Below are 235,429 nucleotides of genomic sequence, written 5' to 3'. Positions count from 1 at the left end.
CCCCGGGGGCGGACGACGGAGGTGGCCCTCGCTCGGGGACCTCGCCACGTGCTCGCAGGGTCCCCGCCGTGCCTCAGGAGGTGCCCAGGGTGCTGCGGGACCGCGCAGTGCCGCACTGCGTCGCGCTCGGGACCCCTGGGGTGAGGGTGTCGTGGGAGCCACGCTGCACAGATCCCAACCTCCCCACGGTCCAGGGAGCTGGGATGGGCAGCACGGGGTGAGAGGGGTCCCCCCAGGCTCTGGGAGCACCCTGGGGTGAAAGAGCTCCGTGCGGGGCTCCCTCCTCCTCCACCGTTTTCTGTGGGTGCTGGCGAGGCCGTGGGCAGGCACCCACGGGGGTCGGAGCTTCACCCCCCTACCCGCAGCCCCTCACCCCCCATCTGAGCCCCTGGGCTTGGGAGGAGAGGAGCCGGAGGAGGTGAAGGGCCCCGTGGCTGTCCTCACAGCCCCGCTGTACCTGGGGGAGCCACCACGGCACCCCCAGCCCCCAGCCCCCGCCCGCTCCAGCAACACCACAGCACGGGCACGGCTCGGCTTTTTTAAATATTTTATTTTTGTAACAACGTCAGAATTAAAAATCTTCCATAAATAACAGGCCCCCGCAGCGGCCCCATCCCACAGCGGTATGGATACAAAACGGACGTGTGGCCGGGGGGGGTTGGGGAGGGAGAGGGGGGCGCGGGGCGCTCCCCGGGTCGGACCACAGGACTCATCATCAGCACTATGAACACAACGTCGCAATGAGACCCACAGCAAGGGGGGGGCCGCAGCCTCCCCGCGCCCTCCGGCACCACGGCGGGGCCGGGGTGAGGAGACCCCCACCCCCCCAGGAGGGATGCTGCGGGGTGGGCGGCTGCCACCCCAACAGCCTTGGGGCCAGGCCCTCCGGTGTCCCTGCTCGGGCCACCAGGAGGGATGGGGACAGGGAGGAGGCTGGTCCCGTAGGGCAGTGCCAGCTCGGGGAGGGGGGGTGGGCTGGGGCTGCCCCCGGGGTCAGGAGCTGCCCCGGATCCTCTCCATGTAGCTCCTGAGCTCCTCGGGGTCCCGCAGCCCCATGTCCTCGCACACCCAGCGGATGTCGTCCTCGCTGGCCACGAGGATGGACTGCACGTTGGGGGCGGGCTGGGGGGGCTCCTCGGGGGCCCGGGGGGGCGCAAAGGTGACAAACTCCACACGCTTCCGCCGGCCGCCCCCCGGCGCAGCCCCTTCCTTGCGGGCCGGGGGGGTGCTGGCTGGCGGCGGGGCTGCGGGGGGGGACCCCGCGGTGGGCACCTGGGGGTCCCCGCAGCAGCAGCGCCCGGCCTCGGTGCCCAGCTGGGGGGGCGGCGGGGCAGGGGGCTCCGGCTGCTGGCGGTCCAGCTGCCGGCTCAGCTCCTCCTGGTCGGTGCCCAGCCAGACCCAGTTGTGGGGCTGGGGGGCCGAGGGGGCGGCCCCGGCGTCGGGGGGCTCCTTCTGCTGGTAGCGCAGCACAAAGAAGATGCAGTTGACGAGGAAGATGAAGATGGCCAGGCAGAAGACGCCCAGCAGGACGTACATGCCGATCTCCAGGTCGGTCACCCGCGCCGGGGCCTTCACCATCTCCTCTTCCTCCTCCTCCTCCTCCTCCTCCCTGCCCGCACGCCCGAGGCCTTCCTCCCCCTGCTCCTCCTCCTCCTCCGAGGAAGACCCCAGCCCCTGCAGCTTGGTGGAGGCCGGGCCCACGCCGCCGGGGTTCCTCCTGCGAGGCTCACCGCCCGCCGTCACCGCCTCCCCCGACATGGCCCCCTCGGCCCGCGGGAAGGGCGCGGGGGGCCGGGGGCTGCCGGGGGGGGTCCCACGCCGGGCAGCCCCCACCTCCAGCCAGGCAGAGCCGGTGGCCAGGGCGGCCCGCCCGGTGCCGGCCGCGGCGGCAGGCATCCGGGGGGTGCAGGCTGAGCTGCAGCAGGGCCCCCCGCCCCGGCCCCTCCGCCAGCACCCTCGGGCGCCAGGAGGGGGCCCCGGGCAAGCCCCCCGCCACGGTGACCACGGCAGGGTCCTGCGAGGCCACGGCCAGCGCCACGTCCTGCCAGCCGTACAGCTCCAGCGGGGCCAGCGTGCCGTCGGAGAAGGACAGCCAGACGGACAGCGTCGCCTCCTGCCAGGACGCCGGGGATGGCAGCGGGGCTCCGGGCACCGCCAGCACCCCCCGCCTCCCCCGCTGCACCCCCCCCTCACCTGCTTGGGGGTCCGCAGCGAGCCCGTGGCCTGGCAGGTGGCCGTGACCACGCCGGGGTGGCCCGGCTCCGTCCGCAGCGCCAGCTCCAGCCCCGCCACCAGCTGGGCACGCAGCTCGGTCACCGTCACCTTCTCCTCCGACACCACCAGCGTCTGCTCGCCCAGGATGGAGTCCGAGACGGGGGAGCGGACCTGGGGGCACGGGGGGCACCTCGTCAGGCCCCTCCCCAGCCCCAGCACCGCCACCCCTCCAGCCCCACGCTGCCCCGAACGGTGCGCCCCGTGCCTACCTCCACGGAGGTGACGCCGGGCTCCCGGCCGACCACCACGGTGTCCCCCTCCAGCGACGCCACACGGGGGTCCTGCACACGTGCCCGGCCAGCCACCAGGTGGGTGACATCCAGGAGCCACTCGGGGCCGGGCAGGTAGGAGAGGTGACGGGCCACCATCCCGCGGGTGCGCCACGAAGTGCGCCAGGAACCGCACCGACGTGCGCTGGTACTGGGGCCGGCAGCCCCGCACCCGCCGCTCGGCCTCCTCCCCGGGCTCATCCGCCTCCCCGTCAGCACTGGGGACAAAGGGACAAGGGACACGTCCAGCACCAGCCCCACGGGGCTCTGCGGGGCAGGGGGCTGCAGCAGGAGGACGTGGCATGAGTGCCATGGGGCTCGGCACCTCCTCCTGCTTCCAGCTCCCTCCGGGCCCACGCCACGGCGGTGGCTGGTGACAGCGGGTTGGCGGTGGGACCTTCTCACCTCTCGGTGGCACCGGGCAGGCGCCAGCCCCGCACCTGCTCCAGGGTGGTGTCGCCGAGCTGGATGTGGAGCGGCAGCAGCGGGGCCCCAGACGGTGAAGAGCAGCGAGGCGTGCAGGCGGCGCGACCAGAAGTCCACCCGCGCCCCCCGCGCCCCCCGGCTCTCCTTGCCCCCCACGAACACCGCGTCGCAGCTGTCTGCCACCTGCGGAGGGGACACACGGAGGGGCAGGGGGCTGCCAGCCCCCTGGGGGGTAGTGCCAGGGGGGCCGGGACCCCGCTCACCTGCAGCACCTGCTTGTCGGCCGACTCGCAGCCCAGCGGCTCGGTCACCTCGGCCACGCCACCCCCTGCCTCCACCGTCACCAGCGTCACCGGCACCGCGCGGGGGACGCCGGTCAGCGGGGCCGTGTTCAGCAGCTCCAGCTCCTGCGGGCAGAGCGGGGCTGAGAGCGCCGCGCAAGGCAGGGATGGGACGGGGGAGGGACACGGGCACCGGGGGGGCACCCACCTGCACCAAGGGGACGAGGGCGCGCACGTCCCGCTCCGACACCTGCACCTCCCACACCAGCTTGTCCTTCTGCGCCTCGGGGTCCTGGCCGGGGTACTCCACCTGCCAGGTGAGGGGCCGCGCCGGCGCCAGCCCCCCCGTCCCGTTCTCCACGGCCAGGTCCAGGTGCAGGAACTCGACCGCCTCCGACGCCCTGTGAAGTCGTGGCCCTGGCTGGGAGCTACTGGGGTGGGGCCACCCGCCACCCCAACTGGGATCTACTGGGACCTACTGGGATGGAGCTGTCCTGCAACCTACGATTTGAATGGGGGCCGTCCCACAGCTCCAGCCCCCCTGTTGGGCCATACTGGGATAGGAGCAGCACTACGCACGGGTCCCCATGCCCCAGCTGGGCCATACTGGGCTACACTGGGTGCCACGCAGAAGCCCCCCCAGCACTGCTGCCCCTACCTCCAGTCCCCGTGGGCGTCCCCGCTCCGCCGGCACGTCACCACGGCCGTCCAGTGCTTGGGGCCGCGGGTGCGCTCCAGCTGGACAGCCCAGGCAGGGTCCCCGGGTCGGGCTGCCACCACCAGCAGCCCCTTCTTGGCCTTGATCCTGGGGGGACAAGGCGTGGGGGGGCCACGGGACGCGTCACGCCGTGTCCCCCCTGACCCCTGCCTCCCAGTCCCGATCCCACACGCGGGGTCTCACCGCAGGGTCAGCTGCTGGGCGGTGAAGTTGTGCCGCAGGGCGAGGGTGGCGGCGAAGCGCTGCCCGGGGCGCAGCGTGGCGTCGGGGACGCGCAGCAGCACCCGCTCGTCCAGCCGCACCTCCTGCCGCCGTGCCGGCACCGCCACGCGCAGCTCCAGCGGCCCCAGGTACCGCGGGGCCTCCCGTGGCCCCCCGTCCGGACCCCCACGGCCCCCGGCGCGGCCGCACGCCCCCGGCCCCAAAACGCCGTAGTGCAGCTCGGCCGGCTCCAGGGGGGCACGGGGGGCAGGGGCCGCCGGGGAGAACCAGCGGGGGGGGATCTCCAGCTCCACCACGCAGACGCCCAGAGGAGCCTGGGGGGGGGATAAGCAGGCTCAGAGGAAAGGGGGGGAGCCGAAGGGGGGTCCCGCAGCCCCCTCCCCACCCCAGCCCCGGTGGGCAGCACCAACCTGCAGGCGGCAGGCGCCCCGCGCCACCCGGCCACGGTGGTGGGCATGGAGGGTGACGCAGGGCAAGTCCCGCTCCCCGGGGGGCTCCCGCTGCCCCGGCAGCCAGTCGGGGCCCCGCAGGTGGAAGAGGACGCGGGCAACGGGCTCGTCCGGGGACACGGCGCTCTCCAGGGACACGGCACGGACAGCCCAGCCCTCCTTCTCCGGGGGGCTCTTGGCGGGCACCTCCTGGAACAGACGGCGATGCTGGCGGGGTCCCGACAGCCCCGGGGGCTGCGGGGGGCTGGGAGGGGGGGGTCGGGCATTACCTGCCGGGTGCTGAAGGGTGTGTAGGACGCCCGGAGCAGCGGCTGGGCGCCGGAGCCGTGCGGCAGCAGCAGGAAGGTCTCGGTGCGGGCGCGCAGGGAGGTGTTGGCGGCCAGGTCCCCGTCCGCCCGCTGCAGCCGGTAGTGCTCGGGCACCGCCAGCACCTCCAGCTCCGCCGGCAGGAACACGGGCTCCGGGGGGGCCCAGTCGCCGCTCGCTGCGGGGACGGGGACGGCTGTCACCGGCCTCGGGGATGGGGGGACGTGGGGAGCGCAGCCCCTACCCCAGCGCTCCGCTCTGGGGCCGGTGCCGCCCCCCCGGGGGTGCCCCGAGGTGGGCACCCACGGGCGCTGATCCCGGAGCCCCCCCGGGGCTGGGGGAGCGCCGCGGGGTCCCGCAGGGTGGGATCCGGGCTCGGGGCAGCGGGATCCCGGGGGTCGCACGGCGCCGGTGCCGGCTGCATCCCGGGGAACGCGGTGAGAAGGGGCGGGGGGCGCCGCGCCGGGGAAGCCCCGCTGGGTGCCGGTGCGGCGCCGGGAGCGGATTCCCGGCGGCTCCCGGGAGAGCCGGGGGGGGAGATGCCGGGGGGCGCGGATCACGGGATGCCGGTGCCGGTGCCGGTGCCCGGTGCCCGGTGCCGGTGCGGATGCGCTCACCTGATGCCCCGAGCAGGGCGGCGGCCAGCAGCGCCAGGCGGGCCCCCGGGGCCGGGGCCATGGCCGGTACCGGGGCCGGTACCAGGGCCGGGAGGGCTCCGCGGCGCGTCCGTGCGAACGGCGCCGCCGCTGCCGTCCCTCCGCCTCCGCGCCCAGACAATGGGGCCGGGGCGGGACCGGCACCGGCGCCGCCTCGCCCCGCCGGGTCCTAAACTCCCGGCACCGGGGCCCCGCCGGGGTGCGCAGCGCCGGGAGCACCGGGACCCCCGGCGGAAGGGGGCGCTGGGGGGGCCGGGAGGGGTGGGGGGCACTGGGGGGGACTGGGAGGGACTGGAGGCGCTGCAGGGACTGAGGACACTGGGAGAATTGGGGGCACTGGGAGAACTGGGCACACTGGGTGGAATGGGAAGGGCTGAGGGGACTGGGGGCACTGGAGGGACTGGGGGCACTGGGAGGGACTGGGAGGGATGGGGGACACTGGGGGGACTGGGCACGCTGGAAGAGAAGGGGGCACTGGAAAGACTGGGGACACTGGGAGGGACTGGAGGCACTGGAGGGACTAAAGGTACTGAGGGCACTGGGAGAACTGGGGGCACTGGAAGAACTGGGGACACTGGGGACACTGAGTGGAATGGAAGGGCTGAGGGGATTGGGAGCACTGGAGGAACTGGGGACACTGGGAGAGCTGGGGACACTGGGGGCAAGCAGGGGGGCCGAGGGGGCCCAGCACAGGGACATGCAGAGGGCAGCGGGGCCGGCTCCTGGCACGGGCATCCCCCTGCTCCCCGCCTCAGCAAACAGCCGGGGACAGCGCACGCTGCCCCAGCACCTCCCAGTCCCAGCCTGCCACCGTCCCCAGCGTCCTCTGTGTCCCCCCCAGGACCCGGGCACCCCGAGCACCCCGCGGCGCTCCCCCCTTCCCCACGGGGTGGGCCAGGCAGCACAAGGACACTGTGAAACTCTTTTATTTGGCACCGCACAGCAAAACCACTCAACAAGCAGCTGCAAAACCGAGCCGGCAGCGTGGGGCACGGCCACTGTCCCACGGGGGGGGGTGGCACCCATCTTTGGCGCCCCCTTCTCACCCCACAGCCACCTCTGGAGGCGGACGGACGGACGGACAGGCTGCCCCCTCTGCTCCTTGGTGGGCAAAAGGGGCTGGGGGCTGCCGGCGTGCCCCCCGGGGGACAAAGCAGCGTGGGCTCGGTGAAGGCACTGAGGGGGGGGCACGGCGAGCGGCTCCCCAGCTTTGGGGGGCAGCGGGACGGGGGCTGCCGGGACGGCGCCTGCCCCACGGGGTCACCGGCCACACGCGGGGTGGCGGAAGGGGCGAGCGGGGTTGGGGGGCGCACGCAGCGGGGGGTCACACATGTGGGTGGGGTGGGAGGGGGGCAACGCAGCCCCCCCCACACTGCTCCCCCTCACTCCTCCTCCCGGTTCTGGGCCCCCCCCCACCTGTGCCAGCGGCACAGCTCCTCCACCTTCCACTCCAGGCTGCGGACGGCGGCTTCCAGCCGCGCTTCGGGGCCGGGGGGCTGCTCCCCGCCGCCCCCCAGCAGCAGGTAGAGCCCCCAGAGCCCCAGCAGCATCGCCGCCTGCGCCGTGGGGCTGCTGCCCTCGGCGGCCGCCACGCGGAGGAAGGCTCCCAGGAAGCAGCAGAGCTTCAGGCAGCGCAGCGCCGGCCGCAGCGGGGCCAGCAGCAGCCCCAGCAGCCGCGGCAGCAGCCGGGCCCCCGCCAGCGCCGCCAGCCCCCACAGCAGCACCCGCTGCACCTCGCCGGGGGCCAGCGCCGCCCCGCGCACCAGCCCGGCCCCTGGAAAGGGGGGAAAACAACGGGGTCGGCGGGGTGCTGGTGGCGTGCAGGGGTCGTTTAGGGGTGCCCCCCCCCCCCCAGCCCAGACTCACCGCCCAGGCCGCAGGCGCTCAGGATGTCCCCCGCGATGGTGCTGAGCACGACCAGGGCGGCCGAGATGGCGGAGGAGACGAGCCACAGCACGGCGGCCAGGCCCTGCGGGGGGGGGGAAACAGGGTGCTTGGGGTCTGGGGGGGGCGACACCCCCTCCGCGTCCCCGTAACCCCCAACAAAGGGGTGTGGGGCTCACCTCCGCCAGCAGCCGCAGCGGCTCGGGGCCCAGCCAGCCCTCCAGCGTGGCCCAGGCGGCGTGGCCCAGGCGCCACAGCGGGTCGGTGCTGGGGGCTGGGGGGCTCCCGAAGCTCTCCGGGCCCCCCCCCCGCCGCCGCCGCCCCCAGCGAGGGGGCCCAGGGCAGCAGCAGCAGCACGGCCCCCAGCAGGGCCCGGCTCCCCCCGGTGTCACCCCCCATCCCCGGCGCTGCCTCCGGCCCCAGGGCTCTGCGGGGAGCAGCACCGTGGGGGGGGGCAGCAGGGGCTGTGCCCCCCCCGTACTGCCCCCCATGCCCACCACATGCCCCCGCTCCCCCCCAGGACCCCTCCCTGTGCCCGGTGTGACCCCCCCACCCCTCTGCCAGACCCCCAGCACCCCAATACAACACCCCCTTAACCCCCCCAAAACACCCCCCTATTACCCCCCAGTGTACACCCCCATTTATCCCCCCCACCCCCCAAAATACCCTTCAAGCGTCCCCATTACCCCCCAACACCCCCAAACACCCCGCTAACCCCCCAAATCCCCCTGTAAGCCCCCCAAATCCCCCCCTAACCCCCCAAGTCCCCCCCTGACTCCTCCCAATCCCCCCATAAACCCCCAAATCCCTCCCTAACCCTCCCAAATCCCCCATAACCCCCCCAATCCCCCCGAAACTCCCCCAAATCCTCCAAAATGCCCCCGTAACCCCCCCAAATTCTCCCAAATGCCCCCGTAACCCCCCCAAATCCTCTCAAATGCCCCCATAACCCCCCCGAGTCTCCCATAACTCCCCCTTCCCCCCCCCAAATCCCCCGTAACCCCCCCAAGTCCACCCAAATGCCCTCGTAACCCCCCCAAATCCCCCCCTACCCTCCCCCAATCTCCCTGTAACCCCCCCAAGACCCCCATAACCCCCCCTGCCCCCCCCCAAATCCCCCTGTAACCCCCCCAATCCCTCCCTAACCCCCCCCACACCCCCCACACCCCCCCCAAATCCCCTCCTCCCGCCCCCCCCGCTCCCCCCTTCCCCCCCGAGCCCCCCCTTGCCCCCCCCTCCCCAATCAGCCCCCCCCGCCCCCCCCAATCTCTCCGTGCCCCCCCCGCCCCGTGCCCCCCCCCCCGTACCCCGCCGCCGCACGGGGGCGCTGCGGGGGCGCGCGCTCAGCCCCTCGGCCGCGGGGCACCATGGAGTTGTAGTCCCGAGCGCCTCCGCGGCCCCGCCCCCGCCGCGGGGCACGCCGGGAGCGCTTCCGTTTCCGGCGGCGGAGCCCGCGTGAGGCGGCGGGAGCGGTGGAGGGGCTCCGCGCGGCCCCCCCCCGACACACCGGGACCGGAAGCGGAAGCGGGAGGCGGAAGCGGAGCGGGGCGGCAGCGCGGGGCCCGCCATGGCCCTCATCTGCTCCAGTGAGCGCGGGGCGCACCGGGGGGGGGGTTGGGCCCTGCCGGGACCGCGCTCGGTACCGGAGGCGGTGCCGGTGCCGCGCCGTGACCCGCGGCCTCCCCCCCAGTCTCCAACGAGGTCCCCGAGCACCCGTGCGTCTCGCCTGTCTCCAACCACGTCTACGAGCGGCGGCTGATCGAGAAGTACATCGCGGAGAATGGCACTGACCCGGTCAACAACCAGCCGCTGTCCGAGGAGCAGCTCATCGACATCAAGGGTAAGGGCGGCCACCGGGGCTGAGCCCGGCCGCACGGGGGCTGCACCGGGACGAGCCGCCCGGTGTGGGCACGGCGGGGGGGGCTGCGGGGCGGGGAGGAGGCGGCTGACACCCCCCCTCCCGTGCCGTCCCGTCGGCAGTCGCCCACCCGATCCGGCCCAAGCCGCCGTCTGCCACGAGCATCCCGGCCATCCTGAAGGCGCTGCAGGATGAGTGGGTGAGTGGCAGCCCGGGGATGGGAGCCGGGGCCGGTAACGGGGCTGAGTGTGCGTGTGTCTGAGCGTGCCCCGTCCCGGCAGGACGCCGTCATGCTGCACAGCTTCACCCTGCGCCAGCAGCTGCAGACCACGCGCCAGGAGCTGTCCCACGCGCTCTACCAGCACGACGCCGCCTGCCGCGTCATCGCTCGGCTCACCAAGGAGGTCACCGCCGCCAGAGAAGGTGACGGGGAAAGGAGGGTGGCCGTGAGCCTTGGGGAGACGGGGCAGGGCCTCACGGCGCTCCTCTGCCTCCGCAGCTCTGGCGACGCTGAAACCTCAGGCCGGCCTCATCGTGCCCCAGACCGTGCCGTCCTCCCAGCCCAACGTGGCGGTGAGTCCCCTCTGCCTCGCTCTGCGCTTTTCCCCGGTGTTCCCTTCCCACATATAACTAATTCTGTGCCTCACAGGGAGCTGGGGAGTCCATGGACCTGGGCGAGCTCGCCGGCATGACCCCCGAGATCATCCAGAAGGTGAGGCCCTGCCGCTTGTGCCGCTGCAGAGCTCGGTGGCTGTTCTCCAGCCTGCCCCTGCGCCTAGTTCTCCAGCCTAGGCTGCAGCCGCTGTCCTCTTGTTTTGCAGCTTCAAGACAAGGCCACGGTGCTGACCACGGAGCGTAAGAAGGTGAGCAGCCCCCTCCTGCTCCCGAGACGCTGCGGAAGCGAGGACGTGATGTGTCCTGAGGTGTTCATCCCTGCGCCCTTCTCCTTTTGCAGAGAGGCAAGACGGTTCCGGAGGAGCTGGTGAAGCCGGAGGAGCTCAGCAAGTACCGGCAGGTCGCCTCGCACGTGGTGAGTGCTGCGATGCAGGATGGGCACTCAAAAACTCTGCTTGCTGCTGGGTACACACTTGGCAACATCAAAAGGCGATGGGTCTGCTGCTGGGCAGAGCTAGCAGAGGGTTGTGGCTCTTCCCACGGGGATCTGTGCTGGGGTGCACGTGGTACGGGCTCCTACAGCTGAATCAAAGCACCCTGGGCTCCCCCCAGGGCCCTCTCTGTTCTCTGTGGAGCATTTTCTTGCTCGCAGCACTAACCTGGCGTCCTTCTGCATCGTGCAGGGGCTGCACAGTGCCAGCATCCCGGGGATCCTGGCCTTGGACCTCTGTCCTTCCGACACCAACAAGATCCTCACCGGTAAGGGAGCCGCCTCTGCGTCATGGGGAATCTGGTGGTGACAGAGAGCCCGCGGCTGCTTGGGAGCGGGCTTTGTGCTTCTGGGGGCTGAGGGGGGCGCAAAGGGGCGTGAGGAATTCTCTCAGCTCACGGCAAAGCTTCCCAGGGCAGGGCTCTCCGGGAGCAGCAGGGAGATGTTGGACGCGGCTGGCCTCGCTGCATCGCTCCCAGCTCCCCGCTGTGTTTTCCAGGCGGGGCTGATAAAAACGTCATCGTCTTCGACAAGAGCTCAGAGCAGATCCTGGCAACACTCAAGGGCCACTCCAAGAAGGTCACCAGCGTCGTGTTCCACCCCTCTCAGGTGCGCTGCTGCCCCTTCTGGCCTCTTCCTTCGTGGCCAGACTTGCCCGGATCGGGCACCCCGTGTCTTTCCCTGGCCAGATCCTGCCTTTAGCAGCTTTCAGACAGAAGCCCGGCGGTGCTTTGGTGTTAACCTTCCTGCCTCGCCCCTCTTTAGGAGCTGGTGTTCTCGGCTTCTCCCGATGCTACCATCCGGATCTGGTCCGTGCCCAACGCCTCCTGCGTGCAGGTTGTGCGTGCCCACGAGGGCTCCGTGACTGGGCTGAGTCTGCACGCCACGGGTGACTACCTGCTCAGCTCTTCTGATGACCAGGTGAGGCCCAGACCTGGCTCAGAGCATGCAGACCCCCCCCGTGCTGTCGCTGTGTGCTCAGCACCCTGTTCCTCCCTTCCAGTACTGGGCTTTCTCGGACATCCAGACCGGCCGTGTCCTCACCAAGGTGACAGACGAGAGCTCTGGCTGTGGTAAGGCTGAGTGTGCCCACCCGGGGGGCTCCCGTGACCGTGCAGAGTGGTATTTTGTGGCCTCTCGGAGCATGGGAGTACTCGTCTGGGGGCTGTTGGTGGAAGGGCTGTCCCAGGACAGAGCCTCCTCAGCCCTCTGCTGTTTCCCTGTGTCTCTGCAGCTCTCACCTGCGCCCAGTTCCACCCGGACGGGCTCATTTTTGGGACAGGGACGATGGACTCTCAGATCAAGATCTGGGATCTGAAGGTAGGGCTGGCCCGGGGCACGCAGGGGGTGGGGAGTCAGCGGCGTGGTGGGCTCGGTGCCCAGCCGCTGTGCTGGAGCCCCGGCACAGGGGCAGCTCCTGCTGTTTTCTGTGCTCTGTGCCAGCTCGCTGGGCCATTTTAGCTCTGCAGCAGCCCGACTGTGCAATCTGCCGTGGGCTGAGCTACGTGGGCAGAGCGAGAGGTGCAGGGATCTGCTCTCCAGTGTCCCTGGGGCTTTCCTCATCCCTGCATGTGCAAATTCTCGCTGTCCCCTGGGGGCTGTTGTCCCCCTCCTGCCCAATCTGCTGCCCTGGGGAGGCCGGGGTGCCCAAGGCAGCGTCTCCCTGCCAGCAGCCCGTGTCTGACCCTCCTGTCCCCAGGAACGCACCAACGTGGCCAACTTCCCGGGGCACTCGGGCCCCATCACCAGCATCGCCTTCTCCGAGAACGGCTACTACCTGGCCACAGCTGCAGACGACTCCTCCGTCAAGCTCTGGGACCTGCGTAAGCTCAAGAACTTCAAGACGCTGCAGCTGGACAATAACTTCGAGGTGCGTGGCAGTCCCTTTTCCCCTCTGGCAGCCTGCTGGGCCACTGCTGGCCACCCCAGCCCTGCTCACGCGCTCTGGGAAGCCCGAGGTGGAGGTGCCACATGGGCGTTGGGGCAGAGAGGAGCAGCTGGAGCTCCCCGGGTGTGTCCTGAAGCCTTTTCCCCCCTCTCCTTCCCAGGTGAAGTCTCTCATCTTTGACCAGAGCGGCACCTACCTGGCGCTGGGTGGGACGGACGTCCAGATCTACATCTGCAAGCAGTGGACGGAAATCCTCCACTTCACCGGTGCGGGGCACGGGGCTGAGGGCGGGAGGGGAAGCGCCTCGGCCCGGCCTAACCCTAACCCCTCTGCTGCCTTCCCTCCGCAGAGCACAGCGGCCTCACCACGGGAGTGGCTTTCGGCCACCACGCCAAGTTCATCGCCTCCACGGGCATGGACCGGAGCCTCAAGTTCTACAGCCTGTAGCCCCGGGGCCGGGGCCGGCAGCTCCCGCTGCAGCGCTGGGGTTTGGGGTGGGGAGGGAGGGTTTCGGGGGGGGGGTTGGGAGGGAGGGAGGGGGTTTCGTTACTCCTTTAGGCTCCCCATCTCTAGCTGGTGGAGAGGGGAAGTTAGTTGGATGTCGCCCTCCCCGTGCTTCATGGATTTGTTGTTTCGGTTTTCTCCTTTTCCAGTTTTGGTGTTTGTCTTTCAGGCTTTGGGTTCTCTGCCGTGGCTGTGAGCGATGCGCCCAGCGTGCGCGGGTGGGAGTTCGTGGGGGGCACGTGTGGAGGGAGGGAGGGAGGGGGACCCTGTGCAGGTTTTGTAAGCAGTTACTAGTTTCAGGATGGAAATAAAGAATTATTCACCTTAGCAGCGCTCAGCCTGCTGGGGAGGGGTGCGCTGCTGCCGGGGCGGGGGGCGAGCAGGGGCCTGGGGGTGCTCCCCTCCCTCCCTCCTTCCCTGGCTCTGTGCTGCCGGAGGGGCTGTGAGCAGGGGGCAGAGGCTGCGTGGCCACAGCAGCTCCAAGGCTTCGGCCTTTTTCTTTTGCGACGGAGCCCAGACAAAGCACTGCCAGCCTGCAGCCAGAGTTCTGCTCTTCTTTGGTTTATTTTTTGGGGTTGAGGAGGAGGAAAAGGGCAGCCCGTGCCCCAGGGAAGCGGCAGCGTAGGGCTCAGCCTCTCCCCACCGCAGGCCTCTTGGGGAAGACGACTCGGCCCTGGGAGGTGACCGTGCCCACGGCGTTCGCTGTCCCCTTGTCCCCGGCTGCCCGGCGGGCTCCTGGGGAGGGGACATCACGAGGGTTGGTGTGGGGGAGAGCCAGGGACGGTCAGGCCCCTCCCCACACCAAGCCCAACTTACGGGAGGGCACGGCCAGCTGGCAGGAGGGCCGGCAGGGCTCGGGCTGTGCCAGGTGGCACACGGAGGCGCTGCACTGGATGTACACCTGCGAGCAGCGGGGACAGATCACAAATTGCTCCGTGTCCCGCTGAGCGAGGGGACCCCCACAGCACGGGGACCCCCACCCCTCACCTCTCCCTCCAGCACCGCCATGGAGGGGGTGTCCACGAAGGCGAAGGTGGAGACGACGAAGCGCTGGTAGTGGCTGGGGAAGGGCAGCTGCGGCGAGGCGGGGCCCACGGGCACCAGCTGCGTCCTGTAGTTGTCCCCAGCGAAGGGACATCTTGGGGAGGGGGCGCGGGGTCAGGACGGGCAAAACTCCCCCCGGCCACCCTCTCCCCGCCTGCTCACCCGTCCACCAGGAGAGGCCACTGGGGCTCGGCCGCCGGGCCGGTGCTGGGGGCCGCCCAGCACTGGTGCAGCACCAGCACCAGGTTGGGGTCGGTCTTCTGCAGCAGCCGCACCTCCACGTAGATGGGGTCCCGCAGCACCTTCACCAGGGGGTACTCGCCCTCCGCGTGGTAGGCGCCGTAGCTCTCATCTGCGGAACCACACGATGCTGAGCGGGCTGCGGCCCTCGGCGGGTGGGCAGGGGGGCAGCCGGGGGGGCTCCGCGGGGCCGCTCACCGGTGGCGATGCGCAGCTGCAGGCGCAGCGGGCCCGGCTGCGCCATGGGGGCGGCGGTGGGGGGCACGGCCACCTCCAGGCGCAGCGGCAGCAGCTCGCTGGCGTTGTAGATGCAGCGGGCGTGGAGGCTGCAGGGGGGATCATCGGGGTGAGCCGTGTGGTGTTGGGGGGGGTCCTGATGCCTCACGCCCCCACCCCGCGTCCCCTTCCTTACATGTAGACGCTGTCCCGCGTGATGGAGCCGCGGGGACCCGGCTGCACGTCGATGGTGGAGATGAGCTGGTTCTCGTAGATCAGCCGGTCCTCGATCACCTGGGGGGGGACACACGTGTGTGTGTGTGTGTGTGTGTGTGTGTGTGTGTGTGTGTGTGTCGGGCTCCCCTCGCCCACCTCCCGGCCCCAGAGCCCCGGGGCCTGCGTCCCCGACCTGCACAGTGGTGCCGCACTGCGTGACGGGGAAGTGGAACATGACGAAGGCCTCGGTGGTCTGGGCGGGCTGGCAGCCGGGCTGGGTGCTGCTGGCCAGGCGCACGCTGTCCAGGTTGTAGGGCTGCACGGAGAGGCCCCGCGGCACCACCAGCACGAAGTGCCCCTCGGGCAGGCACTGCACAGTGGCTGCGGCACGCAGCGGTGCTGGTTACGGGCAAGGCAGCGGCCGCGGGGCACTGGCAGGTGATGGGGAGACCCCCCCGAGCCCCCTACCTGTGTTGCCGTAATAGCAGGGCGTTGCACGGTCCGTGTCATCGTAGCAGCACCCCGCCTGCAGGCAGGCATCGCGGCCCTGCGGGGCCATGCAGGACAAACGCCCCGCTGCCACCTGGCACTGCTCCCGCGTCAGCTGCATGCCTAAGAGGGCAGGGGGCCGGGAGGGGGCTCCCTCAGCAACCCCCTGCCCATCCTGAGCATCCCTCTGCCCTCCCCAAATATCTCCCTGTTCACCCTCAGCATCCTCTTGCCCACCACAAACATCTCCTGTGCAAGCATCCCCTGCCCACCCTAGTGTCCTCCCACCCACGCATCCCCCCTGCCCACCCTCAGCACCCCCCTGCTCTCCCAAGCCCCTCCAGCAATGCCCCCGCCCTGGCTACAGCCCCCTGCCCACCCCCCCGACCCACCTGCCCCTGCCGAGGGGTAGAAGAGAGCCGTGGGGCGCAGCAGACCGGGCTGGGGGTGAAGGCCAGGGTGGAGCAGCCCCGGCTGGGCTTGGGGCTGCAGCCCCGGGTGCACCAACCCTGGCCGAGGCACAAGGGCCGGGCGCAGGAGCCCCGGTCGGGGCTGGCCGTGCTGCAGCAGCCCTGCCTGGCTCTGGAGGCCGGGGCGGAGGAGGCCGGCGTGGGCGTGGGACTGAAGGCTGGGGAGAACAGAGCCCGCCTGGCTTTGGGGATGAAGCCCCGGGCGTGAAAAGCCGGCTTGCGTCTGAGCTCCGGCGTGCACCGAGCCAGGCTGCAGGCCGGGGGGCACCAGCCCGGGTTGGTGCTGGAGCTGGAGCCCCGGGCGAAGGAGACCCGGCTGGGTCTGAACCCCAGGGTGCACCAGTCCGTTCTGGCTCTGGGACTGAAGCGCTGGGCGAAGGACACCAGTTTGGGTTTGCCCCCCGGGGTGCAGCAGCCCATTCTGGTTTGGGGACTGAAGCCCTGGGCGAAGGAGACTGGTTTGGGTTTGCACCCCTGGATGCAGCAGCCCAGGCTGGTTTGGGGGCTGAAACCCCGGGCGAAGGACACTGGTTTGGGTTTGCCCCCCGGGGTGCACCAATCCGTTCTGGCTTTGGGTTTGAAGCCCTGGTCGAAGGAGACCGGTTTGAGTTTGCCCCCCGGGGTGCACCAATCCATTCTGATTTGGAGACTGAAGCCCTGGGCGAAGGAGACTGGTTTGGGTTTGCCCCCCAGGGTGCACCAATCCGTTCTGGTTTTGGGACTGAAGCCCTGGACGAAGGAGACCCGTCTGGGTTTGCGCCCCTGGGTGCAGCAGCCCAGGCTGGTTCTGGAGCTGGAGCCCCGGGCGAAGGAGGCCTGGGCGGCTCTGCCCCCCGGCGTGCACCGCCCCATGCTGATTCTGGGGCTGCAGAGCCGGGCGAATGAAGCCTGGCTGGGGCTGGCTGAGGGGGCGAGCTGCTCCTGCCTGGTTCTGGGGCTGGAGCCCCGGGAGCCCCAGGCTGGGCTGGCGCTGCAGCCCCAGAGCTGGCTGCGTCTGCGCCACGGGGTGAACCTGGTCCCTGGGGGGCCGGGGGGGCAGCTGGGGGTTGGGGACAGCCAGGGCGGACTGGGATACGTGCTGCAGGAGGCCAGCCTGGGGGACGAGGACCTCAGCCTGGCTCTGGTGGACGCTGTTGCCCCGAATGGGCTCGAGCTGGCCACGCAGGCTCGTGGCAGCGACGGTCTCGTAGTTGGCCGGCTGCGGGCAGGTCATGTTCACCTCGTAGGAGGCGACCGCCACCCCGCTGAGCAGCGTTTCCTCCAGCTGCACCCTCAGAATATAGCGGTCATCCTGCGGGGGGGCACAGGAGGGGCTGTCACGCCCCCCGTCCTGCCCCACCGGGCACCCCAGGGGCGGGACGCGGCCTCACCTTGACCAGCACGTGGCAGCCCTCGTAGCCAGAGGAGAAGACGAACGCGCCGTCCGCCCCGCTGTTGAGCCAGTGCAGGCAGATGGAGCAGTTGGCCACTTCAAAGCGCGTGCCAAACTCATCTGCGGGGGTGCCGAGGGGGGACGTGAGGTGGCCCTGCACCCACATCCCCTTGCTGGCCCCATCCTGGTGCACAGCACCGTGCCGCGATGCTCCCCGGGGATGCGCAGGGAACCCCCCAAACCCCACAGAAGCCACGTGGCTCAGCCCGGCGTCGGGACGGCACCGGGGTCCCTGAGCTCCCCACTCACCCATGACCTTGAAGCGCACGGCGCGGCCCCGCGAGGCGTAGGCCAGCAGCTGCATGCCGTAGTCGCCGCAGTCGTAGCGGTACTGCAGGAGCGCCAGGGCAGAGCGCGGCCCCGCGGGCAGCAGCAGCAGCAGCGGCAGCAGCAAGGAGAGGCTCCAGCCCATGGCGGTGCTGAGAGCAGCGCGGGGCTCTCCGTGGGGCAGCGGCGGGGCCGTGCCTTTATATCCATGGGGCTGGGGGGCAATCAGGTGACCGGCAGGGACGGGACGGTGCCTCCTGCCCCACACGGGGGACGAGCCCTTCCCGGGGTTCCCAGGCCAGCACGACCCCGCTGCCACAGCCCGCCGGGGCGATGGCAGGGCGGTGGGGGGAAGCGAAAGTTGTTCAAAGGAACGGCTTGTCCCGTGGCCCCGCGAACGGGGAACCGAGACTCAGTGGCGGCAGGATGCGAAGCTGGACCCAGAGCAGCGACCGAAGCGGCACCATGCGGGCACCGCTGGGCTCCTTCCTCCTCCCGTGCCGCAGGGCGCGGGGTCTGGCACCAGGTGACGGTGACAGCGGTGGCATCAGGTGCCCTGCTGGCCATGGGACCAGGAGCACGTCTAGGTGGGGGCATCTCCAAAGGGTCGGGGTTGGAAGGGATGCATAAAGACCACCCAGCCCCACAGCAGGAACCTCTTCCACCAGGTTGCGGTGCCCAAAGCTCCTGTGGCTCCCCCAGCTCCTGCGGCAGCACCGTGGGGTCCTTGGCACGCTCCTGGGGCACTGAGGGGAGCAGACACAGCCCCCCAATTGCAAAGCCCAAGGGGGGGTTGTGCCCTGATCCCCCGGGCTGCCGCTCGCCCTCGCCCTGCCCCGCTTGTGGTGCTGTGGGGGAACCGAAAGTCGTTGGAAGAGCACCGTGCCCCGCTGCTGCAGGGCTCAGGAGAACTGCTCCCGCAAATGGGGAATCGAGACTGCTGCTGCCAGCAGGGCACAGGGCCAGGGGTCCCCACCGGCCACCCCTCGGCTCTGCCCTCACCTCCCGTGGCTGCCCCTGTGCCTGCGTGGCACCGCTGGCCCTGCCGAGCCTCGTGGGGCTGGGGTGCCCGGGCCAGGACCTGTGGCGTGACGAAGGGATGGACGGGGCACGAACACTGGGTTTTGCCCAGGCTGAGGGGCACGGGCAGGGCTGCTCGGCCCCGCAGTGCAGGGAAGGACCTCGCTCCCCTCGGGTCGCTGCTGACGGCAGCGTTTCGTGGGTTCCCTCTGCACGCTCCCCTCCCAGGCCCCCGTCCAAGTTTCCCTTCTGGGTCCTGCCCTTATTGGAACTTAAACTCCATCACCCCGACACCGCCACCCGCTTTGGGGTTACAGCCAGCTCCAGACCTGTCCCAGCCCTGCTCCAGCCCCACGCAGGCAGCTCTTTGCTGCCGGCTACGATGCTGGGGTTTGAGCTCTGCTTCTGACAGCCACTGTCCTGCACCACAAGGAGCCCCGGAGCCACCGCTCCCTCCTGGCGCTCAGCCCCCAAGACCCAGCTGCAGGAGCCGGGCACCCACGGGGCATCAAGGGGGATAAAGTGCAGCTCCGTGGAGACAGCCGGCCCCACAAAGCAGGCTGGAAGCACGCTTGGTTTTCACCTTTTTTGGGGAAGGCTTTGGGTTTTTTTGTGGGCACAGAGCAGCGGACGCCCCTGCCCCTTTCTGCTGTCCACCAGACGGCTTCCTGAGCATCGCCTGGGGAAAAATCCCTTTCCAACAGGCCCGAGCTCCCACCAGCTCAGCGCACCCACGCCCAGGACAAAGGGCTGAGCCATGGCTGCTCTGCTATCAGCCTCATTAAACCTTAACGAGCAGCAGCGCAGTGCTCGGTCAGCAACTGCAGGAGCGCACGGGCCCAGGGTCGGTGCCCAGGGTGCTTTTATTGCAGGGCTCACAGCTTGATGGAGGCGGCAGGGCCCAAGTGCAGCTCCAGGAACTGGACGATCTCCTGCCACGAGTGCTCCTGCGCCTTGGCGTGGGCCTGGGGCTCCCCGCCCCACACCACGGGCCGGGGGCTGCCCCGCAGGCTGGAGACGCTGCAGAGGGGCGAGCCGGGGGGCTCGATGAGGTGGCCGGCCCCCGGGTAGGACAGCAGGCGGTAGGCGTCCTGCCGCATGCGCGCGGTGGCCAGCTGGGCGAAGAGCTTGCTGTTGAAGCTGCGGTCGGCCTCCCCCACCACAAAGAGGACCTTCCCCTGGATCTTCTCCACCGGGATGGCCGAGGCGCTGCAGGCGGGGTCCCGCGGGTCGGCGAAGATGGCCGAGTTGTCCATGGCGCCCAGCTCGGTGAAGAGCATGCGCTCGGTGTGGTAGGGGATGGGGGGGATGTGGAGGCCCTTGTAGGTCAGCGGGTTGCCGTGCAGGAAGGCCGTGCCGTTGATCCACACCGTGGCCACCACTTGCGGGAGGAAGGCGGCCATGGCCAAAGCCACCTCGCCCCCTTTGGACACGCCGACAACGCCCAGGCCTGGACCTCGCACCTACAATGGGAGAGGAGAGGGAGCACCTGGCGGCACCACTCGCCCCGTGGGATGTCACCACGGTGTCCCCTGGCCACCAGCACGGCCCCAGAGCCAGGATGTCCCTGGGCACCAGCTCATCAGAGTCACCCAGACATCCCCAAGCACAAGGAAGCCATCCCTGCTCACGGGACAGCCTCGTTGGAGGGGACACCCCCAGTCCCCAGGACGTCCCCACTCACAGGGGCCACCCGCCGCCCCGCAGCACTCACCTTGGGGTGCTGGAGGAGCAGGTTGGCCGCCTCCTCGAAGTACTCCAGGTCCAGCTGGGTGAGGGTGCGGGGCAGGTCATCGTAGGCGAAGAAGGCCAGCGCCAGCACCGCGAAGCCCCGGCTGGCCAGCAGCCCGGCACGGAACTCGATGAGGCCACCCGCACCCCCAAACAGGTCAATCACCGCCGGGAAGGGACCTGGCCCTGTGGGGCAGCAGGGGACCCGTCATCACGGGGGTAACACCGAGGAGGGACCCCCCAAGCTATTCTCCAGCTTCGAGCCACCGGGGTGGGGGCCCGGAGACCCTTTGGGTCTGGGGGTGCCCCCGTGCTCACCTGGAGGCAGCAGCAGGGCCCCCCGGACCCGTCCCTCCCGGATGGGCACCCGCTGCACGCCGGGGCCCACGTACCACCGCTCGGCCGTGCAGGAGGCCAGCAGCTTGTCCTGCGGCCCCGTCACCAGGCAGAGCCCGTCAAAGACCTCCAGGTGGACGAGGAAGGGGCTGCCCGCCACGTCGCGCTTCACCAGCCGTCGGAAGAGGCTGTCGGGCTGCAGGAACCAGAAGAGCCCCATGGGCCAGACGCCGGCGTAGTTGCCCCCCAGGGCGGCGTGCCGGGTGGCATCCACCTCGCCCGCCTCGTCGGCGCGGTAGAAGGCGCGGGCTTGGAAGCGCTCGCCGTGCTCGTCCGTCAGCCAGGCCCGCAGGGTGACCAGCTGCGAGGGGGACAGCCCCCGCACCACCACCTGCACCGCGCGGTCGGCCAGCGAGGACTGCGGCGTCACCGTCACCTCCACCATGGTGGACCTGGGGGCAGAGGCGCCGTGCGTCACCCCCGGTGTCCCCCCCGCTCACCTCGACCCCTCGTCCCCGGCACCGGACGAGGCAGAGGGGCTGCGGGTGAGCTTTGGTGTCAGGGTCCCAGCCCCCCAGCTCCACGCAGCTTCTGCTCAGCTCAGCCTGGCCACGGCAGAGCCAGGAGCTCCGCACAGCCCCGGCACCAGCCCTGCCCAGGGACGAGGGGCTGCGCTCACCCACACGGCACGACTGGGAAGCCACTCGCAAGCCCCAAAACCACAGGGACGGGCTCCGAGCTCCCTCTTACCATGCACAAGCGAAGCCTGGGCTGGTGTCGGGCGCTGGGACAGGCAGCTGGGAGAGGCAGCGCCCGCCACCCACCCTGCCCCACGCGGTCTCGTCAATCATTAACCCAGGAAGCAGTGGGAGCGCTGCCCGCCCGGACGCTGACCCTTGGCTCCGCCGCGCCCCACAGCTCCTGGAGGGTCCTTCACCCCTCCCCGTGCTCCCCCTCCATGGGCGCTGCGCAATTCCCCTCCCTCTGCTTTGGGGGAGCTTTTGGCTTGCCCCCCCAGCACTCCGCCCAGCCGCAGTGCTTCGGTTCAGCACGGGCAGAAGGCGCAGCCAGGAGCAGGAACAGATTTATTGCAACCAGGAGCGCAGCAAACAGCACAGGCAGGGCCCCTCGCCGCTCTCCTGCAGCCGTCTCATCCCACCAGGCACCAGGAGGGGACCCAGGCCAAGGGGGGGGGGGGAATGGAGGCAGGTTCCTGCTGGCGGTGGTAGGCGAGCCCTGTCCCTGCCCACCTCCCCTCCCCATCTGCCCTTATCTAACAGGCGTGAGGCTCTGGAACACCACAGTCAGAGCAATTAAGTAGACGAAAGCTACTTCGGTTGGAGCGGGTGCCTAAGGCAAGGCAGCCCATGCTGCCAAGCGGGCTCACCACGTTAACACGTGGCTTTGGGACTGCTGCAACTGACAGAATTTGGGGTTTTTCGATCCCAGGAAGGTCTACGTGATGCCAGGCCTGCTGGCACCAGGTGGGATGCGCCTCTCTCAGAGAGGGGTAAGGATTTGGGCTCAGGAGGTGGCAGGGCTGGTGGATAGGGCTTTAAACTAGAGCTGGAGGGGGAAGAGGAGAAAACCAGGCATGCTGGTGCTGAGTTAATGGGCGGTGCACTATTATCAGAGGGACTGTGTGCCAGTGAGGTCCTTTGGTCGGCTCCACAAGGTGCTGCGAGTAGGGAGGTGCATTTGAAGTGCTTCTACACACACACACAGTATGAGGAATAAAATGGACCAGCTAGAAGTCTTGGCCCAGTCCCACAGCTACGACATCATCGGCATAAGCGAAAGCTGGAGGGAGCAGTCCTGTGGTCTAAACTTTTTCTTTTTTTTTTGTCACATGGTCTAAACTTTTGGGCAGACCTGTGTGGTGGCAGGAGTTGGACTCAATGATCCTGATGGGTTCCTTCCAACTCGGGATATTCTATGATCCTATGATAGGGCAAGAAAACCAAACCCAATCGTGAAGAGGTACACGTGGATCTCCAGCCCCAAGCCCCTTCCTTCCTCCCCCCTCCCTGCTGTCCCCCAGCCCACCCCAACGCCCTGAGAGAGGCAGCAGGAGGCTGCACTGCCTCATGCGGCCCCTCTCCAACCTCTGCAGCACAGCAGAGGTGCCCCCATCCGTGTTTGTTCTTGTGGGGGGAAGACCCCCTCCTCGAGGAAGGGGAGCCTTGGGGGACAAGAGGTTGTGGTTCTCTGTAACCCTGGGAAGACAGAGGGAGAGCAGCAGAGAGATGCCAGCCTTCCCTTGAGCCACTGGAGGCAAGCCCAAAGCAGTTCCTCTTTGTTTTTATACAGAAAAGGCAAATTTGGGCAGCTGAAGCAGATCTCCGTCCATCCCCAGGCACCAGCAACACCCTGGGGCTTCACAAGGCAGGGGGATGCAGCAGCTGGATCCTGCAGGTCACAGCCCTGCGTGACCCCCCCAGCTCCGTCCTGCTGTCTGTCCGTCACCAAGGCCCCAGAGAGGCGCGGGACCCGCAGAGCCCCGGCCGCCCGGTGCCCTGGCCTCACTCCGTGGCTGCTTTGTGCCGCACGGGCGCCTTCTGCAGCGCAGCCAGCGTGTCCCGCTTCTCCACCCGCCGCAGCTGCTTCTTCTTCGCCCGCTTGAGCTTCGTCGGGTTCCGGATCTGAGGGGAAGAGGCAGCCATCAGGCAGGTGGCAAGGCACTGCAGCTTAGCCTAATGCTCCTGGGAACGTCTCCGGGCTCCTCCAGCTCCCGCGGCAGGGAGGGGGCAATAATCTTCACCCCACCACCCCCAGCTCCCAGGCCTCTTCCCACCGGACTCACCACTTGGACAATTTCCGCCTTCCGCTCGTTCTCCAGGCGCCGCTTCAGGTTCTCCTCCCGCCGCCGCTTCTTCTCCTGCAGGCGAAGCACCAAAACCAGCCCTGCAGCTCCCACCCTCCACCCTTAAACCCCAACCAGCGCCGGCCCACGGCGCAGCCGAGCTGCCAGCCAGGGAGCTGCGCAGCTACAGCAGCACGTGCACCAAACCCACTGCACGAAGCCGAGCTGTTGGCACGAGGTCTGAGCTGATTGAGCGAGTTTAGCCCACGCCAGCAACTCGCAGCTGGCAGGACACGTGGCAGGACAATGGGGCAGGGGGCTTGGTGCCCTGCCTGGCCACACCGAGGGTTGTGGGACAGCTCTGCCATGACAGCCCCGAGCCCAGGGCACGGGCACGGAGGCGACACCGTGCAGTGAGGAGAGCCAGAAGCCTCTGCCCGCAGCCTGGCAGCGCTCAGAGCTCGCCGTGTGCCCCCAGAGGGGCCGTGCCCCCCGCCGCAGCCCCGTTACCTCGCGCTGCCGCTGCTTCCCCTCCTGCAGCTGCCGCGCCAGCTCTCGGACCAGCCTCCTCTCCTGCCGCTCCTTCACCTTGCGCTCCCAGGAGGCGCGCAGGGGCTTGTCCCGGACCATCAGCGAGAACCTGCCGGGGACACGGGGCCGTGCGGGCAGCGGGGCCGGGCGGGGCCGCCCCCCCCCCGCAGCCCGGTGCCCCCGGCGCGGCCCGCACCTCTTCCTGCCGGGGTCCTTCCACACGCGCCCCGATTTGGGCCTGCCCCGGGGGATGGCGGCCACCGCCGCCTCCTTCCGCTTCTTGGCGGCCTTGCGGCGCCGCGGGGCCGGGCCCGGGGCCGTGCCGGGCGCTGGGGCCGAGCTCGGGGCCTCCCCCCCGGGCCCCGCCGCCGCCGCCCCGTCCCGCTCCATCCTCCACGAGGCGCCTTCGCGGCGGCGCTGCGTCATGACGTCAGTAGCGCGCCCTGCTTCCGCACTGACGCCGACTTCCGCCCTCCCCCCGCCATCTTGGTGCCGGGCAGAGCGCCCCCCTCACCCCAACACCGCCCTCCTCCCACCGCGCCGCCATCTTAGTGCCGGGCAGCGGCCGCCATGTTTGTGCCGGGCAGCAGCTTCACCCCCCCCCCTCCACCACCACCACCACCACCACCACCACCGTCCCGGTGCTCGCCCCCCCGCGGGCACGGAGAGACGCGAGGCGACGGCTGGGGGTTGGGGGGGGCGTTTATTGGGGGTCCCGAGGGGCTTCCGCTGAGGCTTCGGGGTCTGGGCCTGCTCCGTGGGGCCTGGGCCTGGTCTGTGGGGCCTGGGCCTGGTCCGTGGGGCCCGGTCCTGCTCCGTGGGCCCGGTCCTGCTCCGTGGGCCCGTTCCCAGTCCTGTTACAGCGCCTGTGGGGCAGAGGCGGAGGAGGCCGTGCCCAGGCCATGCCCAGGCCGTGCCCAGGCCGCGGGGGCCACGTGGCGCTGCTCACCATGCGTGTGTAGCTGTGGCGCCTGACAGCCGAGCAGCCGAAGGCCAGCGCCGCCACCGCCGTGCAGAACTCGAGCAGGCAGAAGAGCACCGCCACGGCGTCCAGCCCGTTGCTCAGCGCCTGCCGGCAGCGGGACCCCCGGGGCTGGCAGCTCGCCCACCGGCAGCTCCCGGTGCCCCCCTCCGTGCCCCCCGGCCGTACCTTGGTGTTGGGGTTGAAGCACCACTCCTGCCGCAGCTGCAGCAGCGGGCTGCCCGTGCAGCCGGGGACGCTGCGGGTGATGGCCGTGGCGTGGATGAGGGTGGCCGCCAGCGTGCTGAGGATGACCCCGGCGTTGAGGACACAGCAGGCCTTCACCTGCAACGGGTCGCAGTGCTCAGTGGCACCGTGCGGCTGGCACTCGGATGCCTGCCCTGCCCAGAGAGCCAGCGAGGCGACAAAGCCACGGGAGAAGCCGCTTCGAGCAGCGCCACCCTTCGTGACGCTTCTCCTCCATCATCCGAGCGCAGCGTGGCCAGGCCTCGTAGATGCCCTGAAGGCTGAAGGCTCGGCCACACGCCGCTTGGTGTGCAGAGCTGGGCACCTCCAGGGGTGGGATGAGCCCTCGGTGCACGCCCGTGGGGGTCCTTGGGGCTGCTGGGGTAGGCAGGGGTGGCAGAAGCAACGCAAAGCTCTTACCAGCAGGATGTTCTCTCTTTTGTCACTTTCCACTAGGAGAGAACCTGAGACCAGGAGCTGCTTGGGAAAGAGATGAAGAAGAGAGTCAGCAGCATGGCCGCACCTTCCCCGTCACACGTCCTAGAGCCCCAGTGGTGTTCGGGTCTGGCCTCATGAGCCCTCCATCCCCAGGGGGCTGTGGGTGTGAGATGAGGGCGTACGAGGAGACCCTGGTGACCCGGGGATCCGCCCCTAGCAGCAGATCCCCTGGGATCTCTCAGGTGGTGAGGGGCTGAACCCCGGCGTGCCCTGCTTACCAGGACCCCGAGCCAGAAGAGGATCCCACTGGCCACAGGGAGGGAAAAGTCCCTGTGCTCCGCCGCCGTCAGGATGATCCCGAAGCAGAAGTGAATGATGCCGGTGACGATGTGGATGGTCTGGGAAAGGACAGGGGAGAGGGATGCCCAGGCACTGTGTCGGCGAGGACGGGCATCGCCGTCAGCCCTGTCCCACCCCTATCCCGCTGCCACCGGCACGGCACCGAGGGGCTTTGCCCCCGGGACGCCGCGGTCTCACCCCCAGCAGTTTGGGCTGCGATTTTCTGAAGCCCTTGACTTGAAACGAGGACACGGTGGGTGCGGGTGGCACGGAGCTGGAGGCCAGCTGGGCTGCACGCGGGTCCGTGGCCGGGATGACCTCCGTGATGATCCTCACGCCGCCGGAGTCCGTCACCGTGGCTGCCATCGCCTGCGGGCAGAGCGGGGCCGGGGAGGCTGTAGGATGGGGTCCTGGGGACACCCCGTGGTACAGCCCTGCCCCACACCTCGCTCCAGGCTCGCCTTGCTGCTCCTGCCAGCGGTCCCGGTCCCCCCAGGGGTTTGCAGGAGCAGAAGCTGGCTGGGGAGCGTGGCCCCGCTGCCCTTTGCTCACCGCAGGAAGTTTGTTCATGGAAATCCCGTCAGGCCCCTCTTGCTCAACGAGGGGGCTTTGCCAACAGGAGGGACAGAGGCTGCGAAACCCACACACGTGTGAGCCCGAGGTGGGCACCCCCGCACGGGGCTCGGCGTGCTCCAAGCCCTGCCCAGGCTGCCTCCTGCCCACGGGCCCTCGGCTCATCAGCGCTGTAATCAGCCACCCGCCAGAGCCCCGTCTGCCTGCCCCGGGGCAGCACAAATACCTAAGGCTGCCAGTCACCCGTCTCAAGTATTTGGCTCCTCGGGCAGCTCCTTACAGCTGCTGTGAGGTGTCCAGCCCCGGTGCTTTCCTCATGGGGGAAAAAAGGAGTGAAACGGGGCACGGTGCAGACATCACAAACCCCGTCAGTCCACGGAGGCGTTCAGGGAGCTCCCCTGCTGCCCTTTCGTGTTTTTCAGGGTTCTCCTTCCCTCCCGGATGCCCTGACCCCGCAGGCCTGTCCCCGCTGACAGCAGCCCACCCGCAGGCGCGAGCTGGGGGGCTCGCTCCCCTTCCGAAGGGAGAGGGGATGCGGTTGTTTCCGCTAGGAAATGAGAGCTCAGCCTGGGAACGCAGCCACTGCACATGGCGAGAACTCCCGGGGGGCAGCTGGGGGGCCCCTTCCTCCCTCCTCGGGCCACCGGCTTCTGGCTCTGCCAGAAAACAGCCGCTTCCTCCCCGGCTGGAGGAGCAGCCGGGGTGGGGGGGACCCTGCTGCTGGCAAATCAGTGCCCGTGGGACGAGCAGAAAGCGGGCACCCACCCCGTTCCCTCACCCTCTCCTGCAGGCAAAGCACGGACACAGCCCCCCGGCTGGGTCCTGCCCCCTGTGACAGGCACGGGGAAGGTTTGGGGGGCAGTGGGATGCGTGGGAGCACTTCCCAAGGCCGTTTTGTGGTGTTTCAAGCTGCCGGGCCGTGGTGAAATACACCTGAGCTGAGCACGGCCACCGGGCACACGCCCAGATGTGGGAATCTGCACAATCTCCAGCCTCAGTGCTCCCTCCGGGGCTCTCCGCAGCACGGCTCCAGCAGGCGGTGTTTGGGGCAGCTTTCTGAAGTGCCTTTTTCTTTGCTTTGGCCCTAGAGGGAGCTGGGACGCTTGCTCTGGTCTTGCTCAGCTTCCTCGGGCGGCCGAAGGCAGCGCTGGGCTGGGAGCCCACGGGGATCAAGGGGGACGGGGACACCAGCATCTGGGCAGCCCCCTCGTGGTGCCCCCACGGGCACGGAGGGACCGGCAGCTCCCCAACTCGCCGCTGGGTTTGCAGAGACCCCAGGGCAAGGCTGCTCTGCCACGCAGCCCCACAGGGCTTTATTGTCTTCTGGGGACATTTCCAAAGGTTTCCATGCCTGCCAGGGAAGATGCCCGGGTCTGGCAGCTCCCCGCAGCGAGCCGGGCTGCGTCTCGCCTCGAGCTGCAGCTTTCCAGGAGAAACATGGGGACGGAGGAGTTTCAGCCTGCTGGCTGTGCTCCTGACAGCTCTGAGCGCTCGGTTTGTGTCGGTGAGGAGGTGACACCGACGCTGATGCGCTCGTGCTGGCCGCACGCCCGCCGTGGCGGCACCCGGGAGGGCACACCACAGCCCCCGTGGAAATGCCCAGATCCCACTGTTAGCCTTGGAGCAGGCGTGGTGTCCTCCACCGGGAGCAGCGGCTCGTGTTCCCAGCCGAAACCGCCCGCTACGGTGGATTTCCTCCCAAATCCACGTTTTCAGGCTCCTAAAGCATTCCTGGAGTTTCAGCCTTTCGGCTGGAAACAGCCGTGACCACGCTCGGCCCAGCAGCAGGACTCGCTTAAGTGCCTTAAAACCCCGTTTCTGAATGGGGGGGGGGGGAGCCGTGGAGAAAGCGCTCTTCCCTTTCTAAATAAAGCCAGGTCCAGCTGGGGATGGCAGGGGCCCAAGCTAGGATGTTACAATTTATTTTGGAAACCGGTGCCAGAGGAGGTGAAGCCTTGGAGCGCCTGGCTGAGCAGATGCAGGGAGGTGGCAAGCCCCGGGCGCCGCAGCCGGCCAGCCCCCATCTGCCTCGCCGCTGTGACACGGCGACGTTGTTAAAGCCGGGATTTGCTCTCCCGACAGCTGGAAATCCTTCCCCCGCCGCCCCGCCTCCCCCCAGGCTCCCGGGGGGAGCGCAGGGACGCAGCCTGGGGGGCGCGGGTGCTGGGGAGCCCCCCCACGCCGAGCCGGCGCCTCGGCCAGCCTCCTTCCCAGCCAAATCCCTGCCTCTTCCAAGGAAAACAGAGCGTGAGGGTAATTGCTTTTCACAGAAAGTTTCTGCTTCCTGTGAAAGACTTTATATCCCCATAAAAATACCGATAGTCAATATTTGCCTTCTCTTCCAAGCCCGTGTTTTCTGGCAGGGCCGTTACGGCACCGGCTCCTTAATGAGAAAGCCACGTTTTCTGGGGCAGGCTCCAGCTAACAAAAGAGCTGGCTTTTATCTCCGCCTGTCCCTGGGAAGACGGAGCAGCCCCGGTGTTTTCACAGCAGACACGTGCTGCTCCGCGCTCCCCGTGCTGACATTGGCCCCGGACACAGAGCCGTGGAGGGGCCGTGCCCTGCAGACCCCTCAGACTTCCCCTACTGCTAACCTAGGACCCCCTCCGGCCCTAAAAAGCAAGGGCACCCCCCTCCTCCAGGCTTGGCTGATCCCTGAGGGCCCTTTCTCTCCAGCAGGGACCCCAAAGAGCAGCTCCTGCCTCGTGCACGTGGACACGGATCCCCTGTGTACTCAGCCCACTGGAACCTGCTGCTCGCTGTCCCAACCCCACAACCTTCCCCCACCTCCCTCCCCAGGGGTTTTCAAGTCTGCAAAATCCCCAGAAGAGCCTTAAAACATATATTCCTGCCCAAAAAGCTGCCCCATGTTGTTGTTGTGTCAATGCCCAGAGAGCGGGGAAGGGGCACCCTACAGCTGAGCCCAGTGCAGGGGGGGATGTGTGGGGACCCCATGGGACAGGGTGAGGGTAGTGGCCACAGGTTCCCAAAAACGCTGGCACAGAGCTGTGTGGACGGAGGGGCTCGTGCCTCAGGAGGAGCCAGAGTTTAATGCACTGTGACCGCAGCGCGAGCGGTGAGAGCCTCCCCTTCCGCGCTGCCTCCCTTCTCTGGGGCTTTTCCTCCCGAACCGGCTCATTATTTTTTCAGAGCTGGGAACAGAAATAACTGACAGCAAGTGAATAATCCATGAGGTTCTGGCTGAGCGGTGTGAGCACGGGGAGGGGTTGCTGAAACAAGAAGGAAAACACAGAACTCGACCCAAAACCGCTCCTGGGCTGTGGCACGGCTCCGGCTCCTCACCTGACGGCCAGCAGCTGCCATGGGGCAGCCCCCGGGCTGAGAAACCCCCCTCAAAAGAAGCAGAGCCAGGCCCAGCCTCAGCATTTATTTCCAAGACACAACAAAGCCGGAGCAATACGAGCCCGGCTGCTGCACAGCCTCCAAGATAGCAGTAGCACCGCTGCCCTCAGGGGGTCCAGGCCCCCAGCCCCAATGCCCAGCTAACCCCACAAAGCCAGCAGGCACGAGCAGCCCCCCATAAGGGTGAGCCAGGGGCAGGGGTGAACCGAGAGTCACCAGCAGGCAGGAGGGAGGGGGACAAGCTCAGCGGTGGGGCCAGGGGCTACCAGCACACCCCAGCCCACCAGGAGGGGGATGCACCAGCTGCAGGTGGCTTCGGGGGCACCAGGGGACCTGGTGCCACTCTCAGGGACATCCTCAGGGCCTGATTACACTTCAGGGGCGACCAGCTGCAAAATAGAGAAGCACACAGAGATGGGTGCCACTCAAGGGTAAGGGGGGGACCCCCAGCACCTGAGGGGGCTGGGGACCCCCTCTGCAGGCCCCTCGGTCACCTCGGTGTAGCTGGGTGGCTGCGGCAGCTCCGCCGGTGGCACAGCCAAGTCTGGCCGTGTGGCGCTGGGCACGATCAGCATGGCCTGGGGAGGGAGAGAAAAGGGTCAGCGCTCAGCCCCGCAGGGGTTGAACCCCCACGCTTCACCCCCCTTACCTCGTTGGAGCTCAGGCGGGTGGCCCGGCACCAGAAATTGGCGGTGGCCACAGCAATGCAGAACTCCAGGATGGTGAAGATGAGCAGCACGATGGAGATGCCGTTCCCTGCGAGCTCCAGGGTGGGGAAAGCACCATCAGCAGACCCCAGGCTCAGCAGGGCAGACCCCACCCCGCATTTCAGGGCCAAGGGTTTTCCCCCTCCCCATCTCCCCCTGGTCCCAAACGCAGCAGCTGAGCCTTCGTGGGCACCAAGGTTTTGCTCTGTGCCCTTCGCCTTGCTACTTTCACGGTGCACAGATGGAACCGGGCACTTCCAGGGTGCCTGACCCCACCGGGTGGGCAGCACCAGCCCTGGGCTCCCCAAGGGGGCTGGGAAAGAGCCCCCATGGCTCAGGAACAAAGGCAGGGAGAGGGTCCCCAGAAGGCTGGGTGCCACCCAGGTGGGGGGAGTTGAGGCACAGCTTCACCCCGGCTTACCAGGACGAGGTAGCTGTAGTAGTCGAAGCCAGAGCGGTACAGCCCGTTCAGGTTGAGGTCAACGATGAAGGCGACAATGCCCAGCAGCGCAAAGATGGCGCTGATGACGTTCATGGCCTGGCTGCCTTTCACCTGAGGGTGTGGGGAGGCTTTGGGGCTGGCGGCGAGCCCCTCCACCCCAAGCCCACAGCCCCCAGTAACGGCTCTGAGCCGGCCCCAGCATCACCCCGAGCCACCCCCAGATCTCCCAGCGCTGGCACCGGGACCCCAGCACCCCCCGAGCCCCCCAGCGGCTCTGCTGACACAGCAAAAAGGGCTGGTTTCCAGCCCAGCCGGGTGCTTTTTTTCTTTCCCCTTGCCCATCATCCTTCCCTCAAATAGCTCATTTACAGAAATAGCCTCAGCACCGCTTCCAAACGGGGACACGGCTTCGCCCCAGCGGGGTTCGCCCATGCTCGTGCCGCTTCCCCCCCTCCCCCTTCCCCAAAATCGGGGCTGGGGGCACACTCACCGCGCATTCCGTGGGGCTCTTCTCTGCCCCGATGGAGAGGCAGCCCGAGATGATGAACTGCACCGGGAGAGAGGGGGCGGTCAGCTGCCGCCCCCCCGGCCCCACACAACGCCCCCACAGCACAGGCATGCCCCCCGACCCCATCCCGGTCCCCAGACGGAGGGGGGGCACGGCAGGCAGCCCCCTCCCCGCGCTACGCACGGACACGCCGCCCAGGAAGGGGATCTCGCCGATGACGAAGACCGAGGTGTAGACGTTGGTGAGCGTGGTCAGGACGATCCCGAAGCCGATGTGCATGAAGCCGGTCATGATCTGGATGGTCTGAGCGGGGCGGGGGGCGTAAGGGCCATATCCCCCCTCCCCTGGGGCAGCCCCACAGCTCGGGGTGGGGGGAGAAATTGGCTTCAGCCCCATGGCAGAGCTCAAACCCCTGGAGGGGAGGGGGTCTGGAACCCACAGACCCCGCACGGGGCAGTGCAAGGCATGGGGGGGGGGGGGGGGGGTGAGCAGGGAAAGAGCGCACACACCTCACCCCCACCCCAAATTGACTCCTCGGTGCTGGGGGGGGGGGGGGATGTCCCCGTGCCCCCCCACACACACACTCGGGGTCTGGCAGCACCCACAGGGACCCAGCCCCCCGGGGATGCTGAGGGAGGGGAATTGGGGAGGCGCAGCGAGGATAGGGAGGGGAGAAGGAAGGGGGCGAGCAGCGCAGCCCCCCCCCCGGTTCCAACTCACCCCCATCACCCGGTTCTTGCCCTTGGGGAGGGTCTCGGCCGTGTACATGACGGCGCGGCTCCCCAGCCGCAGCGTCCCCATCCCCTGCATGGAGGCGGCAGGGGCAGAGCGGCCACCGGAGCCCCCCCGCCTCCATCTACACCCCCCGAATCCCCGTGCACCCCCCCCCCCCGGCCGTCCTCCCCCCCCCCCCCGCACCGACGGGCGCCGATTGGAGCCGCCCCGTGATGTCAGGGGCGGCCCCGGGGGTGTGGGGGGGGTCTGGCAAGAGGGGGGGGGGGCGTCCCGGTGCCCGGACCCTCCTACCGGAGGGGTACCCAGCGCCCGAGTGGGGTCCCCCCTCCCACCCTACCCACGCGTGGGCTGTGATGGGCACGATAAAGCCAGGACCCCCCCCCTCCCCGCATCGCAGCCCCCATCGCGCTGTTTACAACTCAAAAGGGAGAGAGGGAAAAAAAAAATAGAAAATAAAAAGCCCTGCAGCGAGTTCCTGGAAGAAGGCTCCATCAAGGGCCATTAGGCGCAGGAACGTCTCCTCCCCTGGGCACCGCGCAGAGCCGAGCCCCCCCCAGCCAGTGCTGCCGGGGGGGGCTGCAGCAGGAGCAGCCCCCCCGCACCCCCAGCCCAGCTGGAGCCCCCCGAACCCCCGCACCACAGCCCCCAGTGGGTGCCAGCTCTGCCCCCGGTTGCTGGAGTAGCCCCCGGAGCCAGGGCAGAGCTGGCATCACCCCAAATCCCCCCCCCCCAGTGCCCCCCGCAGCAGCTGTGTTGACCCAGCCGGTCACGAGCACCAGTACGTCCCAGTACATCCCAGTGCCAGCTCCTCTCCCCCTGGCCCAGGGCCACCGTATGGCCTCGCCCTTGGGCTCCCGCTGTTTTGATCCTTCTCCGGGGCACCCTGCCAGGAGCGGGAGCCGAGGGCTGGGCTGTAGGGGAGCAAACAGAGCCGCTCGCTAATTAAACATCCCGCATTCCTTGACCCGGCAGCCCTCACCTTGCTGTTGAGCAACAGCAGCCCCCCAAACTGCATCCCCTAATGGGGACACGACCCAAAACTCACCCCTTCCCCACCAGAAGCCCCCTCTCTGCCCCTGGCACCGGCTGGAGCACCCCCAGCCAAGGGCTGCCTCCTCTTTGGGTGCATTTTTGGACACCACAGAGGGAAGCAAAGAAAGGTGCGAGCCCCCAGCACAGCGGGCAGCATGGGGTGCCCACCGGGACACTTGGGGGCACCAGGACAAGCCCCAGCACCCAGGGAGGCCCCCAAGACACCCCGCAGCAATCCATCTCAGTTCCACCTTTATTTCCAAAGCAGGCAGGCTCACGCAGCAGCAGGGTCCCCCGGAGGAGCCTGGGCACCCTCAGCACCCGTAGGGGCCATGGCCACGGCACGGGGCTCCCCTGGTGCCACCGCCTGGCGCCGGCTGCGGTAGCGCCGCACGGAGCAGTAGCATCCCAGCGCGCCCACGGCGGCGAGGACGGAGCCCATGGCCACCATCACCAGCGTGGTGGCAGGAACGGGGAGCGCTGGCCCTGCGGGGACAAGCCAGGAGGTGAGGGGGCACAGAGGGGGAACCCCGCACCCCACAGCGGGCCCCCCGCACTCACCTGAGTCCCTCTGGTCCCCGTGCAGCACCGGGGCCGAGGGGCGGCTCGGCGGGGCTGTGCCAGGCTGCGGTGCCGTGGGCGAGCCGGGCGATGCCGAGAGCAGCCGCAGGCGGAGGCTGGCTGCACCCAGCAGTCCTGCAGGGAGATGCCGTGGGCAGCGCTGCGCTCACGGCGCCAGCACCATCCCGTACCCCCAGCTCTTACCTGTGCCATCATCCTGCCGCCGCCGCCGGCCCCTGCAGCCACCCGGGGAGCCACAGCAGGAGCAGTCGGCACCATCTGGGGAGCGCCAGGCGGCTGCTGAGGGGTCGTAGGAGCAGGTCTTGCTGCCACCGGCCCCTGCCACCGCTGCCCGCAGGTGACAGCGGAGGAAGATCTGCGGGGACAGGCATCCTCCTGCCAGAACTGCCCCACAGGGGACCCCGCCATCCATCCCCGCACCCCCAGCACGCACCTGGGGGCTGGAGGCGTTGGGGAAGAGGAAGGAGTCCAGCTGGAAGCGCAGCGCGCCGTCCCTGCGCTGCGGGAGGAACCGCGAGTGGCCCAGCCGCCCATCCAGCAGGCACCTGGGGGGGACACGGAGGGGACAAGGTGGGTATGGCCGCCCCCTCAGCGTGGGGCACGGCGCTACACACACCCCCATCCATCCCCAAACTCACCCGCCATCCCCAATGAGCTGGTACGACACTGGCGACGCCGCGCCAGGGCTGGCCACGCACTCATCCACGAAGACTCGGAGGGGCAGGCGCGTGTCAGCAGCCACTGACGCCTGGATGTTGATCAGCTCGCCCAGCACGAAGGTGGGCAGGGGCAGGCGGGAGGTCCAGGACCCTGGGGACAGGCGGGTGTGGGCGCCTGCTGCCACCCCCCGGGTGCCACAGGGCCCTGGGGCTGCAGCACTCACGGTCGTACGCATCCAGGGCGAAGCGCAGGCGTCTCCGGTGGGCGATGGTGGAGCCGAAGGGGACCCAGGTGGGCTGCACGGCCCCCGAGGAAGCGCTGCCCCTCCTGCAAGGCAGCACCCTGCAGCGGGGCGGGCGGCACACCGGGAGCAGGGCTCCTGGGGCAGGCAGGGCGCTGTGCTCACCTGGGGTAGCGGCACTCCACGGGGACGGAGAAGGGAGCGGGGCGAGCCGCGGGGCCCGCAGCCAGCGGGCGGTAGTGGAGGAGGTTGGTGTAGCGGATGGTGTCCGGGAGGAGCTGCGGGAACCACGAGATGCAGGGCCAGAGGTGTCAGATGGCTCAGTGCAGTGTCCCCTCCCTGCTCCCAGCACCCATTTTTGGGGGGAGCAAAGCTTTACCCGCCCTGCTGCACCCACCCCAAACCCCGAGCCATGCTTCCCCCCAGGCACAAGCACCCCAGCCCCCCAGGCTCTGCTGGGATCCGCTCCTCAGGGAGCTCCCCTGCAGGTCGAGGAGCCAACGCGCTCACCTGGCATGACTCCTTTCCCACAGCTCCCAGCCCTCCCGTGGGGGCACAGATCCCTCCAGACACCCCAAACGCCTCCACTGGGGACACATGGAGGTACCATTCCCATGCCCTCACCTGCAGGACGGTCCCACAAGCCGTGAGGGGGTGCTCCAGCCAGTACCTGTCCCCATCAGCACCGGTCACACCGCAGCCAGAGCCCAGCCACAGCTCCCTGAAGGCTCCAGCCCCCAGCAGCCTGGCTGACACCCCCACCGAGAGCCGCCTGCTGCCACAGCGCACCTGGACTGGGGTGGGACAGGGAATGAACTGGGGGGACACAGCACAGAGGGACCAGGAGACCCCCCATTTACAGCCAGAGAAAGGATCCCCATGGAGCTGTGGTGCCCCAGAGCCTCTCCCTAGGATGAGAAGGGGATGCGAGGCTCCTACTAAGGCTTCCCTCGCTCCCAACACAGCCCCCCAGCTGCAGCCCTTAACACAAACCCACCCTGGAGGGGGAGAAAAACAACGTGGGGCACAGCCACCGTGCCCAGGGCACCCCCTCGCCTCTTACCCAGGGGATCCCATGCCCGGGCTGTGGTCAGGAGGAGGAGCAGGAGCCACCCTTGGGTCTCCATCACAGCAGGGAGGAGGGAGGATGGGTGGGGGGGGGCCCTGGGGGCTTTTACACCTGGCCCGATGCTGGCTGCCCCAATGGGAGGGCGGGCGGACCCAGCCGCCCCCTGCACCCAGCTGCGCCCCATCACTGCCTGCCTCTGGCCCCACTCCTGCCCCTACCCCTGCTCCCCCTGGTCCCTCCCTGCCCCCGGGTGGCGATGCACAAGGGGGACCGTCCCCTGCTACACCTGTACCAATGTCTCCACGGCTCAGAGCCATGCCATGGGACACCCGGGAGGGGTTGGTGACCCCACCACGTCCTCGGTGGCTCCCCGGCAGCACCCAGCTTTCTCCCTGGCGGCAGAGGGTGATCTGCACGCACCGGAAGGGTCATTTTGGGGCCAGTTTGAGGGGCAAGGGGTCATGGCACAGGCATATCAGGTGGGGCTGGTGCCAGGCACGGTGTTGGTGTCAGTGCCAGGCACGGTGTCGGTGCCAGGCACGGTCCCAGTGCCAGCTGGGCTCGGCCCAAACCTGTTGAGCTGGTCCCAGCCCCGTCCAGCCCAGCCCAGCCCCATCCTGCCGCACCACAGGCCAGCTGGTATCCTTGAAGCACCCTTGGGTGCCCGTGCCAAGCACGCAGATAAGCCACTAGGTGCTTGGTAGTGCCAGGACAGCGGGAGGGCGCAAAAGGTCCCCCCCTCTCCATTGGAGACAGCTTAAAAAGAGAGAGGGCGCGGCGAGGGACAGGCACGGCGCAGACTGCTGGCCCTGAGGACGGGAGGATGCTCGGCGCAGCTCTCAGCATCGGGGTGCTGCTGGCCCTGCTGGGCAGCGGGGCGGCAGGCACGGCTCCCCAGGGCTGTGGTGAGTGCCAGACCCCCCCCGGGGACGCTCGCTGGCGGAGGGAGCGGGGGCCAAGCCCGGCAGGGAGGGCGCGGGGTCTCAGGCAACGTCCCAGCGAGCCCCCGCTCCCTCTCGCCCCAGACATCCCGCCCCAGGAGCTCACCCGGATGCTGCAGATCCTGGAGAGATCGGTGGCAGAGTCCGAGGTGCCGAACCCCAGCGTGCTGCTGGCCTTCAACCTGGCCGGGGCCACCAGCAGCAACGCCCGGCAGGAGCTGCTCAAGAAGATCCAGGAGGACGCGGTGAACAGAGCACAGAAAGGTAGGGGGGGGCTCGGGGGGCGCCCCTGCACCCTGCCACCCCCGCTGGCACCGGAGCTGTGGGGCTGGCTGTTTTCCCCCTACCGGCGGCAGCTCGGCCCCTCTGGGGTCGGGGTCCCTGCTTTGGGCACCCCGCACGCCCCGGCTGCTTTCTGTCCCCACAGACATGTCCTCGGGCCAAGTGGCCCTGTACACCCTCGCCCTCCTCTCCTCCTGCCACGATCCCCAGCACGTCGAGTCACACGGGCTCAGCGTCAACCTGAGCCGAGTCCTGGACCAGAAGACCCACAAGGAGGTGGCCAGACTGGGTACGGGGGCTGAGGAGGGCAGGGGGCGGCGCAGGAACCCCACTCCCCACCCCGTGCCGCCCCTCCGTGGGCTCACGGCACCCCGCTGCTTGCAGAGAAGGACGGCGTCCCGCTCACCACCCTGTACAGCGTGGGCCTGGACGTGCTGGCGCTGTGCTTGGCGAGGACGGGTGACTACGAACAGGACGCCATCCTCCTGGCCAAGCAGCTGCTGAGCCCCGACAGCCAGATCGACGTGGGTAAGGGTCCCCCCAGCCCCGTGCTCCCGGTGGCTCTGCCCCCGCCGAGCGGGCGGTGACACCGGCACCGTGCAGACACCCAGGCCGTGATGGCGCTGGCGCTGGAGTGCGTGTACGACCGGACGAAGCTCCCTGACACACGGGACCTGCTACAAGAGGCCTTGAAGGAGGTGTCCAAGGGCTTCCTCGACAAGCAGGCGGAAGGGAAGGGCGTGATCGGGAACATCTACAGCACGTCGCTGGCCATGCAGGTGCTGGAAACCGCCAGCAAGTTCTACGCCCCACGGGAGTGGGACTGTGCACAGGCTTTCTCTGCCGTCTACAGCCACCAGCTGCAGCAGCCCATGGCTGTAGCCCAAGCGGTGCCAGCCCTGGTGCACAAACCCTACCTCGACGCTGCCAGCCTGGACTGCAGCGTCGTCACCGTCACCATCCCGCAGCTGCCCCTGTCCCCAAGCCAGGCCACGACAGCTCAGGAAGGTACCGACCCCCCCCAGCCCCACGGGGCGACGCTGTGGCTCTGCTGCAGCCCCCAGCCCACCCCTCTGCCCCCCTCTGCACCCCTCAGGGCCCCCGATCACGGTGCACTACACCATCACCAACAACCTGAAGGGAAAGCCCTTCCAATTCTCCACCACCGTGAGCGTCCCGGCCGGCTCCACGCTGCTGGCCGTGCTGCAGGCAGCTGAAAAAGCCGATCCCAAGGATTTCAGGTGAGCGCTGGGGGCGGCGGGTGCTGCTGCCAACACCCCCCCCCTCCAGCCCCGATCCCACCGCCCGGCCTCTCCCAAAGCTTCGAGACGGAGGCGACGTCGTGGGGCCCCATGGTGGTGTCCATCCACGGGCTGGCGGGCAGCGAGAAGGACAGAACCTTCTGGGAGTTCTTCAGCGGCGCCGACTCGCTGCAGGAAGGTGGGCAGCAGCCGGGGGGGTGCCCAGCGGGGGGCCGTGCCGGGGAGGAGCCCGGTGGCTTGGCCTCACGCCTGTGCTCCCCCCACAGGGGTCGGCACCTACAAGCCGCAGGACGGGGAGCACATCCAGGCCGTCTTCAGCACCTACTGATGCCGCCGAGCGGCACCGCGGCGTCAATAAAGAGCCATTTGCAGCACAGCTCTCTCTGCATCCCCTTATGGCTGCGCCTCGCGGTCTCTCTCCCCTCAGTGGGGGCAGTGGGATGGGGACGGGGCCCCTCGGGGGAGTGGGGTGCAGGAGGAGGCCGTGCTGAGGGCCCTGTGGGCTCGGTGGAGTAGTGGGTTTATGTGGCAAGGTTTTGGTAGCAGGGGGCTACAGGGGGGGTTTCTGTGAGAAGGATCTAGAAGCTGCCCCATGTTTGGGAAGGGCCCCATTGTTTTCCAGAGCTGAGCCAATAAGCGATGTTGTTTTGCACCTCTGTGAGAGCATATTTAAGACAGGGAAAAAATGCTGCGCCACACATTAGCTGGGAGAGTGAAGGGAGTGAGGAACAGCCTTGCAGGCGACAAGGTCAGTGCAGAAGGAGGGGGAGAGGTGCTCCAGGTGCCGGAGCAGAAGTCCCCTGCGGCCTGGGGTGAGGACCATGGTGAAGCAGGATGTCCCCCTGCAGCCCATGGAGTACCACGGTGGGGCAGGGTTCCACGCTGCAGCCCGTGGAGGAGACCATGCAGGAGCAGGTGACCTGGCAGGAGCTGCTGCCCGTAGGGGAGCCGGGTTGGAGCAGTTTTCTCCTGAGGGATGGACCCCGTGGTACGGACCCATATCTGGAGCAGTTCTGGAAGAGCTGCTGCCTGTGGGAAGCCCACGCCGGATCAGTTCATCAAGGACTGCATCCCGTGGGTGGGACCCCACAGCACAGGGGACGAGAGTGACCGAGAAGGAGCGGCAGAGAAGAAGTGCTGTAGACTGACCATAACCCCCATTCCCCCGTTCCCCTGCGCCGCTCGGGGGGAGGAGGTGGAAGAGGGTGGATGGGGGGGAACCCCAGGGGGGGGAACCGAACGCTGCCGGAACCTAAGTGCCGCGGCTGGCCGAGCAGGGAAAGGGGACGGACCGGCGGAAGTGCGCCCCGCCGGGCGGCTCAGGGGGACGGACCCGGATGGCGGCGCCCTGAGGGGCACTTCCGGCCATGGGGTGGTGGCGGCTGGCGCGGCCCGCGGCGGCCGGAGGAGGTCCGGGGGGACCGGGGGGCACCGGGAGGGACTGGGGGGTGACCGAGAGGGGCCGGGGGGGGCCGGGAGGGGACTGGGGGGGCGGGAGGGCACCGGGAGGGAATGGGAGGGGCGGGGGGGGGGGGCCGGGAGGGGCTGGGGGGGGCCGGGAGGGCACCGGAGGGGACCGAGAGGGACCGGGGGAGGCTGGGGGGGAACCAGAGGGGGCTGGGGAGAGCCGAGGGGAACCGGGGGCGGCCGGGGAGGACTGTGGGGGTCGGGGGGAGGCTGCGGGGGGCCGGGCGGGGCCCTCCCGGGGCTGCCGGTACACGCGGCCCCCCCCCGGTGCCCGCCGTGACCCCGCTGTGCCCGCAGGTGCCGCCGGCGCCGCTCCCCGTGCGGCCCTCAGGAGCTGGGCGATGCCCCCGGACTACAGCGGTAAGGGCTGGCGGGGGGCGGAGGGGGGTGGCAGGGCCCGGTGCCCGGTGCCGGGTGTCGCGGTGAGCCCCGTGTCCCCGTAGGGGTGACGCTGCCCGAGAGGCCGAAGCTGAAGTTCATGGAGAAGGTGCCGGCCGTGCCCAAGGTGCGGCGGGAGCCGCGGCGGCTGCGGGACATCCGAGGACCCTCCCGGGAGGCCACCGAGCTGACGCAGGGGCAGTACGGGATCCTGGTGAGCAACGGGGCCGGCAGCCGGGGGACGTCACCGCGAGGCTGCTGCCCCCCGGAGAGGGGGGAAGGCGGGGGGGGAAGGCGGGGGGGCACCAGTGTGACGCAGCCCCCGGCGGCTGCCCCTCAGCGTGCGCCCTCCCGCAGGCGCTGGGGGGCGGCTACCTGCACTGGGGGCACTTTGAGATGATCCGGCTGACCATCGGGCGCTGCATGGACCCCAAAACCATGTTCGCCATCTGGCGCGTGCCCGCCCCCCGCAAGGCGGTGACGAAGAAGAGCCTGGGGCACCGCATGGGGGGGCGGCAAGGGCCCCATCGACCACTACGTGACGGCGGTGAAGAGCGGGCGGCTGGTGGTGGAGGTGGGCGGGCGCTGCGAGTTCGAGGAGGTGGAGCCCTTCCTCACGCAGGTGGCCAGGAAGCTGCCCTTCCCCGCCGTCCCCGTCAGCCGCCGCAGCCTGCAGGAGATGCGGCGGGAGGAGGAGGAGAGGAGGCTCAACAACCAGAACCCCTGGACCTTCGAGCGCGTGGTGGCCGCCAACATGCTGGGCATGCGCAAGTACCTCAGCCCCCGCGACCTGGAGCTGAAGGGACGCTACTGGGGCAAGCACTTCCTGAGGCACAGGGTGTAGGCAGCGGGCGGGGACAGGAATAAAACCTTTTTTGAGAACGTACGGCGGCTGCTACGGCTCCTGGAGGCTCGCGCGTGGGGATGGGACAGCGGGAGGTGGCTGACGTGTGACCCCAGACAGCACCCCGGGGCAGGGCGTGGGCGATGTCTTTATTCAGAAGGAGGGGCCCGGTGCGGGTGCGGCACGTCTGAAGAGTGGCGACGCGGAGGGGTGGCCGCGGGCGAGCTCCAAGCGAGAGGAGAGGGGAGCAGAGCCTCCTCCTGCCGCCGCACGGGGCTGAGCCCTGCGGCAGGGGGGAGCGGGAGCAGGGCAGGCGACCTGCACTCCTCCGGGCTGCGGCGGGGCGGCGTCCGTGGGGCTTGGCAGGCGGCTCCCAGGGCCGGAGCCGCGGGCGGGATCATCCGGGCAGGAGGGGGAAGCCACCTGCTTGGGGGGGGGGAGCGGGGGAGGTGGCTGTCCCCACCCGGGGAGGGCTGCCACCACCCCTGTCACCTGCAGGCAGCGTGCGGGGCCTCTCAGGCGAAGATGCTCCCGATGCTGGCGGCCAGGATGATGGCGAGGATAATGCAGCAGATCATGATCATGATCTTCTTCTGCGTGGGGGGGGAGAGAGCGGCGCTGAGGGGGGCGAGGGGCGGGAGGGGGGTCCAGGAGCGAGGCGGGGAGGAGGGCGCCGTGGCCGCCGCTCCGTCTCACCCTCCTGGCCTCGCTCTGGTACTTCACGGCCTTCTTGGTGTCGGCCACGGCGCGCTCCACGAAGCCCACGGACTGGTCCATGTTGTTCTCGATGCGGTCGATCATGGCTCCCTGCGGGGCGGGGGGCAGCAGAAAGAAGGGGGGGGGGGAAGCACAGCGCGGCTCCTCGCGTGGCTGGGGGCACGGGGCGCGCTCCCGGGGGGAATAGGGACGCTGCCCCCTCCCCGGGGACTCCTGCAGGGGTCCCTGCCCGTCCCCGTCCTGTCCCACGTCCCACCCAGGTCCCCGGTGCCCCCCCGGCCCCCCCCGCGCCGTGCCTGGTTCTCCACCAGCATGGCGATGTCGACGAACATGTCGTGCAGCTCCTTGATGCTGCTCTCCAGCCGCACGATGTCCTTGTGCCGCCCCTCGATCTCGCTCAGCGCCTGCTTCGAGATCTGCGAGTCCACGATCTGCGGGGAAATTTTGGGGAGGGGGTCAAGGGTGGGGGCAGGCCCAGCCCCCCTGCGTCCCCCCCCGTGTCCCTCCGTGTCCCCTGGGGCTCACCCCCGAGGTGAAGATGGCGGGGTTCCCGCTCTCCAGCATCTCCTCCAGCTCCTCGTCCGTCGTGTTCTTGCCGGCTGCGCGGGGTCAGGGCCACCACAGGCTGCGCCCGGGCCACCAAAAAAGGGGGCGGGGCGTGTGGGAGAGGCCCCGCCCAGGTTTTTTTTTGGGGGGGGGGGGAGGTAGGGGAAGGGGCACGCACTGATCTCCAGCTGGCGCTGGATCCGGCCCTTGCTGCGCTCTCGGAAGTCGACCTGCGCCTCGTTGTACTTGGTCATCACGTCGACGAACTTCCGAGACAGGACCGAGTGCTGCGGGCGGGACGGCGGGACGGGGACGTCGGGACGGGGACACCGCGGGGGTGGCGTGTCCCGCCCCAAGGGATGGGAGGGGGGGGCACTGGGAGGGGGGCGTGGAGATGGGGACGCCTTGGGCACGGTGCCTCCCAGCCGCAGGGAACGAGAAGTAGGGGCACAGACGGGGATGTTGGGACGGGGACGCTGGAATAGGGACACTGCAGGTGTGGGCAGCACCAAGAGTTCAGGATGGGGATGTTGGAGTGGGGACATTGGGATGGGAAGAGCCTGGGCATGGCGTGTGCCACCCCAGGGAACATGGCTGAATGGGGATGGGGATGGGGACATCGGGATGGGAATATTGGGGTGGGGACAGCTGGGGCACAGCGTGTCCCAGCCCAGGGAATGTGACTGAATGCCGAGGATGGGGATGGGGACACCGGGACGGGGACATTGGGACGGGGACACCCTGCCCACAGCACGTCCCAGCGGCAAGGACCAGCACCACGGACAGGGCCACGAGGCTGGGGACGCCCACGGGCAGCGGGGACAGGAACCAGAGACGTGGATCCGGGGCCACCCAGGCAGGGCCCGTCCCCAGACGCGAGCCCAGCTCCCGGGGGGTGACACCCCACCCCCGGGGGACAGGGACGGTGCCACGGGGCCTCACCTGGGACTTGCGTATGCGCAGGTCGGCGGAGGAGCGCTCCTCGTCCTGCTCGATGTTCCTCTCCATGCCTGCCAGCAGCGAGACCCCCCCACATCCATCAGGGCACCGTGCGCCCCCCCGGGGACCCCCCCTTGCGCCGGGGCCGTGGCCGCTCACTCTTCAGCTTGTTCCGCACGCTGTTGGCCATCTTCTTGATGTCGGCCGTGAGCTGCTCCAGCTCGTCTTTGGTCTCTGCGGGGACAGCAGGGCCTGAGCCACCAGGGGGAGGGCACAGGGAGGGCCCCCCTTGTTTGTTTGGTTTTTTTTGGGGGGGGACCACGCACGCACGGTGCCCCCCCACTCACTCTGCTCGGGGATGGGGGCCGAGAGGATGACGCTGTAGAGCTTCTTGGCCTCCTCCACGTTCTCCGAGATCTTGTCGATGTTCTGCCGGGTCTCCTCGATCTTTTTTGGGGGGGTGTCAGGTTGGCAGCCCCCTTCCCACCCCCAAATCTCCCCCCCCCCAGCCCCCCCAGCACCTCAGCGAAGAACTCGTCCATGAAGGCCGTGTTGTCCACGGCGATCTCCAGCTCGTCGGCATCGTCCTCTGCATCCTGCTTCTGAGGGGGGCACCGGGGGGGTGCTCAGGGCACGCCGGGGACACCCCGAGGCGGGTCAGGGACGCGGGGAGGGGACACGGGGGACCCCGAGCGGGGAGGGGAGGGGAAGGGGGGTGTCCGGGTGCCATCGGTGTGGGGCGCACAGCGGGCCGGGGGGATTAACGGGTACACAGCGAGGGGACGGGGACGGGGCAGGGTCCCGGGGCACCCCGGTACGGGGCCCTACGGCACCGGGGGCTCCCCGAGGAGGCCTCCACCCCCCCCCGAACCCCCCACCCGGCGCTGTCCCCGCTGGGGTAAAAATAACGCTAATCCCCCCGCGCCCTCCCCAGCCCCTGATCCCGGGCGCTGGCTCCGTAATCCCCGCTAAATCCCGGCCCCACGGGGGGGGGGGGGGCAGCGCGCCGTGGGGAGGGGCGGCGCCCCCAGACCCCCGCCACGCAGCGTGGGCCGTGGGACCCCACTCGTGCCCCGCACCCACTCGGGAACCGGGGGGCTCAGCCCCACTCAGCCCCCCGTCTCCCCCCTGTGCTCCACCGTGGGGGCAGCACGCACCGTCCGGGGGACGCCCCCCTCTCTCCCCCGTGTCCCCCCCACGCGTGTCGCCCCGCTCCCCACGCGTGTCCCCCCCGGCGCGCCCCCGCGGGTCGCCCACCGCCCGCAGCTGCTCCAGCCGGTCCTTCATGCTGCCCGCCGGCCGCCGCCGCCCCGCATCGGCCCCGCCGCCCCCCGGTCCCGGCCCCGCGTTAATCCCCGCTGACGGGCACGGCGGCGGCGCACCGGGGCAGGGACGAGGCGGAGCCGCCCCCACCCGCGCCCGGGGGTGGCCCCGCGACGTGGCGCGGGCACGCGGGGGGGAAGCGAGGGCGTCGGGAGCGAGAGGGGGGCGGCAGCACACGGGGGGGGCACGGATGGGGACACGGGACACGTCCAGGGGGCAGGGCTGGGGATGGGGACACGTCCAGGGGACAGGGCTGGGGATGGGAACACGTCTAGGGGACAGTGACACGTCCAGGGGATATGGCTGAGGGGACTCATCCAGCGTATGGGGCCACGGCTGCGTAGGGGGACACGTCGAGGGGATGTGGCTGGGGACTGGGACACGGTGGGAGATTGCTGGTGTGAAGGGGTGACACCAGTGGGGACATGGCTGGGGGTAAGGGACACGTCCAGGGGACAGGGCTGGGGGGGCACGTCTGGGGATGGGGCCGCGGCTGTGTATGGGGACACGTCGAGGGGACAGGGCTGGGGCAGGGGACGCGGTGGGAGATTGCTGGTGGGCAGGGGTGGCGTGAGTGGGGTCACAGCTGTGGGTAAGGGACACGTCGAGGGGACAGGACTGGGGTGCACGTCCAGGGTATGGGGCAATGGCTGTGTATGGGGACACGTCGAGGGGACACATCCAGGGGCCGGGGCTGTGCAGCCGGAGCTGGGCTGCGAGGCGGGGCCATCCTGGGCACGGCGTGGCGGCGGGGGGGAGAAGGCGACCGCGCAGGCAGCACGGCGGGGGGGCCGCCGGTACGGCCCCGGGCGGCGGGGCGCAAAGCGGCGGCGGCCCCTTTAAGAGCAGCCCGGCGGGGCGGGGCCCCTTTAAGGCTTCCCGGCGGGCGGGGCTGCTCACGGCGCACGCGCCCGCGGCGGGTGACGTCATGCGCGTGCGCCCGCAGCGGCGCATGCGCGGCGGGGCCGGAGCGGGCCGCGCGGAGCCTGCGGGCGGGGGGCGCCGCCGCCGCCTCCGCCGCCGCCATGTTCCGGTACCCGGTGAGCGGGGGGCGGGCGGAGGGGACGGGGCGGGCCGGCGGGGCTGGGCTGGGGCCGGCGGGGCTGGGTTTGGGCCCGGGGGTGGGTTGGGGGCTGGTCCCGGTGCCGGTGCGGGTCCCGGTGCGGGTCCCGGTGCCGGTGCGGGTCCCGGCGCGCTGAGCCGTGCCGCCGCCGCAGTCCCCGGAGGAGTGCCCGCTGGACGAGGAGGAGGACGGCTTCCAGGCGCTGGGCGAGGAGGACGAGGACATCGACCAGTTCAACGATGACACCTTCGGGGCCGGCGCCGTCGGTGAGCGCTGCCCCGCTCCCTGCCCCTCTCCCGGTGTCCCTCCCCCCCCTCCATCCCCCCTCCAGCCGCTCACCGCCTCCCCGGTTTCCCCCCGCCGCAGACGACGACTGGCAGGAGGCCCACGAGCGGCTGGCGGAGCTGGAGGAGAAGCCGCGGGGCGCGGGGCAGCGAGCCCTGCCGGGCGGCGAGGACGCCGAGCTGCTGGGCGAGCCCGAGGACACGCTGGCGGAGCGGCTGACGCGGCTGGTGATCGACAGCGAGCTGGAGGACCCGGCCATCATGAGGGCCGTGCACACCAGGGCCCCCGGCACGCAGCCCGCCCCGCTCAACACGGGGATCTGGGACGGCCCCGCCGTGCTGCGGCGCATCCGCGGGCCGCTGCTCGCTCAGGTACAGAGGGGGGAGGCCCTCCCGGCTGCTCTAGGGGTAGAGCTGCTGGAGGATGCTCGGGGAAGGGTTGGGGAGAGGCTGGGGTCTCTTGGTTTGTTCAGCTCACGAGGGGAGTGGAGGGGCAGGCACTGAGCTCTGCTCCCTGGGGACAGTGACAGGACCCGAGGGAACGGCATGGAGCTGGGACAGGGGAGGGTTAGGATGGTGATAGGGAAAGGCTCTGCACCTAGAGGGTGGTTGGGCACTGGGACAGGCTCCCCAGGGATGTGGTCACAGCACTGCCAGAGTTCAAGAAGCCTCTGGGCGATGCTCCCAGAGAGAGGGTTGATCCCCAGTGGTGTCGGTGCTCAAGGTTTAGGAACGCTGGTTTCTCCCAGTACTGGTCATTTTGGTCACCAGTGACTGAAGAGGTAGGGTTTTAAGTGCTGCATGCCCAGCCCTCCCCTGCTCTCCAGGAATGCCAGCTGTGGGGTCTCTGACACCAGGAAAGCGTGCTGGGACATGGAGGAGCTCGGCACCCCATTGTGCTTTCCCGGTGCCAAAAAGCCTGTGCAGATGTGGCAGCAACTTGCCACCGTGTTCAGCCCCGGGACTCTTATCTCTGGGGCTTTTCCTCCGTTTCCACTCACAGGAGATGCCGTCGGTGTCTGTGCTGGACTACGCCCTGCCCCAGAGACCCCCGCAGGCTCGGGAGGAAGAGAGGGACCCCTCTGAGCGGGCGCTGCCCCGCCGCTCGTCCTCCCCCGTCATCGGCAGCCCCCCGGTGCGAGCGGTCCCCATCGGCACCCCTCCCAAGCAGGCGGCCGTGCCCAGTTTCAACCAGCAGGTACCTCCCCGGGGCCCGGTGCTGGCTGCGGGCTGCTGCGTGAGGAGCCAGCAGCCGAAACGCGTTGTCTCCCTGCTCCTAGATCCTGTGCCCGAAGCCCGTGCACATCCGGGCCGGCATGCAGCAGCGCTACCCCGCTCCCTACGGCGAGAGGATGTCCCCCAACCAGCTCTGCAACGTACCGGTACCGGGACGCCCCTCGCTCCTCCCCGCCGCTGTTCCGAGCACCCTGGCTGCCTCGCCGTGCCAGGGCTGTGACCGGCGGCCCCGCTCCCTTCTTTTCCCTCAGAACTCCTCCCTGCTGGGCCACCCGTTCCCCCACAGCGTCTCTCCCGTCCTCACCCACCTGCAGAGAGCGCAGCTGCTCGGAGGAGCCCAGGTATTGCCCCGCTTGCTGCCCTCCTTTCCCCGCTGTCTTCCTCTTCACACCTCCCCAGGAGCCAGCCCCGTGCTGGCCGTGGCCACCAGCCCTTTCCTTCCCCCCCCCGGGGCTGATTAACGCTCCCTCCTCCCCGCCAGGCCGGCCGAATGTCTCCCAGCCAGTTCGCCCGAGTCTCAGGCCTCGTCGGGAGCCCGCTGCCCTCCGTCAACCCCAAGCTGCTGCAGGGCAGAGTGGGGCAGATGATGTCTCCAGCCGGCGGCTTTCGTGCCTTCTTCGGGGCTGCCCCAGCTCCGCCGCCCCCATCGCAGCCGCAGCCCCCTCCAGGCCCCGCGTCCCACCTGCAGGGCTTGAGGTAGGCGCCGTGCTCCTTTCCCCCGGGGCCACGCGCCTGCCCCGTGCTCACCCCGAGCCCTGGGCTCCCCGCAGGCCCCAGCCGCAGATGTTCCGGCCGGACACGACCCACCTGCACCCCCAGCACCGCCGGCTCCTGCACCAGCGGCAGCAGCAGAACCGAAAGTGAGCAGCGGGGGTGGGCAGGAGCGTGGGGAGAGGGGCTGCCCGGCACCGGGGGGGGCATCCCCCCTGCTCCGGGGGGCCCCGTGCTGCCGGGGCTAGCCTGTGCACCGCTCTCTGTCCCTTCCTGTAGCTCCTGTGTGCTCACGGGTGCCCTTCTTGCCTCCTGCCAGCCAGCACCGCAGCCTCAACGGCTCGGTGGGGGACCGAGGGGGCCACCGGGGCAGCCACCAGGAGCAGGCACGCAAAGACCCCTACGCCAACCTCATGCTGCAGCGGGAGAAGGACTGGGTGTCCAAGATCCAGATGATGCAGCTGCAGAGCACTGACCCCTACCTGGATGATTATTACTACCAGGTACGGGCGAGGCGAGCGGCAGGTGGGGCGCAGGAATCATCCTAATCCTGTGGAAAACGGGGGCTGAGGAGCGACCTTGAGCTCCTCGAGGAGGACGTGAGCATCTCCTCGCATCCTGGGAGGAGGATGGAGCACAGGCTGGGGAGTGTTTTTGAGGAGTACTGCTGTGTTTTTGGGGTCCCAACCTCTCCGCTCCCCCCCCTCCTCAGAACTACTTCCAGAAGCTGGAGAAATTGGCAGCAGCTGAGGAAGTCCACGGGGACGGCCCCAAGAAGGAGCGCACCAAACTCATCACCCCTCAGGTGGCCAAGCTGGAGCACGCCTACAAACCAGGTCAGCGCCCCCTTCCCGGGGCCCCCCCGGCTCTGCGGGGAGGGTGAGCGGCGTGCTGACCCCCCCCACGCCCCTCCTGCCCCTGCAGTGCAGTTCGAGGGCTCGCTCGGGAAGCTGACGGTGTCCAGCGTGAACAACCCGCGGAAGATGATCGACGCGGTGGTGACCTCCCGCGGCGAGGATGACGTGAGTCCTGCGCCCTGCTGCGGGTCAGGCCCCCCGCGGGGGGAGCTGCCGCATGCTGACCCGCTCCCCGTCCCTCCCGGCAGGAGACGAAGGAGAAGCAGGTCCGGGACAAGCGGCGCCAGACGCTCGTCACCATCGAGAAGGTGAGCGGCGCGTCCTGCGTCCTGCCCCTCCCGCGGGGCTGGTTCCTTCAGCCCCTGCCCCCCGTCGATCGCCGTCTCTCCCGCAGACCTACAGCCTCCTCCTGGACGTGGAGGACTACGAGCGACGCTACCTCCTGAGCCTGGAAGGCGAGCGGCCGGCCCTGATGGGCGAGAGGAAGCAGAAGATCTGCGACATGTACGACAATCTGCGAGGCAAGGCGCCCGGGCAGGAGAGGTGAGCAAACAGAGAGGCTGCGGCCCGTGGGCGCTCGCAGCAGCTGGTGCTGCTTCTAATCATGCAGGCGGGATGGACGCGGGGGTGTCACTGCTCTCCCCGTCCCTGTTTTTATTTCCTGTGGTGTCGGGGCGCCTCTGGGAACCCCCCGGGAGCGCTCTGGCACCCTGCTGAGTCAGCTCCTTCCTCCCCTCTGCGGCAGGCCGAGCGATGACCACTTCATGCAGATCATGTGCATCCGGAAAGGAAAGCGCCTGGTGGCACGCATCCTCCCCTTCCTGTCCCCCGAGCAAGCGGCCGACGTCCTCATGGCGACGGCCAGGAACCTGCCCTTCCTCATCAAGAAGGACGCTCAGGACGAGGTGACCGCGCCGGGGCTGGGAGGCTTCCCCTCGTGTGGCCCCCACCCCGAGCTGGGTCTCCATGTGCCCCAGGGGTGCCAACAGCAGCTTCCTGCTCTGGGCCAGAGCTCAGGGTGAAAAGAGGGATCTGCAAAATCAGCCCCAGCTCCTTTGGCAAACAGGGGAGGCTTAAAAAGGGAAACCACGAGCCTGAGTTAAAGCCTGTGTGGTTTGGGGGATATGGGGGGAGGCTGTCAGCATGCAGGGGGAGGATGCGGGGCCGGAGGGGCCTCTGACCTCTCCGCTGCTCCCCGCAGGTGCTGCCCTGCCTGCTGAGGCCCTTCTCGCACGTCCTCTACCACCTCCCCCTGGGGACGGTCACCAGCCTTGTGCAGCAGCTCACCAACCTACCTCAGAGCGCCACCGCGCCCGCGCCCACCAACCTGCACCTCGCTGCTGTGCTGCAAAACAAGGTGCGTCTCCCTGCCCGCTGCGGGGCGAGCAGCCAAGGGAGGAGCCCTGGGGCTGCCCTGCGCTGTGCGGCCCCCCCCAAAAAATCCCTCAGGGCCCCCCTGACGCCCGCTGCTCTCCCCGCAGTTCGGCCTGTCCCTGCTCTACCTGGTGCTGAGCCGCGGGGAGGAGCTGCAGAGCTCGGACACCAGCACGGAGCTGATGCAGGACAACCAGTGGTGAGCACCGGGGGGGGAACGGGGGCTGCCCGGTGCCGAGGCAGGGCCGTGCCCTCCCCGTGCGCTCAGCTTTGGCACCGTGTCCCCGCAGGACGGAGCTGATGCTGCTGGCGAGCCGGGAGCTGCTGCGGATCCCGGCGGCCGCCCTGGCCAAGCCGGTGTCCCCCCCCTCCAACCTGCTCTCCCTCTTCTCTCGCTACGTCGACCAGCAGAAGCTCAACCTGCTGGAGACAAAGCTGCAGTGAGCTGACCGGCGGCACCCCCGGGGGGCACCGGCACCGGGGCTCCCCGCGGCTCCTCGGCACCGGGGCGGCCGGGCGGCTCCCCCGCTGCCCCCGGTGTGGCTGGGGAGCCCGGCCCCGGGAGCCCCCCGGCCGCCCCCGCGCCTCTTTGCACACTCGCCTCGTCTTCCCCGCCACCCCCTCCTCCCCCCGGTGCGCGCGCGGGGCTCGTACCGGCACGCGGAGCATTTGCACAGCCGGGGCCCCGCGGCCGCGCTCCCCCCGGTGCCTGGTGCCCGCCGCCGGGGCCGGGGCTCTGCCGGTTGCGCCCCGGCACCGTTTGTAACTTTCCATTTTTATAAGGATGTAAATAAAGAGCCTTGTGTACTGCCGCCTGCCCTCCGGTCCCGGCCCCGGGGTCGCGTCCCGGTCCCGGTCCCGGTCCCGGTCCCGGTCCCTTCGGGGTCGCGTCCCGGGGCGGTGCTGACGCGTCCAATCGGCGCGCGCGCTGACGTCACCACCCGCCTTCCCCTCTCCTCATTGGCTCGCGGCGGAGACGTGCGCGCGGCGCGGCCAATCCCCACGCGGAGCGACGAGGGCGGGCGCGGAGCCTCAGCCGGGCCAATGAGAAGCGCGGGGCGGCCGGCGGCGGCCAATGAGCGGCGGGGGGCGGGGCGTCTGACGGCGGCGCGGCGGGCGGGGCGCGGCGGGGCGGCGGCGGCGGCCATGGCGGAGCTGCGCGCGGCGGGCGCGGGCCCCGGCGCGGCGGCGGCGGCGCTGCCCGGCCCCATGGCGCTGCCCGCGGCGCCCGGCGCGGCCCCGGCGCTGCCCTCACCGGCGGCGGGCGGCGGCGGAGGCGGAGGCGGCGGCTCGGGGAGCGGCGCGGCCCCGGGAGCGGCGGCGGCGGCGGGGAGCGGCGGCGGCGGCGGCGGGTCCGGTGTGGGCGGCTCGGCGCGGGAGGGCTGGCTGTTCAAGTGGACCAACTACATCAAGGGCTACCAGCGCCGCTGGTTCGTGCTCAGCAACGGGCTGCTCAGCTACTACCGGTACGGCCCGGCACGGTGACCCCCCCCCCCCCCGCCCCGCCCCGCTCCCGCTGACCTTGGCCCGGCCCCGCCGCGCCCACGGGGCACGGAGCCGCCCGCGGATCGCGGCTGTCGGCTCCGGGAGCTGCCCCGCGTCCCCCCTCCCAGCCCCTCCCCCGCCGCCCGGTGACGTGGCGGGGCCTCCCCGGGGCTGTCGGCCCGGCCCCGTTAACGGTTCCCGGCCCCCGGCCCCTCCCCGCGCAGCTCCAAGGCGGAGATGCGGCACACGTGCCGCGGCACCATCAACCTGGCCACGGCCAACATCACGGTGGAGGACTCGTGCAACTTCGTCATCTCCAACGGCGGCGCGCAGACCTACCACCTGAAGGCCAGCTCCGAGGTGGAGCGGCAGCGCTGGGTCACGGCGCTGGAGCTGGCCAAGGCCAAGGCCGTCAAGATGCTGGAGGAGTCAGGTACCGGCGCCTTCGCTCCCCCCCCGACCCCCGGCACCGGTGCCGCCAGCCCCGCTCTAACGGCCCGTCCCGCCGGCAGACGACTCCGGCGACGAGTCCGTGTCACAGACGGACAAGACGGAGCTGCAGAGCACGCTGCGCACCCTGTCCAGCAAGGTGGAGGACCTGAGCACCTGCAATGACCTGATCGCCAAGCACGGCACGGCCCTGCAGCGCTCCCTCAGCGAGCTGGAGACCCTCCGGCTGCCTGCCGAGAGCACCGAGAAGATCAAGCAGGTGAACGAGCGCGCCACGCTCTTCCGCATCACCTCCAACGCCATGATCAACGTGAGTCCGCTGCCGGGGGCGCGGGGGGGATGGCCCCGCTCCTCTCCCCACACCACACTGACCGGGCGCTGCCCGCAGGCCTGCCGGGACTTTCTGATGCTGGCCCAGACCCACAGCAAGAAGTGGCAGAAGTCGCTGCAGCACGAGCGGGACCAGCGCATCCGCCTGGAGGAGACGCTGGAGCAGCTGGCCAAGCAGCACAACCACCTGGAGAGGGCTTTCCGCGGTGCCACTGTGCTGCCCGCCGGCACTGCTGGGTCTGGTGGCTCTGCCAAAGGTACCCCGAGTGTCCACGTATTGTTTCGGGGCTGACTGGGGGGAGTGAGGCGTTGTGGGGCAGGAGGGGAGGGGAAGCCAAGGGCAGTGTGTTCTGCGTAATGCAGTGCTGTCAGCCCGTCCCCGAGCCTGACATCGCTGTCCACAAGCAGTAGGCTTGTTTGGTGTCCACCATACAGCCAAGGGGCCCTGCAGCCAGGTGCTTGTTCCCGTATCTCACCAAGCCCAGCAGTAGCAGGGATCCTCCTGTGCCCCCTGTCCCCTGCTGCACCGGGGTGAGCGCAGGCACACAGCCCTTCTCCGTCCCCTTGCCCAGATCCCTGCTGCCCTGCGAAAGGAGACCTGAGTGACGAGGATGAAGAGAACGAGTTCTTCGATGCCCCGGAGAACATCGCTGCGCTGGAGACCATGGGCCACAAGTGAGTGCCAGGGGGTCCTGCTGGGGGGGGCAGGGGCAAGCCCGGCCCTAACGCTGCCTCTGCTCCCCCCCAGGCGCACTGGCAGCAACATCAGCGGCACCAGCAGCGACATCAGCCTGGAGGAGCAGGTAGGGAGGCCACTCTGGGGCTGTTCTGGGGGTGGCTGCGGGATGGGGATGGGCCAGGGGGGTTGCAGCAGCTTTGTGACATTGCTGCCCCCCCCCCCCCGGCAGTACAAGCACCAGGTAGAAGACACTAAGAAGGAGAAGAGAACCCGCATCCCCTACAAGCCCAACTACAGCCTCAACCTCTGGAGCATCATGAAGAATTGCATCGGGAAGGAGCTGTCCAAGATCCCCATGCCAGTGAGCGGGGACGCGGGTGGGATCTGGTGGGTGACTGCTGTGCGCCCCGGGCCCCCCACTCACCTCTCGCTCTCCTCCAGGTGAACTTCAACGAGCCCCTGTCCATGCTGCAGCGCCTGACTGAGGACCTGGAGTACCACGAGCTGCTGGACCGGGCGGCCAAGTGCGAGAGCTCTCTGGAGCAGCTGTGCTATGTGGCTGCCTTCACCGTCTCCTCCTACTCCACCACCGTCTTCCGCACCAGCAAGCCCTTCAACCCGCTCCTGGGGGAGACGTACGAGCTGGACCGCCTGGAGGAGAGCGGCTACCGCTCCCTCTGCGAGCAGGTACCGCGGCCCTGCTGCGCGGGCCACCCGCTGGGGCGGCGCGGCCGGGCTGACCCTCCCGTCCCCGCCAGGTGAGCCACCACCCGCCGGCCGCCGCGCACCACGCCGACTCCAAGCACGGCTGGACGCTGCGCCAGGAGATCAAGATCACCAGCAAGTTCCGGGGCAAATATCTCTCCATCATGCCTCTGGGTGAGCGTCTGGCTGGGCGGGCTGGGGGCTGTTGGTCCCCCAACAGAGACCGGTGGGTTCGAGGGGACTGATCCAGCGCTGCTCTCCCTCCGCAGGCACCATTCACTGCGTCTTCCATGCTTCTGGCAACCACTACACGTGGAAAAAAGTCACCACCACCGTGCACAACATCATCGTGGGCAAGCTCTGGATAGACCAGGTGGGTGCCAGTCCCACGTGGAGGTGTTGGAGGTGCCTCGGTTTCCCCTGTCAGCGGGGAAAGGAGTCCCAGGCTGAACCCGACTCTGTTTCCCCCGCAGTCAGGTGAAATCGAGATCGTCAATCACAAGACGGGCGACAAGTGCAACCTCAAGTTCGTTCCCTACAGCTACTTCTCGCGGGACGTGGCCAGGAAGGTAGGGTGTAGGGTGGGCAGGCACGTGGCACATCCCGGTGCGGCACCGCTCTGCCTGGGGCACCGGGGTCACCGGGTGGGACGCGTCCCCTGTCCTGGCAGGTCACCGGGGAGGTGACGGACCCCACGGGGAAGGTGCATTTCCTCCTGCTGGGCACCTGGGACGAGAAGATGGACTGCTACAAGGTGGCCTCGGGCAGCGGGGACAACGGGGCAGAGGCGCGGCAGCGGGCGCACGAGGCCGAGGACAGCCGGGTGCTGCTGTGGAAGAGGAACCCCCTGCCGTGAGTGCGGGGCCGGGGCGGGGGGCTCGGAGCCCTGCAGCGGGACTGAGCCCTCCCTCTCTCCCGGCGCAGGAAATACGCGGAGAACATGTACTACTTCTCGGAGCTGGCGCTGACGCTCAACGCCCCCGAGAGCGGCACGGCGCCCACCGACAGCCGCCGGCGCCCCGACCAGCGCCTGATGGAGAACGGCCGCTGGGACGAGGCCAACGCCGAGAAGCAGCGGCTGGAGGAGAAGCAGCGCCTCTCCCGCAAGAGGCGCGAGGCCGAGGCCGCCAGGGCCACCGAGGACGGTAAGGAGCGGGCGGGGGGAGCCCCCGAGCCCCCCCGTCCCCGTGGCGCTCACCCTGTCTCCGTGCCCCCAGGCACCCCCTACGACCCCTACAAGCCGCTGTGGTTCGAGCGCAAGAAGGACCCGGTCACCCAGGAGCTGGCACACGTCTACAGGGGCGGCTACTGGGAGAGCAAAGAGAAGCAGGACTGGACCCAGTGCCCGGACATTTTCTGAGGGCTGGGAGGAGCAGCGGGGCCGAGGCCTGCGGGGCTGCCCGGGGGGAGCGCCGTCTGTCCGTCCGTCCGTCTCACCGCCCGCTGCGAGCGCCGGCCGCGCTCACCCGCCGGGGTTGCCTTAGCCCATCCACACTCACCTTGGTGCTGGGGAGCGGGAGCCAGCCCGGCCCCCCCCCAGCCCCGGGGGCTCCCCCGTCACCCCCCCACGCGTGCGCTCATCCCTGGACCCCCGGCGCAGGAGCGGCGGCGCCCCGGGCGGCTCCCGGGGATGGATGGGGACACGGCCCCCCTGGGGTGGGCACCGCGGGGTGAGCCCGAGGCTGGCCTTGGTCTCTTCTCCCCCTCCCCTCGTTTTTCATCTCCCCTTTGCCCCCAGGCAGTTGGGTGCTCTTGGGGGCGGGGGTCCGGCCTCACTCACCCCACGCGGGCTCCCCCGCCGTGCCCGCAGCCTGTTCTCTAGGTGTACGTTATATCCATGTAGAGACCCAGCGGGGGCCCCGGTTCCCCCCCCCTCCTTGCTCGTACCCTGGGGTGTGCCCCCCTCGCCGTGCCTTCCTCTCGGGGCGAGGGACCCGGCTTCTGCCCCCCACACTCCACACTACAGCGGCCCAGAGATGTGCTGGGGGCGGCGCGGGGGGCGGCGCGGGGGTCTGTAGGAGCTGAGCTGCCCCCCCACTGGGGGCTTGGGGGGGCGAGCAGCGGCACTCCATGCAGCGGAGAGAGCGGGGGGTGTATGATGCCTTTTTTTTTTTTTTTTTTTTTCTTTTTTTTTCCTCCTCTCCTCCCCCCCACCTCTCCAGGAAAACAACTAAATTAAAATCTGTGAATGCCCCAGCCTGGCTGCGTGTGCTGTGTTTGGGGGGGGGGGGGGGGGGGTATCCCCGGGACCCTGCACAGCCCCTACCCCACAGCCCCGTGCTGCTGGGGGTGCCCTGGGGGAGCTGCAAGTGCTGGGGAGAAGTGGGATGGGGCGCAGAGACCCCAGCCCCAAAAGAGGGAGGTATCGCCCGAGCAGGGACTTGAACCCTGGGCCCTCAGATTAAAAGTCTGATGCTCTACCGACTGAGCTACCCGGGCAGCTCCTGGGGGAGGGGAGGGTCGTGGGGGAACACAACATCTCCCACCCTCCTCCTCACCACCTGCCCCAAGGGGCTGCTCACATTCTCCAGCCATTCCCCCCCATTCCAGGGGGTCTCTGGGAGCAGGAGTCCCCCCAAGGATCCCAGGAGCAGGGCAGGTTGGGGGCTCTTGGAGCAATTTAGGGTTCTTGGGGCACTTTGGAGTCACCTTGGGGGAAAATTTGGGGTCCCCTAGGGCAGTTCAGGGCTCCTAGAGGTAATTTCAGGTCCCCAGAGCGGTTTGGGGTTCCCTGGGTTTGGGGTTCCCTGGGGCAGTATACAGTTGTTTAGGGCAATTTGGGGTCCCTCGGGCTTTTTGGGGTTCCTGGGGTGATTTGGGGTCCCCTCCCGGAACAAAACAGCTGTACCAGAAGTGGGGTTCGAACCCACGCGGACACACGTCCATTGGATCTTAAGTCCAACGCCTTCACCACTCGGCCATCCTGGTGCTGCCCCCGCTGCTCCCCCCGGGCTCTCGGCCAGCTCCCCGCGGGTGGGGGTCTGGGGGGGCTCCCCTGGCCGGCCCCGTGCCGTGTGGGCAGCGGTGATCGCGTCTCCTCCGCGCTCAGGAGGGCTGGGTTTAAGCCCCAGCAGAGCCGGCCGCTCGTTTCCCCCCCAAATGGGGATGGGGGCGCATTGTGGGGGCTCCCCGCGCCCACCCAGCGGTGACACCGTGTCCCACCCGCCTCGGCAAAAGGGGCCGAGGGGGAAAAGGCACAAAAAATCCTTGTGGGGTGGCTCCGCTGGGGCTCGAACCCAGGTCCTTCTGCGTGTAAAGCAGACGTGATCACCGCTACACCACAGAGCCGCTGCTGGGGGGCTCCCTGAGCCACCCCCCCAGGGCTGGGGGGGCTCCGAATGGTGCTGGCTCCGTGCAGGGCACCCTGACCCCTCCTTGTCCCTTTTTGGGGTCGCTGTCCCCCTCCTGAGACCCCCCCATCCCTTGCCTCCCCCCCAGCTGCTCCCCATGTGAGGTTTGGGGCAGCTCAGGGTGCACTGGGGTCGGTGAGCAGGTGCCATGAGGGCGAGGACCCCTCCCCACTCCATCCCCACCCCGTATCCCCCCCATCCCAATGACCGGTGCCATCCTCCCTGTCTGAGCAAGGAGCTTTATTGGGCGGCCCGCAGGCCCCCACCACGCTGCCAGGGGGTCCTGGTGGGCGCCCCGCTCCCAGAGGTGGGCTCGGCTCCCGCTGCTCGCTCTGGACCCCCATTACGCGGGATGGGATGGAGCAGGAGGTGCTGGGGGGGCAGGAGCCGTGTCGATGCCCCGGGTCCCCTCCTCTCCGGAGCCTTCCTTAGCGGGAGGACAGCATCATGACGAACTCTGCGGGGCGAGACAGGAGGCGAGAGGGGCATGGGGCCGCCCCGCGCCACCCCCCGGGCTGTGGGGACATAAAGAGGGGACGGGGAGGGCTCACCATCGAAGTCCACGCGGCCGTCCCCGTTGAGGTCCACGTCCTGCAGGATCTCGTCCACCTCCTGCGCCTTCAGCTGCTCGCCCAGCAGTGCCGCGATGGCCTCCCGCATCTCCGCGCTGCTGATCTCCCCGTCCCCGTTCATGTCGAACTGCGGCGCCCACAGGTTGGGTCCCCTCCCCGCAGCCCCCCCCCACCCCCCCAGACACCCTGGGCCGGGGCCAGCCCCTGCTCTGCCCGTGGTCATTGTCCCCTGCGTGCCGGGGCCATCGATGCCCGCGGTGTCCCCGTGCCCGCGGTGTCCCCGTGCCCGCGGTGTCCCCGTGGCCGTACCTCGCGGAAGGCGATCTTCAGCTCCCTGACGCCCACCATGTGTGCCGTCTCCTCCCGCAGCTTGGGCCCCATCATCTGCACAAAGTCCTCGAAGTCCACGCGGCCGCCCACTGCGCCAGGGACGGGGACAGCCTCAGCGCCCCAGCCCCGGCTCCGCGCGCACCTCCGCGTGCCGCTGCCCCGGCCCCGGCCCCGCGCTCACTCCTCATCTTGATGTGCTGCGAGATCTCGATCAGCTCCATCTCGGTGGGCATGTACCCCAGCGTGCGCATGCAGGCGCCCAGGTCCTTGTAGCTGATGAAGCCGTCCTGGTCGGTGTCAAACTCCTTGAAGGCATCCAGCAGCTCTGCCCCCGCAGGCACGCGTGGGCACAGGGACCCGTCAGGTGTGGAGGCCGTGGCACCGCAGCCCGTGGCGGCACGTCCCATGGCCCCGCATCCCACGGAAGATCTCTCCATGGCAGATGTCCCCATAGCAGATGTCCCCATGGCACCACGTCCCATGGAAGGCCCCCCCGGGGCACGTTCCCATGGCTCCGCGCCCCATGGCAGATGATGCCGGTGTCCCCCACACGTCCCAACCCCACCACTCACCATCCAGCTCCTCCGGCGACAGCTCCCGCTCCTGGACCGGGGTGTGGGGTGCAGGGGGGTGTGGGGAGAAGCAGCATCAGACCCAGCTCAGCCCCCCGCCCCTCCCAGCAAACCGCGGTGTCACCTTCGTTAAGCACGGGCCAAAATTAACTCCCGCAGGAGGGATTAGACGGATTGGAGGCAAAGCCCTGCCTGCCCCCTCCCCTGGTGCCCCTGCTGTCCCCTTCCCCTACACCCACCTGGGACCCTCAGCCCCAGCCCCTAACGGGGTTCTCAGAGGCCGGGGGCTGCCCTGCTCCGGGCTGTCCCTGGGGTAGCACCATGGCTGCGGGTCCCTGAGCCCCACGGTGCCCAGCCCTGCCTCTCACCCTCCCCAGGACCCCCACCCCACGGTGCCCCCGTTGGGCTCCATATAGGGAGGGAGGAGAAAGAGCCCCCAGGCCTGCCCCGTGGTCCATCCCCAGCATCCCCAAAGCTCCCCCCTGCCCCTCCACCCACCGCCCCCCGGCCCCTGCCCGCACCTTGCCGAAGACGGTGTTGAGGAAGGGCGAGTAAGCCTTGGTGGCGGCGGCGTGCGGGTCCCCGGCCCCCTTCTTGCTGTTCTTCCTCCCGTGCCCGCCGTGCCGGGACTCAGCCCCGGGGGAGCCGCCCTCCTCGGGGGGCTTGGGGGAGCTCTCTCCCCCCTGCTCCCCCTTCCCCTTGCCCGGGGCCTCCGCGTCCTTGGGGGCCCCCTTGTCCCCCCGCGTGCGTGGCATGGGGCCGGGGGCTGGAGTGGAGGCAGGCGGCGGGAAGCAGGGCTGGGGGGCGGCCGGCCCTTAAGAAGGAGGCAGGGAAATCCTCTTACCTGCCCCACACCCCCCACCCCGGGGAGGGCAAAGCCAATTAGCGGCGATTACAGCGCCAGGAAATGAGCCGTCCCACCATGTCCTCGTGCCAGGGCACGGCCACGAGGCCACGGCACCCCTGGCCACCACCCCGGTCCCCAGCACAGCAGCGGTGTCCCCAGCACCCATGTGCCTTGGCCACCTCCAGCATCCCTCTGCTTGTCTTAATCCAACGCTGACGCCTCCTTGGCCCCCAGCACAGGCACAGGCCAGTCCCCACCCTCACCTGCAGCACGGGGACATGTCCACGCGCACGTCCCATCTCCACAAAGCCCCCACGACATCCCCACGACGTCCCCACATCCCTGTGCCCTCCAGCCCCCCGGGCATCCCCCCCGTCGGCTGAGGCTGCAGCGAGGAGCGGTGCCACGGGGCGTGTGGGGCCCCGGTCCCCCTGGCCCCCCGATAGCATCGCCCCGACTCAGCAGCTGCTGGCGGGTGGCAGGAAGCCAGCGCCCGGCAGGGAGATGCCATCACGGCGATGCCGCGCCACCGGCCCTGGCATGCAGCAGCCAGCGTGGGCACCCAACCCCGCCCTGGGGCTTCCATGTGCCCCAAGCCCCCCTGCCTGGCACCGGGTGGCTGTGGGGTGGGGGGGTCCTGCTGGAACCAGCCCACGGGGAGCGGGTGACCCCAGGGGGGCCATGGGGAAACCACCCTCAGCAGCGATACTGTGGCCGCTTCCGTCCTGTCTGGCAGCAGCTCCCTGTCCCTCACGGGGGAAAATGAGGTTTTTTGGGGGGGGTCATTGCCGGGGGGGGAGCAGATAGGGTGGGTGGAGCTCCTTGATCACTGCCCATCCCAGCCAGACCGACATATAGGGCACCCTGCAGCCCAGGAGACCCTCAACGTCCACTGCCCGAGCCTGTGCTCGCGCTGCTGTTACGGTAGGTCCTACACTATTTACTGGCCTGGGGGGCTTGTCTGGTGCCCGAGGGACTCGTGGGGTGCAGGGAAAAACAGGAGCATTGCGGGGATGTTGTGGGGTGGAGTGGGGCACGGCTGGGGGACGGCGGGTGGAAGACCCAGGCAGGGGAGGTGAAGGTGGTGGGCACCTGGGGGGCACAAAGGTGAGGGGCACGAGGACGGGGTGACATGGAGGGGGCAACGGGATGGGGAGCAATGGGGGCAATACGGTGAGATAGGGAAAAATGGGGGGGATCCAAAGGGAGGGGGAGCAATGGGGGGGGATCCAAAGTGAGGGTGTACAGTGACGGGGGGAGAATTGCAGATACTGCCACGGCAGACAGTGACATGCCAGCGGGTGCTGTAGACAGGGTGCCCTGGGAGCCACTGCCCCCTGCGCTCGGCTGATGGAGCTGGAGAACGCCACGACATCCCTGTCCCCGTCCCTGTCCTCATCCCCGTCACCGTCCTCGTCCCCGCAGCCCCCGACCGCCCTGCAGTGGGTCTGGCAGCTGCAGCTGGTCTGCGCGGTGCTGGGGCTGCCCGCCAACACCTTCGTCCTCTGGCTGACGGGCTGGCGGCTCCGCTGCCGTGGCCTCGCCATCTTCATCTTCAGCGTGGCCGCCTCCGACTTCCTCTTCCTCGCCAACTCCACCCTGCAGATCTGGACGGCGGCGCACGGCCACCGCTGGCCGCTGGGCACGCCGCTGTGCCGCCTGCACCGCTTCCTCCTCGACCTGGCCTACTACGGCGGGCTCTTCCTGCTGGCCGCCATCAGCCTGGACCGCTGCCTGCTGCTGCTGGCCCCGCTCTGGTACCACTGCCGGCGCCCGGCGCGTTGGCCGGCGGGGCTGTGCGCGGCCGCGTGGCTGCTGGCCGGCTGCTGCAGCGCGCCCGGCACGGCCTCGGCGCAGGCCTCGGAGGTGCTGCCGGGGCTGGTGGTGTGCCGGCGGGAGTGGGGCCGCTGGACGGAGCTGCTGGGCTGGCTGGAGGTGGCCCTGGAGGGGCTGCTGCTGCCCGCGGGCATCCTGCTGCTGTGCAACGGGGCCGCGCTGGCCGTGGCGGCGGCGCGGAGGCGGCGGCAGCGTGGCGGGCGGCTGCCGGCCCGCTTCCAGCGCCTGGTGGCGGCCACGCTGAGCGGCTACCTGGCCATCCACCTGCCCTTCCAGCTGGCCCAGCTGCTGAGCCACGCGTTCCCCCGGCGCTTCGCCAGCCTCGCCTACTTCACCGGGCTGGCCTTCAACGTGGGCAGCTGCCTCAACCCCTGCCTCTACCTGCTGCTGCACTCCGGCGCCTGCCGCCGCTTCGCCCGCGGGGACACCGGCCCCGCCGCCCCGCTGCCACCGGGCAGCGTAGCCCCCGCGCCGCCCCCCAACCCGCTCCCGGTGCCACCGGGCGCTGCCACCCCTCTGCAGCTGGACACCGCCGCCCCGGTGCCACCCGGTGCCCCCGTCCCGGTGCCCCCGTCCCCCCCCGCCCCGCCCTGCCCCCGCCGTGACCCCGCCCCCTCTGTGGCCCCGCCCCCATCCCCGTAGCCCCGCCCCCTTTCACCGTTGGCCCCGCCCCCTCGCTCCCCTCCCCCGCCGCCCGGTGCCGCAGTGCGCGCGCGCGGGGCGGGGCCGCTCACTTCCTGCCGCCCCCCCCCCGCCCCGGTCCCCCCCGGTCCCGGCTCCGCCGCCAGCCCCGCGCCCGGCACCGGCACCGGCACCGCCGGCACGGCCCGGCCCGGCCGCCGGTGAGTGCGGGGCTCCCGGGGGGGCTCCCGGGGCCCCCTCCGTGCCCCCCCCCGGCCCCATCCGTGTCCCCGCTCCCATCCGTGTCCCCGCTCCCGGTGCCGTCCCCGCTCCCATCCCTTTGCCCCCTCGTCCCTGACGCCCCCCCCCCCGCCGCCCCCCACCCCGGGGACCCGGCCCCGTCCCGGCCAGGCCGCCCCCATCCCCACCCGCGGCCCCGTCCCCGCGGCCGTGCCCCCCCGGTGTCCCCCCCCCCGCCCCCTCCACCCCCATCCCGGGCAGGGCGGTCCCGTCCCGTGCCCCCGTCCCCACGGGTGACCCCGTCCCGGCAGGGTGGGGTTTGTTTGCCCAGCCCTGGTTTCCCGCTCGTGCAGGGAGGGACGGGGCCGCCCTTTACCCGGGGCAGGGAACGGGGCTCAGCCTTCCCCATCACCCCCCCACACCACCACCGGTGCCACCGCCAGTCCCCGGGGCTTACCGGGCACCCACCGGGCCCTGCGTGGCCGCCCCGTGTTTTGGGGTCACCGTGCCCTGCTCCCTCCCTCCCAGCCTGACCCCATGGCGGGGTGCGCCCCAGCCATGTCGTTTCGCAAGGTGGTGCGGCAGAGCAAATTCCGGCACGTTTTCGGGCAGCCGGTGAAGACGGAGCAGTGCTACGATGACATCCGCGTGTCCCGGGTCACCTGGGACAGCACCTTCTGCGCCGTCAACCCCTCCTTCGTGGCCATCATCGTGGAGGCCAGCGGCGGCGGCGCCTTCCTGGTGCTGCCCCTGCACAAGGTGGGAGCGGGCGGTGGGGTGGGGGAGGCTCCGCGGGGACGGACGGACGGATAGATGGATGGACAGGGTCGGGTGACCCCCCTCCCTGTGCTCCCAGACCGGCCGCATCGACAAGTCGTACCCCACGGTGTGCGGGCACACGGGCCCCGTGCTGGACATCGAGTGGTGCCCCCACAACGACCACGTCATCGCCAGCGGCTCCGAGGACTGCACCGTCATGGTGAGGGGCGGACGGGAAACCGGGGAGATGGGGAGAGGGGTACGCGGGGGGCTCTCCCCCACACCCCCTGCCCACCCCCCCCCTCCCGCAGGTGTGGCAGATCCCCGAGGGGGGGCTGAGCCAGCCGCTGACGGAGCCGGTGGTGGTGCTGGAGGGGCACTCCAAGCGCGTGGGCATCATCAGCTGGCACCCCACCGCCCGCAACGTCCTGCTCAGCGCAGGTAGGGAGCTGGGGAGGGGGCTGGGGAGCCAGCTGGGGCTGGGGGGGTGGGGGAGGGTCCGGCCGAGCCGTGCCGCTGCTTCCCTTCCTGCTGCAGGCTGCGACAACGTGGTACTGATCTGGAATGTGGGCACGGCGGAGGAGCTGTACCGCCTGGAGGGGCTGCACCCCGACCTCATCTACAGCGTCAGCTGGAGCCGCGACGGCTCCCGCTTCTGCACCGCCTGCAAGGACAAGAGCGTGCGCGTCATCGACCCCCGCCGCGGCACCGTGGTGGCGGTGAGCACGGCTCCGGGCTGCCGTCACCCCCCTGCGCATCCCCCTCTGGGGTGCCCTTGTGCCGCGCCCCCATTCATCCCGGGGCGCTGACCTTGCCCCCCGCGCTCCCCGCAGGAGAAGGAGCGGGCGCACGAGGGTGCGCGGCCCATGCGTGCCATCTTCCTGGCCGACGGCAAGATCTTCACCACCGGCTTCAGCCGCATGAGCGAGCGGCAGCTGGCGCTGTGGGACACGGTGAGGAGCCGCCGGGGTCGGCCCCTGGGGGGGCCGGGCTGCGGCGTGGCACCGGGCTGATGTCCTGCCCCGCAGGAGAACCTGGAGGAGCCCATGGGGCTGCAGGAGCTGGACTCCAGCAACGGGGCCCTGCTGCCCTTCTACGACCCTGACACCAACGTGGTTTATGTCTGCGGCAAGGTGTGGCCCCGCTGCTTCCCCCCACCCCCCCTACACGCCCCATCCCCGCCTGTCCCCTTCTAACGCGGTGCCCGCAGGGAGACTCGAGCATCCGGTACTTCGAGATCACGGAGGAGCCGCCCTACATCCACTTCCTCAACACCTTCACCAGCAAGGAGCCGCAGCGCGGCATGGGCTGGATGCCCAAGCGCGGGCTGGACGTCAGCAAGTGCGAGATCGCCAGGTGGGAATGGGGGGGCGGCAGGGGTGAGGGGCGACCCCATTTTCCCTTTGTTGCACCCCCCGGTGACGCTGTGTCACCCTCCGCAGGTTCTACAAGCTGCACGAGCGCCGGTGTGAGCCCATCATCATGACAGTGCCAAGGAAGGTGAGTGGGGACAGGCGGGGGGACACCCAGCGGGTCCCTGCGCGGAGCCGGCCGGGGGTCCGTGGCCGCACGGCGCGTCCCGGTGGGTGACACGACGGCGGTGGGGTGGGCGGGGGGCAGTCGGACCTCTTCCAGGACGACCTGTACCCCGACACGGCGGGCCCCGACCCGGCGATGGAGGCGGAGGAGTGGGTGGCGGGGCAGACGGCGGGGCCGGTGCTGGTGTCCCTGCGCCAGGCCTACGTCCCCAGCAAGCAGCGCGACCTCAAGGTGAGCCGCCGCTCCCTGCTGCACGACGCCCGCCCCGCCGCCGCCGCCCCCAGCCCCGCCGCCCCCGCTGCCCCCAGCCCCGCCGCCCCCGCCGCTGCCTCCACACGGCTCAGCGCGCCCCCGGCACTGGGCACCGGCACCCCTGCACCCCCGGTGAGTAAAGGGGCGGGGCCTCTAGGAAAGGGGGCGGGGCCTCTGGGGAGGGGCGTGGTTTATTGGGATGGGGCGTGGTCTCTGGAAAAGGGGGGGCGTGGTCTATTGGGAAATGGGCGGGCTCTCTGGGGAAGGGAATGGGGCAGGCTAGGGGAGGAGGTGGGGGCTCAGGGAAGGGGGCGGGGCATCTGGGGATTGGGGCGGGGCCTTTGTGGGTGTGGGCGTGGTCCGGGGGGAGTGGGCGGGGCCTCGCAGGTGACCCAGGGTGTGCGCAGGCGGGCGGGCGGCTGGACGAGGTGCTGCAGGAGGTGGCGGCGCTGCGCGCGCTGGTGGCGGAGCAGGGCCAGCGCATCACCCGGCTGGAGGAGCAGCTCAGCCGCCTGGAGAACGGGCACGTCTAGGGCCTCCCCCACACCCCTGGGACCAGGGCACGCGGCCGGGGATGTGTCCCCTTTGTGTCCCCCCCCCCCCCCTCCCCGCATACAACCAGGGACCACACCGCCGCCCCAGGGTCTCCTCCCCTCGAGACCTCCCCCCCTCGCCCTGGGGCTGTCCGTCTGTCCATCCTTCTCTCCCATTTTGTACACCGGCCACTCCCCTCCCTGACCCCACTGCCTTACTGGGTGCTGCCCCCCGGATTGTGGACCACTACCTCCCCCCTGCAGCTCCCCCCGAGGGCCAGGGGGGGTCTCTGGGATCAAATACTAAGCCCTGCCCCCCTCCCAACCCTCCCATGTCCCCAGGGTGGGGTGGGATCTTCCCCTCTTCCAGTGGGGCTCCAGCATGTGCCCCGCGACCATGGAATCCTCCCCCCCTATATTGTGGGGCTCTCCCCCCCCCCTCTTTGTTCTCCCTACAGGGCAGGGTCAAAGTCTATATTTTCACTCCAAATAAAAGTCTTTATAAGAAAGGTGCTGGGTGAGGCTAAGAGCTGGGGCAGAGGGCCCTGGGGGGGGGGTGTGGTACCGTGAGGGTTATGGGGGTTTCACTATGGGTTTGTCAGGGGGGAGGAGTGGGGCTGGGGTGTGCTGGAGCTCCCCCAGGCTGTGTGCATGGCCCCACGGCCGTGCGGGTAACACAGGCGGGATGCAAAGTGCAGCGGTTTTTAGCACAAGCTGAGGCAGGGACTGGGGACAGAGCAGCAGCAGCTCAAAGCTGCGGGGGCAGGGAGGGAGGGGGCATCAGGGCCCCCATAAATCAGGGCACTGGAGGGGGGTTGGTGGCCCCAGGGCTGGGGGGGGGGGACAACATGGGAGCCCCCAGAGCCTCGCTGGGGCATGGAGGACAGGCAGTGCACCCCCAGCTCTCATGCGCCACCTTGGGTTTCCGGGGCCCTTTCCATTTCGGGTAGGCGGGGGGGGATGGGGACAGCACCCGCCTCCCCCCGCATCGATACATCCGCTGCTGCTGCTGGGGGGGGGCAGGAAGCACGGGGGGGCCCCCCCACCACTGCTTGCGCCTGCGGCACCCGGACCTGCTCCAGCAGCACCCAGCGATGGTGAGCGCCCAAAAAACATGGGGGGGGGTGGCATGGAGCAGACTGGGAGTGAACTGGGGCGGTGGGGATGGGTTGATGCACCCCCCCCTCCTCCCCATGTCCCCAGCCACAAGCATCAACTCCTGCCTGCTCCCTTGGTTAAATTTGGGTGGGGAGGGGTTCACACTTTGTTGCAATTCAGCCTGTGCTGTCCTGGGGTGGGGGGGGGCATAATAGGGGCAGCAGTGATGGGGCTCTGGGGTAGCCCCCTTTTCCCATGCCTGGGAGGGGCATTGGGCTCTGTGGGATGGGTGACAACAGGGCTGTGTTCAAGGGCTTGAGGGGTAGATTTAGGGGGGAGAGAGGTGGAGGTTGGGGGCGCCAGGCTGGGGGGGGGCATGGGGCAGGTGCTGGGGGTGGTTGTGCTACAGGGACTGGGGCTGCTGGGGGCTGCCTGGGGCTGATGCGGGGGCAGCCCGGCCTGCTGCAGGTGCCGCAGCTGCTGCCGACCGCAGCTTCCCGTCACGGGGCACCTGCCCCAGCACCAGCCCCTGCCCTTCTGCACGGCCCTGCTCTGCATCCCCCCCCCCCGGTGCTGACCCCTGTCCCCGTCCCTACAGGCTGGAGCGCGGTGCCCACCGGCCCCGCCGCTGCTGCTGGTGCTGGCGGGGCTGGCGGCGGCGGGGGAGCCGGTGTGGAGCCACAGTGACCAGGTGGTGGGCGCCCTGCTGGGGCTGCTGCTGTGCCTGGCCGTGGGGCTGGCCCTGGCCTGGCGCCACCTCTGCCGCCTCTCGGCCGGCCGCTACCACCCCCGGCCCATGGGCCGCCGGGCCCTGGCGCTGCTGCGGGGCCGCTGGCAGCAGCTGCAGGGCCGGGACGGCCCCGCCGGGTCCCCCAGGGATGAGGACGGGGACGGGGACGCGGCCCCGCCGGCCGAGGAGGAAGAGCTGATGCCGTGGGCCCAGCACCAGCGGCAGGAGGACGAGGAGGTGGAGGACGAGGAGGAGAAGGAGGAGGAGAAGGACGAGGAGGAGGAGGAGGAGGAGGAGGATGAAGAGGAGGCCGCGGCCCCGCGGGAGGCAGAGCAGAGCCCCCCGGGCGAGGGGCAGGCGCTGGGCGGCAGCGCGGAGGCCCTGCTCAGCGACATGCACGCCTTCTCCGGCACCGCCGCCTGGGGGGACGCGCGGCCCCCACGTCACCGCGCTCTGACGTCACGCCCCCATGACGTCACCGCCCTCTGATGTCACCGCCCCCATGATGTTACACCCCCGTGGTGTCACCGCGCCCACCCCCAGCCCCGGCAGAGCCTCACCATTGGCTGCGCGGGCCCGCCGCTGACCAATAAAGACATGTTGCCACCCCTGGGGGCGTGGTTTGATGAAAGGGGTGGGGCTTGGGGCGGGGACAAGTGGGAGATAGGCGGGGCCTCGAGGAGGGGGCGTGGCCTGGGGAAGGGGCACATGGGCCAGAGCTGGGAGGTGGGGAAAAGGGGCGGAGCCTGTGGATCAGGGTGGGGCGTAGTGGGCATGGCCATGCAGATGAGGGCGTGGCTATGCAAATGAAGGGGGCACCCCCCCAGCCCCCCAAGCAGAGGGCAGCCAGGCCTGATTAACGCTTTAATTGGCACTCTCCCCCCCCGGGGGCACAGCCCCGCAGCCCGCACCCCCCCGGCGGCAGCGGCACGGGGCCGGGGGCAGTGCCGGGGGCCCCCCCGCCGTGCCAGCACCGGCAGCTCCGCGGGGCCCCCCCCTCACCCCGCGGCCAGCAGCGGGACTGGGGGCCCCCCCCTGCCCCTCCTCACCCTGTGGCGCGTCCCAACCCCCCCCCCCGCCGCCCTCCCTACCTGGGCACCCGCCCGCGCCCCCCCTTGGCCTTCTTGGTGCCCACGGCGGTCTTGATGGGCAGGGGGGCCGTGCCCTCGGGGGGGGGGGGGCAGGCTGGGCCCCAGCTCCATGGGCTCTGCCGCTGCCGCCCCCGGCTTGAAGGGCTCGAAGGGGGAGAACTTCACGGGGCTGTGTGGGGAGGGGGGAGGCGGTGAGGGGGGGGCACGCTGCACCCCCTCGTCCCCACCCAGCGCCTCCCCCCCCCAGCACAGGTACCTGACGGGGGTGCGGGGGCTGCTGTTGAGGCGCCGGGGGGAGCGCACCTTGGGCTGGAAGGAGAACCCCTCCTTGATGCTCTCCAGCACCGAGGGGGCCACGTAGGTGAAGCCCTGCACGGGGAGGGGGCAGGTCAGGAGGGGGGGTGGGTCAGGGACCCCCACCTCGCCCCCTCCCCCGGTGCCCCCCCCCCCGGTACCAGGAAGGCCTGGTTGGCGCTCTCGCTGATGGCCGCGTCGTCGGGGCTGTCCACGGGGGTCTGGCGGGTGAAGCGGGTGTCGAACTGGCTGACGTCTTCCTCCGACTGCTGCGGGGAGGGGCTGCTCTTCACGGCCCCCCCGCGAGGAGGAGGCAGAGCTGCCCCCCCCCCCTCATCCCCCGACCATCCCAAATCCCACCCCTACCACCACCACCAGTACCAGGCAGGGCTTGAAGGGGGGGGTCCAGCCTGCGGGCCAGCAGGTCGTCCCAGTTGATGTGGCGGAAAAAGGGCTGCTTCTGCAGGAGGAGTGGGAAATGGGGGGGGGTCACCGGGGGGGGGGGGCATCGCTGGTGACACCTCCCCCCTGCCCCATCCCTACCTGCACGTCGGCTGCGTCACCCGGGCCCCCCCCGACCCGCTGGCTGGGGTTCCTCTTGAGGAACTGGAAGAGAAGGGACAAGGGGGGGGGGGTCCCAGTGCTGCCCCCCCCCCCCGAGCAGGGGGCACCAGGGGGTGTTTTGGGGGGGGGCTCAGGCACCTTTTTGAGCAGGTCACGGGCGTCAGGCGTCAGGTAGGGCGGCAGCACGAGCTTCCCCTTCAGGATCTTGTCGATGGTTTTCTTGCGGTTCTCGGCCGTGAAAGGGGGCTGCGAGGGGAGGGGGTGGCAGCGATGAAGGGGGGGCCCCCCCCACCCCGGGACTGTCCCCCTACCCCCCCCCCCCAGCCCGTGAGCAGGAGGCCAACTTGCCGATCCGGTGAGCATGTCGTACATCAGGGCGCCCAGGCTCCACCAGTCCACTGCCCGGTTGTGCCCGCTGCGCACCAGGATTTCGGGGGCCCTGGGGGGGTTGTGGGGGGGGGCACCCTGAGCACTGGGCCCTCCCAACCCCTTTTCTGTCCCCCCCCCGTCCCATCGGGCTCACATGTACTCGATGGTGCCGCAGAAGGTGTGGGTGACGGCCCCATCGTGGATGGACTCCTTGCACAGCCCAAAGTCCGTCAGCTTGATGTGCCCTTTGTGGGGGGGGGGGAAGGAGTCAGCCCCCAACCCGCTGCCCCCCCCGAATCCCCCCGACCCCCTGCCCACCCTGGCTGTTGAGCATGATGTTCTCCGGCTTGAGGTCACGGTAGATGATGCCGTTGGAGTGCAGGTGGCCCAGCGCCAGCGTGATCTCGCTCAGGTAGAAGCTGCAGCAAGGGGGGGGGGGGGGGTGTGGGCAAGCAGCACTGGGGGCCCCCCCGCGCCCCCCACATCGCCGAGGGGGTCAGGACGCGATAGCCCAGAGCCAGCCGCCCCTACCAGGCGGTGTCCTCCAGGAAGATGCCCTCGCGCTCCAGCTGCATGAAGAGCTCCCCGCCTGCAAGGCACAGCCCCGGGGGGGCCCTGAGCCTTCACCGGGCTCCGTCCCACCCCGTGCGTGCCCCCCACACCCCCCCACGCCCCCCCGGCCCGGAGCCGCACCGCTGAGGCACTCCAGGATGAGGTAGAGTTTGCCGCCCGTCTGGAAGGCGTAGATGAGGTCCACGATGAAGGGGTGCTTGACGGCCTCCAGGATGTTCCGCTCGGCCCGCGTGTGCGCCGTGTCCTTGGCGTTGCAGGCGATTTTGGCCTGGATGGGGGGGGGGGGGGGGGCAGGAGGAAGAAGAGGGGTGAGGGGGGGGCCACGCCGGTGGCGGGGGCACGCCGGGGGCCGCGCTACCTTCTTCAGGACCTTCATGGCGAAGATCTTGCCCGTGTTGGTGCCCTGCACTTTGCGGACCTGGAAGACCTGCGGGGCGGTGGCGGCGGTGGGGAGGTGGCTCGGGAGCGGCCCCCCCCTCGATCCGATCCCCGGGGTCCCGGTGCCGGCTGCCGGGGGGGGGCAGCCCCCCCACCTTGCCGTAGCCGCCCTTGCCCAGGACGCGGAGCAGCTCGAAGCAGTGGGGGCCGATGTGCTCGGGGCCGTTGTTGACGCTGCTCTCGGAGATCTCGATCTCCTCGTAGTGCCCCACGGGCCTGCGGGGACGGGCGGTGAGCGGGGACGGGGCCCCCGCCGCCCCCCCCGGCACCCCGCACTTACTCCAGGCCGTTCCCCCGGGGCTCCAGCTCCATCTCCTGCGGGGGGGACACGGCGTCGGTGCCCGGGGCCCCCTCCGTCCCCCGGTCTGTCCGCCCGTCCGTCCCCTCGCCCCTTGTCCCCAGCGCTGCCCGGTCCCGGTGCCCCTCCCCGCCCCGCCCCAGCCCGGCCCTATCCCGGTGCTCAGCTCCGGCCCCGTCCCGGTGCCCCACCGGCTCCCGGTCCCCGCTGTCCCCCCCCAGCGCTCAGCCCCGGTCCCGGTGTCCCCAGCCCGTCCCGGTGTCCCCGGTCCCCGCTGTCTCCCCCCGCTCCCCTGTCCCCCACCGGTCCCGGTTCCCCCTCCGATCCCGGTCCCCGCTGTCCCCCCTCCGCTGCCCCGTCCCCCGCCGGTCCCGGTGCCCCCGTCCCGTATCCCCGCCGCCCCAGTTCCCAGTTCCCGGTTCCCGGATCCCGGTTCCCGGTCGTGCCGCCAGCTCCCGTCCCGTCTCACGGCGCCCAGCTCGGGCTCCTCCCCGTCGCTGCCCTCCTCGGTCTCCAGGTCGATGTCGAACACCCCCGCCATGGCGGCGCCGCACCGGGACCGCCGCACCCGCCCCGCCCCGCCCCGCCCCGCCCCACGTCACGGGGGGACCCCGGCATCCCCGCCGCGGGGCACCACGGGAAATGTAGTCCGGGACTCAGCCCCGCCCCCTCCGCCGAGGCCACGCCCCCCGCCTCTTAGGCCACGCCCCCCGCGGCGGCTCGGGTGTCGGGCTGGCCCCGCAAAGGGCAGGGGTCGGCCCCAAATGTCAGCCATGGCCCGCGGGGGGGCCCACGGGGGGCCCGGGGAGGGGAGAACTCAGAAAGTGGGACAGCGACACGGCCACGGGGCTCCACAGCCTTTATTGGGGGGTCTGGGGCACGGCGTGGGCCGTGTGTTATTGTAGGGTTGCTGCTGCTACTGGGGGTCTAGGGCACTACACGGGCTGTGTGTTATTGTAGGGTCGCTGCTGCTACTGGGGGTCTCAAGCACTACATGGGCTGTGTGTTATTGTAGGGTCACTGCTGTTAGTGGGGGTCTCAAGCACTACATGGGCTGTGTGTTATTGTAGGGTCGCTGCTGCTACTGGGGGGTCTAGGGCACTACATGGGCTTTGTGTTATTGTAGGGTCACTGCTGCTACTGGGGGGGTCTCAAGTGCTACATGTGCCATTGTTGTAGGGTCACTGCTGTTACTGAGGAGTCTAGGGCACTACATGAGCTGTGTGTTATTGTAGGGTCAGTGCTGTTAGTCAGGGTCTTGGGCACTACATGGACTCTATTATTGTAGGGTCACTGCTGTTACTGGGGGGTCTCAGGTGCTACACGGGCTGTGTATTTTTTTAGGGTCACTATTTCCCCCAGTAAGGGGGGTCTTGGGCACTAGATTACTACATGAGCTGTGTTATTGTAGGATCACTGCTGTTACTGGGAGGTCTCGGGCGCTACATGGGCTGTATTATTGTAGGGTTGCTGCTGTTACTGTGGCATCTGTTGCTGTCAGACCCCTCAATGGTGACGAGGGGTGACAGGGCAGCAGTGGCTATCACACACTGCGCTGTCACACAGCATCTCCTGAGGGCCCAGCTTGTCCTCGGGGACCCTTCCCAGGGCCATATGTCATGGGAACGTCTCCCCATGTTTGTTATGGCAGGGTCTCCCTCACTCTGGTTTGTTATTGTAGGGTCTACCCAGTGATGGCATTTCCTCACAGGGTCTCCCCATGCTCATTTGCTATTGTAGGGTTTCCCCATGTTCATCTGCTATTACAGGGTCTCCCCGTACTCATTTGTTATTGTAGGGTCTCCCCATGCTCATTTCCTATTGTAGGGTCTCCCCATGCTCATTTATTGTAGGGTCTCCCCATGCTCATTTCCTATTGTAGGGTCTCCCCATGCTCATTTATTATAGGGTCTCCCCATGCTCATTTATTGTAGGGACTCCCTACGCTCATTTATTGTAGGGTCTCCCCATGCTCATTTCCTATTGTAGGGTCACCCCATGCTCATTTATTGTAGGGTCACCCCATGCTCATTTATTGTAGGGACTCCCTACGCTCATTTATTTTAGGGTCTCCCTGTGCTGGTTCATTATTGCAGGACCTCCCTGTGCTCTCTGTTATTGCGGGGTCTCCCTGTGCTGCCTGGTCCTACTGCCATTGTGGGGTGGCGCAGGTGCTATGGGGGCCACCCCATTACCATAGGCTCGTTCAGGGGCCCCCTCCACGCCTCCCCTGGGGACAGCACAGGGATGGTGGGGCAGGGGGCTCAGGACTGCCCCTGGGCTCTGTCCCTGTGCCACAGGGAGTGGGTGACACGGGTGACAAGGTCCAGGAGGGGCTTGGAGGGAGGGGGTGGCGGAGAAGGGGACACATTGGGGGGCCAGGGGGGAGCCGGGGGGCGTCGGGGGCCGGGCAGACGGGGCCGTGGGTCGGGACCTCCGCGCCACCCCCCCGCCCCGCTCCCCGCCGGGGCTATTTGAAGTGGGAGAGGAAATGGTCAACGGGGTAGCGCGGCGAGTCGATGCCCAGCGCCTGGCACAGCCCCAGCAGGCGGCCGCAGGCCTCGGCCGGGCTGCCCCCGGCGCAGGCCACGCTCAGGCAGGGCTCCTCGTACTGCCCGCCCGCCTCCTCGAACAGCGGGTTGAGCCGCACCAGCCCGCGCCGCTGCAGGCCCTGCAGGGCCGCCAGCCCGCCCTGGCGCAGCGCCGGGCCGTGCTCGGAGGCCAGGCACATGACGCCCGCCAGCTGGGCGCGGGGCGCGGGGCGGGCGGGCAGCACGGGCGGCAGCCCCAGCGCCACCAGCACGGCCGCCAGCAGCAGGTCGGGGCCGTAGACGGCGCGGATCCAGTCGCGCAGGTAGAAGCCGCCCATGCGCGGGTTGATCTCCAGCAGGCGCGGCCCGCCGGGGCCCAGCTTCAGCTCCACGTTGAAGACGCCGTCCAGCAGCCCGCAGGCCCGGCAGCACTGCAGGGCCGCCCGCACCAGCTGTGCCTGCCGGTCGGCGGGCAGGCAGGAGGGCAGCACGGCCGCCGTCTCCAGGAAGGCGGGCAGGCGCGTGGGGCCGTTGTCCGACACCCAGGCGCCCAGCAGCCGCCCCTCGAACAGCACCAGGTCGACGTCGTGCTCGGTGCCCGGCACGTACTCCATCAGCAGCATGGCATTGCCCCAGCCCAGCCCGATGCCCGGGTAGTCGGCGTCGGCGCGCAGGTCGCGCCACAGCCGGGCGGCGTGCGCGTGGCACTGCCGGGCGCTCTCCACCAGCCGCACGCCCACGCCGCCCGCCCCGAACTCCAGCTTGGCCACGGCGGGGAAGGGGACGGCGCCCGCCGCCCGCTCCACGTCCCCGTGGCTGCGCAGCCGCCGGCAGGGCACGGCGAAGGCGGCGGGCGGCGGGCGGCCGCGGCGGCAGCACTGCAGGTGCTGGTGGGTCCGGCTCTTCTGCTTGGCCAGGCGGACGGCGGCGGGCGGGCTGCCGCGCAGCCCCAGCCGCTGGCACACCAGCGCCGCCAGCACCACGCAGTCGTCCCAGTAGGAGAGGCAGGCGTGGGGCCGCAGGTCCCGGGCGCGCACCAGCTCCGCCACCCGCTCGGCGTGCTCCTCGTCGCGCTGGTGCTCCCGGCTGTCGTAGGGCAGGAAGGTCTGCACCAGCCCCGCCGCAAAGTGCTCCGGGTCCGACTCCACCAGGTGGATCTGTGCAGACACCGCACGGGCGTCACCGTGGTGTGGGGACGGGGGACAGGTGCCCACCCCCAGCCCCTCGCCGCCACCCGCAGCGCGAGCACTGCTACAGCACAGCCGGGGCGGTGCCCGGTGTTCACTCTGGAACCTACTGACAGCCCCATTGCCTCCTTACCCTCAAGCCATATTCGCGGGCTGCTTCCCAGACGAAGCTCTTGCTGACACCGCCGGCCCCGATCAGGAGGATGTCCTTGCCCTCTACCAGGTGGCACTGTGCCCGGTGCAGCAGGGCTTCTGCCAGCAGCCGGGGCAGGTCACCGGCGGGCTCCCCCACGTCGCGCCCCATGGCCTCAGCCAGCAGGCAGGTCTCCAAGCACCGCTGGCAGTTGGCAGAGAGGGCCACCAGCTCCAGGGTGTCATCCACACACGACAGCAGGAAATCCACACCTGGGGGACACGGTGGGGACGGCGCACTCAGCACCCCGGGGCTGCCCTCCCCCTGCCCCTGCAGGAGCAGCCCCCGGGGCTGGTGCTCACCGAGGATGTCGGTGTGGGCGCGGGCACCGCCACGCTGCGCGGGGCTCAGCTCTGCTTCAGCGGCCAGGAGGGCGGCCATGGCGTCCTCAGCAGCCCCCCGCAGCCGCTCCGCCAGTGCCTGCCGGTGCCCCGGGTCCGCCAGACCCCACTGCTGCAGGCTGGAGTCCAGGCCCAGGGGCAGCGCCGCCCCGTGCCGCACCGGCGCGTCCGCGCGCCCCATGCCGCATGCCACCTGTGGGGACACGCCACCACCGCCACGGGGACATGGGCCACCCCCGGGGACGCCCAGAGCCGCCTGGTGCCACCCCCATCACCAGGCACAGGGGCTACGTGAACTGGGGAGGGGGTTCCCGACCCCACCCAAGTGCGTGGTGCCCCCACCCTCGCGCCCAGGCCGTACCTGGCAGAGCTGGGGCCGGTCCCCCCAGGACCGGCAGACGACGGTGCAGATGCGCAGGGCCACGGGCAGCCGCGGGGCTGCGCTGCCTGGGGGGCGAGGGACAGGGCAGGGACGCGCCGCAGCCCAAGGACGGGAACGTGGGGAGGGGGCCCTGACGTGCACCCCCCCCCCCAAACCTACCCTTGGTCACAGGGCAGCCCAGTGTGGCACCACCACCGCCACAGCCACCCCCAGCCCCCCAGGATGGTGGGGAGCCAGGGACGGTCCCCTCACCTCCCCACCGGCCCCCTTATGTTGGGTGCTGCCCCCCAGCCCAGGGGACAGCAGGGGGACAGGGCAGCCACCTCCCCCCCCTCCCTAGGGGGCTGCAGGGATTCGGGGCATCCCCCACCCCTGGGTTTGGACACGAGGCTGACAGAGCGACCATGGGAGCTCCGGGGGGCCCTTCCCAGGGATGGTGGGAGTTCCGGGGGGCCCTTCCCGCCCCCCTCGCCCCCCGGGGGTGGTGGGCGCCCGAGGGGGGGTCTTACGTGGGGGGGGCGCGGGCAGGCGGGCGGTGGGCACCAGGGCCTCCAGCAGGACGCTCTCCTCCTCCTGCAGCCCACTCAGCCGGGCCACCACCGCCGCCGCCACCGCCGCCCCCTCCGCCTTCCCGTGGGTGCTGCGGGTGCCTGTCCCACGCCACCGCCACCCTGCCGGCCGCACCGCCACCTGCATGCAGCACCGTGTCACCCCCTGCCACCTCACCGCGTCACCCCCTGCCACCTCGCCGCAGCACCCCTCGCCCCCTGCCACCCGCTCCCACCACCACCCCACAGCCACCCCACCAAGCCGCACCACCTCTCGCTGCCCCTGACTGCCACCCCACAGCCACCCCCGAGCATCCCGCTGCTGCTCCCTGCCCCCGTGCCCCAGCCCCACAGCCCCCACCCACCCCGCGGTGCCACCCGGTGCCCACCTGGCTGTAGGGCTTCATGGCAGTGCCCCCCAGGAAGGCGCACACCTCCTCCCTCACCAGGCTCTCCTGGCCCTGGGGGTCCTCCAGCCGCACCAGGCGCACCCCGGGGGGCGCGGGGTCCTCAGGCAGGGCCCCCTGGGTTCCCAGGACGAAGGCCAGGGTGGGGGGCACGTGCAGGCCACCACGGGCAGCCAACACCCAGCGGGTGGCCACCGGGTCCTCCAGCCACCGGGCCAGTGGCACTGAGCCCCCCATGGGGCAGTCGAGGTCGCGGGCCAGCTCGCCCACCCAGCTGCTCTCAGTCCCGGGGCTGAAGGTGCCCGTCACGTAGGTGGCCCGCCGGGGGGGCACAAACACCTCCAGGGCGCTGTGGCCCCCCGCCTCAAAGGAGACCCCCTGGGAGAGCAGCAGTGACCAGGCGCCTGGGGACGTCTCCGAGGGCACCCGGCTGGCCCAGGTGGGTGAGAGGCACAGCACCATGGCACCTGTGGGTGGGCAGCAGTGTGGGCAGTGGCCGTGCCCCCTGTGCCGGGCACCCACCCTGGGTGGGATGCGGGGGGAGCTCGTGGCTGCCCGTTATGGGGGGCTGGGGGCCGGACGCACCTGGGCAGCGGGAGCCGCCCTCCAGCAGGACGGGCAGGAAGGCGGTAGGGGAGCCCAGGATGCAGACAGTCATGTCCAGTGGACCGAATCCTGCAGCGAGGTGGTGATCAGCAGGCATGGGACCGCATTGCCACCCCGTCCCTGGCACCCCCGTGCCCCCAGCCTGGCGCTGTGTCCCCAGCTGCCAGCCCCCGTGACCCCCGTGCCCAGTACCCGTGCGGGGCTCCTTGGTGCGGTCCACGGTAAGGGGCAGCCCCTCCTGGCGCAGGGCACTCTGCAGCAACTCGTAGCCGTGGGTGGCTGAGTCGGGGTCCCCGGTGTCCTCGGGGACCTCGCCATCAGGCACCTCCTCGTCCAGCCAGCCCGGGCACAGTGCCTCCGGCCCTGCCCACTCCTGCTCCTTCGGACTCATCGGCTGCTCCACGCTGACCTGGTCCACTGAGAGCTGTCGTGGGGCACAGCCGGGGCTGGGACCAGGTGCCCGCCTTGGGGTTGCCACGGGGCACAGATGGGGCCAGCGGTGGGACAGATGAGGGGCGAGCACAGGGGTGATGGGGCTGGCGTGGGGGCGATGGGGCGGGTGTGGGGTTCGGGGCAGCATGGGGCAGGCATGGGGCAGGGCTGCAGCACGGGGCAAGGGGGCTGTGGGGCTGTGGGGGTGCCCAGGCACTGAGCCACCGCCTTGGGGACAGCAGGGCAGTGCCAGCTCCCAGACAAAGCGTCCCCTTGTCCCCACGGGGTCACGCGGCGGGTGGGCACGGCACTGCCACGCCGAGTGCCCGGTACCGCCGAGCCCTGCTGGGAAGAGCCCCCCCCGCCTGGACCCTCCCGGGACCACTCACCATCCTGGCGTCGGGGGGCTGCAAAAGACAGAGGGGCCGAGTCAGCCGAGTTGGGCGGGGACCCCCGGGGTGTCCTGGGGTCCCCTCGGTGCCAGCCCCGGTGTCCCTGCTCCCCCCACACCCCTCGGTGCCAGCCCTGCTGACTGGGGCAGCTCCGGCTGAGCCCCTGCAGGGATTATCCTAATCCGGCGGCAGCTCAGCCCCACCGGGGACCCCCCTGCGCCCGGTGCCAAGGTGCCCTGGGGCTGTGGGCCCTGGCGCGCCCCCCCCCGGGTGCCCCAGCCCAGCGGCTCCAGCACGGGGGGAAACTGAGGCACGGGCGTCCCCTGGCCAGCGCCGACAGCCGCGGACCCCACGGGGGGGGCCTGAGCGGTGTCCACGCGACGGGGGCGACCCCGGTGGCGGGACGCCCCCCCCCGCCCCCCGGGCAAGCCCTTTCGCCGCGGTACCTGCGCGGGGCCCGCGGTCACGCGTGGCTGGATGCCTGCCCCCGGGAGCGCCCTGCTGCAGCCGGGGGAGCGCTCGGAGCCCTTAAAGCCCCGCGGTCCCCCCCCCCCCCGGGGGCCCGGCCCCGTGCCCCGGATTAGGCGGCGGGCACGGCGGGCGGCACAGAGCCCCATTGTCCGCGGCTGCCACCCGGCCCCTGTCGCTTGTCGCCTGTCCCCCCGGCGCGGCGGAGATGCGGCGCCGCACGTCCCCCGGCTTAGCGCGACAGCTGCTGTCGCCGTCCCCGTCCCCGCAGCGCTCTGAGCGCGCACGGACACGCGTGGACACCAGCGCACAAGTCCCCGCACACGCGTGCACAGCGCGCACGCACCCCCCCACACACACCCCCGGCACCCACCGGCGGTCGCTGTGTCGGTGCCGGTGCCCGCGGCTGTCGCTGCCCGCAGAGCCCTGTGCCCGGTTCTGCACCGGCGGTGCCTCCAGCCCCCGGGCGGGGCGGCCCCGGGGGAGGGCGCGGGGCGGAGACGGGGGGCGGGGGGTGCGGGGACGCGGCCAGCCGGGGGTCGCCCGGGGACAGCGGCGCAGCTGACACCGCGGGGCTGAAATGTCACGGACGGGGGCCACGGGCACGCGGCCCGGGGTGGCGGCGCGCGTGGCACGCGGGGAGCAGGGAGCGGACGGCAGCGGGGGCACGCGTGGCACGGCACGGCGCGGCACGCGAGGTCTCCCCCGCTCCCCACGGAGGCCCCCACGGGAGTCTCCGCGGCACGGGGTTGGCAACAGCCTCCCGGCAACGGTCCCGCGTGGCCGCACCGGCACGGCCCCGAGACGCGGCCCCGCCGGGCGGGAGCGGGCACCGGGGCGTGCGGGCGCGGGCACGGGCACGGGGCGCGCACGGAGCGGGACGGCGGGGGCAGAGCCGCGCCCGTCCCCCCGCGCCCCCCCGAGCCCCCCCCCGGTGCTGTCCCGTGTCCCGCGTCACGTGTCCCGGTGCCTCCGTGCCCCCCGGTGCTGTCCCCTGCCCCCTGTCACGTGTCCCGGTGCCCCGCTGCCCCCCGGTGCCGTCACATGTCCCGGTCCCGTGCCCCCCCGGGGGTGTCCGTGCCCCCCGTGCCCCCCGTGTCCCCCATCCCCAGTCCCGTCTCTCTCACGTCGTCCGGTGCTGTCCCGTGTCACCTACCCAACTCCCCCCCGGTGTCCCGGTGCCCACCGTGTCCCGTACCCGGTGTCTCCCCACACCCCCCGGTGCTGTCCCAGTGTCCCGGTGTCCCGCCGGTGTCTCCGTGCCCCCCGGTGCTGCCCCCTGCCTTATGTCCCATGCCTCCTATCCCGCTGCCCCCCCCCCCCAAATATCTCACTGCCCCCCGCTGCCGCCCCGTGTCCCCCACACCCCCCGGTGCTTCCTCTCTCCCCACCTCCCGCGTCAACCCCATGTCCCCCGCTGCCGTCCCGTGCCCCAGCGCCTCGGTGCCGCCACGGTGCCTCCGCTATGTCTCCGTTCCCCCGGTACTACCCCTTGTCCTATGTCCCGCGTCCCGGTGCCCCGCGTCCCTTATCCCGGTGCCCCCAGTGTCTCGGTTCCCCTCCGGTGTCCCGGTGCCCCCCGGTGCTGTCCCTTGTCCCTTATCCCGGTTCCCCCCCGGTGTCCCGGTTCCCCCCCGGGTGTCCCGGTGCCCTGCGGTGCAGCCCCGCGTCCCCTATCCCGGTGCCCCCCGGTGTCCCGGTGCTCCCCGGTGTCACCAGCTGCTGTCCCTTGTCCCCTATCCCGGTGCCCCCGGTGTCCCGGTGCCCTCCGGTGCTGTCCCTTGTCCCCTATCCCGCTGCCCCCCGGTGTCCCGGTTCCCCCCCGGTGCCCCCCAGTGCCCCCCGGTGCTGTCCCTTGTCCCCTATCCCGGTGCCCTCCGGTGTCCCGGTGCCCTCCGGTGCCGTCCCTCGCCCCGCGTCCCGGTTCCCCCGGGGGCAGCCCCGCTGCCGGCCTCCCCTCTGGGTGTCCCCGCGACCTCCGTGCCGGCAGGGGGCGCTGCGCCGCCGCCCCCCCGAGTCCCCGCGGGCCGCTCCCGGTGCCGGGCGGGGCGGGCGGCGCGCGGGGACGCAGCGTCCGGCGGCCATGGCGGAGACCGAGAAGCTCAACCTGGACTCCATCATCAGCCGCCTCCTGGAGGGTGAGCGGCCCCCGGCCGAGCCCCCCCGGCCGCCCCCCTCCGCCACCGGGCCGCCCACAACGGCCCCGCCCGCGGCGCTCAACGGGCCCCGGGGCACAACGGCGGCTTCCGGGCCCCGCGACGGCACCGGGGGGGGAACGGGAGCGGCGGGGGGGGGTGAGGGGAACGGGGGGGGGAGGGGAACGGGGAGGGGGGGGGGAACGGAGGGGGAATGGGGGGTGCGGGGGGCACGGAGGGGGCTGGGGGCGACCACCGGCTCCGTTACCGGCTCCGTTACCGGGAGGGGGGGGAGCCGCTGACCGCAGCCCCCCCCCCGCCGCGCAGTGCAAGGGTCGCGTCCCGGGAAGAACGTGCAGCTGACGGAGAACGAGATCCGCGGGCTGTGCCTCAAGTCGCGGGAGATCTTCCTGAGCCAGCCCATCCTGCTGGAGCTCGAGGCGCCCCTCAAGATCTGCGGTGAGCACCGGCACCGGGGGGGGCACCGGGATGATGGGGAGGGGGGTGGCGGGGCCGGGTGTCACCCCCTGCTGTGTCCCCCCCTCTCCAGGGGACATCCACGGGCAGTACTACGACCTGCTGCGCCTCTTCGAGTACGGCGGCTTCCCCCCCGAGAGCAACTACCTGTTCCTGGGCGACTACGTGGACCGGGGCAAGCAGTCGCTGGAGACCATCTGCCTGCTGCTGGCCTACAAGATCAAGTACCCCGAGAACTTCTTCCTGCTGCGCGGCAACCACGAGTGCGCCAGCATCAACCGCATCTACGGCTTCTACGATGAGTGTGAGTGCCGGCACGCCGCCGTGCCCCCCTCCCGCCCCGTCCCACCCACCTTTCCCCACCTTGTGTCTCCCCCGTGCCGTCCCACACTCGGCCCCGTGTGTGGTTTCTGTGACCAACGGGAGCCCCTCGCCACCCCCGTGCCCGCCCCGTGTCCCCATCCCACGCTGTGTCACCCGGTGACATCCCGCGGGGCTGGCGAGGCTCCGTGGGGGGGTCCCCGGCACCCACACCGCTGCCTCGCAGGCAAGCGGCGCTACAACATCAAGCTCTGGAAGACGTTCACTGACTGCTTCAACTGCTTGCCCATCGCTGCCATCGTGGACGAGAAGATCTTCTGCTGCCACGGAGGTGGGCACGGCCCCTCTGGGGCAGCGGGGTGCCCTGGGGAGGGGGGTGTCTCCCCCAGCAGGGCCTGACGCCCCCCGCCCCGCGCAGGGCTGTCTCCCGACCTGCAGTCGATGGAGCAGATCCGGCGGATCATGCGCCCCACGGACGTGCCCGACCAGGGGCTGCTGTGCGACCTGCTGTGGTCCGACCCCGACAAGGATGTGCAGGGCTGGGGCGAGAACGACCGCGGCGTCTCCTTCACCTTTGGGGCAGAGGTGGTGGCCAAGTTCCTGCACAAGCACGACCTGGACCTCATCTGTCGGGCACACCAGGTACCCCTGGGGCGGGGGGCTGGCTCTCCTTCTGGGGTGTTTGCTCTGGGACACCCCAGCGCCCTACAGGCAGGAGTCTCCAAGGGGGTTTCCCCTCAGGAGGGGACCTTTGGGGTCTTGGGGGTGCTGCCCCAGGGGTGGTTGGGCTCTGTAAGCTTTGGGAGGGGAGGCGTTTGTCCCGGGGGGCACTGCAGGCAGGGCGCAGGGGGATATCTGCCCCAGGGCAGTGGGGTTGCCCCAGCTGAGCCCCGAGGCCCCGCAGGTGGTGGAGGACGGCTACGAGTTCTTCGCCAAGCGCCAGCTCGTGACCCTCTTCTCGGCGCCCAACTACTGCGGGGAGTTCGACAACGCGGGCGCCATGATGAGCGTGGATGAGACCCTCATGTGCTCCTTCCAGGTGGGCTGCGGCTCGGGCAGGGGGGGGGCGGGCAGGCGGGCCTGCAGCTGGGGAAAGCGGAGGGCGGCCGCCTGCAGCCCCCCTCACTCATCCCCTGCCCCCCAGATCCTGAAGCCGGCCGACAAGAACAAGGGCAAATACGGGCAGTTCAGCGGGCTGAACCCCGCCGGCCGCCCCGTCACCCCTCCCCGCAACTCTGCCAAAGCCAAGAAGTGAGCACCCGCCGCTGGGGCCCGGGGCCCGGCCCCCCCATCAGGTCGCTCTTCTTTCCATTTATTTTTTATTTGTAAGATCCTGCCCCCCCCCCGCCACCCTCCACCGAACCAAAAGCCCCCTCTGGGGCAGGGCCCGCCGGGGGGAGTGGGGCAGCCCACCCCTGGGGCAGCAGCGGAGGGGGGGGCAGGAGGCTTTTTTTGGAAATAAACTTGTAAAGGGTCACTGGGGGGGGTCTGTGTCGTGGCTTAGGGGGTCTGGGGGGGCACATCCTGCATGCCCGGGCAGTGCCAGCTGCCGCAGCGGGACCCCCGGGCTGCTGCCAGGGGGCACCGGGGGTCTCAGCACTCGCCATCGCTGTCCTCTGCCAGCACCTCCTGGCTGGGGGCCGGGCTGGGCCCCCCCGATGTCATCACCGAGCCAAAAAACAGCGAGCGGAACTGGGGGGGGAGAGGCACGTGTCGGGGGGGGAGCACGCCCAGCCCCTGCCCCCCGACACAGCCGTGCCCGTCCCCCACCTTCTTGTGAGGGGGTGTGCCTGGCACAGCTCCATCCTCCTCCTCCTCCTCCTCCTGGGGGTCGCTTTCTATGGGATGAGGGGTGCGCAGGGGGAAGGTGGGGCTGGGAGGTGCCCCCGAATCCTCCCCGTAGCTTTCGGTTTCCATGGCAATCATGTAGGACTCGAGGTCATCGGCGAAGTCATCCGAGGGGGCAGGCGCGTGGGAGATGCTGCGTGGGGAGACGGCGGGTCAGGGGGGGTGGTGTGGGGGCCGTTCACTCTGGTCCCTACTGCTGGCAGCGGTTACCCGTTGGCTGCGGGGGGCTGGGAGCTGCTCTCGGGGTCCAGGAGGGTGGCCAGGACCAGGTGGGCCTCCATCAGGGGGTCTTCCAGGCTGAAGATCGCCGGCCTGGGGGCACAGAGGGGCTAAGCACAGTTGGGGAAGCACGGGGGGGCTAGGGTGGCTGCTCCTACCTGCCAGGCGCGTCATAGTGGATGGTGAGGGGCAAGTTGGAGGCCTCGGCGAAAGTCAGGAGTCCCTGGGCGGAGATGAGACCGGGTGAGACCCGAGTGGGTGAGGGGGGGGGAGGACGTTTGGGGGCGGCCCCCGGCTCCCGCTCACCCGAAACTCTTTGAGGCAGAAAGTGATGCGGGAATCCGGGACCACAGCCACCGCCTGGAACTCATCCGGGGCCAACCACAGCTCCGTCACCATCGCCTTGCCCAGCTCTGCGGGGAGGCCGTTAGGGACGCGGGGCGGGGAGGCACCCCCCGGCCAGCCCCCGGCCCCCCACTCACCGGCCTCATCCTCCACGTAGCTGCGCAGGCTGATCCTGCCCCCGGGGCCGGCCGCCAGCGTCACCTCCGCCAGCGTCTGCGGGAAGTGGACCACGGCCTCCGCCAGCACCCTGGCGGGCACGGGGCAGGCTCAGCGCTTTGTGTCCCCCCCCCCCCAAAACACACACAGACGTCTCCCCGCAGCCCCCCGCTGCTCTCACCGTGCCGGCGCGCAGAGGCTGCTGGCGCAGCGCTGCGTGTCGAAGACAGCCTGCAGCCGCTCGCACTCCTGGAAGGCCAGGTTGTGCGTCCGGGTGATGCCTACGGGGGGGGGGGTGACAGGTGGCTTAGCCCAACCGGGGCGGCCCCCCCCGTCCCCTCCCGGTGCCCCCCCCCCCCCACTCACCGTACTTGCAGTGCAGCTGCAGCACCAGGCGGCTGGCGCGGGGCCGCAGCAGCAGCAGGCAGCGCTCCACCGTCTTCTCCAGCGCCGGCAGCGAGCGGAACACGCCGAGGAAGCTCTGCAGTGGGGGGGGGGGGGGCACAGCACAGCCGTCAGCCCCCGGGGGGGGTTACCGGGGGGGTCACCGGGGGTCCCCGGGGGTCGCTCACCTTCATGTGCACCTTGCAGCGCGGGGGCGCGGCGGGGGGCCCGGGCTGGTAGAGCTGGAAGAAGAGGGGCGCCAGCAGGAAGGAGGCGAAGGCGGAGCGCGAGGGGCTGGCGGCCCGCAGGGACAGCTGGGGGGGGGAGCGGGCCGTGAGCGGCGGGCACGCACCGGGACCGGGGGGGGTTTCGGGGTTTGTCCCCGCCCCTCCTACCGGCCCCGGTGCGGCCCCGTCGCGGTGCGCGGCCCCGTACCCCGCTGCCGGTGGGCTCCAGGTACAGCTCGTCCCCGATCCGCGACAGCGCGTGCACGGCGCGGCCCAGGGCTGCGGGAGCGGGAGCGGGAGCGGGGCGGTCGGGGGGGGGGCACCGGCACCGGCACCGCCCCGACCCTCCCGCTCCCTGCCCCCGGTCCCGGTGCCGGTGCCGCGCTCACCTCTGACGTTGCTCCCGGCGATGACGCACTTCATGGCGGGGGGCACCCCCCGCCCCGCCCCCCCCCGCCTGCCGGTGCCGCTCCCCCCCCCCTCCTGGCCCCGCCGCTCTCTCCCGCCGCGCCGCCGCCGCCACCGGCCCCGCTCCCGCCCGCCGCCTTCCCATTGGCCGCCCGCCCGCCTCCGCCCCGCCCCCCTCTGCCTCGCGATTGGCTGGCGAGGATGATTGACGGCGTGCCGGCGCGCCGCGAGCCGCTGCCCGTCACGTGACCGCGGGGCGGGGCCCTTCGCCCGTCTCCCTCCGCCCCGCCCCGCTCCTCGGCGGCCCGCGAAGGGGCGGGCCCCGCCGGGCCGGCCGCCGTTCTATTGGGCGGCGGAGCGCGGGCGGCGCGGCGGATTGGAGGATAGGTGGAGCGACGTGTCGCGCGGCCAATGGGGCCTCGACGAGCAGAGGCGGGGCGACGCCGGCCGCGCTCCCCTCCGCCGGCCCTCGGGCCACCGGCCCCCCGCCGCTGGGCTCCGGGGCCGGGCCGGCGGGAGCCTGCCCCGCGTGGGGCTGCTCGGCCCCGGGGCACGGGGCGGGGGCCAAGGGGCGGCACCGGGTGGCCCTGGGGAGGGGGGGGGCAGGGCTGCGGCTCCTCGGGGCGAGCGGGACCGGGCTCGGGACCGGACCCCAAAGCAGGGACCCCCCAGTAGGGCCCCCTGCCGCCCCTCCCGTCCCGTCCCGTTACCGGGGGAGCCCCGCGGAGTCGAGCGCTGCCCCCATCGGCAGCTCCCGGGACACCCCCCGGGGGGGAAACGGGACCCCCTGCCCGCCGCGGGGGGAGCGGAGCGCACGGGGGCACCGGGCACAGCCCCCCCGGGACCCCCCAGCGCCAGGGCTGGGGCAGCGCCGCCTCCCCCCTCCCCCATACACCCCCCCCCCGGTAGCCCCGGGCAGTGCCCGGTGGCCCCCTCGCCCCAAGCCGCTTCGCTGCCCCCCGGGGGCGCTGAGCGCTCAGCCCTGTGCCGGTGCCGTTTCTCCGCGCAGGGGCTGTCCGAGCAGTTTGGGGTGGGGGTGTCCCTGCATTTAGGGCTGGGGTGCTCTTGGCGTGCTACGGGGATGCGGTTGCTCCGTGCTGAGCCCCAGCGAAGCCACCCTCTGCCTCCCAGCCCTCGCAGCTGCCGTGCAGGGCTTTTGTTTTATCCAATTTTTTTTTGAGGGGGAGCCAGCGCAGGCAGGGCTGCGCCCCTTGGCATGACAGAATCCCCCTCTGCCAAAAAAAGGGGGCGCGAGGCTCACCTCTGCCCCGGCACACGCTGTGGGTCGCAAGGGGAAGGGGCTGGCCGCATGTCCTGAGCATTTCGGCCACTGGTCCCCCCCCCCGGTGGTGCAGCCGCCCAGCCGAGCCGTCCACGGGGGCTCTGCACCGTGCTCGGCCCCCAGGGTCCAGCCCAGCGCCCCCGGCCCGCTGAGGGGTCCGGCAGCCTCCATTTGCAGAGCGGGGTCGCTCCTCTCGGGGCAGGTTGATCGCAGCCCAGCCGCCTGGCAGCAGCCTCGCAACATCCCCGAGCAGCCGCTCGCGGGGCCGGGGGCAGAGGGCTGCGCAGGGCGAGGGCGGTGGGCGACTGGGGCCGGTCCCCGGGGGATTGGGGCCGGTACCGGGGCACTGGGGCCGGTCCTCGGGGGATTAGGGCCGGTCCCCGGGGACTGGAGCCGGTCCCCGGGCGAGCGGAGCCGGTCCCCGGGGGATTGGGGCCGGTCCCCGGGGACTGGAGCCGGTCCCCGGGCGAGTGGAGCCGGTCCCCGGGGAATTGGGGCCGGTCCCTGGGGCGCGGGGCCGGTATCCGAGGGGTTGGGGACGGTCCCAGGGGGGTTGAAGCCAGTACCCGAGGGATTGGGGCCGGTACCGGAGGACTGGGGCCGGTACCCGGGGTGCTGGAGCCGGTCCCCGGGGGATTGGGGCCGGTACCCGGAGGATTGGGGCAGGTATCCGGGGAATTGGGGACGGTCCCATGGGAACTGGGGACGGTACCCGGAGGACTGGAGCCGGTACCCGGGGCTCGGGACCGGGGCCCACCGGGCACGGGCGGCAGGACGGCAGCGATGCGCACCGGGAGCTCCGCCGGCAGCCGGTGTGGGGGTGAAGAGGGGGGACACCGGTGCCCCGACGGCGCCGGGCCGGGCGATGCCGCGGCCGCGCTGCCGCCGCCGCCGGGGGCTCGGTCACCTGCCGCGGCCCCGGGGCAGCGCCGAGAGGTCCCGTCGGAAGAGAACGGAGCGAGGCGAGGGGCGGCCGGGGCGGCGGGGCCGGGGCGGCGGGGCCATTCGCCGTCCCTCCGGCCGTCCGGCCGTGCCGCCCCCCGCCCCGCACCGGCCGCCCTTCCCCGGCGCTCTGTCTGTCTGTGTGTCTGCCTGCCTGCCTGTCTGTCTGTCTGCCTGCGCCGCCTCTCTCCGCCTCTCGCTCCCCCTTGCCCCGCGGCGGGGCGGCAGCCTGGCACCCCACGCCCCCCGCGCCCCCTCGCCCCTCGCCCCTCTCCCGTCGCTGCCCTCCCCGCGGGGAGCGGGGCCGCCAAATGGGAGCTCCCAGCCCGGCCCCGGCGCAGCAGCGCGGCCGCCCCGCAGCCCCCCTGCGGCCAGGACCCCCCGGGCCGCCGCCCCCATGGATTTCCGAGCAGGTAGGAAAAGGAGCCCCCCGCCCGCCGCCCCGTCCCGCTCCCCGGCCACTAACAAAGGGCGAGCGGCAGCCAGGGCCCCCCCCGGGAAGCGGGGAAGAAGGGGAGGGGGGCGTGAGGAAGGGGTCATTCCCCCCAACCCCCCTTTTTTCCCTTCTCCGGTGTCCCTCCCCCCCCCCCCCCCGGTTCTGGTCCCCGTCCGCTGCCCCGCGCGCGGCGCCCGGTCCGGCCACAGCCTCCCCAGCGCGGCCGCGGAGCCCGGGGGGAGCCCGGGGGAGAGGGAGGGGAATGAATGGAGCCCGCTCTTGTGTACAATTGCATCAAATACATTCTTGAAAGCAACCTGGTTCTGCTTAACACTTGAATTTCGGAAAAAAAAAAAAAAAAAAGGGAAAAAAAAAAAAAGGGAGGCAGCAGCTTGGAGAGAGGGTGTATGCGAGCTCGCGTTTTTTTTATTCTTGCATTCCTGGACACCAATCAAAAGAGCAAATCAAGGGAGGTGGAAGGGGGAAAGGCAGTGAGCGAGGGAGCCGGAGCGTGGTGCAAACCGTGCACACACTCACACACCAAAAAAACACAGCCCAGACAGCTTCTTCCACCTAACACCCAAGCAAACACAAACCAAAACAAATAGGGAGAGGAAAAAAAAAAAAAACAAAAAAAAAACACCCGAGCGAGCGCGAGCGAGTGCGAGCCAGGGCAGAGGAGAGCAGGCAGGCTTCGCCGTCAGCGCGGGGCTCGGGGCTCGGCGCAGCACCAGCCCCACGCCCGGGCTCCTCGCGCCCCCTCCAGCCCCGCGCCCTGACTCTACTATGCTAAATGTGGCCGGGGAGCCCCCAGGTAAGAGCGAGGGGCCGGGGGCAGGGGCGGGGGGCTGCTGCGCCTGGCGCGGCTCGCTGTGCCGAGCCGCTGCTGATTTTAATTTGATTTGATTAAAACGTCTGTCTGGCTTTGGGATTGATTTAAGACTTTCCCCCTCTGCCTCCTTTTTTTTTTTTTTCTTTTTTTTTTTTTTTTTTCCCTTTCTCTAGTTCCCTCTTTTCCATGCATGTTTGTGATTACCAGGGAGGGAAACGCCGCTTAGCACGGAGAATTAAAACCCAGGACTGACAGAGGGGAGGAAAATGAAAGTCCCTGGGACTCGGGGGGCAGGAAGAGCCGTTTCTCCTGCCCGGGGCTCACTCGCGGGGCAGGCGGCGTGAGCGCAGGCATGTGCTGCAGCCTCCGAGCCCCACCGGGACGTGGCTGACGCTTTCGGGGGGCGCTGGGGAAATGCCCCCCTCCGCAGAGGGAACCCGGCACGCCGCCACTGCCCCGGGGCTCCGGCCACAGCTGCCGGATGGCTTTGTTACCCCGGCCCTGGCGGCTGGAGCCGCCCCGGGGGCCCTGGGAAGACGGGGGGCTGCCGGCCCCATGGCGCGGAGGGGCTGCGTTGGGGCTGCCTGGCGCAGAAAGGAAGGGGAAAAACGCTGGAAAACAACCCTTAAAAGGTCAAACTGTGGGCGCTGTCGGCCGGGCTCCCGCCTCGCTGGGCGCGGGGCTGGGGACACGAGGCCGGGGCCAGGTTTTGTTCAAGCTCCCGCGGAGCCGGCGTGCCTCGGGGGAACCAGAAAAGTGGGGCCGGCAGCCGGGGGCTCCGGCTCCTGGCCCCGTCGCGCCTCTGAAGCCCGTCCCCAGCTCGGTGGAGGTGGCGGGGAGCCGGTGGCACCAGGAGGCTGCCGGCCGCGGCCTGCGGTCAGCCCGCGGCACAGCTCGTGGCGGGTGAGGGAGGGAGGGGGATGCTGAGGGCCGGCCGCCGCTCCGCTCCCCGTCTGAGGCCGTCCCCAGCCCGGCGATGTCCCGGGGACGGGGCTCGGGGATGCCGGGCTCCCACCAGGAACCGGTGTCCCCGCGCCTCGTTAGCAGGCTGCGCGAGGGCACGGTCCCCGCGCACATCTGGGCTGCATTAGCCCCAGCCCGCGAGCAGCCTCTGAAGGGAAATGCAGAGGGCTCTGCTTACAGGGCTGCGCCGGGGGAAGATTTATGCCCTGCTAAGTGGCACATTTCGCCATAAATCACCCCCTTCCCTGCGCCCACCTGCCCTGCTGCCGGGAGCTGCCTCCTCCTGGGCTGGGGGGGGCTCATCCTGGCTCTGTGGCCCCTCGCGTGCCCGCCAGGTGCCCACGCAAAGATCCCAGCAGGCACACACAGGGACGTGCTTGCGCCCACCCGCCCTCACCGGCGTAGACAGGGCGTCTGGGTGGCCAGCTCTCCCACTTGTGCCAGCGAGCCACCGGGCTGGCAGTGCCGTGGGTCTGGCTGGCCCGTGGATGATGAGCCCTTGCCTGGTGCTACTGGGGCAGCGGGGCGCGCAGCGCTGCCCCAGCACATGAGGTTTCCCAGGGCACAGCCATCCCCACCGCGCCTGCCAAGCGTGGCGGCTGCTCCCCTGCACACCCGCCGGCAGCGTGGCACGGGGCGGCTGGAGGGAGACGCCAGCAACGGCGGCAGGTCAGGGGCTGACGGCACACACGGCACCCACGGCACAGGGCTCGGTGCTGCCATGCGGGCTGGCACCGGGAGCCCCAGCTGGCCCCACACCCCCAGTCCCCCCCCTGTGCTGGGAGCTGCCGCTCCCCTCCCGGGCTCGGCCCCCAGCTTGCCGTTTCCGCTCCAGGCCGGAGAGGGGCCAGGCTGCCTTTGGCGCTGGGCTGTCCCTGGCTCCGCCGCCGCTCCCATAAAAGCTCCCTCGGCTCTTTGTGCTGTGGCTGCAGGCACGGCCGCCTTGGCCCTCGGCGCCACAGGGGACGCGGGTTGGGGTGCCTGGCGTGGGAGGGATTTTTTGGCACTGTCAGCCCTCGTGCCAGGAGTGCTGGATGGGTCAGCGGGCACCCGTGGTGGGTGCAGTGAGGATGGGCACGGGGGAGGCTGTGCCGTTGGGTCCCGCTGGCGTGCGTGGTGGTGCACGGCAGTGCGTGCCGGGCAGGAGCTGCGGGTGCCCTCGGGCAGCACCACGCGGGGCCGGCCCTTGGTGCAGGGTCTGGTTGGGATTAGGGGCCTGCGCCCCTGCCTCCGGTTGAGGGGGGGGGGGGCTTCCATCGTGCCGCTGGCTGGAGCCGGATGGGAAATCCAGGCCCAGCTAATTACGGCCTCGCTGGAGTCTCCCGTGCACGGATGCATTTATAAACACACGGAGGAGACAGGATGTAAACACTCAGTGCGGGCTGCAAGCTCATGCATGGCCGGAGGGGCGCGGGGCCGGGCTCCCCCCTCGTGCTCCCCCGACGCCCCTGGGGATGTGGCTTTGCTCTCAGGGACCTGCACAGGGCGCAGCAGGGCAGGCACGCTGCAACTCCTCCTCCCGGCCAGGCCTGTGGCAGGTCTGGGGGATCCCCACTGCTCCCCGCTGCCTCTCACTGCAGGATCTGGGGGCAATCACAGCACTTTGGGTGCAGGAGAGATCAGCCACAGGGTGCCTGCGTCCCTCCTGTCAGCGCTCGGGGACCGCAGGACCCGGCGTCCAGGTGCGGGGAGCAGCGTCCTCACGCCGGGCCCACGGGGCTGCTGTCAGTGTTACAGCCCCGGGGACGCGAGGTGTCCGTCCCGGCCCATCCTGCCCGCAGCATCTCCCGGCCGGCTCCCTGCCAGCGGCTGGCGGCGGCTGCCACGTTGTGCAAGAGCCCGTCCGTGAGGGCGCGCGGGGAGAGCCGGGGTCGGGGCAGCCGGGGCCGCTGCTATTGTCTGCTCCGTCATCGCTCGCGGGCTCCACGCTGCTCCCCGCTCCTCAATGGCGCGCTCACGCTGGCTGCCGCGGGACGTCCCGGCTCTGTTCCCGCCCCGCGGCCGGGCGAGCGCCGCGGAGGGGCCGCGCTCCCAGCGGTGCCGGGCTCCGCCGTCCCTTGGCCGCCAGCCCATCAGATACGGCAGCTCCCGCCGCCGCCTCGCCGCGCTCGGGGCTCTGGGCTGCGCGCTGGTGCGAGGGGCCGGCAGGGCGGGGGTCCCCCCTTCCCCAAAGCCTCCGGAGCCGCTTTGCTCAACACTTTCGGGAAAAGCGGCGCTGGCAGCTTGCGGTCACGCCTGACCCCGGCAGCTCGCTGCCCACGGCGTGCCCAGGGAACAGCTCAGCGCCGCACAATGGCAGCGCCGGCTCGCGGGGGGGGCTGCTCGGCGGGGGGGGGGGGGGCAGCATGGGCAGGCCCCCCCCCGCCCCAGCCTCATGGCAGGGCTGCGGTTCTGCCGCTGCCTCCCTGCTCCGTGCTGTCCCACGCCTCCAAAGCCACGCGGGTGGTGGCCCCGCCGTGACGCACGGGGGCACGGCCGGGCGAGCTGTCCCGGGGCACTGCTGGCGGCCCCCTCGGTGCCCGCAGATCCCCACCCGTGCGCTGGGGCAGTGATGGGGGGAGGTGTGCTGCTGGCTGGTGCTCGGGGGGGGTCAGCTCCCGTGGCCCTAGCTCTCCACCTGCCCATGGGGCCGGCCCCGCAGCCGCTCCGTGCTTTGCTTACGTGGGCCGGGAGCATCCTGGCCCCACTCCAGGGCCGGTTTTGAAACCCTCGGGCTCTTCCTCTCGACGTCACTGGGATCCAGCTGTGCCGGCCCCGCTCGCCGCCTGCCCCCCCCTCCCTGCCGGGCCCGGGACTGCGTGGCTGCTGCCTGTGCCGGTGCTGAGCCCTTTTCCACCCAGTGCCGAGCCGTCGCGGCCGAGGCGGGTGAGGGAGAGCGGCTGCACCGCGCTGGGCTTCCCGCTGCAGTCACCCCGAGCAGCCCAGGGCTGTGCCCAGAGCCACACGGCCAGGTCGGTGCCACCGCTGTGATGCCACCACGGCCAAGCATCCCAGCCACCACCCAGCCCCGGACATCCACATCCACCAGGCGCTTCCCTGTGCCCCCCTTCATCCTCATCCTCATCTCCACGCTCCTGCAGCCCCGCACCCCAGCTGCCTGCCTGGGAGCTGCCGGCTGCTCCGTCCTCGTCCCCGTTCCCCCCCCGCGCCCCCATCCTGGCCCCCCCAGCTCTGTTTGCCTTGGCCGCAGCAGGGCTGGGGCCGGGTGTAAATCCCTCTCTGGAAACCCGAGCCGGTGGCGGGTGAGGGTCCCGCCGGCCCCGCTGCGCAGTGCGGGGCTGCGAGCGCCTGTGCCGGGCTCGGCCACGGTGGGGCCGGGCCAAAGCAAACACCCGGGGGCGGGTGAGTCACCGCCATGCGGCCCCCCCCCCGCTGCCCTCGGCCCACGCTCGCACGCACACTTGCACGCACGCAGCGGGACCGCGGTGCGCCCCCCACGCTCACCGTGCCGGGACCCATGGGCTCGGCCGTGCGCGAGCAGCTCCGTCTGCTCCCAGCGGCATGGATGCGGTGTGGGGGCACGCGGCGCCCATGAGGTCACCGGCACGTGCAAGGGTGTGCGCGGGGGCTGACATCAGTGGCACACGCCGTCACGGTGCGTCTCACGTGTGCCGTGCACAGTGGGTCTTGTGCTTGCGCGGTGCACCACGCTTGCACAGTGCACGGCACTCCTCCGTGGCGCACGGCACGTCTTTGTGCTGTATCCCACGTCTGCGCCGTGCCTGCCACACGCCTGCAAAGCGTGCTACGAGTTCGTGGTGCACATTGCACGGCTGCACAGTGCCTCACGCGCACGGTGCCTCGTGCGTGCAGGAGCTTTGCGCAACGGCACCTGTGCAGGGCGCACCGCACGCCCTCAGGGCACCGTGCATCACCAGGGGACGGCATCCCGCGGCCGGTGGGCGCAGCCGGGCCGGGTGCCACGCGCAGGGACTGGCGCAGCCGCAGCCAGGGCGTCCCCACGGGCCCGCGTGCGTCACTGGAGCTTGGCTGCTCCTGGCTTTCCAAACCTCCCGGCAGCGTTTGACGGGGAGTGGTGACGTGTGAGGGCACCGCAGGGCTCCCCGCCGCCCTCGCCTCCCTGGGGGGCCTCCAGGGGCTGCCCGTGCCGGGCAGGGCTGGGAGCTGGGAGCAGGGCCGTGCCGTGCGGGGCCGTGCCGCGGCGTGCCGGCAGTGGGATGTCCCCGCGGAGGAGGTGCCGGGAAGCGCGGCAGGGCGCGCAGCGAGGTGCCAGTTGGACGGAGCCTCCTGGAAGCGGCCGCGACCTCTCGGTGAGCGGGGCTGGCTTTCGTAACCCGCCCTGACGTCAGGGCGCTGGCGTGGCCCGGACGGCGGTTTCCGGCAGAGGCCTCAGCAAAGGTTGCCCCGCGCCCCAGCCGCCCTGCGGGGTCCTGCCCCTGACCCCTGCCCGGCCCCTGGCTCCCAGCAGGGCAGGGCCAGATGGGATGGGAATGGGGATGGGGACGGGGATGTGGATGTACTGCTGCAGTCCCGCAGGGTGCCCAGCGTGCTGTGATTAGGAAGGCAACCAAGCCCGCTCCGGCATTGGTGGTAGGTGACTCGGCGTTCCCAAATATAACCCGGGCGTCCCGGCGGGAGTGCAGCAAGCAGCGTTTGCTCGATTCCATATAAAGGATTGTTTCTGCAGTCCGCGGTCGGCAGCGCACAGAGGAGAGGCCGTGCTGGGTGGTGGTCCCAGTGGTGCTGGTGGGGACGCTGGGGTCCCCAAGGCCCCTGCTGCACCAGTCCAGGCTTCCCGTGTGGATGAGCTGAGCGGCTCCGCTCCATGCCCAGACCTTCCCTGCCTCAGTTTCCCCGGGTGCAGGATGAGGCTGGGGCTGGCGGTGAGCGTGCCAGTGGCACAAGGTCCCTGGGGTGGCAGGGTGTCCCTGTCACCGGGTGAGAGGAGGAGGTCTTGAGCGCCGTGGGCAAGCCCTGACCTCATTGGGGGGGTCTGCATCCCCCCACCCAGGGAGGTGGGGAGTGCAGCAAAGCTCTGGTGGAGCCGAGTGGTGCAGCCGCCAGGGTGCTGCCACATCCCCAACACCCCGGGGCCCATCACACCCCACCGGGGTGCCCGGGGGTGTCCAGTTTCCCCCTCCCCGTGCCGCAGGGACCCCCCTGAGGCAGCGCCGTGTCTCTGCAGGAGACTCTTGGGGGATCTTTGCCTTCCTGTGTGCTGCGCTCTGCAACCTGCCGGCAGTGCCCGCCCTGAACGGCACGGAGGAGCTGGGCGCCGGCCAGTCCATCCAGAAGACCTACGACCTGACCCGCTACCTGGAGCACCAGCTCCGCACCCTCGCTGGCACCTATGTGAGTAGGGGGCTCGCCCCCCCCCCCCCCCCCCGGCTTGTCCCTCCCCCATCTCCCTATTGGCACCGCAAGCCTGGGGACCTCCTGCTTTTTTCTGCGTCCCCACTAGCGTGGGGACCCCCCAAACCTCTCCACGGTGCAGCATCGGGATGGGGGTGGGAGTGCACCTGTATGCATGAGGCTGTGGGTCTCCACCCGTGCTGGAGGCCAAGGAAATGCCTCACTGGGAGAGGCACAGGGCGGCTCCCCTGGCCCCTGCCCTCATCCCAGGTCCAGGCATGGGGCGCGGGCATCTGCACACCCCTGGCTCCCTGCCACCGCCTCTCCCTGCCCGCCGGCGGCACCGGCCCACGCGGAGGTTCCCTGTCTCTGCCCTGACGTGCCCCCGGTGCTGCTGGCGTGGCACAGCTGGAGGTGCCCCGGTGCCATTGCTGTCCCCCCCCACTGCATGCAAGCTCTGGTTGAGCTCCCTCGGGTGCTCCTGTTGCTGGGATGTGGGGACACGGTGGGTATGGGAGGGGGAACGTGGAGACCTGGGATGTGGGCTCATGGGGAACCAGGGATGTGGAGCTCGGGGACACGATGCACAAGGGGACGTGGAGACTGGAACACGGTGGGCACATTCAGCAGGGAGCCACGAACCGGGGGTGTCAAGCACGTGGGGAACTGGAGACATGGTGGGCATGGTGCTTGAGGACGTGGTGGGGCAGGGAGAGCCGGGTAGGGGACAGGAACACGGTGGGCACATCCAGCTGGGGGGCATGGGGATCCAGGCAGTCAAGGGCATGGAGACCAGGGATGTGAAGGACAGGGAGAGGCGGTGGACAGGGGGACGTGGAGACCTGGGAGGTGCTGGGAATGTCCAGCTGGGGGCCATGCAGAGCGGTGACACAGTGGGCACGGAGCCCAGGGGCACGTGGGCAGGAGGACGCAGGGACACGAGACACGCTGGGCACGTGGAGCAATCAGCTGGGGACACGGGGGACAGTCCCACCCCGGTGTCCCCCCTCTCCTGACCCCCTCCCTCCCCCCTTGCAGCTGAACTACCTGGGCCCCCCCTTCAATGAGCCCGACTTCAACCCCCCGCGGCTGGCGCGCGCCGAGCAGGTGCCCAGCGCCACGGTGGACTTGGACCTGTGGCGGGGGCTGACGGACAACGCGCGGCTGGCGGCCAACTACCGCGCCTACAGCCGCCTGCTCTGCTACCTGCGCGGGCTGGACGGGCAGGCGGGCACCGCCGAGCTGCGCCACCGCCTCGGCCACTTCTGCTCCAGCCTGCAGGGGCTGGTGGTCAGCATCGCCGGCGTCATGTCCTCCCTGGGTTACCCGCTGCCCGCCGGCCCCGCCGGGCCCCCGCTGCCCCCCGGCGCCCCCGCCGCCCCCAATGACTTCCTCAAGAAGATGGACGACTTCTGGCTGCTGAAGGAGCTGCAGACCTGGCTGTGGCGCTCGGCCAAGGACTTCAACCGCCTCAAGAAGAAGGTGCCGCCCGCCGTGGTCACGCTGCGCCTCGAGGCCAGGGGCTTCTGAGACCCCCCCCCCTCCGCCGCTTTGCCAAGGTGGGGGACGGGGCCCCCCCGAGGCCACCCCACCAACGCCTTGCTGTGCCTTAACGGATGGGGCTTCAGAGCCCGACTGCCACCAAAGCCACCCCACGTCCCCACCAACACTACTGTGCCTTAACAGATGGGGATCCTGTCCCAAAGTGCCACCAAGCCCACCCCACATCCCCACTGCCAGCTCACTGTGCCTTGAGATACGGTGCTTCTGGCCACAAAGTGCCACCAAAGCCACCCCACACGTTCACTGTCACCTCACTGTGCCTTAACGGGCAGGACTTCTGACCCCAAAGTGCCACCAAATACACCCCACATCCCCCCCCCCCCCCCCCCACTGTGCCTTAACAGAGGGGCCTCTGTCCCTAAGTGCCACCAAAACAGCCCCACATACTCACCGCCACCCTGCTGCACCTTGACAGGTGGGGATCCTGACCCCAAAGCGTCACCAAAGCCACCCTGTGTCCCGTCTCCCCCCACCACCGCTGCGGTGATGGCTTCTCACCCCCGAGTGCCAGCAGAGCCACCCCACATATCCATCACTGCCTTGCCATGCCTTGAGAGACGGGGATCCCACAACTTAATGGGCTGCCATGGCCACCCCATGTGCTCACCTCGCTGCGTCCCAAGGGACGGGGCTGCCTCGTGCCCCTGTTCCCAATGCTACTCACTGCCGGCCCCGTGGGGCTGCCCCATACCCGTGGGGCTGGGGGCAGCGGTGCCTCTGCGGCCCCCCCAGTGCCCCGCTGGCCCCAAGGGACCCAGCACTAAGCCCCGCCCCCATGCGATTTAGGCCACGCCCCTCCGCCCCAAGCCCCGCCCACCAACCTGTGTAGCAAAGCCCCTCCTCCCTAAACAGGCCACGCCCCCTCTGCCCTCAAGCCCCGCCCACCCCGCGGTCGCATAACACCCTGGTGGGCGGGGCCAAAGCACAGGGGGCGGGGCCGGGCGTCTCGGTGCGTCTATGAGTGTTTATTTATTGGAGATGTTATTTATTAGGGTATTTATTGCAGAAGATCTATTCTTGTATTAACGAATAAAAAGCCTTTCTCCAGTGCTGCCGTACGCTGGGGGGAGGGCGGGCAGCCGGCACTCGCCATCAGTAGGGACCAGAGTGAACGGGGTGGCAGCCCCTCGGCCCGGGGGTGGCGCCCCCATTGCGCCCCCAAGCCGGGCGCTGTGTGGGGGTGCTGAGCAGCATGTAGAGGGTGCCGGGCTGCGGCAGGAAGCCGGTGGCGTGCAGGGCGCGCAGGGAGGGCGCGTTGCAGGGCAGCACGCCGCAGTACAGCGGGAAGCCGCGGGCGTGCAGCTCCCGGCCCAGCGCGGCCAGCACCAGCCCACTGAGCCCGCGGCCGCGCCAGGCGGGCACGGTGTAGCCGTGGCTCAGGCAGCCCAGGGGGTCCACCAGGCTCCAGGAGAGCGGGCGCCCGCGGGGGTCCAGCAGGCAGGCGCTGGGCAGCGCCCGCACCAGCCCCTCTAGGAAGCGGCAGCTGCGCCCCGTGCCCCCGAAGGTCCACGTGGCGTTGAGCAGCGGGACGTGGGACGGGGACAGTGGCGCCAGGCGCAGCCCCGCTGGGATCCTGCAACGGGGTGGGATGGAGCAGGGACCCCCTCACCCGGTGCCACCTAAGGACGGGGTTGGGGACCCCTGTGCCACCCAGGAATAGGGCTGGGGACCAGTGGGACACGTAGGGATGTGGGGAGCACTGTGTCACTTGGAGAGGATCGGGGGCCCCCCTGCCACCCAGGAATGGGATTGGAGACCCTGATGTCACCTCACACCCCTCCGCCAGCAGGGGCTGTGCCCAGGGACCCTTGTGCCCTCCCCGGGACCAGCCGAGCCCTCCCGTCCCCACTCACTGCACACGGGATCGGGGCGGCTCAGGGCTCAGCATCGCTCGGTACCGGAAAACCTTCACCTGCAGCCCCTTGGCCGCAGCCACCTCGCTCACGGCCTCGTGCACCCCGTCCTGCATCCCTGGGGACAGCCCCGTCAGCCGGGTGCCTGGCACGGGGGGCTCAGCGCACGGCTCCCCACCCTGCTCACCCTGCATCTGGAAGGCTCGGCTCCAGTCCACGGCCTCGGGGCTCCCCAGCACCGCCCGCCAGGCGCCCTCCTCGCGGTAGAAGGCGGTCAACTGGTTGGCGTAGAAGTCCCCAGGGTCCGCCAGCTTCTGGGGGCACGGCGGGGACACTGAGCACCCAGCATGGCCGCCCCGCCCCGGTCCCTTTTCCCCAATTTCCCTCCCCAAGGGGCACCTCTGGATGCAGGCGGGTGAGGACGACGGCGAAATCGGGCCATGAGTCCACCAGCACCTGGTGGGCTGCCGGGTTCCCCCGCGCCACCGTCATCACGGCCCCCAGCACCTGCAGCGGGGAGGGACGAGGGAGGTCCGGGGGGGTCCTCCGGTGCCGGTCACCGTCACGGCGATGGCACGGGGGTCCCCCGGTGCCCCCCCAGCCCCGTCACCGGCAGGGAGGCGGGCAGGCTCCTCCGCAGGGCGTCCTCCAGGCGCTGCAGCTGCCCGGGGCACGTCAGGATCCGCATGGCTCCGCACCGGGGCAGGCTGCGCCGCCGCCGTTCGGTCCCCGGGAGGACACGGGGGGCACGGGGGGGGGCACCACCACGTGTCCCGGGCACGCGGGGACGGGCCCTGCCCACCGCCCGCCCCGGGCACGGGGCACTCGCCCGGCCGTGACGGCCACCCCGAGACCTGCCGGTGTCACCGCCCGCCCGCAGCCCCGGGGTGAGTGCCGCGGGGACCGGGGAGCCCCGGGGGGGCGGCTGGGACCGGGGTACTCGGGGGTGTCCGGGGGTGCCCGGGGGTCCCCACCCGCCCCCCGCTACCGCCGGTCTCCGGGCAGGGCCATGCTGATCCTGCGGTGCCCGGCCCGGCTGCAGCGCCTGGAGGACGCCCTGCGGAGGAGCCTGCCCCGTGCTCTGCCGGTGAGCGCCCCGCCACCGCCGGTCCCGGTCCCGGTCCCGGTCCCGGTCCCGGTCCCGGTCCCGGTCCCGGTCCCGGTCCCGGTCCCGGTCCCGGTCCCGGTCCCGGTCCCGGTCCCGGTCCCGGTCCCGGTCCCGACCTCCGCGGGCATCCCGTGCCAGCCAATCACGGCGCAGACGGGCTCCGCCCCAGCCAATGGCAGCCCGGCCTGCTTCCAGCCGGCCAATCCCCTCCCGCGTTCGCACCGGCCCCGGCCGCGCCGCTGCCACCGCCCCTTCGCCCCCTGCCCGCCCCTCCGCTTGGCCCCGCCCCCACTCACCAACCTGGCAGCAGGCCCCGCCCCCTCCGCCTTCACCGCCCGCACCCCGCAGTGGGGCGGCCATCTTAGGTGAGGGCAAAGCACCCGGGCCAAGCGAGGCCGTGCTGCCCGAGGGGGGGGCCCCGACGGCCGCCCCGGCGCTGACGCCCGCCCCGCAGGTGTACGGCGCCGTGCTGAACATCAACCGCGGCAACCCGGGGGACTTCGAGGTCGCAGTAGATGCCTGGCCTGACTTCGGTGCCGTGCTGGCGCGGCGCAGCGGAGAGGTGGCTGCCGGGCGCTTTGGGGTGCGGGGCTGTGGCTGTGCCGGGGGGCTCAGCGCTGCCCTGCCCCACAGGCACCAGTGCACGACTCCTACTGGAACCTGCAGGCCGCCTTCTACCGGGATGTGGGCGCCTACCGGGCCCTGCTGGAGACCCCGGGCTGCCTGCGCTGGGATGCCGCTTTCCACATCTTTGGTGGCTCCAGGGCACCGAGGGGCTGGGGTGGTGGGGACACTGGGAGCATGGGTCGGGGGGTTTGGGGGGCTGCAAGTGGTGGGTGCTGAAGGGCACTGGGGTGCTGGAGGTACTGGGGACATGAGTTGGGGCACTGCGGGGGTACCAAGGGCAGGGACTGGGTGAGCAGGGTCCCTGGGGAGGGTGCTGGGGGGGGAGAGACGGGCAGTGGGGGTGTCCTTGGGGATGCTGGGGGGCACAGTCGGAATGCATAAGGACAGGGAGGAGTGGGGCACCTGCTGCTGCCACCCCCCAGGGCTGCAGGATGGGGTGGCCACGGTGTCCCAGGACATTGCAGCAGCCAAGGGCGTAGAGCTGGAGGTGACCGAGTACTACACATACCTGCACCCCGACCCCAGCACCCTGCCTGAGCCACAGTGAGCACCATCCCCATCCCGGCCGTGTCCCAGACCCTGTCCCATCTCCGTCCCACCACCACCGCCCACGCCCCGTCACTCTCCCCGCCAGGCTGGACCCCGACGTGCGGCTGGGCACGCTGAGCCGGGCCCACGTGGAGCTGCTGGACTCGACGTGGGCGTACGGAGGGAACGCGTGGAGCCGCCGCTACCTGGGGGAGCTGCTGGAGCGCTTCCCCAGCCTGTGCCTGCTGAGCCGGGCCGGCCAGCCGCTCTGCTGGGCGCTGACCGACGGCTTCGCGGCGGGGGCGCACGGCTTCACCCTGCCCTCCCAGCGCCGCCGCGGCCTCATGCGGGTGCTCACGGCCCTGGCCGCCCGCCGGGCGCTGGCCCGAGGCTTCCCCGCCTACGGGCACACGGCCACGGGCAACGGCGCCATGCAGCGGCTGCAGGAGGCGCTGGGGCACCGCCGCCTGCCCGGGCTGTGCCGCTTCGTCCTGCACAACCCCGCCCTGGCTCGGGCTGCGCCCTGACCCCCCCCCCCCCGCGGTCCGTCCGTCCCCCCGGGGACAAAAAACACCCACAGGAAAAAATAAAAGCAGAAATAAAGCCGCAACGCCCCAACAGCCCCGGGGCCGGCCCTCCGGGGACAGTGTCAGCGCCGGGGAGGGGCACAAACAGGAGCCCTTCCGGGGGGGGGCGACAGAGGCAGAGCGGCGGGGGACGAGCGGGGTGAGGGCACCGGGACACGGCGGGGGGGGCACGGGGGGCACCGGGGCTGTGCGACGGCGGCCGGGGGCAGCGGTGGAGGAGAGGGGGACGGAACAACCGGGGGGGGTCGGGGACAGCACGGGGGGGGCGGTGCCGTGCCGTGCCGTGCCGCAGCCGCCCCGTCCGCAGGCCATGGAGCGCACCGGGCTCATCACCGACTCCTTCCCACGGCGGCACCGGCGGCCGGGGCGCACCGACAGCAAGGCCGGCCCCGCGGCGCGGCGGGGGGAGCGCGGCAAGGGGCTGGGGCGGCGGGCGGGGCCCACGGTCGTCCCGCCCCCCCGCCCCCCCCCCCGTACCCACGCAGGAGGCAGCCCAGGAGCCCCCGTCACCCCCCCGGGTCCCCCCGGATCTCCTGGACATGCTGCGGAGCTTCGACCTGGCCTGGGAGTACGGCCCCTGCACGGGTGAGCGCCCCCCTCCCAAAATTCATAACGCCCCCCACCCAGTTCATAACGCCCCCCAGTTCATAACGCCCCCCCCCCGTGTTCCCCCCACAGGCATCACCCGCCTGCAGCGCTGGGAGCGGGCGCAGGCACTGGGGCTGAGCCCCCCGTTCCCAGTCCGTGACGCCCTTCTGGAGCACTGCGATGACCCCGCAGTCACCTACAGGTGTGTATGGGACCGGGGTGGGCTTGGGGGGGCAGCAGGGACTGGGGGCTGCTCGCTGACCTCCTTCTATCCCCCCAGCCTCTGGCATGAGTACGGGCTCTGAGCCAGCGGAGGGACATGGAGTAAAGAAAGGCCGGTGTGGATAAGGTGGCTGCAGCGTGGCGTGTGCTGGGGGAAGCGAGCCGAGAGGCTGTGTGGGCACAGAGCGTTGCTGCCAGCACCAGGGTCCTGCGGCATGACACCCGGTGGCATCGTGCCACAGGACCCCGGTGCTGGCCAGCCTCCCCTGCCCTGCGTGGGGATGACGGCAGTGGCGATGCGAGGCACCCGGTGGCAAGGATGAGAGGGCTCAAGGGGGAACTGGGGCAGGAGGTAGAGGGGTGCTGGCGGGGGGCTTGCAGGTGAGAAGAGGGACAGTGGGGGGAGAGGGACAGCTGAGGAGGAGAAGGGGTGCAGGCAGAGCTGTCCCTTCTGAGGTGACCATACCGCTCATCCCCCGTTGAGCTGAGGTGACCGGGGTAGAGGCAATGCCAGAAGCGTTTGGATGGGGCCACTTGGATGGCCCACGGGAGCCTGCATCGCGTCTGCCTCCCAGAGGCGTGGGGGGGTCAGTCCTGTGGGATTGATTTGATTGTTAGTAGCTTTGCTGTTTAATAGCATGCAGGATCGTGTAAGCACAAATTAATAAAAGAGTGAGTTTGTTAATTATTTAGGCTATTGGTTACTTAATTTATTAGCCTCCTGGCGGGCCGTTGGCATGCCACCGAAGTGTGTCGGCTACGTGCCAGTGGAGCGCTGCAGCCAGCCACCATGAGACCCGGGACCGGCCCTGCACCCTTCAGCCGTCCCGTCCCGCTGTGGGGTCTCCAGGCAGCTCCCTACGTGCGGGGCCCCCCCGGTGTAGGAGCCCAGCCCCCGGTTCCTACAGCCTGCAGGCTTCACACCCGCCCCCCCCCCCAGCCTCGCACAAGATGGCGCCGCAGCCGCCCTCTGCCCGGACCACATTTCCCATGAGGCCCGCGGGCGGAAAAGCCGGGCGGGGCGCGGCAGCCGCGCGCAAGGCCTGCCGGGAGTTGTAGTGCGCGGCGCCTCCTCCCCGAGCTGCCCCGACCCCACTGCCGTTACCCCGCGCCGCCCTCAGGGCAGCCCCACGCCTGTCCCCACCGAGCCCCCCATGCAGAGGAAGGGTCCCCACGCCAACACCGTCCATAATGTGCTTTATTGTCAGGCTGGTGCCGTGCTGGTGCAGGGGGCCGGCGTGGCAAAGTGTGGCCCGGGGTCTGTGTCACCCCCCAGGGGTGCAGCAGTGCCCCGGGTATGGGGTGAGGCAGTGCCGCCCCGTGCCCCAAAATGCAGGCTGGGGGGTGGGGGGCAGCGGGCCCCCGCCCTGCCCCATCCCCTGGTGCCATGGCAGGGGGCCTGCCCCTTGTCCTCCTCCCCGCTGGGGCTAGGGGGCAAGGGGGGAGGTGGGGGCAAGGGCAGGTTCGCAGCCGGAGGCGGGTGGGCTGGGGGCTTCTGTGCCGGCTGGGCCTCCATCCACACTGGCCTGGCGCACTACACGTCGGGGCCGGGAGCTGGGCCGTGCCCCCGGGGGTGACCCCCCTGGGTCCCCAGGGTCCCCCGGCACTTCTGTGGCCTCAAACACCTGCGGGAAGCAGGAGGGGCTTCCAGACAGAGCCGCTGTGCCCCACGGCCTCCAGCATCCCCAGCCCAGCACCGTGTACCTGTGCCCCCACCATGGTCAGCACCCCATGGGCCATGGTGCCACAACCTCACCCCGTCCCCTGCCCTCCCCCGGTGCCCCCTGCCCCGGCACTCACCTCCCCACCGAGGGGTTCCCCCAGCAGCTCGGGGGGCTGCGGGGACTCCATCAGGCTGATGCTCCGCATGACGGCACAGAGGGAGATGCGGGGGCGCTGGGGGGCTCCCGACAGCCCCGGCCCCGCCGGCTGCCTGCTCGCCTCCTCGGGAGGCTGCGGGGACGGGGCTCGGGGCTCGGGCAGGGCCCCCTCATCCCCTGGGGCAGCCTCCTCGGGCTCCGGCTGGGACACGCGCTCTGCCGCCCGGGGCTCCCACAGGACGCTGTGCCGGCTGCCAGGGGAGCACCCGCGGTCACCCGCTGCCCCCAGCCCCTGCCGGTGAGGGCGGGGCTAAAAAGGCCAAGGGGGGCGTGTCCCCATTTGGCCCCACCCACATCCATTGAGTGGGCGTGGTCTGTGTGACCCCGCCCAGCCACTCGCCCCGCCCACCTGGCGCTCAGGATGCCCTGGTAGAAGTCGAGCTGGCGCATGAAGCCGGGGTTGGGCAGGACGCCGGGGCGGCAGCGCCGCACGTGCCGCAGCGCCCGCTCCAGGGGCCACCCGAACTCCTTCATGGCGTAGGCCAGCACCGTGGCAGCCGAGCGGCTCAGCCCCATGCGGCAGTGCACCAGCGCCCGGCCCCCGCGGGCCCTGCGGCAGCCGCACTGCGACACAGCTCCCGGCGCCCCTGGGGACCCCGCCGTCCCCAGGGACCCCGGGCCCCTCGGCCGCCCAGCTCCCAGTGCCACCAGTAGCCCCAGTGCCTCCCTGCCCACGTGTCCAAAGGATTACCCGTGTCCCCAAGGACCTATTCCCAATGGACCCCTTGTCCCTAACACCCCCGATGTCCTCAGAGACCCAGAGTCCCCCACCTTCCAGCATCCCCCAGGGCCCCCAGCACCTCAGCCATCAAGATGCCCCCTCCCTGCACCCCTCTGCCTCCCCGGTCCTGCCCTAGGACCCCCACCGAGCCCCCCACGCTCCGTGCCCCGGTGACCCCTGCCCCGCCACATCCCCAGCACTCCCTGTCCCCACTGACTTGACGTCGGAGAGGAAGAGGAAGGTATCGTTCCAGTGGGGCAGGAGCTCGGCCGCCTCCTCGTCGTACACCCGCACGTTCATGTAGGTGAACAGCGCCGGGAAGAAGTTGTCAATCTCCCGCGCCACGTTCAGGATGTGGGTGATGCTGCAGAGTGTAGGCGCGGAGGATAGGGGCCGTGCTCCCCGCTGCCCCCGTGCCCGCCCCGCCGCGGATAGCCCCTCGCCCACCGGTTCTGCTGCAGCTCCTCCAGGTTGGCAGCGTTCCACTCGGAGCCCTGTGCCAGCAGGGACGGTTGGGGACAGCTGCTCCTGCAGCCCACCCATGCCCTGCCCACACCCTGCCCCACTGCCCACCAGGTAGAGGTGCGGGAAGATGCAGGAGGGCCGGTCCATCTGCGCCAGCACCAGCAGCATCTCGTTGTCGATGAAGTCCTTGTGCTGGGCCAGGCTGCGCCCCGTGCGCCGCTCCAGCTCCGTCCGCACCTGGCACCGTGGGGGTGAGGGATGCGGACGGGACCCCCCCACTCCGTTCCCCAGCCTACCCCCGGCCCCCGGCACCCACCTCCTTGGAGGTGACGCTCTCCAGGTCAGCGGAGGCCAGGACGTCGCGCAGCAGCGCCCGCACCGCCTGCTCCGTCAACTCCGGCACCGCCGGCCTGGCACCACCACGGCACCTCAGCCTGCGCACCCACCCCGCAGCCCCCCAAACTGGAAGCACCCCCCCCAACCCTATCCCAGGGGGGCAGCACGGGGCTGGGGCTTACCCCGAGGGCTGGGGGGAGCCGGGGCGCACGGACTCCAGGTCGGCCATGGCCAGCCACTCGTTGAGGCAGCTCTGCTCCGAGCTCAGTGCAGCCGCGTAGTCCCGGGCCCAGAGCAGCGCATGGCCCCCGGGGATGTGCCCCCCGCGGGCCGCCTGCTCGCAGGCTCGGTGCAGCTCCTGCAGCACGGCCCTGCCGCACAGGAGCCTGGCACGCGGCCCCCTCGCCCTGCCCGCACCGCGGCCTCTTCCCAGGACCTCATCTCCCAGCCCCACACATTACGGTGCCTGTGACATCGCCCCACGGCCCCGTGTTCTCTGCCCACATCCAAAGCCCACCCACACAGCCCCTGCTCACGCCTGTGTCCGTGGTGATGCCCACACCTCCCATGCCCATGTTCCCCGTGCCATAGTGGTGCCCACATCCCCTGTGCCATAGTGGTGCCCATATCCCCATGCCATAGTGGTGCCCACACCTGCCATGCCCACGTTCCCCATACCACAGTGGTGCCCACATCCCCCATGCCATGTCCCAAGTGCCATAGCTGCGCCCATGTTCCCCATGCCATAGAGGTGCTCACATCCCCTGTGCCACAGTGGTGCCCACACCTGCCATGCCCACGTTCCCCACGCCACAGTGGTGCCCACTTCCCTCGTGCCCACGGTGATACCCACATCCCCCATGCCCACGGTGATTCCCACATCCCCCATGCCCACGGTGATACCCACATCCCCCATGCCCACGGTGGTGCCCAGCCGCTGGCTCACCACATGGTCTGGACAGAGATGGGCTTGAAGATTCGGGTCTGCCCCCCCGACATCACGCTGAACCCCCTGGGCACCGCAGGGACACACACGGGTCAGGGTGGTCACCCCTGCCCCGCTCCTTCCTGCAGGCTCTGTCCACCCCACCAGCCCCCTCTCCCCACCCAGGAGGCTCCCCCTTACCCGTCACCATCGAGGAAGACCTGGGTGTCGCTCCAGAGGGGCAGCACCATGCCCAGGGTGCAACGGGTGGACCTGGGGTGGGTGCAGGTCAGGGGGGCAGGCTGCCTCTGACCCCCCCCTTGGTCTCCCAGCTCCACTCACCCCTCATGTGGGAAGTCCACACCCAGCAGCACCGTCTGCCCCTCGGCACCTGCCTCCTCCGGCCGCACCACCAGCAGGTACCTCACCCGCTGCGGCCGCACCGACTCCAGCCGCACTGCCTGGGATGGGGGAGGCTGAGGCGAGACCCTGCACCCCCGGGGCAGCACAGCTGCTCTGCCCCGTGCGCCCGTGGGGCTGGGGATGACCTGCAAGCACCCTGGGCCCCGACGCATCCCCAGTCCTGTTGCCATCACCATCGCTGTCTGCATCCCATCTCCTCCCCATCCACCCCATCCCAGTACCTAGCCTGTCCCTATTGCCATGCCCATCCTGACCCATCCTGTCCCTACCCTATCCACATCCCATCCTCGTTCCCATTCTCACTGCCATCCATATCCTGTCCCCATCCCTGCTTCACTCCCATCCTCATCCTCATCTCGTCCCTATTCCCATCCCATCAGCACCTGCATCCTCATCCCATCCTTGTCCCCATCTGCATCCCGGTCCCCATCGTGTCCCCAGCCCACCCTCATCTCCGCTATTTCCCTGTCAACGTCCCCATTCTGCTCTTGTCCCATCCCATCCCTGGGGAGGTGGCCGTGCCCTACCAGACGGATGGCATCCTGGGGACGCAGCAGCTGCATCATGAGCTGGAGGTGCTGCTCCTGCCGCCCCGGGGGCGCAGCTGGGGGGGGCTCAGCCACCAGCGGCTCCTCGGCAGGCAGCAGCAAGGCAGCTCCCTTGACCATGACGAAACTCTGCCTGGGGCAGCAGGGCTTTGAGCAGGACACAGGGTGCAGCAGCGGGGAGGGGACAACACTGTCCCATCCCCACCCCGGTGCCCCAGGCCCCCGTCCCATGATTTGGGGACCCCTTCTCACCGCCGCTGCAGCTGGCCGCGCCTGGGCACATTGTCCTCCTGCAAACGTGGGGGGGGCAGCGCCCCAAGGGGAGCGTGACCACGGGCACGGCGAGGCCCCCCAGCACGTCCCACTGGGACACTGGGGTGGGTGCCCTGGGACAGCGACACCCTGCCCCTCCCTCTCTCCCCCTCACCCCCCAGCATGGGCACAGCAGGGTCCTACAGGGACTGGGGAGGGGTCCCTGGGAGCTGAGACCCCTGGGGAGGTCCTGACCCCAGCCCCCCCTCCCACGCTGGGCGCTGCCCAGGGGAAGTGCTCGCAGGGGCTGTGCGCCCCGATAAGGCCCAGCGGTCGGTGCGGGGGGGCGGGTAGGGGCTGGGAGCTACTGGGACAACCTGTTCCCAACTGGGAGGCACTGGGACAGCCCCGGACTGCCCTGGGAGTCCCCGGGACAGCCCCTCCAGCCAGCGGGACCCAGGGGGGCAGCCCCCTTAGCGAACATACTGGGAGCACTGGGGACGAGCGGGGCTTTACTGGGAGCAGCTGAGGACATCGCCCCCCCCTCTGCTCAGCGGGCAGCCCCCGGCCCCGTGCTGGGAGCGGACGAGAGGAGCCCGAAACCGCGGCGGCCCCGGGAGCGGTGGGGGCTGCCCGCAGCTCCGCCACCCCCCCGCGGCGGCGGGGCCCGTCCCAGCCCGGCCCGTCCCGTCCCGTCCCGGCAGCACCCGGCGGCCCCCCCCATCCCGTCCCATCCCGGCCCGTCCCGGTCCCGCACTCACCGCGGCCCCCCCCGCCCGCCGCACGGTGACCAGCGCCATGCCCCCGCCGCGCCGCCCCGCACCAGGAAGCGGCGGGCACGGGAACGGCCCGGGAGCGGCAGCGGGCACGGCCCCGCCCCGGCCCCGCCCCCGCCAACCCCGGGGCAGCCCCTCCGGGGGCACGGGGCCAGGTCGGCCGTTTGGGGAGCCTCCCCCGCCCCCCGGGGCCGCCCCGCGGCCAGGCACAGTCGGACACAGCGCGGTGGGTACGTCTGTATGTATAGCCTATGTACAGCCCCGACGGACCCCGCACGGCACCGGGGGGCACGGGGGGGGCCGTGCCGGGCCCGGCGGGGTGCGGGGGCAGGGTCCCGGTGCCGGGCCCCCCCCCGCGCTACTTGTCGGTGAGGGAGAGGCGCAGGATGCGCTGCAGCTCCTCGTCCTCCTCCCGCCGGCGCCGCTCGCGCTCCTCCTGCTCCTGCTCCGACAGCGCCATGGCCAGCCGCAGCTGCTCCGCGAAGCTGCCGCCGTAACCGGGGGGCGCCGCCGGGACCGGGGGGGGGGCGCCGCCGCCTCCTGCCCCCGGTGGGGGCCCCGCCGGGGGGGCGGCGCCGGGCCCCGCCTGCAGCAGCAGGCTCTCCTGCAGCGCCCTGCGGGACAGCGCTGAGGCCACGCCCCCGGGGCAAGCCCCGCCCCCAGCCCCATCAAGCCCCGCCCCCAACACAACAAGCCCCGCCCCTCCAATCAACCCCCGCCCCCAGCCCCAACTAACCCCGCCCACCTCCCCACCCACCACCGCCCTGATGCCTCCGAGCCCCTCCCCTTCCCGCCAAGCCCCGCCCACATTCGGGCGTGGTGGGCGGGGCTCCCCCTCAGACCCCGCCCCCCCGTGGGCGGAGCCTCACCGCTCCAGCTGCAGCTCCTCGTCGTAGGGCGGCGGGCGGGCACCGGGCCGCGTGTTGGTCAGCGCCTCCCACACCGTCACCTGCGGGGGGCGGGGCTTCGTGCGAGGGGGCGGGGCCTCGCGCGAAGGAGGAGGAGCCTAACGGGGCGTGGCCATGCTGTGGGCGGGGCCTCTCCGCGGGGGGCGGGGCCTCACCTGGTCGGTCTCGGTGCCGGCGTCCAGCAGGCTCTGCTGGATGGCGAACTGCAGCAGGTCGTCGTCCTCGTCCCGCAGGGGCTCGCTGCGCCCCGCGCCCAGCACCGTGTAGCCCGGCGGCACTTCGAACACCCCCGGCTCCACCTCGCACGGGAAGGGCCAGCCTGCGGCACCGCCACCGCTGGGGGCACCGCCACTGCCCGTGGGGCACCCCGCAGCACCCCGCAGCGCCCCGCGCTCACGCCACCCCCATGGGGATCCCCCCACCCCGATGCCCCCACCCTCCCCGGGGCACCCCCATCGCTCACCTCCAGGGCCGGGGGGCTGCGCGCCAGGGGGCTGGGCGGGGGCGCAGACCCGCACGGAGCCCAGCGGCTGGTCGCAGCCGCAGAGGTTGCTGAAGGTGATGCGGGCGTTGAGGACGTGGAAGAGGGGGATCTCTGGGGGCACCAGGGGGGGTCAGTGGACCCGTGCCGGGCGGGCCCTGCCCCTCCCGCAGCCCCCGGCCTCGCAGCCCCAATCTCACCGATCTTGACGGGGAAGCCAGGGGGCAGCTTGAGGGTGATGAAGTCGCGCAGCTTGGCGAAGTGGGCGTTGGAGATGGCCATCAGGTCGATGATGGGCGTCACCTGCTCCGCCAGCGACAGCGGGTGCTGCTCGCATAGCCACAGCGTCGCCTTGAACCTGCCCGGGCAGCGGCGTGGGCACAGGGAGCCCCCCGCGCCCCGCCACCGTGTCCTGCCTCCCCCCGGCCCCAGTGCTCACCTCTGCACCTTGCTGGACACCTCGATGGGGCGCCCGATGTTGCGGGCCTCCAGGTCGAAGTGGGGGTCGAAGTACTCCTCGGGGGTGATGGCCGTGGGGTTGGTGGGGCTGGCCGCCTGCAGCACGGGTGCCTGGGGAGGGCGGTGGCAGGGGGCACGGCTCAGCCCTGCCCTGCCCCGCCCCGCATCGCCCCCAGGCCCCCTGCCCACCGCTCACCCCGTTGTGGGTGCCGTGCTGCTGCGCCAGGCCCAGGAAGGAGTGAAAGGGAGTCCTGGAGCCTGCAGGGAGACCCCGAGGTGCAGGGGGTAGTGCAGGCAGGCACAGTGCACCCAGCACCGTGCCCCACATCACCCCCACGTGCTGCCCCACATCGCCACCCACGATGCCCCATACCACTCCTGCACAATGCCCAACGTCACTCCCCATAGCGCCCAGCATCACCCCAAAGGCTGCCCCATGTCACCCCCCAGGCAGCCCCATGTCACCCCCCCAGGCTGCCCCACGTCACCCCACATGCAGTGCACCCAGGAAGGAGGAGGGCCCTGACCCGGGAGGGGGGTGAGCCGCCACTGCTGGCAGCCCCCCCCCCTTGGTCACTGGGGCTGTCACCTTTGCTGCGTGACTTGTCCTGGTCAGAGAGGTGCTCGGTCCTGGTCTTGGTGACCAGCTCCACGTTGCTGGCACTGTACACCTGCAGAGACAAGACACAGGGACAGGGTCAGCCCCGGGGACACCACGGCCCCCCTGTCCCCGCCCCACCAGGCGCACCTTGGCCTCGTAGCCACTGACCACCTCCATCTTCTCCGAGCGCCAGCCCCAGATCCCCGACTTGTTCCTGGGAAGGGGTGTGGAGGCATCAGGCCCGCGGCCACCGCGCCTGTGCCCTGCTGGCCTCCCCGCCACGAGCACCCCCCCACGCACCGCTCAAAGGCGATGTTCCTCGTGTCGAGGTGCGTGGAGACGATGGGCGACGTCAGCCGCCCGGCCACGTGCTCCTCCGAGGGCTGCATGGCCGCCAGCAGCAGGTCGGGCTCGTGCAGGGCCAGCGCCAGCGTCTCGGTGTAGACCACCTGCTTGTCGTGGTCCACCTCCATCACCACCGCCCCCTCCTCTGCACGTGGGGAAGGGGGGGTCAGCGCCTGCCCTTGGCCCCACCATGCCCACTGCAGGGATGGGAACCCCCGGCACCCAGGCTGCCCCTGTCCCTGGGGGCATCTGGGGTCTCCGTAGGGGATCCAATGTCCGTCTGGGTGACTACGTGCAATGCACGGGTGCCAGGGGGACCCCTGGGGGGTGGTTGCAGGGTCTGAGGGTGCTGGAGCCAACCTTCTCCCTTGAAGATGTAGCTGCGGCGGCCCCGCTGCCACGTCATGTGCTCGAAGCCCAGCAGCGTGGTGTCAACCCGGAGGCTCTCGCCCCGCTTCCAGACGCGGTAGACGTCGCTGGGGCACACCTTGGAGACCAGCGGCACTGCGGCACCGGCACCCGTCAGCAGCAGGGTGGGGGCGGCCCCCCCCGGCCCCAGCCCCCGGCCCTGCTCACCCCAGCTCGTGAACTCCCACTTCATCTCCACGTAGAAGTCGGAGGCCTGGAAGAGATGAGGGCGTCACAGGGCAGAGGGGTGACACGGCGGGGGGGCTGCAGCAGGAGGGTCCCAGGGGGAACAGAGCCCCAGTGGGGATCCTCGGCAGAGGCCGAATTGCGGGTAGGGGGTCTGGGGAACAACCAATTGGGGGGTCCTGGGGGAGATGGGCGTCCTGCGGGGGGCCCCAGGAGCTCGCCAGCAGCCTCTGTGACCCCCAGTCCCCAGCCTGGCGGGACCCCAGCGCCAGCGGTGCCCGGTGCCCACCCCGGCAGGGCCGTACCCGACGCAGCTTGCTGAGCAGCTCGGGGATGCCGGCGAGCCGCCGCGTCGCTCGCTGGTAGTCGCGGTACTGGAGCACCAGCTGCACCATCTCGGGGTCCCCCGTGCTCACCGCCTCCTGCAGCACTGGGGCACGGGGTGCCATCAGCCGGGCGCCGCCAGCGCCGGTGTCCCTGCGCCTCCCGCCCTGCGCCGGCGGCCCCCCGTGCCCACCTACCTGTCCAGCCGTTGGCGTTCTCCCGGCCCACGTTGGCGTTGTGCCGCAGCAGCACCCGCGCTGACTCCAGGTGCCCGAGGGACACGGCCAGTTCCAGCGGGGTCCGCCCGCGGGGGTCCATCAGCTCCACATCGTGCTGCGGGCGCGGGCAGGGTCACGAGGCGCCCCGTGCCCTCCCCGTCACCCCCCAGCCCCCCCAGCTCCCTGCGCCCCCAGCTCCCCCCTGTCCCCAGCAGCCCCCGAGCGCTCCCAGCCCCAGTCCCTCGGTCTCAAGGCCCTGTCCCCGCAGCGCTCCCCGTCCCGCGGTTCCCCAGCACCCTGTCCCGGTGCCCCCGGTGCCCCCGGTGCCCGCAGCCTCCCCGTCTCCCCCCTCTCGCAGTCCCCAGAGCCACCCCAGCGCCTCCGGTCCCCTCCCATCCCGGAGCCCCCTCCCGCAGCTCCCAGCACCCCCACCCCCTCCTGTCCCAGCGCTCCCCAGCTCCCCCCCGGTGCCCGGTGCCGGCGGTGCGGATCCCCCCGGTGCTCCCCCCCCTCCCCAAAAAAACCCCGGCCCCCCGTCGCGGCGGCGGCAGCGCGGCGCCCACCGATCCGGAGCGCAGGGCGCTGTCCAGCGCCTGGTGCCGGTTGTGCCAGACGAGGCGGTGCAGCGGGAAGGTGTCGGCGGCCCGGGCCATCCCCGCACCATGTCCCCGGGGGGGGGGCCGCAGCGGGCCGGGCAGGGCGCGGGGGGGGCCGTGCCGCGGCTCCGGGCCTGCCCGCAATGGCTGCGCGCGGGGGCGGCGGCGGCGGCGGCGCAGCGCGGCGGCGCGGGGCGGGGCCGGCACCGGGCACGGCGGCCGGGAGCACCGGGGCCGCCACCGGCACCGCGGAGCCGCCACCGCGCACGGGCACCGCGCACGGGGACCGCGGGGGCCCGGCCCCTGCACCGCCCCCGGCTCCGGGACCCCCGTCTCGTCCCTCAGCCGAGCGGGGGCAGCGGTGCCCCGGGGGCTCCCCCCCCACCCCCGGTCCCCTCCCGTCCCGTCCCGCCGGCGCCGGGCGCAGCCCCCGGGCGGGGAGCGGCCCAGGAACGCCGGCAGAGCCGCGGTCACCCGGGGACAGCGCGGAGGCTCCCGCCCCAGGATGCAGGCGGCCGGTGTTTTTCCACATCTTTATTATAAAAACTCTTTTTTTTTTTTTTTTCCTCTCTCTCTCTCTTTTTTTTTTTCTCTCCATTCTCACGTCTCCGCTCATTAAAATCTCACTCACACCCAGGCCCTGCCCCGTGGCGCCCCGCCAGCATCATCCCCCCGGAGCGCAGCGGCTGCAGACCAATATTTACAGATGCCACCAGGGCTGGGGGAAACGGGCGACGACGGCACCCCGGCGCTGGGGACACGGGCAGCAAGGCGACAGCACGCAGAGGGGGACCCTGCTGCCCTCTCCTTGCCCACCCCCTGCCCGGGGGTGCCCCCACCCAGCGCGGGGGGGGACGGAGGGGCAGGGGACCCATAGCACAGTATTTACAGGGGTCCCCTAGGCAAGCACGCACGCACGCACTCACTCTCACGGGCACATCAAGGACTTGGCACCCACAGGACGGGCACAAAAGGGGCCAGGGCAAAGGCTAGGGGTGAAGGGAAGGGGCAGGTCTTGACCTGCGTGGAGGGGAGGGGGGGCAGCCGCCCGCCCTGTTTGGCACAGATGGCGGTGGTGAAGCAGGCACCAGGCTGGGGGCAGAGCAGCAGGCGGGGAGAAGGGCATGGGGCTACCTTCATCTCAGCTGGACAGGTCGCAGAGGACCGGGGGGACGCCGGGGAATGAGCCACGTGGCCAGCACCAGCTCCCTGCTGGCGGCTGAGCCCCCTCCACGCCCGCCCCCAGGGGTGCCTGGGCACAGGGCTGGATGTGGCACGGGGCATCCCTGCAGTGCCTGGCCCAGGGATGCCGAGGAGCGGGGGCACGTGGGAACCCAACCCAATAAATTAGAGGTGGGGTGGGAGGTGGGGAGGAGGGCGCGCGGTCAGAGCCCGTTGGCGGAGCGCTGGATGAACGGCACTTTGCTGAGCTCCACCACGGGCGAGCGGGGCTTGCTCTGCATGCGCGGCACTCGCTGCAGCAGCTGCTGGGCCTGGCGCTGGGCGTCCCGCAGCTCCTTCCGCCACTGCACCAGCTCGGGGTCGCTCTGCGGGGCAGGGCACAGGTCAGAGCAGGGCTCCCTGTGGCACCAGGGCTCAGGGCTTGCCAGCACCAGGCAATGTGTAGTCAGTGCCCAGCAAAAGTGACTACCACTCCCCCAGGGGATGGCTAGCGAGGGGCGGGAGGTGGCCAGCACCCAGCGGGCTGGCCCAGGGCACACTCACGTCACACTGCAGCACGAACTGCTTGCCACCGCGGATGCGGAGCAGGATGCACTTGCGCTCCTTCACCTGCGTCTCCTCCACCGAGTCGATCTCATCCATGGTGAGCAGAGACTGCTGGGGGGACAGGTTCAGCCCAGCCCCAGTCCCTACACCCACGCCAAGCCCCCCACGTCCCCGTGTGCCCTCTACCCCTCACAGTGCCGTGCCTGTTGGTGCACATCCCGCTGCCTTGAGCCCCCGCTGATGCCCACCAGATGCACCCTGCACGGCTCGCCCTGCTCCCCCCTTGCCCCTGCCCGCCTTACCGGCGACTCGCCCTCCCCACGCCACTCCAGGCGGTTGGGAAAGAGGTAGAAGTAGCGGCGCTGCCACTGCGTCAAGAAGGGGTTGCCCAGCTTGGACATGTACCCGTGCATGATGCAGTCCTTGCCCATGGCATAGTCTGTCTCCGCAGCACCAGGGGAGAGAGCGTCAGCGCTGGGACCCCCCAGGCACAGCCAGAGGCAGCGGGGGACCCAGAGAACACCCAGCCCCACTCACCCTCCTCATGGCCCAGCTGCTTGTTCTTGGCTTTCTTGCGAGCCTCCAGCTTGTCCGTGTCAGCGTTGACGGCGTCAAAGACCGTCTCTGTCACCTCCTGCTGCCACCGCTCTGAGATGGTGAGCGGGAAGTTGCGGTACAGCTCCTGGTCGCTCTCTAGCAGCTGGCAGGGAGGCACAGGGTCAGCGCCAGGCGCCCACCCCAGCCCCCTGCCTCCCTGCAAGTGGGCAGCAGCCCAGCCCCGCCGCCCCAGTACCTTGATGCCCTTTGTGTCCTCCTCATCAAAGGAGCCGATGTCGAAGGCGTCAGCTGCGTTCACCTCGCCCCGGGGTGGGATCAGGGGCGGTGGGTACTGCAGGTGGGAGACGGGGTGTCCAGGGGGTGCCTCCTGCGCCCCCGCACCCCCGCCCCTGTGCCGTGCCCCTCACCTTCTGCAGGAAAACCATCTGCCAGTCCAGACCCTTGAAGAAGGGCTCCTCCTTCACCTCCTGAGCCCTGAGAAGCAAGGGAGGGGTGAGCGCTGTGGATCCCCCGGGGACTGCGGTGTGGCTGCAGTGGGCCCCTTCTTCCCCCTGCCCACCGGGACTCACCCACGCCCCATGCAGCCCAGCCGCCGGTTGACGTCCCGCTGCAGCAACCCTTCGAGCAGGGAACGCAGCTCAGGGGAGAAGGAGTCGGGCAGCTCGATGGCCTGCGGGTGAGGGCACGGCTGCTCACACCTGCACAAGCATGTGAGGGCACGCACGCACCGTGGCATGCACGGGGACCTACGCGCACCTGAGATGTTCTGGCACGCAGAGGCGCACGCACTGACGTGTGCGCATGGTTACAGGTGCCCATGCACATACACCCATGTGGAAACACACAGCACGCGTGTGCACGCACACAGGTGTCACTCTGCACGCACACACACGCAGGGAGGTGGCACCAACACGCGCTCTGAGCGCTGCTCACCCCCCAGGGACCCTCTGTCCCCACCTCCCTCCGTGCTGAGCCCGATGCCCAGCGCCCTGCACTCACCATGGTGAGGGTCATGCGATCGATCTCGTGCTTGTCCTTTGTCTTGTGCTGCCTGAAGGGGCTGTGCCTGTGGTTGTGGGGAGTGGGGCTCAGTGGTGTCCCTGTATCACCCCCCTGCTGCCCCCTGTCCCCCCTGCCCATGCACTCACCCCCGGAGCAGCTTGAAGAGCATGCAGCCTAGCGAGAACCAGTCGGCGCTGCTGTCGTAGGCCACTCCTTTCTGCAGCACTTCGGGGGCCATGTAGCCGTGGGTGCCCCTGGAGGCACAGAGCGGGGTCAGGGGCAGTGCCAGCAGGCGGGGGAGGGGGGCAGGGGGGGCGTGGGCACACTCACACGCTGGCGTGGGGCTTCTTCTTGGAGAAGTCGCAGGCCAGGCCCAGGTCTGAGATGCGGACGTGCCCAAACTCGTCCAGGAGGATGTTTGCTGGCTGCCGGGACACAGCGCTGCCCCTGAGCCCGAGCCCTGCCCGCAGGCACGGGTGGCAACCGAGCTGGGCTGCCCACGCGTGTCAGGCTGGGGCACTCCACGGGATACGGGGTGCCCACAGGCCCTAGGCACCTGCAGGACCTGCAAGCACCCGCTGAGGTCCCCAGGGTGCCCACGGGGTTTTTTCAAGGGTGCCCACGGTGCCCGGGGGCTTCCTGCTGGGTTGGGAGTGTCCATGGGACCTGGGGCTGCCCATGGGGTCCAAGGGCTGCTGCAGGGTCAGGGGTCTCTACGGGGCCTGGGGACATCAGAGGGGCCTCCTGATGCCTGCGGGGTCCATGTGTGCCCATGGGGACGGTCACCTTGAGGTCACGGTACACCACAAAGCGGCTGTGCATGTGCTCCAGGCCCAGGATGATCTCGGCTGCATAGAACCGCATCTCCGCCTCCGAGAAGACGCCGTGCTGCGAGAGGTGATAATGCAGGTCCCCCCCTGCGGCAAGGGGGACCAGTGGTCACTCCAGCACTGCCCTCTGCTCCCCCAGGGACGCCCAAACAGGGGGGGGCTCAAGGGAGTCCCAGCCCTGGGGACAGGGAGCAGCCACGGGCCTCTCACCGTTCATGAGGTCGAGGATGAAGCTGAGCTTGTCAGGCGTGTGGAAGGCGTACGACATGCACACGATGAACGGGCAGTCCTGGCACGAGAGACGGGGTCAGGCAGCGCTGGCGGTGCCCAGGAGCACCCCATCCGTGGCCAGCGTGCCAGCCCGTTCCCACGCCCGAGTGCCCTCACCCCAGTGCTGACAAGGGACAACATGATGCGCTCGTTGAGGGCCAGGGTCTCGCCCTGCTTCATCTTGATGCGCTTCTTGTCCAAGCACTTCATGGCGTACCTGGGGGACAAAGGGTCCCTGCAGGGTCCCCTGCTGCTGCTCGTGGCGCCTCGTCCCCAACGCCGCGTCCCTGTGCCGCCAGCACCCGCAGCCACGTCACCGCACCCAGCTCCCGCCCACGGCCCCCCTGACGTCCCCGTGTCTCCAGGAGAGCCGCAGCCATGGTGACACCGCTGCAACCCCTAACACCTATCGTCACGGCAACGCCACCGCATCCCCCACCCCTGTGGGACCACGGCCACCCCCTGCCCCCCGTTACATTTTGCCCGTGTCTGCTTTCCGGCAGCCGTACACCTCCCCGAAGCCGCCACGGCCGATGATGCGGTGAACGCTGAAGTCGTTCATGGTGAGCTGGAGCGGGCAAGAAAGAGGCCAGGGTCACCCCTGAGCACCTGCACGGCACGTCCCAGGGGGGCTGTCCCACACGCTGCCTCAGTTTCCCCGGGGAAGGAACGTGAACACCCTCAAGGTGAGTGCAGGAGCACTGCCAGCACCCGCGGGAGCTGCCCAGGGGACGCGAGGGTGCCCCTGCCCTGCGTGGTGCCCCTCCAAGCGCCACGGCAGCAGCCTCCTCCCCGGCACCCACGTCCCCTCTCCAGCAGCACAGGGATCCCTGCTCACATGGATGTTCAGCTCCACGTTCTTCCACTGGCAGAACCGCGTGAACTTGTCGCTGCAACGAAGCACAGAGAGGGCCAGAGTGAGGGACCCCTGCGGAGACCCCCCCGAGACCTGTCGCGGAGCTGCGGGACCCCTGGGAGTTGTCTGGAGAAAGGTGGGACCCCCGTCGGGGGACACAGACCTCAGGCCAGACCTGGAGGTGACGAGCCCTGAGTCCCTGCCCTGGGGACTAACGCCCCTAGAGCTCCTCACTAAGAAGGGGGCCCTGACCCGCCCCATGGCTGGGAAACCCTCGTCCCCATTGGGCTGGGACACCCTGGTCGCCGAGGGGCTGTGCGCCCGCCTCACCTCTCGATGAATTTCTGGAAGATGCCCCCACGCAGGTTCTGGCAGATCTCCTCAATGTAGGGCTGGGGGACACAGGAGTCAGTGCTGCGTCCCCAGTGCCACGCGTGCCCCTCGGTCCCATCGTTACCTGGGGTATCCTTCCCCGTCCCCCGATTTCTCACATCCCCGCTGCCACCTCCTGCCACCCAGGGTCACCCGTGTCATCCTTGGGGACCCTCATCACTGCCAGCCCCTGCAGACCCCACTGTTACCCTCGGTCACCTCTATACCTGGTGTCTCCACCACCACCCTCCGAGGAGTCAATTAATTAACCCTTGTTAATTCCAGCCCCAAGTGACCCAACAGAACCCCACAGGAACCCCCCCGCTCACCACCTCCCACCAGCATCCCTCAGGGCCCTCGCACCTTCTGGGGTTCCCACAGCCCCCTGTCACCACCATAAGGATTAACCCGAGGTGGCAGTGCCCCCCCGTCTGTCCCCAGCGCTGCCCACCTGGAAGAGGTCTGGGGGCACCTGCTTCTTGCTCAGGCGGCTCTGGACGTGTTCCGTGGCACTCTTGGAGAAGGGCTGTGCGGCGAGACGAGACCGGGTCACCCCGGGAAGACGGGCTGGGGGCACAGGGCCCACGCAGGGCTGTGTAAACGAGGGTGTAATTCCCCACAGCGCGGCACTCACGTGGGAGCAGGCCAGCAGCTCCTTCATGATGTAATGGTCAAAGATGTGGCGGCTCCGGGAGGCTCGCTCCTCCTCCGAGTCCAGCTTTTCGTACTTCTTGATCTGGTGAGGGCACAGCTCCCATAGCACAGCGCTCCCCACGGGGCCCGGCCCCACGCAGGGCACACGCAGCCCACGGTGGGGAGTCCCTGGGGTCCAGCACCCTGGGGAACGCGACCCCAGCCCCACCGGGTGCCACGTCCCGCTGGCTGGCACCCGTGGCTACCAGGTCCCGGGGGCCCAGGGCACCGTCTCCCTTGGGTGCCCCGGGCACACCGTGTATCGGTGGGGTCCGCAGGCACCGAGTGGCACTCCCGGCCCCCTCCTGCCCATGGGATCGCACCTCCTCGTAAAACTCCATCAGGGGCTTGGCCTCCTCTGCCTGGTTGAGGGCAAAATCCCGGAACAGCAGGTACCCTGGGGAGGGGCAGAGCCGTGGCGTGAGGGGCTCCTGCCCCACTCCACACCCCCCCAGACCAAGGGACGGGGGTTTGGCAGGGTGAGGGGCTCGGGGGGCAGCGGGGGGGGGTTGGCGTGGGCGGAGGGCGCGGGGCGGATGCGAGGAAACCACCAGCGCTGCCGGGAGGAAGCCAGAGGCGCTTCCTGCCCCGCTGGGCAACGGGCTGGGGAAGTGACAGGGAGGGGAAGTACCGGGGGGGGGGGACACAGCCCCGGGGGGAGGGATAGGGGCTGGGGGGGGTGTCCCCCGGTGCCCCCCGGTGCCCCCACTCACCGATCCTCTGCGCGAAGATCTTGTCGAAGGCCAGCTCGCCGCGGTCCTGCAGGTATTTCTGCATCACGCTGCGGATGCTGCCGGACAGCGCCGGGCTCAGCGCCGGGCTCGGCACCCCCCGGAGCCGCCCCCCCGGTGCCTCCCCCCCCTCCCAGCCCCCCCGGCGGTACCGGACCCGGGCCCGGGGCGGCGGCGCTCACCTGGGCTCCGGCAGCAGGATGCGCTTGCTGGCGCGGGCGGCGGGCGCGGCGCGGCTCTTCTCCATGGCCATCAGGTAGCTCACGTCGGCCAGCACCGCCTCCAGGTCCGCCATCTTGCGCGGGGGCCGCCCGCCGCGGCCGGCACCGGCACGACCCGGAACCGGAACCGGAACCGGAACCGAATCGCCCCGCCCCGCCCCGTCCCGGTGCCGGCCCCGCCCCCGCCCCCGCCCCCGCCCCCGCCCGGGTCAGGCCGGGCCTGGCGGCGCCTCGGCGGGGCGAAGGGCACGGGCTCGGCCCCGCCGCCCCGAGCCGGAGCGGGGCGGGCCCGGTGGCGGTGTCGGGGCCCGGCCCCTTCCGCCCGCCCCACCCCCGGGGCGCCTCGGGCCTGGGGGGGGCGCCTGGGCGCAGCCGGGCCCCGCGGGAGGCGCCCGGTGCCAGCCCCGGCCCGGCCGCCAACGGAGAAACGTAGGGGCAGAGCCGAGACGCCGTTTTGGTTTTTTCTTTTTTTTTTTTTTTTTTTTTTTTTTAACTTTTTATTCCAAAAAATTCCGCCCCCGAGAAACAAAAGCATCGCCCGTAGAGGCCGGCGGCTGCCCTCCGCCCCCCCCCCGTCACCGTCGCTCCCCTACCTGCCGCAATACGCCAAGACCCTCTCCAAAACCGAGAGCAGAGAACGCTTATAAAGGAAAAAAAAACAACCAAACAAACCAAAAACAAACAAAAATAAACCCAAAACGAACAAAACAGAAAGAAAACGACAAGAAAAATAAAAGGCCAGCTGGCTCCCCCCCCCACCCCCCGCCCGGTCCCCCCAGCCCGAACCGTGCCAACGGAGAGAGCGCGAGACCGGGTTTGCTTTTACCCTTAATGCTTACATTTAATTTTAAAGCACAAACATCAGAGATGGACTCTAAATCGCCAACAAAAAATATATATTTACAATATTTCTCCGGGGGTGGGGGGGGGAGGGGGGAAGAGGGAGGGGACTGAAACAGAACAAAAACACAACCAAATCCTTAAACAATAGTGACTTTTCTTGCAGGACTTGTCTTTAGGGAGCAGTCTGGGTTGGTTTTAAATCACTAAGTGATTTTATATATATAATTCTCTCTTTTTCTTCCTTGTGGATTCTCGCCCGCCAGGGGGGCCGGGGTGAGGGCTGGAGTCCCTGCAGCCGGGGCTCCCCGCGCCGCCCCCAGCTCCTTGTCAGCTCGGCCCCACCTCTCTCCCTTCTCACGGCAAAACTCAAAAAACCCAATCCAAAGGAAAAAAGAAAAACTTTGATTCTTCCGCTGTCTTTTCACGGGAGCCACCGCCAAGGAGAGCCTCGGGGGAGAGGTCCCCGCCGGGTGCCGGCTCCCCCCGTCCTCCTCTCGCCCGGGCCGCTTTCTGCTCGAAGCCTCCCCCCGTCCCCTGGCAGCCACCGCCGTGTCCCCCTCCAGCCGCCGGCCAGGGAGCGGGGCCGGGGCCCGGCCGTGGCTGCTTCTCCTCCCTTATTGCTTCTGCCCCATCCCTACCCCTCGGCGCTCCTCAGGGCTGGGGAGCGGAGGCACACGGGGGCTGCCTTGTGCCGGCCGCGCACGCCGCAAGGGGGGAGGCAGCCAGGCACCGGGGAGATGGGGAACGTCCAGGCACAGGCAGGGCAGGGAGGGAAAGAAAATAGTGACCCAAAAGAAGATTCCAACCTTTTTTTTTTTTTTTTTTCACCTCTTGCTTTTTTTTTTTTTTTGGATTTTTTTTTTCTTTTTTTTTTTTCGTGGTGTTTTTTTTTTCTTTTTTTTTTTCTTTTTTTTTTTTTTTTTTTAAAGTGCAAAAAGCTCTCTGCTGCCCGAGAGAGAGGTTCTTTGGACCAACCATTCATTGCAAAGGAAAAACGGCAGCTAAAATGGGGTGGGGGAAAGGAGAGGACAATGCAATGGGGCGTTTGTGCCAGTTCAGTCCCAGGCTGAAATGCCCTGGGCAGACAGAGCAGCTGTCGCCCCTCTGGCTGGTGCGGCCCCAGAGTGCTTCGTGAGTCTGGGCCACGCGCAGGGAGCTGGGGAGGAAGAGGAGGCAGCTCCCGTCCCCCCCAATGTGCTCACTCACCCTCAGCTGCTGCTCTGGGTCCTCCCTGAGCTCTGATGTACCTGTTGTTTCTCCCCTGCTCCCAGCCAGTGCCCGGCCCCAGCGCGGGGCTGCCTCGGGACACGCGGTCCTCCAAAAAAGCTGCCACCGCCCCAGCGTGGAAGCGCTGTCCCCAGCCTCACCCCCTGGGGCATGGGGAGAACGGCCCGTAGAGCCTCTGCTTCCAGCCCCGTGGCTGGAGAAGCTGCCAGCCCCTGGCTGCAGAGCTCCTGCCCTTGACACCAAAAGAGCCACCCAGATGCACAAGAGTGGGGGGAGGAGGAGGGGAACTCGATCACAGCCCCCGCAGTCAGACGAGGAAAACCGTAATTAGTGGGGCTGAGAGAGCAGGGCGAGCAACGAGCTGGTGGTGGCACAGACAGGGAGGGTTTGTTCCAGCTCCGCTCCCTCTTCCTTGGAGAGACCTTGACCCTCGAGCTTTGTGCTAACAGGGAAGTGACAAGTGTTTCAAGGCAAGGAGATGGCAGGGAGGAGGGGAAAAGCAGGGGGAAGAGGGGGCCCCGTTTCTCTGCACAGAGATCTCTGTGACAACCTCCACCTTAAGAGCGGCCAGCCTCCACGCCGAGGCTCCCTGCCATTTGCCCGTTCCTCCTCTGGTACTGGCCAGCCTGGCGGGACATCTTCATCGGTGGAAGTCCCAGGGGGAGAAGGAGGAAGGACGGTGGAGCGAGGCCAGCAGCGGCCCTGCCTGCCAAGTCAGGTGGGAGGCAACAGCAGGACACAGAGGGCAAGGTGGGGATGTGGAGGAGCGGCTCTCCAAGAGGGGTGGGTTGGGCTCTTATCCTTCTCCTCAGTCTGCCTGGGGGAGGGTCTCTAGCTGATTTTTTGGATCAGCTTCTCATCGGACAGGCAGTAGAGGCTGTTGATGGACAGGTCCGAGATGAAGTGCTCACAGGCTTTGCGGGTGATCTGTTTGCAACCTCGCAGGTCAATTAGGGTGACGTTGGAGATGCGGCGCAGGTACAGCAAGGCCTGATCCGTCAGCTTATTGCAGCCTGTGGGGGAGAGGAGGAGAGGAAAGCTGAGCTGCGACGCCTCCGTGAACCCGGCCCTGAGCTCCCACGTCAGGTTGGGGAGGAAGAAGCCACTTTGCGATGCCGAGCCCAGGCAGCCAGGCTGCCCCCAGCCCCGTGTACCCACCTGCCATGTTGAGCTCGGTGAGGGAGTTGCGCGTGGAAGAACCCACGGCCGTGAGGAGGTTGGCCGACTGGTCTGTAAGGTGGTTGCAGTGGCTGAGGTCGAGGCGGGAGAGCAGGGGCATGTGGCGGATGATCAGCCGCAGCGTGGCGTCGGTGATGTCCAGGCCGGCGAGCCGGAAGTCGATCATGTTGCGGAGTTTGCTGCGATTGTCCTGACCTGCAAAGGGAGGGGAGAAGCTGAGCACGGATGCGCAGAGCTCTGCCCTGCTGGGCTGGGACGCTCCAGATCCAGCACTGCCTCCCTGCCCCGTGCCCGAGCGCGTCACCCTTCTCTGGCTTGCTCGCCCCTGCCCCGCGGCAGCAGCTTACTGGGTTTGTCTGTTGGAGGCGTGAGCAAGTCCCGGATCTGAGGGTCCTTGATTCCTACTGCCCACCGAAGATCGAGGGTCCTGAGAAGGGGGCAGCTGGAGGTACTGAGAGCACAGACTGCAGACCAGGAACAGCCCGCCAAGATGAGGTCTTTCAAGCCTGCCGGGAGAGGCAACAAGTCAGCCGGGCTCTGCCCGCTCTGAGGTATCTCAAGCCACCGCCCTTTCTCCAGGCGCAGGAGGAAGCGGCTCCCTCCCTGCCTGGGGTGGGACGTGGAGCCACGCTCCACGCAGGAGCAGTTTGAACAGCCACAGGAAACCACATCCCTATCGGCTGCTCCCCAGGCGACAGGATCCAGACACCCAGGGGTTCTCCCAGCGGCGGGTGCCAGCGTTGCAGAGCCCACCTCTCAGCGTGGTCCGGCTGTTGGGAAGCCTCAGCGCCGGCTGGCGGCAGGGGCGAGGGACCCCTCGTTGGCCCACACTCACCTGGCAGCCTGTTGACAAGCCACGTGAGCTGTTTTTTGGAGATATTGGTCCAGCTGAGGTCAAGGCTGACTGGCTGTCTTTTGATGATGCCGCTCAGTGCCTGGGGGGTGATGGACTTGCACCTGCTCAAATCTATCTTTGTCCACAATCTCTTGTCACAGCACCTGGGGACGAGCACAAGGTTGGGAGTTGAGCGCTGTGGTGGGAGAGGCCATAAATCCGGGAGGACCCCGGCCCTGGCACAGCCCTGGCTGCAGCACAAAGCCGTTCTTCCCGATTTGTCAGGGTTCCCCAGACGTGTGGGGATGTGTGGCCACCCAGTGATGCCCGGAACAGCCCCAGCAGCATTTTGCTGCCACGTAACAAGACTCCATATGGCAGCTGCCAGCCTGCTTGCTCCCTCCTGGGTGCTCCCCTGCTGGGGCAAATATCTTCAGCCTCCCTGCTCCCAGCAGGCAAAATGCTCAGCCTGGTCCCACCCCATGGCCTTGGCAATGCTCTCTGCTTCACCAAGAGCCACAAGAGAGCTTGGATGTGGCACAAACTATTCCTCTCTCCCAGGAGCCTGAGGACCCAGTGCATTCCCTGCCTCTAGAGCTGCCACACCGGCGGCAGGGGAGGGGACGCCCTCCTCCAGCTGCCAGGGCACACCATGCCCACTGATCAAAGCGGGACAGCCCCTTCCCACCGAGCCATTCCCACTCTCAGCAGTTAGAAGCCTCCCGGTTCCCCATCCCCATCTGTTCCCAAGCCCTCCATCCACAGCTGTCCCACTGCCAGCATTGTCTTCAGGCCTGCGCCCCCCGAGGCGCTTCCAGGCAGCAAACCCATCTCTGCCTCAGCCTGCGCTGTGGGGCCGGGAAGGGCAAGGAGCACGCAGGGCGGTGGGAGAGGAGAGGGCATTAACACCTCGCCAGGACACCGTGGGGGACACAGGGGACACCCTGCGGCCATCTTCTGACGGATGGGACAGGAGGAAGGCGCTAGAGGGGGGCAGCCAAGACCAACGCACACGTGGAAGGGGCAGCAGGGCTGCCACAGGGCCCAAGGGTGATGCTGCCTGGCAAAAACCAGAGATGGGGAGGGGAGGGGAGGGAGGCACCAGCAGCGCAGGGAGCAGGATGCCACCGCGCTTCCTCTCTCCGGCTGCCTGTTAGGATCAGGACACGAGCGGTCCAGGCGGCGCTGCCCCTGCCCATTGTGCCCCCACACTCACCACTTGTACCAGGTCTTGCACACCCGCATGCACTCGCAGAGCTCCCTGCGAGTGAGGTAGCGGAAGACGGACATCCAGACCTCGCGCTGCATCCAGCTCTCCTCGCCCTCCTGCGCCCGGCCCCCTCTGCCGTTGAGGCGGGCCACCCCCCCCTCCTCCGCGTTCTCGTCGTCTTCATCGTCCTCCTCCTCCTCTTCCTCGGCAGCCAGCTCGTCCTCCCCACCGCCCCGGGGGGGCATCCTGGCTGGCGCGTGGCGCATGACCACGCGGGGAGAGTGCTGCAGGTTGGCGGAGGAGGCCGTGATGGCTTGCAGCTTGGGGACAATAGAAGTGCCGTGGACGTCTTTGGTGGGGCGCTGGAGCGTCACGGTGAGGTAGGAGCCGTGCAGCTTGGCCTTCTCCACCTCCGACAGCTCCTTCTTGCCGCTGGGGTTGTTCTCCTTCTCCCGCACCATGGTTCGCTCGGTGGCCTGGAGCCGCAGCAGCTGCCGCCGCTTGAAGCGCTCGTCCCTGCTGGCGCTGTGGTGGTCGCTGGGGCCGGCCCCCGGGGACGAACGTGTCACCATGCCTCGTGGGGACGCCGGGTCGTGGATCAGCTGCAGCATGGGGGTGGGCGAGTTGGGTGGAGGGGTGAGGGGCTCCTCGCAGCTCCGCAGGGGCCGCAGCACCTTGGCTTGCGCCGTGTCATCGTCGCTCTCCTCTACCTTGCGCTTCTGCAGGGAAGCGGGACGGGTGGCAAGTTAGCAAGGGTGGGGCCACACTGCACCTGGGGAACACGCCTGCTCTCCTCTTCCACTCACACCAGCAACCAACATCTCCACCCCTCGCAGCAGCAGTGTCCTCTGAGGTCGGGGTGGCCTCCGCTCTGTGCCTAACAATCAATCCCCTACCTCCTGCAGCAGAGACTCCCCGGTCACAGCTCAGCACAAGACACTGGGACAAGAGGTGCTCAGCGTGCCCACCTGAAGTGCCGGGGGACCCAGGAGCCACTCAGATGTGCACCCCCACCACGTGCATCACCCAGAACGTGAAGGTGCTGCAGCCTCCCCCAGCCTGGCTTGCCTTGGCTGCACCGCTTCCATCTGCGGTGGTGGACACAGTCCTACGGGGGACGTGGTGACCGTAGGCTGGCCTCCTGGGCAGTGCTGGCAGGTGCCAGCGGGACTGCTGCCACCGCAGGCAGCCCACTCGCCGTCTGGCCGAAGGACCCAGCCAACCTCGCTGCTTCTGTGGGAACCTGGCCTTGGTGCGCTGATGAGCTCTCTAGAACCCGCAGACAGAGCAGGGGCTGTCAGCTTGCCCCACTGCAGGCCCCAGAAATGTGCTGCAGCAGTGTACCCACCCCTGCAGGTCGCTGCTGAATGGCCTTGCTGCTGCCCAGCTGGTATCCCCTGGTTGGGGCTGGTGCCTGCCAGCCTCCAGCCCACCCCACAAGCCTGTCTGCACCTCTGGGCCACCACTCTGCTCCCGAGGGCCCGAGTCCTGCCTACCCACGGCAGGATGCAGTGAGATGGACGATGCACGGCCTGACCTCCCCTACCCCGGTACTGCTCGCCTCCTACCTGGCCCTTCTCCGTGTCGTCACCCTGGTAGCATTTGGGACATTCCCAGCAGTTGGGGAGCTCGTCGTTGAGCAGTCCTTCTCCATCCATCTGCAAAGCAGAGCGCAATCAGCAGCGCCCTTCCCCGCAGCCCAGCCCCGCTCAGCCCTGGCACACGTGCTACTCGCCTGCAAGCAGCCAGGGTGAACAATCTCGTTGCAGATGCAGCACTCCATGAGCTTCTTCTCGAAGTCCTGCGAGTCCTCATTCTGATCCACCTCCCCGCAAAGTGCACACGTGACCGAGTGAGGCAGCCTGGGCTACAAAGGAAAGCAGGGGTGATACCAGGGCAAGGAAGGATAGCCTCCCCCCCTCCTCCTCCTCTACCTTTTCCTCCCTTAAACCCAAACAATAGGGAAGGGGCCAACTTCTCCCCAGGAATCAAACTTGGCCACCACCCTCTCCCTGACCAGCCCCGCAGAGCTGCTGCCAGGCTGCGGCGGCCTCTGGAGAAAAGGATCAGGCTACAGACTCACCGCTAAGCACTGCCGGAGGACGCAGGACTGCTTCATGCGACCAGGCCCGCCAAACTTCTTCATGTCCCTGCAGTAGTGGCACATGCCACACTCGCCTTGCATGCAGGCCTTGCATTTCCGGCACCGCACGCGCCTCCGCCGGGCACCCGACACGATGGGAGAGACGGTGGGCCTGACGGGGGTCGGGCGGGGCGTTGGCTTCATGGTGTGAGGCTTGGTGATGGGGATGGTGGGCAGGCGGACCCTCAGCCGTGCCTGCAGCTTTAGCTGGTAACAGAAAAGAGAGAAGCATGAGAAGGGCGGATAGGGGCACTCTGTTCAGACCTGCAAGCTTCTGGTTTTGCCCTCTGTGACCTCCAGTCGCATGCAGGGAGCAACCCCGCTCCCTCGCTTCCCCGTGGACAGAGAGCTCGTCCTGTCTCTGCAGCCAGGTTCCTCTGCCAGCCTCACGGGGATGGGGCTCAGCTCTGCAAGTGGTGCTCCCGTCACCCCTGCTGCCAGCCCAAGGTGTGCTGAGAGCAACCAGTGCCTGTTCAGGGCACGGGTGGGAAGACGCAGGTCCTCAGCAGACATCTGCCCCGCTGCGTCCCAGCAGCAAACTCACTGCTGGCTGCGGCATCCTCCTGGGAATGGCCACGACACTGCGTACACCCAAAAGGCCAGCGCAAGGACAGAGCTGTGGGTATGCCAAGCATTTGAGTGCTGCACCCAAAGCATGGAAATATCTCCAGAAAAGCTGTCTGCGATGCACTGCAGCACGGGCAGTGTGCTGATGGGGGCACAAGCCCTGGCACACACCCACCTAGCAGCGAGGGGCCAGCCTGCCCGCCAAGCAGGCGGGGGAGCTGCTGATCTCACACCCACACCTCACCCTTCACCTCTCAGGCAACACAACAGCGATGCTGTCCCCTGAAATGCCATCCAGGCCGCCCTCAGCAAACCAAGAGCTTCAGTGCAAGGTCCCTCCAGCAACCACCCCCCAAAAACACCAAACTCCAGCCCCTCTGAGCACAGCTACAGAATGCAGAGTAGCCGGGGCTGCCCCCGGCACCAGCGCAGCTGGAGACCTCTGCAGCTGCGAGCACACGGCTCTGCCCACAGGGCTGCAGAGGCAGCTGAACCCTGCGCCCTGCTGTGCTCCCCCACTGCCCACGGACTCCCAAGGGAGGTGCAGAGGTTGCACCACTGCACCCCAGCTGCACAGCAGGTAACCGGACAAACCGCACGTGGTACCCTCCAGCAACAGCCACCCCTGTCCCTCCTTGCAGCTCTTACCTTATCTCTCTTGGGCCACTGGACGATGGGGACGCCTGTAAGTGCCAGTTTGGGGTCGCTGTTTGCGTATTCTTCTAGCAGCAGCTGATGGGGAGAGGGAGGGTGGGAGGGGGAAAGAAAAAGAGACAAAAAGGACAGGTGTGAGCAGAGCAAAACAATGCTCCTGTCAGCCAGGCAGGCTCTGACCGGATGCCAAGGCCAGCGTGCTTCAAACACGGCATGGAAGGAACCCTCTTCCACCCACAGCCGTGAGCAGCGAGCCCTCCCCATATTACAGACAAGCTCTGTCGAGTCGACGTGCACGAATGCTTTCATCAACTGCATTTCAGCCCCGAGGCCCCGCGCTGCGTGGTGGCTGGGAGAGAGCGCCGAGCTCTTGCAATCCAGCAGGATTCACGGGGGAGGAAGTGAGCGGGTCCCTCGCTGCCCCCCGCAGCTGCTGTGCCCCCGGCAGCCCTCTGCAGCCTGGTACGAGCCCGGGAGCGGCTCCCCGGTGGCATTGGCGGCTGGACGCGCTGCCTCTGCAGGCCCCCTGCCCGCAGCCCCCTCCCCACCGAGCCCACCCGCTGCAAAAGGTGCTTTATTTACTCGGTGTCACCATGGCTACGTGAGCGGCAGCCTCCTGCTGGCATCCCTGCACGGGGCTGCGTGTGGCCGGGTGTCCCCGGGAGCTGGCCGCACGCTGGGGCTGGCTCCGGCACCGCGTCCCCCGCCCTGCTCTGGGGGTGGCAGGAAGCTGCGGCCTCCCCCAGCTCCCCAGCACGCTGCCTGCAGACCTTCCGCCTCCCAGCCAGCCGGCCCTGAACACGGGCTGGAAGGAGAGGTCGGAGACCCAGGGTGCGCGCGCACACGTGTGCGCAGGGAACCGCAGTCTCCCCGTGCCTGGGGCCCAGCGGGGGCTCAGGCACGCTCCAAACTGGTGGGGAGGGAAGGGGGGAGGTCACTCATTGGGGGTGCCAGGGTCCTCGGGCTGCAGATGGATGGAAGCCAGGACGGGTGCGGGTCGCCTCAACCCCCCTGGGGGCAGGCAGTAGGGAGGGGACCTTCCGAGCACGCCGTGCCATGCCGCGCACCGCCCCGGCCAGGAGAGCTGGGTGGCAGCCAGCACGCCCGGGGGACGGGGAGGGGAGAGGTGAGTCCAGGAGCCAGCCCGGGACACCGGGGGTGGGTGGGGGGGGACGAGGGGAAGCTGGGGATCCCCGGGTCGCAGAGCCCCGCGTCCCCTCCCCAGCCCGCGAGCCGTGCCAGCTGCCTGACCTTGCGCCTCTGGGGCTGCCGCGACTCCGGGGCGAAGTTTGCCGAGCCCTCTTTGTTTCGGTGCCTGCGCCGCGAGCTTCGGGGCCGCCCCCCCCTCTCCCCCCGGCCCCCGCCGGGGCCCGGCTCAGAGCGTGCGGCCCCGCTCCGGCCCCCGGCTCCTCAGGGACATGGCCGGGAGCGCGGCCGCGCCCCCCGCCCCGAGCCCCCCCGGCTCCTCCCCGGCTCCGGCAGCCGCCCCGCCGGCCGCGTGCTCCTCCCGAGCCCTGGGGCAGCGGCGGCAGCTTCCTGAGCCCGAAACAATGCTGCTGCGTCACCCACATGCGGTTCCCAGCAATGCTTTGCAACGGGAAGATGGCAGGAGAGAGAGAAGGAGCGAGCCGAGAGGGCAGAGCCGTTCTGCTGCAGCGCCGGGAGGGGCCGGCTCGGCGGCGGCGCCGCGCGGATTGGCGCAGGGGCCCCGGCGGCGCGGCCCCCCCCCGCCCGCCGCCACCGCAACCGGAGGAACGGGGCGGCCCCCCCCGGGCTGGGCCGGGCCGAGCCGGAGCCCCGCTCGTGGGCAACCCCCCCCCGGAGCCCTTCTTTTGTCTCCTCCGGGGCGCTTCTGCGCGTCCCGTGCTGGAGGTGCCCCGGGAGAGAGCTCCCCGAAGAGGGGGGCCGTGCCCGCATCCCCCCCACACCCCCCGACGCGCAGCGGCTAAGTTTGGGAGCTGCCGGAGTCCCAAAGGCACCGCCGACCTCGCCGCTAGAGGGGGACGAGCCCCCGCTGGGTGCAGCGAGGTCCCCCCTCGGCAGCCCCAGCCCCAGCAGAGCCCCCCGCTTCGCTCCAGCCCCCCGCGATTAAAATGGAGGAAGCTTTTACATAAAGCGAGCCCCACGAAAGCACCGCTCCCACACCTCGTTGTCACCTGCAAGCACCTCCGGCTCTCATCCATCCCGGCCCCGAACAGCCCAAGGAACAAGTTGTGCATGGACCTAACCCCGCTGCCTGCACTGCCTCCACCTCCGGAGCCGTGCTCCAAGGCAGGGTGCGGGGCCCAGGGCACCACCAAAGTCAAGCACAGGGAATGGCACGCAGAGGTCACCTCTGCTCGGGCAGGACAGCAGGGACTCGGGCCCAGCTAGCTCCATGAGAACTGCCAAACGTGCCCTGAAAGCCATACCCATGCATTTCAAAGCAGCCCATGCATGCTTCATGCTGTGCTTTCATCTCACCTCACCTGCAGGCAGGAGCGGGGCCAGCACTGCCTTCCCACCACAGCTCACCGGCCACCCTGACCCTTCACCATCCAGCCCTGGTGGCAGCAGCCCCTATTCCTTACCGAGTCCTCTCAGCCTCCCAGCACCTGCACGAAGCAGGGACGGGGCAGACACTCCCCATGGAGTGCCCCGAGACCACGCACCCCTCCCAAGGTTGCTCATCAGCACTTTTTACATCTTCTGGGTTTCAGCAAGCTGCCATGTTCACTGCTTCTCTTTGACAAAAGCAGATGGAAAACCAAACTGTCTTGGGAACAGACGTGACCCATGGGAGGAACAGACCTGGCAGAAGAGTGAGATGTCATCTCTGATACTGAAAGACTGTGCAACACTGAGCCAGGTATGTGGGAAGCCAGACCAGAGGCTGTAAGGAGAGATTCTGGAGACAGGATCCTCAGTTTTGTGAGAGAGACTTATTTTTGTAATGCCTGGTGCTCCAGTGCTGCCAGGCAGAACCCAAATGCAGCCAGTTTGTGACTGTTCCTGAGGCCACGGGGCTTGGCAGCACTGCAGCAAGGTAAGAGCTCAGGCAGGGACTCAGCCTGCCCGCAGCCAGCCAGCAGCAAGTCCAGCCACTCCAGAGACAGCTGAGCTGCAGAAGGAGCCTGCTCCCCTGAAATCTAAGTGAGGGAAAGCAGCACACCCCAAGCTAGGTCAGGAGCAACCGACAGAAGCAGCCTGAAGGTGGTAAGACCTCTCACACATCCCCTCTTTGCCAATGATCCAGTGACTCCAGTCCAGGCCATGAACGGAGACATCACCAAACTCAAGGAGATTTTTCAGCAAGGCTCGGTGCTAGAAGGTGATTGTGTGTCAACTTCATTCCCCAAAAGCAGATCTGCTCCTGAGGCAGTGCTAGAAGTCACTGATTTCTGCAGGCCCTCACATTTAAGCCACGGCAGAGCAGAAGGAGCAGAAGGCAGCAACTTGGTGTTACCAGGAGCAGTCCAAGGGATGTGGCAGGCAAAGCTAGGAGGTTATGGTGGAGGTAGAGGTGGCAATGTGCTGCTTTTCTTCCTACTCGCAGTGCCTGATGCAGCCTCGGCTGGGGTGGGTTTCAGTGGATGGACAGTTCCTCTGGCTGGCAGCATACCTTTGTCGCACACAGTGTCAGGTCCCACTATGCTGCAGCTCTGGGCTCAGCTCATGGCAGGATGCAGAAGCACAGTTCTTCACGTGGCCCAGCACACAGGTGTGCGATGACCGTGAGTTCAGGACAAGAGGCGGTGGCAAAAGCCCAGAGCTTGCAGCCTGATGCTCTCAGCAGCCCCATCCTGCTCTTTCGGGTGACAGATTCCAGCTTTGTCCTAGCCTCAGAGCAGCCATGTTCCTTGTGCCACCTCCAGGTACTCCAAGAGCCATGGGAGCTGTCCACAACGCATCTCCCTAACTGGGAGGCAGCTACCCAGCGATGGCAGCAAAGTTGGTAAGTGCCAAAATCACCCTGGTTCTGTGCTCCCCTCCATCAATTCTGCTGGGAATGTAAGGGTACAAGTACCTGCTACCAAACGACGGCCCCAGAGGCAGGCTCAGATGCTGGGGATGCAGGGAGGTGCTGCTGACCGTTTCCAAGTTAAGCCACTCAAACTGGATTAGGCTCTAGCTCTCTACCAGCGCATAAAGAGACACAGCAGAGGAATTCAGAAAAGCTCCAGACCAGAAGAGACCCAGGCCCAGGGTGCAGCATGAGGAATCCCACCTGCACCATGGCAGCGTGGGTGGCACAGGAGGGCAGGAGCACCAGAATGAGACCCACCAGGCATCTCAGCAGGAAGGGCTGAGCTCACACTGCCCAGGTACTGCGTGAGAGCGCTGAGGTTGTCAGAGGAGGGAGTTGTACATGAATCTGCATGAGAAACATGACCCAAACAGCTGATGACTAAGGATTTTTGTGCCATGTGGGCACCCTGTAACAGGTTTGACCTGTGATGCTGTCAGTCCCGAGGGACCAGCCCTTGCACCTCAGCGTGCTTTTGAACCCAGAGGACAGCTGGCATTAGGGAGTGAGGCCTTCAGGTGAGCCTGAGAAGCTCTGCAGTGACTTCCACCCCCAGCTCACCTGCCAGCTGGGCATGGGGCCCGTGGGTCTCAGGGAAGCGTCCCCTGCACAAGTCCCAAACCCAGCTCAGTTCTGACAACCTCGAAGGCTCTGCCTCAGACACACGGCGCAACACACCAGTTCCCCTTGCTGGGTCCAAGGGTGAAACACTCTGCGTGCTCCCAAGGCCACAGCACAGCATGCTTGAAAAACCCACATGAGAACAGAGCTGCAGCTCCCTAACAGCACCCATGCTTGCTGCTGCAGCCAGGCACCAGTGGTGCCTGCAAGGCTCAGGCACCAGGGCCCTGAGCTGCACCCTGCTGCTCCCAGCACAGCATCAGTTTCACCAAATGCCCCTCAAAGTCCGTAGACTGCAAACAGAAACAACAGCACAGACCAGGGCACAGCCATGGCTGTCAGTACAGGCAGCCAGCTGAACAGATCCCCATTAGCAAGGAAGGGAACAGGAAGTAACCATGGTTTGAGGGACTAAAATCACAATCACAGAACAGTTTATGTTGGAAATTGGAAAGGACCTTACAGATCATCTGCTCCAACCCCCCGCCATGGGCAGGGACACCTCTCACTACACCAGGTTGCTCAAAGCCCCATCCAGCCTGGCCTTAGCCACTTCCAGGGATGGGGCCCTCCTCTGGACTCGTTCTAATACATCCATGTCCTTCTTACATTGGGGGCCCAGCAGTACTCATGGTGTGGCCTCACCAGGGCCGAGTACAGAGGGACAATCAGTTCCCTCTCCCTGCTGGCCACACCACTTCTGACACTAGCCCGGACTCTGTTGGCCTCTTGGCCACCTGAGCACACCGCTGGCTCCTGTTCAGCCGCCTGCCGACCAATCCCCCCAGCTCCCTTCCCTCCGGGCAGCTTTCCAGCCACTCTGCTCCCAGCCTGCAGCCTTGCACGGGGTTGTTGTGCCCCACGTGCAGGACGCGGCACTTGGCCTTGTTGAACCTCGTCCAGTTGGCCTCGGCCCATCGCTCCAGCCTGTCCAGGTCCCTCTGCAGAGCCTTCCTGCCCTCAGGCACATCAACACTCCTGCCCACCTTGGTGTCCTCGGCCAGCTTGCTGAGGGTGCACGCGATCCCCTTGTCTGATCATTGGGGAAGGTATTACAGAGAACTGGACCCAGCACTGAGCCACGGCTCTCTGGGCCTGGCCACCCGGCCAGTTTTAAACCTCACAAAGCGTACTCCCGTCCAGGCCTTGAACAGCCAGGTTCTTCAGGAAAATGCTTCAGAAACGGCGTCAAAAGCCTTTCTGAAGTCTATAGACCACATCCACAGCCTTTCCCTCATCTACTGAGCACGTCACCTTGTGGTAGAAGGAGATTGGGTTGGTGAAGCAGGACCTGCCTTTGATAACCCCATGCTGACTGGGCCTGATCACCTGGGTGTCCTGTAAGCGTTATGTGATTCTACTCAAGCTGAGCTGCTCCATGAGTTTCCCCAGCATGAGAGGTCAGACTGACGGGCCTGTAGTTGCCCAGACCCTCCCTCCAGCCCTTCTTGTAGGTGGGTATCACATTTGCTAGTTGCCAGTCAACTGGGGCCACCCTGGATAGCCAGAACTGCTGCTAAGTGACGGAAAGCGGCTTGGCGAGCAATTCCATTAGCTCCCTCAGTACCCTCAGGAGGATCCCATCTGGCCTCATGGACTTGCATACCCAAAATGGATTTCTGAGGTAGAACGAGGCTGAAATTCCCACTTTAGTGCTGAAAGTGCTAAAACATCAAGGAGCTGGACTCTATGATCCTTGTGGGTCCCCTCCAACATGGGATATTCTGGGATTCATGGAGTCAGCACAGGTTGTAGAGCAGGGCAAAGGTTCTCATGGAACCCAAGATCATACCCTGCAAAGCACCCTAAGAAACAAGGCCAAATCCACCTGGGGCAAGGAAAGGGCTCAGTGTCCAGCAGCCTAAGGAGGCCTGAGCCAGACCTGGCAATAAGTCACACTGTAAACAAGCACTAACACCTGTAAGGGACATAGGCAGGGCCCAGAAGACTCTCAGCCATGTTGGCCAAGAGCAGTTGTTGCTCCTGCTAATCCCAACCCAAAATCCAAGCTAGGGCTGTCCCTCAGCATCAGCTGCTGTGACATTAGCCTCAGGTAGTGGAGGAAGAGGTCTGTGAGCCTGAGGACACATCAACCCCTACGCCAGCACCGGGGTAAGTCCAGGGTCACCTTTCCACCTCCGATGCCACCAGGAAGCGGGGACACCCTGGCAGTCCCGAGGAACGGCAGCACTTGTGGCTTCCTCACGCCTACATACCTTGACATCAGCAATGAGGGCGTCCTCATCTTCGATGCCAGTGGGAACACACTTCTTGTGCAGGGGGAGCGACTCGAGTTTGTCCACCAGGCAGCGCAGCCCCTCCAGCTCAAACTGCGTCAGGTGCACCCTCCTGTTCTTGCGTGGGCTGCCGCCGTGGGGGTCCCAGGCCTGGCCGTTTTGGGAGCCCCGGCTGGAGTCGGAGGAGTCCATGGATGGGCTCTTCTTCAGACCTGTCAGGCTGCTCCGACAGCTCCTGCCCAGTTCATCGTAGTCCACATTGGCACCATTGGCTACGGGGCTGGTGAGAACAGACCGCCTTGTGACTGGTCGCCTGGGTTCCTTCCCTGCTGCATCCTCCTCTTCCTCCTCCTCCTCCTCCATGTTCACTGAGTCTGAGGAGCTCAGCTCCATATCTGCCATGAAAGAGTGAGAGAAGAGCACAGTGGCCGGTCACTCAGTCACAGGAGACATTTCGTTTCTAGAGGAATCCCCCCAGTCACTAGAACAACAGACACACACGGGACATGACAGAGAAAGGATGGGGGACACAGCTGCTAGTAAAGGATAGCTAAATCCCTTGCACATTCCCACTGTGTTTTGTCAAAAGCCAGGCACGGGAAGCCTCAGGAAGATGACATTAGAGCTGTATTTGGCTGGATTTGCTTAGGGATCTCCAGCCATCTGGTCCTGGGAGTGACTTGAGACCTCAGACCTGCCTTCATGACGGGAAACAGAGGACGTGGACTTGCTGGATGGCCATGAGGTCTCTGAGCCTGGTTGTGCATAATGAAGAAGCCTCCCCTAACAGTGACAGGAGCTGGGAGCGATTTCTCCACATTGCCAAAGGGCTCTAGCTGTGAGATGTGCCCAGGAGTGGGTATTTACAGCCCTCAGGTGGAGGCAATCCAGCTCTCTCCCACTCTGAAGGGTCTCTGTAACAAATCATTTCCTGAACCACTGCATGGCCCCTGTCTGCGTTGGCTATAAAGCCAAATAATGCTTTTGTGAGAGACCCCCTTTACATAGCTCTCCAGACTCTGCATGCAGGAAGGCCCTGATCAGCAAGAAAGCCTTAAAGCCCTGCAGCCCACAGCAAACCAAGGCTTTGCATGTACCGCCAAGGCCAGGAACTTCTGTGCTGGTTTTGCAGCTGAAAGGAACCTGTTGCAAGGGCAAAGGAGGAAGCAGCCATCTGGCTAGTTTTGACTTCTTGCTCAAAAGAAAAAAAGCAACAAAAAACCACACAACCTTTGCTGAGTCTGCAACGCCCTCTGATTGTTCTGCAGAGCAGACATGGAAAAGAGAGGAAATACCCAAAGAAACCACCTTGTGAAATTGAAGAAGTGATAGTACCTTGCTCTTCCCACATAACCCGCCCTGCCTAACACACTGCTGAGCCAGGCAGGGCCCGCAGGGCTGTGTGAGGAAGGAACAGGGGCTCACCCATGCTGAGCGATTCCTTCTGGAAGTCCTTGGTCAGGTGTGAGCGGCTGGTGATACAGTAGACGTAGCGCTCCAGCACATACCAGCACATCTCGTAATAGAAGGGATAACGAAACTTGTTCGGGACCTGCAAAAGAGGGAAGGGGATCAGTTCAGACCGGCTTCTCCACAGGGCTGCACGGAAACCACTCTGGCTGCCTCGAACCAGACCGATCCCCTCCTGAGGGGCAGGAAATGCACGTACACGTGTAACAGCACCATTCCTGCTTCTGGCAGCAGGATGTAACTCTCCTTGTGGAAGGAGAGCAGAGAGCAGGTACTTCTCACTTGCAAGCCATTAACATTTTGTTTGTCTGTTAGGGTCGCAGCCCTTCACTGTGCTTCCCCCCCAGGCCTCCTTCTCACTAGTACAGGACAACAGCAGGTGCCACAAGAGGTTTCAGTTGAAGGTAAAGGTTCAAGCCCTCTTCCCAAGCCACAGCACAGCATCTGCCAGTACACGTACACAGAAAGGGACGGCCTATTGCAAGAGTTGTCAGCTCTGCTAGACAGTGGGGCCACCAGGGCTGTCCCATCAGTGCTGGCAATTCACATGGAGGCAGATGGCCCTGACCCTGCTACCTGCCTTGCACCTTCCTGGGGCTACACGGCCCCGGGTGGAGCAGGCACACAGTCCATCCTCCTGCGTCTTGGTTCCTTTGAATATTGGCCTGGCATCCAAGTGCTAACCCACAGTTCCTGCCTGCTGCAGCACCTTGAACCTTTTCAAAGAGGCCAAGGGTCTGTCATAGCCCAGGTGCATCCTGAGGCTTCTCTGCAGGTACTGAGGGCTGCAAAACCCATGCCTCCCCAAGGAGCAAAGGAAAGCACCCACTTGTCAGCCGTGTTCTTGGCTCAAGAGCTCAGGAAGCCTTTCACTTCAGTCATTTTTACCACATCAAGCTCTAGGATCAATGCCAAACAGGAGCAGAAGGCAACTGGGTAAGGGAAGAGGCAAGGTCTGCTGGATGCATTCCCATGACCATGCTGCTGCCACCTTCTTCCCTGGCTGCCTTGCCTGGGGAGATTCCCACCACGCTCCCTGCAAGGTTTCCTAGTGTCAGACTGAAGGCAGCAGGAAGGAACAGCTGGAGTTTGAGCAATTTGTCATGGGGGAGACGCAAATGGTCTGCCTGTGCTGTTCCTGGCTGCATCCTCCCTGCCATCCCGGGAGGCCAGGTCCTCTCAGCTCTCCTTACCCGTGTGCGGTCTTCGATGCTGTAGATCCGGAGCTGCATAGGGATGTTGAAGCTGTGCAAGAAGTTGCCTCCAAAAACCAACGTGTCCATGGGAGTGTACACAGCATGGATCCAACCTTGGGGAAAAAGAGTTTGAAGAGTCCTTCTGAGCAATGAGGTGAGGACAAAGTCTCTCAAGCGTGTCCCTACTCATTCAAATCCTTTGCAATCTCTTACGAACTGTGATCTTCAGAGAAGGGCTCTCAAACTGCACAACCTCTTCCATGCTACTCAGCTAAGTCTACTCTGATAGATACAGCCTTAAACTACTCCTACACCTAGGGTAGCTGCTAACACACAGACTAGCTACTGACCCCACACACATCAGCCAGTACAAGTGGCAGTGGGAGGCAAGGACGGGACCACCTAGGTCCCAGCTCTTCAAGGTCTGATGCTGTGTTACCACAATGTGCACTCCTGAAGCATCACTGCTGAGTTACTCAATACTCAGCTCACTTTACCCACTTACGAGCTAAAGACAGATTTGTATTTAGGCACTTAAATACATCTGTGGACCTGGCCTCACATCTTCCCATGGTAGTAAGTGTGTCAGTATCTACCTCCTATCCGTAGATTTTTGTCACCCTGTCGTCTCTGCAAAGTTGCTTCCTTGTTGCATTAGACCTAAGAACACCAGCAGCGAGGAGAAAAGTTTTCCAAAGTTTGTTGAACAATTCAGAGAACAATAAAAAAGTAACTCTTAATTTAAAGGCTAAGCAGTTCAGACAAGCCCAAATTTGGCAGATTCCAGCACGGCTTTCCTTAGAGCAAGGCCACTCAACTCAAAAGAAGTTCACGGTACCATGACTCAAATGAGTAACTCGTGCAATCCCTGGTGTTTACTTTTCCTGGTCCTGCTGTAAGCTACAGGAGCATGCGTGTACAACACAGCTTATTCCTGCGCTGCAGGAAACAGCAGGTTACACCATTCTTTGCCATCAGAGAGCCTTATGGAAGAAGTTTTTATGAAGCAGTTTTATTAGAAGCTTTGAAAGGGGTCCAATAATCCTTCTACTTACAAGGGAATATTCCCTAGTGCAAGCACATTTTACAGACATCCCAGGTCCAAATCACAGGTCCTGAAAGGCTGTGAGCCAGTCCTTGTGAATAACCCGGTTCGGGCTGCCGTTCCACCCACCTCATTGCTTCTGCTTTGCTGCTTTCTAGCACAGCACTGCACTAATTGTGCAAACAAGACATTGTTGATGCCCTCCAATTCATTCTGCTTGCTTAACCAAGTTAGGCTAAAGATTTCCCTTAACTTGCTTTAGCCAACTATGACCACAACGGAGGGATCTCTCAGGGAAGGAGCCAGGATCAGTGTTCTGCTTCTTTCCCTGGACCCCTCAGCTCAGAGCCTTGAAAGCGTTCCCACTCCCAACCTCAAAGTCTCCTTGCTCAAGCCTTCTGCTGTTACCTGCAAGTCTCTCCACATTACAACTTCCCAGCTCCCTATCAGGTTTCAGAATTTTCCAACATCCACTTCTAGCTCTACATTTTCAATTTCTCCTGTCTCCAGTACCCCAGATAGCCATCATCCTTCCTTATGTCCAGAGCAGTCACCTTGTTCCCTAAACACACACACTGGCTCTCTTTCTTGCTTCACAACTTGAAAATAACTCTGCAGAGATTTCACAAGAGAGCCAGGAAGTAGAGGAGCTGTGCTGTTTGGGCCAGCCTCTATCATCAACACGCACTGCTCTGCATGTCAGCGTGATGGGCCCTGAGAAAGCCTCCTTTAGTAATTCATCAAGCATGATGTGAGCCAGATGGAGTTTTCTGGTCACTTGAGTGGAATCCACAGTGCTGTGTCAACCATGGTTCGGGAGCCAACAAATAAGTGGACAGAGCCCCATAACATCTCCCTCTCTGTTACTCATGAAGGAGAAAGCTAAATTCTGCCTGTTCTGATTCTGCTTGTGTCCCAGGAGTTTCAGCCTCTTGCCATAGCCCTGGCAAAAGCCAGGATGCAACTGCCCACCCTACTGTACCTGAGGGGATGACAAATGTGTAGCCCTGCTTGAGCTCGATGCGCTGGCACTCTGACACTCTGTCCCCAAGAAAAATGTCACCCTGCTTCCCTGAGAGAAGCCAGTTTTCATAGAGCTCCAGGTTCTGGGGTGTAGGAGGGATCAGCCAGAATATCTGCAAGCAAAGAAAATACATATAAGTAAGTCACTGCACTGACCATCCCCTACTTCTTCCTCATCTGTCCTGCTCCCTCTCCAGATATCCAAACACCTTCCTCTCCCCCCCCCGCCCAGAGGATGCAAACCTGCAGAAATCCCCCATCAACTGACCTAACGGCTGTCCCATCTGAGAGGACAAGCCACTGAACAAGGGCCTTCCCAACTTGATGCACCAAGCATCACATCTAGACTGAGCCTGGGATGTCCTGTAAGGTGTTATTTACAAAAGACAGTGTTGATAGATGTAAAACCCACAGGAGACACCAGAGTACTGGTGTCTTCTAAAGGATGTATTTACCTGCACCTTTCTGAACGCTACCATGTTATTCAGAGACAACTGAACTAGAGACCTGCATTTGTCTGTCTCCACGCTGTACAGGTGGGCAAGTAGATATCCATCCACCAAATAGGCTCTTCAAAGACTGTTAGCCCATCTTTTGAGGAAAATCACTGAAGCCACAAACTATCAGAATCACTGGGGAGCCTTGCATCTCCTTTGCAAGATGTGGGTGAAAAGCCCAGATTATTTAAGTAGGGCAGAGCCTGTTGCCTTCCCTGAACCTAGACTAAGTCAGTGGAGAAAGATGGGATGAAATAATTGCCCAGGAGTTGTCCTTGTAGTCCGAGTTTCAGTCTAGAAATCTGTCCTCACTGACTGCAGAGGGAGCCCCTCCAGCTGGACAGTTCCTTCTCAGCAGTTAAGAGCGAAAGGGCTCCCTGCCACAGTGGCTGTCCAAGGCCCTTTCTCAGAAATACAAGCTTCTTAAATACACTCCACGCTATTACAGTGGTAATGCCAAAGCCTAGACTAGAACTGTGATAACGGGCACATCCACACAACAGCAATTAGAAGGGATGTTCTCCCAGCAAGGACTTGATGTTGGTTACGTTTCATTCTCTGAACATGATTGTGCTCTCTAGGGCAACTGAAGTGCTAGCAAGTGACTGACTTGTGCTAGCTAGCCAGCCCCTTCGGTGTTACCGCACTGAACTGCTACAGATCTGGTTTCTGACAGTTAAGAGAACAGAACCAACACCCCACCTGTAAGGGGAGCTTAAGGTGCAATTCACCCTGCCTCAGGGCAGGTGGGAGGACTTCCCAGTTCCCCTTCCAGAGGGACTTCCTCCAAGCCAGACACCAGTGAAACACGTAACTGGGTGAGGAACACCCATGCAGAGATGTCCCTGCACAATTCTAACTGGAAGTCACCCATCACGGAGCAAACGCTGCACACAGATGAAGTCTGTACCTTTCCCCCTCGGTGGATATGGTACCACACAGAAGTACCTCCGAAGTCCACGTGGAAATCTGTGTAGCAGCCCTTGACGCTCATCAGACAGTACCTGGGGGAAAGCAAGACAACAATAAGGTGTAAGCGGGAGGTGACCCATTGTATTCAAAGTGAATGGACTGCCTAAACCCAGGCCAATAGCTCAGTGCAGTGCCAGCAACTAATCACTGCAGTGTTAAGTACTTCAGGTGCAGGGAGGTGATGGATTGCAGGAGAGCTCACTTGACATTTCTATCAAATCCCCTCAAGAAGATCTAGTCCAGACAAGAGGAGAGCTTCCGTACCCATATACCGAGCAGCTCTAGAAACCCCCAAGCCACAGGTCTGGCCTACAGGCCGGACGGGCAACACCTGGCAGCTCCAACAGCTCCAGATGCATCAAGGTGGTGAGCACCAACAATTTCCCCACAGTGCAGAAAGCTCCTGGAGGTGACATGATTGCCCTTCTGCACAACATTTGGCAAGGGCTTAAATAACTAATTGCAGATGTCACCCACTGAAATAAACAGGGGGAACATTTCTCCTGCTTCCCCTTGGAACAAACTGCTTCTCCCTTGGGCTGTTTTCTTGCACGAGATCCTGAGATGTGCCAGTGGCAGCAGGCAGGAAAAGCAAGTCACTTACTTTTGCACCTTCGGATACTGCATCTCCAGGATAGCGTTCGTGGACTCCGTTTGACTCTCCTTCAGGTGCCTGGGCCACATGTTATCAACCCAGTCAATCAAATCCACCTGTGGCAGAAAGGTGGGAGACATGAGTAGGGTTAAAAAAAGGGGTCACAGTACCCCTGCAATGGACATGCCTAAACCATTGCACTGCTGTGCACAGATTGCCAGAAAACCCGCTTCAGAGCAGGCCCCCGACAAACTACAGGACCAACGAAGGGAAGGAGGGCCTGGTGCTACCTGAATGGCCATGATACTCCCATTTTAGCTCCCGCACACCCCAGCAACCTTTCCTGTTCCACTGCTGCAATGCTGTACATAGAGCATTTGGGACCAGCTGTTCTCACTCTGGTGAGCCTCTGAATTCACACAGGCAGCGAACACTGCAGCAAGATCCCAAGCATGGTACCAGGATGCTGCACTTCTACTAGGGGTCAGCCAGGAAACGCTATGCACTGGTCTTATACAAAACACATGCTGGGCAGCATCTGCCAAGGTGGGCTTCAACTCGCTAAGTTTCAGGAGACAGAGCCCACAGAGATCAGCTGCAGCTGCTGGATCCTAGTCAAACACAGAACCAGCTCCATCAGCTTCCAGAGTGTGGCAGCGGCATCCCTGGCTGAGTCCATAGATGCTAAGAGCAGCTCCTCTCCTGCTGCACTCAAGCATCAGGCAGCGCCTTGACTGCAGAGAACCACAAGCACAAGGGAAGGGACATCCCTGCAGGAGGAAGAGCCATACTGACCGTAGCAGGTCTCTGCACCAGGTTCTCCAGTTTGGTGTGGCTGAACTCCAGGCTAATGACGTTGTAAAGTTTCTCCCGCTCGGCCTCAGGTGTTTCGTAGTAGCGTGCCCACTGCGCCATAGACATCTCGATGTCCCTCTGCGTGTTCACATCCATGACATCCACCATCCGTCGGCTCCCTGCCAGAACAGACAGATGTCACTGGAACCAGCTCTGTGCACAACAGGCCACCCAGAAGAGACGCTCTAGGAGACACGGGTCCTTCCTCAGAGAACCCACCCACACACATGTGACATCTTGGCCTCTCCCATAACTTCATCTTCTTCCATTCCTACATTGAAACAGAAACTGCTTCAGGTCAAACTAGGTTCCTCAAGCAGGTAAGAGCTGTGATCCACTGGCAAAGGACAGCTCATGTTCAACCAGCTACATGCTGGAGGAGCCACAAAACCTGACTTCTAGCTTTGATACACCCGCTGACTCCCAACTTCTCCCTGTCTGCCCAGGGCGCAACTCAGGCACACTGTGGTGGTCCCCGAACAACAGCAGGCACTTACCGACGCACAGCCGCACATCATTCACACTGAAGTCCGGATCTGGCATCCTGCAGGACAAACACCTTGCTAAAAAAATCATGAAGTGCTTCTGGCTGCAGACCATTCCCAGCTGTAACCCCACATTGGCGCGCTGCCTCTTGGGTGTAGGTGAAGACATGGGTAAGGATCATGCATCTATATCTCTGGGGGCACAAGTCTGGACTGAAGCACTGGGCCTAGCTTCTGGCTAGGGAAGCAGGATTGATTTGGGAATTGGATATAACATCTCCAGAGTACAGTGACTGCTGGTAAATGAGTAAGCAGGCCTTGAGCTAAGAAATCCCAGCTCTCATTTTAAAAGCTTTAAAGGTAAAGAACATAGTTAAATCAGGAGAAACAGTGTATTTCACTGACACAACGTAACCATTCTAACTTATCCGCACAAACACCACTGTCACAAACAGGAAGGGCAGGCATCTGTTCAAGCTGTTCTAGACCCATAAACATAACCAAAAGCTCAAGAGAATCCAGTTTCACCCACACTGGAGTCCTCAGTACTAAACACATACCCTCCCAACTCTGAGCCTGGCACAATTTGCTAATTCAGCAGATTACAGTACATCCTGCACTGCCCGTCCTCTCATAGCCAGTCAATGAGGTTAACAGTAATGCTGCTAATACTGGCTGGACTATCTGATAATATTTGCCTATATTATTAGGCAAAAAAACAAAGCTAGATATTGCATCAGAGCAGTAATAGGACCTGCCAGGCGTTCACTTGAACTGTGATCACCTACAGCCAATTCTGTCCTCTCGTTTTAAGCCCAAACAGACTAGCAAGAATAAGATATGTGAGCTGGAAGATGCTTTCCTCTGCTCACTCCACAACAATGCGGACAGGATGCGGTCACATCGACTTGGCAGAGCACAGATCCAGCTACCAGAGTCAGATCCCCAAAAACACTGAGACAGGCAAGAAGTCAGGCCGGAGTCACCCACACATCACTCTTTACCCTGACACTTACTTTATCCCCAAGCCATCAGAGCTCCTGAAGATGAGAGGGTCTCTCAGGCCACCCCGCTGGATGTATTCAACTGTGAAGTCTGGTGTGGGGAGAAAAGAAGAGGGAAGACGTTAGGAGAGACTCCCACAGAGCATTATAGACAACATGAGTTTAGGCAGGATCTCTGGTGATCTCTTGTCCAACTCTGCTCCCAGCAAACTAACTTCAGACTTGGCTCAGACTGTTCAGGACCCTGTCCAGTTGAGATCTGAAAACCTCCTCACATCTCTGTGGCACAGCTAGCCAGTGAGAGAGCCCTGTCCCCTTGTCATTTCTACACTCCTGCAGAGATCCTGGAACTCCTCTGCAGCAGTTCTGCAAGCAGCATGGTGTTTGCTGCTGACAAACCTTAGATGGGGCCCCCCCTGGAGGGGGAGGAGGAGAGCTTGCTCCAACAGGCTGGGCCAGGCAGGGGAACAGCACGGCTTTCTGGTCCTCACTTCCCCAAGAAGCTCACAGCAGAGCAAGAGCTCGCTCTCATGGTAAATCCTCATGAGGGCTTGCACTGGTTACACGATGAAAAGGCATCCCACTGAGCCATGTGGATGGTGAAAAGAAAGCGGGGAGATCCCACAGGCTCTTTGAGTTAAGCATCCAGCAGACACGTGGCTGCAATTACAGGTGCTGACCCAGGCAAAACCCCTCGCTCCTGCCTGCCATGTGTCCCAGCAAGCCCGCAGCACTACAGAACAGCCCGCTGCTCTCCAGACTGAGCAGCTTCCGTGCCATTTCCCATGCATACTCCCTGTTACCAGCTTTCCTGGCTCAAGGGCTTAGCAGGCTCGAGCCAAACCTTCACCAACATGCTCCACATTGCCTTCAAGCTTCTTGGGGACCGCTGCAGGACTTGCAGAGAAGCAGGCATAAATGTTACTGCCTCCTCTGCTCCACTTGGGTTATGCAAGTAAAGCAGTTCACAGCAGAGGAAAGCACAGAACTCGTGTGAACCGCAGCCAGTTTCCACAGTTTTAGTGAAGAGTAGAAAGGAAAAGGCAGCAAAACACAGGACGGTGGGAAGGGATTTCATTATCACCACGATTGCCTTGTAACCGCCCTTCAAGTTGGCAGACAGGAAGACTCTGGGTGTAGTCAGAGGCAAAGAGTACATCCAACTGCGATCCCTGCTAGCTTTCTCCTGAAGGCTCGGGGAAAGGTCATCTCACACGCCATGTCTCTCTGGAGAAGTGACTAACCACAACAGCTGTCTGGTTACAGACAGCAGTAGCACACGCTGCGGCCCCAACACAAACCTTTGCCTTCCATGAAGACGACGAAGGTGGAGTTAAACTTGTTGGTGGAGAGCTTTTCCTCGAGGTCGAATGTCCTCTTCCCTTCAATTTCATCATCAGAGATGCCGTCGTCCTCGTAACGCCGCCTCATCGTGCCACGCTGAGGAGAGACCAGACCAGAAAATATGAGCTATGGACCAGGAGCGACCAGCTTGCTTCCTCCCCCAGCTGTCCCAGAAGCTCACATCAACCCCACGCAGCTCAGGCAGGAGCCTGGGGACCCTTGCCCTGCAGCAGGCAGTCTCTGGGAAGTGTACACACTTCTGCTCCCAGAGAGGAGACACCACGCCACTGTGTTGTCTTATTCCCAAGCTCTCTAGCTCAGCAAGCAGCGTTGGTATCAGTTTTCAGCAGACACACAGATCTATTCAGGCAGTGCATGTCTGGGATCCCAAACACACCACTGAAACAGCAGATCTGCTTCTCCTATAATCAACAGACTTGCACATGTTGGGCCATGTGGCAGACAGGTAATCCACTCCTAAATGCTAACACAGACAGGGGAAGAGGGGAGAGAGCCGGTCTAACTGCGGCAAAGGAAAGAGAACCACTCTCCCTCTTATTTTTTTTAAGCAGGTATGTCAGTATTTTTCTTCGCTGGAGGTAAAAGCATTTGTCAATTTAAATCTGTGCTAGAATGCCAAGTAATAAAGGAAGGGGCTCACGCTGCAGACAATTCTCGAGTTTGGCTATGCTTGTGTGCAGCAGTTTGATTTATTCCCTCATGCGAGGTGGAGCAGGTGGGGGGAGTAACCCTCTTCTTAGAGGGTCTGATAAGTATGCCTGTGCTGGGATTCCTGACAGACGTCTTCCTCTAGGATAGCTGGATCTGGAAGAAATTACTGTCCCCAGCTGTTAGCCACCCCTCCGGAGACTGACCGTGTTCTGGCAGAGCCATTCGTGGGAATGCTCCCTAATTCCCCTCAGACAGCAGTCAACCCGGTCTGAATTAGCCAAGCTGGCTTCCCCCAATTAGGGATGCTCCCGCGACAGAGCAATCCCATCAGTTGTTCTGCCAGCAGCCAGACGGGGATGGGGATGGAACGGGGCGGGAGGCGACAGCGCAGCTGCCCTCACGCCTGGCGGCTGCCGAGGCACAGCCACGCTGGGGGGGCCGTGTCCCCAGCAGCCCCCCAGCCCAGGGACCCCTGTGCAATGGGGACAGTCGGTGGCACCGGTGCCTGCTCCACGTGGAGCGAGCGCATTCCAGAGCTCCTGCCATCCTTTGGAGCCTCCCAGAGGCAGACGGCTCCCCTTCCTGCCTGGGAGCAGCTGCCTCCGACCCCAGCACCCAATCACCCAGTGCAGGAACACGGAGGAGATTTCTCCCCCTTCTTATAATAAATTCCACTTCACAATTTCTAGGAGGTTGATCAATTTGCAAGTTGCTTGCAGCCCATTAGGGCAGAGCAGCTCACCTCTCCCTGCTGTTAACACCTCGTTAACTTTCCTCGACTTTCCAAAAACCCCCGCAGAAACCTGAACACAACAGGGGCACGAACAAGAGGCTGCTCCTGAATGGGGCACACATAGGGGCACTTCAGAAAGAGCCCTAAGTACCCCGAAACAAAGTTCTCCAAGGGCCTGTCCTTGCAAGGTCCTGGGTGAGGAGCAAGGTCCTACCTGTCCGGGGACCTTGCTCCTCACCCAGGAGTCACTCAACCAGGGAACAAGTGACCAGAACTGTAAAGGCTTTGTGTTCACAGCATGAACAGGACAGCCACAACACAGAGGTGCAAGCACCTTGAGCCGGGTTCCCTTCACAACGGGGAAGTTGGGGCTGCAGAACATGGAAGGAGGGGGACTGTCTAGGGCTCAAGTTGTCACCAGCACAGCATCAGCTGCAAAGCCCCCTCCACACTCAGCCAGATTCAGCTTTGCTTGCTCCCGTGGGCAGGGAAGCGTCTGGATTCCTGATGTGCACAGTGTGCAGAACAGGATCCCAGTCACGGCTGAAGACCCAGAAGCACTGCCACAACACAAAAAGCTCCGTTGGTTATACAACACCTCTTGTGTACATGGCCTGGGCCACTGTGCTCTAAAGCCATTGTTGTCTGGAGAGGGTGGGGAAAAACAGCATTTGGGTGAGCAAAGCAGACAGGAAGGAGAAAAGCTGCTGCGTTTCCAAGCACATGTTTTGGGAGAGACTGCACCTGCAGGGACTCTGGGCAGGTCTCTGCAACTGAGTTCTCCCTGGAGCATGCAGCTTCCCTAGAGCAGCTACACAAACCATGGTCCCCTAGATCCCAAACTGCATCTCCATACTGGCCTAGATGCAGTCAGCGTATGGGTATAGGGCTTGTAGGGACACCCCGAGATCCCTTCCTACACCAAGGTGCTTAAATCTTCACCTGCCACACAGGGAACTGCCACCTGGCTAAATAACTGTTAAGAGATGCACACAGCCATGCCACGCTAACACTGGGCTCACCTTTACACCAGCATTTATTTATTTATTTATTTTTAAGAGCTGCACAAATCCTTCCTACAGCACAGCCTGATCTCTTTCTGGAGGAGCTGTCCCCCATCCCACATCTTGGCTGATCTCCCCTGCCCGGCAGGCTGCTGCAGCCCTCCCAGCTTTCCTGCTGCTTCAGTCAGCCCCATCCAGGAGCTCCAGCACGTCCCAGCCCCGGGCTCGCTCACGAACACCACCGGGATTCTCCAAGCAGCAACTGTCAGTCCCACCAGGGACACACAACTTCCAGAAGTGACACTGTGCCCTGAACAGAGGCTCTCCAGTGTCCCAGACAAAGCCCAGCCCCAGTCACGTCACGTAGGGAGCACCACCAATATGAATCCTGCAGGCTGCTCCAGCAAAATCCCTTCGAATCTGACGCTGCCACCTGCAGCCTCCTCCTCCAAGGGATGCTGCGGGGATGCTCCTCATGCAGCCCCACGGTGCTGCTCCCCACAACTTCCTTGGGCACCCCCTTCCACCAGCAGCCACCTCCAAAGGAAGCGGCAGCCTGCTGGGGATGCCCAGAAGTCTGCTCTCCCGCAGGTTTTCTGAGAGAAGCACAAGGTCGCATTTAAACAGAACAAGATGTCCTTTTGCAGAAATATTTACAGAGCAAAACCAACAGCATTTGAGTCACTTCCTGCCCTGTCTGCTGCCATCCCCTCCTCGAACTTCCAGCACCTCCGTGTCCCAGTCCCCAGGACGTGCATCCTACTGTGCCACAGCCCCTTCAGGCCAGAGCACCCCTCCCTGTCTCTCTCTCTCCCTTTGCCTGCCGTTTTTCCAGAGCAGCTTGCCTCCCACGAGGCTCCCGTATGCTTTTGGAGGAGATGCAGGAACCCGAAGAACGCTGGCAAGCTGCACTCCTGGACCTGCAGGTATTGTTACGCCACCTCGCTCCCCACGAGAGCGGTGCCCACTTGCGTGTCCTCACTGGGTGCCTCCTGGCCACGCTCCGTAGGTGTACTTTGCTGAAATGCAGCCAGACTGGTAATTAGCTAACGAGCAATACTCTCCTCAGTTTATAAATTCAACACCTCACACGCTTCTACAGCAAAAAGCTCTTCCCTGGAGTAGTCCAAACCTTCGACATTCACACAAACTCATTCATGGGTGCTTTAATGTCAGGCAAATTCACGTGGCAAGACAGCGCCGAGCTCCACCTGAGATTGTGAGCCACCCCAAAAGGCCAGGTAAGATCCGTTACACCGGTGGGAGAAATCCTATTCCTGCGGGGAAGAGCTGGGGGCAAGCAGCCCGTCAGCAGCAGCATTGGTCTCAGTGCAAGCCTGGAGGCCAGCCGACAGCAGGACGAGCTGGAAGGCAGTTAATTTTAGCAGCGCTGCGTGCCCTGCCCAGGCAGTCACCTTTGGCAGACAAGGAGAGCGCTTCAGTTTGCACTTGTAACAAACTGGACGCACACAAGGAGTAACTGGGGAATTCACACATCGCTGACCCGCAGGCTGTCAATGCCCACATGAGCCACAGCGCCCTGGAGCACAGACAGACCCTGCCTCGATTCCACAAGCACTCAAGAAAGCTCATGAGGGACCATCAAATCTGCCACCACACCACCTTGCGGGACAGAAAACCCATCCTCTGAGCCACACAGACTGTCCTAAAAGCTGCTCTTAGATGTAAAACCTTGCTACTTCTCAAGTAGCCCGAGCAAATCTCTCTCAGTTACCTTCCAAGTCAACAAAACCCAAGGGAGAAGCCTGCTCTGTAGAGCCCTTTTCCTGCTAGGGTTTCCCCAGCACACACGTTACGCAGTCAGGTGGGTAAGCATTAGCAGCTCTGCTACCCCTTTTGCTTTAAGTAGGTAACGGAGCAAAAATGGAACAAAATAGACTAAACTTCTCCAAAGAGGCAGGCTTGACCATTACACACGCTTTACCCATTTCCTCCCAATCCACACTGGGTGCTGCTGCATCCCAGTAGGACTTGGAGCTCAGGAAATTTAGAATACTGCTTGGCTCTCCTCTCATGGGAAGCACTTTGTACAGATGCTCTCAGAAACCACACACCAGCACCCAGCCAGACCCTGTGGCTCGCAGCAGGGCTATGCCAGCAGGCCGAGAACAGCATCTCCACACCTGGGGAGCAGCGTCCCAGGCCACCCAGGGGCACAGGCGCTCACCAGGTAAGGCAGCAGAGCCCGGGAGCACGGCCAGGTTTGTCCTCTGGGTGGCAGAGGGAGAGTGGGTTTCACCCCCCTGTGCTGCGTGGCTCTGAGCAGCTGGGCTGCCCCACCAGGAGGTTTCACTGCTGCTGAGAGGGGCACTTCTCCTCGCCCCCTGCCCCAGGACCACCCTACCCTCTGTCCTGTGGGAACACGTGCTGCTGGCCGCTCTGCTCCACTGCCGGCTGCCTCAGCTCGACCCCAAGCTCACAGCTGCGTGGCACCAGGGGCACACAGGGGAGCAAAAGGGAAGCAGGGCACCCTCAGACTGCAGCAGGACAGTTCAGGCTCTTCCCTCGTTATTATTTACTATTTTAAACAGGTTGCTTTGCTCCTGCCTCTGCCATTTGCTCCTTTTCCTCTCCAATTTCCACAGCACTGCCCCGCTTCTCTCACCCCACAGGCTTTTACCAGGCAAAGGAAAACACAACACCAAGCAGGCCCACCCCCTCCATATCTCGTTCACAGCAAGAACACATCTCACCAGTTGGGAACTGCTTCTCTAGATAACAGCCCTAGCAAGAAATGTCCCGATCCTTCCCCTGGTGCCTTCTACCACACGGCTCCTCTCCCAAGCCCCTGAGGACTGGCTAGCACACGGCAGCGCCGTGCTGCAGGCAGCTCTCAGCCCTGAGGACCAGCACGAACGAAAACCACAGCTGACGATCACACCCGGAGCTAAGCCTTTTCCTTGCCAAAAAAAAGGTGTGGGGTGGCTTTACTAAAACTCTTGTTTGTGTAGTGTGATGGCTAAGAGACTGGGAAAGACAAAGCGTTTAACATACTTCAGGGAAAAGATTTTGCTCTGCTCACTGCATATATGATATGACCTGCTTTAACCAGCCACCGCAAAACCTACCTGTGCCCCACGCCACAACTCGCTCACACACACAAGCAGTCAGTGCTGTGAACCATTCCTCAGCTCTCCTGGCACAAGGACCCATGCCCTTCCTGGCACCCAACCCACTGGGAGTGCTGCAGACAGCACCGCTCCCCTCAGAGTGCTGCTCCCCAAGCAGCAGCCCACCCACCTCTCCTCACCGTGCTGCCACCCCGGGCAGATCCTGGCCCAACACCTCCTTCAGGCTGAGTTCCCAGGACCTCCGCGGGCTCCAGCTCACTCCGTTCACCATTAGTGCTGTTTCTACAGCAACAGAGATGCACAAACACAGCCCCACAGAAGCAGAGCGGTGAGAAAGGCACCTCCTCTGCCATCACCGACTTGCAGGCTGTGCTTTGTCCCCAGGATTTATCCGAACCACTTCGAGGGGCAGCAGAAGGGCAACAAGCAACACCGGTGTGCAGCTACACACCCTCTTCCCCTGGCTCCTGGGAGATGGGGGTGAACAAGGAGCATCAGCAGGCACAGCAAACTTTGAGTTTGTCCATGCTGTGTGAGCAGAGCTCTCCCAGAACCAGTGACCTACAGCAGCTCTCATTTTTGTGACGCCACCCTGGAGCCTACGGTTTCCCCATCAGATGGGCAGGGACGATGACGGGAGAACCCATGTGTTCTCCACGTGAGAAACAGCCCCGGCTGCCAGCAGGTGGGCCAGGCCATGTGGTACAGAGCGCTTCCCAACTGCCTGAGAAGCACCGCAGAGGTTGGAGAGAACCTGCGGGCACGTGAACGTGGACAGCACTAGCACAGGGAAAAGGAAAGAAGAACTGAAGTGCCCGAGAGCACCCCCAGGCTGCCACCCTGCCCTAAGGCCTCCAGAAGAGGAACCAGTCCTGGACCAGCACAAGCACAGATACAGCAGAGTTCAGTCCGCGCCTCAGCCAGGCCAAGGCACCCAAGAGGAGAGCTGTGATGCTGCTTTCAGGTTTTATTGGCAGGCTTTTTGGGGTACAAGCGCAGTTACGGGGATTTTCTTCACTCCACTTGAAGCAGTCAAATCTCACTTCCCAAACGTGTGCATGTGCCTACTCGCTGCTCCTTCCCGGCAGGGAGGGCCCTGCATGGCTTTGTTCCCACAGCCCCCTCCCCACAACACCAGACCTGAGACCCAAGCTCCCCGGGCCAACAGGAGACAAGTTCCAGTTCCCAGACTGGGAGTACTCCCCACCCTTCTTGGCCCCCAGTGCTTTTGCCAGCCTTGGTATCTCGAATTAGTATCTCAGATATCCCATTACAGGCCCAGCCATCCTACCGCAGGCTTTCCTCTTCCACTTTGCCCTTTTGCTTTTCCCAAGGCAAGCCAACAAGACCCTCCTACACCCCCAGCTCCCTACAAGGGAGGTTAAGGACCACTGCAAGGACCTGCTCCGCCACAGTGACTGCCCTTCTCCCCACCAGGATCACGCTGCGGGTGCTCCGTCCGCTGTCCCAGCAGCACAGTGACACGCAGTGACTGCAGGCTTTACCCACCCCGTGTCCCTCTGCCCTCTCCCAGTCACCCCGAGAGGAGTGAGTCTGGCCAACCCTGGTAGAAAACCCGCTCCTGCTTATTAACAGGAGGCATCAGTGCCACTTGCACATTTTGTTTAGGAACTCACACGTAACTTTAAGTGCTCCCGTGCTGTCTGGTGCAGCTCAGTCAGTTCCATGGCTTCCAGGACACTCGCAAGGTACGGTAAGAGGTCAGCAGAGCTATTTACCTCCCTGCTGACACGGAACCTCAGGGCCATATCGTCCCAGGGACCAGTGGGATCTTGCATCTTTCAGGATCCAAATGCTCACTCAACTTCTAAAGCTTTCCAAGTTGCTGCTAGAGCAAGACTCCCCCTTCCCAGTCCCTACCGCTGCCCAGATCAAATCTGAACAGCGCGCCTAAATTATTTAGGGCTCAATGATTATACCCGGGTCATTTGGAAAGACTCATAGGCAGTTTTCAGTTTGAAGCAGAGGCGTGAGGGAGAGATTAATTACCCTGATAGCCCAGGTCCTGTCTAGACTAGGAAACTGAGGTGTGTCCAGCAGCGGAGCAGTGTTTGGCCAGCCAGGTTTCATACCAGGCTCTCTGGCGGACAAAACCCACGTCCTAATAAGCAACAGGAAGGTGCATTGTGCGACAGGGTAAGTGTCACATGCAGCATAGGTCCAGGTTGGTGGAACCAACCCTGCAAGAGCTGGTAAGAGGCCAGCAGGACCGGCCTCTGTCAGACACACCAAGATCTGAGCACGACAGATGGACACAACTGCAAGGGATCGTTACCTGGTAGGGAGCAGCACTGCAGGGGGCACAGACGGGTCGGGCTGCACCCGACAGATGAGCATTACTCTTTGCATCCCACGTTCGGGACAGCCTGAGCCCCTCAAGATATGCAGGGAAGGCAGGTGCTGCATCCTCCTCTGGTACCCCGACACAACAACTTGGAAGGCAGGAGATGAGAGCCTCCATGCTGCAGGAAGAGTTTTCCACGTGCCCCGAGCTCTATCTCTTGGCTGACGACTCTGCGTGCTGCAGAGCTCACGTGAAGCCTTACCCAGGGGCAGCGTGGACACCGACATGTAAGGACAGGTCTGCTAACTGTTGTTTATGGGAGCGGCCCCAGGCTTCAGCTGGTAGGGACAGGCCTCCTCTCACATTTCACGCGGGGATCTGATCAGAGGGCAGGGCAGGCCAGTGCTAAAGCAAGCCAGGGGCTGCCCTGAGCGACAGGAGAGACAGCGCTTTCCCCCGAGCCCCGGCTCCACAGGGCAGCGCTCCCGTGGCCCGGCAGAGGGTGCGGCTCCACCCCAGGCACTCTCCAGCAGCAGAGCCAGTTGAAGAGGTTCCTACCCCACCCCACCTCCCCAGTGCAGACCTCTCCAGTCTGGTTGGGTTTGCTGGAGGCGGGGGACAGCTAACTAGCCCAGCACAGACAGGCAGAGATGCCTGCCTCTCCCTCCCCCCCCTCAACTTCTCTTTAGGGCACAGTTGTGCATCCCCTGAGGCAGCATCCAGCTCCGGGGCATCAGCTCCAGAGGCAACTGCAGAGGGAGGCTGAAAACCAGCTCTGCCTGTCCTACCTGGGAACCACGCCCGAGATAAAGACTGCTGACTCCACAGCATTAGAGACCACGGCTGGCAGGACCGGTCCCTCTCCCGCTAGGCTCCCCACCGCAGCCGGCCTGTCCCGAGGTGGCACAGCGCTGCTGCTGCCCTCTTCCCTTTCACCAAGTGGCATCGAAAGCTCACGGCACCGCTCCAGTGACGTGCTGATCCCAACTCTTAACTTACAGGGTTTTGCTAGTCCCTTCTCGCAGTAACAGCCTGGCAGGATCAGCCCTGAGGCAGACAGGAGGTGAGATTTCTCCACACTTCCCATGCCCGGGAATACCGAGCACTCCTCTGAAGAAGTACAGGGGGACGCCAGGCCCGCAGTGTGCCGGGCAGTCCTTCAGCAGCTCCACAGATCCACGCAGGCAGAGCAGCTCCATGCGTGGCAAAGAACTCCCCCTTCAGCAGGGCACCAGGCCAGCACGCCCTGCTCGAGCACCCCAGCCAGAATTGCTCCCCTGGTCACTCCTGCCTCAAACAAACTCAGGCTCTAGGCGCCAGCGTGCAGCGAGCTGAGCAGCGTGCTGTGGCATGGGCTGGGCGAGACCACCCAGTGCCAGCCAGCAGAAGGCTTCCAAGTCTCTGAGAGGAGCCATCACATTGTTAACGCCAGGGCTGGACCGTCACTCCAGCCTCGGGACACAATAGAGCATTTCAGCTCCTCCATGAAGGGGCTACACAAACATGTGGCTGCAGCTTCCAGAGCCAGCACCTCGCACCAGTCCCCGCAGCACTGCCTCCTTACACCGAGGAGCAGCAACACACGTGCAGACGTAGCAGAGAAGTGCTCTGAGGCCCAGCAATTCCCACCCTCGGCTCCTCAGGGCGCAGGCTGGCCCTACAAAACCTGTACAGGAGGGATACGGCTGCCCTGCACGCTCTGTGCTTATGCAGCACTGTACGCAGGTTGCCTTCCCCGACCTGCAGCAGCCTCCCAGAGCATGCCAGGACACGGCTTTTTCCAGGTTTAGTTGTGGAAGATGAGAAGACACCCGCACAGGGACAAAGCTGTATCCAGACCAGCTCACCCAGCCCTTTGTAAATTTGGATGCCGTGGCTGTACAGCTTGAGCCAGGAGGCAAGCACAGGGCACTGCGAGCCACCTGATGCACCATCAGGCTACACAGCGATGTGTGAGCTAGCAGGAGGGTCTTGTAGGACTGTTACTACGCCCAGAGCAAAGGTAAATTTCTCTTCAAAATCTGGATCTTTCACCAATGAACTCATTCAAAAAATATACACTGATCAGATTTTTGGTGAACCAGAGCAAGGCAGCACTGTCACTCACTGAAAGCGAGGCAAAGTACTCGAGGCTGTCTGTGCATCCTGAATGACACTGATCTGGTCTCAAGACCAGGACGATGCACCAAGAGATGCTCTAAGTGTAACTGCCCCAGCACACCAGACAGCAAGCTTCTGTTGACATCTCAGGCCACAGGTATCACCCAGCCCTGCTACTGGCCCATGCAATTAATTCAGCCCCTTCAACACTATAAAATATTCTGGTCAAAGTTGCTTGGCTGGTAAAGACTATTCTCACACACGGATTTTTTCTTTTAAATATGTTACCTTTTGTTTCACACCCACATTGATCACCAGTCACACACGTGAGAAACAAAGCACAGATGTGTACTCTACTACCAACCACCTGTTTCCCTACCTAGAAGGGTTAATAATAGGCATGCGAAAATCAGCTCCCAAGAACGATGTGTACGTAAGAGTAGCATTTTCAAATAAGTCATAGCCATCACTTTTGTCTTCCTGGATAGTTCACCTACGATACCGTGCTCTGCAAGGGCCAGAAACAGCAGCTAAGAGAACAGCTCCCCACAGCTCAGACAAAGTCAAGAGCACACATCTAGGAAAAAAAAACACTAAACATCTCTGAAAGATCCTTCAGCAAGGAAGCTTCATGGACACAGCAAGAGCACAGCGAGCAGGAGCTCCCAGAAGAGCCAAGCAGGAGGCATGAACCAAGCCTCACCAAGCACGCAGGGGTCACACCTCCTCCTCCAGGCTGCGGGCCAGCACAGACACAAGGCCACAGACTCCTGGGTGAGCCTTGTCCTCTGCTTGCTGCCCGTGTGCCTTCCCAAGCCCCTTAAGCACGCAGCTCATCAGCACGCAGCCGTTTATCCAGCTTAGCACATTCTACTGGAGTTAAGGCCGCGTACGCTCAAGACAGCAACTCTTCCTGCCAGTTTTTATTTGTGAGATTATGAGCATTTTTACACTGGTGAATTCCTGGCTGCTAGTCCCATTCAACTGCTGCATCCCTGTCCAGCTCTTTTGGGCTACTTCAGCTGGGTCGCTGCATGGCTAAGGCTGTGGCTTAACCAAAAACTGAAGCCTTGCTCCAAGAGAAGTTATCTTGCCGGCCTGACTGCTGGCTACAGAAGTGGTCACCTTCAGCAGCCCAAGCTACGTATCACACAGCTGTGGGAACAAGCATGTCAGGACGAGGGAGGACTGCAGCTTTTGGCAGCGTTGCCAAATTGAAGCACCCACCAAAGCACTTGGGGAAAAACCAGCCAGCTTGAAGCATCCACAGATGTATTACTGTTGGCTTTTCTTACAGCACTCTCTCAGAAAAAGAGAAAAGACTGAAAAACCCTTCAAATCAGAGTTACTTCAGCTCCCCAAAACAGGAAAAGGCTGACTACAAGAGTGTACATGACTGCCACCAAACTGTTTTGTGCTACAATCCTCTCTGCAAAATGTGACCGTGCAACAGATGTGGCGAAGCCCCAAAGAAGGAGCACACCTCCAGTAACCCAGGTCTGCAGACAAGCCACAGCTGCCTATGCAATATCTTCCTTCCACAGGGGCCAGGCCTGGAATACCTATTTGTGCCCTCACCACAGGGTTTCCACCCCAGGGCCTCCTGCAAGGCACGTGCCAGCTACAGCTCCCCAGCACTTATGGCCAGGTACCCGGCACCAACAGAGGAGCAATGAGAACCACTCACATCTGAAGGCAAAGCTTAACACAGAGAGCCATGCTGCCTCACAGCAAGTGATGTCAGAGCATTAAAGGATAAGGATTTAACTTCACAGGCAGCACCCGAAGGTGAGGGTGCGTGTACTGCTGTGACTGAGAGACGAACCCTGTCACAACCTCAGTTATCACAGAGTTGATGCTTGCACTTCCCGGAGGGTTTACAACTGCCTCAAAGTGTGATGCTGGGGACACAGCAACTTCCCTCCTTCCCTGAGAATAGCATCACAGGCTCTTGGAGCAGCTGCTCCCACACCACTCAGTTATGACCCAACTCACAGACCAGTTGCCTCAGGCAGTCCCCCAAACAGCAGCACAAACATCAGACGAGCCAGAGCTCCTGACAAGGCCTAACCAGGACCCGAACTCTGGAACAGCTCCCCCAAAAGAAAACACCAGGAGACACATGCACAAGCAAATTTGAGCTTGAACCTGAAGCTGGTTTTCACTGATTTCACACAGTGCTCAAATCAAGTCCAACACAACATAACGGTAACACACATCATTGCACCTTCTCCAGTTGCTACAAACACACAGAGAAAATCTGCTGTGACAAAAGCTACAGACACACACTTTGTATTTCTATCCAGCACCTTCCCAAAGCATCTTATGCCGTCCCCGCCCCCAACGCTCCCCTCTTCCAGAGCTCAGTCAATCAGTGCCCTCCGTTAAGGCAAGCATTGCGATGCAGACAGGACCCACAAAGCCATCCAACGCACCACCAATCGAGCAAATACCTCAGGACAAGCTGCAGCAATTCACTACAACGTGTTTTTTTTGTTTTGTTGTTTAAACCTGTTGCCAGTTAAAACCTTTTCTTTCTTCAGTTGAAGAAAGCCAAGAACAGGATTTGATCAGCAACGGCTGATACTGACCAATCTTTGGCTGTAGCGGATCCTTTCTTCTTCAGGCTCCATCTCCGACTCTTCTGAAGAGAGTGAGAAGGACACTCCAGGGCTGCTGTCGTCGTCCTCTTCCTCCTTTGAATTCAGAGGGAAACAGTGAAGCAGGTCTCAGGGACATGCAGCACCTACATCCCTCATTTCTTCACTCGTTTTGAGGTTGAATCCGAGCCCCATGCGTGGGTCTAGCTCAAGTGAACCCAGGGGATGAGCCCACCTCAACTTTAATGCTCCCATTCTAACTTTAGGCATGACCTAGGGTAAATGACTTTGCCAGCTGTTCTGTAACACATGAGCTGCAGGTCCCCTAGCAGGAGAAGGCCCCTGCTCCACCCAACCACCGGCACGAGCGGCAGCTCAGCAGCCTCGCACCGGGTACAGGAACCAGGCAAGCTGTGCGCCTGCTGTTAAACATTTGACGGCAGCAGGGGAGCAGCCTGGTTTCCCCAGAGCGCAAGACTACGCATGAGAGAACCGGCTCCTCCAAATGACACGGCTGCTGTCCTCTGGGTATCCTGCACCGCAGCGCTGGGCAGCAGCCGCACACACACAGAACATCTCCCTCAGACAGGGAGCCGTACGGGACCTCGCTGCAGCCCTTGGGAGCAGCTGGGGGTAGGGGACTAACTCCCATCTTGAGGAGACCTGCACGCTCCCACCTCCCAACCCGCCACCTTGTGACACCACGCCGCACACGGGAAAGTTTCCCAAGGTGTCAGGTGGCATCTCAACTTTTTTTTTTTTAAAGGAGCAGAATGAAAGCAGCACCTAGCTACACCGCAGCTCCTAACCCCACGCCTACGACTTCGGGGCAGGACTCTGCCGTCCCGTGCGCTACCACGGGACCCGCTGCCGTAGCACGGGCAGCACCGCTGTCCCCCCCCCGAGCTTTCTCTGCCCCCTGCCCCTCCGGGGAAGGTTTGACAGCGCAGCACCGCGCTCCCCCCGCCGCCAGCACCGGGACCGGCCCGAGCGCTGTTTGTAAACACCCCCCGAGCCCCGCGCCCCCTCCCGGCCCTGCCCCGGCCTGGCGGGGCCCGCTGCCCGGCGGAACAAAGCGGCGCGGGGGCTGTCACCCCCCGGGGAGCTGTCACCGCCGCCCGGCCCCCCGCCAACTTCCCGGAGGGGCCCGGCCCGACCCCCCCGGAGCGGCCCGGCCCTCCCGCTGCCCCCCGGCCGGCCCCCCGGGGGCGGCAGCCGGCTCCCCCGGCCCGGCCCCTCTCCTCTCCTCCTTTCTCCCCTCCCCTCCGGGGACTTGCGGAAACTTGGCGACCGGCGGCCGGCGCCCCCCCCCCCGCCCCGCCGCGAGTGGCTCACCAGGTCTCTCCTGCGCCTTTGTCCTCTTCTAGCGCCGGCCGGGCAGAAACACAACAGACGGCAGGGGACGGAGCCCCGGGTCAGGCGGCGACCGCGACCGGGCCCGGCCGCCCCGCCGGCCCCGCCGCTCCCCCCCCCCGCGCCCGCCGCCCCCAGCGGCCGCTGACAGCCCCGCCGCCCGCCCGCCCGCCCCCCGCCGCCACCGGCCCCCGCGGGCCCCGCTGCCCGGCCCGGCGCCGCGTCCCCCCGCCGCCACCACAACCACCACAACCACCGCCGCCGCCGCCGCCACCCCGCGCCCCGCACCGCCACCCCGCGGCCCGCTGCCGGCCGGCCGCCACCCCGCCGCTCCCACCCCGCCGCCTCCTCCTCCACCGCCGCCGCCCGCCCCGCCGCCGCCGCCGCCGCCGCCGCCCCCCGGCCGGGACGCGCTTCCCCTCCTCACACAGGAGCCGCCGCCGCCATTTTGAACCCGTCAGAGCCTCACATACACACTGCCTCGGCCGCCGCACTGCGCCTGCGCCGCCCGCAGCCGCCCCGCGCCCCCCCCCGCCGCCTCCCCCGGCGAGCGCCGCGCGCATGCGCCGCCCCCCGCCCGGCCCGCCTCGGCCGTGCGCGGCCGCGCGCACGCAGCCCGCCCGCCCCGCCCCGCCGGAGCGGGGAGGGAGGGGGGGGAGGGAAGCGGGCGCGCATGCGCCGCCACGGGACGCGCGCGAGCGCCCTCCCGCGGGCCGGCCCGCCGGCCACGCCCCCGCGGGCCCCCGCCCCCTCCGGCCCGCCCCGCGCATGCTCGCGGGGACCCGCGCGGGGCACGTGGGGGAGCGGGGCGCGGGCGGGAGGGGGGCGAGGGGGTGAGGGGGCTGCGCACGGAGGTGCGCACAGACACGGATACACATGGGCAAGCACATGGACACACCACACACATGTACACACATGTACAGACATGCACAGACACGTACACACATGTACAGACATGTACACACATGTACACACATGTACACGCACACACATGTACAAACATACACACGTACTCACATACACACACGTACACTCATGTACACCCACGTACATATGCACATGCACACGTACACACATGTACACACATACCGACATGCACACATATACGCATGCACATGCACACATGTACACACATACAAACACATGCACTCACTACACACATGTACATACACACATGTACATGTACACACACATGTACGTTCACATGTATCCATTCACACACCCATACACACAGATGTACATACACATGCACACAGATGTACACACATGCACACACATATGCATGCACATACACACGTACATACACACATACACACACACGTGTACAAATGCACACACATTCACATGTGCATGGACACGCACATGAACACACACATTCACACACACATGCACACGCATGCACACACATGCATGCACACATGTTCACACACAGTCACAGACATTCACACACACACACATGTACACAAACACGGTGCCATGGCTGTGTCTTTTGGAGCCCCAGCAGGTGCCCGAGGCTCTGCCTGCGGGTACCGCACGGCGCTGTGATCTCCGAGCTTTAATGGCAGACCCGTGCCGCGGCCGCTCAGCACCTGTCCCCCACCCGGCCGGCGGGTCTGGGGGCCGGGGGTTCCCCGGGTCAGTTCTCAGCAGTGGGGCGGCTGCGGGCAGGCTCCTCTCCATGCACGGGGGGTCTCTGTGCCTGCCCCACGGTGCCTGGGCTGGGGGTGCGGGGTCTCAGCAGAGCGGGGTCTCAGCAGAGCGTGCAGCCCCTCCGGGTCCATCTCCTGCGTCGGGTCCGTCGTGTGGAGCGCAGCGCGGTGGCGCAGGTGGCAGCGAAGATGTCCCTGACGTTCTCCTGGTACCTTGCCGAGCACTCGAAGTAGGACACGGCGTGGACCTGCCGGGCCATGGCCTCCCCCTGCGGAGAGCGGTGACAGCGTCTGAGCCCCATCCTGTCACCCTGTGCCAGGCTCATGTCCCCTGCCGGGGGGGGACACCCACCTGCTGTGAGGTGACGGGCTCCTGGCGGCCCTGCCGCAGCTCACGCAGCACCTCGGGGTCCTGCCGCAGGTCGGTCTTGCAGCCCACCAGCAGAACGGGGACGCCCTTGCAGAAGTGGTTCACCTCCGGGTACCACTGTGGGGGACGGGGGGTGGGACAAATGAGGGAATAGGTGGGCAGCCCCCTTGGGGAGGCTGCACGGGGCGGGAGCAGCCCCCGGCGCTGCGTTACCTTGGTCAGGATGTTGTCGTAACTGCTGTGGTTGGTGACATCGAAGCACATGAGGACGACATTGGCGTCCGAGTAGGACAGCGGGCGAAGCCTGTCGTAGTCCTCCTGCCCTGCAGGCACAGCAGCAGACCCTCAGCAGCCAGCTCCCCGACGGACCGCGCCTGTCCCCACGCCGAGGGGACATGGGGGGGGGTCTGGGGATGGCAGGCGGCGGGGACACCCGTGGGGGACCCTGTCCCCAGTGCCTCCGCACACAGGGGCACACCCGAGGCTGTCCCCTCCCATCCCTTCCCACCTGCCGTGTCCCAGAGGTGGATCTTCACGGGCTTTCCGTCAACTTGGAAGGAGGCCGTGTACTTCTCGAACACCGTGGGGACGTAGACCTGGCAGGGGACAGGGGGTGTGGGCAGCAGGTGGCTCAGAGAGGCCCCCGGGGTGGGGTGAGGGACTGGGGGGGGTGGACAAGGCCCATGGGGAGGCAGTTGGGATACTCCTGGTCTCCCGCAGCAGCACCGAGCCTTGGGTGGGTGGCTGGGACCCAATGGGACCTGCCCGGTGCCAGCCAAAGCCACGTCCCACGGCCCCATCCCCAGCAAGGGGACCCGGGGGGAGCTGTGGGCAAGGGGCTGCACAGGGCAAGGGTCCCGGTGCCACCGGGGGTGTTGGGCGGGCAGGAGGAGCCTCACCTTGGGGAAGTCCCCTCTGGCAAAGACCATCAGCAGCGACGTCTTCCCGCAGCCTCCGTCCCCGACGATGACGGCCTTGATCTCAGCGGCCTTGGTCTCGGCGCCCACGGCCTCGGGGGGCCCCAGGGGTGGGCTCTGCCCCCCAGGCGCCTGCTGCATGTGGGCACGGTGGGCCTGGCCGCGGGGACGCCTCTCCGGGCCCCAGCACCCTGCGAGGACCCTGCGCGTCCCACTCCCTCCCTGGCCTCCGCCGGTTTTATCGCCCCGAGCATCCACCGGAGGCAAAGTCCAGGGCGGAGGGAGGCACGGGATGACTCATGGCTCCTCCTGGCCCAGCAGGTGACTTGTGGAGCCCTGTCCCTCCCTGGGCCCGGCTGCCGGTGTCACCCGTGGCCCTCGCCCTTCCCGTCTTCCCTCCTGCAGCTCCCCCCCCGCGTCCCCTGCAGCCTGGCCCCAGCTTGAGCCCATGGCCCCGACACTGAACCCCCCTCCCGGGGACATGACACGACAAGCGTGGACCAGATCCTGTGGCCAGGCCTCGCCGGGAGGCTGAGGGGAAATGCAAACAGTAATGAACCATCTCAGAAGGATGCCAACATTAGGGAAGAGTAGGGGGGGAGGAGAATGGAGCACAATAAAACAATTAGGAAGGTGGTAATTACCAGTCTAATGAGATATAAGGTTGGATCCTAAAAGCACCAAGATTCTTTCACAGCAAGATGTAGCTGCTGCAATATTTCTCCTCTGGGATATCCTCTTGGGCAAAACATTTCCTTTCCTCCAAGACCAACAGAAATTTGATGAGGGAAGAGGCTGGGAGATGCAGCCACTATCGCCGAGAGAGGCAGAGCTCTCACCACCTGACCAGTGCTCCTGCAGCAACGCCCAAGGAGCAGTGCTGTTTGGAGGGGCACGGAGGAGGCTCAGGTCTGCTCAGGTCCTCTGAGGACACAGAGACACGAAATCTCCCTGCCTGACAGGACGCTGGCAAAGACGGCTCCAGCTGGACAGGGCGCAGACCGCTGCCTGGAAAGGTAGGGATGGGGGCGAGCCTGGACCAGGGCGCTGCTGGCACCTCCCCTGAGGCCCCTGCAGCCCCCTCGCCCCCCTTAACCCCCTCCTGCAGCCCCTTGCCCTCTGCTCCACACTCTGCCCACCACTGGCAGGGCAGCCGCCTCCTCAGCCCTCTGTCCCCAGCATGTCCCCAGCCCGGCCATCCCCTGAGCCCTGCTCCCCGCCTCATCCCACTCACCCTCACCCCCTGCTCCCTGCTCTGACCGCAGCCAGGACCGCACCCCACCACCGCCTGGCCTCCTGCCATGGAGCCCAACCACACGGCCCCGTCTCCTCCGCCACCCATGCCGACGGCCGAGGGAGAAGATGTGTGTGAGATAGACGTCCCCGATGTGGCCGTGGACGGCGCCACGCTGCTCATCTGCCTCTGTGGGCTGGTGGGCAACGGGGCCGTCCTCTGGCTCCTCGGCTGCCGCATCCGCAGGAACCCCATCACCGTCTATGTGCTCAATCTGGCCGTCGCTGACTTCACCTTCCTCCTCCTCATGCTCACCTCCGCGCTCCTCTACATCCTGGAGAGCCTCTCCTGCAACACCTTCCCTTTCTTCGTGTACCTCAAGTCGTTCCTCCTGTTCCTGCTGCTCACCCACAACATGGGCATGTACCTGCTGACAGCCATCAGCATCGAGAGGTGCGTGTCTGTCCTGTGCCCACTCTGGTACCGCTGCCACCGCCCCCAGCACCTGTCGGCCGTGGTGTGTGCCCTGCTCTGGGCCCTCTCCATCGCTGTAATTGCTGTAGTAGCTGTCCTGTGCCTGTCACACCAGCAAGACCAATGCCGTCTGTCCCTCATCTCCATGTATGCCCTCAACTTCCTTATTTTTGCCCCACCCATGGTCATTTCCAATGTGATCCTGTTCATTAAGGTCCAGTGCGGCTCCCAGCGGCGCCAGCCCAGGAGGCTCTATATCGTTATCTTCCTCACTGTCCTCTTCTTCCTCCTCTTCATGGTCCCCCTCAGCATCTGGAATTTCCTGCAGCAACTCAGTTACAGTCCGGGGCACTCCCAGGTTGTTTTCCTGCTTGTAAGCATCAACAGCAGCATCAACCCCTTCATCTACTTCCTGGTGGGGAGCTGCTGGAGGCGCTGCTCCTTGGTGTCCCTCCAGGTGGCCTTCCGGAGGGTCTTCGAGGAGACAGGGGTCACTGTGATCTCCAGCTGAGAGGCCACTGTGGTTTCACTGTCTGCGCTGTGTCCCCCAGCTTGATGCTCAGCTGTCCACACCTCTTCATGGCCACCCCACGGCTCACCTTCCCATGGCTGCATGTCAGGATGTGTTTGTGTCCTGTCGTTACCCCATCCCTATCCCTGTCCCATCCCCAACCTGTCCTCATCCTATTCCCATCCTTTTCCTGCCCACATCACCATCCCAGCTCAGTTCCCATCCTTCTCCCTCCCTGTGCCATCCCATGCCATTCCCTGTCCCAGTCTGGATCTCCCATCCTGTCTCCATCCCCTTCCCTATCCTTTGCCATCCCATCCCAGTCCCTGTCTGGTCTTTGTCCCCATCTCTATCCCATCCTAATCCCATCCCTGTACCCACCCTGTCACGTCCTGTCCCATTCTCTCCCCTCCCCATCCCCTTCCCTGTCCCCATACTAAACCCTGCCCTGTTCCCATCCGTGTTCCATCCCGATCCTCATCTCTGTTGCTGTTTTTTTCCATCCCCATCCCCATCCCCATCCCCATCCCCATCCCCATCCCCATCCCCATCCCCATCCCCATCCCCATCCCCATCCCCATCCCCATCCCCATCCCCATCCCCTCCCAATACCATCCCCATCCCATCCTCTTCTATCCTGTCCCACGCCCCTTCCATCCCATCCCCATCCCCGTATCCGTCGGGACCCTTTTCTCGCCCCGTCCCATGCCCATTCCCTCCATCCCCATCCCCTCCTGTCCCCTCCAGTCCCGTCCCCGCATCTCCCGGCCACCTCGACGCGGAGCGCGGGGCTTTGCTGCCCTCCAGCGTGGAAAGAGGAAACCGGAGGGCTCCGCGGAACCCCCCGGAGAAGCGGCGCTTCGACGCTCGGTGCGGGGGCTCCTCCGGCCCGGGACGGGCTCCGTTGCGGGACGCCCCCGCACAGCGCCCGGCGCCCCCAGCCCCCGCGTCCCCCCGGACCCCGGCTCTGCCCCCAATAAAGCCGCTGCTCTGCCGCTGCCTCTCGTTCCTCCTCTTCGTGGCCTGGGGCTGGGGGCACCTCTGGGGGGCTGGGGCTGGGGGCTCTGCGCGCAGCAGGACGCGAGGAGTGGGGAAGGCGCACGGGGAGCTCCAGCCCTGGGGCTCAGCGCCTGATCCCAGCAGGCGGTGGCAGGGATGGGGTTCGGGGACCAGGATGGGACTGGGGAGTGGGGCTTCCCTCCGGGGCCTGCATGCCACATGTGAGGACATCGGCAAGTGCCCTGCGGGATGGGAGACCTCCCAGCCTGGGCGTGGGCATGGACCCCAGGCTGCTCAGGGGTGCTGTGTATCGACACCAAGCCGCAGTGACGCAGGAGCTGGTCCTGTGGGAGCACAGGGCATCAGCAGAGCCTTGTTGGGTGCCCCACTGTTGGCATTTCTGGAGCCAGAAGGGGGGCAGAGCAGGGGGGAGGCTGCACAGGGCATGTGGGAGAGGAGCTTAGGACACTGGGCAGGTTTTTCCCCACTCGCACATGAGTCAGCCTTTCCCAAAGGCAATACTCATCCCAAAAAGCAGAAATGTGGCAGTCTGACAGCATGAGACGGGAACTCTGCCCTCTGGGGCACATTCCTTTGGGGAACAGTACTGCTGGGGAAGGTTGTGGGGATGAGGAAAGCTGTGCAACTGCAGGGAATCCTGCCAGGAATCCTGCCCCCCGCTGACCTCCAAATTACATAATTATGTTTTCTCTTCTTCCCCCCCTTCCCCACCCGCGCCCTGTTATTGTCTGCAGGGAGCAGTGAGAGGGTGACATCTGGGGAAACAGGGCAGACATTTATTGATCTGGGTCCCCAGTGAAACCCACAACCATCATCTGGGGGGGGCCTTAAGCAGAGTAATAGAAAGGCCTCAACAGACTGGGCTCAGCGTGTCCATCGTGTTATTGTCACTGCACACCGTGTCATCGGCCAGCTCCTCGAAGACCCTCCGGAAGGCCACCTGGAGGGACACCAAGGAGCAGCGCCTCCGGCAGCTCCCCACCAGGAAGTAGATGAAGGGGTTGATGCTGCTGTTGATGCAGGCAAGCAGGAAAACAACCTGGGAGTGCCCCAGACTGTAACTGAGTTGCTGCAGGAAATTCCAGATGCTGAGGGGAAGAGTGAAGAGGAGGAAGAAGAGGACGGTGAGGAAGATAACGATGTAGAGCCTCCTGGGCTGGTGCTGCTGGGAGCCGCACTGGACCTTAATGAAGAGAAGTATGCTAGAAAAGACCATGGATGGTGCAAAGACAGTGAAGTTGAGGGCATACATGGAGATGAGAGCCAGACGGCATTGGTCTTGCTGGTGTGACAGGCACAGGACAGCTACTACAGCAATTACAGCGATGGAGAGGGCCCAGAGCAGGGCACACACCACGGCCGACAGGTGCTGGGGGCGGTGGCCGCAGGGGCTGCTGGAGCAGACGACGGACACGCACCTCTCGATGCTGATGGCTGTCAGCAGGTACATGCCCATGTTGTGGGTGAGCAGCAGGGGCAGGAGGAACGACTTGAGGTACACGAAGAAAGGGAAGGTGTTGCAGGAGAGGCTCTCCAGGATGTAGAGGAGTGCGGAGGTGAGCATGAGGAGGAGGAAGGTGAAGTCAGCGACGGCCAGGTTGAGCACGTAGACGGTGATGGGGTTCCTGCGGATGCGGCAGCCGAGGAGCCAGAGGACAGCCCCGTTGCTCACCAGCCCGCAGAGGCAGATGAGCAGCGTGGCGCCGTCCATGGCCACATCGGGGACATCTATCTTGCACACATCTTCTCCCTCGGCCGTCGGCATGGGTGGCGGAGGAGACGGGGCCGTGTGGTTGGGCTCCATGGCAGGAGGCCAGGCGGTGGTGGGGTGCGGTCCTGGCTGCGGTCAGAGCAGGGAGCAGGGGGTGAGGGTGAGTGGGATGAGGCGGGGAGCAGGGCTCCCATTGTGAATGTGAGAGGGAGGCGTGAGGGCAGGGGCAGGAGGCACCAGAAGCTGCAAAAGGGCAGCACAGGGCAAGGGAAAGGCAGTGGGGAGAGCACAGCTTGTCCGCAGGAGAGCAGGGAGGGAGGGAGGTGCTGGCTGCGGGTGCTGGAGGAAAGAAAAGTGGGGTAGGGCTGAGGAAAAACATTGCACTTAACTGTTAGCTTTGGTGAATCAGCAGGCTAGGGCTGTTTTTCCAGAAGGGCTTGTGCAGATCCACGTTGGTGTCCTGGCATCTCAGGCTCCCCTCAAATCCAGGTCCTGAAGAGGATTTCCCTCAGGCCAATTGTGCAATGAGGAACGTTTCCTGGTCACCAGGGTGTCCCCGGACTCATCACTTGGCTCCTCTCTGTGCCTCTATGCTGCATGCACGGGCTGCCCCAGCCACAGTGGGGTCGCAGTGGCATCGAGAAAGGTTTTGTAACCACTGCTACGTCAGAGCTCTGCTTCCTTGTTTTTATTTATCTTGATTTTTTTTTTTTTTTCCCACAAAGGAAGTGGCTTTTGCCAGAAACTATGCAAGAATTTTGTGAATGGCTCCTCATGCTTTTCTGATTAAATACGCCCAGCTCTCACAGCTGCTTTCCCTCTCTGCCTGATGCATTTCTGTCACTCCTTGTTCCACTCCCCCACAGCTCCGGGCTTTCCAGCCGCACAGGGTGGGCATTGCCCCGCGGCGGAAAAGCGTGATGCTGGTGACGCTGGCAGGGCCACTGCAGTGCTTCTCAGAAGCAACTCCCCTTGTGGGAAGTATGTGGGAATTATCGCCAAGATATCTCCCGGGCACGAGGGAATATGCGTTCAAAGCTGAGCCAAAACCTAGTTTTACTTGTCGAATTTGGGCATTAACAGTTTATAAATTGTCTTTGAATAAAAGAACAAGGAATGGTAGTTTTCACTGGCACTTACAGCCCAGATGGGTTACTGCTAATACCCCCTAATGATACAAATACAGATACCAGGAAGGGTGCTGTCAGTGCTGTGCTTCCCTTCCAGCATGCTGTTGGAGAGAAGTGCAGCCCCCCCAGCCCTTCACCAGGGGCACGGTGGTGGCATGGGAAGTCCACATCTTCCTCCTTGCTCTTGGGAGCACTTGTGGTTGTTTCCCACAGTGCCACCCCTCTGGTAGTGCACAGACCAGGGGCTGTGGCTCCTGACCTCAGTGTGGTTGTGGTTCAACCCTCCCATGGCTCCTTTGGGGCACAGGCCCTCCACACCCGCTCTGGGCAGGTCCCTCAGCTGTAGAAGACCTTTTCCAAGGGAACCCACCCTTCTGTGCCCTACCGCTCCCGTAGATCAGTGTCCCTGTGATCGGCCACTCCCGGCTGCTGTCCTGGCTGCCAGGCTGAACATCTGGTTCCTCGCTGACTTTAGGCTAAAATAGGTTGTTTGCTCTCAAAGACATCAGATTCATCCCGCCATATAATTCCAGTCCCAATGCTCCTGCAACAGAAGAGCTACTCCTAAGGTCTCCTGTTAAAGTCACTCCCTTCAGCAGAAGTTGTTTTGCACAAGCACACACCATCGTCCCCATCCTCTCAGCTCTGCCCCTCACTAGCATCTCGCTGAGGGTGGAAGCTGTGGATACAGATGGTGGTGGCTCCACAGGAGCCTTCACCAAGCTCAGCACTGGCTGCCCAGCAGTGGCCTGGCCGCGTCCGCAGCACCTGTGTTCCACCCAGTGCCTTTGGTGGGACTGGGTCCCGTTGGAAGAGCCAGCAAGGGAAAAACATTGTTGGTGCAGCGCTCCTGAGTGCAGGGTGGCAAGGGCTGGAACAGGCAAGGATGCACATGCAGATGTAGTGCTGAGTACCTGCAGCACCATGTGGATTCAAGAATGAAACCTCCTGGCCCCAGTCCATACCCTGTCTGCTTCCCTGGGTGGAGAAGTCCCTGCTCTGGGGCCTTGGTGCCTGATTGTAAAGCACTGAGCATCCAGTGCCTTGATCCTCACAAGCCCCCGTACTGGAGGAGGTGATGGAGAGGGACAGAAAAGAAGCTTTCATCTCCCTCTGTCCTGGTATCCTCCTGCACCACTGTTTGGCAGAAAAGGTCCATTTCCTTCTAGCTGATGGAGCTGACAGCATCATTCAGCAAACAAATCTTGACACCATCAGGGGGTTTAACTAGGGAGGCAGGAAGGGACAGGGTAAAGAGGCAAGTGCCTGCAATCAGCACTGGGCCAGGCTGGACAGAGGATGGACGGACAGACAGACAGACAGGGGTGGATGACCATTGGTAAGTGCAGTTCTGTGTGTGGGGTAAAGAACCCCATGGAGCAAACTGCGTGGGCAGTCCTAAATAAAGGGACAGGAACAGAGAATGTGAAAGCTCTGGCAGGTGATAGCTCAAAGAGGGTGAGCTCTGCCTACTGGACAGTTTTATGAGCTTGTGAGAAACAAAGTTGTGTTTTTTCAGTAGAGAACTAATTTTCTGTATTCAAAGGTAGTTGTGTAGTCATAACAAGGAGCAATGCTAAGTAGGTAAGTGGATAGTAGAAGGCCTCACTGTTCCAAAATACGGTAGAAGGTTGAGAAAAACAGGATGAGCAGTGTGAAAACAGTAAAACAAAGATCACAAGTCCTCAAAACATAAGAAAGGAGAAATTAAAGGGTAGAAAAAAAAAAAAGAAAAATTGTATATATATAGTGTAGAGTAGCATCAAGTAGCTTGCGCAACTGTAGTACTCAGCCAGTGAGAAAACAGGAGAAGTGATCAGGCGTTGGGTAATAGGGAATAAAAGGTTATGATTTGTTCACTAAAATGCACTCCTGATTGACAGGCCGCCTGCCATTGCAATCATGAATAAAATAGCTTCACAGAAGATCCTGTCTGAAGAAAAATGAGATGTTTCTCACAAGCTCTCCTGACATACAGCAGTGATTGCTACCCCAGCCATAATATTTACAGAACATAGCTTCTGCTGAAGATGTATGAGCCTAACGTCGACACAAACAAGTAACTGATGTTTGTAAATCTTGTGTTGGAAATAAAAATTTAGGCAACCAATCCCAGGATGTTGCCTGCAAAAGCAGAAGCCAGGAAACCCTGGGTAACTCTGCTCTTTCTCAGAGCACATGGGCAGTGAGCATAATCTTGCACAGCACTACACCGGCATACCTTGGAGCTTTCTTATCATTACTTGTTTGCACTTGAAGGGACTGATGTTGCGGGGGGGGAGGGGGTATCTGGGGACACAAAGGCAGTGTCAGCAGGGGAGAGAGGAGGAGGTCTCAGCCCTGGAGCCCCCACATGCTCCAGGTCCAAGCAGGAGCACCCCTTCCTCTCGGGTGCAACAGGAGCTCTTTGAACTGCAGCCACTCTGGGTAGGACTCATCTCACTGAAGTTCAGCTCTCCAGAAATTATTGTCTTAGGAAGTCTCAGTTAGTTTTGCTGCTCATAGCAGCATGCTCCTGGAAGCTGTGTATTTGAAGGTCATGTGTCACTGTGAAGTTGTGGTATATAAGTGGCAATCCTAGTTTTGAATCGGACAGAAATCTTAGAGCAATGCCATGCTTGTAGCACAGGGTCCTAGAGATCACTGCCTGAACTACAGGAAAAAAAGTCTGTCCAGTTCAAAGATACAAAAATTTTGGGATTGGGTTTGCTTTAAAGTGAAATTAAAGAGGAACCTAACAGAAAGATGTTTTGTTTTTCCCATAGGGCTAGCTTCTGAGACTTGTTAGTCATTTCCTGTATGAACGCAAGCATAGACTATAACCAGAACCCTGATATCATCAGATGCTATGAAGCAGTTTCATGTTTGCAAGAGCTCCTGAGAACGCAACAAAGCAGTTTGTAAAAGGGCCCGAGAAATGTGCCGTGCTGGGCGCCGCACAAGCTCAGCAGGACAGGCATGGTTCAGTTTATAAGCGGTAATTCCAGAAAATCTCATGAGAAGATCCTGTCACAGGACAGCAGCTGGCAAGCAAGAGGAAATGTGAGTCTGCAGCACGTCCGCTCCAGTGAAGGTCTCCAGGCTGCGACAGAAAAGAAGGTCAGGCTTTTCCAGGTGTTTTATTCCCATCCTAATCAGTGCACCCACTGGCCTCCTCCTCTCCCCTGGCCCGCTTCTCTCTGCTCCCCCCATCTCCTTCTCCCCCCACCCCCTTGCTTTTGAACCTGCTGGTCGTTTGCATCAAATCTGATCGGAGAACAGCAGCTCATTAAGATGTACAAATATTTGGGGAAAGATGGTAGGGGAATACTGAAATGGGCGTCTCACTGAAGGAACGTAGCTGCTTAGTAATACCAGTTGTAATATGAGTCCATGTCAGATCCACCCACAAAACTGCTTGCTCTTTGACATCTCCAAGGACAATCCCTTCATCCTCCTATTTCCCTCCTCCAGATCTAACCTGTCCAAAGCCAGGAAAGAGGCATCTCTCTAGCTTTTTCTCCATTCCTGTACATGCTTTAGTGCCAGGCATGTTATACCCATCTCCCCCATACCTCCTGTTCCTCATTTTTCTTTGTGCTTCTCCATGTGGAAGATGAGGTATGGCTGCAAGGACCTTAAAATCCTGGTGTGGGGGCACACCGGAGCTTCTGACATGCCTCTGTTTCTTATCATCCCTCCAGCTGTGCAAGGGGAAGGTGAAGAGGCAGATATTTCACAATGAGCGCGCCGTTCCCTACCACAGGAAGAGACAGCCCTGCTTGCTGGAGCTGGCCCAGTGGGATGGCGCATGATGGGGCTTGGCACCGTGCGCTGATGAGGCAGGCTGCCTCACATGAGGACGACTACAACTGGACCGACTGTGAGGCCGACAGTTTGAGCGAAGTCCCTGCCACGCTGCTCATCTGCCTCTGCGGGCTGGTGGGCAACGGGGCCGTCCTCTGGCTCCTCAGCTCCCACATCCGCAGGAACCCCATCACTGTCTACGTCTTCAGCTTGGCCATTGCTGACTTCACCTTCCTCCTCTCCATTGCCATCGCCCTTGTGATATTTTATGGACCATTGAGCTTTTGTCACAGGCTGGGCTCACGGGATGTGATGGCTATGTTGAACATCATCATCATCTTCGTTTTCACCACCAGCATCTACCTCCTGGCAGCCTTCGGTGCCAGCACGTCCCTGTCTGCCCTCTGCCAGGCCTGCTGGCCCCGCTACCGCTCCTGGCACTTGCCAGCACTTGTGTGTGCCCTGCTCTGGGCCCTCTCCTTCTTGCTTACCGTGACCCTCTACTTCTCCCCAGTGGTACTTGTCATCTTCGTCCTGAGCTACCTGTTGTCGGTGCTTATCCTGATTCTTTCCAGTCTAACGCTTTTTGCCAAGGTCTTGTGCTGTTCATGGCAACATCCCCTGAGGAAGCTCTGCGTTGTGGTTCTGCTTGTTGTCATCTCCTTCCTCTTCTTCAATGCTGGCTTTCCTTACTGGCTCTTGCTAAGATTGTTTGATTTTTCAGTTCTCTTCTTTGACACGCCTCTCCTATTTGCCTGTGTGAGCAGCAGTATCAATCCTATTATTTATTTCCTGGCAGGGAGCTGTACAAAGAAGTTCCCAGTCTCTGCTAGGCTTGCTTGTCAAAGGGCTTTTGAAGACGTCATGGAGCCTGAAAACAGAAGTGAAACTCCCAGAGAAAGCTCAGTGGAAATAAATGTTTAACCTTCTCCAGCCCCTCCCTGGGAGAAGATCCTCTAGGGTTGGTGGTGTCCTGTGAGACAGGGTGAGGCAAGAACGATGGCTTTGGTGCTGCACAGAACTAGCTGCAAGACAACACAATGTGCTGGGCAGCACAGGAACCTGTGCCTGGGGTTGGCACTGGGTAGGTGGTGAAGCACCCATCGAAACATTTTGCTTTGAAATCTTTGCTTTGAATCTGTCCTATCTAACAGGTCTGAGCCGTTCCTTCTTCAAAAGTAAGCTTGCTCTAGCCAGTGTGCTATTAAAGCAAAGCCAAAGCCATGGAGGCTCTTAGCTCCTGATGGTGCTTTGTTTTGGTGTGTCTGCTGAAGAGCTGAGCACTGCTGGATGCAAGAGCCTGGCAAAGCAGGGCAGAATAATGCCTCAGCAAAGCTTTTTGTCCCATTCGGCTTTGTGAAGAGGGAAGTAGGCATGTGTGTGTGATCAGCTCCAGAAGGCTTTCCCCAAAATGCAATGCTTCTTCTGGCAGCAAGGCGGACGAGTTTTGTCCACGCATCATGTTGGCCATCTGCACACAATGGTTTGGACTGGAACTGGCTCTTGCAGTCCTTCCCACTCTCCTCTGGGCTGTCATATGGTTAGCCTGAGCACATGCCATTTTGCAACCACAACCTGATGATTGTATCCAGCTCTGGTGTGTTTGCTCCTTCTCCAGAAAAACAAGAGGAGTAGCGTTAGGATCAAAAACAAACGGAAAAGGACAGCTCTGCTTGAAGACTGTAAAGTCTGGATTTTCAAGGTGACAGAGGATACTGGGCGATGGAAGGAAAACAATTAACTTTTTTATGGAAACAACCCTGCTGAAGCTGTGAGAACTGAATCCTGGTAATAGGCATCCACCAGGTGAAAGGAGCAGTGCCAGTGCTTCCTTGGCTCCTCTTCCCTTGGGAGCGTTCCTGCCCTCCACATCTGTCAGCCCGTCCTATGAGGAGCTGGGGTCTGGAATGAAAACTGGTCACTTGGTGCTCCCGGTGTGCTCAGCTGTTCCTAGGAAGAGCTTCCAGCTCTAACATGGTGGTGGAGCTGAACTGCAGGCTTCTTGCAGGCAGCTTCTCTGCTACCTGCAGCATTCTGGGCAGATGCTGTCGGCTGCCCAGGGCCCTCGCAACGTGAGTGGGGAGGTCTTGTCACTGCTAACAGCTGCCGCATCCCAGCTGTTCCAGTGCTGTTCCAGCTGCAGTAGGATGAGGCACAGCATGCTTGGGAGGCACCTGTGCTCCCCATGGACAAGCCAGGGGCTTAGAAATGAAAGGGAATGAGCAGTGTTGTAGGAAAGACAAGCCAGGCCTGTTCTGCTCAGCAGTAACAACCCATGCAGCAATGCCTGTGCATGCAGGGTGCATCATACCAGATCCTCCATCTTCTCCAGGCAAAAGCTTCAGAGCTAAGAAAAGCTTTCTTTTTTAAAATCAGGTGCACCTACACTCTCAGCTGTGCTGAGGTAGGGAGAGATTTGTGTGAGCTGGGGGCTGAGCCAGCTCTGAGGCCCTATGTGCAGCCACCGAGTAAACATGCACACCTTCAGAGGTTCATTCACCGCACCTGCATGAAGACAAAGGCTAGAACATCTGCTTGCATCACTGTCTCTTTGGTGAAACTGTGGGACAACACTAGAGAAACAAACTTGAAAGAGGTGCCCCCTTCTCAGTGTGAACAGCTCCACCTGCTTCAGGGTGCGAACCAAGGGTTCAGGGCTGGAGTTGTCTTGGCACATGAAAGCCAAGGATGTGAGGATGGCCACATCCCCTCCTGTCAGATCACTTGCAGCCATTGTGTGTTTTAAATTCCTTCCCTGAAGTTGAAACCCTGCATAAGTTTGAAAGTAATTAATTGCAAAATGGTTCCTGGAAGCTTCCAAACACGTTCTCCACCTACCAAGACTATATCACCCCTTTCAGGCAGAGATAGATGCCGGTCTCTGTAGCAGAGACTGACAGAGGGAAAGAATAATGGGGGCAGAGATACCTCTAAGATATTCCTAGAGAGAGAGCATTAGGCTGAAGACAGTGTGTGAGACTGAGGTGGGGAGAGCAGGCAAAAAATAAAGGGGAAGTGCCAGGAAAATTTGGGAATAAAGACTGGGTATGCTGGGCCAGCTCTGCCAGCAGCCCTGGAGCTGGGGAATTGCTGCTGGTGCTGTGCAGGATCCATCCCAGTGCAGGATGTGTCCCTGTGCTGGATGTGTCCCAGTGTTGGATGAGACCCTGCAGCCAGCCAAGGTCCCAGAGCTCCCGTTCCTGCTCAGGGAAACCCCCCTGGGTCACCTGGTCCGAGAGGGAGATTTTGGTGGGGCTGCATTGCCAGCAAGCCTCTCCTCACCGGTGTGTCCTGTGTGTGCCTGAGAGTAGGTGAGAAGGAGGAATGAGCAAGAGTAAGAAAGAAAAAGAGGGCAGCATCCAACAGTGCTCTTCCTAGTGTGTGACAGGGCAATACCCTGTCCAGCCTGGGGCATGAAGATTGTTAAAGTGACCTCTCTGTGGAATCTTTTCATGTTTTATTGAAACCATTGCCAAGTTAGTCTTGTATTTTCTTTGACCATACTTCAGGAAGAAAACATCACAGGAAGTATGAAATGTACAAAAAGAATTATTATTATTATTATTATCATCATCATCATCATCATCATCATTGTTATCATTATCATTATCATTATTTTAATGTTATGAAAAAAAACCACAGTGTTAAAGATGTTATAAAAACAGATAACCAACATTCTGGAAGAAGTTTCTTTCAAGTCAAACAATGATTTAGTTTGTTTCTTATGAAATATAATAGTACCCCTAATAGTACCCCTAGAATAGTACCCCTAGAAGGGCCCCTCAATCGATGTTCATGTTGTTACTGCTATAATGCTTGTCAGAAGGGATCTCAGCTTTAGTTTGGAGGAGAACATTGTACTGGGTCTGGCTGGGATGGAGTTAATTTTCCCTGCAAAAGCCCATGCAGTATTATGCTCTGCAGCTGTAGCTAGAACAGCACTGGTATCACACCAGTGTTTTGTCTACTGCTGAGCAATACTGGCACCTCATCAAGGTATCCTCCAAACCCCTCCAAGAGCCAGCAGGCTGGGGGTGGGCAAGAGGTGGGGAAGGGACATCACTAGAGCAGATGACCTAGACTGGCCAAAGAGATATTCCATGCCATATGGTGTCAGGCTCAGCAATTAAAGGTGGGAAATGGGAAAGAGGAGTGGGTGCTCTCGTTATGAAAATCTGTCCTTCTAAACAACTGCCATGCATATTGTGGCCCTGCTTCCCAGTATGTGGCTGAACATTGCTCATTAATGGGAAGTTGAGAATATATATTTTTCCTCTATATATGCTTCTGTGTGGCCTTTGCTTTTTTCCTTTTCCTTTTCCTTTTCCTTTTCCTTTTCCTTTTCCTTTTCCTTTTCCTTTTCCTTTTCCTTTTCCTTTTCCTTTTCCTTTTCCTTTTCCTTTTCCTTTTCCTTTTCCTTTTCCTTTTCCTTTTCCTTTTCCTTTTCCTTTTCCTTTTCCTTTTCCTTTTCTTTTTCCTTTCCTCTCTTCCTTGTTCCCATTTCAAGGTCACTAGGTGTGTTCAGCCTAGAAAAGAGGAGGCTGAGGGAAGACCTCATCACAGTCTACAGCTTCCTCACAAGGGGGAGTGGAGGGACAGGCACTGATCTGTTCTCTCTGGTGACCAGCGATAGGACCAGAGGGAATGGAGTCAAACTGCGACAGGGGAGGTTCAGGATGGATATCGGGAAAAGGTTCTTCACCAAGAGGGTGGTCACACACTGGAACAGCTGCCGGCAGTTGCCCACCAGGAAATAAACAATGGGATTGGTGCTGCTGTTCAGCAATGCCAGCAAAAAAGATACCTGTTGAGGAAATAGTTCCTTTGCGGGTGGAAGACCATGGAAGATCGTAGACCCAGGCTGCTGAGGTCAAAGAAGTGGCACAGAAATCCAACTATAATTTCAAGTTCTATATAGGAAAAAATTATATGATTAAAGAGAGAACAAATTGTTAAGCTCAAAAATGCCGACATGAGCAGAAAAAGGAGGAGGAGCAGAGAGAAGTCAGCAACAGCCAGATTTAGGATGTAGACAGTGAAGGGGTTCCTCATGTGGGAAAACAGGAACCAAATGACTATCCCATTCGTCACAAGTCCACACAAAGAAATCCCCGTACAGAAACCTAAAAAGACCAGAGATTCATAAGATAGCCTTAAGCACATGTCCGTGTCATTTCCAGAAGAGTTCAGATATCCAGAAGCTGTGTAGATCAGAGAGAAGTCTGTTGTGCTGGTCTCTGCCATGGTGAAGTTCCTGCTCCCAGCACCTCCTGAGAGACAAGGAAGGAGAGAGAAAAGAGGAGCATCGGTGCTCCCGGCACTCACCATCTCTGCCTGTGATCCCAGGCTGTGCCCAGGACAGGCTCCCACAGCTCCAGCCCCATCCCTGGCCAGCAGGCATCTCCCACCCACCCATCCCTGGCCTCCCACCTCCCAGAGCTCCTGGGAACAACACTGGCACATGGGGTCTCTGCGGGGCCAGGCTCACCAGGAGAAAAGGGCTGGTGACAGATGCCAGGGCCACCCTGCTCTGCTTCAGCCTCCTCCCTTGTGCCGCAGAGCTGACCTGTGCCCTGAGAATGGGTCCCGTGGTCAGGAGACTCCTCTCACAATCTCATCTCATTGGTGACAGCTTCCCCTCACATGTCCCACAGTGATCTTGTCAGTGGGAGCTGGCCATGTCACCTCCTTCCGTCCCCCTCTGCTGTTTTTTATCAGGAGGTTTTGTTCTGTTATGGTCTCAGTTAGAAATACTCCAGGAAATATCATATAAAATGCCTTGTACTCAAGATGAAACCTTAAAGAAGGAGAGGATAGCACAGACAATCTTATGTCCATTCAGGTGCTGGGAACCCCAAATCTTGCATCATCAAATTGGCCTCTTATCAGGGCAGCCCTTGTCCATGGAAGTGTTACCTCATCATGGTAACTTAAAGTATTACAGGATTTTCTTAAAAAAGAGAAAAACACATAGTTTCTACTGTTAAACAAAATGGATGTTCACTTGAGAACCGTTTTGGCACTCTTGCCTTGATAAAGGCAAGGACACATAGGCGGTGGAAGACTTCCATAGCTCTCACCTGTTAGCTAACCTTACCGTCTGCATCACCAAGGGGACGGTGGGGAAGAGATTTGGCAGGGCAGGAGGAAGGTAGAAAGTTGAGAATGAATGAAATGACCCGGGAAGGGACCATTAGCAGCGTGGCTGAAACAGCAGAATCATAGACTCATAGGCTCACAGAATGTCTCAGGTTGGAAGGGACCTTAAAGATCATCTAACTACAACCCCCTGCCATAGGCAGTGATGCCACCCACTAGATCAAGTTGGCCAAAGGCCCCATCCAGCCTGGCCTTGAACACTTCCCGGGATGGGGAATCCACAACCTCTCTTGGCAACCCGTTCCAGTGCCTCACTACTCCTACAGTGAAGAATTTCCTCCTCTTGTCTAGCCTAAATCTATCCTCTTTTGGTTTAAGACCATTCCCCCTTGTCCTACCATTATTTACCTGAGTAAACAGTCCTTCTCCATCTTTTTTACAAGACCCCTTTAAGTACTGGAAGGCCACAAGGAGGTATCCCCAGAGCCTTCTCTTCTCCATGCTGAACATCTCCAGGCTGAACATTCTCCAGGCTGAATATACTGAGCTCTCTCAGCTTTTCTTTATAGGAGAGGTGCTCCAAGCCCTCTAATCATCTTTGTAGCCCTCCTCTGGACTCACTCTAACATGTCCACATGTTTCTTGTGCTGGGGGCCACAAACCTACCTTTTTACAGCTGATCTACCTTTTTACAGTTGCCCTTTCCTGGGTCTTGACCATTACTGTTGTCATTGTTGGCACACCCTCATTTTTTTGAGCCCCAGAGCATCACATCTGCTGTGCAGGGGCACTTCAGGGGCAAGAGGGGGATTCCTCACTATGTTTCAAGCAGAGATGAGAGTCCAGCCACCCTTGTATTGTGAGTCCATCAATTCTGTTGGTTTCAGGTTGGAAGCCATTTTACCATCCTTTTCCAAGGATTTAAGGCAAGTCAGATGCCCAGCCTGTGCCAGCACATGATACCACGTGTCGATCTCTCGCTTGGATTCCTGGATGCATTGCAGACTCTTGCAACCTGGCAACTTGCTCAGAGAGTGCGTCTATCCGGTCACACTTGCACCCATGACATCCAACTCTGCCTTCAGGCCCTAGGAGGACCTCCAGATATTGGAGCTCCCTGCAACGGATGGTCTGGGTGGCTCTTTCAGTCCTTGGGAGGTCAGTCTGGGTAGGGGCATCTACTGGGGGGGTCATAGCCCCTCTGTCTGGGTTTCAGTGTCAGCCCTGGGGGTGTGGTGGGTGGACATCATTTTTACCTCACTGGAAAGCTGCTTCATGGTGCTCCCAGAATAGAGGGTAGCGAGATCAGTCCACCTCCTGCTCTCCCTGCTCAGCAGAGATGGGGCTTCTATTTTTGCCCGAGCCTTGTCAGCTGCCCTCATGAGGGCTGCCAGGTCCCGGTGGCTCCCTCAGCTGCCTCAAGTGGCCTCGATGCACGAAACCCCAGCACACTGAGATCCCCCCCTCCACTGCAGAACGCATCTGCCCCGGAGCTGATTGCATTGGCAATACCCCTTGGAAGTCTCTTGCAGCCTGTGGCCTTAACCCTCCTTCTTCCCCACATCATTCCTCAGGTGTAGAATCACTCCCAGTTGTGCCAATCTGTTTCCCGGCCCCCCGGGCCCTATCACACACCCATGCCTTGCACCTGGGATGCCAACAGAGTACTCTCAACAGCCACCCATAAGGCAAAGCTCTGGCCTTGCCTTAACTTGCCATGAGAAATCACCGGTGCTCAGATACACAACAACACAAGGGCTTTGCCCTCTGTCTCTGATCACATCCCCGTCATGTCTTCTCTAAGATTACATTTTGTGGGGTACATAGTGTTGCATATGTACTTTTATCTACAAGTGGTTCCTGTCTCACGATCTGATTTCACATAATAAGGGCTGCCGTCCTCACTGCTTATATTCTCTTTCATGCATTTTCCATCTTCTGAATACCTCTTCTTAGGAGTTATTGCCTATGTTTTTTCTATGATTTTTTTATTTTTATTTTTTGCCTATGTTCATTCACAGAATGATGTCCTCCAAGGATATCTTTTGATTTCACATAGTGAATGTACAGTGATGAACCCAGCCCAGAGTCTCTCTGAGGGGAGCCAGTCTTGGGCTGCAGGAGATGGGGACCACATGTAGACCTAAAACAAGGGTAGAGCTAATTCCACCCATGAGAAGATGGTGGTGAAAAGGCTTCCAACAGATGTAACACCCTCACAATGCAGGCAAACCCTGGGTGCTCAGGCCTGACCCTAGCTGGGTCCCATGGTCCATGGGCAGGAGGTTAATGGGTGGGGTCAGGACAGAAAAGGGGCTGCTGTTGCCTTCAGGGCCCTGGAAGAGGGAATCAGAGAGTCTCAAAGTGTACAGGTTAGTGTGCTGTGGTGTTCAGTCATGCTTCATGAATTGAAGTTCCAGCCTCTTCATTTTCCATTCCCACAGCTGGGCCAATCAGATCATCAGATCATCATTGTCCTTCAGTGACAGCACTTTTTTTTTGTGTGTGTGTGTGTGTGTTTGTTTTTTGTTTTCTTCACCACCACTATGAAAAACATTTCCCAGTACCAATTTCTTCTATGGCTTTGTAGCATTGCATTTGTCACAAGTGTTATGTTCCATGCTTTGACACATTAAAGCAAAGCCTTTGTCTGGGGGAAAAGTTTCTGAAATAAAGTTGGGAGAAGTCTTTGAGCACCAATTTACATGTGTTTAGAAGCACTGAGCAAAGACTGCATGCTGTTGCACTTCCGCACATCAGACGTTACCCACTGTTGAGGGTCCCTGCCTGGCCTCTCTCACTTTCACCGTTCTGCCATTCTCCTGCCCAGGGGGTGACTTACATGATGACTTCTGACACAGAGCCTTCCACACACAGACAAAGGGTGCTGCTGGGAAGTAACAGTCCAACACATTAATCTGCAAATCTGTTCCCAGAGCTTCCTGGTATGAGATGATCCTTCCTTCAAACCCCTCTCACTTTGTACTTGAACAGTCCAGACAGCATGGTCATTCACTGACACCATGCTTCTCTCCCTTCCTTTACGTCCAAGCAGAAGACTTGTTTGCACTTGGCTCTGCAGGGATTTTCTTCTACAGTTGTGTGGTTAGTTGTGGTACCTGCCAGGTTTGCCACACATTATGGCAAAGGCTCTGTCAGGGTGCAAAGTGTCTCAGGAGACAGCAGAAGAAAGTCTTCCACACAGAGTGAAACCCAGCAGCCCCCAAAATGGCAACACAGAGCTGGTGGATAGGGAGAAGAAAAGGAAGGGGGTGACGTGGCCAGCTCCCACTGACAAGATCACTGTGGGACATGTGAGGGGAAGCTGTCACCGATGAGATGAGATTGTGAGAGGAGTCTCCTGACCACGGGACCCATTCTCAGGGCACAGGTCAGCTCTGCGGCACGAGGGAGGAGGCTGAAGCAGAGCAGGGTGGCCCTGGCATCTGTCACCAGCCCTTTTCTCCTGGTGAGCCTGGCCCCGCAGAGACCCCATGTGCCAGTGTTGTTCCCAGGAGCTCTGGGAGGTGGGAGGCCAGGGATGGGTGGGTGGGAGATGCCTGCTGGCCAGGGATGGGGCTGGAGCTGTGGGAGCCTGTCCTGGGCACAGCCTGGGATCACGGGCAGAGATGGTGAGTGCCGGGAGCACCGATGCTCCTCTTCTCTCTCTCCTTCCTTGTCTCTCAGGAGGTGCTGGGAGCAGGAACTTCACCATGGCAGAGACCAGCACAACAGACTTCTCTCTGAACTACACAGCTTCTGGATATCTGAACTCTTCTGGAAATGACACGGACATGTGCTTAAGGCTATCTTACGAATCTCTGGTCTTTTTAGGTTTCTGTACGGGGATTTCTTTGTGTGGACTTGTGACGAATGGGATAGTCATTTGGTTCCTGTTTTCCCACATGAGGAACCCCTTCACTGTCTACATCCTAAATCTGGCTGTTGCTGACTTCTCTCTGCTCCTCCTCCTTTTTCTGCTCATGTCAGCATTTTTGAGCTTAACAATTTGTTCTCTCTTTAATCATATAATTTTTTCCTATATAGAACTTGAAATTATAGTTGGATTTCTGTGCCACTTCTTTGACCTCAGCAGCCTGGGTCTACTTACAGCAATTAGTGTGGACCGGTGTGTCTCTGTTTTCTTCCCAATCTGGTATCGTTGCTATCGCCCCAGGCACTTGTCTGCCATTGTGAGTGGGTTGCTCTGGGCTCTTGCTGGATCTTTTGTTTCCTCAATGTATCTTAGCTTTTACTTTGATGTGCCATATGAGGAAGCATTTGGAGGTATAGCCATTGCAATCACTGTGACTTTATCATCAGTGATGTTGATTTCCAACCTGTCCATGTTCATCAAACTCCGATGTGGCTTTCAGAGACGACACCCTGGGAAACTCTATGTTGCTGTCCTGCTCAATGTCATCTTCTTCTTTGTCTTTGCTATTCCCTTCAGCATAGAGGTATTCCTCAATCTTAAACACACACAGAATCTATTTCCTCACCAGGTACCTTTATTGCTGGCATTGCTGAACAGCAGCACCAATCCCATTGTTTATTTCCTGGTGGGCAGCTGCCGGCGACGGCGGATCCAGGGCTCTTTGAAAGCTGCCTTCCGTCGAGTGTTCAAAGAGATGGAAGTGAGCGAGGAGGGGAGCCGCACGCCCAGGGACACGGCGTCGGAGGCCGCTGTGTGAGGCCCCGCTGGGGAGGAGGCCTGGAGGCACGGAGCCTGGCAGGCAGCTCGGAGCCTGCTTGCTGCAGGGAGGGACCATGGCTGGAGCTGGGCAGGGGGCACGTATGGCACGGAGCTGGCACGGCACTGCTAGGCCGGGCTCAGTCCCCACACGCGGGCTGTCTTCCCCACTGCAATGCCCCTTGTTGTGCTGGTCCTATGAATAAACTCTGGCTCCCTCTGGTCAGCAGATGAGTTTCATGGTCTTTGGGGAGACATCCTGCCCGGGGAGAGTCTGGCGTGTTAGGCCCTGGGGGAGCTCTGGCTGTCTGCTCTGCAGGCAAGGCAGGGTTCTTCAAAAAGGATTGCAAAATTGGGCAAGCCAGTGGGTCCATGTTGGTCATGGGAAGATTAGTGGGATAGAGAAGAAGACATGGGGTAACGTAGTATTTTTTGGGGAGAGAGAGGAAAGTGAGGCAGAGAGAGAAGGAAAAAGAGCATGTGTAAGGGAACGGGAACGGAAAAGGGAAAGGGAAAGGGAAAGGGAAAGGGAAAGGGAAAGGGAAAGGGAAAGGGAAAGGGAAAGGGAAAGGGAAAGGGAAAGGGAAAGGGAAAGGGAAAGGGAAAGGGAAAGGGAAAGGGAAAGGAACAGGAAAACTGTAGAGGACATGGAGCTGTCTCCATGGTGCTGATGGATGAGATCTAGTAAGACAATTTCTTAAAGATAAAATCCCATTTGCAGCTCTCTCTAACCTTCATCTGCAATCTCTAAGGTGACATGTCTGGGAAGTTTGATCAGAGGCAGTAGGTAAAGCCTTGATGCTGCTGCACATCCACACACTGTTGATTTCCCAGTGTAGAGGGTCTCCTGTCCAGCACCAGGTACACACAGAAAAACCCAGCAGCCCCCAAAATGGCAACACAAAGCTGGTGGATGGGGAGAAGAAAAGGAAAGGGGTGACGTGGCCAGCTCCCACTGACAAGATCATTGTGGGACATGTGAGGGGAAGCTGTCACCGATGAGATGAGATTGTGAGAGGAGTCTCCTGACCACAGGACCCAGTCTCAGGGCATAGGTCAGCTCTGCGGCACGAGGGAGGAGGCTGAAGCAGAGCAGGGTGGCCCTGGCATCTGTCACCAGCCCTTTTCTCCTGGCAAGCCTGACCCCATGGAGGCCCCGTGTGCTGGTGCTCCTGTGCCAGAGTTGTTCCCAGAAGCTCCGGAAGGTGGGAGGCCAGGAATGGGTGGGTGGGAGATGCCTGCTGGCCAGGGATGGGGCTGGAGCTGTGGGAGCCTGTCCTGGGCACAGCCTGGGATCACGGGCACAGACGGTGAGTGCTGGGAGCACCAATGCTCCTCTTTTCTCTCTTCTTCCTTGTCTCTCAGGAGGTGCTGGGAGAGGGACAAGGTGGCCACCCAGAGCATGAGCTTCACCATGGCAGAGACCAGCACAACAGACCTCTCTCTGTTCAATGATTCCTTGGATGCTGGAAGGAACAGAAGAGGGAGCAGGGCTTCTTGTGAATTACAGGCTTTTACAGTTGACTTTTTATCTCTGTTTTGGTGGTGTGTTTGGCTGTGTGGGTTGGTGGTGAATGTGGTGGTTGTATGGTTCCTGGGCTTCCATGTGAACAGCCCCTTCACCTTCTACATTTTGAACCTGGTCATTTGGTCATTGCTGAGTTCTCTCTGATTATTTTTTTTTAACCATTTACATTACACAGTGCAATGTTTGTTTGAACTTCCCAGATTTGATCTTCACTGTAGTTTACCTCACGTTTCTCTTCTTTTACTTTAGCAGCATGTATCTCCTGACAGCGATTGGTATGGAGCAATGACTGCCCTCTTCCCAGTCTGGTACTGATGCCACCACCACAACCACTTACCAGGCCTCATCTGTGGCATGCTCTGGTCTTTCCCTATCCTTTTCATTTGCTTAACTTCTATTTGTTGCAATTTTAACATAATGTCTGCCCGTGGCAACATATTCAGTTCTGTTGCCACTACCTCAGTGTACTACAGAGAAATCCAGTGGTGCAAATGTCATGTGCTGGGGAGTGGGAGTGCTCGGGCAGGGGAGAGCAGGGGAGCAGCAGGTCCCAGGGATGCTTTTTTTTTTTTTTTTTTTTTTTTGAATCTCTGCCTAAAGCAGGGAAAGAAGGGGAAATGTTTTGATCAGAACACTCAAAGAAATAACAGGGGGTCACAGCCTTTCTTTTATGTTTCATTTGCTTTTTACAGATCTGCAATTTCACTGAAGCTGTTTCATGTCAGTTAACAGAATTTGGAGAACATTTGATGATTGAGTACAATATTGTTTTAGGAGAGACATGTCTAGAAACTGTGATATCTGCTTGCTGTCCTCTCCCCTTTAGTCACACTCTCAGCTCCACTGGTTGTATTTACTGGATCCCTGTAGTTATAGTGGGGTTACCTGACATGCTAGCAATTCCTGCATTGCAGGAACCCAAAGTCCAGTCACCTAAATCCTACTGTGAAAAGGCTAAAGACATATTTAGATCATCCCAAAGAGATTTAATTTATTTCTAACTGAAGTTTTCTTCAACAATAGAAAAGAAAATCACCATATAAATAGAAGTATTGCTCTTTCTTATGGTAGTCTTGGGATACAACTGAGAGAGGATTTGTAGGTACAGGCAGTATCTCTGGACCTTGTGTTATTCACCTGCCAAAAAGCAACTGCAGCTGTTAAATACTAGACTAACGAGGCTGGAAATAGTTGTACAAAAATAAAATAAAATAAAATAAAATAAAATAAAATAAAATAAAATAAAATTCTATTTTCTGTCCTTTTTCAGTGTATTCTGACTTGAAGATTTTTCTTGCATCTTACATAAAAAAAATATTTATGCAGTTCAGTTTCCTTCTATCTTCATTCTTCCTTTTGTGTCTTTTCATTACAATCTGTCTTATTATTAGTGCTGTCTTTAACAATAATTCACGTATTAATTCTTCTACCACACATTGTGCAATAAGTATTCCTCATTCTTCTCAGATCCCACCTTTTTGACAGGAACTTCCAACAAAGTGTATATTGGTGTTCTGATGCAAAGCACAGCTATGGATGGAAATACATCCTAAGGCAGTTCTGGAATAGGCATAATACCTGAGATAACAAGATGTATTTTTTAAGACGGAGAAATCAATATTGCCAAATATCCATGAGATTCATCAATTAAGAATGGAGAACAATAAAAATGCAAAACAAAACAATTTAATAGGTGCTAATATTCATGTAACTACTAAAACAGAAACAATCTATATAAAATAGAAATATCTGCCAGTAAAAATAAATAAATAAATAAATAAATAAATAAATAAATAAATAAATAAATAAAATTCTATAGCTGTTTATTTTATGAAGTTTCTTTTCATTAGTCATTTCCTCTATCCAGAGAAGATTAGACGTCATGAAGCATGATCAGCTCAGGAACCGGACCATGCTGTAAAGATGTGTTTGATCTTGCACAGCCCAGATAGGATGTTCCCTGAGAGGATTTGGCTGCTTTTCCCAGAGAAGGAGTTCTGACTGTTGGTAGCTGAGAGAAATCTTCCACCAAGAATTACAAGCAGTTACTGGGACATGCTGGGACCGTGTGGCCATTACACTTCAATCCAGTTCCCATAAGGATGCAATTCGGCCTGCAGTGTCTTAGATGGCAAGGAGGGCTGGACACAGTCTCTGTTCCTGTCTGAAATGTCTGCTCTGCTGCCTCTCTCTTCCTCACTCTCCAACACTGCCCTCTATGCATATCCTTCCACAGCTGATTAAACAAAAACAAAAACAAAAACAAAAGCAAAACAAAACAAAAAAAAAAACAACAGGAGGAACTCTTTCTTTCCATGACTTCACTTTGTTGCTCCCTGAACCACCCACCACTTCTGCCTGGGCTCAACTTGACAGTGTTCTCTTTCCACTTGGCTCCCAGCTCTGCCTGTGGCCCTTCCGTCCCCGTCTCTTGCTGTCAGCTGGCTCTGGCTGACTCCAGCTGCCCATGCTCTCTATAGTGGGTTTCTGTACTGGGGTGGGCTAGCGTTGGCTGAAGGCCAAGCTCCCCCAGCTGTACTCTCGCTTCCCCTCCTCACCAGCACAAGGAGAAAGCCTTTGGGTTGAGGTAAAGGCAGAGAGACCCCTTACCAATTACCGACACGAACAAACCAGATTCTACCTGAGGGAAATTAATTTGATTTATTGGCAATCAGAGTCATAGAATCATTAAGGCTGGAGAAGACATCCAAGATCATCTGGTCCAAACATCCCCCTTCCACCAATATCATGCACTAAACCATGTCTCTAAGTACTACATCCAACCTTTCCTTAAACACTCCCAGGGATGGTGACTACACCACCTCCCTAGGCAACCCATTCCAGTGCCTGACCACTCTTTCTGAGAAGTATCTCCTGATTTCCAGCCTTAACCTCTCCTGGCACAACTTGGGGCCATTTCCTCTAGTCCTATCACTGGTTATCTGCAAGAAGAGGCCAACCCTCAGCTCCCAACAACTTCCTTCCAGGAATTTGTAGAGAGCAATAAGGTCCCCCCTGAGCCTCCTCCTCTCCAGACTAAACAACCCCAGTGCCCTCAGCTGCACTTCATGATTTGTGTTCCGGGCCTTTCACCAGCTTCATAGCCCTTCTCTGGACACACTCCGGGGCCTTGATGTTTTTCTTGTAGTGAGGGGCCCAAACTGAACACAGTACTTGAGGTGCAGCCTCACCAGAGCAGAGTATAGAGGGGTGACCACCTCCCTGGCCTGCTGGCTACAACATTTAGAACAACGCCTTTCCTGCCCCTTCTTCTCAGCCCAGCTTCATTCCCTTGCCCCAGAGTCCTCTCTCATCAGCAGCATAGGAGGGGATGTTGGGTCACACAGGGAATGGTGGGTTACACACAGATGATGGGGAGGGAATGGCAGGTTACACAGGGAACGGCAGACTACACAACAGCTGGCAGGGTACACTGGGCATGCTGGTTTACACAGAGGACAGCCAGTTACAAACAGTGTGGCAGGTTACATGCATTATGGCGTGTTACACACAGCAGGGCAGGTTACACGCAGCACAGCGCGTTGCATGCAGAACGGCAGGTTACAAGCCCTGAACACCTCTTTTACGAAGCTCTGTTCCCCTCCCATTGCTGCCCTGCTCCAGTGCGGGCCCTGAAGGGCCTCGGTACCCGCAGCCCCTGCCACCACCACGGCTCTGCCCCCACGGCGCTCCTCGGCCTGCCCGGGCCGAGCCCGGCTGTGCCCGGCAGGGGGCAGCCCCCGCCTCACAGAGGCCTCGCTGCCGGCCCCCGCCTGCCGCCGGTGATCTCCCTGTCACACCTGGTGCGTTTCTAGGCAAGTTTTTCCTCTTAGCATGGAGCTCATCGCCTGCCACCACCTGCATCAGCCTGCAAGTTCTGAATGGAGAGACTGGCAGAGAGGAAGCGCTGCCCGTGGGAAGCCCCTTCCTTCTGAGGTACTGGGCAGGGAGGAAGGGCAGCCTGTCTCGAATGCACTCGATTCAAGTTATAACTGAACAGTTGTTTTTCTTTCTTTTTGTGCTTGGATCTCTCCCCCATGCACCTGCCCCAGCCCGTGGGGTGCTCAGGCAGTTCCCCCTCGGTTCCTCTCTCTTCACGGCCAGGAGCCTGGTTGGGCTGTGTCCCTGTCTTTAGGAACCATTCCTCCATTGCCACGTCTCTGTTCAGGCTGGTGTGTGTCCTCCTGTCCTGCTCTGTCACCTTTGGAAAGATGAGGAACCCACCCCCACCTGACATTTCCTCTACCTACCTCCATCTTCCTACTTTTCTCATCCCAATGTCTCTCTCTACCTCCTTTGGTCCCACCTCCACTTCCTCTCTCTCCCTGTCCCCCCATTTTCTGTGTCCTGGTTTCTCAGTTGCTTTCCAGCTTGATCAGGATTGCTTGGCCCAGGACATGAGGATTGGGAGGGCCTAAACAAAACACCCAGAGAAGCAGTGTTTTGAGAACGCCTCTCATAGCAGATGTTTCATGTTGACTAAGCTATAAAGATGTCTCCTGCATCCAGCCCCGGGAAAGGCCAGTGAACCTATAGTTTAACTGAATACAAAACAAATATTTCAGTGCAGAATGCGTTTGTGATGCCTTGGTAGTCATTCATCTGAGTATGGGGGAAAATAATTATCCCCTGCTTCTTCTGATGTGGTACAAGGGGTTCCATCACCATCTGCATCCTGAACATGACTGCTGTTGGTGCTGGTTTCTGCCTATACATAACTGTTTCCTCTTGCTGGTTAGTGTAATTGACTACTTCTGTTCTACTTTCAAAGCTGTGAAATTAACAGTACTAAGGTAACATGCAAAGGCAATTGCCCATCAGCCCTGAAGCCAGTTAGCATTTTGGTGGCAGTAGTTCCCCTCCTGGTCCAGCAGTGAGTCTACCAACCCAAGAGCCTAATGTGCACTGTGTGATGCAATGAATTTTAACAATGAAGATACGTGTAAGTCCATCCTCATACCATAGTTCATGATTTGTTTATATTTGTTTCTGATTCCCCTTCTCATTAGCATCTAAAGCATAGAGAGAGCAATATCAGCTAGGAGAGATCTACATTCTCATTACTATACATTCCTATTCTGCGTGACTTTCTCCTCAGTGAGCATATCCCATCAAATTTTTAGCTGGTCACCACATATTTCCCACAGACATTTTCTTGCTGTATACAACAGCAGCTTTTTTTTCATCCATTACCCAATGAAGAATAGCCCAAGAGGATCAAGACTTTTGTTGCGTTGTGGGTAATTTCTGAAGAGTAAAACAAAGACTGAAGGTAGGAGACAGCTCCTGTAGAGAAACAGTGGAGGAGTCACCTCAAAGAATAGGGTCAGCAGTTGGGCTCAGAGCAGCTGTTCTCAGAAGGTGAGTGACCTGAAGTTTGCTAAGTTTAGTTAGATTGGTCTAACAAAAGGTCACCTCTCCCTGCCAGCAGAGCTGTACTTCTCTCCTTAGCCCATCTTGTTGACAAAGGTACATTTTCTTTTTAGATACTGTAACATTTTGTGCCTTGTTTTCTAAATAGTTCAAATTCTTGTCCATTTCACTTCTAGGGAAGATGTACTGGTACTTTACTAAGCTAAATGGGAAAAGCAGAATAATAGTATGTGTGCTTTCATGTTTGTGGTAATTTTAATGTCTTAAATAGCATTACAATTTTACTTCCACTCTCAGATGATATCTATTCTGTTAACCAAAGTAAATGACCTATTGAGGATTGACTCTGAAAACACAGACACCATGGAGAGTATATGAGAGCCCATGGTGCATGCATGGTGCAGCTCTTTCCTTGGCTGAATTTCCTGAATTAACCCCACTTGAGTTCATATGGCTTTACTGCAGGGGTACATGTATGTCACACTATTAGAGATTTGCTCAGGACGTATCCTTAGTTGCCTGAGCTGGGGATGGAGGAGGGAGAAAAGGCCTCATTGCAGCTGTTCAGGTACTTTTTGAAGGCACACAAAAGGACTGAAAATTGAATCAATCATAGAATGGTTTGGGTTGCAAGAGACCTTTAAAGATCATCTAATCCACCCCCCCCTGCCAGGAACAGGAACACCTTGTGTCAGATCAGGTTGCCCGGAGACCCAGTCAGCCTGGCTTTGAATACTTAAAAGCATGGGGCATCTACAACCTCCTTGGACAACCTTGTCCACTACCCTTGTGGTAAAAACTTCTTCCTAATGTCTAACCTAAATCCAGCCTCTTTCAGTTTGAATCCATTATGTCTTGTCCTATCACTACAGGCCTTGGTGAAAATTCTTTCACCATTTTACCTGTAAGTATTAAATGTATTACCCTTTAAGAATTAAAAGGCTGTAGTAAGGTCTCCCTTTAGCCATCTCTTTTTCAAGGGTAAGTGAGGAATTATGTCATAAATGTACATTTGGGCAAGAGGATGTCCTTGAACATCACTAATCCTGTTCATATGTCTCCCCACATCATTCCCCAAAGGGAAAAAGGAACCAAATCAAGGCACCAGAGAGTCTTTTTTACTCTCCTGCACATGGTGAAAACTGAACTGTTCTGAAGTGTGCCCATGACCATACAGATCCCTTCCTCCAGGCCTTAACTGCACTGCAGAAATACTAACAGTAGTGTGTGTGCCTTCTGCTGAAATCAATGAGAAAACGGAGATCATTACAAATTCTGGTGTCAAGGTCTTCTAAGAAGAGTGGAGTTAGGTTTGCTGCTGTTAAGGAACAGGTGATGCCATCCCTCACAGTCACTTCATGCTGCTGGCATTTAGGCCATGCTGAGGAGAACGCTCAAAACTTCCACCCTGGGCTGGCTGTCTCCTTTCAGTTGTCCCCAGGGAGGCAGAACTCTGGGCTTTTTTCAGAAGTACTGGTGGCCCCTGTACTGTCCTCATGCATGACCACTGATCTTCTGGGTGCTTTGGGGGTCTTTCCTGAGAGACACTAAGCAATTCAGAGGACAAATTTAATTCAGATGCTGATTACATTCTCCCTGGTAGGCTGAGTTGGCTATATTGGTGTTAGTTCAGGGTGAAAGATCCTGCAAATGTTCCCCATTTCATTGCAGACCCTATCACTGACTTCTTTTGGACCACAGGAAATGCACTGCAAATATCTGGCAGATGGCACCTTGGAGAGTGCCTGTCTCATACCATGCGTGGTCGAGGGTGTTTACAGTTGTCATTTATATCCAAGTGTCACCTTTTAAATGCCCAGGGTTGGATGTAAAAGGTGTGTTCACACTAAATGCCATGTGTCTTCATGATGGGTATGCTTAAGGGATAAACTGTTATGATGGAAAGTTTTTCACAATTTATATGCTATATGTTTTTATCAGTTGATGTCTTCTTCTGAGCACAGAAATGTTTAGTTTTTAATAGAACTTGCTTTCCTTTATTTTTCTTAAAGGCTTGTAACATTTTTAATAATAAAGGAAATGAATTTTTGTTCTCCCAATGAGAAAATCATTACAGATATTAAAAGGAAAACATTTTAACATGTATTCTGATAAATGGATGGTCTCTTCCCAACTCCAGTAGAGGTTGGAAGAACAAAAAATCTTACTGAAAATAATTGATGGCATAGACCTCATCTGAATCAACTATGTGTACACTGCAGAAAAATAGCATTAAAAATTAAAAAATAACAGAAACGGAACTCAAGTTTCAGCTTTCAGGAACTGTAAATGGGAAGCAAAAAGCAGCCACAGACATTAGGGTGACCACTATTTTTAATTGTTGTTTTTCAATATTAATAAAAAGACAAATGAACAGAGAAAAGAGAATAGACAGGAGAAGAAGGCAAATTTCCTTTAGGAACATATTTACAGATGAATGCATGAAGAGGAAGCCTATAAGGTTTCTCAAAGAAAATTACTTGTGTTGCCCTCTTCCATCAATTTAAGTTGAAAGAGCAAATATTGGGCAGTCTGATAGTCCAACATTTCAAAAAATCGTATCTTGCATCTCCAGGAATTAGGTCTAGAGATCTTATTTATTTATTTACTTATTGTAAATTGTGTTATTTATTTGTTTTTCTTCTCTTTCCTATGTTTTCCTTATCCTTGAACTTATTTTTAATGGTAGGTCAGGAAATGTTAGAGGCCATGGGTTCTTATCATCTGTCATTCTTAAAGGAAGAAAAAACAACCCAATGGATGTTGTAGTTAAATGCAGATATTTTGTGCTGTGTTGGAGGAAGCTAGAATAATATGCAACTCCGGCTCTGTATTTCTTTGAAATGCAAGAAAACGAAGCATGCGACTCAGTGCATGAAGTTGTAAAGAAAGTTGGTAGGGGTTGGAGCCCTTTTCTGCTACATCACAACTCTGTGGTATGAAACACTCCCTAATTAGTAGGAGAAAGGGACTTCTGTAACACAAAGCATTTCACGATTTGAAATGCTTACATTAGGAAGCAAAGAATTGTGCACCCTACAAGCCACAAAAGGCTGCATGTGTTGCTGAGATACACGTACTTAAAATTAAGGGAGATAGACTGTCTTACAGGAAATTTGTGGTTGATTTCAAAGGAAGAGGATGAATCCCATATCATCTTCATAGATCTGAGTAAAAAAGTGACTATTTATGAATGTCAATTTTGGTTTGCTCTGAAAGAAGAGCCTTTATTGAGTGAGCTGTAAACTCTGGATGGGATTGCACTGATGAAATACAGGCATCAAGACATTTAACCTTATCACATCAAAATAATTTAATAGTCACTGAAAATAAATAGGCACTTTCAGTGTAGTCCTAACACAGATGGAGATTCAAATAACTAGTGAAAGGATAGACGTCTCCAATGAAGACATTAAAGGTTAGGTGAGATGATCCGCCTCCCCCAATACACCAGAGTTCTTCAGTTCTGTAAGCAGTCAGCCCTCAACTCCAGAGCACTGTCACTGTATTAGGCACAGCAGGGTATTAGGAGGACATGGTTATCGTGTCACGGGTTTCCCGTTCATCTTTGTCATCTGCTGAATCTTCGAAGGCCCTCTGGAATGCCAGTCTTAGGGCGAACTTGATTCTTCGATCCCTGTAGCTCCCCACAAGGAAGTAAATGACTGGGTTGAGGCTGCTATTCACGCAGGACAGCACAAAGCCAATCTCAGGGGAGTAGAGAAATTTGTAGCCCAAGAAATCAAAGAGGATCAGGACGCTCAGAGGCACAGCAAAAATGAGGAAGAAGAGGACAGTGAGCATGATGACGGTGAAGAGCCTGCCTGTTCGGAATTTCTGGGAGCTGCACTTGACTCTGAGGAAGAGGGTCAGGCTGAAGATCAGCATAAGGGGTGTGCAGAAGAGGAAATCCAAGACTCCAATGGTGATGAGCAGGGGCGAACAGCTGCTGGAGGGGTGAATGGTACACGATACATATCCGAGGGTGTTCAGCAGCAGGGAGAGACCCCAGAGCAGACCAGCAATGATGCTGGACAAGTGCTTTGGGCGGTGGCTTCGGCACCATATCGGACAGAGGACAGACAGGCACCTCTCAATGCTGATGGCCGTCAGGAGATACAAGCCAGTCCCGTACATGAAAAGATCCAGGAAGAGGAATATCCCAAACTGCACCCCCACGTTGAACTGCATCAAGTACTTAACGGTCTCAATGGCAATGCAGAGCAGATACCCAAAGTCAGCAGCAGCCAGGTTTAGGATGTAGACAGTGAAGTGGTTTCTGTGGATGCGGAAGCCAAGGTACCATATGACCATGCCATTTCCCACCATCCCACAGGCAGCACTGATGAGGCAGAAGCTTTCCATGAACTTGAGGACAGCATAAGATGCCTCTGCCTTTCCTGCATCACCACTGTGATTAGCTCCTTGAGCTTGGCTGTCTGCATTTGGAAGGAAGAGTGATGTAGTTGAAGTATTCATTATGAGTGATTTCGCACAGACCTGTAAGCAGAGAGAGGTGGTAAATCTCATGCAACTTTCCCTCTTGATAACTTGGTGGTGTTTCCAGAGTCGTTCTAGTTCTTTGTAGCCAGAGCTAGATTCAAGGAGGGATTGCTGTGCTTGGACTTGGAGTGCAGTGTTTCAAGGCACTGTTCAAAGCATTGCATCTGAGGCCACATTACATATGACACATAGGACAAATTAAATTACAATGTGTTTATCACTTTTTTTGATTCATGTTGTGAGGGTCTTTTTACTGTCAGTAATGGGAAACAAATATCTTAAAATGAGCAATAATAACTCAGATAAATCATGCCTGAAAAGTACATCTTTTACTTCTCTGAATAAAAAGAGAACCCAGTGTTAACAACTCTGGTATAATTGTCTTTGCTTCATTCTGCTAGGATTAAGTGAGATGAATTTTGCCAAAAATGTATAAAAGTTGCAGGCAATCAGTATACAAGTTTAAGCAGTATTACAGACAATTAAGTTTTGTCATACATAGATGCAGAAAACACGGTAAAGGCTACTCAAAATAGCTAGTAGTTTTTTTATGTTGATGACTGATTTAGATTTTAGTAAGGTATAGTTTAATATGGTTCATTTGAGTCAGCCCTTAATTTCCTTCTCAGAGAGAAGAAACTGTAAGAACCTTATGTGGGACAAAATGTCTGACCCTCACAGGATATTGGAATCTGTAGAATCACAGAATGGTTTGGTTTGGAAGGGACCTCAGAGATCATTTAGTTTCACTCTCCCCTTCCACAGGCAGGGACACCTCACACTAGACCAGGTTGCTCAAAGCCCCATCCAGCCTGGCCTTGAACACTTCCCCGAGTTCATCCTCCTCCTTTCCCTATGATACTGGCATCTGAGTAAGAATCTTGCAAAAGATTCCAAACCAAGCCAACTAACCAACCAACCAACCAAGCAAACTAAAACAAAACATGAAGCCCAAAAGTAGAATTCACACTTTTTTTTTTTTTTTTGTCTGATGAGGTCAAACAGTGTGACCCTTAACATCTTTGCCCACCAGCTATTTAGACTTGGAAGGTGGAGAAGTGTCTTGAAAGACAGCAGCAAGAGATAGTTAAAAAGATGAACAAGTCAAAATGGGGAGGGCTGGGACGAGGTGAATCACTGAACTGGCACAATGGTTTCTTCCCTCTTTGTAAAATGCTGCAACATGCTTGCAGATAGATTACCTTAACAAGTGAAGTGTTACAAATTGAATCATCATTGTTTCATCTTGCCACTCCAAACACACCCTCTTCAGTACTACATCGACCAAGACAAGATAAATGCCTGATGCAGGTCGTTTCCTTGCTCAGCTGATGGCCTGGGACAGTGGAGACAATCTTGCTGCATTAGCCTGTAGCAGGCACATGCTTGGTCGGGCATCCAACTGGGACAATTACTCCTAGCTTTCTCCATTAAAAATGCAAACATCTCATGTAATATAACCATTAAAGCTTCAATTTGAATTGACGGAGGTTTATGAACACCTCTAGGATTCATGTATTTTTTCCCAAGATAGGTGTCTAAGAGAGGCATACAGTCACCTGCCTGTCTTTCCTGGCAGCTGATACATTGCAGAATGCCAATGTTAGTGAGAGGTTTAATGTGCAGACAGCCAAAGGGATCTGAGGTGAACTCCACTCTTAACTTCATCACAGCTTGCAGGATGAGAAACCTTTAGGGTTTACTGAAAACAGGGAACTTCTGGCAATGCACAATATTCTTTTTAGGAAGATGGATATTTCCATCCATGGCTATTAAGTGACATCATATGCTTCTAGTGTTAAGACTTCAGAGACCAATGGTCTCTAAAGAAAGAATTTAAGTGCACGCTGAAAGGGACTGCGGGAAACAAAAATCATCATCTCCTTCTGAACACACAGAATTTCTGTTTCAGCACAGTGTGTTTCACAACAGGTGTGTAAGCCCTGCATGGAACATCCCTGAGTCAAAACTCATGTTCTCTTTCCTTACCTGGCGAGGGTAGCATACTGCCTGACCAATAACACTAGCAAGCCTCCGCCTTCCTGAACATTTATAGCAAGCAAATTGAAAAGATACGGCCTTATAACTTTGTTCACTTCCTCTCTATCTGCTTTTTGGGTGGCAGCAGGACTCTCACAATGAAAAATTATCAGACCTTGATTCACAGTGGAAAGTAGCTGAAACAGCCTCTAATTCCGTGATCTGAGTCTGCTGAGAGGAGAAAGGAAGATCCAGTGGTTAAATGCTTTCCTAGCCTTTAGAAGATTCAATGCAGTACTCTCCTTCATCTGTCTGTGTGACCTGAAACAAATTTTTAATTGGTTTAAAGAGGGCCCAAATATCTGAGTGTCACTTAGCTCTCTGTAAGCCCACTCCAGCTTTCTGACCAGGTGCCTGTTTTAGGGAAACAGTCATTCAACCTCACTGCTGCAATTGTCTCCAGAAGGCAGTTCACCTCATCCTCCAGCGATATGTCTGTCTGTGCTGGGAATTCAGACAATGGCAGGCAATTAGCTGTCTAACTTAGGCTGATCAAGCAGATTTTCCTAATGTTAAATGCCATGGCCTTATGCCATTGATAGTATATGCATAAAGACTGCCAGGTACAGCTACTAGCTGTAAGAGAAGTCCTGTGGATAGATGACAAAACATCAATAATTTTTCATTCCACTGTAATGGAAGTGAAGAAATCCTTCTTTGAATTCTGTAGACTGTGGAAAAGAAGACCAAAAAAGTAACTTCTGTTTCTTATATACCTATTTTATAAGAGTCTACTTCCTTAATAAAACATTATTAGTGAAAGCTTGCATCAAACATCAGCAAACTGAGTCTACGTGACCCTTCAGTCCCTTGAGATTAAACATCTTGCCTGTGGTTTACAAGCTGAGTACCACATAATTCTTGTGGCAGATGTCAGTCTGAACAGCCTTGATACCACAAAGTCATTTTAGAGTATGGATATGAAGTTAAGCTGTTGTGTTTTCTTGGCTAATCTTAGCTGAGCATCTAAGATAAAAACTTCTAATGCTAGGTCTCTGAATAGTGGCATCTTCTATTACAGAGGTGTATTTAAAGCAATACAATAGCACTTGTTCATGAAAATGGCTCGCCAGAATGAAGCTTTCCCTAACTTGAAAATGATCAAGGCAGTTATGTGTCTATAGCCAATTTCTAACCCTCGAGCGAGGGAAATGTATGATTTCCTTTCTTCCATTTTTTTCTCCTCCTGTCCCATTCCATCTCTGCAAAAGCATGACTGACAGAAAACATCAGACGAAGTGCAATGGGAAAGATAGTCATCTAAGAATTTCTCACCTTTCTGTGAATTCCTTGGAACTTCAGTGGCTGATTTGCAGCAGCTGCCTGGTATGGATCTGCTGGGGAAAATTATAACCTGAATCCTGTGACATGTGGTCCAGATAAAATGCTCGTGTCATTGCTTGTGTCAGCACTGTAGTGCCAGGCTATTTAAGCACTGTTTAAAAAGCTGTGGTCAATGTAATGTCTGAGAGCCAGCGAATCACTTTCTGGAGGAAACATTTAGTTTTTTGTGTGTGGTCACTTAGACCTGAACTACTTCCCCTTTCCCTCTTTGTACAGGACCTGTCGCTGTCATGTCTTAAGAAATGCATTTTTACCACTTCTCCCTTCTTCAGCCAGTCTAACAATACTAAAAAGCAAAAACATTCTGTCCAAAATTATATTCTGCCTCTTGCACTGTTGCTTCACTTCCCACCTGCATCCATCCTTGGGGTGCTCTAGTTTCACAGTCCATGTAGAGGATGCCTTACTGTTGCTTGGGGTGACACAGGCTGAGAAACTGCCAGTCCATTTTCTGTAAACCCTGCTGCAGATTTCGCAACCTCCCCCAGAACAACTTCTCATTCCCAAGGGCCGATTGTCCCTGCCACTTTCCTTAATGCCCATCACTGCAGAGTGTGACCCCAGCCTCTCCCAACACAAGTGGCCTCGCACATCGGTTCCTACTGAGTCACACAACTTGCCCTGGAGAAGGATCTGCCCCAGCACACCTCAGTAGCCACAATTGCACGACCTGTCCTAGTACTGCCTTCATCACACAATGCCTGCTCCTCATGTCACCATCTTTTTAAAGGCAACTTCAAACCCTTCGGCATTACATGCCACTTCATATTGTCTTTTGGCACAGTCCTTCACCACACCTCAGGCACTTCTGATTTCACCAACTCCAGCCTCATGCCTTCCATTTCCAGTTTCACAACTTGCCCCCAAGCAGTGCCCCATCCCCATCCTGCTCACCATGGAATTCATGCCTCTTTCCTGCCTTTTCAGCCCTTGCTGCCCATCTTCAGCACCTCACTCATCTACTCAACATGCACAGCACTCCTCAGCCACATTGCAGCACAGACACTGTGGGGTCCTGGTCTGTGTGCTAAACCCAGTGGAGTGAAAACAGAGTAAACACCTTTCTCCATTCCCGTTGATTTGAACCTGTGCACTACGTCTCTTTTAGTAGTCCATTTGGCTGGGGAAACAAAAGGAGATGGGTATGATGTTAGCCCAATCATTGCCATATTTATCACTGGGTACAAAAACTAGCAGGTCTGGCCCAAATTAGTTTAGCATGCCAAGTACCCGAGGATTAACCTTTGACTTCTATCAGCTGTTGTTCCTCTTTTTTTTTTTTTCCCAAAGACTGTAAGACTTTCTTACCCGATACTCTATTAAACCTTATTAACCTGGCCAGGACTTCAGGTGTCCCTTTCAGACTTAATCCTATCCTAAAACCAGGTCCAAGATAGATCAGATGAGTCTACTTCTGGAGAGATCTGTGTCTTTCCATAGGACAGCACAGAGTGACAAAGTCAGAATCAAATCAGGTGACTTCCATAGGCGTAAAGTAGCTGACTTGCTGTCTTTGGTTTCCCCATTTGTAAAAAGAAGTTGGTTTTTTTTTTTTTTTTTTTTTTTTTTCTTCCTTTGTAATTCAGACTTTTGCTAAAACATGCAAGTTCTAGCATTGTGCTTTGCTCACTGGATTTTCAGTGATGAAATTTCATGCAAAATAGGACTTGATGAAAGCTCATCAAGAAGTGACTTCTGCCTCTGTGGAAACTTAGATTAATCGTAACCACTGGTGAGTGAAGTGTGCCCAACCTGCAAGGGTTACCTAAAGGATTACCATGACCAATCTTCACCACCCCTAGAGGATGGTGCCTCTCTCTATACCAATAGGAATCTTTTTAATTTTTAAAAATGAAGCTTTGTGTTTCATGTAGTTCTTGTTTGTTTTTATACACTAAAAGTACTGTGTTATTACTCACAGCACTAGAAAACCAAAGCAGCAGATCTAATGGACCTCTATGCTTAGGAAAACCATAGAGCTCTCAGCCTGGTTTAAGGAAGGACTCTGGAAAGGGTTAACTGGACTAATTCACTGCACACACTTGTCCAGTTTAATGTTCAGCTAACCCATTGGCTGTTATTTGTGGTGGAGAAATCCTGAAATGCTTTCAAAATGTCATTAGCATTGACTCATGACTGTTTCTTTAAAATATGTTTGTTTAACCTTTTCAGTCAGGACAGAATTCATGTCTCCTTTGCCCCTTCCTGTCATGCCTTCCTTTCACTAAGCCTCCATGTCTCCCTCCTGCAGCCCCAAGAGCCCTCCAGGTGAGAGGTTATCCTCAGAGAGGGCTGAAGAGCAGTACTTAAATGCTTTTCTTCTCAGCCTTCCCTTCTGTGTCTGGGTTATGAATGTAACACTCAGTGCACACAGGCTACATTATCCAGACAGACCATCAAAGCAGTTCTCACATAGGCAGGAAATACCAAGATACACTTGTGACAAAGGAAAACAAGAAACTAAATTAGATGGGATTATATAGAAAAAGGCATCTCATAAGCAAGTGTTGGAAGCTTTCCATTCTATTTTCTCTAAAGACCCTGTGCTCTAACACATCCCTACCAGGGAACAGAGATGTAGATGAGATAAAACCACAAAACCCCTACACAAAAATGTAGGCCTCCAAATACAGAGAAGATAACTTTTCCAGCTTATCCATCTTTATTTTCTCTTCTGTTCACTTACTTCTCGTCTCTTCCTACTTTCCTTTCCTCTTCCTTTCTTCTTGAACAAATATGAAAATAGAAAAATAAATTTTCACTGAAGTGATCAACTCTTATCTTTTGCTGGAACCACATACAGGGCAAGTTCTGCAGCCCTGGATTAGATAATTTTATATTTATTTTTTTGTTTCCCACTAACCACCTGAAGTTTTAGGGGATGATGCGTGCAGTATGGAGAAGGTAAAAATTCTCATCCTTTTTAAAATGTTAGCAGTCTATATGGTATTTATTTTACTTTGCAACTGATTGCATCATATCATACAGCTCTAGTCTCTCCTGAAAAGGTTCTTTAAGAGGTAAGACATATTATGTGAGAATCCCCCACTGAATTAGTTCCTGTGATCCTCTTAGAGTCAACAGAAAGAAATACGTACCTCCAGCAAGTAATTCATCACATCTTTAAGTAGCCAGCTTAAGCTGGTCATGAATTGCTCTGCAAAGGCAGAAGTGTGGATATGACTAGCTCAGATACAGAATTCTATGTGACATAAGTCAATGAGATGGTGTGAGGCAGATGAATATTTTGTAAAATGCGATTTGGTGGTGATGGCAGGGACCTTACCAAGAGGGATACACAGTGAGGCTGGTTGTGCTGCGAATGGGTCTTTACAATCCTTTCAAGAATATACATCTTGGTTTAGCTTAGGAGTTTCCCACCTGCTGTGTAGTTTTCCTTGTTCATTTATCATTTGGTCACTCCTTTCTGAACCACTGATTGCTTAAATGTGACCCTGAGCCTGGTGGGGTTTGCTTCGAGTTCTGGCCTGGATGGAGCCCAACTGTTTCTCTTCCACTCGGTACTGCACAGCTGTATATGGGCACCCATTCTGACTTTTTATTTTCTGTAGGAAGGCTATGTGAGTGCTAAGTTAAAAGAAGAGGGAGGGAGAAAGGGAGAGAGGGAGGGAGGGGGAGAGAGATGGAGGAAGGGAGGGAGGGATCACAATTCGGTAAGGCTAGGCAGAAATCAATATGTCATTGTTCTTATCGATTGTTTTTTTTTTTTTCATGAAGATATACTGGAAAAGGAAGGACCCATGTCAATTTTACCCTTCTTCTTGATTATCTTTTGTCCACAGTTAGAACAACTGTAAGCACAGGAAAAGTCCCTAACTTTCCCCATTTCCTTTCTAGTTTGTGGGTTTGAGAGTAATCTTGGGTTTTCTCCATTTCATTGTTTCCTGTAGATGCTGATGTTTTTTGTCTGCACAAGACTTTCTGATTATGCTGTAACTTTAAATGGGGGCTCAAAAATTTGCATTAACTCAATCATTCCACATCATTCTCTGCTAAGAGATCACCTGCACAGTCAGGAAGAACAGATTGTGGTTTCATTGGGCAAGACTTGCACTGGTGATGTTTAACACCAGTTGACTGGGAATGTTTCCATGATAAAATGCATCCTATACAGCTGATAATTTTATTCTAAAAATGCCTTTTTTTTTTTTTTTTTGTAAACTCTATACAGAGTTTAATATACTGGTTTCTAGACATCTTTGACCAAAGGAACTCTGATGGTCTGATTGGATAATGGTAAGCTGTTAATGGCTATTAAGTCTTTTTAAAGATGTAGTTCACTTATTTACGAGTGACATGTACTGCTCTGGAGCTATACCTGGAACTGGCTGAACCAAAGAAGCCCCACGAACATGCTTGAGTGTGACCATGTCTGAAAAGAGAAACTAGAAATTTAGAAATGCCCAGGAATAAGGAGTTCAGCCATAACACAAAAAATAGTATGGCATTAGGGAAAGCTCTGAGCTACTTTCAGGGTACAAAAAGGATTATTCCTTGAAGTTAACTTTACCCCAGTGATGTTAATTTACTCAGGCTAGTCAATGGAAAAATAAAGGGCTCTGGAACTTTAATTTATTTTCTCTAATTTAGCCATTCTGCCTATATATAGAGAGATTTATACTGACCATTGTCTAGATTAGCTTCATTAAGCAGATGTTAAATCTTGAAAATATACCCCAGAGTGCATCAGAAATCAGTCCTAGGTAGAATTCATACAGTGTTGGGAAAAACAATCTGAAAAGATCCTTTCATTCTTCCTTCCTCTCAAATTAGAATTGCTAAGATTTAGAGCAAGCAAAATACTAAAATCATACGTGACTACAGAAATTGCTGCTTTCTCTGTGATAGGTAAGTTCACCAGAAGTCATTTTTCAGCCCATGATATTGGAAAATTGTGTTTCAAAATGTATATACAAGAGATTTTTTTTCCCTGTGAGTGGTTTCATTTCCACCCTAAACAACAATTCAAAGATCATCATCACTTGTAAAATAAATCAGCACTCCAAGCAGTATTTCCAGGTATTCTTGAAGGCATTGTTTTTACAAAGATTGTTATCATGGACTTGTTCTACAGTGAGGGGAAACATGGGCATGATCTGCCCTGCAGCCCCTGTAGTGCCTGAGGTGCACATACTGGCCTTGTCCGTAGCACACCGACCATAGACCCAGGCCTTACAAATCCTGAAGGACCAGGATGGAGGAGCAAATCACAGAGTGCACCTGTCTCGGTTCAGTAATAGCCATGGCTGAGGTTTCATCAAAGGAGAATTAAATACCTACACTAAAAAAATATGCAAAACAATCACTTCATAAACTTAAGAGTAACCCAATCTATTTAATAGTCTGCAAGCACGTCTGATATAGAATTCATTATTGATAATGACAGTGCTGATGAACCACGTGTCTTTATTTTTCCATGTGCATAGCCTATCCAGTACCTGCATGGTACTATCCAAAGGTAACTGAAGCACTTCCCTTTTATTTCTTCATTTACAGTCTCTATAAATGCTTGCTCCTGTGTTACACCTTAACATCACCTAAGTAGGGTTTAAGGTTACAAGGTGTTCCTAGCCCAAGCTAAGGCTTATAATTCTTTCTTTCTTTTATTTTTTTTTTAACTTTGTTTCTTCGCTTTTGGCTGCTGCTGGGCAAAAGTTTGATCATATCTTATGGAAGGTGTCACTGAAAATAATATAAAGAATTAAACAGTACCTTCTGTATTTTGCATTGTCTGAGTAAAAATACGTGATAGGCAGTGAGGACTAACCACAATCCTTTCTAAAGTTCTGAAATGATTTCCTGTTTTACTTCCACTTTTTTTTTTTTTCTTTCAAATTTGTACAGACCAGATGTCTAAGGAATAGCAGTCCACAGCACAGTTTTGATATTTATTTGCACTGTCAACATGAGATAGTTAGAACAAGTTAATACAGAATAAGTACACATATCAGAAATACTACCTTAGGACAGAAAACAGAATTTATCTAAATGTCATGTGTCATTCCTTTACTCCAGGAACGTTTGATTGCAAAGCTAAAAGAAATAAAAGTCTTGCAAATGGCCAGCTGTGATGTTTATCTGAAGCAGCAATGCTTCCAGAAGAAATACATGGCCAATAGTAAATGGAGTCTATCTGGACAGCATTAAAAACCCAGCCATCAAACAACCAAGCAGGCAAATCATGCACGATGTAACACAGTCTAGATGACCACACTCTAGTGTCACCCTCCAGAGACTACCTTAACAGTATGCAAAGTACAATTTTTAGCTGTTTGTCCACTGACGACTTCTGACAAAGAAATCTTCATATGCCTCTGGGATCTCATTACTCCAAGTAGTCTTGTGCTTCTGCTGCATGATACACTTTAAATATTTCTGCTTCAATTTCCCCATCTTGTGAGAGAGAGCTGTTCTTGCAGATGCTCTTGGAAGTTGTTTCTTGCAAAATGAGAAACGCAGATGGAGAGTCAAGTTGTGCTTTTCAGCTGCTGTAGCTTTCAGAATTGGCAGAGGTGTGGACTGCTCTTGTGACATCTAAGCAGCAACTTGCACTTCAGCCATTTTGATGAAACCACCTAAACTGGTCAGAGGAGGTCATCAGAGGAGCAATAGCAAGTAAACTCTTGGAGACTGGCAAACATAAACAGTGTAAGTTCTCTGATATTGTTACATCATTCTGTTCAAGCATGACTGCGAAATCCTGCTTTTAAGAAATAGAGAATTCTGTAGAGTGACTTTTGTGAGGTCCATTTTATGAATTAGAAAAACCTCAACTACAGACCTCAGTTTTTAGCCCTTGTTTTAATTTGGGTTTTTAGTTGCCTTTCCCCCCCCCCCCCCCGCCCCCCCGTATCCTGTTCCCATAATAATCTGTCAAAAGCATGTCAGTGTTAGAGAGGACTCAGAAGCTGATGACAGCATTTCCTATGCGCTCAGTCTTACATTGTCCCCACTAGCTGTACATCAGAAATCAGTGGTCACAACACACACACTTGGGTTTTCCCCACAGTGCTTTCCCTCTGGTCTTGGAGGAGCACAGAGATAGGGTTGGAGACCCTAAAGACCATTTTCTCTGCTGTGCTGAATGTGTATAGCTAGTGGGTGAGGCAGAGAGCTCAGGAGATAGAACTGAGTGACCTGTGATTGTCAAATGGGATTCATACACCAGACAATTTACTGGTGTCACAGACAAGGTTGTTACATCCTCGCCACCTCTGTTTTCATATATAAATTGAACACTGTGGATACTGTATGGGAGTCAGCAGGGGTGCATTCATTAACCCAGATGTATTTATGAGGAGTTCAACATTCAGTCCAGGGCCTGGGTGAGGTATACAATCCCCCTTCTAACACACCATTAATGCAAATTAGCTCCAGATTAGCTCATGCATGTACTGTAAGAAAGGTGGTCCAAGGAAACACTGGGTAGCTCTTTCTGTGACAGCTTATACAGGTCTGTCACAGTCAGAGAGATAATAAGGAGCGGTACTGTTGCATTCCCTTAGAGGACTGAAAAGGAAAGTACATTCTCTTCTTGAGCAGGGACCTTCCTCAGGCCATGACTAAAGTTTTGGGAGTTGAATTATAGCTGCATTGTCCCTTTGGTTCAACTTTTTATTTCAAAGTCGACAGTATTGGGTAAAAGTGGGTCTTGAGGGAACTTAGTAGTCATCTTTTTTTTTTTTTTAAGAGACAAAGGTGAGAACTAGGATTCTTGAAGGTATTATTTCTAGCACCTTCCTCAGGTAAATAATCTGAGCTTCTTATTATACACTTCAATAATACATTCTGAGTTGGATAGCAGCTTTATTCCTTGAGGGAAGCACTGATTTTAAATGGAAACTGTCCCCCCCCCCCCCCCCCCCAAAGACATCAGTGGAAATATGATTAGTATTTAGCATACTAGTGATGAATATGTTTGTGTACTGATACCATCCTATTTCTAATGCTGTATCTGGCAGCTCTTTTCTTTACTTCAGGTCCTGTCTACTTAGTGTCTATGGAGAACAAAAACAATGTGACAGAGTTCATCCTCCTTGGACTCACACAAGATAAGACAACAGCAAAAGTGTGCTTCTTGTTATTCCTAGTCTTGTATGCCATTATCATTTTTGGAAACCTGCTTATCATCATCACTATAAAGACAAGTGAACGGCTGGACTCTCCCATGTACTTCTTCCTGAGCTACTTGTCTTTTTTAGACATAAGTTACTCTACTGTAACAGCTCCCAAACTCATTTATGACCTTCTTGTTGGTAAGAAGACCATCCCTTTTGTGGGTTGCATAGCTCAGCTGTTTATGGGCCATTTCTTTGGCTGCACTGAGATCTTCCTTCTCACAGTGATGGCATATGATCGTTGCGTTGCTATACACAAGCCACTTCATTATACAAATGTTATGAATAAACATGTCTGTGGCTGTCTGGTGACAGCTTCTTGGGTGGGAGGCTTTGTCCACTCACTGGTGCAGGCCCTGCTGACCATTCAGCTGCCATTCTGTGGACCCAATGAGATTGACCACTATTTCTGTGATGTTCACCCATTGCTGAAGCTGGCCTGCACTAACACCTATGTCATTAGTGTCCTTGTGGTTACCAATAGTGGTCTGATTTCCCTCACCTGTTTTGTTGTCCTTGCTGTTTCCTATGTTATTATCATGGTCTCTTTAAGGACATACTCTTCCAAAGGGCGTCTCAGAGCACTCTCTACATGCAGCTCCCATGTCACTGTTGTAATTCTGTTCTTTGGGCCATGCATTTTCATCTATATGCGCCCTTCCACCACTTTCTCAGCAGACAAGATGATCTCTGTGTTCTACACCATCATCACGCCCGTGCTCAATCCCTTGATCTACACCCTCCGAAATGAAGAGGTGAAAAATGCCATAAAAAAGTTGTGGAGCAGAAAAGTGAAGAGGAGTGAGACGTGAAACAACACAGTGCTTGCTTGTACAATGACGTGAGCTCAGAAAAAAAAAAAAAAAAACACGGGGAGGAAAAGAGAAGTGTTCAGGAAGGACTTTCCAGTAATGTTGCTCTGTTTTTAGCACAGCTTCTTGGAATAGAGCTGAGGCTAAATTCAAGGATTTATGCATCTTTTATTTTCTTCAGAAACTGTCAGCCAAAAATATATTAGGTTGTTGTCACCTATCAAACCTGAGTGTTGGGGGTAGTATTGTGGTGTTTACCTTCAAACATGTCATAGCTGTATCTTGGGTATTTGTCTAGGCTTCTCCCAGCATTAAGAGTAAAAATCAAGTATTTTGGGAAGTTCTTTCCTACTATCTCCTACAAGTTTTGGAGAGTGGTGTCTCCTTACGTTTCTGCACAAAGGAGTGATGGTAGTTCCAAGCTTCTATGAGTAAACAATCCCTTCAGTTCAGCATGTCATTGGCAGCTTTCATCTTGTGTGTTTTTGTGTGCTAACATGATGTGTTTACAACTGAGCAAGCTGATGAGTCAGCAGCCTTTGGGGAGATGGGACTCATTTCAGGGTAAAATAGGAACATGAGAGAAACAGGTTATGTTAGGGCAGGGAAAGATGTCAGATTGTGCTGAAACATCAGCAAATAAATAAATAAATAAACACCAATATGTACATATTAAAAATGTTCTTCAGGCAAAGCTTGCTGTTACCAGAGGGTGAACTTTCAAGCATGCAAATTCTAGCTACTCTGCAGCCCATGCAGCTGCAAAATGGTGGCCCAAGGTGTCTGCAAAGCTCATCGTTGCCTGCTGCTAGATGCTATCATAGAATCATAGAATAGCCTGAGTTGGAAGGGACCCATAAGGGTCATTGAATCCAAATCCTGGCCCCACAGAGGTCTACCCAAAAATTCAGAGCATATGGCTAAGAGCACAGTCCAAACACTTCTTAAACTCCAACAGGCTGGGTGCCAGTGAAGAACTTCTTCCTGATATCCAGCCTGAACCTCCCATGTCACAGCTTGATTCCACTCCCTCAGATCCTACCGCTGTTCACTAAAGACCGTGGATCGGCACGTGCCCCTCTGCTCCCCCTTGTGAGGAAGCTGTAGACTGTGATGAGGTCTCCTCTCAGCCTCCTCATTTCCAGGCTGAACAATCATACCACTGGATTTCCCTGTTCTTCTTACAGTTAATGCTTTCTTATCAAAACCACATTGTCATATGCTGACTCCATGAGTTAGCTATTAAAACACTGGTATTAGGTGCTAGTTTGGTCATTTGCTGATGCAGGTAACAGGAGAGGAATCTTCTCCACTTCCCCTGCCACTGCAATTTCCAGTAATAATAATTGCTCTTATTACTGCTCAGTGTCAGTATCATGATGCAAAAACTCACTAGTCTAATAGCTAAAAGGGTTCCTACAATGGAAAGTCTGAACTCTCGGTTTTTTTATTTGGTATTTCCTGGTAAATGTGCTATCCACTTCAGTGTTTTTCTCCCTCCTGACCCTGGGTCCCCAAAACATTCAGAATCTAAACTGACCAATGACAGACAACACATGTAAGATGTGCGATTTATTTCCCAACAAAACTCATGCACTACAAACCTAAAATCACAGCTGTTCTTGACTGGATCAACTTAAAGGAGCCCTGCTCTCTAACACATTTCCAAAGCCTTGACTTTATGTCATCAGTGACCTTCATAGCAGATCAGTACAGCAATCCAAGAACTGTTAAAATCTATAAAATCTTCATCCACCGTTCACAGGAATTATCAGGATAGTTTTCATAGCTTTATTTAGACACTGGATGAAGTTTCATGTTTTGACCAGTTCTCTGGAAGTATTGCACTATTGCACTAGTATTATCTATAGGATAGGTATACCAGTGGAAATAGGGTGATTAAATCTCTCTCCATGATGAAATACAACCCATTTCCTAGCTGAACACTGAAAATGTTCCTCATCTTCTTAATAAGAATGTTATTGTTTGGCTGATTTTTCCTCAGCTGTTTCCAGTAAGGAAACTGAAGAATCTCTAAAAGGGATAAAGTCAAGTACCAAACACAAACTGCTTTGATACTGCAGAGCCCATTTCAGCCTAAGTTTAAAAGTGACCATTTAAATACTGAAATGAGAGTTCGAGGAAACAAATTCAAGCTGGTTTTGATTTGAGACTCAGTTTTCAGTGACGCACCACCTCTGACAACATATTTGGTCTGCCCAGACTTTCTTTTGTCTTGGTGAATGAATGGTGAATGAATCCAGTCTATCCCTGTGTGACTGCAGTTTCCCACTATGGCAACTCCGCAGCTCCTCTGATCCAAGCAATGTTTCCTGGTGCCCAACATTTCTCAATGCAGGGATTGTTCGTACGACTCTACAATTATGTTTGTTTTATTAGGAGCATTTTTTTTTATTTTTTTTTTTCCCACACAAAAGGCCCCTGAGTGTGTAGAAGTGCATGGTGCCTTGTCCTTTCCCGTCAGCCTTCAGGAACAAATTGCTGTGTTGTTGCACACCAGGGACCCAATCACCAAATCTCTTTAATAAGGCCCTGGGCAGCTACTTGAAGTTTGGTAACAAAACAGTTCTCACAGATCCAACTCCACTACTAGAAAACTACCTTCCATATCCAATACATTACAGGAGTATTTATATGTTGTGCTAGGATGGTCTGAGTTTAAGAAGGGAGATGCAGGAAACTCTGAGGTCAGCTCTGAAAGTCTTGAAGGTGTTGCCTCATTGGATCTCTCTGACTAAATGGTAGATGGAAAACAGGATATTGATACTATCACAATATAATATGTTTGTAGCCTGCCAGGACAAGAAAAATTGCTAGAAAATCTTGTGAAACAAATTTCTGTGCAACAAGAAACTTAAACAAGAGTAGGGTGTGGCAATTACAAGCAGAAGGAATAAGAGTGGAACAACGCCTTGTCAGATGAAAAGTAGAAACAAATTTGGAGTGAATGATTATAAATGTGTTCAGACAACAAATGCTGTGGAGTTCAGACTTGGAAGTTCATGTTGTAACAACATTTAGTAACTTGGTACAGTAGCAGCCTGTTTTTGTTGTTGTTGTTTGTTTGTTTGTTTTGTTTGTTTTTAAAATCTCATCTTTGTCTGTGTTTTTCGTATCAGCCATACCATATTAAAAAACGTGTGTGGTTGTGTGCATCCATGTGAAAGGCTGAGAGAAATGCTTGGTAATCTGTTGAAAATGTACAGAAACATGTAAATGCTACTGTAACACTTTGGCCAGTTGGATCCTTTCAGGCAGCTTCATTTAACATTGATTGCAATTGAGACATCTAGCATGGGACAGGTGTCTGCTCTCCATTTATATTCAGACAGGTGTGCTGTCTTCTAGGGTATAAGCATCTCATTGTACTGCGATGATCTAAACAAGGTAAACTTTAGAGTGTTTGTTTCTCTTCATTTACTACACAGGGAGCCAGTGCTGTGATGCCTGTACTGCAGGCATCTGTCTACTACAGCGTGAGGGGTCACTACAGACAGATGGCCAGTCATCCCCTCTGCAGCTGTGCTAGCTCTGGAAGATTACTGAGTCCCTGGGAGAGAGGACAAAGTGGGACCATTTCTAAACTAGTGTTTGATTTGCAGTCATATATTCTGAATTACTCATGAAGCAATCCTGTTTGATGGGAAAGAGAAGCACTCTGAGAACTACTGCAAAGTGGTGGAGAATAGAGTAGTAACCAAATAAATTGCTCAGGTATTAGCAAAAGGTAAGAAGCATGTATCAAAGGCATCAAATGCTTTCTTAGCAGTAGTCTCCTGCTTGCTGACTTATAAACTCTCAGAGAAAAATGAGCAGATGAAGAATTTTCTGGTGTGATTGTAAATGAAAATGAGCATTTTACCAATGGTCATATTTTAACCTCTACAAAACAGGGTATACATCCACTGAAGAACTTTAAAGATGTCTCTGAGTAACACAGAGGGAACATAGAATGCATGAAGTGTTTTGCAGCTTATGCTATGTTAGAAAATATGTTCTTCAGAAGAGCATGTGCTGTCAACATCAGGCCTAAGACAGCAATCAAGCTACCAGACAACCGCTAGCTCAATGGAGAGGAACACCAGTGAGGAACCTCCCAGGCCTGGCTTCTGTGCATGTATCTCTAGTTTCAGAGCTGACAAGCTAACTGGAGAACCCTTTTGTCAGTTTAAAGGAAAGCAATTAGGAAGAGAGCATGGAACAGCTCGTGGTTCAGCCATATATTGTAGACATGATGCTTGGGCATAGCAAGTATTTGCCTTCCATGATGGCACTTTATACTCCCAGTGGGTGAAAGGATGGTAACAGTGTTTTTCTAGCATTCACATCTCTCATCCTTTGAAAGAAGAGTGTGACTCCTCCCTGACAGAATGGGAGTATGCACTTTGTCATATCCATTACAAAGCAGAAAACAGTGGTCAGAGTAAGTTCAGGGATGAGGGGCCAGAAGCCTGAAAAGGGAGTGGGCAGATGGGAGATGAGAGGCAGCCAGTACTCTCTGCAAACTCTCACTGTAATTCATGGTGTGACTCTGCTTTCTGTAGCATGCAGAATAGGAGTAATGCATCCTTCCCTCACCATCCATGAACCTTGGAGCACATCTCTTTCTCTTCCTGGCCAGCCCATGACTTCATGCCCACACCTGCACCGTGGAAGCCTGATGCCATGACACTAGGAAACTTCTCCCGGGTGACTGAATTTATCCTTCTTGGGCTTTCTGATACAAGGGAGCTGCAAATCTTCTTCTTTGCCTTCTTTTTTCTGTCCTATGCCATGGTTCTCCTGGGGAACCTTCTCATTATTGTGACAGTCAAAGCTGACCCCAAGCTGTCCTCACCTATGTACTTTCTGCTCTGCAACTTGTCCTTCATAGATATCTGTTGCACCTCTGTCACCTCTCCCAGGATGCTGGTGGACCTGCTCTCACAAAGGAAGACCATTGCCTTTGAGGACTGTATAGCCCAGCTGTTTTTTCTGCACTTTGTTGGGGCAACAGAGATGTTCCTCCTGACAGTGATGGCATATGACCGCTACACCGCCATCTGCAAGCCCCTGCACTACACAGCCATCATGAGCCGGCAGGTATGTTGGGTCCTGGTATTCGCCTGCTGGGCTGGGGGCTTCCTCCACTCTATCGTCCAGACACTGCTCACAATCCAGCTCCCCTTCTGTGGCCCCAATGCAATAGACAACTACTTCTGTGATGTGCCTCCTGTCATCCGGCTTGCCTGCATGGATGTCCGTGTCACCGAGTGGCTCATGGTCTCCAACAGTGGCTTAATATCCCTGGCTTGTTTCCTGGTGTTGGTCACGTCTTACACGTTCATCCTGGTCACAGTCAGGGTCCGCTTCACTGAGGGGCACTGGAAAGCACTTTCCACCTGTGCCTCACACTTGATGGTCGTCACCCTTTTCTTTATACCCTGCATCTTCATCTACCTCCGGCCCTTCACTAGTTTTTCCTCTGACAAGCATATCTGTGTGATCTACACTGTCTTCTGCCCAGTGATGAACCCACTCATCTACACCCTGAGGAATAATGAGGTGAAGGCATCCATGTGGAAACTCTGGCAGCGCTGCAGATTCTTCTGAGACAAGCTGGCTGTGCAGAAAACCTGGTGTTACCTTCCTACAGACCAGTGGCAGATCAGGATATGGGAACAGTGTTGGAATTCAACATGTAGGGCAGTATCTAAAACCCAAAGGATGTTTAGTTCCAGTTCAGGAATTTACCTAACATTGGTTTCTTCAGAGTAGTAGATTTCATTGATACCGTTGTCTGTTTTATGGGCTTTAGGTCTCCTTAGTCCACCTCTGAATTTGTTGCTGCTGCAGCACAGATGAGGCATTTTTAAAGGTTGTTGCTCTTCACAGTGCCTTGCAATTATAATTGCAGTTTCTGATAGTGATTAGGGCATCCTCCTCTGCACCCTCAAAGAGAAGTCAGGAGGACCAGACTTGAGTAGAGAAGATTTGATGGTATTATACATTGAGCCTGATGAAGCAGTGAGTAAATTAGAAGTTTTTCTTGGGCAGAGCTCAGATGTTTGGAATGAAATTCCAATAGAAAAAGAATTATGCTGTAGGATAAAGCAGAGTCTAAAGAAAAAAACATTTGATCACAGTATCTGCTCAAGTGGGAGTCATTGAGCAACCTCTGAATACTGATTGGAAAAAGTGAACCACCATTACGCAACGGAACTTGTGCTAACATTTCTACTGTTTATTAAGAAACACGATGAACTTCTTCAGGCACGGATCATTCTGTTCCTTGAACTAAAAAGTAGAAAGATCTGAATAACTGTGGTCTTTGTCAGTGTCTTTTTTTTTTTTCCTTTTGTCTTTCTTTTGCTTTTCTGTGTTTGTTTCCATAACGTTTGTCTGTTTCTTGTAACAATGGATGAACTTTTCTCATCACCACAACCCATTCTTTGCCACAGCATGTGACTACAACCCGTTCAAAAATGTTTCAGATCCCATCTTAAGATACTACCTGCTGTTATCACACCAGTCTGGTGAGAGAGGGGTTCTGGAGCCTGAGTGATTCCTCTTTCCACTGTTTGTGAAAGAAGAATCATTTCCTCTATGTCAGCTCTGAAACAGTTGGTGTGTGGAAGAGAAGTCTGTACTATCTACAGAGGCTGATTTAGGCCTCTTGATTCTGACCGCTTCTTGGTTTTGGGACTGCTTCTAATAGGCATTTTCCAAATTATCTGAAATAACAGAGACAAAGCCTACTTACTATTAAAATGACTTAAATTTTGCAAAGCGCCATTTCAGGACAAAGTAGAACTAGGTTATTACAGGCTAGGAATCCCAGAATAGCCTTATTCTAGTTTTAGTAGCTCCCAGCACTGTAAAAAGCAGCTGCAGAAGGGCTTGCATAAGGTTAACAATGGAACTTTTATGTGTAAGCACAGGCATCAGGAGGTCAATGTTCTTTAGGGAAATCTGGCAAGTAACCCACTCCTTGTTAGAAAGACTTACAAGCAGTTACACAGCAGCTTATGTTTGTGTCATAACAGAATTTCTGAAATGAACTTTGAGGTTATTTCCCAACTCTGAAAGCAAACAACTCTGCCTGTGTTGAAATCCAGTGCTACAGCAGAATTAAGTGGTGCACGAATGTCTTTCATCATAAGGAAGAAACTGCAAATGGTTAACAGGTATTTCACCACTAGTATTCAAGGCCTAGAAAACTAAGTTTCCTACTAACCTACTAACCAGTTGTAAATATTGAATTCCCTACCACCAGAAGCAAGAGTTAGTCTTTTTTTTTTTTTTTTTTTTTTTTTTTTGACCTTAGTATATATTATGTGTGAAAGACCTTTAGTGCAACCAAGTAGGATGGCTATACCTGACACAATCGATATTTCATAATGCGTCAAAAAGTAATGCGTCTATGTTTACATTCCTTCAGTCACTGGAGCCCCCCAGTTTGAAGGACAAGGTGTGCATTTTTGCCTTCTTCACTTTAGCTTTTGGTGATATAAGGTCTATAATCTCAGGAGTAATTATCTTCATTGGTGTTGTACATCTGATCTCCTTTATACTTAACAAATATGATTTGCACCCTAGAGTATGACCGAGTCTATTCTCAGAGAAGATGAACAGTACTTGATAAGTACTTTTTTTTTTTTTTTTGACCATAAGGGAAGCATAGAATGATGAGGTCAGATGGACTCACTTCCATTGCATTTTTGGGTGATATCAATCAATGTACTTATCTGTAGTTGGAGTAACTTGGGACACCCTGTTGCTGAAGCTTATAGGTAGATTCACACTCAGCTATTTGAGCAGAATATGTCTGATATCTTTTTGTCACCACATTAAGATACAATGCAATATTACACAAGATCATACACTATCAACAAGCAGCTGCAGAAAGCAGTAAATATCACCATGCAAAGTATTTACAAAAATAAGCTCTTCAACTTAAGCGTGTATATCTATATCTGAAAATATTAAGAACAAATGTCAAAAAATGGAAACCGTCTAACCAGTTTCATTGGGTGGAATCAGCATGTTCAGAGCAGTACGCCCAGCAGAAAAACTCCCGGCTGCCGGGTGCTGTTACTGCGTGTCGGCACCCGGTAGCAGAGGCACAGGGGCCATGCACCGATGCTCCCTACAGGCGTGCTTCAGGCAGCTGAGGTTTTGGTGGTAGGATTTTCTAGACTTGAAAGGATGCAATTATTTTTTTTTTAACTTTTCAGAAACTAGTAATGATTCTTTCACACAATTAAATTACTGAAATATTACAGGGGACAATATGAAAAGGAAGAACTGCTACAATCCAACATTTTATATGTGGAGAAAGCAACTGTGCTTGGGGAAGAAGAATAAAAAAAAAAGACACTAGGAGTTTGCGAGCTGTCTTCAATAAGCGAAATCTCCGCCTTGCAGTAATTAAATTTCTGTACTCCTTCTGCAAACTTAACCCTTTAGGAGGGTAGTAATTATATGACAAATCCATTAGAAGTTTACCATCTGCCAAGAAGAGACTAGAGTAAGTTTGTGCTAGAGTGACTGAGATTTAGGATTGGATTCACCCCACCTAAACTTAGGCATTCCACTGAAGTATCACATTCCAGTGCCGAGGGGGCTCCAGGTCTCTTAGAGAAAAGGATACCTTTAGAGGGGAAGAACAAAACAAAACAAAACAAATCAGGGATTTTGAAGGTGCAAAATTTGGTGCAGTCTACCAGTAAGCTTAAGCAACTGTCAGCTGAGTCTGATCTAGTGAATTAAGCTCCCTCAGCACCTCTGTTGGATAGAGAGACAGGCAGTTCCTGGAAATAATTCACCCCATCCTCAGGAAAAATAACTTTTTGAAGATGCTGGTTTCTTTCTTTCTGATACTCATCAGAATATCAGAGGAAGCCTGGTTAAATAGGTCATTTATGTGCAATGAGGAAATGCAGTGAGGAAATCTTCCCGTACATTTTCCCCAAATGTTTTAACGTTGTTTAACGTTTAAGACACCAGATCACCAAACTTCTGTGGCATTTTGAAATTAGAAGAGCTTCTGTATCTAAGTGTAATGATGGATCAAAGTCAAACTATGGAAAAGAAGTAAAAATAGCTTAAAATATACATAGATCAGGATCACTTAAACCATTGGCAGAAATGGCAGTAACATACAGAAAGCAGTCACCCAGTCTCAGGGCAAATGTGCTGTATTCCGCTTGCTGAATCTCTGCTTCCTTTAGCAAAATCCCTGGTCTAAATAGTGCTCTAGTGGTGCTCACTAGAGGGCTCTAGTGACTTATGTAGGTTAAACTTGTTGATGGAGGATTAATGGACTTTGAATTTGTCCGAGTGGCCATGTGTGCTTTTCTGGGTGAACACAAGCAAAGGAATTGATTGGGCAGTCAGTTCAGAGAGGACTGGTATGGGAGAGAGATATTCCTCTCAAAGAGGCAGAAGGGATATAACAAGCTATCTTTGCTGTTACTGTCATTCATGAATCTATTTCCAAATCAAGTTTTAGATATTTATGGGGTACCTAATTAGGTTTAAACTCTAATGGCATAGAGCGTCAGCCTATTCCATGCAGCCTTACAATGAATTCAGCCTGTGAAGTGTTTGTTGGCCTCCCTAAAGGTGTAGAAATTTGGTATATCCACTCCAGATTACATCTCAGTGCTAGTATTGCTAGTGCTGAACTTGCCACTGGATGCTACAGTGAAACAAGTCAGTCCAGGAGTGTTTTTTAAAAAGTAAGAACTATGGCAAATGCAAAAGGGGTATGTGTGTGGGGAAGGGGTTGGGGAATTTAGGTGGCTAATCTATAAGTATTTCTGCATTTCTCTGTCATACCAATCTTTAAGTACTCAAGATTTATCAACTGAAGATAATTGGGAATGTAATCATCGCCCAGGACTCACTTGTGGGAAAGATGTCTGCATATCTGCATGGGGGTGAAGGTGGACTGAAATAGCAGCAGGCAGCACTATGGTTAAACTGAAGGGGCTCAGCTGGACTTTGGGGACAAGTCACAGGATGGCTGTGGCGATGAAGTCTAGGAGCAGAATTGACCCCCTGCAAACCAGTATGTGTCTGCTGAAGATGTGTAGATAGCTTTCTCTTTGCAGTTTCTGACCACCTCACTGTCTGTTATTGCCTGAAACAAGGCAAGTGCTAGCCCCAGGTTGGTGCAACATATTTTGCTGTTACCACTGCTCAGTCCTTGCTGCTGCCTGTGAAAGCCAAGCCAAACACCAGTCCAAACCTCTGGCTGTTTGTCTATGCAGTGCTCTAAACAACACTTCTTGCTCTAGTTTAGGACACTTATTTCAATTAGACACATGCCTTCTACTCCCCACTATGCTGCAGCATGTCTCCTTTTACTGTATTGTCCCTCCTCCATCCCAAGCCAGGAGCCTTCTGTGTAGCCAAACCCACTCCAGCACAGCAGACCACTTCCTTCCCCAAAAAGCTTGGGAGCAGCTGTGTGCCTTGCTCTGCCAGCTCAGCCACATCTTGGCACGCACTCTACAGACTTTGCTGGTGTTATTGGCAGCAGCTGGTTCAGCCTCCCACCTGTGTAGGTTCCCTCATTCCTGGGCTGTGAAGATGGCCTTGCAGCAAGTTGGGTTGTCCTTGGTTTGGGCTTTTTATCTGAACTGTGCTGCTGTACAATGAGGCCAGAGTGGTGTCTCTGCATGTTTTCATGTTGCGTGAATGTATTTTGCAGTGCCAAAGGTCTTTTTAGAACAAGGGACTGAGACCTGTGTCTCCAAATAGCTAGTTACCAGCCTTTTCAGTGTATGTGGGTTGATATGTATGGGGAGATGGGATGGAGACACCCTTGTATGTTGGTACAGTAGGGAAAATGGCAGAGGAAATTACGCTTTGAGAGCTTTGATGGAACTAAAGGGTAATCATGGAGCAGAGTTTGGGATATAAGCTGCCCTGGCAGCTTTTATATCCTTTGAATGTCCTTGGGAATATTCAAAACCTTCCTGGACACAGTCCTGGGTGATCAGCTCTGCCTGACCCTGTTTGAGCAGGGGCAGTGCGTGATCGCAAGATGTCTCTTCCAACCTCAGAGACTTCATGAATTTGTGATTCTGTAGCTTGTGTTAAGAGACAGCCCTGAAGAGCTGGAACATACTGCTCATACCAAGGAGACAGGAGAACAAGGGCACAATTGCTAGTTTTGGGAGGGGGCTCTTCCTTCCCCTCCTTGCTCTTTTACTAACCACCATCCTCTGTCACCCACTGCATTTGTCGGGATCCTGCTGTGTTGGAGTCATGGCCATTTTGTGCCATTGTTAATCTGCTGCTTAAGGCAATCTGTTTCTATCCTGCTACATATGGGGTACAGACCAAAGTAGGCAGGATTAACACACTGGGCATGATGAGAGAGAGAGCCTTGGGCTAGTAAGTGGGTAGATTTTTGAGAAGTACATGTTCAGTTTCTAGTTTGGCTTTCTGAGATCTTTGAGAAAATTAAAAGTTTGATCCTGTCTTTCCATCACATGGCATGGCGTAAGACTGTGGAACAAATCCCATGAATTTTAAAGCTGAAAAGGACCTTGCCATTTGTCTGTGGAAGCTGTGGCACCTTGACCTCCTACAGGACATATACTTCACATTTCAACTATTTTACTCTAAAAGCTTTCTTTGTATGAGCTAGTCTGTTCCATAGATTGTGTCAACGAACATTTGAGTTCAGCACAGGATTTCCAATTGCCTTTTTTTTTTTTCTTCTGTGTTAAGGTATGGCCCATGAAGAAGAAATGTTTAAGCTGGGAGGCAGAAGGGAAGGACTATGCAAAAGATGCACATCAGGCTGATAACTCTTAGTGGCTGACTAACAATTTTTGAAAGATGATAATGTACTATGAGAAAAAATGCTGACTTTCAGTTGTTTCTTTAACCTGTAATTGTCAAACTGTAATTTCCTATTTTTTTTTTTTTTTAAGGTTCCACATTTCGGGTAGGGGAAATTTCTGCTATGTCCTTTGCTATTCTATGAGGAAACACAGTACAAATTACTACACATATTTGAAGCAATCACTCAGATTTTTTGACAAGGAAGTCAAATGCAAACACCATTCAGGTTTTGGGAGCCCACGTCTCAATACGCAAGGCAAACTATTTAACATAATTTGTTTGTCTCTGCAGGAAATGACTTGGGATGATTCTAATAAGGTCTCAGTAGATGCAGTTTAAAAAGTTGGTGCCTGACAAACTGCAATGACGTAACTGGGCAAGAGAGTTTAAGTGTGTTTAAATTGGCTCCACTGTGCATTGTTAGGATCTCAAGCTTTCTCTTCTGGAAATTAGCAGCTCCCCGAGCATACAGCCAGGTTTGATTATGGCTCTAATCTAGGGGGAAGTGAGAGACTGTCTCGAAGGAAAAATGTCCTGTGAAAACTAGAAGGATTTCTACAGTGCTTTTGTTCAATCCCAAGAAAAGGGAGGGGATCCTTGCCTAACCCATTGAATTGCAAGATTACAGGTCAAGCAGAGCTAGCTGCATGCCCCTGTTAGGGGCTGGCTTTAAAACTGCTTGGACCAGGCTGTTTTCAATACTTCTCCACTTTTCTAAACTCAGAAATGGTTCTTGAGGAAGATGAGGCCAATTCAGAGCTGTCCCTGTTCCCTCCAGCTGCCTAGGGCTCCTGTCCTGCAGATCTTTTCAGGGGGCTCCTTCTTCCCAGATCCTGGCAAATATGAGTCAATGTCCTGAATAGACTCCCAAATTCTGAATTTAATTTTAGAAGAGATGACATTGTCAGAGTGTGCCATTGCACACCTGCAATGTGAATTGCAGTGCGGGATTATTCCCTTGTGAAGTGTGAAGATGGGAGAATTCCCTCCATGGACCTTTTGCCTCTGTCAGAAACATGAATGGCCAGTAGAGAAAAGGGACCATTTTTGTCTTCAGTTAAAGGCAGCAGCTGATTCTGTCATCAGTCTTGGGTCACAGTAAGCGTTACTAGCTGGAGACCTGACAAATCTTATTAATCCCGCCGTTAGACAAAGTGATTTGATTTTGACGTATCTTAGGGATGGTCCTGCCATGAAAAATGTTCATAACAGAGTTTCCACTGTACTACATATAACCAGCATCTTAAGTATACAGGACAGTAGTGTCTGGGGGAGTTATACCATCCAAGTAACTCCAGACTGCTTTGAGGCATTACAAGGTGAGGAAAACTACCTGGGAAAATTGATTTTTACTTTGAGGCAGAATAACACCTTTTCTACAAGCACTATCATGTATAGGCTTCTGATCATAAGGCTATTTTATTCCCTGAGCAATATGTCAGAGTTGCTGCAAATTCTGCCCATGGATTGAGTATTTCAGTGTCCAGTTCATGCAGAGGCTAGTAAGGCTAGTCTTACAAAACATTTATGTAAAATTCACTAGGCCTTGGTAAGCATATGGCAAATAAAGCTGACTAAAATAATTTTATGACCCAGGCATGGCTGAGGAATCTCTTGGTAATTGCTGATGGCTTACTTGAGAGCTTAAAGACTACATCAGCATGTGGTACATGATAGTGCCTGTGAACTACACATGCCACTATAATCTTGGGGGTCAGTAACATCATTTGCTAGCCTAGTTATTTGTAGGCTAGGGCTAACAACTTCACTAATGACTTCACTAAATGGAAAGCCTGATCAGAGTAGGTTAATAGCATATCTCACGTACTGTCCTGTGCTTCTACTTCTAATAACCTAATTCAACTAAGAGTATCCCTGCAGTGGCATGAGCAGCACATCTGAGGACCAAATGTCGAATTGAGACAGCAGCCCAAAGTGCTCTTGGTGGTGCTGGTTGACTGCCACTTAGATAGGCCAAAGCAGCCATGCTAAAAAAAGTGTTTCAGATATGATGTGAAACTCTCCTTAAAGGAGTCTATACTCATACACATTACTTATATGACTGCTTTTTACAAGTCTGCCTTTTGGCAAAATAGCAGGCTACCACATGTACATCATGGTGGTGGCTAGCAAAGAATAGTTGAACAGAATATCAGACAATGTTGTACTAAGGATAGATTATCAACGCTGGACTTTAAACATAAGGCCTGAGATTTTAAATCCCAGGAAGTAGTAAATAGCCCACACTTAGGTAGGAGGCCCCTTTTTTGTGGCCGGTACTTCCACATCATCGCTTGGCTGCTGGTACCACAATGTTCTTTGGCGCCTTGTACCGCGTCCAGATTTTGCATTGCAATATCGCCCTCCAGTGGCTCTTCGACGGAAAGATGGGTACCTGCAAAGAGCTTTCAGTTAGTGGAAGTGCCATTATGCCAGTTTAGGAGGATGAAAGAGCACAGTTTTAGTTTTGCTCAAAGGTATGGATGCAATTGATCTTCGGTGTACATATTGCCAACCTCTGGGTTTATTACAAAATGATTAGCTCCATTCTTTGTTGCAAAACTTCACCAGAAGTATGATGTCTGATGATCCTAGGGCTGACTGCAGTACACAAAGGCAGACTGGGACAACGCAAACTTCTTCCAGCCAAAGGTCTATACAACCATTGCAGGATAGGCCTGTGCTTTGTAATCCTTGGAGAGCTCCTTTTTATCTTGTGATGTACAAAATTAAGATTCCTGTGTATGAGTCCCACGCTGCAAAGACTGTGAACAGGCTTTAAGAATGATTGACAAACAATATAATTCATGTTACCATTGTAGAAGTTATGGGCAGGTAATACTGGAAAAGAAACAGATCAGCCACTCTGTACATCACACGGAAAGTGGTGCTTCAATAACTGAATGCATGGATGCTTTCTGGAATGAGGAAAATTGTTTTTTGCTCTTCAAGGTAATGCTGGTAACTTATGTTCATTCTTACATCAGGGTACACATCTGTTTCAATTCGTGCATGGCTTTCACAAGTTGTTTATCTTAAGTCATTGCTGTAGGGGCTATACATAGTTAAAAGATTGCTCCCATACAGGAATCAGAGATGGCCCATAAAATCCACATGGCAGGTGTTTGTGCTGGCACATGATGCTGTGATACCTACCTTGTAGTGCTCCACAGCTGCCCCACTGCTGTCATTTAGGTTCTGCCCTCTACTCTACAAAGAAAGCCTGAATGTGTTACCAGTGCCCTCTTTTAAGGTATATTTTTCTGCAGAGGAGCTGTTGCCAAATTTATTTTGACCTTTTTAGATAGGTGAGATTTCAGGCACCAGACCAAGACAAGTTAATTTGAAATCAGTTTGTGATCAAGTCTTTTTAAGACAGTACTATAACTTAAAAAATCAGAACACTGGACCCCTGTGATATGTAAAACTTCAATAATCTGAAATGACACCTGAGGTACACTGGTAGGACCCAGATAAAATGATGCCATCTATTTCCTCTGCCTGAGTAGACTCAAGTATCAAACCACAGCTCTGTGGGAAGGTTCTACAACATGAAGGTCATGGGAATCCGAGAAATTGTTTTATCACATTTCTAGCTCACCTTGACTCTTTGACAACACTCTGAAAGAGCCTCATATGCACTAAAGGAAGCATCCAAGAAAACTTCAGAGACACTTGTCCCTAGATACACCCTCAGCGCATATTTATAAAGCCTCATTGAAAAAGAGACTTACTTTTGTATTCAGGCTATCACTTTTGCCAGTGCTTGCAGATGATCTTTAAAGTTCTCTTCCAACTCAAACCATTCTGTGATTCTATGTATGAATATGCCTATGCTGCTAAATTCAGACTCATCACTTCCTTGATAGATTGGTGTTCCTGAATCTACAGTGAAATCATTTTTCTTCTGTCATGCAAATATTTTAATCAGATGTAGAAAGAAGAAAAAGAACAGTGACGTTTCCTGGAGACCACTGTATATTACCAGCAATTAATTCTTTGTTGCAGTGAGTATTTGTGTGTTTCCACTGTGTTGCAGCTGAATAACCTCACAACTCTAAGAACAAGTGATGCTCTGATTTGAAACACCATGTGCCTTTTATTCATGCTGGCCTAAATATTTCTTATGGTGTTTTAAGCTCTGACCTTGGTCCCTTTCAAGATGGAAGCAAGCTTATATGAGAACAAGACGACAGCCAAGCCTATCTCAAATGGGGTATCAGTCTCCTATTTTAGTTGTTTCTCTGTATCCCTTATGAATGAGAATGTGTTATGATATTCACACCATCTCATCATGTTTCAATTTGCAAGTAAGGAGGTATTTGTGTTGTGCCTTGCTTTATCTCTCTCTAGAACTACTGTGTAAATTATTTCCATGAGTTATGTTTAATATAGCAATGATGTGCTATCTCCTTAAACTTTGTTGAATTGGGAGAAAGAAAAAAAAACATCCAGTCACATCCTGAAAGTATTAATATTGATGTGAAAGCCCAGTGGGTAAAGTTTATTGAGAAGAGGAAGATCTTTAATTAGATACTGGGTTATATCCCATTTTATCCTACTGGATATAGCCGAAAAAAATAAATGTATTCTGGCTATATACCTTCTGCTGATAACCAGGGTTTTAATTCCTCTGTGGTAGCATTACTCACTTAAAAATTAGGTCTTTAGTTTCTATTAGTAACCCAGACTTCTTTGATGATGATAGTATCTTAAAATTTATATTGAAATGGTTTTTAGAGATCTGTGTTCCTACCCTTCCCCTGTTCAGAGTACAGCTGCTTTCAAAGCCCAGTTGGGTTGCTTGGAGCCATGTTCAACCAAGCTAGTCACTACAGAGGGGAGGTATCTTTGTATTCAACTTTTCAGCTCCCCAGTCTGAGAAGATGACTTGCACTCAAAGAGTTAATTTTTTTTTTGGTTAATCACTGTTAAGCTTAATACTATTTTTAGCCTTTATCTTACATATATGAGAGCAAAATTCAGATGTTGAGTGTGGTGATGCAAACTTACAAATGTATTTGAAATGCAAAAGAGATTAAAAAAATCACACTGTTTATAAGGAAGTGAAATTTTGACTATTACAACTTTTTTTTTCTTTTTTTTCTTTTTTTTTTTTTTTCTTCCAGGTACACCTCTGCAATCATTTCTACAATGAAAGATAAGATGCACAGGGTCAACACATCAACAGTATCTGAATTTATTCTCATAGGCCTATCTGATGCTCCAGGGGTGCGTTTTTTTCTTTTTGTGCTGTTTTTGATCATCTATTTGGTCACCATGGCAGGCAACATCACAGTCTTTGTTGCCATTAGCACAGATACGCATCTGCACAACCCTATGTACTTCTTCCTTGGCAACTTATCCCTACTAGATATCTTATGCCCCACTATTACCGTGCCAAAGATGCTGGAGGTCTTGTTGTCTGAGAACAATGTGATTTCATTCAGTGGGTGCATATTCCAGCTGTTCTTCCTCATTGATGTTGTAGGCACAGAGATTTTTCTCTTGGCTGTGATGGCATATGACCGTTACGTTGCCATATGTCATCCACTGCAGTACGTTAATATTGTGAGTATGAAACTATGTGCTCGCCTAGCCATTGGCACCTGGATAGTAGGATTTTTTAATTCTCTATTGCACACATCTTTGATTTTTACACTCTTTTTTTGTGATTCTAATGAAGTTGACCAATATTACTGTGATATTCCACCTGTGATGGCCCTCTCCTGTTTACCTACTTACAGTAGAGAACTAGTGATTCTTACAGTAGCTGGGGTCCTTGGAAGCAGTGCCTTTGTGGTCACTCTGGTCTCATATGTGTATATCCTTTTGGCTATCCTGTACATGAACTCTTCTGAGAGCAGGCACAAGGCTTTCTCCACTTGCAGCTCTCACTTGACAGTGGTATGCCTTTTCTATGGGACTACTATTTGCACGTATGTACGGCCTTCTTCTGCCTACTCACCTGATCAGGATAGGATAGTTTCCATGCTCTATGGGATCCTCACTCCACTGCTAAACCCCATAATCTACAGTCTGAGGAACAAAGAAGTCAAATGTGCCCTTGGAAGAGTAATCAGCCAGGTGCGAACTACTTTAACAAAATGAGAACATCTTTCCGTTTCTGGCCTCCTCTGGAAGCCCAAGCAATTGGATAGGGACTGCTGGTAATGACATCTCTTACTTTAATCATCTAAAAGACAGATCCTGGAAAGAAACTCCTTCTCTGGGCTCCGTTTACAGTTAAAAGGGAGAAGTATGCATCTCCAGACAGCCAACTGGATGGCACAACTCTGGGTCATTATTACAGGAGGAGGTGACCTTGGCTTGTAATCTTTTCCTCCATTGAGCATGGAAGAAGCTTAGATGAGAACCTTGGTCTTAAACATGGGTGTTGCCAGCTAGGTACTGTAGGCACACTTAATGGTGCACACGCTTCTGTTAAAGTAGCTTATAGAACTGTTTCCTCTTCCTGACCATTTCATTCCTGTGGAAAATAATGTAACTGTATCCTCTGTGGGAGACTGACTGGAGGGAAAACTCCTTTGCCATCATTTAAGCTCATCAGTCTGGGTGTTTTCAACTGGCATGCCAATAGTTCAACAAGCATAGCTGGCCATAGCTTGTGCCACGTATCTCTGCCAGCATGTGAATCAGCTCCTACAAACTGGAGATATCAGCTGTGTTGATGTCTATACAGTAAAAGGAATCCTAGGAAACTATAGCAAGTGGGGCAACAGGGAGGCTTTTCAGTCATGGACTTTCTGTGACCACTGTCTGGGCCTGTCCTGGCTTTTCACAGTGTTGGTGGACTGAAGGAAGGCTTATCGAGTGTGCTTTAGGTCTGTGAGTCCATAACCAGGAACAGCACTTCCAGGTGAAAGCAAAGGTATGGCTGACAAAAAGATGGAAATGGATGCAAGAGAAGGGGAGTGCTGTGCCATCTCCTTTGTGCATTGTGGCTGTAAATCTGTGTATACCTTAGCTACATGCCTCTGTGCTGGGGTGATAAACTTACAGCTTGATGTGGACCTGAGGCTGTGTTAAAACACTGTGCTAAATAGCTGATATTGCACATGGTTCCTTACAAAAAAGTGAAAGATGTCTTTTAGTGGCCTTTCCTGTGGTTGCTGCCTTGGCATGAAGGCTAAACTAATGACTTATCTGCAGGAAGTCAGATCTTAGTGATAACAAATGCACGTTCTTATACCATGGAAGTAATCTGAACTTCATTCTTATCTCTAGAACATGTTTGCAATGGGTTCATGGGGCAACTAATAACCAAAAGAGATTTTGCCTACGGTAATGTATTCTGAGTTGTTGTTTTGAAAATATTTCACCAACTTAAGAAATAACATGAAAGTCACAAGGACATTTAAGTTTCAATGCCAAGTTTTAAGAAGCTGCTAAAGCCACCCATGTAGCCATACCACTACAGAGTCTCCAACAGAGCTCAGTGTGCTGACCTACAGTAATCATGGGATTAAGTCACCTAAGCACAAGTTTTATTGATGACCCTAGTCATTTTTCCTGGTCCCTAGTTTATGCTCAAAAATAATAATAAATACACCCAGAATACTCAGTCCTGTTTCATTTCCACCAGCTGGCTGAAGAGACCAGAAATCCTGTGAAATATGGGGGTAATTACCTATTATGTGTAGAGTGACAGGTATTTCCATGGTGTTATCTGTGATTCTTGATGTATGACAGTAGAAATAATTTTCCAAAAACAGCCACATTGACTCCTGAGCCATCTGACAAATTGCAAAGCATTTATCAGTGCAGACAGAGGGACAGTCTGCTGCTTAAAAAATGAGCACAGAAAACTTGTTATAGGCTGGTGCACCATTCCCCTTCAGTGGTCATTAAACAACTGCTCTGCAGGGTCACAAAAATTACTGTGGAGATGGGGAGGAGCAGCTATGCTGGTTCCTTGCAAATCCAAAGATTCTGGTTGCTAGATCTGGAATTCCAAGATCAGACTTGCTCAGGAAGCATTTCTGTTTTGCACCTCATGAGCTTTTTGTCCACTTTATGTCCTATGTGTTGGATAGGAGAGTAGCAATCAGCCTCATATGTGCTATGGTTCAGCATTAGTGGCCTGTATGTGCCTGGGTGGGCTGGGACAGACCCACTGAACAGAAATGCCTGCAGAGCAGTGGATGTGAGAGTAATGAGTCAGGCTGTAAAAGGAGAATCCCACAGCTTTGTAGCAGAGGGCAGCCCCAACCTGCACGTCATGGCCCCAAGCAGAAGTGGTCAGAGGGGTGCTTATGACCATGTTCTCGATGCCACAGTTCCACTGTCCAAAAATCCATCTCCTGTGTGGAGTTCTCAGACCATCTGCTGCATGCCCTGGAGCAGACGCTTCATGGCTCCCTGAGTTTTGCCCCTGCTTCCACCTCTTGGCAATGGACATGCCAGCACCAAGGAGTATGCGGGGAAATGCTGAGATCTGCATGGCAGCTGCATGGGTGTGATGGTAAAATAGATGTTCCTGAGGCCAACAGTCTGGGGTGAGCTGTCTGAGGATTCAGAGTCACTGCTAGGGCCGAGCAAAGACAATGAGGAAGCACAGCAAGTCAAGGGGAGATAAATGGGTTCAGAAGGGGAAGAAAAACCAAAAAAATGCCCGTAAAACAAAGACCACACCCATGCATTAATGACAATGTTTTCTTCTACTCTGGCTAGGGCCCTTCCCTTCCGGAGTGTATTCTGCAAGGGAGGAAACGGTCATCCTTGCCAGATCCTAAAAGAAGTGATCATAAGAGCTGTGGTGGTGTACTTGTGTGTACTCTGCTTGCTACCACGCTCCTCTTCTGTAAGAATATTTGGTATGCTGTTACTGAGAATGCCTCTCAAAGTGCCCCAGTTGAAAAACCTATAGCTAAATGAAAATAGATCTTAAACTGAATCAATTTCTGAAGTAGCCTCCCTTAATTGGGATTAAAGATCAACTGCATACTTTAGGAGACTTTAGAAGAATGCAGCACTGCTGAAGGACTTATTTGGGAAAGATTAAAAGCTGCCTTCAGTTCATTTTGTAGGGCTTAACCACATCATTCAGGGCATAGTGTTTCTTTGTTATAGAAACTGATGTAGAAAGTCGTCCATGGGGGTGAGCGTACTGCAGTGGATGTGCTGCTCTAGACCCTTTATGCTAGGCATGCCTGGTGTTTGTGGGGCATGCAGCTGCATAATTTGTGGAGGCCTGGGGTGCTTTGTGTCAGCAATATGTTGCACGTTGATTATCACACCTCTCACTCATCCTGGAATGGTTCAGTAGCAGCAGATGTTGGAGCAAAACCACCCTTCTGGTGTCTTTTCCCTTTGGATTTGAGGAAAGACCTGCTGTCACCTCCATACTTGTTCTGATTTCATTCTTCATTTCCCTGTATTGGGGAAACTGGTGGAAAAAAAAACAAACCTGGTGTTGTTTCTCAGACACAGCATTCATTCTTATTGAAGGGTTATAGAAGATTCAATGGAAGAGGCTATATTTTTTCCTGTGTTATCACAGAGCAGCGTCTTCAATGTCATCTTTTCTAGCTTCAGTGCTGGTACCCTTTATTCTTCAGCTAAGTACTGTGACTAATTCCTTTTCAACACAAACATCTCTCCACCTAGCTCAGGAAGGCCACACTTCAAGTCCAACACTCTCTAAAATGCACTCATATGTGCGTTCTTCTACTGCTTAATGACTTATTTTCACTTGTTCTTTATAAGTTAGTGATACTTCAATTTTCACCTAAGGACTAATTCAGATTTTCCCATTGAGATTTAAATGAAAAGGTTCTGTCCCACCCATTGTGGACAAAAGAAAATATTTTGCTCCTTCCAATTTTTTAGGCATTTTTCCACTATCAGTTAACACAGCAACTTTTTAGGCATAGTATTTTTCCTAGATTGCCTCCTGAATATGGTTAGGTCATTTTTAAAATGATACTGAATCAAAGAGTTTGTTCTCATGTCAAACAGAATGTAGGCAAAACGAAAATTAGAAAACACAAGTCACACAGACTGAACAAAGTCAGATTGTTTTAAGCAATACCTATATTGATATACTGGGGGAAGGGGAGGGGGGGAATTCCTCCACACCTGGAATATAGCAAAGGTTTTAAAAAAATACATATTTTTTTAAATAGTCTTTTGTATTCATGCTTACCACAGAACTTCTGCTTGCAACCCTGTGACCTTACCAGACACGCATTTTAGTGTTCTGTTTGCATTGCTGTTTCTGCTCTTATCAGTAGACTGTCCTGTAAAAAAAAAAAAAAAAAAAAAAAAAAAAAACACGGGAAAACTGGAGAGTAGAGATTGTATGACGGACGGACACCAACTCTTAATGTGGATTTGACTGCAAGGTGTGCAGTTTTTGTTGGCTCCAAATGAGAAATTTCTGTTCTCCAAAACCTGAAGGGAAGAGCCAGAAAGAGCTTACTTACAGAAGAGGGAGCTCTTGTACTCCTTATCAGAAAGGATTTTTTGTTGTTGTTGTTGTTTTGTTTTTTAGCAGTTGTACATTCTCATACGTGTACTGTGTTTGGGGGTAGGATTCCTGGTCAGCCACAGACTCTGAACCTGAGACAAGGCAGAGAAGGGCCATTAGAATTGACTTTCATTTCCTATGGATGTAGCCTGTCCTCTCTTTTCCTGCATTTAGACAAATGGACTTTATTCCTCTCAGATCTGAAAAGAACTTTTTTTTTTTCCTCCCAAGTGATCCTTTGTATGTGTGTTTGTTTGTTTGAGTTGTTATTCTGTTACTTGGACTTCTGTTACTCTGTTACTGTGGACCAAAAAAACACTAATTTTCTGTACTGGGGAGGGAAACACTGTAAATGAGGAAATGTGTGTTTCTGTTCAGGAGGGAAGAAGTCTCTTTTTCTAAACTGGTCAGAAGCTGCTTAGTAGTTCCAGCCCCATCAACCTTTTGTAGCCTTCTGAGAGTCCAGCACTTGCAGGGCTGAATTAATCCCCGGAGAAATTATACTTGAGTCTTGCTGTATGTTTGAAGGAAGCCCTTCCTCAGGTTGCTGTTGACATCAGACTTGTCCTTCAGCTCATTCTGAAACACACTGAAGACAAAAAGCACAGGCCTGAGCTGCTGCTTCAAACACTTTCAGTCTCTAGGGACCCTTAAAGTGTGGAATATTTCAGTAAATTTGTTTAATTACAGGCAGAAATTAATATTCCTTTAAGATGTGTCAGGTAAGCTGATAACCTGTTTTCCCAAAATCAAGTCCAGCATGCTACTTCTTTTCAGTGCTCCTTGGTGAGGAAGGACACAGACAAAACCACACACATGGAATAAGATGAAAAATATACACATACACAAACATGGCCTACTGAAAACACCGAAGTGTCATGCTTCACAGCTGATAAAAAGGACATTTTAACAACTTATTTGGAGTAATGAGTGCTTCCTTCAGTCCCTAAAGGCTAAAATATTTTCACATCTATTTAGACTAGATATATTCCCTGTCTCTAGTTACATCTACCAGCATTTACAGGGAGGGCAGAGTATTCTCCAGCAGCAGCAGGCATCTTTTATGCTATGGTGGTGATTATGTTAGCAAATATTTTGTTTTCTCAGGAGAGATCTCTAGGCAGGAGCTGTGTAGCTAACCTGGGTGGGTTGTGTCCACCAGCTTATGTTGGTTCCAGCTTAATTCCATGTCAATAACAAAGACAGCAGTTATATTAACAGTATGATAGTCATTCTGGTAGCATTGCACTGACTTCTTTGTAAACATTTAAGAATTTCTATTTGTGTTTGGAATAATAGTCTACATTGTTTTAACTTAAAGTTTCTAAATTTGGTCAGATATTGTGCCACAAACTTTTGGTAGCACTGGACAGAGATTTCTCTTTATCCAGACAGGCAGCATACCTGTAGAAGCAGGGACTTCTACCTGTAGAATACAGGGACACTGTACATGTTTGTAGGGGGAAAATTCGTGTGGCCAAAGCCCAATTAGAGTTGAAGCTGGCCAGGCCTATGGGAGACAATAAAAAGGTTTTTTCTTTTTTTTGTGTTTTGTTTGTTTTTGTTTTTGTTTTGTTTGTTTGTTTGGTGTTTTTAAAAATATGTGAATGGGAAAAGGAGAACAAGACAAAACATAGGTCCGCTACTTGACGTGGAAGGTCACCTCACAGACAAGGACATAGGCAAAGCAGAGACACTTAATCCCTTCTTTGCCTCTGTCTTATAAAGCAAGTATGTAGTCTTCAAAGAAGATCTCACATACGTAGAGTTTTCAACTCTGAATTTTATGAGGTAAGCTTCCTTCTCTAAGAGTATTTACTCAAAACAATCCATTTGATGTTTCCAACATCACCAATACTACTCAACAGCAGAGTAAGTCTCCTACAATTTAAGGATAAGTGGGCTGGTTTTGGTTACCAACCAAATAAAAATGGTTGGAAATCACATTTACCAGGTAAAGTCAGTTCAAAATGCAGGACAAGCATGGACATTTCTCACCTGAATGGCAAATTACTTTAGTAAATTTAGGAAAACAAAGCTAGAACAGAAAATGTTATACTGTCTGTCTTCATACACAGAAGCTACAGCAATATTGAAGTACAGTTGCTTAGATTCGTAATAATGCCTTTCAAGTTCACTTTTCTCTAAGAATCTATGTCCTACTATTCCACAAATCTTCACACAAATAAATTACACTTTCAAAGTGTTACAGACACATTACATGACACGGGTCATGGGAAATTCAAACTTCACATACTTACTGAACCCAACAGATCAGAGACCAAATCAGTATTAGAATGAAAAAGAGGGTTACATTAACTAAAGCTCTTTGAAATGATTAAATAATTTTTCAATCACTGTGATAACATGCATTCAAGTGCCTTAGATATCACAGAACGTCGTTGAGACACAATTTCACTTTTAGTCATTTACTGGAATGCTTTACCAACTGGACCAACTCCAGATTTCTCAAATCCAATACAGAAAATTTCACATCAGCCTGAGCAGCAACTATTAACCTACACGGTACCACATGAACTGTGAGCTGCAACAAGACAGCGATATGGCAGCACATTTTAAAACTGCGTTCATTCTTCCCACACTCTTCAGTTCCATTAAAAACCTCAAGAGGCTCAGCAACAAAACTTAACGTCTCTAACCAGCTATTTTATTGAAGAAGTTACTAGACAATTCACTTACTTGCCCTAAAAGACAAAAACAGTATACTTATTCTTGCTCTTCAGCTTAATTCCTTAAAAATATTTGCATTGAGTCAAAACGTTACATTTAATCACCTTTGGTTTTACTTTACTTCTAAAATTGATTGGACTAATCAAGCATATACTCTGCATAGCTGAATGTAAAACTGGTTCTTTGTCAAAAGACAACTAAACTACTGTTATCCCAAAGCATCTACAAAGCTCAGTTGAAGCTAAAACAGTATTGTGAGGCTAGCTTACAAAAGAGATTTATTTTTTTAAACAGACAACAGATCTACAGTCCAGCTATTTGACTTTGGTATTAAAGCATGAATCTTCATGCCTTGAAGATCTAAAAAACAAAACAAAACACAAGATTTGACACTTTTTGACATATGATTAAGTACTATGAGAACCAATAATGACTTTCAGTTGTTTCTTTAACCTGTAATTGTCAAACTGTAATTTCCTACTTCATTTTTTTTTTTAGGCTCCACATTTCAGCTATGGGAAATTTCTGCTATGTCCTTTGCTATTCTATGAGGAAACACGGTACAAATTACTACACGTATTTGAAGCAATCACTCAGATTTTTTGACAAGGAAGTCAAATGCAAACACCATTCAGGTTTTGGGAGCCCACGTCTCAATACGCAAGGCAAACTATTTAACATAATTTGTTTGTCTCTGCAGGAAATGACTTGGGATGATTCTAATAAGGTCTCAGTAGATGCAGTTTAAAAAGTTGGTGCCTGACAAACTGCAATGACGTAACTGGGCAAGAGAGTTTAAGTGTGTTTAAATTGGCTCCACTGTGCATCGTTAGGATCTCAAGCTTTCTCTCCTGGAAATTAGCAGCTCCCCGAGCATACAGCCAGGTTTGATTATGGCTCTAATCTAAGGGGAAGTGAGAGACTGTCTCGAAGGAAAAATGTCCTGTGAAAACTAGAAGGATTTCTACAGTGCTTTTGTTCAATCCCAAGAAAAGGGAGGGGATCCTTGCCTAACCCATTGAATTGCAAGATTACAGGTCAAGCAGAGCTAGCTGCATGCCCCTGTTAGGGGCTGGCTTTAAAACTGCTTGGACCAGGCTGTTTTCAATACTTCTCCACTTTTCTAAACTCAGAAATGGTTCTTGAGGAAGATGAGGCCAATTCAGAGCTGTCCCTGTTCCCTCCAGCTGCCTAGGGCTCCTGTCCTGCAGATCTTTTCAGGGGGCTCCTTCTTCCCAGATCCTGGCAAATATGAGTCAATGTCCTGAATAGACTCCCAAATTCTGAATTTAATTTTAGAAGAGATGACATTGTCAGAGTGTGCCATTGCACACCTGCAATGTGAATTGCAGTGCGGGATTATTCCCCTGTGAAGTGTGAAGATGGGAGAATTCCCTCCAAGGACCTTTTGCCTCTATCAGAAACATGAATGGCCAGCAGAGAAAAAGGACCATTTTCATCTTCATGATTTTGTCTTCAGGCAGCAGCTGATTCTGTCATCAGTCTTGGGTCACAGTAAGCGTTACTAGCTGGAGACCTGACAAATCTTATTAATCCCGCCGTTAGACAAAGTGATTTGATTTTGACATATCTTAGGGATGGTCCTGCTGTGACACAAAGGGTGGGCAACAAAGCCTCTCTCCAATCAAACAGTTGCCTCTGTCCCGTCTCGCTGTATTCAAAGATGCAGTCATGACTTCTCGTTTCTACTGTCAGGAACTGCCAAGCCTGAGGTTGCTCAAATCCAGGTAACTGGTGCGCATCTGTATTCTCCAAATAAATGAGACTTTGTTTTGTTTTGAGAAAATGACTGTTTCATCATAAAATATGTTGTAAAACTGTAACTTTCAAGCATGCATCCTTAGCTAGGAATTTCTTGTGGAGGCCACAGCAAAACGAGCAGGGTGAGTTGTAGCAAGTGACTTTGGATGACTGAGCTATTTGGATGAAAAAACATTCATAATAATGAGTTAAAATTAACTCTATCCTAGCTGAAACCAGGACATACATCCACCCCTTATTCTATACCATTTATGTCATGCTCAGGTTACACCCTTTCCTACACATTCCAGTTAATCACCATTTTCATCTATAGTATATACAATTGTGAGATATGTTCATCTGATTCGTGTCAGTATGGAACAATGCTAGGGCCGCATGGTTTGATGAATGTGACCTTCTTTCTTACATACCCTTGTATAACCACAAGTCTAAGAAAAACAGAGTGGTTAATGTATATAGTTCTTATATCTTGCAAATGAATGTTTTAGCAATTCATGTCAATAGAGAGCTTGAAGGGAAATGTATTTGTAGGCTTTTCCTTGAAGTCTCTGATATCTGAGGGGGTTTCAGAATAACTGCTAACTATTATGACTATTGCATGGGACACTATGCAAGTCTCTGATATCTGGGCAGGAGATTAAGGAGATGGGGAGAGCTGAAGAACAACTAAAAGACAAAGCTTGCAGGGGAGTCTGACATACAGCCAAGTTGGACAAAGGAGAAGTACAAGAGGGAGGAAGACTATGAGCCTTCAGCATGAGAGACCCCCAGAGGGACCACCAGAGACTGATACGCATGCTCCAGTAGGAGGGTTTGGATTCCAGAAACTAATTATAATAACCCTGTTTGGTTTTTTTAGAAGTAGTAATGAATATGTATTAGCCTAGGAGCATAAAAATCAGCTGCTTGATGTAACTGGTGTGCGTCTTGGTGGAGCAGAGACTCCCGACACACCCAGTGCTGTTTGCTTACCTCTATTCCTTTAATAAATTGTAAACTTTGATTCACAGAATCACAGAATTTCTAGGTTGGAAGAGACCTCAAGATCATCGAGTCCAACCTCTACCTAACGCTAACAATCCCCACTAAACCATATCCCTAAGCTCTACATCTAAACGTCTTTTAAAGACTTCCAGGGATGGTGACTCCACCACTTCCCTGGGCAGCCTGTTCCAATGTCTAACACCCCTTTCGGTAAAGAAGTTCTTCCTAACATCTAACCTAAAACTCCCCTGGCGCAACTTAAGCCCATTCCCCCTCGTTCTGTCACCAGGCACGTGGGAGAACAGACCAACCCCCACATCGCTACAGCCTCCTTTAAGGTATCTGTAGAGAGCAATAAGGTCGCCCCTGAGCCTCCTCTTCTCCAGGCTGAACAAGCCCAGCTCCCTCAGCCGCTCCTCGTAGGACTTGTTCTCCAGGCCCCTCACCAGCTTTGTCGCCCTTCTCTGCACCCGCTCAAGCACCTCGATGTCCTTCTTGTAGCGAGGGGCCCAAAACTGAACACAGTACTCGAGGTGCAGCCTCACCAGAGCTGAGTACAGGGGGACGATCACCTCCCTCGCCCTGCTGGTCACACTGTTCCTGATACAAGCCAGGATGCCGTTGGCCTTCTTGGCCACCTGAGCACACTGCTGGCTCATATTCAGCCGACTATCCACCATCACTCCCAGGTCCTTCTCTGCCTGGCAGCTCTCCAACCACTCATCTCCCAGTCTGTAGCTCTGCTTGGGGTTATTGCGCCCCAGGTGCAGGACCCGGCACTTGGCCTTGTTAAACTTCATGCAGTTAATAGTCCTATTTTGAAGACTGAGACATTTATTACACAATGTTCACTGAGTTTGCATAGTCCATGACTGATTTCGGGCTCCATCTGTTACAGCAGTCTTTCAGGGCAGAAGAAATGGTGTGTGATGTTGGATCGTCACAAATCGAAGCCCGTTCTCGCTCCATCACATCTCCGTGCTTGTCCAACTCTATCAAAATTCATTCATTATTATCTGCGTGGCTGTCACTGTGATACCATTAATAGGACATTGACATATAGCAATCATGGTAGTGATGACGTACAGTATTATATAATAATTAACATAATACAATTCAACTCATGAGCTATTCTCACACAG

The 235,429-nt window shown here is 60.3% G+C and overlaps 38 protein-coding genes across 42 annotated transcripts; 18 read left to right on the top strand and 20 right to left on the bottom strand.

Annotated features, from left to right (window-relative positions):
• Positions 1-993: 993 nt before the first annotated feature.
• Positions 994-5,679, bottom strand: TMEM132A (transmembrane protein 132A; the record flags this gene model as incomplete). Its single annotated transcript, XM_084288465.1, is given in 14 exon segments — positions 994-1,866; positions 1,868-2,113; positions 2,194-2,385; positions 2,484-2,633; positions 2,635-2,761; positions 2,949-3,034; positions 3,036-3,152; positions 3,233-3,376; positions 3,459-3,651; positions 3,909-4,055; positions 4,152-4,504; positions 4,601-4,828; positions 4,909-5,123; positions 5,563-5,679. Coding segments are annotated over 14 exon segments (3,132 nt in total). The 5' UTR covers positions 5,624-5,679.
• Positions 5,680-6,511: 832 nt separating this feature from the next.
• Positions 6,512-9,054, bottom strand: TMEM109 (transmembrane protein 109; the record flags this gene model as incomplete). The annotated part of the gene is made up of 4 exons (XM_084287951.1): positions 6,512-7,375; positions 7,468-7,570; positions 7,665-7,912; positions 8,793-9,054. The coding sequence occupies 4 exons, from the start codon at positions 9,052-9,054 to the stop codon at positions 6,984-6,986; spliced, it is 1,005 nt and encodes a 334-aa protein (XP_084144077.1). The 3' UTR covers positions 6,512-6,983.
• On the top strand, positions 8,922-12,828 carry PRPF19 (pre-mRNA processing factor 19). The gene is made up of 16 exons (XM_084288485.1): positions 8,922-9,071; positions 9,176-9,325; positions 9,466-9,542; positions 9,625-9,766; positions 9,843-9,916; positions 9,993-10,055; positions 10,165-10,206; positions 10,299-10,373; positions 10,642-10,717; positions 10,948-11,057; positions 11,214-11,369; positions 11,452-11,521; positions 11,683-11,768; positions 12,148-12,318; positions 12,497-12,602; positions 12,686-12,828. Exons 1-16 carry the CDS (start codon positions 9,053-9,055, stop codon positions 12,781-12,783), a joined length of 1,515 nt encoding a protein of 504 aa, XP_084144611.1. The 5' UTR covers positions 8,922-9,052; the 3' UTR covers positions 12,784-12,828.
• Positions 12,829-13,468: 640 nt separating this feature from the next.
• Positions 13,469-17,359, bottom strand: ZP1 (zona pellucida glycoprotein 1; the record flags this gene model as incomplete). The annotated part of the gene is made up of 11 exons (XM_084287950.1): positions 13,469-13,575; positions 13,657-13,741; positions 13,828-13,978; positions 14,047-14,236; positions 14,323-14,450; positions 14,537-14,634; positions 14,750-14,937; positions 15,025-15,168; positions 15,438-16,806; positions 16,886-17,007; positions 17,197-17,359. The coding sequence occupies 11 exons, from the start codon at positions 17,357-17,359 to the stop codon at positions 13,469-13,471; spliced, it is 2,745 nt and encodes a 914-aa protein (XP_084144076.1).
• A 1,737-nt stretch (positions 17,360-19,096) lies between these two features.
• LOC311210525 (acyl-coenzyme A amino acid N-acyltransferase 2-like) lies at positions 19,097-21,116 on the bottom strand. The gene is made up of 4 exons (XM_084288488.1): positions 21,052-21,116; positions 20,284-20,753; positions 19,949-20,151; positions 19,097-19,697 (listed from the first exon to the last, which is right to left on the bottom strand). The coding sequence occupies exons 2-4, from the start codon at positions 20,744-20,746 to the stop codon at positions 19,110-19,112; spliced, it is 1,254 nt and encodes a 417-aa protein (XP_084144614.1). The 5' UTR covers positions 20,747-20,753; positions 21,052-21,116; the 3' UTR covers positions 19,097-19,109.
• A 1,469-nt stretch (positions 21,117-22,585) lies between these two features.
• On the bottom strand, positions 22,586-24,051 carry CCDC86 (coiled-coil domain containing 86). Its single transcript, XM_084288506.1, has 4 exons — positions 23,832-24,051; positions 23,615-23,744; positions 23,105-23,179; positions 22,586-22,943 (listed from the first exon to the last, which is right to left on the bottom strand). Exons 1-4 carry the CDS (start codon positions 24,023-24,025, stop codon positions 22,824-22,826), a joined length of 519 nt encoding a protein of 172 aa, XP_084144632.1. The 5' UTR covers positions 24,026-24,051; the 3' UTR covers positions 22,586-22,823.
• A 132-nt stretch (positions 24,052-24,183) lies between these two features.
• On the bottom strand, positions 24,184-25,985 carry LOC311210159 (membrane-spanning 4-domains subfamily A member 15-like; the record flags this gene model as incomplete). Its single annotated transcript, XM_084287949.1, has 6 exons — positions 24,184-24,318; positions 24,585-24,704; positions 24,786-24,941; positions 25,263-25,319; positions 25,559-25,678; positions 25,818-25,985. The coding sequence occupies 6 exons, from the start codon at positions 25,983-25,985 to the stop codon at positions 24,184-24,186; spliced, it is 756 nt and encodes a 251-aa protein (XP_084144075.1).
• A 3,838-nt stretch (positions 25,986-29,823) lies between these two features.
• Positions 29,824-32,022, bottom strand: LOC311210538 (membrane-spanning 4-domains subfamily A member 12-like; the record flags this gene model as incomplete). The annotated part of the gene is made up of 7 exons (XM_084288505.1): positions 29,824-29,944; positions 30,050-30,133; positions 30,205-30,318; positions 30,684-30,815; positions 31,195-31,251; positions 31,396-31,515; positions 31,933-32,022. 7 exons carry the CDS (start codon positions 32,020-32,022, stop codon positions 29,924-29,926), a joined length of 618 nt encoding a protein of 205 aa, XP_084144631.1. The 3' UTR covers positions 29,824-29,923.
• A 3,970-nt stretch (positions 32,023-35,992) lies between these two features.
• CBLIF (cobalamin binding intrinsic factor) lies at positions 35,993-38,344 on the top strand (the record flags this gene model as incomplete). Its single annotated transcript, XM_084287948.1, has 9 exons — positions 35,993-36,170; positions 36,284-36,436; positions 36,557-36,736; positions 36,900-37,043; positions 37,139-37,282; positions 37,358-37,762; positions 37,851-37,995; positions 38,076-38,194; positions 38,283-38,344. The coding sequence occupies 9 exons, from the start codon at positions 35,993-35,995 to the stop codon at positions 38,342-38,344; spliced, it is 1,530 nt and encodes a 509-aa protein (XP_084144074.1).
• Positions 38,345-39,348: 1,004 nt separating this feature from the next.
• Positions 39,349-40,741, top strand: MRPL16 (mitochondrial ribosomal protein L16). The gene is given in 5 exon segments (XM_084288500.1): positions 39,349-39,426; positions 39,781-39,843; positions 39,927-40,075; positions 40,219-40,368; positions 40,370-40,741. Coding segments are annotated over 5 exon segments (741 nt in total). The 5' UTR covers positions 39,349-39,383; the 3' UTR covers positions 40,706-40,741.
• Positions 40,742-41,220: 479 nt separating this feature from the next.
• STX3 (syntaxin 3) lies at positions 41,221-44,194 on the bottom strand (the record flags this gene model as incomplete). Its single annotated transcript, XM_084288501.1, has 10 exons — positions 41,221-41,298; positions 41,402-41,512; positions 41,719-41,853; positions 41,948-42,021; positions 42,147-42,255; positions 42,911-42,978; positions 43,067-43,141; positions 43,255-43,354; positions 43,429-43,509; positions 44,165-44,194. 10 exons carry the CDS (start codon positions 44,192-44,194, stop codon positions 41,221-41,223), a joined length of 861 nt encoding a protein of 286 aa, XP_084144627.1.
• Positions 44,195-45,167: 973 nt separating this feature from the next.
• Positions 45,168-50,560, top strand: PATL1 (PAT1 homolog 1, processing body mRNA decay factor). Its single transcript, XM_084288476.1, has 17 exons — positions 45,168-45,270; positions 45,448-45,559; positions 45,660-45,949; positions 46,581-46,775; positions 46,858-46,959; positions 47,065-47,154; positions 47,295-47,509; positions 47,584-47,673; positions 47,844-48,027; positions 48,237-48,360; positions 48,449-48,546; positions 48,630-48,689; positions 48,776-48,924; positions 49,127-49,286; positions 49,583-49,738; positions 49,863-49,954; positions 50,046-50,560. The coding sequence occupies exons 1-17, from the start codon at positions 45,256-45,258 to the stop codon at positions 50,197-50,199; spliced, it is 2,286 nt and encodes a 761-aa protein (XP_084144602.1). The 5' UTR covers positions 45,168-45,255; the 3' UTR covers positions 50,200-50,560.
• Positions 50,561-50,898: 338 nt separating this feature from the next.
• OSBP (oxysterol binding protein) lies at positions 50,899-55,591 on the top strand (the record flags this gene model as incomplete). Of its 2 annotated transcripts, XM_084288473.1 has the most annotated exons (14): positions 50,902-51,221; positions 51,465-51,673; positions 51,753-52,000; positions 52,079-52,277; positions 52,593-52,695; positions 52,769-52,823; positions 52,929-53,060; positions 53,141-53,386; positions 53,458-53,578; positions 53,674-53,777; positions 53,878-53,973; positions 54,075-54,256; positions 54,329-54,549; positions 54,622-55,589. In XM_084288473.1, 14 exons carry the CDS (start codon positions 50,902-50,904, stop codon positions 54,762-54,764), a joined length of 2,379 nt encoding a protein of 792 aa, XP_084144599.1. In that variant the 3' UTR covers positions 54,765-55,589. The 2 variants fall into 2 exon arrangements, with proteins under 2 accessions (XP_084144600.1, XP_084144599.1); XM_084288474.1 differs by having other exon boundaries at positions 50,899-51,221; positions 54,329-55,591.
• A 1,591-nt stretch (positions 55,592-57,182) lies between these two features.
• Positions 57,183-58,983, bottom strand: CABP4 (calcium binding protein 4; the record flags this gene model as incomplete). Its single annotated transcript, XM_084287134.1, has 6 exons — positions 57,183-57,211; positions 57,306-57,453; positions 57,636-57,745; positions 57,838-57,981; positions 58,229-58,259; positions 58,750-58,983. The coding sequence occupies 6 exons, from the start codon at positions 58,981-58,983 to the stop codon at positions 57,183-57,185; spliced, it is 696 nt and encodes a 231-aa protein (XP_084143260.1).
• Positions 58,984-60,425: 1,442 nt separating this feature from the next.
• Positions 60,426-61,553, top strand: GPR152 (G protein-coupled receptor 152; the record flags this gene model as incomplete). The annotated part of the gene is made up of 1 exon (XM_084287947.1): positions 60,426-61,553. The coding sequence occupies one exon, from the start codon at positions 60,426-60,428 to the stop codon at positions 61,551-61,553; it is 1,128 nt and encodes a 375-aa protein (XP_084144073.1).
• Positions 61,554-62,215: 662 nt separating this feature from the next.
• On the top strand, positions 62,216-65,317 carry CORO1B (coronin 1B). The gene is made up of 10 exons (XM_084287346.1): positions 62,216-62,531; positions 62,629-62,751; positions 62,843-62,972; positions 63,069-63,250; positions 63,365-63,484; positions 63,560-63,664; positions 63,742-63,887; positions 63,974-64,031; positions 64,152-64,454; positions 64,730-65,317. Exons 1-10 carry the CDS (start codon positions 62,310-62,312, stop codon positions 64,853-64,855), a joined length of 1,515 nt encoding a protein of 504 aa, XP_084143472.1. The 5' UTR covers positions 62,216-62,309; the 3' UTR covers positions 64,856-65,317.
• A 1,012-nt stretch (positions 65,318-66,329) lies between these two features.
• On the top strand, positions 66,330-67,140 carry PTPRCAP (protein tyrosine phosphatase receptor type C associated protein; the record flags this gene model as incomplete). The annotated part of the gene is given in 3 exon segments (XM_084287946.1): positions 66,330-66,338; positions 66,552-67,118; positions 67,120-67,140. Coding segments are annotated over 3 exon segments (597 nt in total).
• Positions 67,141-67,755: 615 nt separating this feature from the next.
• RPS6KB2 (ribosomal protein S6 kinase B2) lies at positions 67,756-70,878 on the bottom strand. Its single transcript, XM_084286910.1, is given in 17 exon segments — positions 67,756-67,863; positions 67,865-67,943; positions 68,031-68,143; positions 68,230-68,337; positions 68,450-68,470; positions 68,472-68,528; positions 68,612-68,674; positions 68,771-68,878; positions 68,981-69,071; positions 69,156-69,246; positions 69,320-69,420; positions 69,533-69,590; positions 69,695-69,842; positions 69,933-70,001; positions 70,108-70,228; positions 70,293-70,327; positions 70,780-70,878. Coding segments are annotated over 17 exon segments (1,428 nt in total). The 5' UTR covers positions 70,852-70,878; the 3' UTR covers positions 67,756-67,770.
• Positions 70,879-72,717: 1,839 nt separating this feature from the next.
• CARNS1 (carnosine synthase 1) lies at positions 72,718-78,251 on the bottom strand. The gene is made up of 10 exons (XM_084288312.1): positions 78,171-78,251; positions 77,327-77,344; positions 76,698-76,929; positions 76,485-76,574; positions 75,882-76,366; positions 75,454-75,634; positions 74,924-75,009; positions 74,524-74,755; positions 74,162-74,433; positions 72,718-73,998 (listed from the first exon to the last, which is right to left on the bottom strand). The coding sequence occupies exons 2-10, from the start codon at positions 77,327-77,329 to the stop codon at positions 72,781-72,783; spliced, it is 2,799 nt and encodes a 932-aa protein (XP_084144438.1). The 5' UTR covers positions 77,330-77,344; positions 78,171-78,251; the 3' UTR covers positions 72,718-72,780.
• A 1,555-nt stretch (positions 78,252-79,806) lies between these two features.
• On the top strand, positions 79,807-82,207 carry PPP1CA (protein phosphatase 1 catalytic subunit alpha). The gene is made up of 7 exons (XM_084288268.1): positions 79,807-79,935; positions 80,260-80,391; positions 80,483-80,713; positions 80,957-81,061; positions 81,149-81,372; positions 81,635-81,769; positions 81,875-82,207. The coding sequence occupies exons 1-7, from the start codon at positions 79,881-79,883 to the stop codon at positions 81,983-81,985; spliced, it is 993 nt and encodes a 330-aa protein (XP_084144394.1). The 5' UTR covers positions 79,807-79,880; the 3' UTR covers positions 81,986-82,207.
• A 77-nt stretch (positions 82,208-82,284) lies between these two features.
• On the bottom strand, positions 82,285-84,351 carry RAD9A (RAD9 checkpoint clamp component A). 2 transcript variants are annotated; one of them, XM_084288267.1, is made up of 11 exons: positions 84,299-84,351; positions 84,118-84,188; positions 83,871-83,996; positions 83,665-83,779; positions 83,480-83,579; positions 83,280-83,389; positions 83,104-83,210; positions 82,956-83,020; positions 82,789-82,890; positions 82,501-82,711; positions 82,285-82,422 (listed from the first exon to the last, which is right to left on the bottom strand). In XM_084288267.1, the coding sequence occupies exons 1-11, from the start codon at positions 84,330-84,332 to the stop codon at positions 82,324-82,326; spliced, it is 1,140 nt and encodes a 379-aa protein (XP_084144393.1). In that variant the 5' UTR covers positions 84,333-84,351; the 3' UTR covers positions 82,285-82,323. The 2 variants fall into 2 exon arrangements, with proteins under 2 accessions (XP_084144393.1, XP_084144392.1); XM_084288266.1 differs by having other exon boundaries at positions 83,104-83,389.
• A 3,335-nt stretch (positions 84,352-87,686) lies between these two features.
• CLCF1 (cardiotrophin like cytokine factor 1) lies at positions 87,687-95,615 on the top strand (the record flags this gene model as incomplete). Its single annotated transcript, XM_084287338.1, has 3 exons — positions 87,687-87,791; positions 93,919-94,085; positions 95,124-95,615. The coding sequence occupies exons 1-3, from the start codon at positions 87,764-87,766 to the stop codon at positions 95,613-95,615; spliced, it is 687 nt and encodes a 228-aa protein (XP_084143464.1). The 5' UTR covers positions 87,687-87,763.
• A 1,125-nt stretch (positions 95,616-96,740) lies between these two features.
• LOC311210155 (glycine N-acyltransferase-like protein 3) lies at positions 96,741-98,189 on the bottom strand (the record flags this gene model as incomplete). Its single annotated transcript, XM_084287945.1, has 4 exons — positions 96,741-97,221; positions 97,502-97,815; positions 97,901-98,008; positions 98,112-98,189. 4 exons carry the CDS (start codon positions 98,187-98,189, stop codon positions 96,741-96,743), a joined length of 981 nt encoding a protein of 326 aa, XP_084144071.1.
• A 321-nt stretch (positions 98,190-98,510) lies between these two features.
• On the top strand, positions 98,511-100,291 carry LOC311209604 (glycine N-acyltransferase-like protein 3; the record flags this gene model as incomplete). Its single annotated transcript, XM_084287042.1, has 5 exons — positions 98,511-98,588; positions 99,064-99,171; positions 99,243-99,363; positions 99,659-99,779; positions 99,871-100,291. The coding sequence occupies 5 exons, from the start codon at positions 98,511-98,513 to the stop codon at positions 100,289-100,291; spliced, it is 849 nt and encodes a 282-aa protein (XP_084143168.1).
• A 29-nt stretch (positions 100,292-100,320) lies between these two features.
• Positions 100,321-101,849, top strand: POLD4 (DNA polymerase delta 4, accessory subunit; the record flags this gene model as incomplete). The annotated part of the gene is made up of 4 exons (XM_084287944.1): positions 100,321-100,490; positions 100,659-100,936; positions 101,030-101,141; positions 101,220-101,849. Coding segments are annotated over 4 exons (585 nt in total), but the record flags the coding sequence as incomplete, so codon positions are not given.
• Positions 101,850-102,360: 511 nt separating this feature from the next.
• Positions 102,361-107,583, bottom strand: SSH3 (slingshot protein phosphatase 3). The gene is made up of 14 exons (XM_084288377.1): positions 107,473-107,583; positions 106,712-106,749; positions 106,439-106,592; positions 105,831-105,949; positions 105,690-105,761; positions 105,510-105,575; positions 104,746-104,934; positions 104,544-104,637; positions 104,336-104,464; positions 104,210-104,256; positions 103,980-104,126; positions 103,391-103,591; positions 102,962-103,232; positions 102,361-102,786 (listed from the first exon to the last, which is right to left on the bottom strand). Exons 1-14 carry the CDS (start codon positions 107,509-107,511, stop codon positions 102,589-102,591), a joined length of 1,764 nt encoding a protein of 587 aa, XP_084144503.1. The 5' UTR covers positions 107,512-107,583; the 3' UTR covers positions 102,361-102,588.
• Positions 107,584-107,725: 142 nt separating this feature from the next.
• ANKRD13D (ankyrin repeat domain 13D) lies at positions 107,726-112,122 on the bottom strand. The gene is made up of 15 exons (XM_084287185.1): positions 111,981-112,122; positions 111,397-111,532; positions 111,181-111,305; positions 110,858-110,903; positions 110,642-110,785; positions 110,237-110,426; positions 110,084-110,150; positions 109,925-110,006; positions 109,532-109,593; positions 109,316-109,446; positions 109,077-109,234; positions 108,859-108,990; positions 108,551-108,714; positions 108,357-108,436; positions 107,726-108,101 (listed from the first exon to the last, which is right to left on the bottom strand). Exons 1-15 carry the CDS (start codon positions 112,068-112,070, stop codon positions 107,846-107,848), a joined length of 1,863 nt encoding a protein of 620 aa, XP_084143311.1. The 5' UTR covers positions 112,071-112,122; the 3' UTR covers positions 107,726-107,845.
• Positions 112,123-112,424: 302 nt separating this feature from the next.
• GRK2 (G protein-coupled receptor kinase 2) lies at positions 112,425-119,402 on the bottom strand. 3 transcript variants are annotated; one of them, XM_084288262.1, is made up of 21 exons: positions 119,236-119,402; positions 119,036-119,112; positions 118,646-118,719; positions 118,264-118,365; positions 118,081-118,155; positions 117,588-117,649; positions 117,240-117,291; positions 116,878-116,969; positions 116,519-116,618; positions 116,342-116,420; positions 116,088-116,218; positions 115,632-115,726; positions 115,448-115,555; positions 115,299-115,365; positions 114,869-114,969; positions 114,707-114,773; positions 114,535-114,630; positions 114,279-114,441; positions 114,044-114,180; positions 113,739-113,852; positions 112,425-113,560 (listed from the first exon to the last, which is right to left on the bottom strand). In XM_084288262.1, exons 1-21 carry the CDS (start codon positions 119,346-119,348, stop codon positions 113,399-113,401), a joined length of 2,067 nt encoding a protein of 688 aa, XP_084144388.1. In that variant the 5' UTR covers positions 119,349-119,402; the 3' UTR covers positions 112,425-113,398. The 3 variants fall into 3 exon arrangements, with proteins under 3 accessions (XP_084144388.1, XP_084144389.1, XP_084144390.1); XM_084288263.1 differs by having other exon boundaries at positions 113,739-113,849; XM_084288264.1 differs by having other exon boundaries at positions 119,036-119,081; positions 119,236-119,330.
• Positions 119,403-120,153: 751 nt separating this feature from the next.
• KDM2A (lysine demethylase 2A) lies at positions 120,154-159,660 on the bottom strand. The gene is made up of 22 exons (XM_084288158.1): positions 159,569-159,660; positions 159,124-159,151; positions 157,780-157,884; positions 145,240-145,378; positions 143,951-144,029; positions 142,947-142,993; positions 142,390-142,568; positions 141,604-141,710; positions 140,938-141,031; positions 139,490-139,643; positions 137,460-137,575; positions 136,222-136,348; positions 134,776-135,191; positions 127,927-128,010; positions 126,652-126,918; positions 126,304-126,435; positions 126,137-126,226; positions 124,575-125,287; positions 123,359-123,522; positions 122,871-123,029; positions 122,503-122,718; positions 120,154-122,357 (listed from the first exon to the last, which is right to left on the bottom strand). The coding sequence occupies exons 1-22, from the start codon at positions 159,586-159,588 to the stop codon at positions 122,176-122,178; spliced, it is 3,618 nt and encodes a 1,205-aa protein (XP_084144284.1). The 5' UTR covers positions 159,589-159,660; the 3' UTR covers positions 120,154-122,175.
• Positions 159,661-160,891: 1,231 nt separating this feature from the next.
• On the bottom strand, positions 160,892-162,218 carry RHOD (ras homolog family member D; the record flags this gene model as incomplete). The annotated part of the gene is made up of 5 exons (XM_084287943.1): positions 160,892-161,059; positions 161,143-161,277; positions 161,374-161,483; positions 161,669-161,756; positions 162,060-162,218. The coding sequence occupies 5 exons, from the start codon at positions 162,216-162,218 to the stop codon at positions 160,892-160,894; spliced, it is 660 nt and encodes a 219-aa protein (XP_084144069.1).
• Positions 162,219-163,375: 1,157 nt separating this feature from the next.
• Positions 163,376-164,296, top strand: LOC311209711 (mas-related G-protein coupled receptor member H-like; the record flags this gene model as incomplete). Its single annotated transcript, XM_084287223.1, has 1 exon — positions 163,376-164,296. Exon 1 carries the CDS (start codon positions 163,379-163,381, stop codon positions 164,294-164,296), a length of 918 nt encoding a protein of 305 aa, XP_084143349.1. The 5' UTR covers positions 163,376-163,378.
• A 1,870-nt stretch (positions 164,297-166,166) lies between these two features.
• On the bottom strand, positions 166,167-167,843 carry LOC311210152 (mas-related G-protein coupled receptor member H-like; the record flags this gene model as incomplete). Its single annotated transcript, XM_084287942.1, has 2 exons — positions 167,417-167,843; positions 166,167-167,156 (listed from the first exon to the last, which is right to left on the bottom strand). The coding sequence occupies exon 2, from the start codon at positions 167,118-167,120 to the stop codon at positions 166,167-166,169; it is 954 nt and encodes a 317-aa protein (XP_084144068.1). The 5' UTR covers positions 167,121-167,156; positions 167,417-167,843.
• A 3,174-nt stretch (positions 167,844-171,017) lies between these two features.
• Positions 171,018-172,933, top strand: LOC311210329 (mas-related G-protein coupled receptor member A2B-like). The gene is made up of 2 exons (XM_084288224.1): positions 171,018-171,256; positions 171,841-172,933. Exon 2 carries the CDS (start codon positions 171,878-171,880, stop codon positions 172,865-172,867), a length of 990 nt encoding a protein of 329 aa, XP_084144350.1. The 5' UTR covers positions 171,018-171,256; positions 171,841-171,877; the 3' UTR covers positions 172,868-172,933.
• An 8,822-nt stretch (positions 172,934-181,755) lies between these two features.
• Positions 181,756-182,736, top strand: LOC311210151 (proto-oncogene Mas-like; the record flags this gene model as incomplete). Its single annotated transcript, XM_084287941.1, has 1 exon — positions 181,756-182,736. The coding sequence occupies one exon, from the start codon at positions 181,756-181,758 to the stop codon at positions 182,734-182,736; it is 981 nt and encodes a 326-aa protein (XP_084144067.1).
• A 10,189-nt stretch (positions 182,737-192,925) lies between these two features.
• Positions 192,926-197,568, bottom strand: LOC311209890 (proto-oncogene Mas-like). Its single transcript, XM_084287449.1, has 2 exons — positions 197,455-197,568; positions 192,926-194,136 (listed from the first exon to the last, which is right to left on the bottom strand). Exon 2 carries the CDS (start codon positions 194,113-194,115, stop codon positions 193,162-193,164), a length of 954 nt encoding a protein of 317 aa, XP_084143575.1. The 5' UTR covers positions 194,116-194,136; positions 197,455-197,568; the 3' UTR covers positions 192,926-193,161.
• Positions 197,569-205,543: 7,975 nt separating this feature from the next.
• Positions 205,544-206,473, top strand: LOC311210150 (olfactory receptor 4S2-like; the record flags this gene model as incomplete). The annotated part of the gene is made up of 1 exon (XM_084287940.1): positions 205,544-206,473. One exon carries the CDS (start codon positions 205,544-205,546, stop codon positions 206,471-206,473), a length of 930 nt encoding a protein of 309 aa, XP_084144066.1.
• A 4,686-nt stretch (positions 206,474-211,159) lies between these two features.
• Positions 211,160-212,086, top strand: LOC311210468 (olfactory receptor 4E2-like; the record flags this gene model as incomplete). Its single annotated transcript, XM_084288405.1, has 1 exon — positions 211,160-212,086. One exon carries the CDS (start codon positions 211,160-211,162, stop codon positions 212,084-212,086), a length of 927 nt encoding a protein of 308 aa, XP_084144531.1.
• Positions 212,087-223,504: 11,418 nt separating this feature from the next.
• LOC311210149 (olfactory receptor 5V1-like) lies at positions 223,505-224,449 on the top strand (the record flags this gene model as incomplete). Its single annotated transcript, XM_084287939.1, has 1 exon — positions 223,505-224,449. One exon carries the CDS (start codon positions 223,505-223,507, stop codon positions 224,447-224,449), a length of 945 nt encoding a protein of 314 aa, XP_084144065.1.
• Between the last annotated feature and the right edge of the window lie 10,980 nt (positions 224,450-235,429).

The sequence above is a fragment of the Netta rufina genome, assembly GCF_964035555.1.
Source record: "Netta rufina genome assembly, chromosome: 5".
NCBI lineage: Eukaryota > Metazoa > Chordata > Aves > Anseriformes > Anatidae > Netta > Netta rufina.
Note: the sequence above shows the minus strand (reverse complement) of the source record. Positions and strands in the feature narration are given on the sequence as shown.

Bases quoted from the DNA above. Each gene is read 5' to 3' on its own strand.
- PRPF19 (XM_084288485.1), top strand. The intron at 10,718-10,947 runs GTAAGGGAGCCG...TGTGTTTTCCAG, and splicing joins CACCAACAAGATCCTCACCG to GCGGGGCTGATAAAAACGTC. The intron at 11,769-12,147 runs GTAGGGCTGGCC...TCCTGTCCCCAG, and splicing joins TCAAGATCTGGGATCTGAAG to GAACGCACCAACGTGGCCAA.
- LOC311210525 (XM_084288488.1), bottom strand. From the start codon at position 20,746: ATGGTGGAGGTGACGGTGACGCCGCAGTCCTCGCTGGCCGACCGCGCG. The intron at 20,152-20,283 runs GTGAGCACGGGG...GCTGCCCCACAG, and splicing joins GGCCCTGCTGCTGCCTCCAG to GGCCAGGTCCCTTCCCGGCG. The intron at 19,698-19,948 runs GTGAGTGCTGCG...CTCCCATTGTAG, and splicing joins TGCTCCTCCAGCACCCCAAG to GTGCGAGGTCCAGGCCTGGG.
- CCDC86 (XM_084288506.1), bottom strand. From the start codon at position 24,025: ATGGAGCGGGACGGGGCGGCGGCGGCGGGGCCCGGGGGGGAGGCCCCG. The intron at 23,745-23,831 runs GTGCGGGCCGCG...TGTCCCCGGCAG, and splicing joins AAGGACCCCGGCAGGAAGAG to GTTCTCGCTGATGGTCCGGG. The intron at 22,944-23,104 runs GTGAGTCCGGTG...TCTTCCCCTCAG, and splicing joins AGGCGGAAATTGTCCAAGTG to ATCCGGAACCCGACGAAGCT.
- PATL1 (XM_084288476.1), top strand. The intron at 49,287-49,582 runs GTGACCGCGCCG...TGCTCCCCGCAG, and splicing joins AGAAGGACGCTCAGGACGAG to GTGCTGCCCTGCCTGCTGAG. The intron at 49,955-50,045 runs GTGAGCACCGGG...GTGTCCCCGCAG, and splicing joins CTGATGCAGGACAACCAGTG to GACGGAGCTGATGCTGCTGG.
- CORO1B (XM_084287346.1), top strand. From the start codon at position 62,310: ATGGCGGGGTGCGCCCCAGCCATGTCGTTTCGCAAGGTGGTGCGGCAG. The intron at 62,973-63,068 runs GTAGGGAGCTGG...TTCCTGCTGCAG, and splicing joins CAACGTCCTGCTCAGCGCAG to GCTGCGACAACGTGGTACTG. The intron at 63,665-63,741 runs GTGTGGCCCCGC...CGGTGCCCGCAG, and splicing joins TGGTTTATGTCTGCGGCAAG to GGAGACTCGAGCATCCGGTA.
- CARNS1 (XM_084288312.1), bottom strand. The intron at 76,575-76,697 runs GTACTGGGCACG...ACCTCGCTGCAG, and splicing joins CACCAAGGAGCCCCGCACGG to GATTCGGTCCACTGGACATG. The intron at 75,635-75,881 runs GTGGGCACCGGG...TGCTGCATGCAG, and splicing joins CCATGAAGCCCTACAGCCAG to GTGGCGGTGCGGCCGGCAGG.
- PPP1CA (XM_084288268.1), top strand. From the start codon at position 79,881: ATGGCGGAGACCGAGAAGCTCAACCTGGACTCCATCATCAGCCGCCTC. The intron at 79,936-80,259 runs GTGAGCGGCCCC...CCCGCCGCGCAG, and splicing joins CATCAGCCGCCTCCTGGAGG to TGCAAGGGTCGCGTCCCGGG. The intron at 81,770-81,874 runs GTGGGCTGCGGC...CCTGCCCCCCAG, and splicing joins CCCTCATGTGCTCCTTCCAG to ATCCTGAAGCCGGCCGACAA.
- RAD9A (XM_084288266.1), bottom strand. From the start codon at position 84,332: ATGAAGTGCGTCATCGCCGGGAGCAACGTCAGAG. The intron at 83,021-83,103 runs GTGAGCGGGAGC...ATCTCCGCCCAG, and splicing joins TCTGCCTCAAAGAGTTTCGG to GGACTCCTGACTTTCGCCGA. The intron at 82,423-82,500 runs GTGGGGGACGGG...CTCCCCCCCCAG, and splicing joins GCACACCCCCTCACAAGAAG to TTCCGCTCGCTGTTTTTTGG.
- SSH3 (XM_084288377.1), bottom strand. From the start codon at position 107,511: ATGGCGCTGGTCACCGTGCGGCGGGCGGGGGGGGCCGCG. The intron at 104,638-104,745 runs GTAAGCCCCAGC...TGGTGGTGCCAG, and splicing joins GGCTCCCCCCAGCCCTCGGG to GCCGGCGGTGCCGGAGTTGA. The intron at 103,592-103,979 runs GTCAGTGGGGAC...CGGCTGCCGCAG, and splicing joins CTCTTCCTCTCCGACGTCAA to GGCCCGCGGGGGCCGGGCGC.
- ANKRD13D (XM_084287185.1), bottom strand. From the start codon at position 112,070: ATGGCCCGGGCCGCCGACACCTTCCCGCTGCACCGCCTCGTCTGGCAC. The intron at 110,427-110,641 runs GTTGGCTCCAGC...CCCCACGTGCAG, and splicing joins CTACATCTTCAAGGGAGAAG to AGGAGGGGGCGGTGGTGATG. The intron at 110,007-110,083 runs GTGCGCCTGGTG...TTGTCTCTGCAG, and splicing joins TCAGTGGCTACGAGGCCAAG to GTGTACAGTGCCAGCAACGT.
- GRK2 (XM_084288262.1), bottom strand. From the start codon at position 119,348: ATGGCGGACCTGGAGGCGGTGCTGGCCGACGTGAGCTACCTGATGGCC. The intron at 116,970-117,239 runs GTGAGCAGGGAT...TGCCCGCTCCAG, and splicing joins ACGTGGAGCTGAACATCCAT to CTCACCATGAACGACTTCAG. The intron at 116,219-116,341 runs GTGAGAGGCCCG...CCCTTGCCGCAG, and splicing joins CATCCTCGACCTCATGAACG to GGGGGGACCTGCATTATCAC.
- KDM2A (XM_084288158.1), bottom strand. From the start codon at position 159,588: ATGGCGGCGGCGGCTCCTGT. The intron at 126,436-126,651 runs GTGAGTCTGTAG...TTTCCTTTGTAG, and splicing joins TCCTCCGGCAGTGCTTAGCG to CCCAGGCTGCCTCACTCGGT. The intron at 122,719-122,870 runs GTAAGCTGCTGC...CTCCCTTTGCAG, and splicing joins GCCTCCAACAGACAAACCCA to GTCAGGACAATCGCAGCAAA.
- LOC311210329 (XM_084288224.1), top strand. From the start codon at position 171,878: ATGAGCGCGCCGTTCCCTACCACAGGAAGAGACAGCCCTGCTTGCTGG.
- LOC311209890 (XM_084287449.1), bottom strand. From the start codon at position 194,115: ATGAATACTTCAACTACATCACTCTTCCTTCCAAATGCAGACAGCCAA.